The sequence below is a fragment of the Danio rerio genome, chromosome 9, assembly GCF_049306965.1.
Source record: "Danio rerio strain Tuebingen ecotype United States chromosome 9, GRCz12tu, whole genome shotgun sequence".
In the NCBI taxonomy this organism is placed as follows: Eukaryota; Metazoa; Chordata; class Actinopteri; order Cypriniformes; family Danionidae; genus Danio; species Danio rerio.
This window is the reverse complement of record NC_133184.1, coordinates 14146238-14434595: the sequence shown is the minus strand read 5'-3', so window position 1 is coordinate 14434595 and position 288358 is coordinate 14146238. Positions and strand designations below refer to the sequence as shown.

General features: G+C 35.9%; 8 protein-coding genes and 2 long non-coding RNA genes across 27 annotated transcripts in view; 5 read left to right on the top strand and 5 right to left on the bottom strand.

Annotated features, from left to right (window-relative positions):
- Positions 1–63750, top strand: part of abcb6b (ATP binding cassette subfamily B member 6 (LAN blood group) b) — a 143054-nt gene extending 79304 nt beyond the window's left edge. For 3 of the 4 annotated variants that reach the window (XM_073912547.1, XM_073912546.1, XM_005167518.6), the window contains exons 7-18: positions 647–712; positions 802–927; positions 1016–1092; positions 1818–1881; positions 2522–2607; positions 2784–2841; positions 2972–3076; positions 34762–34936; positions 36823–36935; positions 37016–37110; positions 57674–57742; positions 61749–63750. In XM_073912547.1, the coding sequence (XP_073768648.1) occupies positions 647–712; positions 802–927; positions 1016–1092; positions 1818–1881; positions 2522–2607; positions 2784–2841; positions 2972–3076; positions 34762–34936; positions 36823–36935; positions 37016–37110; positions 57674–57742; positions 61749–61857 (1143 nt within the window). In that variant the 3' untranslated portion in view covers positions 61858–63750. Of the gene's footprint in view, positions 1–646; positions 713–801; positions 928–1015; positions 1093–1817; positions 1882–2077; positions 2147–2521; positions 2608–2783; positions 2842–2971; positions 3077–34761; positions 34937–36822; positions 36936–37015; positions 37111–57673; positions 57743–61748 lie in introns of all 4 variants that reach the window. The other variant, XR_012385227.1, reaches the window with a different exon arrangement.
- Positions 63751–66945: 3195 nt separating this feature from the next.
- si:ch211-67e16.11 lies at positions 66946–112976 on the bottom strand. Of its 2 annotated transcripts, XM_682096.7 has the most exons (7): positions 112327–112976; positions 99683–99904; positions 93182–93352; positions 92938–93069; positions 90860–91029; positions 73204–73440; positions 66946–69577 (listed from the first exon to the last, which is right to left on the bottom strand). In XM_682096.7, exons 1-7 carry the CDS (start codon positions 112790–112792, stop codon positions 69389–69391), a joined length of 1587 nt encoding a protein of 528 aa, XP_687188.2. In that variant the 5' UTR covers positions 112793–112976; the 3' UTR covers positions 66946–69388. The 2 variants fall into 2 exon arrangements, with proteins under 2 accessions (XP_687188.2, XP_073768646.1); XM_073912545.1 differs by lacking the exons at positions 99683–99904; positions 112327–112976 and adding an exon at positions 94876–95091.
- Positions 112977–126961: 13985 nt separating this feature from the next.
- Positions 126962–158243, top strand: ttll4 (tubulin tyrosine ligase-like family, member 4). Of its 2 annotated transcripts, NM_001430833.1 has the most exon segments (19): positions 126962–127055; positions 132690–134035; positions 135833–135903; positions 136013–136067; positions 139722–139840; positions 139990–140100; positions 146607–146683; positions 146829–147023; positions 147105–147187; positions 147270–147398; positions 149302–149424; positions 149595–149693; positions 149789–149923; positions 151739–151876; positions 152206–152302; positions 152716–152926; positions 153021–153091; positions 157416–157465; positions 157561–158243. In NM_001430833.1, coding segments are annotated over 18 exon segments (3210 nt in total). In that variant the 5' UTR covers positions 126962–127055; positions 132690–132767; the 3' UTR covers positions 157739–158243.
- LOC141376085 (uncharacterized) lies at positions 141849–149174 on the bottom strand. Its single transcript, XR_012385226.1, has 3 exons — positions 146410–149174; positions 144887–146342; positions 141849–143984 (listed from the first exon to the last, which is right to left on the bottom strand). It is a non-coding gene; the product is annotated as an uncharacterized lncRNA (long non-coding RNA).
- A 3561-nt stretch (positions 158244–161804) lies between the features above and the next one.
- prkag3b (protein kinase, AMP-activated, gamma 3b non-catalytic subunit) lies at positions 161805–180995 on the top strand. Of its 3 annotated transcripts, none has more exons than XM_073912213.1 (13): positions 161805–161920; positions 164475–164517; positions 166450–166562; positions 166779–166860; positions 170031–170089; positions 173731–173776; positions 173862–173916; positions 174001–175540; positions 176200–178234; positions 178332–178369; positions 179615–179761; positions 179844–180017; positions 180817–180995. In XM_073912213.1, exons 1-8 carry the CDS (start codon positions 161885–161887, stop codon positions 174188–174190), a joined length of 624 nt encoding a protein of 207 aa, XP_073768314.1. In that variant the 5' UTR covers positions 161805–161884; the 3' UTR covers positions 174191–175540; positions 176200–178234; positions 178332–178369; positions 179615–179761; positions 179844–180017; positions 180817–180995.
- A 3199-nt stretch (positions 180996–184194) lies between these two features.
- Positions 184195–224604, top strand: fer1l6 (fer-1 like family member 6). 4 transcript variants are annotated; one of them, XM_068223565.2, is made up of 42 exons: positions 184195–184311; positions 186510–186589; positions 186776–186893; positions 186992–187046; positions 187143–187274; positions 187364–187426; positions 187500–187578; positions 187670–187826; positions 188905–189091; positions 189624–189816; positions 190201–190505; positions 190643–190751; positions 191894–192050; positions 193601–193721; positions 193813–193913; positions 194777–194867; positions 195133–195252; positions 195347–195499; positions 195611–195788; positions 196018–196142; positions 197847–197981; positions 198072–198218; positions 198812–198919; positions 200815–200976; positions 201076–201247; positions 202235–202356; positions 204607–204729; positions 204814–204859; positions 204942–204986; positions 209893–209969; positions 210090–210218; positions 210309–210449; positions 211285–211412; positions 211504–211674; positions 211754–211908; positions 212871–213013; positions 213123–213211; positions 213698–213796; positions 215510–215751; positions 217318–217475; positions 221078–221178; positions 223825–224604. In XM_068223565.2, exons 1-42 carry the CDS (start codon positions 184277–184279, stop codon positions 224003–224005), a joined length of 5433 nt encoding a protein of 1810 aa, XP_068079666.2. In that variant the 5' UTR covers positions 184195–184276; the 3' UTR covers positions 224006–224604. The 4 variants fall into 4 exon arrangements, with proteins under 4 accessions (XP_068079666.2, XP_073768643.1, XP_068079665.2 ...); XM_073912542.1 differs by lacking the exon at positions 204942–204986; XM_068223564.2 differs by lacking the exon at positions 184195–184311 and having other exon boundaries at positions 186169–186589.
- Positions 224605–224784: 180 nt separating this feature from the next.
- Positions 224785–249834, bottom strand: si:ch211-67e16.4. 8 transcript variants are annotated; one of them, XM_681607.10, is made up of 6 exons: positions 249158–249834; positions 237979–238416; positions 231366–231413; positions 230881–231080; positions 230646–230805; positions 229720–230492 (listed from the first exon to the last, which is right to left on the bottom strand). In XM_681607.10, exons 1-6 carry the CDS (start codon positions 249696–249698, stop codon positions 230389–230391), a joined length of 1491 nt encoding a protein of 496 aa, XP_686699.5. In that variant the 5' UTR covers positions 249699–249834; the 3' UTR covers positions 229720–230388. The 8 variants fall into 8 exon arrangements, with proteins under 8 accessions (XP_005167570.2, XP_005167571.2, XP_686699.5 ...); XM_073912543.1 differs by having other exon boundaries at positions 230881–231077; XM_068223567.2 differs by having other exon boundaries at positions 237979–238413.
- On the top strand, positions 249254–250212 carry LOC137496458 (uncharacterized). Its single transcript, XR_011016800.2, has 2 exons — positions 249254–249410; positions 249530–250212. It is a non-coding gene; the product is annotated as an uncharacterized lncRNA (long non-coding RNA).
- A 3875-nt stretch (positions 250213–254087) lies between these two features.
- si:ch211-67e16.3 lies at positions 254088–262890 on the bottom strand. The gene is made up of 5 exons (XM_073912539.1): positions 262799–262890; positions 259396–259722; positions 259117–259292; positions 255589–255636; positions 254088–254708 (listed from the first exon to the last, which is right to left on the bottom strand). The coding sequence occupies exons 1-5, from the start codon at positions 262851–262853 to the stop codon at positions 254592–254594; spliced, it is 723 nt and encodes a 240-aa protein (XP_073768640.1). The 5' UTR covers positions 262854–262890; the 3' UTR covers positions 254088–254591.
- Positions 262891–267921: 5031 nt separating this feature from the next.
- On the bottom strand, positions 267922–276133 carry LOC141375030 (uncharacterized). The gene is made up of 5 exons (XM_073912540.1): positions 275947–276133; positions 273943–274059; positions 270580–270906; positions 269808–269965; positions 267922–268980 (listed from the first exon to the last, which is right to left on the bottom strand). The coding sequence occupies exons 2-5, from the start codon at positions 273995–273997 to the stop codon at positions 268903–268905; spliced, it is 618 nt and encodes a 205-aa protein (XP_073768641.1). The 5' UTR covers positions 273998–274059; positions 275947–276133; the 3' UTR covers positions 267922–268902.
- Positions 276134–288358: the final 12225 nt, after the last annotated feature.

Sequence of the window (288358 nt, the reverse complement as noted above, 5' to 3'; positions counted from 1 at the left end):
CAGTTCTTTCACTAGAACACATTTTAAGGTCTTAGATTACCCTTGATGCTGAATGAATGTTATTGTAATGTAAAACTTTATGCTTAGCCATTACCTCAAATGTTACACTTTCATACAAACTGACATAAGTGTCATTGAAAAAAGTTGTTTATACCATATATAAATGTGATCAAAGAACACATCAAGTAAATTACTTGGACAAGCAAAACAGTATTTAATGTATTATTTGGTATTTCTTGATTGAAAGCTCTAGCAGCTATTAGTAACTTACGAAAGTTGAAAATCTGTGAACATAATTATCGATTCATTGATTAGACATTAAAATCAGTTTAATTAAATGAAAGACAAATGTATTCATTTGAGTAAGAGGTCCCAATTAAATGTATAGAGATATATAGATGAAACTTTTATGTAGATAAAACATTTATTGTGTACAATTTACAATTGTAAATATGCTGACCTGTTTTTTCAAAAGTGCCCATTTGAAGATATGTTGTGTTTATAAGTACTAAGAGTTTTGAAAATGTTCTAAATGGTTGTAAAATTTGCCCAAACCGATAATATAAAAAAACATAAATGCTGACAAACCCTGGGTCATGTAATTTTGTTAACACTTAACCCTGCAAAAATGCATTTCTCCATGCAGGTTAAGTACTATAATTCAGAGGGTTTTGAAGTCAGGCGCTTTGAGGATGCTATCCTGAAATATCAGGTGATGTAATCATTTAACAGGATTACACTTCTTTAGCAAATCCAATTAATATGAGATGCTGATTTGAGTTTTTTTTTTTTTTTGCTTAGGCATGTGAATGGAAGACCAATGCCTCCCTGGCCCTTCTTAATCAAACACAGAATCTGATTATTGGATTAGGACTTTTGGCTGGATCATTGCTTTGTGCATACTATGTTACTGTGGACAAGTTTCAAGTATAGTAATCTCCACTCATACTGTAAAATCTACTTCTTATTGGTCTGGAGGGGTATTTTTGTTCACGCTCTTCTGGTGTTCTCATAGGTTGGTGACTATGTTCTCTTCGGAACCTACATTGTTCAGCTCTACACGCCACTCAATTGGTTTGGCACATATTATAGGTAAGACTAGAAAATGACAATATAGGGTGTTGACGATTTCCCTGTGCATTTTTTTAAATGGGTTCTTCTGATATGCCATTTTAACAAGATGCAGTATGAATCTCAAATGTTCAAGTGAATTTCAGTTTCAAATCCTCCATGGACCATTTTTACACCATACTATTACACCATACTATTGAGGCCAGCTAGCAAAGTGCCATGCAGGTAAAACCTCTTTCCTTTGACCTTAAAAGATGCTCTAGAGGCCATGGTCTTTAGCCTCCTTGTTAAAGCAACCAATTCCTATGCAAAGTATTGCCGGTTAGATCCCAGCTCAGACCGGGCTGGGTGCAGTAGGACACGGGGGGGCTCGTGGATCACATGTAATCCACTGGTCCTACTGCTCATAACCCGGTTTGAGCTGGGATCGAACCAGCGATTCTTTGCATGGGAGTCGGTTGCTCTAACAAGGAGGCTTAAGACCATATCCCGTAGAGCATCTGTCTGTCACTAGAGCACTTTTTCAAGTCAGATGAGTGAGGTTTACCTGCATAGCACTTTGCTAGCTGGCCTCTGTTGCACTATAAATGTGCACTTTTGAGTGGAAGCAAAAACACATTGTTTTCAAATGTGTTACTTGAAATGCAAATGCTGCTCACAAAAGAGATCTGTGCCTTTACAACACGTGCATGCTTTTTTTTAAAATTTGCCCTTGGCTTATTTAATGTCACTATTGTATTTGACAGAATGATACAAAGTGCATTTGTTGACATGGAGAGCATGTTTGATCTGCTAACAGAGGAAAAAGAGGTGAGTCCATTAAAACTTTAGGTTTTGAGTCAACTAGTTCATACAGAAAAAAAATAATTGTCTGATCTAGTTTTTCCTTAAATTCCTTAATTAAATAATTAAATTTAACTTTAATAGTTATACATTAGATCCATTCACCCAGAGTGTGGTTTTAAATTCCAGTGCATTACTTTTCCCCCCTGTGTATCTTCTGCAGTTGTCTAGTTGATTCCTAAAATCCACAATTTGCCCCTTCTGGATGTGCCAGCATTGATCTTGTGGGCCAGTGAGTGTTGATTTATAGTCATGACCTCAAGATTTCATATCCTTTGGGAACCCTCACCCCAAAATCACACAACCAACAGCCAGTCACTCCCAGACACTCCCAGTCCCTTTAGATTCTATTCATATGCAAATAACCTTACTAAAACCCGTATTTGATCTTCACATTTCTTTTCATTTATTCACAAACTGTCGTAGCTCATTTGCAAACTGATTCTTAAACTTGACCAGACAGAAGCCACCATTTTTTTTTTCTATGGACTCAGTTGTAATGTATTCTTCTGATTCACTGTCAACCCAGTGCCCAGCTGGTATGTGTGCCTTCTGTTATGTATACCCCGATCTCCTGTCCTAAATGCCAATTTTCCCTCTTCTGTAGGTCAAAGATACTGTGAACGCAGGAGACCTGTCTTTCACTAAAGGAAGAGTTGATTTCAAGAATGTGTGCTTTAGTTACACTGCTGGGTAAGTTATGCTAATGTCAGTGAAGGCACCCTTATTTTCTTTTTGTGGTATCAGCTTGTTATTCGAGAACAGTACTTTTGACAATCATGATTCTGAAGAAACATGTTTAAAGTTATATAAAATAAAGTCATCTTTATTATTTTTTTTAAATTGATTGATTGTTTGATTCTTTACAGGAAAGAGATTCTCAGTGACGTATCATTCACAGTGATGCCCGGGCAAACATTTGCTCTGGTAAAATTAAATCTGAATTTCATACCTATGAATATAGTGTCCTGGAAGTAAAATAAAAAAAAAATACAGTGTGTGTGTGTGTGTGTGTGTAAATGAGCAAGATGTTCATCTTCTTTAATGTCTTTAACAGGTTGGTCCGTCTGGATCAGGAAAAAGCACCATTATCCGCTTGCTTTTCCGGTTTTATGATGTACAGAGTGGCTGTATCCTCATCGATGGTCAAGACATTGCAAAGGTCAGCAAAACATGACAACAATTACATGGACAGGTTAATGAAAAGAAAATATAGCTTCTTTAAGAAGGTTATGTAATATGAGTTTCATTAGATTTTTAAGAAGATCATTTTTAAAGTCCCTTTAGTACAGTACAGTACATCCCCAAATCCAAAAACAGTTGGGACAGTATGGAAACCGAAAATAAAAAAGAAAGAAGTGATTTCTAAATTTACTTTGACTTGTATTTCACCACAGACAATACAACAGCACATTATTTATTTCCAAAAAGTTGGAACAGTACAGAATTTACCACTTTGTAATGTTGCCATTCCCTTTCACAACATTTAAAAGACGTTTAGGGACTGACCAGTCAAGTACCTGTATCCTCTTCCTCCGCAACCAAGACTTTGTAATGTATGCAGATTGTGGTTTTGCATTGTCTTGTTGAATTATTCATGGGCGTAAAGAAGGCAGCATATTGTTCTCCCAAATCTTTTCAGCATTAATGGTGCAAGTTACCTTGCCAAGGACACTGACACAACCCCATACCATGACAGACCCTGGCTTTTGGACTTGTTGCTGGTAACTGTCTGGATGATCTTTTTCTTCTGTGGTCCTGAGCACACGACATCCATTTATCCCAAAAAATACCTAAAATACTGATTCATCGGACCACCGTACATGTTTCCCATGTGTGATGGTCCATCCCAGGTGCTTCAGAACCCAGAGAAGTTGATTGTGCTGGACAATGCTAACAAAGGGCTTCATTTTAGCACATTACAGTTTTCATGGCATTTGTGGATGTAACTACGTATTGTGGTACTTAACAAATGTTTGCCAAACTAGTCCTGAGCTAATGTGGTGATATCGCTTATAGATGAAGTACAATTCTTGATGCAGTGCCACATGAGGGATTGGAGTTCTCAGTCGTTCAGCCTAGGCTTGCGCCCTTGTCCTTTACGCACTAAAATCCCTTCAGATTCCTTGAATCTTTCAATTGTGTTATGCATTGGTTAAGGTGAAATTCAAAATGTCTTCCTATCTTTATTTGAGGACCATTGTTTTTAAACATTTTAGTAATTCTCACATATTTGTTGGCAAACTGGCGACCCTTTGCCCATCTTTGCTCCTAAAGAACTAGACCTTTTTGGATCTTTCTTTTGTATTAAATCATAATTACAATCACCTGTTGACATAGTCTGTATCACCTGCTTCAATTTACATTAATATTAACCAATTTATCTAATTACTAGCCCTAAATCGCTCCTCTCTTAACTTTTTTTGGAATGGGTTACATATGTATATTTACAAATGAAATGAAGTTGACCAGACAAAACATGAAATATTTTGTGTTCATATTGTCTGCAATAAAATACAATTCAAAGTAAATTTAGAATTTCTTTAGAATTAGAATTATTTGCGTTTTCCATACTGTCCCAACCTTTTCTGGTTTTGGGTTATATTTCACTATGTATATGTATTTCCAATTAAAATGGTATAGTTAGTAGGGGGCAGGGTTTTCTTATGTGCATCATTCTCCTATAGTAAACTAAAGGTAAGAAAGGGACTTTCATTTATGATTACCAAAACATTTTTTTTTCAGTGGATTAACTTGCATGGATTAAATAAAAATAACAGTAAATAATAATAATAATAATAATAATAACATGGATTATAATAATAATAAATAAGAATAACAAGTAGTTTTTAGTTTTTCACTATGCCATCTCTCACTTATAGTTAGACAGGAGTTTAGACAGCCATACTGACGTCATCAGTGAAGGAATGTCTTTCCAGAAAATATTCTGACTTTCATTCTAGAAAACCAAGACTTAAAAAAAAAAAATCTGTTAGTTAACTTGATTGTTAGCTCACATTGCTTTTCTTAATGTGAATAATTAAAGTACTGTAAATGCTGCCACTTTTGATTTCACAATGATTTAAAGGTTAAAAAATTATTTAAAAAAATTTGAACTGCTATTTATTCTCACATATTTCAAACCTTTAAATATTTCATTACTCGAATTAAGATGGGGATACTCTTAATCATTTAAGTAATCAATAATTACAAGCTTCGAAATGGTAAACTATGAAATCAAAGGTGATTATTATGGAACATAATGTATACACTAACCAGATAATTCATTAGTTACAACTTGTTAGTATTTGTTTCGACTCCCATCAGCCTTAATTTCTTTTTATTTTATTATAATTTTTTTTTGGTGTATATTAACCAAGATGCTGGAAACATTAGTTTTTGGTACATATTGACATGAAACCATCACACAATTGCTGCAGAATTGTCTGCACATCTGTAATCTGAATCTTCTGTCTTGCCTATTTTCCATGTGACCAAAGCAAACAAAAGGCCCTTCCAGAAGTTTGTTAGTGAAGTGTACAGCCAGTATGATCAAGTTTATTGTTTATAGTCATGTGACCCAGCCTTAATGATAAAATTGCAATCTTTTATTAGAAAAAGTGCCTTCCAAACAGCATTATTACATCACACAAGTGCCCTATTCCTTACACAAAATAAGTATGGCACACGGATACACTCTATTGGAGTATAATGAATTCATTCTTTAATCAAAAACACTTTTTCCTACTGTTTTACAATTATACAGGCTTGAGTATATGGGCAACTTTTCAATCACTGAAGATTTCAGCAGTGGTGGAAAGAGTACTAAAAAAAATCATACTGAAGTAAAAGTACTATTACTTGCCCAAAATTGTAGTTCAATAAAAAAAGTATCTGTTCTAAATATTACTCAAAGTATGAGTAAAAAGTAGTCATTTTATAGTTATACTCAAGTTGTATTCAAGAGTAGTGAGTATTATGCTGTAAAAGGTCAATGTGTTTATATGCAATTTGTGCTGGTGTGTGTAAACAACAATCTGTAGTACATTTAGTTATTGTTTAAGACTATTCAGCAATTGTGTAACTGTAACTAAACCAGGGTTGTCCAAAAATTTTCTTATGAAGGGCCAAAAACCAACCTTGTTTGAGGCTAGTGGGTAGAAGGTAAATATAGTTGCCATTTGGTAATTTCCTAATTTATTTCATAATATTTAAACATAACTAGAAAACATTGCATTATATGAACTGATATAGCATAATTCTTTAACCTTCAATAATGAATCCATTACAGTAAATACAAAAAAATCTTATTTATCTGTTGAGTGACATCGTTTACATTTTTCAAAAATCAGATTCATTTTCAACATTTTATTGAAACATTTAATTTCAGTTAGCTTTTTTTTTTGTAGCTCAGCAAAAAATTAACAAAATAGGTTTTGTCAAATTATTAACAAATTTTTGGTTTTAAAGGCATTCAAACCAACCCGCTTCATCTTTCTCACTGTCTTTTCATATGGGATAGTGGGCCAAATCAAAAGTTTCAATGGGCCAACTTTAACCCGTGAGCCCTACATTGGGCATCTCTGGTCTAAACAGACCTGGGTCATTGTGTGTAAAGATTTTGGCCATTTCCTTTATACATTTTTAATGCTTTCAAAGTGTTTCCTGCATTTATATAGCGCCCATGTTGAGGCTGTTCAGTATAATGTGATTTTATTATCTGTGTGCAGTTTGATTGGACAGGAATTGCAGGACCTACTCAGCCAATCACCATAGACAAGAAAAATCAAAGTAGTGACTGCAGGTGGAAGCAATGTGAAGTAAAAGTACCAATACAGCACTAAAAATGTACTTAAGGGAAAGTAAAAGCACACATTTTAATAAAACTTCTAAGTAAATTACAATTCCTGAGAAAAACTATACTCAATTAAAGTAATTTGAATATTTGTAATCTCTAACTGGATTTTAGTATGCTTTTTTTCAACAAGCTATATTTTACTGTCACATACTATCATAATATACTATCACAACCATTTAGTCCATATAAATCAAACGAATCTGCCCTATTGTGTAGTTATTAACCTTTATCAAAGTCCCTGCTGAGGTCACCTTTTGTGTTCAGGTCACATTTCACTTAATTTTTCATGCATAAGAAAACCTGCATATTTGATATAGGTCTAGACAGCATTTATATAAAAAAATATTTTTAAATCGTACAAGAAATGTTCCTCAACCTACCTGGATCTCTGCTGACCTCAAGGTTGAAAACCAGAGTAAAATCTGGTGTTAGAAGGGAGGAATAGCTGATTGAAGAGGACAAAGAACTTGCATTAAAATGTGAAAAATTCATTTCCTCCCTAGTTTGCTTCAGACATCTGAATCTCAGAGTGCTCTTCATGGTGCTGTAGTACCATTGATAATAAATAATGTTTTTACTATAGTGTCTCGTATGTCGACTAGACTGTGAAGTCTTTCCAAGAATAAAGGGAGACTTTTATATCTATTTCTGTCAGACTTTTAGTACTCTGCTCTTGTCTGCTTACACAAACCTGACTGTGCAGTTTACCTCTCTGAATAGCTGTGGGAAAACAACTGCTAAGTGATTGTACAGTGCAGCGTGTAACAATAGCCTGTTTGAGGTGATGTTATACCAGAGCGTACAAGCTGTCACAATGCTAACTGCAACGCAGTCACACCAGTGCTGGAAGATGCAACCACAGATCATATAACCAGCACTACACATGACAGGTTCTAGGAATGTGATTTACTTTTCCCCTCTTATTTCCAAGTACACCTGCCCCCTGTGAATTAATCATAGTGAGAGAGACGTAAATAATGAATATGGAGCTGTAAGCTGCTTTTACTCCAGTGTCCTGAGGGAGACGGTGGCCTCTTGCACAGCGCTTGTCTCGGCTCAGAGCTGCTAGATTCACTTTTGGACTGCTGGTCTGATCCAGGACAGAAGGTTGTTGGTTTTGCTCACAGCCATGCCTATGCAGAAAAACAAGTCTCCCAAGCATATGTTTGGCAAATTTAGCACAAATATGGAAACAAAGAAAATTAAATGCGTATGGCTGTCTGGTGGATAGATTACAGGGTTTAAAGGGTATTGTCAATAATATTAAGTTTAAGTTTATTGAATTTATACTTTAAAACAGCTAGGGCATACCAAACAGCTGTACGTAAAATGTAAAATAAAACGATAAGACTTGAAGGATGTACAAATAGCAATAACTGCTTTATGAAGCAAGTGCAGACAGGTAAAAAAAATATATTAACAGCAGATTAATACTTGTTAAAAGCTAAAAACAAAAGATTTAAAAACAGGTAAAGAGGTGACTGAGTTGTACAGGCAAACCCACCATCGAAAAATCTCAGTCACCCCTGTGTCTGGCTTAGAAGTAGGAACTTTTAATAAATTCAAAATGGAAGATCTCAAACTTCTTGGAGCATTATAGGTATGCAGGAGATCTGATAGATATTTAGGAGACAAATTGTGTAGGCACTTAAACATAAACAGTAGAATCTTGATCATAGTCCTGAAATGGAAGGAGTACAGTGACATATGGAAGGATGGGAGTGACATATTTGCAACCGTTTTTCAGGAATTGCAGGAGTTCCACAAGGAAACATATTATCGCCCTTTTCTCTCTTTACACAAATGAACTTAAGCTCCAGGATTTAGGTTTTGAGTTATTTAAACATGCAGATAATATGGCACCTATTGGCCGGTTGACTAAAACCGGAAAAGACAGAGATACCTTGTACTATAGTTATAACTTTGCTTTAAAATTGGTGTAAAATGAGTTCACTTGAGATAAATTTTAATATAACCAAGGAGATAATGATTAGTAGAAATAAGCTAGTTCTTAATAAAGGGTTGAAACCTCTCGTCCTTGAGGAACATGAAATGGATACAGCTAGATGTTTTAAATATTTAGGAACATTTATTGATAGCATTAGGAGGTTACAACAATTTGGTGTGAGTCAAGATGTTCTGGAGATGGTATACAAGAACTTGGTTGAAAGTATTGTGAGTTTTAACATGATTGCATGGTATGGACTGTTGCAAATTAAGGAAAAGCAAAAACTCGGTTGAGTAGTAAAAATTGCCAATGCAATTGTAGGTAAAACACAAAGACAACCAAATGAAATTTGTTCAATGAGAATTAAACAGAAAGCACATGATATCATTGAAGATTGTTCCCAACCCTTAAATATAAAATTTCAGCTCTTGCCATCAAAAAGATGTTTTAGGGTGCTTTCACACCTACACTTTTGTTTCGGAACCTGTCTCGTTTGCCCAGTTAGCGTGGTTTGTTTGGCATATGTAAACAGGGCAATCGCGCTCTGTTCCGCGCCAAAGTAATCGCTCGGACCGCCTGAGTGAGGTGGTCTCAGCTCGATTGAAACTAACCCTGGAGCGGTTCGATTGCAGTGAGAAAGCGATCTGATACGAGCGCGGATATATCACAGTTTTTTTATGGATATGTAATAGGCTTACGGCTGTATGAAGAGATAATTATGAGTAGGGCGGGAAGTTTCGTGAGTCTCCGGATGCCCGCAAACGCGTGATGATCTCCCGGTAATCTCGCGTCTCCCTCCCGGTCCTCAAATAGCAATCATCGCGCACCCTTCTCACCCCTCCCCACCGCATCTCTCCTCAGACACGTCGCGCGCTCGCGCACCTTGTCAATCACCATTAAACCACCACCTCTCCTGACAGCTGAGCGGGACACTGCAAAATAAACCCTGACACTCTGACCAATGTGAGGAGAGTTTACTCGCACGTGACTTGTTTTAGCTCTTTTGGTCCGATTAGAAACTTTGCAGTGTGAAAGCAAACCGCTCAAAGAGCAACAATGTAACATTTGTAATCTCTGTTTCGGAACAACTGAATCGATTCACAGGTGTAAAAGCACCCTTAGGCAACCTCAAGTAAAGAAAAACGTGTATCAAATGTTTTTAAATACTTGGTTCAAAGTATGTATAGGGTTTTATATTGAGTTTTTTTAAATGTGATTTATGAAATGTGGTTGTGTGGTGAAGCCAAAGATAAATTTCCACTTGTGGACAATAAAGAAAGTAATTAAAAGTTAAATATTTGGCAGCAGAATTTTGGACCACTTGAAGTAAAGTTATTTAGACATGCAGTACAGTAGAGAATTATAGTAATCCAACTGTGAAGTTGCTAAATCATGGATAACTGTTTCACATGACTTTTTATGCAAAAAGTTTTATCGTATGTTTATCTAATGGAAGGTGATTGTCGATAAGGACACAGATTGCATACTGAACTAGAATTAAAACCTGACATTTGTTATATTTAATTCTTATTTTTAATTGTTAATCCTGTTACTGCTTTTTTTACATTTTGTATTTTTGCAACTACATGTACTTAAATGAACAAACTTAATATCCATGTCTCATAGCCCTAAATTGTTTAACATTTAAGACCATTCTTGTACCTGCCATTGGCTCTGGCATTGTTATTTCATGATTGGCAGACTTTAACGTTTCAGAGCATTAAACTAATTTAAATGACCCAGTTTTTCCAGAAAACATTGATGATTTCTTAAAATTTGGGAAAATCCTCTGTGGACTGACAAGACAGTAAAACCTGGTGGTGGTAGTAGTGTTAGTTGGTAGTAGTGTGATATACTGGGGCTGTTTTGCTGCTTCAGGACCTGAAAGACTTGCTGTGATAAATGAAACCACAAATTCTGCTGTGTTCCAAAATATCCAGAAGGAGAATGTCCGGCCATCTGTTAGTAACCTCAAGTTTGGGTTTTGCAGCAAGACATTGCTTATAAAGTCCATTCTAAATGGCTGAAGAATAAAAAAATAAAGACTTTGGAGTGGCCTAGTCAAAGTCCTGTGCTGAAACCAATTAAGATGCTTTGGCATGACCTTTAAAAGGCAGTTCATTTACAAAAAACCCTCCATTGTGGCTCAATTACAACAGTTCTGCAAAGATGAGTGAGCCAAAATGTATCCACTGTGCTGTACAGACTCGTAGCAAGTTATTTAAAACGCTTGATTGCATCTTTTGCTGCTAATGGTGGCCCAACCAGTTAGGATTAGGTTTAAACAAAACACATTTCCACACAAGGCCCTGTAATTTGTATTTTGTTGTCCCTTCATAATATAAACCTTCATTTCCAACTGCATGATGTATTTGCTTGCATAATATTTGGCTAATATTTAAATTGGTTTGATCTGAAACAAAGTGAGACATGCCAAAAAAAAAATAAAAAATCAGTAATGGGGCAAACACTTTTTTACACAACTGAATAATAGACACACTGATGAGTAATTACATTATGACCATCTGCCTAATAACCTGTAAGATTTCTAACCCATAAAACTTTGCCCACATGGCAAGACATTGATTGAACGAAGTAATGATAGGGCTCTGGTAACATAACGTTTGCATTAAGTCATCCAGATCCCATACATGGCCAGGTGGTAGTGATGAAGTTGAACCATAAATGTTTGATTGGGTTCATGTCAGGTGATTTAGGGGACCAAGGTATTAAAAGAATTTCATCAGCATGTTTCTAGAACCACACCTTGACGTTTATTGCAGCGTGGCAAAACACGTTATACTGTAGGTAATGACCATCACTGACAGCAAACAATGAAGGGGCACACATGGTCCCAGCTCTCAGAAGTAGTTTTATTGAGACAATAGGGCTAAAGCAGGGGTCTCAAACTCGCGGGCCATTTGCGGCCCTCAGTGCAATATTTTGTGGCCCGCGCCGACCGCTGTACACTGACAGAAGCAGCGGAGTGGGGAGAGAGAGCGCTCCCCGCTCCGCTGATTCTATCTGTACACAGCAGTCACTGGCATTCCCCGCCCGCCGTGTAAACAAAGGGGCGAGGATGCCGGTGACGTTACCACGCACCCCGCCCCTTTGTTAGACGCTGTGACGGGCGGGAAGTGTGGAGGGGCGTTGTCGCGCGCGTTCTGATCAGCTGTGTTGTCGCGCGCGTACTCAAGAGCGGTGTTATCGCGCGCTGAAGGGCGGGACCGAGGGTGTGTCGCGTCGCGGGGGCACTTTTGATCATTTTGGAAGGGCATTTTCTATGCAAAACTAAAAAGGGCATGTGCTCTGCACAGGTTGAGCCCTATGTGTGCACGTGCCTGCCCTGCATCTTATATATATTATAGGTAGATACAGACTGGTACAGACTGGAGTGGGGTGGGGGTGTTTTATTTATACATATATACGCCTTTTTTTAGGTGAGGGAATGGAAGTTTTGAGTGAGTTCCCCCACTTTTTTCCCTAAGACTTCAATAAGTCAAAGTACAGGTCTAGACTTAATGATGATCATCTTCAAGCCATACTGAGGGTCTCAACTGCTTCCGCTCTAAAGCCAAATGTGGTTCAGATTTGTGAGAAGAAGCACTGTCAAGTCTCTGGCAGCAAGAAGTAGGCAAAAGATGCCACGTTCAGAAGAACTGTTCATAATCTTCACTCAATGTTCTATTAATGTTCAGGACACTTCATGTTCAGAAGAAATAATTAAAACTGTTAATAATGACATTTGAGGACTTTTTTTTTGTGAAATCCCTTATGCGGCCCAGCCTCACCCAGACTTTGCCTCCTGCGGCCCCCAGGTAAATTGAGTTTGAGACCCCTGGGCTAAAGTGTCCCAAGAAAACATCAGCCACAACATAAAAGCACTACCACAGGCTTATTTGACTCAACAGTGTATCCAGGTATCAGTGCCTTTGCTGGTAATCTGTCTTCTACAGTATGTGATAGACAAGGAATCTTGTTTCATTAGATCACTGCACTGAACTTTCTTCCAATCTAACCTTGTCCAGTCTAAATTATCTAGGGTAGGGCTGGACGATATGGCAAAAGGTTGTATGACGAAATATTTCTTAATTTCGGTCGATACGATATTCCGATTTCGATATTAAAAAGCCTGGAAAAAAACTGGCATGGCTGCACACAATGGATGCCTGTACCCACAAATGTCTGCAAACTGAATTTGCAAAGTCTTTAATAACATCTAGGTTCTTAAAACTTTTTTTTTTTTTTTTTTATAAAACAGTACAAAAAATTTACTTTATTTAGCCTTTACAAACAAAAAATGTGAAATAAACTATCAAATTAATAAAACTGTCAGACTCGGCTATATATATAAGCTGAGGGTTCTATCTGTCTATTTATATTTGTGTATAATTACCTGATTAAATAAGTTTTAACAAAATATTTTATATAGTCTATTTATATCGACTAATATTTTATATAAGTTTATATAACACATTTTCATTATTTAACCGATTTGATACCTCTATTAATCACATTCTTTCTATTTTATAAGCTTTACAATATTCCTGATAAATATATTAGTATATTTTATTTTGTATGTTTGCGCTAGTTCTGTATGTCAACATGCAGCGAGTTTGTGTATGTGAGTGTTAATTTGGGTGTTTATGCGAGGATCGATTACATGCCAAGATCGAGTTTATGTGGGTGTATGCATGCATCATTTATATGTATATGCACGAGTTTCATACATGTTTGAACATTTAAGTGTATATGCACGTCACACGTTTTATGTATGTTAATAAGCGAAGTTTGATTTAAATCCTACACAGCGCCTCATAGCATCTGTGTTTTCTTCATTGCATTCTCTTCTGACACCACTGGTTTCATTGTCAGGGAGGTTGGCTTAAACTTTTATGATGCCTCATCTTCTGACTCAGTATTTTCTATCAGGTGAAAAAGATTTGTGTTCCCGATGCAAGTCGGCGCCACTCTCTGACACATTTTGCAGAGCATCGAAACTATACGTTTATCGGAATTTAAAATGCCGAAAATTCCACACCACTGCATTAGTCTTTCCTCTCTTATCCACTATTTCATCTAAATTCTTACTTGTGTAAGCTTGTTCAAATACATCTGTATTTAGTGCAAACTTTCTGCAACGAAGCTTAACGTGTCTGTGATTTCATCAACACGCAAGTGACATCACGTTCCTTCTGACGATTGAGCTCTAAACGTCATTCAGCGACAAATGATAATATAAAAGATAACTATACATGTATTAATAACAATAAAAATTATATATATATATATATATATATATATATATATATATATATATATATACACAGTTGAAGTCAGAATTATTAGCCCCCCTGAATTATTGGCACCCCTGTTTATTTTTTTCCCCAATTTCTGTTCTGTTCTGGGAAGATTGTTTCAGCACATTTCTAAGCATAATAGTTTTAAAAACCTATTTCTAATAACTGATTTATTTTATCTTTTCCGTGATGACAGTAAATAATATTTTACTAGATATTTTTCAAGACACTTCTATACAGCGTAAAGTGACTAGGTTAATAAGGTGAACTAGGCAGGTTAGGGTTATTAGGCAAGTTATTGTATAATGATGGTTTGTTCTGTAGATTATCGAAGAAAAAATTTGCTTAAAGGGGCTAATAATTTTGTCCAAAAAATGTTTTTTTAAAAATTAATAACTGCTTTTATTCTAGCCGAAATAAAACAAATGAGACTTTCTCCAGAAGAAAAAATATTATCAGACATACTGTGAACATTTCCTTGCTTTGTTAAAAATCATTTGGGAAATATTTAAAAAAGAAAATCAAAATCAAAAGGGGGCTAATAATTCTGACTTCAACTGTATATATATATATATATATATATATATATATATATATATATATATATATATATATATATATATATATATATATATATATATATAAACAAATTGAGATCAAAATACCGGATATGAGTTTAAAACTCATATCACCGTTATTGGAAAAAAATCTACAGTGATATATATTGATATCCAATTATTGTCCTGCCCTGGTTTAGGACACATTTCATTTCAAATTTCAGATAAGGATTAAATTAATTTATTTATACACACAATGCTCCCTAATGATAATGTGAAAAAATGATTTTTTGAGATTAAAAATAAAAATCCTCAAAAATCACACGTATGTATTCAAAGCCTTTGCTCAATACTTTGTTGACGCATCTTTTTCAGCAATTACAGCCTCAAGTCTTTTTGAATATGATACCACAAGCTTGGCACACTTGTCTTTGGGAATTTTTGCCCAATCCTCTTTGCAGTAATTCTTAAGCTCTATCAAGTTGGATGGAAAGCGATGGTGTACAGCCATTTCCAGATCTCTCTGGAGGTGTTCAATAGGATTTAGGTCTGGGCTCTGGCTGGGCCACTCAAGGACATTTACTGAGTTGTTGTGAAGCCACTCCACTGATATTTTGGTGATGTGCTTTGGTAAATTGTGCCTTTATGGATGATGGAGGCCACACTGTGCTCATTTAAACTTTCAAAGGAGCAGAAAATTTTCTGTAACCTTCTCCACCCTTGTGCCTTGAGACAATCCTGTCTCGGAGGTCTACAGACAATTCCTTTGTCTTCATGCTTGGTTTGTGTTTTGTCATGTACTGTCAACCCTGGGACCATATATAGACAAGTGTATGGCTTTTCAAATCATCTCCAATTAACTGAATTTACCACAGGTGAACTCCAATTAAGCTGCTGAAACATCTCAAGAATCATCAGTAGAAACAGAATATACCTGAGCTCAATTTAGAGCTTCATGTTCATGGCAAAGGCTGTGAATACTTGCATGTGATTTTTCTGGATTTTTATTTTGAATAAGTTTGCAACAATTTCAAAAAACTTTTTTTTCACATTGTCATTATAGAGTTTTTGTGTGTAGAATTTTGAGGAAATTAATGAATTTAATTCATTTTGGAATAAGGTTGTAACCTTAAAAAAATGGGAAAAGTGAAGCGCTATGAATACTTTCCGGATGCACTGTACATTGAAGTTCTCATAAAATAACTTGAATAATATAAAATATTTTTTTTCTGTGATCTCAGCATATGTACTTGTCTTGAGTGTTAAATGATTATTCACAAATCATACTAATTTGCTGAGTTGATACTTAAGGAACTTTTCTTAATATTTCTTATGCTAAAAACTGTTTGCTGCTTAAAGTTTCTTGTGGAAACAGTGAAAACTTTTTTGTATTTACTTTTTTTTATATATAAGTTCAAACTTATAAAAATAAATAAATCTACTTACCCAAGCTTTTGACACATCTCAACTTTATGAATGATAGTGTACTGTTTTTATAGACTCAGTCAACTTTATTAGGTACACCTGTCCAACTACTACTCGTTAATAAAAATTTCTAATCAGCTAACCATATGGCTGCAACTCAATGCATTTAGACATGTAGTCATGGTCAAGACCATCTGAAGCAGTTCAAACCAACCATCAGAATGGGAAAGAAAGGTTATTTATGTGACTTTGAATGTGGCTTGTTGGTGCCAGACAGACTGGTCTGAGTATTTCAGAAACTGTTGGTCTTCTGGGATTTTCACGCACAACCATCTCTAGGGTTTACAGAGAATGGTTCGAAAAAAAGAAAATATCCAGTGAGCGGCAAATCTGTGGGCGCAAATGCTATGTTGATGCAAGAGGTCAGAGGAGAATGGCCGGACTGGTTTGAGAGATGCAACAGGAACTCAAATAACCACTCGTTACACTATGAGGTATGCAGAAGAGCATCTCTGAACGCACAACACATCGAACCTTGGGGCGGATGGGCTACAGCAGAAGAAGACCACATCTCACTTACTCAAAACTCAATTCAATATAGCCCCTTTGGGATGTGGTGGAAGGGGAGATTTGCTTCATGAATGTGCAGCCGATAAATCTGCAGCAACTGCGCGATGCTATCATGTCAATATGGACCAAAATCTCTGAGGAATATTTCCAGTACCTTGTTGAATCTATGCCAAGGATTAAGGGAGTTCTGAAGGGAAAAGGGGGCCCAACCTGGTACTAGTTTGGTGTATCATAAAGTGTATTGCATTTCTTTTGCTGTGGCACTTTAACAGTGACAGTACTTAAAAAAATTTGTGGAAAAAATCATAATTTATCCAACCTCCTATGGGCTTTTGCTCTAGAGTGAGTTGAGAAAATCGATTGTCTGAGAGTATTTGGGGATGGAAGCTGTTGTTTGTCATTTAGATGGAGAAAGTACTGCTGACAAGCTGTACTGGCTGACAGAAGAGGAGATGGAAAGGGAGGACAAGTAAATTGTTGTGTCTCTCTCATCCTCTCCTACACACACATTCACAGCCTCTCCGGTATCATGTCAAATCCATGAGAACCACAAGCCAGTATTCAAACCACCGCCTTCACACTTGCACACGATGGCCACACATTCCTGCTGTGTTAATGTGTTTGGAGCGCAGCAGGAAGCATGAGGGTAGGTCAGCGTGCCAGGACACTCAAGAGGGAGCGAGCGCTTTCTCACAGTACAGGCATGAGGAGAGATTTACTTTTATAGAGCAGCTGTCATCAGCTCAGCCTCTTATCCCTCTCACTACTGGCCAGATCCAACTCATTAAACTCACTGGAACATTAGCGTTTGGACTCCTAAAGCGTGCGCTTGCAAATGAATAGATCTTTCGCCAAGTACTGCACTTAATGAAGTATGTTGCGTGAAATTACATAACTATTCATGAATGCAAAATATTTATTTGGGGGAGATGCACTTTTTGGCACTTGGAGCTGGTTTAGACAGGCACCAAATCAACATTGTTTGTTTAAGTACTTTTGAAATCTGATTAAAGTCCGACTTTATTGGTACATATCAGTCTGAATGTTTGTTTGTTTTTTTTCGAGAGAGTTTATTGGTCGAGTATGGCAACAAGTATTTTATTGTTCCCCTAAAACTAGTTTTTGTTTAATAGTATTTGTTGTTAATTTACTGCCTCAGGCAATCCTCCAAACATGTAAGCAGCTTGTGTGTAGTGAGTTACAAAGTAAATGTTTTCAAAAGTAAAATTTTCAGTGATAATTCTTATATAATAACATTAAGGTACACATTAAAGGTGCTGTATGCTCTGACTTTTCTAAAGAATAAAAAATACCATAATATGTTTGCAGATGAATAAGAAGCATGCAAAGTAAACATTCTTGTTATTTTGAAAAACAATGCTAAATTTAGTTATTCTGCTTTGAAAGTGTGAGTTACGTGCCGGAATGGCTGTCTTTGTTTCGGTTCTTTGGTCCCACCCACTGCCACTTTAGCCAATTATATTTCAGCACCCCAGGTTGCCTTGTTGGAAAACTCTGTGTTTCATTCATTCATTCTGAAAGGCTCTCAAAGGATGCATTCTTGACCGAAATGCGACCTCTGATGGACAGTAGCAGACTCTGAAATGAGACGCAGATTCAGGGTTCCACATGAGGTTATTAATTAGCAAATTATATAAATATTATGATTGTAAACATTTGGTGAGCAGGTTGCATTGTTTCCCTATGTCTTAACGTGCTACGTGACGATATTTGCAGTGATGATCAATTAGGCTGTTCACACCAGACGAAACACGACAAAAATTTAGATACAGCGATTCAGAAGCACAGAATATGCACTCACTCACAAAATGGTAAGTTTTATAATCTATCTAATACATATTAAACCTCTTTAACATTATCAAATGTAGATGCTGAATCTCTAATTTGTGTTGGTTTGCATTATTTCAAAGTTTTTTACAGTATTTTATTTTCAAGATCTGAGGTGAGATATCTGCTGCTGCTTTCAGTATATGGCAATACATGTAAAATGGAATTAAAACTCACATTATTAGCATTTAAACACGGAATAAAGCTCATGAGGTGCACCTGAGGTGATCATTGTCAGTTTTCTGTTGTTCAGTTGCAAGAAATGGAAGCCATTTTTACTATATCAAGTCAAGGTGTTGGTTAAAACAAAAAGAAAACTTTTAATATGGAGAATATACCTTCTGTCGCATGCCGTTGCTTTTATATTTAACATGATTTAAATCAGCCTTTAGACTTGATCGTCAGACTGTTGGTCTTTAATCTGGCAACCTGCACTTGCATTTGTTTTGATCCAGGAATGCAATACCTAGTTCAACCACTGGGTGTCAAACTTGCATACTGCACTTGTCAGGTTTCAAAATGTGAACTGTACCATACCACTTTTTTGGCACCCTTTCCAAAGGGTACCTAGCACATCAGAACTGTACCAAAAGGGGTGAAGGTAGACTCACAACCGAATGCTGATTGTTTTATAGACAATTGTCATTGGCACATGCAAACCTTGTCGTCGTCTAGTGACAAACAGTAACATGCTAAGAAGCAAGAACAGAATCTGCTGCATGTCCTTGCGTGTGATTGCAGTACGTCTATATTTTAAATAATGAACTTAAGAGGCTATATGTGAACAGCCCATATGACTTTGTCCTTTAAACGATAATGGCATTGGCTCCTACAGTACATTCGGTATGTGGAAATGTAAGCTTTTCTAAGGTGACCTGAACCGTACCACTCAAGGAAACGAAGGCATGTTATTTTAAGGTATGTTAGAGTAAGTTGCAGTTACTTATAGTGTACTTGCCTCAGTCATTGTAAATACATTTGCCAGTTCTGTATAAATAATTGAATCTATTAATTTAGCACTTTTAAAACAAAAAACTAAAAAAAATGTTGTAATTTCCTGACAGAATGTGAAATATGATGTGACTGGATCTGAAATGCTCAATTGAGTTAAGAGTTGCTTTTTGTTTATGTGTAAATTGTTTATGTAGAACAAAAGTACAATAAATGAACCGTATTTTACTTCACTGGAATATGATAGCTTTCAATCTTTTACCTTATTTAATACTTTGTTTACAGTGGAAAGTTAGGATGTGTGTGGTGAACTGTAAATCTAAATGTTTTTATGTCTATCCTGGATGCTATGTATAACATTGTGTTTGATCAGTAAGTTAGAATGTTTGACTCCTTACTAGGGATGTAACAATATTGTAAATACCGTCATACCGCAATAGCAATTTCTTTCAATATTACCGTGGTTGTGACTCAATAAAATCATAGGTCTTTTGGTGAAAAGTTTGCTCAGGCGAATGGAGCGAATGGGAGGTAGCGGAAACTACAATTTTCATCAGCCCAGGCGTGGCCATCATCCTTTGCGGTCTGTTGTCGCTACAGATCCAGTAATGCAGAAATGGAGGGTGCTGCTAGTAGCGGCAAAGAAAAAGAGCTAAAAATGGTCGAACCTAAAGCGGGTTTTAAATCAGATGTGTGGAAGCATTTCAGTTTCTTTTTGAAAAGAAACAAGAAGAAAAGGTGACAGAAAAAAGGGTATGCAGGCACTGCCAGACTTTGCTGAAATACAAGTCGGGGAATACGATTAACATGATGGGGATTCTTTTAGTCAAGGGGACAGCAGAACACCGCACACTGCTCAGATTGATGGAGACATTAACTTGTACCACCAAGAAACCTCTATCTCACTCATGGCTTGTCCTTTCGAGTGGTGTTTTTTTTTTTTTTTTTTTTTTTTTTTACATGGTTTAATATTTTTTGTTATTAAAATTGAATAAATTAAGTTCCTGTTTGAAAGTTTACAAATAGATAATTTGTATGTCATTGATCTGTTCAATGTTGAGGTAACCTGAACATTCTAGCACTTTTTTGAGTCTCTTCAATAGTTTTGTTTTTCCTTTAAATGATTCAATAAATACTGTACCGTGCTATTCATACCGAGGTATTACTGTATCGTGAAATTTTGATACCGTTACATCCCTATACAGATTCTAAAGTTTCATATCATAATATTATTTATTGTTTCATATAGGAAGGCTCATGCTGTTGTGTCCTCTGGACTGTTTGCAGAGACTATGCGATTAAAATATTGTTATATATAATGTTCAGTTTCATTTCACAGGCCAATTTTTTGCTTCATAATAAAACTTATATATTTAAAACTCAATTTATGGTCAGAAGCTGTATAATTTTATTTTATTTAATTTTTTGTATTTTCTAAATGCTTAACTTTTAAAAACGGTCTTTCTAAAGGAGCTATTGACATGAAATTGAACCAGATTTTGGTCAAAACCTTTCTTTTTTTTTCACAAACTTCAACCGTGTAAATATCTTGATGGTTCTGTGGGTCCCATCTATCAAATATGATCTTTAATTTGTTTTTTTCTATTAGATCCAAGTCAGGTAATTAGCTGGGCCATTCTACAACTTGGCTTTCTTTTTCGTGGCTGTGTTTTTTCGATTATTGTCTTGTTGAAATGTCCACCCTGGCTTCATTTTTATCATCCCAATATTTTAGACATTGGACTAAAGCAGCGAATGTTGATTTACAGTGACAAAGGGCAGAGGGTTGCTGAAGAACTACTAAGAGATTTCAGGTCCTTTCTGGGCTATCACTGCCTTTCTTCACGTGTTCAATACTATTTTCCCTGCGTCACTTCGCTTTATTCCCCATAACTTAATTTGTAAACTAATTAGTTTTGTTTTCCTTGCATATATTTACTACTTTGGTTGTTACCAACATCCAAGGAAAAGTCTCAAGTCAATGGCACCTTTAGAAATATGTTTTCTAAAAAAAATGGTGACGTGTTCTGTACTTATTTTCCCAGTTGTATAGTTGAAAATAACCAGAAATGAGTATGTAGAGGTGCGCCGCTCTATCCATGCAGTGGTCGCACATTTTATGTACTTCAAACATGTTTGCATTCCTTAAAGAATTCTGTAAAATATTGCAACTTTGTTCTTAAAAACTTAATTGACTGGAATCTGGACAGAAAAAAAGATTAAGGTAAAAAAGCCACAAAATGAAAATGGAAGTCTGCACATTTAATAGATCTTAATAGATTTATTCCTACCAAAATAAATACAATTATAATTTATATTATTAATAAACAGATAACAGTTAAAATATAAAATCAACTTAAGATTTTTCTTGCCAGAGGTCTGCACTCATTAGACTTTAAGTACTGATATGACTTATTCTGATCACTGAGTTCTGATGCAAACAGGAAGATGGTGATATGAGAAGAAATCTGTTGTAGGGACACTACAATCTAATATTTTGTTTCTGAAGTAAATACTTATTATTATTATTATTACTATTATTACTATTATTATTGTTTGATTTCATATAACTGTAGAAGAAAAACAGAGGTAACAGCTTGAACAAGAATTCGTCTGACAAATTAATATTCAAGATATCAGTCAAAGCATACAGACACGCACACTCTTAGTGAGAAACATCTGTTGGCCGTTCCTCATGCTTGTTTTCTCAGGTAATCGTTTTGACGGAAATAATGGATCAACACTTGAATCCTGAGGCCTTTGATGCCGTGGATTCCTCAAGGCTGTTTTCATTTTGCTCTTGGTCACTATTCGACCTTTTCCATTAAGCATTGACGCCCTCATGTCTGTAAGATCTACACGCGAGTCATGAATCCATTCTGTCAGACGAGGCGAGGGGAAAATATGACTCAGAAATTTCAGCTATTCCTCATCGAGTTCACAGCTGAACGAGTGTTGCTTTATGAACACTGTCACTGAAATAAACGCACAAGTGCATTCCGTCTCTCTGAGTTTCCTGAATCGTTAGACAAACAAATTGTTGAAATGCATGCAAGATGCAGAGAGTAAATAACTTGGGTAGGTTCAAAGCAGGGGGAAAGGAAAAGATTGTAGTTTGATAATAATGACTAACATGAAAGCTTTGTTAAACGCTGAACATTTTCGAATAAGAAACTTTGAGGGTCGTAAATGCTGCTTTTCAAAGAAATTACAAGCGGCTTTTGATGGTAGAAAATGAAAGTTGTTTGCCAGTGTGTTTTAGGGAGGGTTGGCATGGAGAGCCCGCTGGGACTCATTGATCTTGTAAAGCGATGAGAGCAGGGCAACACAGACACCACACCGTCAGCTGACAGGATTTTTCTCACACACACAAACACACACACACACACACCCAGCAAGTGTATGTCATACATCTATTTGACACACAGAGCTGCTTACCTTAAAAAAAATAATTAAAAAAACTTTAAAATGAAGGTTAATGATTACAGTAAGTTGTGTTCTAAAACACTTTCAGAAAACTTTTATTAGTTTTGATTTGAATATTTTGTGTATTTTTAATTAATTTTTTTTAATCAGGATATCAGTTGAGCTCGAGAATAATTTTACTCAGCAATTAGTTTAACACGTTGAGTCTTCAAATATCTTTGTGCCATCGAAAATAAATTATCTTTGGTGACATTTTGTTTCAGTTTTTGTACTTTTAACTGACACTTATTTCTCTCAGAAGATACTTGGGCTCGTCCGAAATAGTCCACTTCTCGAGTGGGTACTAAATTTGTTGTTATTTTCTTGTTTAATTTTCCTTTTTTTATATACGTATATGTAGTAATAATAATAATAACTTAATTATTATTTAATTAATTAATTAAATAATTCCTTACATTTTATATAGCACTTTTCTGGACACTCAAAGCGTTTTACACATTTGGTGGATTCTCCTCATCTACCACCAGTGTGCAGCACCCACCTGGTTGATGTGTCTGCAGCCATATTGCGCCACACCACACACCAGGGGCTTCATGTATCAATGCTGCGTACGCACAAAAAACTTTGCAGACGCCAGGTTTTACACTCCCGTTTGGATTTACTAACAATTAAATTAACGTGAGTGTGCGTGGGTTCGCGACAACTTCATGTCTGGCGTACATTTATTTCTTGTGTGTGTTTGTTTTATTTCCATTGGCAACTCCTAGAGGCAATTACTTGATTGTTATTTATTTCTAATTGAAAAAATGGGTTTAGTGGCACTATATATATATATATATATATATATATATATATATATATATATATATATATATATATATATATATATATACACACACACATATACATATATACATACATTGATTTATTTATTTATTTATTTATTTATTTTATTTTATTTTTTTTTACCAATTTTGTGATTTAGAACAAATAAAAGCATTTGCAATTGTATACTATGGCAATGGCAGTGTTGGCCTTATTAGAGGACATTGTCAATGGTCGAATGCGAAGGCTCCAAGGTGGCAGGGTGCACAATGTGTGGTTTCTTGGTGAGTGATGTATTTAAAGATATTATTCTAGCTAAGTTTTAATATTTTTTTTATTTTATTGAGCGTTGCTATTTAACTGCATATCAGGAGACCGCAGTTATCTATTAAAGACAAGGCTGTTAACAACCCATGAACTGACCAAGAGCACAGATATAATGATGCCCATTATCGCACTCAGTCAGTTGTAGAGCAGGCGATTGTTCCTCTAATACATCTGTGTCTCCCACAGACACAGATACTACTCCAGACACAGATACTACTCCAGACAGTAAAGTGTCGCCCACAATTAAGGCAACTCTCTCTGCAAAGGGTGTTAGTTCAACATCCCCTGTTCCCCCGCCTGTCCTGTGCACCGTTGTTCTCCTCTTAACCTGCACCTTTACATCAGACCATTTCTTTTTTTTATTTCGTTCACAGTGCAATGTTCATACCCCACTACGTAAACTGCGTCAGCTAAACTGTCCCACTCAATTTTTTTTTCTTTTGTTATTAATTCCAGAGGACAGACTTGCAAATAACAGTTTGTCTCTGGTCTACCTCCAATAAGAGCACCTCCAATTCGCATTCTGTGAAGTTTCTCTTTTTGCTTGCTTTAGCCATTGCATTTTAGTTTGGTTTTGGCAAAGTGGAGTCATTACCTTATTCATACGGGGGAGGGGGCAGGGTGGGGTTTTGTGCTCGTGCATGTTGCGCTCAATTTCACATTAATTCGAATGTACGAAGAGAATATGCGTGGGATTCCGCATACAGTGTTTCATACATCTGATTTTTTTTTACTGCATATACACATTTTAAGCTTTGCTCGTATGCAATGTTTTAGTATTAATTCAAAGCAAGTCTTTGTACATGAGGCCCCAACTTATTGGTTGAGAGTAGACAGATATTACTTGCCTCAATATTAACTATTTATTAGTACTTATAAATTATTATCTAATTTTACATTCCTAATCCTACCCAATCCCCAAACATAACTCCTACCTTAATAACGATTAATGATCTGCTAATTGGTAGTTTATTGACCTAATAGTCTTAATTAATAGTTTGTTAATTACATGAATTGTACATTAAATAAGGTGTGGCCAAAAAATTTGTTTTGAATAAACAACACACCCTTCTCTAAGCACAAGGCTGCTTTAAGCTGTTTGCCACATTATAGTTTGTAATATAAATATTTTTTGTATTGATTCGTTCATTCATTAGCATCTTTTTTTTCAATAATTTTGGTTTGTGACACGATTACAAGTGGTCAGCTTAAAAGTACCACAGCTTCCACATGCAAAGGGTTGCACAATATATCTGCGATAAGTACTGTTTTTTTTAGTATTATCATTATTAGTCTGTTAAAAAAATAGGTTGATATATATTTAAGCCAATACTTACTACTTAATACTATATACTATATACAATACCAACTATATATTATTTCTGCTGGTTTTAAAATAGTTTATCAGCTTTCTGTCTCCAAATTGAAACAGTTTCTGATATCAACCATTTTCAAATTCAGATTTTTATATTGGTGCATCTTTAACATTCATAGCGCAATCGCTTTTTGTGTGGAAATGCAAAGTTCAAGGCTCAAGAACTATTAAATGAAGGAACTCATGTTACATGGCTTATGAGTAGGCCCACATGGAATCTGTGGCGCAGATTTCTGCAGATTTTTAACCTATTGAGTCTATTTGTTTTGCTTGTGTAAAAGTGTGTTAGTCAGTTTTTAAATTAATTTCTGTAATATTATTGTGATATAATAATAGTAATATTAAAATGTTTATAAAATTTATTTACAATACAGTTTGTAAGGTCATATTTTCTGTCTTTCAGTAGATGTATTATACAAGAGACTTGCTTTGTTTAACAAATAAGTGGATCTAATAGCATTTGCATTGTAAACATTCAATAAAAGTAAAAAAATATATATATAATAATTTAATATATTAAGTTTTTAGTTATAATACTCTCAAAATCATTGAGCAATAATCCGCAGATTTTTTTACAAACTTTTCCGCAGAAATAGCAAAAAAAAATTCTGCAGGTTCTGTCTGGCCCTACTCATGAGTGAATTCAAAAGACCTGCACAATATCTACAGATTTTATTGAACAACTTTGTTTTGTTGTACTTTTGCTTAAAACGTGTCCCATAATGGATATACAGTATGTTACGGCAGTAGATAATGACTAGGTTAACTCTTTGGACCACGAGCGTTTACACTACAAAATCTAATATATAATGTATCCACTTCTGATCAGATTTGATTTAAAACCAAAATGCAAGAAGTAAATTGGACCTTGATTATAAGTTGTGTTTAAGTTACCTGAGCACTGCCATATGAACTCAACATTACGTCTAGACACTCAGACAGCGCAACAGGCCATATCAGATGTTTGCAAAATGGGAAAAACATGAGCAAAAGTGTGATATGCAAAACATGAAACATGCTAAAATTGAATCCACTTGGTGAGAAGCGTTGTTGTGCATATCCAAGCAGATGTGCGCACAAACCAGGGCTGCAACCGTTTACTTGAAAGACAGCAAAAAGGCTGGGAGGGAACTACCCATGTGCGCTTAACCTGGACCAAATGTACGCAAAACATCTTGTTTACACGAACATCCACATGTTGCTCTGTTTAACACTTCACAGGATTGTTATAGACTCCAGTCTCTTTTCCTTAGCACTCCACTATGTCAGACGTAACATCAATGAATTACAGTGCCTCAGAAATACAGGGGTTCAGCAGGGGCAAAGGGTCGTCTCCTTTTCCAATCTTTGTTTCCATCTTCAGTTTTTTTTTGCTGTATTTCATGTTATTGTGTTACATGAAAATAAGACAATGCCACGGTCCAAAAAAATGTTCAAAAGAAAAATCATCAAACTGGAAAACGTCTCTGGCGACCACTTGCCTTCCGTAATCAACCACAACCGAATCAATAACTTTGTTTTATGAAGTGTTCCATATAGTTGAGCATGACAGAAGCCCTGTTGGATCCCAGCAGGAAGGGTCATCAAAATGTTACTGCTTCAACAGTAAAAATAGATGAATGGTTTTCTGTCAGTGGAGCTGGATTCTAGTACTGTAAATCAAGCAGGGTTTTTGAAAGGATTGGTAATACATGTTTAAAGGCTGTTTTTGCTCATTAAACTTTTACACTTAAAAGGCATGAATAGTCCTTTTGAGAAATATGTTTGATGAACACATCAAATGAAGATGCAAGATTTTTCAGTAGTCAAATAATCAAACTCAACATGGAGTACTGCCACCCTTTTGTGTTAGTTTTACTAATTGTGGCTGCTTGAAAACTGAACTACACTGTTGCAATGTACTATGATCTTCTTTGAGACGCTGCTTTGACACAATTTACATTGTAAAAGCACTATACAAATAAAGGTGAATATTCATTGAATTGAATTCTCATGAACAGAGATAAGCAATGATGGGTGGCACGGTGGCTCAGTGATTAGTACTGTCGCCTTACAACAAGAAGGTCGCTGGTTTGAGTCCTGGCTGGGCCAGTTGGCATTTTTTGAGTGGAGTTTGCATGTTCTCCCCGTTAACGCGTGGGCTTCCTCTGGGTGCTCCAGTTTCCCCCACAGTCCAAAGACATGCTCTATAGAGGAATTATTAACCTACATCACAAATAATGTCACACGGGTTCCCGGTTGCAAAAAGAGACTGGTTGCAATAGCAAACATGTCATGTTGTATGATGGGATGCCAAATTTGTAATAAAAACATAGCTTTTACCGTAAACCACACTGCTTTTAATGCCAATGCAGAGATTTTTGGATAAAAGGGAACTGAATGAGTAACTACCTAATTAAAAATCAGGTAAATATCAGGTAAGTTCGGGCTATGCTGCATCATACACGTTACTCGTTTTTGATTGCAGCAAAAACAGTTAAATATGGTTAATAAAACTGCAAACACTGAATGTTAAGAATAAAAATGTAAGAGTGTCAGTTCAAATACCCTGCCGTACAGGTGCAGTTCGCTGTCAGAATGCAGTTGTTTTGCTTGTTGATTTGCTTGTGGCCTTGTATAGCTCCGTCTTTTTTCCTTGTCTTTGGCTATGGCATAACCTTGTTTTTTAGCACTACATAGTTTTGAATCTGGTAATCATGGAATATTATTTATTGCACTTGACCACACAGCAAAATTGCAGGCATCCAAAGACTTGTAGACTTTTAACTCTCTTGTAAAACACTTGGAGTTTCAATGAGATAGTTGTATATTTTGGGCTGGATGCTAGGCCATTTCGTCTTATCCAATATCCATTGGGAAGGTGCTATTGCAAATGGACCTGTCAGACGAACGCTGTTCACTTTAACGTTAATTTTGTCGAATAACTGTGCTTATCACTGGGTGACAAGCTGTATTAATACACTGAAAGCATTATGTAAATAATCTATAATCAATATAACCTATTACTAAGACAACAACAAACTCTCTACCGCATCGGATGATATTCCTTTACTGTACATGCTAGCGCTCTCGTTTTTTTCCTTCAACCTCACTACGCGCGTATCCTAAATGTTTAGAAACACTGTAATTTGTATATACTGTATAGAGTAAGTGAATTAGCTGGCCTTTGTATAGTGTGAATGTGAGAGTGTATGGGTTTTTCCCAGTGTTGGGTAAAGGCTGGAAGGGCATCCACTCTGTAAAACCCATGGTGGAATAGTTGGCAGTTTATTACACTGTGGGGACTCCTGATAAATAAGAGACAAAGCCTATGGAAAATGAATAAATGAATGAATCAGCAATGACATTGTGTATAAGATATACCTAATGCACCAACTACATTTCATGCTACTTTCTGCATTGCATGGACCAATAATCGGCTCGACTATAGCCAAGACAACACTGCAGCTTAATCGGTTTCACTGAAAAAGTCAAATGATCACTAAACAGAGCTTACTGAGTTAGTTACAGAGCTCTCCAACAGAAACCACAAATGAAACTAGTGCGTCCACGTCCTGATGCTGGCTAAGCTGCTTAGCCACCATGCCTAAAACTGGAACTAATCTAACTAAAAACTAAGCACACAAAATTTGTAAACCCAATTCAATATGTTATGGAAAAGTATTATATAATTTTAATAAACAAGGGTTTGAGGAACATTAAGTTGAATTATTATTATTATTATTTTTTTTTTTACAATTTGCTTTTTTACAATTGTTATTGTAAGTTTGAATTTAGGCAAGACAAGTTCATTTATGTAGCACATTTCATACACAGTGGCAATTTAAAAGGCTTTACATAAACAAGAATATAAAAGACAAGTATAAGATTTTTTTTTTGAAAAATTAAGCAAGGTATTTGATAACTCTATTTTTCTGCAGACAATCAAAATCACAATTCTGCAAACAAATCATAAAGGGGCTTATTATATATATATATATATATATATATATATATATATATATATATATATATATATATATATATATATATATATATATATATATATATATATATATATACTGTTTTCCAGCTAAATTCTTCCAGAAGATACAAAATACTATAGGAACTATTTGGAATATTTTCTTGCTCTGTTAAACTTTACTCAAGAAATATTTTTAAAAGAATGAGAATTTGACGGGGGTTAATCATTTTCAATGTATGTGTTCTTGGGAGTTCATATATTTGATACCTATATTTAAGTTAAATATATAGATAGTGACGTTGTGACAGCTATGCTCCTACTGTGAATAAGCATCACAATTGTTTTTTAAAAATTGAGTTCTTCTGTATAAATGTATTAATTATTGGAGGTGTCGTTACCAGCATAAAAATAAAACGGTTAGTAGTAATTGATACGGTTTACTTGATTTTCTCGATTATGTTTTTTTTTTATTCTTTTTTTCACAAAATGATTGGAAATACTGTTGAAAAGACCGGAAACCAGAGTGAAAGTGCCGTCTCTTAGGATAAAAGTTGTATTGTGAAGGGACAGATGCTACACTCCCATAAAGACCTGGGAAGCCATTTGTGTTTCACATGGCTGCAGTAAGCCCTCTCTCACCCAGCCCAGTCTGATGTTAATTAGTTCATAAATTAAGGACATTGACTTTTTTTAAGAGCCCAATGAATGGCTAGAAAGAATGGAAAGATGGTGAATTAAGCGAACTAGAAAACAGGCAAAAAATAAACAAAAGAAAAAAACAAAAAAGCTAACTTCAAAGGGGATCTAATTCGTCAGGCGTTTGAAGTGAAAACACTGAGGCTGGTTCCACTCGCCACATGGATTAATGGTCGACTGAACAGCCAGAGCCCCACACACTTGCCTCTGTTATTATCAGTGCTTTCAGAATGGGGGCTTTTCTTTAATGTGATCTAACAATAATTTGAGTTTCCTTGTTGTGGGTAACATTACAGTCTGCTTTTCTTACTGCAGCTATTGTAATTCTGTTTGGACGTCAGTGAGATTCGTTGGGTCAGTTTCTTGAGCTGAGTGCAGAGGAAAACAAACTGTATGTACCAGAGTTGAAAACTATGTAGACACAAAATATAGTCAACAGGTCATTGGGCTAATTTATTCATCCATTTATCAAAATGTTGCATCACGTTATAGTGATTGAGTGTGCTTGAATTTTAGAATTAGGTAGAATTTCTTGAATTTCACCAATTAAGCCCTATGTGTGTCTACTCACTCTAAAGTCATACGTGTTGCCAATACTAAGCAGACCTTCAGACCTACGTGGGACCTATGTGGGTTTACTCATGTGAGACTTGCATGGGTTTTCCTTTTAGAGACCTGTGGGCTTGCGAATGTGGGACCTAAGGGAGTTTCTCCATGTTGTGCCTATTTGGTTGTGCACACGTTGGACCATTCTGGGTTTGATTGTGTTAGCCCATGTCTAAACTGTGTTCAACCCATGTTGGGACCCTTGTGTGTTGCCCACATTGAGCCTACCTTGGTTTCCCACATGGGATCTACATTTTACAACAAATTAGGCCCCTATGCGTTTACCCACTCATATGATATGTGTTGCCTATATTGAGCCACCTTGGTTTGTCTATGTAAGACCTACATGTGTTCACCCATATGTGAGCTACATGAGTTTGCCCATGTGAAATCTACATGTGTTTGCCAATGTGGGACCTGTTTGGGTCTGCCCATGTGCTGCCTACAGGGGATTGATTTGGTTTTCCCATGTCTAACCTGTGTTCAACCCATGTGAGACCCTTGTGTGTTGAGCTTACATGGGATGTACATTATGGAACCAATTAGGCTCAATGTGTATATTCACTCTTAAGCCATATGTATTGCCCATATTAATCTCACACGGGTTTGCCCATGTACGACCTATATGGGATTATCTGCATTTTCCCATGGCTAACCTGTGTTTGACCCTTCTGGGACTATAATGATGGATCCATATTGAGCACACATGGGATCTACATGGTAGAACCAATTAGGCTGCTTATGTGTTTACTCACATTGAAGCAATGTGTTTTGCCATTATTGAGCCCACCTGAGTTTGATCTAACCTGGGTTTTCCATGTGGGGCTTATATGGGATTGATTGCATTTGCCCATGTCGAACCTGTGTTTAACCCATGTGCGACTTCTGTGTGTTGTCTATTATGAGCCTACCTTGGTTGCCCACGTCATCTGCATTGTAGAATTAATTATGCTCTGTGTGTTTACCTACTCTGAAGCTTATGTGTTGCCCACATTGAGCCCACCTGGGTTTGCCCATGTGGGACATACATAGGTTTTGCTAAATCAGAAATTGTAATCTTAATATCAGTCAGATTTATTTATTTTTTTGCCCCAATTCACACACCCCAAATTCCAATGATTCTAATTTTAAATGTGTTTGTTTGTTTGTTTGTTTGTTTGTTTGTTTGTTTGTTTGAAGTGTAGTTGGTCTCTTCTGTAAATTTTAATAACTAAAAATCTTCTAAAATTGCTCATTCCTCTAAAAAACAAGCCTAGGTTTATTACATACACTAGTAATATTGTGTGAAATTCTCAGTGGAAAGAGTACTGAAAAACATACTTGGGTAAAAGTACTATTATCTGCCCAAAAATGTAGTGCTAGTAGAGTAAAAGTATCTTTTGTAAATATTACTCAAAGAATGAGTAAAAAGTTGACCTTTCAAAAGTACTCAACAGTAGTGAGTAAAGAGTATTATACTGTGATAGGTTGATGCGTTTACGTGCAGTTTTTGAAGGATGTGTAAACGTAACATTCTCTAGTGCATTCTGTTACCTTCCATTATTCATTCGTTCCTTCCATTGTTTGTTTGTTCTGTCCTTCCTTAATCCATTAGTTTGTTAATTTTTTCCTTAATTTTTTCCTTTGTTCCTCTCTTCGTTTGTTCACTCATTATTTTGTTCCTTCGTTTGGTCATTTGTTCATTCATTTGTTCCTTTGTTCCTTCCTTAGTTTGTTAAGTCTTCCTTGAATACTTTCTTCATTCATTTGGTCCTTCCTTCCTTCATTAGTTCGGTCATTCCTTCCTTCATTCGGTCCTTTGTTCATTCATTCATTCGTTCATTCATTCATTCATTTGTTCGTTCGTCTCTTCCTTGCTTCTTTTGTTCAGTTCTCCCTTGAATCCTTCCTTCCATTCCTTGTTCGCCCCTTTCTTCATTCCGCCCTTCCTTTCATTCTTCTTTCGTTCTAAGGGGGAGTAAAAGTACATATTTTTAAAACTACTTACTAAATTACAATTTCGTAGAAAAACTACTCAATTACAGTAATTGGAGTATTTGTAGTTCGTTACTTTACATCATTGGAAATTCTCTTATATTTGGATCTTGTGGGCTGTTATGTTTATGGCTCTTGTGGACCATTAGAGCACAGAAAGCATGTTAGATGTTATCATAAGTTCTTGCCCTCACTATCAGTCTGAGACGGTCATTGTCACAAGTTCAAATCTGTTTGGATAATCTCATTTAATTGAATATCGATTTGTGTGGACTGTTTTTTTTTCATATTCGTTTTTAAAAAAATTCGTCACATCAAGAAACCTTGCACACTGAGCCCGATGCAAATTAATTTATTATGAAAAAACAAACATTTCAGAGTCCGTTTAAGCAGTGATGTGTTCTCCTCTTTTCTCCAAAGTAGAAAGTTATAGACGATACATATTTTGTTCATCCAATACTGCATAGAGAGGAAGGAGAGTTCAGCTCATTATCAAAAAGCTATGCTGGATTATCCAGAAGTTTATTTCAGAAAATCAGTGGAATTTTTATATATTACGTGTGATACTCAACATAGGAATTCTGTATTTACAGGTAGCTTTTCACTTGTACAGTGGCTCTGAACTGTCAAAACACATTTGAAAGGGCTTTTTTTTTTTATTTGAAAAGTGGGAAAATTTTCGAAAAATTATGACAGAAAAGTTTCGGAATCAGTTTGTCAATACAATTCCCACACCGTGAGGTCGAGTTAATTTTTTTAACATGTGAAAATTACTGACAAAACGTTCGGATTCAGTGTGCAATAACCTTTAGTCTACACATTGCTGGTCTTCAGATAAGAGGCATAAAATAATGATTAGTCTTTATAATAATTATGGTCAAACACCCTATTTCCTGGCCTATTTCATGTGATTCTGTTTGTCTTAACTTTTTACAAATTCTACCACTTGAAATGACTAAGAATGGTCTGCAATGGTCTGTAAGATATTTTAAACATTGATCCAGGCTGTAGGGCTTGTGGTGGCTTTGGGCTTGTACAAAAAAAAAAAAACCTTGATGTGAAGAATGGGAGATGGAAACACATTTGCTGAACATTACATCCACATAACTCCATTATGCTTTCCTTTTTTGCTGTTGCATCTAGGTTACCAATGCTACAGTCAGCTGCTCTAGCAACTTGATGGAAATGCACCTAATTCACATTTGGGATTTTTTCTTTTTTTGCAAACTTTGAAAAAATGTGCTTCACATTAGGATGGAAACCCAGCTCATGTTGCACGTTATGGTTGTAAATTTGTTAGGATACAAAAAGCTCAAGAGCAAACATTGGTTTGTTTCTTGCCTCTGCCAAAACAAACTGAACCTAATATGTATTTTCATGACTAAAGCAGAAACATACCAGACTGGTATTTCAGATGGCTCCAGATGGAAATGGTGTTAGAGCGTCTCTGCAGCGGGACTCTTGATATATTGCTAAAAGGGGGGCAGCTTAGCACGGCCTTAAAATTTGTGCCCATTCCAGACCTACTTTGTCTTGTCTCTGATTCTCTTTATACTGTTCGAAACCCTTGATGTGAGCTGGCACTGCCTCACAGAGTTTGCCAGGCTTTGGATCTCGGCAGGGGTCTATCGCCGCACCCCTCCCAATAACAGGCAGCATGTGAAGATTGTCACCCTGCTTTATAATTGGTGTTTCAGATCTTCAGAGCTTGGGACCATTTCATAGCCCATCAGCACCTGGCTCCTTGGCTTTCAAAGGCAGTGGAGACCTCCAAACCCTCAGGTGGTGAAATACTTTAAAGTTCGATGCCCACCTGTCCACGGTTCACCTGTTGTTTTATTGTGGCGCTAAGCAGAGATGGATATACTTTGTGTGAAGTTAAAGAATAGTACATGGCATAATTACTAACCAAAATGTCTCAATCAAGTGCAAGTTGACCCCCCCTCCCCCCTCTTTATTTTTATTTTAATTTTTTTTTAACAGTACCTTAACATGAACTTAGAGGCTTTGATCTAGGAATGTGTTGGATTATGTAAAGTAACTACATGGCTTAAAGGTAGCTTTAGGTATATCACTGTACCTAGTAAATTTAAGATCATGTAAAAAGTCTGTAAAGTCCTACCCATTTGTGAATAAAACATACATAACAGATTGTAACTGGTTTGTATACCTTTCTTGTTTATTTTCATGCGTACAGGTGAGGCAGAACTCCCTGCGATCCTACATTGGTGTAGTTCCTCAGGACACAGTTCTGTTCAATGACAACATCCGTGAAAACATTCGCTATGGACGCATCTCTGCAAGTGATCAAGAAGTAGAGGAGGCTGCAGTGGCTGCTGATATCCATGACAAGATATTATCCCTTCCAGACGGTATAGGACTGCTGAATTTTCATAACTAGATTTTGGGACTGTTTACTTGACAACATTTTTATCCAAAAATGGGAGACTTTTTATGCGTATTGCCTGTTCATATACAGTTGAAGTCAGAATTATTAGCCCCCTTTCAACAGAGCATGACATTTTTAGTGTATGTCTGATATGTTTTCTTCTGGAGAAAGTCTTAATTGTTTAATCACGGCTAGAATAAAAGCAGTTTTTATTTTTATTTTTTTTAATATTTAGAAATTTTTAAATACCTTTTTAAGGTCAAAATTATTAGCAACTTTAAGCTATATATATTTTTTCGAGAGTCTACAGAACAAACCATCATCATACAATAACTTGCCGAATTACCCTAACCTGCCTAGGTAACCTAATTAACCGAGTTAAGCCTTTAAATGTCACTTTAAGCTGTATAGAAGTGGCTTGATAATATCTAGTAAAATCATGTGCTATCATCATGGCAACGATAAAATAAATCAGTTACTAAAAATAAGTTACTAAACCTATTACATTGAGAAATTTGTTAAAAAAAATCTCTCCATTAAACAGAAAATGGGGTAAAAAATAAACAAGGGGGCTTATAGTTCTGACTTCAACTGTACATGACAACAAAGTATTACTGATAATACAAGCAGGAAATCTGAATATGGGTTTTAAGGTGGACGTTTTGGAAAATGCCACCATTGTCATGTCAATTTAAGAGCCTTATAAACCAATGATGACATGCATGTGCATAGTACTTGTTTAGGGTGGTGTACAGTAGATTAAAGGCAACAGCAAATAAACACAAAACAATGGCAAACTATGTGATCATCAACTGCAAGTCATCACTTCCTTACAGTTATTGTTTACTAACAAGGACAAGAAACTGAGGCTACATTTAGGCCCAATATCAATTCTACCCCTTAGCCCTCACCCTTACCCCTCGTTTTGCACGTTCACGTGAAGGGCTTAGGGTGTCCCAATTCTCTTCAACTTGAAGGCGTAGGGCTATGGGGAAGGGGTAGACAATTTCCCAAAATACACGAGCTGCGCTGCACCCGGAAGTAAGGAGATGCACAAAAATGTGTGTGTGTGTGTGTGTGTGTGTGTGTGTGTGTGTGTGTGTGTGTGTGTGTGTGTGTGTATACATAAACTACATAAAGTTGAAGTCGTAATTATTAGAATTTTCTGTTTAACAGAGAAGATTTTTTACATTTATTTTATCTTTGCCTTGATGACAGTACATAATATTTTACTAGATAGTTTTCAAGACACTTCTATACAGCTTAAAGTGACGTTTAAAGGCTTAACTAGGTTAATTAGGTGAACTAGGCAGGCTAGGGTAATTAGGCAAGTTATTGTGTAGTGATGGTTATATATATATATATATATATATATATATATATATATATATATATATATATATATATATATATTTATATATATATATATATATATATATATATATATATATATATATATATATATATATATATATATATATATATATATATATATATATTTATATAGCTTAAAGGGGCTAATAATTTTGACCTTAAAATGTTTTTAAAAAAATTTAAAATTGCTTCTATTCTAGCCAAAATAAAACAAATTCAAATAAAACAGTTGACCTTCTCAACTGAAGAAATATTATATAATATTAAAGAAGAAAAAATATTATCAGACATACTGTGAAAATTTCCTTGCTTTGTTAAAGTATAATTTTATGTAAAATATTAAAAAATAAATAAATCCAAAGGGGGGCTAATAATTCTGACTTCAACTGTATATATTTTGAACAGTAGGTAATGATTACTCAAAGTTTTGAAGGAACAATGCATGTAGTATGACAATAACATGTGGTGACATTTGTCTCTGTATCATTATTGCAGGATATGATACAGAGGTGGGTGAGAGGGGTCTGAAGTTGAGTGGGGGAGAGAAACAGAGAGTGGCAATTGCCCGCACAATCCTGAAATCGCCACGAATTATTTTGCTTGATGAAGTAAGCAAATGTTTTCCTAAAAGTTGATAATTTATGATGTTGGTATGTATTAAAGCCTGCAACTGGAATTTTACTTTCAGGCCACATCTGCTTTAGACAGTCAAACAGAGCGCAACATTCAGGCTTCTCTTGCTAAGGTGTGTGCCAACCACACCACTCTCGTCGTCGCACATAGGTAAGTCTGCTTAATCCATTAACAGAATTGCTAATTCAACTAGAAGAGATAGTTGCCCTCCAAAGTAAGAATTCTGTTATCATTTACTCATCCTCAACTTTTACAAAACATATTTGAGTTTCTTCTGTTGAACACAAAGGTAGAAATACTGAAAAATGTTGGAAATAAGCTGTCATGACTATTTTTTGTTCCCACTATAGATATCAAGGGCTGCTTTTTTCCAACATCCTTTATTATATCTTTCTTTGTATTCAACAGAATGAAGAAATTTATAAACATTTAGAACCACTTGAGTGTGTGTATATGGTAAGGATATCTTCATATTGGGGTGAACTATTCCTTTAAAACTCATTTTTGTTGAGTGCAAGCCTCTGAAGTTGTTAAACTGTAAATCTTCAGCATTGCGATAACATTAATAATGTAAAACTTAATATTCATGTATATATTTTTAAAATGTACCACAGAACAAAATATACAAAATCTGAAACTCACTCAAATGATTTTCAATAACATCTTTTTTACATCTTCTTTTCTTTCATGAATCTCTGTATATATACTTACAGATGTAAATGTGAAGGTCCAATTTTGTATCATCAGCATTTGTCGTCAACCTCAAGAAAAGAGGAATATCAATTCCAAATTTTAGCTCCATTTTTACAGCAGAAGCAAATGCTATTATTTTGCCTTTGGACTTCATAAAGTCTGCAAAACAAAGAAAGTTTCTTTTAACTATAAATTCAAAGTTCTGTTTTCAAGCAATGGTTTCTATTAGAAATGATCATCCAGCACTTATAATTTTTGTCAAACGTCTGGATCCTTTGGTTTTGCTGGGTGCCTGGCCCTGTGTGGAATCAAATGAAATGAGGAAGCTGCAAAAGCAGAGCAATATTGACCTCACAATTTGTCCAGTATCTCTTTTGGACTTAAAACCAGTAATTTGTACATACATTAATAACAAATAGCAAAGAGAATGGGATCTCCGTACAAGAAACTACCTTGTATATTAAATAAATGTAGTGCAATAAATATTTTCTTGCCAAGACAATAGGTTGTTTTTAATCATGTGGTTTTGGTGACACGAGAAATTCAGGTGGAGGGCCAGGAAGTAAAAAACTAAATGGGAGACATAGCGGAAAGTCCGTATTTTTGTGAATTACACCATATTTCAAAGCAGATATAAATAGAAAATAAGCACATATGTTGGGTATGATCCTTATATTATGAGGAGGGCAGAGTTTTCTACTGAACTAAAATACATTTGCTTGTCATCAAAGCGGTATATACTGTATAAGCTATTACGTTACATGACAAATACTATAGTAAATACTATAGTGTTTGGAAGCATACTATAGATAATTACTTAAATTAAACTGTCGTAGTATTATATTGTTGCTGTGGTAGAACACAATTGTACTAATAAACAAATTATTCAATAGGCATCAGTTTTCTATGCTATAATCACAATGCCCCACAGTTTACACTAACGTTACAGTTTAACAGTTTAAATATACACATTATACACTTAACTATGTGGTTTACAAACATGTTTATTATAAATTACTAGTTGTTCCCCATGCAGATATATCTTCCAGACATTACAAAATAACAGATAAAAGCATAACAAAGCGTGGACACATACTCTACATTATTAATTATTTATTATTCCAGCCTAAACCACGGCGAATGAAGCTCTGCACAAGACTTTTGGCCAGCGGAGAAATTAAAATGGTCGTGCCCAACTGAGTCTGGTTCTCTCAAGGTTTTTTTTCTTCACTCCCATCAGGTGAAGTTTTTTTTTCCCTCTCCGCTGTCGCCACTGCCTCGCATAGTTCAGGATTGGTAGAGCTACGCATCGATGAATTGGCTCTTCAGTGTTTGAACTCTTAGTAATGATTAAATCACACTGAACTGAGCTAAACTGAACTGAACTGAACTTAAACACTAAAACCTGAACCACACTGTTCCAGTTACTATGACCATTTATGTGAAGCTGCTTTGACACAATCTACATTGTAAAAGCGCTATACAAATAAAGCTGAATTGAATTGAATTATTATTGTAATGGGGGAAAAAGTGCTTCAATAATAACGATCTAGTTTTGTCGCAAGGGTTGTATTTCTTTTTTGTTCAGTCAATGAATTTACCACCAACAAACATTCATCGCTGCTTCACATGTAGACGTCACCGTTACGGTTGTTTATTCCATCAAAAACAACAGTAAAGACTTGGATTTTTGCAAAACGAGACGGAGATTTCATTATAGCGATTACATGGCAGGGCACATTATTCAAATTCACCTGGATTTTGTATGTGTGGTGTTGTAGTGGTGCTTGTATCTAATTTTTATATAACACATTAACACATAGCTAGGCCTGTATACAATGTTTATTGGTACTGTCAAACGAATTATCGCGTTTAAAAAAGTTTAATGTACACATGAATGTGTTGAGTGAATGTTTAGTACATGCTGCCTTTTCTTCCGTTTTTCAGCCAGTTTCTTGAACTTTCTTCCCTTTAACGTTTGAAAATCTAAAATAAAAGCTGTTTGGCATTTCTTATTTTAAACAATTCGTAAACAATTATAAACAACATAAAACAGAAGTATTTTGATGTTCTGATAGCAATGCAGAAGAACCACTTCCTGCCCTCCATCTGAACCTTGTGCGTCATTAAAGACGTCATTTGAAAACAACTTATAGCCAAAGAAGCTGGCATGATGTCAAACACAAACTAAAAATCAAAAATAGCCTGTACCACAGGGTGGCTTCTAAGAACTTGATACATTCTTCTCAGGGCCCTATACTCAACAACAAAAAATGTCCAAACTGCTGCACTTCAGAATGGGAAAGAAAGGTGATTTAAGTGACTTTGAACGTGGCATGTTTGTTGGAATTTCAGAAACTGCTGATGTTTATGACGTGTCATGTCATTAAGCGTGAGTCATATCAGACTGGTCTCTTGAACATGACAATGAGTTCATTGTACTCAAATGGCCTCTACAGTCACCAGAACTCAATCCAATGGAGCACCTTTGGGATGTAGTTGAAGGAGAGATTCGCATCATGGATGTGCAGCCAACATATCTGCAACAACTGCAGTGATGCTATCATGCCAATATGGACCAAAATCTCTGAGAAATATTTCCAGTAACTTGTTGAATCTATGACACAAAGTATTAGGGCAGTTCTGAAGGCAAAAGGGGGTCTAACGCAGTACTAATAAGCTGTACCTAATAAAGTGGCCGATGAGTGTACTTCACTAAACTATTGAAGGTCAAAATGTGACCAATCCCTTATATCTGTCCTGGTGGTTCGCTGTGTCCAGGCCTTGAAATATAGACATCCTTTCATCAGCTGCTCTGCATTCAAGGCGTTGTCCATCAGATAACATCGTGTATTGATGAAAGCTTTTGTTGGGCCATCTGGGACACATCTCTAGCCTTAATTAAATTGATCTATTTGTCCTTATACACCCAGAGTCTTCAGAATAACGCCCCAGTTCAACGAAATGAAAGGTGCATGAAGGATAATCCAAACAATAGCAAGCAGCTGTCTCACCAATGAGATAAAGCTGTACATGACATACATGCTTAGCTCATAGTTCACACCTACGTGTCTGCGCCTCAGTCCATTAAACATGCTTTTAATATCTGCAGGATTATAAAAAAGAGTGTATTGCATTTTTTCTTGATTTTATTTAAGATTTAATACTTCGGTTTCACAACGGTAGTTAAAAATCAGTATTTTTTTCACAACTCAAAACATTTGCACATTCATTCATTGATTTTCTTTTCTGCTTAGTTTCTTTATTACAATTTTTCTCATTTGGTTTGACTCCTTTCTTAAAACAGGAATTACATTCTAAACACTATAAGATTGTTTTGTCACTTGTGTGTCAAAACTAAATTTCTTTCACGTTTAAGCAGTCAGTGCCAATAAAAAAAAACCTTGGGCATTGTGTAATCACTAAAAGTCAAAATGTTTAGCTATTTTGTCACTATCGCAGAGGACCATTGAAATATCCCTCATGTCCACCTTTCAGTCTTAGCCCAGTTTTTGAAAATGGTTACTCTACTGTTTTTCTTTTTTTTTTTTTTTTTTGACAATGCTATTGTGTATAAAACGAAATAAAATAAATTTAGAAGATTGTTTTTATTATTTATAAAATGGATTTTAGTAAGAGTAGCCTCAAGGTTTGACATCACACATTGCACTCATGCTCCCAAGGAAATTGTAACCATTATCAATCACACACACAAATTAATTTCCATATATCAGACTAAAACTAAATATACATTAACATAAACACACAAACAAAAAACAATGAAAATTATATGCAGCATTCAGTGCTTGTATGGTCATCTGAGATGTGTGAAACTCCTCCTTCATTAGTCAAGTTCTAGTTTTACCTGACTGTCAGTTGCTGTAGTAAATGTATCAAATGTTCCACGTAATCATGATATTCATGGTATTATGTTCTTGACAAATTTTGACAATTGAACAGACTACTGTGCATGTGATGACTTGTACAATGAAAGGATGCTGAGAATCACCAATGTTTAGATCAACTAGATCTATTCACTTGGAAATTGTGCTTAATGTTGGCTACCTGTACTTAATCATTTGCAAAGATGTACTTAGACATTTGCAATTTGTTGAAATGAATGAGAAATTGTGAGCAATTGCCAAGTGGTTTGGAGGTTTGTCCATGTTGTTTTGAGAATGTAATTCCTGTTTCAAGAAATGAGCCAAACCAATAGAGAAAGACTGTTATCAGGGTTCGCCACAGTGGAATGAACCGTCAACTTATCCAGCATATGTTTTATGCATCGGATGCCCTTCCAGCTGCAACCCAACACTGCGAAACACCCATACACACTCTTTCACACACATACACTATGGACAATTTAGCTTACCCAATTCACATATATCCCATGTCTTTGGACTTGTGAGGGAAACCAGAGCACCCCGAGGAAACCCACACAAACACGGAGAGAACATGCAAACTCCACACAGAAATGCCAACTTGCCCAGCTGGGGCTCAAACTAGTGACCTTGCTGTGAGGCGATTGTGCTACCCACTGCACTTTTTTTGAGTTGCATAAAATTGCATGGGAATTTAGACACACTGAAGAAGTTGTTTTGAGTTTTTCCAATGCTAAATTATGCGCTTCTCCATTTATTTATTTTTTTTTTTTTTCTGGTGTAATGGTTATATATGCACTGACAGAAACATTTAAAACATCTGTTTGGTGCTGTAGATGATTGACAGGTGAGTGGGCGGTCTTTCATTGCTGCCAGTGATTCATCAGAATGAATTTGCGTTTATGCTACAGATGTGATGTGATTTCACATGCGTGTCTGACCACCTCTGGATGTGGTTTAGTCATCTTACCACACATACTTTTTATGCTTGCTTTCTTTCAGTGCTTTCCAATTGTGATTGGTCTTGTCGTACCAGGTGTTAGCAGTCAAGGATTTAAATATTTTAATTTTTACTTTGATTTAGCAGTATTTCACAGTCTGACTCATGCTTGGTGTTTCACCGTTAGTGGAGGAAATGGTCTAATAAATGAGTAATATAATAGATTTCCTAATAAAATGTTAAGTAGGTAAAATAACAATTTAGTTTTTTTTTGAGTAAAAGGGCAAAAACAAATATATATATATATATATATATATATATATATATATATATATATATATATATATATATCATTCACCGTGTTTATAAATTACTTGGAAAAAAGTAACAGGTTATAAATTACTGATAACTACTGGAAAATTGTAATCTGATTACATTACTAATTACTTCATGAGTAATCAGATTACTAATAACTTTAAATTTACTTTTAAAACATAAAATTTACCTATAAAAATGTCAAATAAACTGCAGCTCTTTCAGTAATTAATGGGTTAATCACAGCTGCTTGATATATTCAAAATACTTAAAGAGTTCACGAAAAACTTTAAATTCTCTCATTATTCACTTGTTTCAAACCCTTTTGTCTGTTTTTTAACACTAAGGAAGACATGAAGAAAACTGGATACCTGAGGTAATTAGTCTACCAAAATGTGTATATTCCGTACATAGCATAAAGCTAATTGGTCATTACTTGTCACGTGACTCACGGTTTTTAACTGATGTGGCTTGAAAATGCAAGCACGTGCAATATATGCTCCGAATATGTGTGAGAAAGCCGTGCACCTCCATTGGAAATAATGAACTCGCGCGCGCAAAAGATGCTACATGTGAACAGGCCCCATAAGCAGCTATGCTTCTCTTCACATTCAGAAAATAACTTCACTTCCGAAAAAAATTTGGAGTTAGACTATCGTGTTTTAGGGCGCCAGTGTCCTTCTTGGAGAGGAGTATTGTCTTAGAGTGCTTTCTATACAAGTGCTTGAAAAAGTTACTGGTTGAGTTAAAAGCAGTCGAAAGTTTTTTAGAGGCTGGACATAGACTGAATTTCGCAGCAATATTTTTGTTTTTACGCTCAATGAAATCAAAGTAATGTCTGTATTTCCACTTGAAGAAGCAACCACTCTTGACAGCAACCATTTTAGCTCTCGCTCTCCAGCAATTTAAAAGCACATGCTTATTAACTGACGTTGCAGCGGAAAACAAGTTTTAAAAAAAGCTCTTTTTTTTCTTCTAATAACTATATTTGTAACATAAGTAACGCAATTACATTGACTTTAACTGTAATCAAATTACACACATTTAAAATGTACTTCGTCACATTACTGCGTTACTCAAAAGTGTAATTAGAATATAGGAACGCGTTACACCAACTCTGATTATACAGTACAGTTGAAGTCTAAATTATTGGTCCTGTGATTTTTTTCAGAGCAAAGAATTTGCAGTATTTGTTATATTATTTTTACTTCTGGAGAAAGTCTTATTTGTTTTATTTAGACTAGACTTTTTCTATATTATTAGTGCCGTTAAGCTATATATTTTTTTCTCGATTGTATAAAGAACAAACCACTGGAATACAATGATTTGCCTAATTACCCTAATTTGCCTAATTAACCCATGTAAGCCTTTACATTGCACTTTTCTAAGCCGAAAACTAGTATCTTGAAAGATATCTAGTAAAATATTGTCATCACGCAAGTATAAAAAAAAATCAATTATTAGTAATTAGTTATTACAACTATTATGTTTAGAAATGTTAAGAAGTATCTCTACATTAAACAGAATTTTTGAGGGGAAAAAGTTACAAAAAGTTATTTGTTTTTAGGAGTTTTTATTTATTTTATTTGACTGGAAACACATAAAAAATAATAATAATAATAATTAGGATAATGTTATCTGAGAACTTTCTGACCCCAGAGCTATACATGCCGTATATACAGATTATTGCATATGCATAAAATCACTGTTCGTTAAGATAATCCCCTTTTCCTTTTCTTCGATCAAAATAATGAACATGTTCTCTCATTGACTTTGATTCATTGTGATTACTTTAATTTTAATTCAGCAATTTATTTTTTAAAGCAAACTATTTAACTAAAAAGTAATTCGCATTACATTTTCAAAAGAGTAAATTACATTTTTAAAAAGTAATGGGTTGCTTTACACTCTACTTAGAAAAATAATATTATTACGTAACTCGCATTACTTGTAATGTGTTACCCCCAACACTGCTAATCGCAAGGCCACTGGCACACATAAGTATGTTAAAATTAACCAGAAAAGTGTGTAAATATGTGCTGACAGATATAAACATACATTATAAAAACAGATTTAAAGGCAATACACAAATAAGCCCATCCACATTCAAGCTTTTTTAGGGCCTATTTAATTTTTTTCAAAATCCTTTAAATTTTTTTCCAAATTCAGTTTTTCTCGTTTTCATTTTTCTGGATACCTTCAATGATTTAATGGTTAAATTAAATTATTCATTTAGTCATTCATTTTATTTTTGGCTTAGTCCCTTTATTAATGAACCCTCAACCTATCCAGCATATGTTTTACACAGTGGACGGCCTTTCCTGCCGCAACCCATCATATGAAATATCCATACACACTCATTCACACACATACACTACGGACTATTTAGCTTACCCAATTAACCTATAGCACATGTCTTTGGACTTGTGGGGGAAACAAAAGCACCTGGAGGAAATGGTTAACTTAAGTTTTAGTACTCCAAATGCTTTTATAACCCATTTAAATCTTGAAATCAAATTAAAATAAATGTTTAAAATGCAGAAATCTTGAATGACAATCTGTCATTTTATCCACTGCCAACATTTTCTTCCCACTGATCTTGTTCAGTACGGCTTCTGTGTGTTGCTCAAAGATGCGAGGTAAATGGCTTTGACAAAGGCTGCTTTCGTTTTAAGGCAACAATCCTCCTTGTTTGTCATTCTTTATGAGAAACAGACACAACTTCTTAATTTTCTAGGATCTCTGCACACACAGCTTCTACAAAATCATGGCTCACATCCGATGATGCTACTTTAGTTGCTATAGTACATTGCAAGACAAAATTTAGTTTTTTGACTTCAGGTGGTCATTGCAGGTGACCTTTTGCATTCAGTCAATTGGGTGTTGAGAGATCTTGCAGAACAGTTGCTGATTCCTAAAAACCGTTAGAGTGCTGGAGTAGTGGGGTATTTAGCTTTTAGAACCAGATTTTTTAGTTTTGCCTTTAAAGTCTTAGTTAATCTCTTCGAGATGATCATTTCAACTTTAAATCAGTATTCATTAATATAATTTTGTGTCTTACTATAGTGATTGCATGATGCAAACAGGGAAAAGGCATTTCTGTCGTTGTATATCTCAATGAAACCATTGGAAATAGCAGGCTATTGTACATTTGTTAAGGGGTTTTGAAAATGATTTAATCCAAAATTTGGCAAATTATTTGACTACATTCAATTCCATTTTATTTCTGGATTCTGTTCGGGTTTTGTACATCACAGAAATCATCTTGTATCTACTGTACATTTTATACTGCAGAAATCCTTAAACAGCTTTTGCCTCAGCAGAACATTTAGTTCACAAACAACTGGCAGTTAATATCTAATTTCCTTTTACAATGCTGAAATAACTTTTTTGTTCTTCAGTCCTACAGACTGAAGCTCTAAAGTGTCTCCGGCTTATTCTGATTTATACATCAGAATTCAGTGAGTTGTTAACTTGAGACACTGGCTCTGATGGATCATTTGATTTAGTGAATTTTTTCACTTTTTATTCAGACTCGAACTTGTACAGTCAGATCTGACTAAATCATGAATTAATCATGCACTGCATAAATGGCACAGATCAACTTGTTTCCCCAGTTCAAAATAACTAGGACTGCATGTCACTATTCATTGTGATGTTGTGAAATAAAAGTTTAGCGAAATAAAAATACAAACAAAGTATTTTGTTGCGTTGACTACTGTCAACTGATTATCAATATTTACATTACACGCATTAAAGTGCAAATGAAAGTATCATTAGATAAACTGGCTCTAATGAGACGTTGAGAAATAAAGTAGCTATCACTAATAATTAATAATAATCAAGTATCATTAATAAAATGTTTAGGGACAGTAATTTTAAGAAATTAATGTATTCTTTAGCACAGACACATTAAATTCATCAGAATTTAACATTAAATTTACAAATATCACGATTCGGTTCGATATAACACAGTGGTGTCACGATTCGGTATGTTTTCGACACAGCAAAAAAAAGAAAAAAGCCAGAGAACTCCTCTGATTTTAATTTACCAGTCCTATTATTAGTTAACAATAAAAACTGTGCTGTGATCTCACGGGTGGTGTCTGATATTGCACAGATGATATTGAGATATAACTTATTGTTTGCATACGTCATACCCGTAAAGCCCTCTGCATAACAGCAGATGCCACCCACCCAATGCACAGCTTCTTCAGTCTGCTGCCATCAGGGAGGAGACTGCGCAGTCTCCAGGCCAGGACCAACAGACTGAAAGACAGCTTCATCCATCAGGCTGTCAGGAAGCTGAACTCTCTCCCAGCTCTGCCCCCCGCTCCCTCCCCACGCACCTCCTCCCCTCGCACCTCTGGACTCTGACACACACACACACACACACACACACACACACACACACACACACACACACACACTCATCTGCACTGGTCACTTTATGCAGACACATATACTACCTCCCAATATGTCACTGTCACCTCATCACAATTATCATGTTTACAAGTTCTTTTTGCACTATACTGTTTTTTATCTGCACAACTCTGGTTTACTTTGCACTCATTGCTATATGCCCTTAATGTCACTGTATTGTTTACAATTTTTTATTACATATGTATATTTCTTAGACCACATTTATGTGCAATGTATATACTGTAAATTTTCTAAATTTTCTTTTTTTCTTAAACTCTACTATTTTTTATATATATATTTTATATTAATGTTAAGCACCTTGGGTCTGAGAGTAACGCAATTTCGATTCTCTGTATGTCTTGTACATGTGGCTGAATTGACAATAAAGCTGACTTTGACTTGACTTTGACTTAATAGCAGTAACGGGCTTTTCATGAGCTGCAATATCACTTTTGTTTCAGTGAATGCATGCTCTTTTGTGATAGTGAATTCGGTATTAGTCGCGCGATTGACAGCATCGGGCTGATTAAATGAAGGATTAAACATCTCGTGCTTAAAATGTGGTGATTCAGTGGCAAACACTGTTACCTGAAAACTGTCCCACCGGCTTTATGGTGAATGCTTTAGTCATTTTCAAAGCGGACTTTAACCACTGGAAGTCTTTTATCCACTCTTCGAAAAGTGTAAGTGTTGGATTGACATTCATTACATGATGACTAGTCAGATGTGCCATTATTTGTAACTTTAGGTGGTTTCTAAAACTAAATCTGTCAGTGTTGTTTTCATTCTCTCGTATCCGGACTTTTACGTTTTCGCGGCTGTAGCTCCCTGTCATTTTAACTGAGTGATTGACAGCTGATATTAACCAATCTATTCGCTTTCTGTTCTAGTGCAGTGGGCCAATAAGAAGAGCTTGAAGGCGGGGCAAAGCATTGCGGGCTTTGTTCACTTTTTTGTTTTAAACCATAAGCACTGCGTTTGCTGTTTTAGGTGCAAAGATGCTTAATGCGTGAATGCCTCCTAATTCTGCACACGCGGTGAACATTTTGCTGTGAAAACGGGTCGCACAACATAAATTTTATGCACTCCTAAATATGTTTTGACGTCGCATAGATAAAATGTCGGGCGCATATGGTCGCAATTTTGAGCCCTGTCTTCTACACAGCTATGAATGACCGAAACCAAAGTGTACCCAAACGCCAGACCCGCTGTTGGTTATAGGAGGACTACATTAAAGTTATAGGTATTTTGCGAGCTAGTGCAGCATTTGCCTTACTGGAGTAGTGTTTGGAGGTGGGTGGGGAAGGCAGCATGTTGCCTGTCACATCATTTGGCATGCCTTGTTGAGCGTTGTTGCACTGAAAATATAATTAAAATATAATGAAAATATAATATAATTCTGACTTCAAATGTGTGTGTGTGTGTGTGTGTGTGTGTGTGTGTGTGTGTGTGTGTGTGTGTGTGTGTGTGTGTGTGTGTGTGTGTGTSTGTGTGTGTGTGTGTGTGTGTGTGTGTGTAGTTATAGTTATATAAAGTTATTTAAAAGAAGTTTACAACACTATAAAAAAGCACAAAACCATTTAAAATAAATGTCAGATGTTAAATGTGACTAAAATTTTTTATTTTATCTTGGGTAAGTTAAGATCACCAAAATTGTTTCTATTTGCTTAAAGGCCCATGACACCCCCCACTTTCGGTTAAAGTCTACTTCAGATTTTTTTTTAAAGATGCATGATTAATGGGCGTGGAGCTCCGCGAGCATCGGGCAGGAGTGGGCGTAGCAAGCAGGGGAGAAGGGGAGCGAATAACTGCTGTTGTCAGTTAGCTCACAAAATGAGACACAAAGAGGAGACGCATGAGTCTATAGTTTACAAAGTTAAAATGCAAAGAAATAAATAGTGATTTAATGCCCTGCTACATTTGTTATTCGTAATTTCATATACACATAACCACAATATATAATTATAAAGATAAGTGTGTTCATGAAAACCGTATAAATGGGGACTTCTCCCTCAATCCCCGTATCCAGCAGACTCAGTGCAGCAGGTCTCCTGACCTGTCTATTTTAACCGTTAGCCCTGCTGGTAATCTGGAGGATTTAGGCAAACACAGCAGCACAGTGATGTGTCTGAATGTGAATGAACTCCTGATAAAAGACAGCGTCCGCCATTCTCTAATTCTCGTACTGCTCTCCCGACAAAAATGCTAGCAGCACACACACACAGCTTTGCTGTATGATCGGCCCTGACAAGATCGCGGGGGAAAACATGCAACAAACCGCGTGGATCATGGAAACAAACGCATATGAGCCTTCATGTATGGCTAAATACTGTGTGCCCGTGTCGTGGGTCCGTGACGTGTCTCACAGCTCGGGCTTGACTCTGGCAGGTCTGGCAGGTCTCAAGAATAATTAAGCAGCCGGCTCTTCTCATAGGATAAGAAAACTGCGCTATGAATAATAATGAGAAACCGATGCGTCATCATTGCACTTGCAGTACTGCGCTACGTCGCTGATTTTGATCCCGCCCCAAAAATCATTTTAAAACCGGAAGCTGAAATTAGCTGACAAAAGCTCAAAATTATCCAGTTTTCCCCACAATTTGAGCTGACAGGTGCTAACATTGTCTTAACTGATGCTCAACACACACAAATCTGTTAATATAAAAAAAAAGTTATCCAGGGTGTCCTGAACCTTTAATAGCAGAAGAGAGATTTGCTTAATAGCTTAATAGAGAGAGATATTTTTGAGAAGTTTTTATAACTTTTCTTGAAAGTCAAAGATTTACTAACAATAGGATTATTATCCCTCTGAAGAAGCCCAGATGATGGTGTCAAAGTTTTGGAAGTTTCTGATTGGATAATTGACAACATTTGAGTTACTTCTAGGCACAACTGTAGATTAGCATTTAAGGAAAACCTCAAATACACGACTTCCGTGTGTTACAAGTTACAACATGGGAAAATCAAAAGAATCGGCCAAGATATCAGGAAGTGAATTGTGGACCTCCACAAGTCTATTTTTTTATTTTTTTTGGTACAATTTTTAGATTTAAACAATTTTAGATTCAAACAATTTTACTCCAATTTTATTATTTAAGTATAAACAACATGGGACTGTCCAGCCATCATACCGCTTAGGATGGAGAAGGATTTTGTGTCCCAGAGATAAACGTGATATGGTGCGAACTGTATGTATTAACTGCAGAACAAAAGCAAATGACGCTGTGAAGACGCTGGCTGAAGCTGGTTAGAGAGTTTCATTTTCCACAGTGAAATGAGTCATGTACTGACATGGGCTGAAAGGCCACTTTGCAAGGATGAAGCATTACTCCAAAAGCATAATAAAAAGGCCAGATTACAATTTGCAAAGCCACACTGGGATAAAGACTTACATTTGGAGGACAACGAGGAAGCTTAGCAGCATCATGTTGTGGGGCTATTTTGCTGCATGAGGGACTGGTCCACTTCACAGAATAGATGGCATCAAAAGGAAAGAGCATTATGTAGAAATAATTACGAAACATCTTGAGACATCAGTTAGGAAATTAAAACTTGGCCCCAAATGGGTCTTCCAGATAGACCATGACCCTAAGCATACTGCCATATTAGGCCATACTCGCACTATGTACAGTTGCCTTGAACCGGGCCGAAGCAAGCTTGTCACGCCTCCCGTCTCCTCAGACAGCCCGCACTTACATTACATTTGGACCCGAGTGTGATTACTTTATCGATGATTCGCTGTTCAGTAAGAAGCTCTTTCACTCAGCTCAGTGGAGATTTCTTTATTTATATCGTTTTAGTAATTTGGGATGCAGTGACACGCAATCAAATATTTAGCTGAACAGATTAGCCACTTTTGATGCTCATAAACAATCATAAAGTCCTTGTGCTGCAGGAATTTGGAGGTTTGCCAAATGTGAAGCTGTCGTGGGGTGAGGGGGTTGCATCTTTAATAATCTATGACAGTTTGCATTCATTGAATAATAAGAATGATCAATGAATCCATATGAAACAGTCCCTTAAAAAAGTAATGTCTCAACTTCAGTTTTTGAACTGAGCCTGAAACTGAAGACGAAACATGACTTTATTAAACGACTGTTTCATAGCCCTCACACTTCTAAAACGATCTGTGAAACAGGCCTGGGCATGGTTCGGATAGCATAGTGTGAATTTAGTTAAAATGTGCTTTAAGGACAACAGAGTATATTTTTTAGAGTGGCCATCACAAAGCCCTGATATTAATCATATAAAAAATGTGGGCAGAGTTGAAAAAGCGTGTGCAAACAAGACAGCCTACAAATCTGATTGAGTTGCACCAGTTCAGTCAGGAAGAATGGGCCAAAATTCCTCACAACTATTGTGAGAAGCTTGTGAAGGGATACCCACAATGTTTGACCAAAGTTATACAGTTTAAAGGCAAAGCTAATAAAAAAGTAATAATAAAGGAAATGTATGTAAACTTGACTGTCTAAAAATTAATAAAAAATTGTCAAAAAAAAAATCGCTCATTATTCTGCCATTTAGCAAATGTAAATCATATTGGTAATCCTTACGAACCTAAAATAGTAAACATTCAGTGTGATTTAACATCTCACTTTTTTAAAATGGTTTAAAAAAATGTGCCTTTTTTGTAGTGCATGTAAACTTCTGGTTTCAACTGTACATGCGTTTGTATTTGCAATTTTGTTTACTGTCTAGTTTCATTGAGTTATGTATTCCTCACATTCCTCTGATAGTTATTTAAAACCATAATGACAATTGAGCACCTTACAATTGATCCGCTTTAATTGATGTTTGTTTTCAGAGGCTTTGTTAGTCATCAAATGAGCTCCATTACAAATATGCATCTGACAATTATCATTTTCCAGGAATTTTTTCATCTCCACATAATAGTGTTTGATAAACCTCCGCTCAGCCTTCAACAAAAAACACATGTGTGTCTGCTAGTTATTAGCGTGGAATTATTTTGTAGTGTTGCTTTATGAGGAGGGCGAGCACGTTTGACATCCATTCGCACACCTCGCTCTCCGCTGGTCACCTTTTTATTTCCTTGTCACATTCCACTACTCTCGTACTCCCACCATCGCTCCCCGAAAGCGTCTCTATACCCATCCGGCGTCTCCGTTTCCTTCTCTCTAATGTTTTTTTTCTTCCCTCAGTCTCTCATTGCTCTCCTCTTTAGAAAATTGTAAACACATCAGGATCAGAGTCTGTGAGCTTTGATCCTGTCCAACCTCTGAGACAGTGGTGTCACTTTGATCTGTTTTTGGGTGGTGGTTCTGGGGTTAGCGATCAATAAAGAAGTCTCTGCTCCTTTGTTTGAAGATGAAGGGCAGCTGAGAGGATGACCTGCAGAAGGTTTCGGGTGTGAATTAAAGAAGCTGTGTGTGGATTAGATTAAGGGGGATCTGGTGCTTAAAGACGCTGCTGCTGCTGCTTTAAATTAGGGAATGCGTTTACAGTACGACGACGTCTGAATCTTTCTGCTTTGTGAACAGGATACAAACAAGGCTTTCGTTTTGATGTGATGCAGTAACAAGAACAGACTTTAAAGGCTGTTTCCTGTCTGTGCCTTTTAAAGGTGACATCTGTAATGTTTTTGATGTCTTTTGCTTTATTACTTAAATACTTTCTCCTGTCTCTGATAAGATCTAGACGGCTAGATTGTAAATATTATGGATTTGTGGATCTATCAAAGGACGGCTATGTTTTTTTCCCCTCTGACAGACACTGTAAAACCCAATAAGTTATATAAAAACTGATCGCCTTAAACCTTTTAAGTTTAAATGTTGATATTTATGAGTACTCTTAACTTTGTCCATTTGCATCTACAGAATAGAAAAAGCAATTACAATGGCAGTTAAATGACAAAAGACAGTTACTTATTTGAGTTTTGGAATTTTAGTATGAGTTGCATTTGAATATTAGGGCTGCAACTAACGATTATTTTGATAATTGATTCTGTCGATTATTTTGTCTGATTAATCAATAAATCGGATAAAAAAAGAAAAAATAACAATAATTTCCAACCCTTTATTCAAAAACAACTAAAATCTTTAAAAAGTGCACAAATATGTTGCCCTTGAACATTCCTAATGCACATCGGCAAATTACATTTGAATGGACTGTTAGACTTCCATAGACTTTCTTGTTTTACTAGTACTTGTATGTATTTACATGTCTAAAACATAAAATAAGCATTGGGTGGTTAAAAACACTGCAAAATTTGTGATAATGTGACACGTCTTTCTCTGGCTCAGCACCAGCAAACTCGCCAAACCTTATTGGTCTTATTGTTCACTCTGCTTTGCTTTCAAACTAAAGTTGTTTTAATAATCGAATGTCTCTGCGTTGCGCGGCTTGACAAATCGATTATGAAATTAATTTGCCAACGCTTTTAGTAATCAATTTTAATTGAATTAATCCATTCATTGTTGTAGCCCTAATAGATATATACACTAGATATCGCATACGAACCCTGAGCATACGTCAAAAGCCCCACCAGATTTGTACCGTGCTCCCAGGACAAATTTTTTTCAACGCACTAGTCAAGACTAAGACTAAAGATTAGGTGAAGATCCAGGACTTTATCGCTGTGTACGGGTGTAATAACGAGTAAACAAAGTGTATAACATTTCATAGGTAAGATTTTGTTTAAGTTTTTATGTTACAAATTTTTGTGCTAAACAAGTATTGGTGATAATACAGCCACTTAGTGAACTGATCATAAGGAAAGTAGCACCAACCCCCGCACTACTACAGTAGGCTTATGCTAGTTTGCTTGAATAAAATAAGCAAACAATGTAAATGAAATATGACTATGCTGTGGTGCCAGAAACTTTCATTATTGTCGACTACGTCATGCGTTCATAGCTGAGATTCATTTACAAATCAATCGCTCCCTCCATTAGAATGAGAAGTGAAAGTGGAAAAGATGTTTCAGGACATGTATTAGATCAAATTTAACAGGGAGGGAGGAAATACATCTTCATGCACGCAAAAACACCCTCTTTATCAGCAATGCCCATGTGGTCACTTATCCATCGATGTAGAAAAGTGATGTAAAATGTCCTGATCATACATATATATATATATATATATATATATATATATATATATATATATATATATATATATATATATATATATATATATATATATATATATATATATATATACTGTATGTGTCTGGCTCTGGATGGCCAGTCCTCCAATTCACCTTGGCCCCACATTCATTTCAAAGGAGTGATACCCTGTACTAAAATGGCGACTCTTTTGAACCATTCCTTCCATAGACACCGATAGCGATAGCGTAGGTGACATCTAATGTAAATATGTTTGAATTGCACCAATTGAATTTGACCTAGTATACCTTTTAATATCAAATGCTGTTTAATATCGCATGAGATGAAAAAAAGACTATTATGCTAGTATGCTGAAGAATACAGTGATTGCCCTTAAAATAAGGAATACATAGTCTTACTGCCCAACTGTCCACCTAACCCTTAAACCCTTAATCTTCAAAACAATGACATATTAGTAGCAGAAACCCTTTCAATTTTTAAAGTAACATGACATAAAACACTAACAAATCACCTATAAAAATCTTGAACGAAAGATGAAATTCATCTTTTTTAAGCTGTTACACACTGACAGGCATTAAAGGCAAAGACAACAAAACAGCGATTTTTTTTTTAAGCTAACTGTATTCCATCCTCTTTTGTATTCTACTTCCGGAAAGCTTTCCAGCGGTGGCAAACAACATTTGTAATTCTGTACTGTACTTAAATAACTAAACTTTATATTTATTATTTTAGGAAACTTTTACTTCATTTTAAAACAGATGTTTTTTCATTTATTTTTTTTAAACTTTGTGCGTAAAAACGTACAGTATTTTGAAATTAATCGTCACACTCTGAGATACGATAATCCCAAATCACACTGAATTATTCATCTTTGAACTAAATCAATGGTTTCCAAAGTGCGAGTCAGGACCCCCTGGGGACAATGATGGGGGTCGCCTGGTAATTTCCAAAAATCTTTTCTATGTTATTAAAACCCTCCTGGATTTTGTCTACCCAAGCTCAAAAGCTTCCCAAATCCACATGCAGAGGTGTAAATGCAAAAGTTTGGTATCATTTTAAAGAAAACCCGTTGAATTTTCATAAAACACTGTTGGAAGTGATTAAAATATTTGTATATGTTATCTGTGTTATAATGAATCCCTACAAAAAATACGCTGTAGGTTGCTGTAATTAACTCTGTTGGTTCTGCACATGTCAGTATGAAACTAAGAAAAAAGATAAAAGTCATCATGATCTATGCAAAAGTTATCCTGTTCCAACTGATAAGAAAATGGAATCATTTATTGCGGTATTAGGCCAGTATAGACCTTTAAAATTTAAAGAATGCGGAAGTAAATGACATCACACACCAGTACTGCGTACATAGAGTTACTATTAAAATTACAATATTTTATCCATAACCTACAGAAGATAAAAGTAGTATATAATAGTTATATAAAAAATAAGATGCAAATAAAAAGCCATCAACTTTTCCATTATGTTGCCACCCCTCGGGTTATTCGCTAGATTAATGACACAGCAATAGTGCTATTTGCAGCAGATAAATTTTACGTGACAATGTTAAACTTTGACACCTTTACGGTACTCCAATACATTAAAAATAAAGGCCACAAACTGAACGTGGATAATGATCTCCAAAAATTTATTTGGAATCCAAGAATGGTCTTATGCTGTAAACATTGTGTCTACCATTTTCGTTAAATGAGGTTAATATTACTATAACAATTATATGGTTGTTAGACTATTGTACTATTTTGTGTTGTCAATATGCTTGTGGTTATATTGTTTCAATTGGTGTGTGTGCACCGTTGTGTGCAAGGTTTATATATTTATAACCACCTCCAAGGATAATGGGTGTCGCAAGTTATTAGAATTGTTATTTTTGGGGTCACGAACTGCAAAGTTTGGGAACCCCTGAACTAGAGGGATCTGGTTGAATCTGTTATTGAGTTATTAATTCACTGATTCAAATGATGCAGTTAAAGTGAGTCAAGTTAATGACACACTAGCTGTGTCTCATTTAAGAGGCTGCATCCCCCGAGGGATGCTTTCGAAGGGCGCTGTGTCATAGCGACGAAGACAGTCTCATCTCAAAAACATTCGAAGGCTCCTTCAAATGGAGCCTTACAATGTGTCTTTAGTTTCCCAGGTAATCAAGAACACAACCGATGGATCCTTTGTGGCATCGAACATCCCAAGATTCATTGCACGCTGATAACGGCAGGACGCTTTTAAAAGAAAACTCCAGATTAAATGTATTTATTTGGTTTATTTTGTTTGGATATCTAAACACTGCAGCTCTTATGGTTGTTAGGTGACCAAATTTGTCCTCTGTAGGCTAGATATTCCTATTTCAAAATACTTGGTTCAGCTTGTGTAGACTTCGAAGGATTCACCTTTGTAGTCTGCATCCTTCGGAGAATGCCACTTCTGAAATAAGACAAAGCTACTGAGTCTGCCTTTACACTTGTGCATTTTGGCTTTAAATGTATAGTTTTTGTTACATTTATGCCTGGTGTTCACACTACTCTGTCCTTATTGACCCGTGAAAACTGGACATGCAAAGGCCACAAGTTGGGACAGGCCTATTTGCAGAGCTTAACACAGATTCTTTTCTCTCTAAAGCTACTATATAGACCATTTTGGGGATATAAACAAAAACAATGGTCCCAATGTATTTTCTGTTTTACATTTTTAATTTCTAAAGCTTCCGAGAATCCAAAAAGAGCCACATATTGAAATATAATGGTATGAAATCTCTTTTAACATTAAGTTAGGAATTACATTGCCTCTTGTTACAGTTGGGAAATAGTTTGATAAGCAGGAAATGTTCATGCGCCAATGACTTGACCACATTGAAATGGTCTATAAGGAGGAACTCACCCACTGACAGACTCTGCCATCAGGGATGTTCACAAAGTCCAAGTGATACCAATGATGCAGAACACGGCCAGCTGAATCTAAACAAAGCCATAGTATTTGCTGGATGATGTTTGGATTGCATTGGATGCATCATTGACTGACTGAAAAGCTATGATGACTAATTGATTGACTAAATATGATGACTATAATGACTATATGATGACTATAATGACTAAATGACTGGAAACTGAACATCAGAAAGTCTTGTTTCTTTTCATTTCTTTTGAAAAACCAATGGTAATGATAAATTATCTGATGTTGCTCTATAATGGCCCAAACGATTTTAATACTATCAAAGCTCAACAGCACCTTGTTTTTCTGTTCATTCTGTTAAAAAATGTAGCTTTTTAGTCAGTTGAAAGTCAGGGAAATTGACATTTAAATTAAATGTGTTTTAGTGATAAACTGTTGTCGTTGTCTTAGTCGGTTTCAGTGACATTCATTTGTATTTGCAGATTATCCACCATCGTCAGCTCTGATCAGATTCTTGTTCTTCATGATGGCCGGATTGCAGAACAAGGAAGGTCTGTAGTGCATGTACATGTGTATCGTCCACTATCTGTGCTTTCAAGAAAAAAAAAAAAACATACTGTACAGAGTCAAACAACACTCCAAAATGACCCCCCCCCCCCCCCCCCCCCCCCCTCAGTACGTTCACATCCAATATAAAAGAGGAAACGTGACACCCTCTCTCCTAATTGAGTGAAATTCCTTTAGTTCGGTGGAGAGTGAACCATATAAGACGTGTTGGGACAGACGGGGGTCTTCTTCTTCACCCCTAAGAAACCCAAGATCTACGTTTGAGTTTGTGTGCGTCCCAGAGGCGGTCGTCTTGTTATCAGTCCATCTGTAGTCTTAACCCGAGGGGCGTCTGAGTGCGTCCTCATCTTCCCAGAGACAGGATATAGTCTCTCAGTGTCCGAGCGGTCCACACCCTGCCCGATCCGTGTGTCCTGTCTCGCTTTAGGCCCTCAGGTGCTACTCCTTTAAACCATAGTGAGCATCCCGCTAATGGACTTCTCCATTCATCCTGGCCGTTCAGCCCCGGCGTTAACCCTGCACTCGCTGTCCTTCACTTCTAACCCTTTGATATATGAGCTTCAGCCAACAGAGCATCCACAAGACACACACAGCCGTCAGGGATGTAACTCCACACCTCAAACATTCAACCCTGACTGACACCGCGATGTAAACACGAGCCACGCAGGCTTTTAACCCACAGGAACAGCGTATCGGAATACAAGCGCTCACAGGAAGAGAGCGAGGTGGGAACGTCCATTCAGGGAGGTGAAGGGTTAATGCTTTCGGAATAGAGGAATTAATAGATACACCTTGTGCTGCAGCTTCCTGAATAGAGACTGCTGCGCTCTGGGAAAAACCTGGGAATTTAATGGGGATGGTGGATGCAGGGGTCATATGGTTGTGGAAAGCATGAAAAAAATATATGTATGTAGATATTACAAATAAATACGTATGTATGTAGATATTACAAAATGTATGTAGATATTACAGATGTAACAGTATGAACATTTCATATTATTAATATTGTGATCAGATTTATTGCAGTTATCAATATTATCGTAGTTTTATCAAAATGACTTGGTGCCCTATCATATACCCAGCGTAATAAGGTGCAAGAAGTGTTTGGCGCTATGTGTAGCTATTTTCAGACCAGCGCAACCCTAATTTTCCCATTTTTCACCACATTGTTTAAATGGTAAATCCATTTGTGCCGCTTTGTGGACTCATGGGTGTCCCGGTCTAGAATGGAGGTGTATAAGCAGTAAAGAGAAAGAGAAAGTAAAGAGGCCTAATGGAGGAGGCTCGTTCTTTATCCTCATGCTGCAGATGGTCTGTTTAATCGTTTTTCTCGCTAGTGAAGCATTCAGTTTGTCCACTTACTAAGTCGGCCATTTAAATAGCAAATGCTCCATGTTGCAACCAAACTGAGTCTTAAAGGGATTGTGAGATGACACTATGATTGGTTTAATGCAGGTTATGCTCAAAACACACCCATAACGCATTAAGAGAATAAGCACAACCCTGTTAGTCTATATATATATATATATATATATATATATATATATATATATATATATATATATATATTTGATATATTTGTTATAATATTATTCATTCATTGTGGCAATTTGCAAATTGTGCAACAAAAAGGTGACCACGAAAGATGGAAATACTTCAAAATATCGCATATACAGTATTTAGTTTCTGAAAGGTTTAGGCACAAGCCAACAGTTTGGTAATGCTGTCTGATCCTATAATAATAATAATAATAATCGTTTTTATTATGCACTGTAATACCGTATACTGACGTAAAATAGCGAGGACGACAGAATGATTTGAAGATATCAAAATTTGAGTATCACCCAAGCCTAACACTAACCTTTAGAACATTTACAATGGTTTACCTTGAAACTGGTAATCGTGAAACACTTGTAGATATAATCATTCTAGTTGTGTTCTGAGAGAAATAGTCAAGATGTGTTTTATAATAACTTTATAGTGTAAACAGTGGAAAATACAGAAAATAATTTGTTTAAAAAATGTCCAGTAAGTACAAACAATTGGAAAAGTAATAGTAATTTTTTAAAGGCTGTAAATCTTTCTAGTTCTGCTCAGCTAAAAACATGTGGATGTAATGTGATGTAATGTAATATAATGCAATAGAATAGAATATAGAATAGAATGAAAAAAAAAGTCATAAATCATACTAGTTTAGCTAAAAATACTGTTTGAATTTAAGATCAAATTCAATTCTATTCTGTTCTATGTTCTGCAAACTTAATTCAATTTTCTTAATGGCTTAAAACTAAAGTCATGAATATTAGTGATTATAAATTAGCCTAGATGAGTTGAAAACATTAAAATAAAATGCAAAGAAGGGCAATTTATTGAAAAAATATATTTTTAAATTTAGCAGGATGATGCTGGAGTTTTTATATGAAACTTCTACTGTGATCTTCCATTGAGCATTTTCAGACGTTCTCTCACTCCCAGAGCTTAACACCTCATACTGTGTCTGCATCACTTTTGATGTCGTACGTCCATGTAATTGATGCCTCAACAAACTTGACCTTTGACTGGCGTAACTGTTTTAGCAATCTGAGAAAATGAAAGAAAACAAATGGGAAAGGTCTTCAGAGTTTGCTCACCCCTAAGTGATCTCTGGAGTCAGAAAGACGCTTTCATTTTCAAGCTACCGACCCCCTGTGAAGTTAAATGGCTCTAAATTCACTTAAAGGCAAGTCAGTCCACTTTGGCATCCGTCTTGGCAATGCCTTGGGCAGTTGATTTCTGTCTAGGTTGTAGTCAAGCAAATCTTCTATTTAGCCAGTAATAACTCATATAATATCTCATATAAAAAGCAAGCAATAATATCAGTAACTTAAGGCTGTGCTTTAAATCCCCCTGAAATCCCCCCTGAAATAAACATGCAGTTTCTTCTTATCGCCAATCTCTGTTAACGATCTATGACATCATCATACCTTTCAGCTTTTCATTAGATCCTCTGACCAATCAGATGCTCTTACATGTAACAGAGAATCCATACAGGGTTCATCTACATTTACGTGCTACAATATTTGCTTATATAAAAACATATTAAATTGTAGCCAAATCAGCCTTGATCTAAACTCATCCATGTATGTTGGAGAGTTGGACTCTCAAACAATGGATATCTACATTTGGACTGGTTACCACCCACCCACGTCATAGCTTGTTACCATAAAGTTGTAGCTACTTTGACACTCTCCGCTTTTGATGTGAACACAGTTACATTTTTCGAGAGGTGTGTCTGTGTCAGCCACGGCGAGTGCCATGCGACTACACAAAGACTACACCTGACTATACCCGTGTGCTTGATGCAGAAGTATAAATCAGCCGTAACGGCTAATATTATACACAATGCATTGCATGTTGGACATTAATTTGATTAGAACTACAAATATGGATAAAAAGTGTTTTAAAAACTACAAACAAAGTGGGCGCACAAGACCAACGGTTAAGTGGAGAAGTTTAGATAAAGATGTTTGAATGATTCTTTATTAATCTAATCCTCTGGAACATACTCATTTCATGTTTTCCACATTATATTTAACCTACAACAACATCATGAACTTTTACAAAGGCATGTGTGGCCATTAACTTCAGAATGCTTATTTATGCAACCCCCTAAGGAGATTTCTCTGCATGAAAGACCTGAGACCTAACTTGCTGCTGCATCTCCTGATTGGAAATTAAATATGAAAGAAATGTGGATGATGTGGCAAGTTGACTGACAGGGCACGTAACAAGCCAACATAACAGTCCATTAATGAGGAACTAGTATGTCCCAAAGCTTGCATACTTTTCTGTTACACACACACACAAAAAATTACTTTTAGAACATATCAAGGTAGATGATTTGGGATTCCTGTCCTTCAGCCACCATATTTGTTACTCCAGTTTTTCTCTGGCAGATTTCTATTAGTGGTCCATCTGCTAATGTTGTCTCTGACTGCTCTCTGTCTGTAGGCACGAGGAGCTGCTGGCCAAAGGGGGACTGTACGCAGCCATGTGGTTAAAACAGCAGCAAACCCCAGAGTCAGAGGTCTCCACAGAAGAACAACCGCAGGAGCCGTAGCAGAGCGGCTAACACTGATGGATCAGCAGTGATGAATGATGATGGCTGAAATCAATCAGGAAAATGGTAAAAGAGCCCACTGAGCTCCAGAGTTCATCTCAGACACAGGGGCACCAGACTGCATAGAAGCAATGAACTATGAACAGTGTTTCTGTGGGAAAGGTGTCATTAAAGTTCCACCAGCCATTGAGAAGCTTTAAAAATGTTCATCGTTTATTTAAAACTGTATATGACTTTCATCTTTAGAAGAAGAAAATTGGGAACCAAACAGTTTTGGTCACCAATGAGACGATTATATGGATGGAATATCAAAATATCTTTCATGGTGCACAACTGAAGAGTATCCATCTTATAGGTAATGGATATTGATTTTATTTTTAGGGGGTGAAATATCTTCTCAATGCTTGGAGAACACATTAGCATAAAGATACTGTAATTAGGTGACTATGTCAAGTCCTTTCTGTTACATTAGTTTTTTATATCAACACTTTGTTTACACCCCTCTCAATAACTAATGACTAATTAGATTTTGAAGTATATAGTTTTGATCTACAAGTGGGAATTGTGGGTAATATGCTCAGGGTTGTCTTTCTTTTATTATTATTATGCTGGCACAATGAAATATGGTAATGTTTTACATTTCAGTGTCACTCTGTTTTTACAGTCTTGAGCGAATTGATTAGGCTAAATGTACGGTTAGTGTGTTTAATGATCGATAATATTTAAATTCAGAAACATGTAGGCTGTGTGTAACATAACATGTGTATTTTTTTTTCATTCTCTAAAACGTAATTTAAAAAGACCATCAGACCTCTTTAGGCTATGCCAAAAAACTTAAACCAAAATGTGGATGCTTTTCAAACCACAAACAGTCTATCACACTTTGCCCTTGATGAAGTCCAAAGATCTATCATACGTTATATATCAACTTTTTAAATGTAGATTAAAAAAAATGAACATGGGAAATACTAATAAAAGTTATTAAAAACTAGTATTTTCATTTATAGATGAGCTGAATTTGATCTTTCTTTTAGATTCATGTTGTTCTTTTTGAATAGTTTTTCCTCATTTTCCAAATTTATTTGAAAAAGTATAGCTTTGAAAGTATTAAATAAGAAATTTAGAGCTCAATTCCAGTTCTACCCCTTCTAGATAGCCCTTCAAACGAAGATTTTCTACACAGTTACATTTTTTGGCATTATTAAGAATTTTAATACAAACAAACGTGTTTTAATACATTCATAATGCTATTTGTGTTTTACGGTCATGCTTTAAAAAAAACAATAAAAAAAATAAACAAATTTTTTAAACCATAAACATAACTCCTGAATGCGAATGACGTGTTTAAACTGTCTGATATAAGAATGTTGTTTTCTTGTTTTAACATAGATGAATACACCCACGGTGTAAATGCACAGTACAGTTACGATCTTTTTGCCACATTAGATCATTAAGGCAGCATTTACACTGCATTGTTCAGGTGACTCAATTCCAATTTCTTTTTTCTCCCATGAATGAATGAATTTATTTATTTAACAGGGACAATGCACAAAAATTACATTAACCTCAAGGAGGAAAGATGCATTGTGCCAGGTTGTTGCAGGATTGCTAATTTCCACCAGCAGTCCCTGGACAGGTTAAAAGGAAAACAATAATATCCACTAAATTAAAAAAGTCTAAGTTTTTAAGCATTCAAGCATAAACGTACATATAAACTATAACACTGACAACTCAAAAACATCTCACTCTGTGTATAAATCTGATTTGACAAAAAACACTTTCTAGTCAGACGTGAAAACATCTTATAATTTGTACATTTGATTATTTCTGTTGGGAGAGAAATGTGGTACAGATCGGCTGTGGCCCATGTACGTACGTGTAAGCAGGAACAAATCACATGGATTCTGATTTACTCGAATCAGATTCAGGCCTTGTTCATATGTGGAAAATTATTCGTTATGAATCGGATCGGTGTTCTCGTGTCTGCTGTAAAAGCAGGTAGATCAGATTTTCGTCTGTCAATGTGAGTCGTGTGCCATTAAAAACCATAGCAAATGACGTCAAGTCTGACACTTTCACTTCAGAACAGACTTCAGCAGAGTCCCAAACCTTAAATCTCATACACAAGGACCTACACAGCTTTTATATTGTCAAATAGCACAGGTATTTAAGCATGTTAATGAGAGCAAGAGAGCGCAATATAACCAATATAAACTAATATAAAACTAGTGTATAGCTAAATCACTTGCATAAATCACGTCAAGAACATTACATTAAGATGCCTAAAGGTTTAAAAAAGCCTATATATCAAAAGTAGATGGACAAATGAGAACCTTTCTGTCATAAACTATACATCAATAAAGAAAAGAGCACTTAGTAATTATCAGCTGTTAGTCAGCGCCCGCTCTTTTTTTCTTGGTCATTGCGCCTTTGCCATGTGCTGTGTCGGATGAGAGTCACTTTTAAAAGATGATGTAAGCATGTCAGCAAAAAAATCGGATACAGTCACAAAATCAGAATTGACCATCAAGATCTGCAGTGTAAATGCAGCCTAAGATAACAACATATTGTTGCCTTCTGTGATTTTCTGAACCAAAAGAAGAACGTAACTGAAATAACTACAGCAGTCACCATTGTTGAGCTCATGTGAAGTAAGAGCTCGCAACGACATATGACATTTGTGGGTGTTGTCCCATTTCTTAGGGGTAAATTTTAAAGCCCTTTCCCTTCACACTGTTTCAAGGGCCAAGGGAAAGGTGTAAAAAAAATTTAATTGGGCTTAAAGGTGCCATAGAATCTAAATCTGTTTATTGCAAGTTGAATAAGATTTCAGTCTGTGGAAATGACATATAGTACACTGCTCCTCCTTCAATAAATCTCATTTAAACAAAAGGCCACAAAAAATACATAAACCCAACACAACACTTAGTTACAATCCAGATCATTTATATGCCCGTTCCCTCCATCATTTGATCGGCCACAGCATTCCTGGTGAGATGACAACGATATAAATGTTTCCTTGTGTTCAAAGATTCAATTCAAAGTTAAAATGTTCAAAGCTTAATTTATTCACTATGTATGCAGGACTTTTATTGTGAAAACACAACAGGCGTTACCGTTCTTAGTTCTAAGATAATGAAACAAGTAACTTTTGGGAAACCTCATATAGTCACAGATAATCCAAACACTATATATGGGTTTTAAATGTATTCAGCACACCCCCAAAGAGGCATGATGTGTCAAGCTGTATCTTATATTAGTTTTAATGTGTACATTGTAAAATTTGCTGTGTGCTTTTTCTTTTCTTTTTTTTAACTTGATTTCACCAAGTAGGACATGTTTCTGGATCAACATCTATGTTGATCCTGGAACAACATTCCAATACTCAGAATTAGGGGATATGTTTACAGTTTATGTTATGTTAAGGCATACGGTTAGGTTTATGCACTTCTACATGAATGTTATGCTACTATTTTGGGAATTATCTGATTTTGGGAATAATTTAGTTGTTGTTGGGTTTAGGGGTAGGGAATAGGTATGGATTACATTTTCGAACAAAGGATCGACAACAGATCTCTGTCCAGGATCAACATGTTAATTTAGGATTGCATCGTTCTTGGCAAAATCATGATATGCGTGTGCTTGTAATGAGGCAACAGCGTTTTAACTTTGTTTAATCCTTATCTTAGCATTCAGTTCTTGTGTGATTTTTCTGGAGTGAAAGGATGGCAATAAGCTTCATAGGACAAAGTTTTTGTTTATTATTCAGACAGGGTGATAATAGTATGACAATCTGTTTGTGTGATCTGTTTAGGTTGATATATGAAAACACCCCCAGACAATTGTTTAATCCACAAAAAAAAAAAAAAAAAAAAAAAAAAAAACTCTGAAAACTCCTATATCTCTTGTGGTTAGAATTATATTTACCCTTTATTTTATCTATATTTTATTACAGAGCTCACTCTTCCCTGGCTAACATGACTATTTTCAATGATTTAATTGAAATGATTGTCATGTTACAGGATCTACTCAATTTGTTCATATATATATATATATATATATATATATATATATATATATATATATATATATATATATATATATATATATATATATATATATATATAGTATAAAACTGGATTTGTGTATTTCAGAGTACATCATAATTTGTGAGCATCAGTAAGCAGAGCTCATTATTATTCACAACCCTTCCAAATAGGGTAAAAACAGAGCACATCATTGTAAGTGGACATGTAAACCCGTTTCTGGGGAATTTTTGTAACATACCTTAAATGTAGATTTCGGATAATTACTGTTGAAGTCAGAATTATTAGCAGATTATTATTCTTTTTTAAATATTTCCCAAATTATGTTTATTAGAGCAAGGAAAATTTTACAGCATGTCTGATAATATTTTTTCTTCTCAAGAAAGTCTTATTTGTTTTATTTCGGCTAGAATAAAAACAGTTTTAAATAATAAAAAAAAAACATTTTAAGATCAAAATTATTAGCCCCTTTAAATCCACAGAACAAACCATTATTATACAATAACTTGCCTAATTACTCCATCCTGCCTAGTATAGAAGTGTCTTGAAAAATACCTAGTAAAATATTATATACTGTCATCATGGCAAAGATAAAATAAATCAGTTGTTATAAATTAGTTATTAAAAATATTATGTTTAAAAATTTGTTGAGAAACTCTTCTCTCCGATAAATAGAAATTAAGGGCTAATCATTCAGGGGGAGTAATAATTCAGACTTTAACTGTATTTAAGTATATTGTATCAATGCATTCAATGGCACCTTTAATTAACTCATTTTAAAAGTTAAATACTATTCCAAAGGTGATTTATATTAAAGGGATTGACACAAATCACTGAAATATTCGGGAAAACAAAGAAATAATGTGTTTGGTAACTTTGTAGAGTTGCTGCTGCATTTCATGGAAACATTACCTTGGTGTTTTGTACAAGACCATCTTTTTTATAAACTTTTTTTTTTCTTTTCTGTACAATATGAACAAGTTGAATTATTTTGTTTAAAAAAAAAAAACCAATAAAGTCTGCAAATAAATACCAACATGACTATGTACAAAAGTTAATTTATTTTTGAGTATTTACATCTTTTCACTTAAGCTACAGTTTAACACAGACCACAACACATATAATCCTTTAAGACAACTGACATTAAAATTTAATCATTAAGTAACCAGAGATAAATATTTACAGGGTAACACATTCCTGAACTATACAAAAACGAAAGATTTATCTTTATTGATTTAGGCTTAGAGTTAATGATTGACTACTATGCACTGAGGTTTGATGGGGTTTTGGCTCAATCACATGATGGGAAATGGAGGAAGGAGTGGGAATTCATGTGGATGTATACTACCATTCAAAAGTTTGGGATCAGACTTTTTTTTTTTTTTTTTAAGAAAAAGGAACTAATACACTACCCGACAAAAGTCTTGTCGCCTATCCAAGTTTTAAAAACAACTAATAATAACTTGACTTCTTGTTAATCATCTGGTATCCGAAGTGGCTTATATGAAAGACAAAGGCCTCAAGATTACGCTTATTTTATCATAATAGAATATGATTATGCCCTAATATTTAGTTATTTAATTAGGACAGTAAGGTCTGACTTTACTTACACAAAAGTCTTGTCAATTAACAGAAAAAAATGTACAGTAAGAATATAAAAATCATGGTGCAGTGGAAATAGAATTAATATTGTGTATGACTCCCATGAGCCCTGAGGACTGCATCCATACACCAATGACTCAAATAACTCATTTATAAAGTCATCTGGAATGGCAAAGAAAGCATTCATCTTCAATGCCTCCTCCTTCATCTTACCCCAGACATGCTCATTAATGTTCATGTCTGATGACTGGGCTGGCCAATTCTGGAGCACCTTGATGTTTGCTTTCAGGAACTTTGATGTGAAGGCTGAAGTATGAGGAGCGCTATTTGAAGAATTAGCTTTCTCCTGTGGGACCTGTGACACATCAGGCTGTTGTTGCTGCCATACACTCTGCAGATCTCTCGCACGCCCCCATATTGAATGTAACTTCAAACCATGATTTTTTCCTTCACCAAACTTGACTGATTTGTGAGAATCTTTGGTCCATGTGAGTTCCAGTAGGTCTTATGCGATATTTGTGATGATTGGGATGCAGTTCAACAGATCATTTAATCTACCTTCTGCCACTTTTGCAAATGATCATCTAGAAGTCAAGTTATTATTTGTTGCTCTTACAACAGGGATCGACGACAAGACTTTTGTGTACTTTTATTCAGCAAGGATGCATTAAATTGATCAAGATTTATAGTGTAGCTAAAGATTTCTGTTTTAAATAAATGCATTTATGAACCATCTGAAAATACTGGAGACAATGCAAGACGGTGTCTATAAAAATACCAAGCTGCTTTTTTCAACATTGACAGCAATACATTTTGTTTTGAGCAGCTAATCTGATTCATGTATATCTTTTTATTGGTAAAGTTGTTGTTTTTTTTTTGTTTTTTTTACAGTATTACTAACTTTTTGTTCAAGTAAATGCATCCTTGGTAAGAATAAGACAATTCGAAAAGCATTTGTTTTTAGAAGTAGAGTTGAAGCACTGCATGAAACGATCGTCCCACTATATGTCATTTCTAAAGAATGTGTATGAATTCCCAAAGGAGCCTGAAATACCTTCTCGTCACTGTCAACATTATCAGCGGCAGACATTTAAATGTTTGCGGAGATAAGAGAATACTGCGGATGGAGCGGTTAGCACAGCGTGGAAGAAGAGGTCGGACTTAAATATATGCTTGCAGAGCTCAGCGTCTGCTCGGGTCCAGACGTGGTGAAGGAAACATTTCTCATGACTAAATCATGCCGGACCGCCTTGTCCCCTTACTGAGCAAGGAGATTTGTCCTGAAATGTTCAAGTGAGTGTGAGGTGTGTTTCTGAGTGGCCTTGTCACCATTGTTCAGTTCCAGTTGCGCCCTGTGCAGTGACCCACGGAAGAGCACTCTGGTAAGGGAGCGCGGATGCCCCTCTGCTGAACCCCTGTGGCAGGCGAAGAGAGGAGAAGTTTCGCATGGGACGCTCCCAACGGGATGCCTTCTATGGAGTGGCAAGCAAGGGAACTGAGGTTCAAAGTGAGGACATGTCAGACGCTTTCTCTCTCTCTCTCTCTCTCTCTCTGTCCTGCTTTACTGCCTCTTCTTAAGCGCACATTATGGAGTCTCTGTTCCTCAACAGCTTGTCAGGGTCTATGTGCATCACCGGGTGAATTAAGTGCACACACGTACACACAGGTAGATTTTTATGTGTGTGGGTGTGTGTGTGTGTGTGTGTGTGTTGGTGAGAGGAAAGGGCTGGTGGTGGATTTTGAAGTTTGTGCATTACATAAAGTCATTTTTTAGGACTACTTGTTGGGTTTTGTTTTTAATGGCGGTAGTCCATTGGAGTGTCCGAATTGCATATTGGAGGCGGTTTTTAGATTTTTGAAAGTCCTTGAGGTGGTCGGTTCGCTCAATTCCTGCTGATGTCAGACTTTGGCCTTTTTTGGTACCACAGGGCGGTAGGCAGGTTCTGGCATCCCATGTACTCCTTCCTCATTTCAGCCTCGGTGAGGGCCGGGGTGGAGTTGCATGGAGCCCCGGCCAGAGTCACGTTCAGCAGACCCAGAGCTGCATCACCCAATCGGGACGGCACTGGACTCTGGTGTCAGATTAAGCAAATAGTTAAAGAGTTTAGACTTTGAGTTAAAACGGTTACCCAAACAAATGAAAATTCCCTCAAGTTGGTTCCCAACTTTTATGAATTTCTTTCTTCCCAACACAAAAGAAGATGTTCTATAGCAGCGGTTCCCAACAGGAGGGTCTTGGCCCAAAAGAAGGCCTCAGCATGCTCTGTGTTTCTTCTTTTTTTTTTTTTTTTTTTTTTTTTTTTTTTTTTTTTTTTTTAGCAGTGTTAAATTAGAAGAACGGTGTTGCCTTAGTTCATTTCATTCCCTGGCTGAACAAAAAAAATCACAAATTTGTAATTTGTTCTCTTCAAGAAAGACAGAGTCTCACTGATTCGCCTTCAGCAGCTAATACTAATGACAAGCATGCTGGACCCACGTGATGAAGCGCCAAGCATTTTGGGTCCAAGCACTAGCAATACTGGAAACACGAAATGCAGGAAATACCGAGATAGTTACCTGAACTATGCTTTTACTCCATTTTCTTGAAACAAAGAGTCCCTGAAAGTTCTTGCTAACAATTGCATGAGGTTGTCCAAATAAATTTGACATTTGCAGACAATTCATATCCAATACCGCGACAAGTCCAGAGCATGTTTTGCAAAAGAATTGACACACACCCAAAATGAGGTGTGACACACCTTAAAATGAGACGTCACAGCTACTGACAATGAACTTTTAAAAAATTGGCAACTAATATAGGGCCAATTTAAAGGCCGAACTGATGTTTGGATTTTATATTTTGTATTAGGCTATTATTTGTATTATTTACTTTTAACATTTTATCATTAAATGTTACCTTACATGGGCCTTACAATATTTTCTGGGGGAAAGGGGGGTCTCAGACAAAAAAAAGGTTGGGAACCACTGTTCTATAGAATGTTGCAGAAAACAACTATTAACTACTTCTCCATCCATATGTTTTTATTTCCATTAATCCAAAATGAGCATAAAAAAAAAGATTTTAAAAATGCACACAAATGAGTAGAATAAACTTTTAGCCAATCAAAAAAAAAAAGTGTATAATCTACTATAAAAGCACATTTATTTAATAAATTTCAACATTTGCATCGCATCGACCCACAGCTACTTCTCCTGTGGCAGCAAAATCCATTTTCCTTTTTGATATTCAGTGTCAGTTTATCAGGAAGTAGTGATATTGTTCTCTGGAGGTTCTGGAGGTCCAGTATCCTATAGGTTTTAGCTAAAACGTACCTCAACACATCTGCAAGGATGTTTCTAGAAAGCAAGAGCTTTCAAATTAAGAGCTTGAATAGCTAGCCTAGGTGTGTCTGATTGGGGTTGAAACTAAAATCTGCAGGACACCGGACCTCCAGACCGATATTGAGAACCCCAGAACTAAACCTTTGTAAGATAGTTTTGTATGTGAAACAGATTGAAATCATTTCACTGAAAATCCTAAATGTCAAAGTTCTGACTTCCTGTATTACTGTAACATGCACTTTCAGTGATCCCATCACAAGTGCTCAACCATTGAATGAATGAACTCATGTCAGTCTGACCAGGCTGTAAAGAAAACAATAGAAAAGGATGTGGATGGCAACTGATACGATTTTGATTGTGATCTGTGTGTTTTTACACAAGTCAGCGTAATATTGTTTTTGGTGCGCTTTCTCACAAAATGTCCCATAAACATTGCATTTTAGGTCAGTAGACTGAGATTAGCTGATCTTTTGTGGCTGCTTGAATCCATTCGGCCCCATAGTGTTTACACTATGGAAGCAACCCGATATAGCACATATTAAGCCACCTTTGGCATAGTTGAATGTGTTTTAGATCCCGCTTTTAACACCTGTATTCACCATTGTCCTCTTGTGTTCATATCAACAACAAATCTGAATATTAGTTGCCAACTAGCCTCATTTGTCTGGTGATCATGCTACTTTTTGAATTTGGGCCTGTTTTGCAGAAAAAAAATAGTTATAACACACAAAAAGTGCTACAGAGTATTTCTACAGATGGCACTTAATGATGTAGGTCAAAAGCATGTCTTTTCTTCTTCTTTACAACCTTAGTTCCTTTTCACTGTTTATTACAAAAGCATTTTTAAGATAATTGGTATCACTTTACAGGTTCCATAAGCTAAACTTATTAAAGATTATACCATTTTTTTTTTTAAATACCATGGTTCATTGTTAGGTAAAGTTTATTAAATAATGTTAAGAGATTCAGCTTTTAATTTTGATTATGTTTTAGTAAATGTTGAATTCTTTAGAATAGTTTTTCATTGATTAACACTGTTAGCAAATGGAACTGCCTGTTTGTTTCTTTGAACAAAATTATTTTCCATTTCCATTGTCTGAAATTGTGAATGGTACAAATATTGTCAACCTTTTTATTGGTTCTTTTTCATTGGAATACCTAACACAATTCTGGTGCCTAAAGTGTGGAGCTTTGATTAGTTGACATAAAATTTTCAATTGTACATGCTACAAGAGCTACCATTTTTACAATATACAGTAAGGTTGGTAGGCAAAAATGAATCATGGTTGACCCAGGAGGTGCAGAATGAGCACAAATGGAATTGATTGCTATTTTCTGGTACACACCGAGCCTATCACGTGACGTCAATCTCTACTTATTAACACATGCCATGCTTATCCAGTTAGGGTACTATGACAGTGAAAATGCAAGTGAAAATGCAAGTCAACCGTTATTTATGTAATTACATAATCTAGTTTGCATATCCACATTATTTTTGATTTGTAGAAGATACTGTAGTAGAATAATATCCTAATTCAGTGACCACTGAACATATGAGCAGAAGAATAACAAACTATTGCACTGCAAGGTAGTGTGTTTATGATGATTATATTGAATTAAAATATGATATCGAATGCCAGTTTTGCGTTATCAAGCAGCATAATGGACTATTTTCAGTCCAGCTAAGACAAGGGTGTCCAGTCTATTCCTGAAGGGCTGGTGTCCTGGAGTTTAGTTTAAACTTGCTTTAGTCTACCTCCCTGAAGTTGCCTGAAGACATTGGTCAGCTAGTTCAGGTGTTTAAATGAGAATTGAGGATAAACTTTGCTGGACATTGGGCCTCCAGGAGCAGGATTAGATACTTCTGAACTAAAATAACTGGAAGCGGATCACATAAATACTTACAAATTCCTGGATAGCTTTAGAAACTTTTTTACATAAAAAGTTTAGCCATACTTACACTGAGATTTAGGCCACATTTTGGATGTCTAGGAAAAAATTGGGAAATCCTAAAGGATTCCTATAATGCAAGGCTAAAACCTTTGGTCTTTGATTGCAAGTTTGGTTGCAAGTGTTCGCTGAGAGCAAAGCTCACTGAGAGTTTCTGGCATTTTGAGAATATTTGAGAAACATTCCTTCAGTATACTTTGTTTAAAATGTGGATTCATTTTGTATGACTTTTATTGACTTTTGATTTTGTTTTGATTGATGACACAAAACCCCAGATGAGTTTTTTTGCATGTATCCATTTTTCTATACAGTCTGACATTAAGTCAGCTGAAATCTTACTGTGTGACAGGAAGATCATGTTCCCACCATCACACAGCTTTATCAATTAATAAATTCCGGCCATTTAAAGCCTCTTGGAAAGCCTCACCTTACTGAGGTGGTCTATGAGGCATTGGGCCGGGTGCAGAGAAGCCCAGAACTCAGCGGTTTGCACCCAGGGCAGGCCGTTCAGCAGCACAACATTGACGTGTTTGAGAGATCCCATCAGCCTCTTGCTGAGCGCCCCACTGTAGCTCTGCTCCACAAACAGCAGCACTCGACTGGCCTTGCAGCCGGCCAGATCCGCCAGCAGTTCGCCCACAGAGTAACGCTCCTTCAGATCTGCCTGAGGATTTAAAAAAAACAAGACATGTTAACATCAGCTATCCATGAGAGTCCACACATTACAGTGGTTTAAGAAATAGTTTCTTGGCATAGCTTGATGTAAAATATGTGTAATGTAAGGACCCTTGTGGATGTTGCATTTTTAAACTGTGCCCACAGCAATAATGAGAACACAAACATACATTGCTGTTCAGAAGACTGGGTTCTGTAAGAAGTTTAACATTCAGGTTTTTAATCTAAAATACCTTGAAAACATCAATATTGTTAAATTACGTTTCCTAAATTGAAAATGTAAATAGAAAACAAAATAATATTAATAAATCATATTGTTTTTGTTTTGTTTTAGAGGCTGAATTTTCTACATCAATACTTTTTAGTATCACATGATCCCGTAGAACACATTCTAGTAATTTGATAATTTGGTTGTAAGCAGATTTTTGACACCATTATCCATTTTTTAGCAATTTTTAATAGTATTTATTTATTTTAGACACATGGATCATTGTAATATAACATTATAAATATATTTAGTGTCACTTTTTATTACTTGAATGAATCCTTGCTAAATTAAAATATGAAAATAGTATGTATTAATCATAAAATAAAGTTATTACAAATGCCGAGTTCACAATGCACCGTTTTTGCTTGATCGCCAGGTTTTGTGAAATCGCTGACAAAAGCCAAAAATCGAAATATCTGAACTTGTCTGCAATTCAAAATCATGCTGTGTGAAAGTGTTCTGACTAAAAACAGCCAATGAGAGAGATGGATACAGGTCAGCTGAGATTTCTGGGAGTTACAGACCACAATATCAGAATAAATAAGCTTTACAGCAACATTAAACGGAAACAAAGAAACATTAGTTTAATCAGCCGCACATTGTATTATTTATTGAACTTCAACTATTTTTTTCTCTCTTTGCACAATGCAGTCCTTGTTCCCAGCATCTCCCCAAACATTTCCTGCTCCATAATCTTTTCTTTTTGGCCTTTCGCTGTAAATCACCATTCAGCGCACAAACCATTTAAATGGCTGATTATTTAAAATATTTATTGCAGGGTACCTTTTCCAGTCTTGCATGTACTTTAGAGTGATCTTGTCACTTCTTGTATCCGTTTTTATGTCAGAGTTGTCGAAGATTTGTTTTGTAGTCATGCAGTGTGTATCTTCCGTTCACAGATCTATCATGCAGTATGAACACAGCAGCAACGGAACGCCATTCTAGATAGTCATTCAGTGCGAAAACAGTCGATCTGATGATTATAGTATCAAACAGGTTGTGATTGTTTTGTAGTCATATAGTGTGTATCCTCCTGTCTTAGATCTGTCATACAGTATGAACACAGCAGCAGCAGAACACCACTTATGATAGGCATGCAGTGCAAAAACAGTCAATCGATGATTATAGTATCGAATAGATTGTGATTAACGGTAATGCATTCATCTTTCCCTCTATCCTGACTAGTTTTCCAGTTCCTGCTGCTGAAAAACATTCCCACAGCATGAAGCACCACCATGCTTCACTGTAGGCATGGTATTAGCCTGGTGATGAGTGGTGCCTGGTTTTCTCTGAATGTAACGCCTGGCATTCACTCCAAAGAGTTCAATTTTAGCCTCATCAGACCAGAGAATTTTGTTTCTTATGTATCAGAGTCCTTCAGATGCCTTTCGGCAAATTCCAGGCGGGGAGTGACTTCCGCTCTACCATACAGACCTGATTAGTGAATTGCTGCACAGATGGTTGTCCTTCTGTAAGGTTCTCCTCTCTCCAGAGAAGAAGACTGGAGCTCAGACAGAGTGACCATTGGATTATTGATCACCTCCCTGACTAAGAGCCTACTCACACTATGCCATCCGTACCGTGCTCAGGCCCGTTTCCCGGATCATTTGAGAAGTGTGAGTGCGCTGAATCGGGCTCAAGCACGGTTCACTTGGCCGGCCCTGGCCCGGTTGGAAGAGGTGTGCCTGAGCGCGGTTCACTTAGGCTTTGGCGCGGTACGCTTGTGTGTGAGTGCAAAACGCGCCAAAGCCCGAAACTGAAAGCAAGACGTGACTTTTAAGGGGTTGTTTCATATGGATTTATTAATCATTCTTACTGTTCAGTGATCGCAAACTGCCGTAGTTTATTAAAGATGAGAACTCCTCACAGCACGACAGCTGTGCGGCTTCAGCAGACCTCCTCATTCCTGCAGCACGAGAGCTTTATGATTGTTTATGAGCGCCAAAAGTGGTGGATCTGTTCGGCGAAATATCTGACAGCGTGTCACCGCATCGCCAAGGACTGTTTGGCGAAATATTTGACTGCATGTCAATGCATAACAAACGACTGAAAGGATATAACTAGAGAAATCTCCACTGTACTGCTGAGTGAGAGCGTATGGCAAGCCGTTTTAGCATTTAAACCTTGTTCTGACTATCCATAAATATATTTAGAGATATCTCTAATTATATTTTGACTAGTCATAATTATAATTCGACTAGTCAGAATGACAATTAGAGATATCTGCAATTACAATTGTACTAGTACGAAATCAGATTGGAGATATCTGCAAATATATTATGACTAGTCATATTCCTCCATTGACTTCCATTGAAAAATATTTGCAGATATCTCTAAATGAGTTTTGACTAGTCACAATTGTAATTAGAGATATTTCTAAATGAATTTTGACTAGTCAAAAATCCAATTCAAGGTATCTACAACTGTAATTTGACTATTAGTAAATTAATTAGAGATATCTTCAAATATATTAGTAAAAATCTCTAAATATGACAAATTAAAGATATCTCCAAATGTATTATGACTAGTGAAAACTCAGTTAGAGATATCTCTAATTACAATTGTTACTAGTCTAAATTCATTTGGAGATATCTCTAATTAAAATTGTGACTAGTCAAAACTCTTTTAGAGATATCTGCAAATATTTTTCAATGGAAGTCAATGGAGGATATGGTTTGAGTGCGGTCAGTCAGGGGAGACGGGAGGGGGGACAAGCTAGCTTTGGCCCGGTTCGAGGCAACTGTACCTAGTGTGAGTACGGCCTAAGGCTCTTCTGCCCTGATCACTCAGCTTAGATGGCCGGCCAGCTGTAGGAAGAGTCCTGATAGTTCCAAACATCTTCCACTTACTGATGATAGACCACTGGAACTTTCAGAGTAGCAGAAATTTTTCTGTAACCTTCCCCAGCCTTGTGCCTTGAGATAATCCTGTCTCGAAGGTCTACAGACAATTCCTTTGTCTTCATGCTTTGGTTGTGCTTTGACATGCACTGTCAACCCTGGGGCCTTATTTAGAAAGTTGCATGCCTTTTCAAATCATGTCCAATCAACTGAATTTACTGTAGGTGAACTCCAATTAAGCTGCTGAAACATTAAGAATGATCAGTGGAAGCAGAATGTACCTGAGCTCAATTTAGAGCTTCATGGCAAAGGCTGTGAGTACTTCTGTACATGTGATTTTTCAGCTTTTTTATTTTTTATAAATTTGCAAAAAAAAAAAAAAATGTAAAAATCACATTGTCATTATAGGGTATCAGCGACGCAGTGGCGCAGTAGGTAGTGCTGTCGCCTCACAGCAAGAAGGTCGCTGGTTCGAACCTCGGCTCGGCTCAGTCTGCCTTCGCGTGGGTTTCCTCCGGGTGCTCCGGTTTCCCCCACAGTCAAAAGACATGCAGTACAGGTGAATTGGGTAGGCTAAATTGTCTGTAGTGTATGAGTATGTGTATGAATGAGTGTGTGGATGTTTCCCAGAGATGGGTTGCGGCTGGAAAGGCATCCGCTGCGTAAAAACGTGTTGGATAAGTTGGCGGTTGATTCCGCTGTGGCGACCCCGGATTAATAAAGGGACTAAGCCGAGAAGAAAATTAATGAATTATGGGGTATTGTGTGTAGAATTTTGAGGAAATAAATGAATTTATTCAATTCAAGGCTGTAACAAAAATTTGTGGGAAAAAGTGAAGCGCTATGAACACTTTCCGGAAGCACTTTATATAGTGTGTATCCTCCTGTCACAGATCCATTATGCAATATGAACACAGCAGCAACGCCACTCATGATAGTCATTTGGTGTTAAAACAATCGATTCGATGATTATAGTATCAAATTAGTTGTGATATTTGTAGTCTTTTTATCATTTAATTATTATATGAATTTATTTTACATGTTGTTTTTGTGTGTTCATTTTCAATTGTATCACTACAATGACTGTAATCCATTGCAAGGCACATCAAGAGACTAACATTGATTTGTTCTGGCAATTACGCTCACGGCAGTTGTTGAAGTGAACAGTTATCCACACTTTCTACTTGAAGGAGAAATCAGCAGCTTTCCTGTGGGAAGCCGAGCGTCTGGTGGCCCTGATCCTGTGTGGTCCTTGTCTTTCAAGGCCCCCCCCTTTTGTCACTACACCCCTGTCTGGGGATCAGGTTGTTGCCTTTGTCCCAAGAGAGTCTGTCCCTATTGTCATGGAAGGGCGAGCTTTACTGCACAGTCTGCTCCCTTCTGTTTGCCCCGCTCTAAACATATGGCCAGGATTACTGACCACCTTTTGCGAAGGATTGCAGGATTTCGCTGAAGCGACATGAGTGTACTTTATAAAAGCCAATATAATTAAATGTGTGCACATTTTTCTGGAACAATTGTATTAATGATAGATGAAAGAGACACAAGGTGGATGGCTGCTCTATTGTGAGATAATAAAAGAACCGGTCTGTGTTTCCTAATAAGATCGAGGGCTTAAGATTGTGCTATATTTCTCTATGAAATTCAATCTAATCTCTTTTATCTTTCTTGTTAAGTAATGACCATGCTCTGGATTGTACATTTGCTGGTTAATCTCACATCACGTGTCACAGTTTCTGGGTCTAAATGCTTTTTCAGATGCCAAAAGCAAACAACAAATGGTTTTAATATGCAGCGGGGATAATAAGTATTGAACACGTCACCATTTTTCTCAAAAACCATATTATACTAAAGGTGCAATTCACTTGAAATTTTCCCTGGATGTTGGTAACAGCCAAAGAAATGCATATACTGTATGCAAAGACAATAAAACTAATTAGTTCATAAATAAATTTTGTGTAAATAAATGAAATGACACAGGGAAAAAGTATTGAACACTTGAATAAAGGGAGGTGTAGAAATTCAGTGAAAGCCCATACAGCAGCTGAAACCTCTATTCACCAGCTCTCTGCCCTCCATCATTGTAAATGAATATTAGCTGCTTCAGTTCAACATCTACATTATCAGAATGATGAAGATGAATCCAGGGTGGACATTTCAGCAAGACAATGAGCCAAAACACAGCTAAGGAAACTCCTAAATGCTTTCAGAGAAAGAAAATCAAGCTGTAGAATGGCCCAGCCAATCATCTGACTTGAATCCAATAGAGAATACAAATTAAAGATCAGATTTGATTGACAAGACCCAAAGAACTATCAAGATTTTTAAACTCTGTTGGAGTGAAAAACTCACCTTAGCAGTTAATGTGAATTTATTCTTTATATAAGAGGCGTCTTTAAGCTGCCGTCACCAAAAAAGACTATCATATAAAGTATTAAATACATTTCAGTAGTTCAGTACTTTCTCCTTGTCAATACACTGTTATTACACACGACATATTTTTCAGATTTTTTTTTTTCATTTTATTATTATGTTTGTATTGTTTGGGTTTACCAAAATCTGGTTCAATTCACAAATATTAAATATTATTCACAGGAAAATACATGATGTGTTCAATACTTAATTTCCCCACTGTATGCTTACAATGTGCTATAATAATCTTGAAAATCATGTTTATATCAATACTCAGATGGTCAGACGGTGATTCAGCTTTCATAAATAGTTATAATATTGGTTTCTAAGATGCAGTCATTTCAGAGACTGTACTGAACACCATGATTTGTAAATGATTCACTTTAATGTGTGTTATGGCTGAGCCCATGCTTGGGTATTGAGAAAATATTCCCAATTTAAATAGGTAGAGGCATGGACCTGCAAACAGTTTTCTATACATTACGACTTAAATCCAAATTTTATATTGTTGCACCGTGGAGAAATCTAAGTGGGGTGGACTTCCGTTTAGGTTGGGTTAAATTTTGGCTACTGAGCATGTGCAATTAAAATAGCGTAATTTTTGTGTGACTGTTCAACAATAATTTTTGAGAGTCATAAGACTGATTAGATGGACTTTAAAAGCAGCACAGACACACACACTAGTTGCTGAGGCTTGTTATACAGTATTGTGAGCATTAGAATGTGTTTTCCTTGCTTTGCCTTCCATGTTTGAACCTTGCCTTTTGTTTGTTTTATGTTGTCTGCTGCCTGCCTTTTTGACCATCCGCCTTTCTATGACTACGACTCATGATTTCCTGTGTACATCTGTTTGCTCCGGTGTTGACCATTGCTTGCCTGACCATCTCTGTTTAATAAACCTCCGTTTGGACCCACACTTTCTTTGTCAGCGTCCACTTCACACAACATTTGCACACAAAATCTGACATTTTTGGCTGAAATATTTGCACGTTAAAATATAAATTTGACCATTTGCAAACTGCCTACAATCTTTTGTCCATCATACAATTTTTGAATTTTGTTTGATTTATTTATTTTATTATTTATTATTTTTTTGCATCTGTAAAAAGCATTTTGAGAGGTATTTAAACAGCTCAGAGCCATCATTTTTGAGAGAAGACTGGACGCCTAAAAACTTAATTTATGTGATTCGTTTCACGTTTTTATGGTGTTGGTTGCTGTTGTTGTTATTAAATGTGAGTCTTGGGGTGTATTGTGTCATAAATGAGTACTCTAGACTGCAAAACAAAGTTTTTGAACAAAACTACTTTTTAAACAAGTAATCTAACCTGTACAAGAGAAAGCCAAAATCTGAAATGCTGTCACTTGCAGCACAAAGAGAGCACTTTAGATAGCAAAGTGCGTAATATATAGACAGAATGTGGTCGATGTTTGAGAACCACTGCTGTAGCCTACTGCATGCTGGTTTCAGTGCCTGGCATGCCCGTTTCGTATGTCGGACTGTGTATCCATACGTTTGACATATAGCCAGTCTATGTTAAAGATTTATTTAAAGAAATTTGTGTTATGGAGCTGCAGTATCATAAACAAAGTACTAAAATGCCACTGATTTCTTGAAATGAATGTTGAATTTCTGGATGATCCCGCACTGTGCTCTGATCCGATAAGGAGGTGAACTCTTCCTATACATGCAGTAAACCACTGCATAGAGAGGAGAAAGAGTTCACCTCCTTATTGGATGAACACAATATTTCCTCCTCCTTTTTTTAGGATAGAGAAGAGAGGAGAACAAAGTATTGCTGCTAGAATTGGCCAAATTCTGAATTGTTAACAATGAATCTATTTATATCCAAAGATTTCTGTGTGACAAATTTTTGGATACCAATGCGAAAAAATAACGCTTATGTAAATTCCAGACTTCAGTGTGGAAAGACCTTAAGGCAGGGCTATTCAATTGGTGGCCCGACCTGCGAGGCAATTTGTTCCGGCCCTTGAAATAGTACGACCAAGACATCAAAAATAAATTTAGTTCAGTCTAAAAACAGGTGCTATAGTTATAAAGTGACGTGCATCTGTTCAATACAGCATGAGCTGAAGTTGAAGGCTGCGCAGAGTGTGAATCACCTCACATTAAGCGAGTGGTGTGAGCAGCCGAAAACATTTGGATACTTAATTGTAAAGTCTTCTCAATGCCGCGTTTCTGTTGCATGGATTGAAACTGCTGCAACTAAAGTTATGCCCCCTGTGTGCTAGTTTAAAGTTCCAAACTTATACATGAAGTCTAATACACTGCAGAGTAGCGGGCCATTCACATATTGTGTCTTTTCCACACACAAGTTCGTTATTTCCAGTGTAAAAATATATACCAATCTGTGTATGCAAGCGGAACGATATGCTCACGCCTTCCAGACACAATAAGTAGAAAACATCTCGCGTTGTGCGTGGATTTCAGTGCAATGTAAACAAAAGACATGTTAGACGAATTATTACAAATTAGTAAAATGATTATGTATGTATGAACGCACATGATAACAACAGTTCATTTAAATACTTACCTTATATAAAGCTTAAATTTACATCAGACGTGATGAACATGAAACCATAATCATTCTTTAGATTTTAGCCGTACAACCAAAATACTTGATGCATTCCTAATTGTTATGCAGCTCATAACATAACATATGAGTGTGTCTGAATGTAGAAGAAGCCTACTTAAGCATTGCACTGCTTTTGTTGTGCTTTGAAATACAACATTTGAATATTTGTAAAAAAAAATAATAATAATAAATAAATTAATTAATTAAAAGTCTATTGTACAATGCAGTGATATTATTTAGTTTCAATATACAATATATTAAAAATTTTATGTACAAACATACAATGTGGGTGTCTTAAGGAGCAAAAATACAACATATGAGCTTTTATATGCTGTTTTGTCATCACTCATTGCAAGTCATATTTCTCCGGCCTCTGATTTGGTATGCTTTTCATGAACTGGAACTCATGACAAACTAACTGAATAGCCCTGCCTTAAGGGATAGGCTTGGGTTTGTCGTAGGTGTAGACGTTAATAATAAAAGCCTCCTGGGGCTTTATTAAATGCCTTCTATATGACACAGAGTTCACTCTATTGTGTTTTATTAGCATCTACACCTACACCAACCCTAAACCTATCCCTTACAGTAACTTGTTTTATTAACATCTACACCTACCTATATATATATATATATATATATATATATATATATATATATATATATATATATATATATATATATATATATATATATATATATATATCAGTAGCCGCAGTTGTAACCCCTATAACCCCAACCTACTCGCGGCATAAGTCCCTCCCACTTGAACATCTGCATGCTTAAGCAATATAGGGCCCCTATATCATACACCCAGCGCAATAAGGCGCAAGACATATATGCCGCAATTTGTTGCTGTTTTCAGTCTAGCAAAACCCTAATTTTCACATTTTGCGCCACGTTGTTTAAACGTTGTTTGTGCCACTTTGTGTTCCGGTCTAAAAATGAAGGTGTGTTATGGTGTTAATCATTAGCATGTATTTTGAGGAAGTGAAACAGACTGCACCATTGACCAACTGAAAGTTGGTCTAAAGTCCAGTCCAGTTATGGGGTTAAACACTTACACATTGCTTAATACACACAGGGTGCAATACACAAATATCTTTACATATGAAAAAATAAAGGATTAAAATATTACAAAAATTATTTTCTACATAAATTAAAAAAAAAAATCACTGCCTCCATGCCGCCTTCATCTCGGGAGCTTTTTTCAGTTTATTCATGACAATTTGCATTTGAAGAAAATATTATTATTATCTGCAGTATTATTGATTATATGCATATTTATATTTGTTTTAATAAAAACAAGTTTAGATTTGTCCACCTGTTGGGTTTTGTAGACTTTTGCATCACCATATGGGGCATAAGTGTGTTTGGTTTTTTAACCACACTTGATTATTATTGTTCATTTATTAATTTTCTGGAAATTAGAACTGAATTTAGAAATAGTTTTGAAACAAATCTTTGCACTTAACGAACTAAATTAAATATGTGGACTAATGGATGTAAAAAGAAGTGAGTTTCCACCATTCCCTTACTCCATAAAAGTAAAGGAGTAAAGAAAAGTAAATTAAAGAGAAAGAGGCCGAATGGAGGAGGCTCATTCTTTATCCTCATGCTGCAGATAGTCTGTTTTACTGTTTTCTCGCTAGTGAAGTGTTCAGTTTTTCCACTTACTAAGTCTGCCATGTAAATAGCATATGCGAAATGACTCGACGTAACTGACTCTTAAAGGCAGGCAGAGGCAGACAGAGCGCGCTTAGCTTAGTTAAGGCCAACCTCAAGTACTGTGAGGATATCTGTTATGCTAATGTACAAAATAAACCTAATTTAACTTCCACAAACCGGGATTGAAGCGTCTTCTTTTATAATTGTTCTGACACGCGGCTGTGCTGATAAAGTAAAGCTGAAGTAAATCGCTGTAATTAATTACACACATACTCTGTTTTAAAACACTTTAAACATGTGAAACTTACTCTTAATCACATTTGATGATGATTGCTGATCCTAGCGAACAGAACAGACCTTTTATTCCCCGGTTGCTTTGCGTATGTCTGCCTGGTCTTGTTGACATATACACGAGACTACCGGAACATGTTAATGCGCGCAGCTGTCAATCAATTCGGTGGGCGGGGGGATCGCACACCTACGTAATGGTGCGATCGATTTGAAAACAGCTCCAATTGGCCGACCCTTTTTTTTGTAGTTAAATTGAAAAAAAAAGGACTGGGTGTGTTCATATCACCCCAGTATGACGGTCTATACACTATACCAACACACAGATCTGTCCAAACAGCTTGAAAAGTAGATTTTTTACCATAGGTGCCCTTTAAAATCTGAATTATTAGCCCCCTTTATTTTTTTTTATTTTTAAATATTTTCCAAATGATTTTTAACAGAGCAAGGAAATTTTCACAGTATGTCTAATAATATTTTTTTCTTCTGGATGAAGTTTTATTTGTTTTATTTCAGCTAGAATAAAAGCAGTTTTTATTTAAAAAATAAAAGAAAACATTTTAAAGTCAAAATTAATAGCCCTTTTAAGGTTTTTTTTTTCTTTTTTTGCATAGTCTACAGCAGTGGTTCCCAACAAGGATGTCCCGGCCCACAATGGGGCCTCAGCGATCTCTGTGGAGGGGTCGCATCATATTTTTAAAAGTTTTAAGCAGTGAACAATCAGGAACAATCATGTTGTCTAAGTTCATTTTATCCCCTGGCTGACCAAAAGATGGACAAATTTGTAATTCTTCCTCCACAAAAATTACAGTGTCTCACTAATTCTTCTTCAGCAGTTAATACTAATGACCCAAGCATACTGGACCCAGATGAGGAAGCTCTAAACATTTCTGGTCACAGCACTAGCAATACTGAAAACACGAAATGCAGAAAATACCAAGATACTTTCCTGAACTATGGCTTTATTCAATTTTCTCGAAGCAAAATAACCCTGACCCAGCCACAGTGTATTACCTGCACCAGAGTTCCTGCTAACAAATGCATGAGGTGTCCAAATTATAAGACAATTGCTGACAACTCATCCCCAATACAGCAACAAGCCCAGATCATTTTTTGAGCGCAAGGAAAAAGAATTGACACACACTCAAAATTAGATGAGTGACGTCATTGCTAGAAAGAAAAAAGAAACAAGAAACTTTTACAAATTTGTCAACTAATTGGCAACTAATATAGGGCCAATTTAAAGGCCAAAGGCTTACATTTTTCAGTTACAAATGGCGAACTGATGTTTTTTATTTTTTATTTTACACAGGCTATTATTTGTGCATAAACATATCTAGATATAAACATACAGTTTGTTTAAAAAGAACATTTTTTGTCATCACTACAGCAAATTATATGAACGATAATAACATTAAATGTTACGGGGGGCCTTACAATATTTTCCAGGGGGAAAAGAGGGTCTCAGCCAAAAAAAAGGGTTATGAACCACTGGTCTACAGAACAACCATTGTTATACAATAACTTGCCTAATTACCCTAACCTGCCTGGTTAGCCTAATTAACCTAGTTAAGCCTTTAAATCTCACTTTAAGCTGTATAGAAGTGTCTTGAAAAATATCTAGTCAAATATTATGTACTGTCATCATGGCAAAGACGAAATAAATTAGCTATTAGAGAAGAGTTATTAAGACTATTCTGTTTAGAAGTGTGTTGAAAAAAAATCTTCTCTCCGTTATTCTTCCCTCTGTTAAACAGAAATTAGTTGAAAAATAAACAGGGGGCTAATATTTCTGACTTCAACTGTATACACAGTATTACAAGCTTAACATTGATATATTCATTCATTCATTCATTTTCTTGTCGGCTTAGTCCCTTTATTAATCCAGGGTCGCCACAGCGGAATGAACCACCAACTTATCCAGCACGTTTTTACGCAGCGGATGCTCTCCCAGCTGCAACCCATCCCTGGGAAACATCCACACACACTCCCTCACACACTACGGACAATTTAGCCTTCCCAGTTCACCTGTACCAAATGTCTTTGGACTGTGGGGGAAACCGGAGCACCCGGAGGAAACCCACGCGAACGCAGGGAGAACATGCAAATTCCACACAGAAACGCCAACTGAGCCGAGGCTCGACGCCACTGCGTCGCCTACCATTGAAACACTGGCTGGATATGTACTTTCATTTTGGACTATTTTTAACCAAAAATGTTCTGTACTGCAGCTTTAACATGGGGTAATGTTTTGACAGTCTTGGGTGTTCACTGCAAAGGTGGTTTTCTCATTAGCTGCCCTAAAAATACTCCAGTATAGTGCAAAGTATCTACAGATTCATCGCTTCTGAGAAAAGAGTAAGTTGAAGTCAACTTCCATAGCATAATGCTTGTATCCTTTGGTTAGTGGGCTCTTTGAAGTGGTGGGATTGGGGAAGCATGTTGGATTCATTTTCAGGAAGATAAAGGATTCCTAAACTCCCTTTATGCATCTGTCCTTTCTGTGCTTCCTGGAAAGCCACATTTAAGATAAATCTCCCTCAGCACCAACATAGGAGGTCTGACTGTAAAAGTACAATCCTGTTACAAGAAATCCACTCAACTAAGATATTTATGTATTTTTTAAAAACTCTTTTTTTTTAACTACTACACTACCTGACAAATGTCCTGTCATCAATCCTAGTTGTAAGAGCAACAAGTAGTAACTTGACTTTTAGTTGATCATTTGAAAAAAGTGGCAGAAGGTAGATTTTTCAGATGAATCTGTTAAACTGCATCCCAATCATCTCAAATACTGCAGAAGACCTACTGGAACCCACATGAACCCAAGATTCTCACAGAAATTAGTCAAGTTTGGTGAAGGAAAAAAATCACAGTTTGGGGTTATATTCAGTATGGGGGTATGGAAGAGATCTGCAGAGTAGATGGCAACATAAACAGCTATAGCAAGACGTTTGTGCTACCCATTACATCACAAACCACAGAAGAGGGCAAATTCTTGAGCAGGATATCGCTCCTTCTGGTACTTCTGCCTACACATCAAAGTTCCTGAAAGCAAAGAAGTTCAAGTTGCACCAGGATTGGCCAGAACAATCACCAGACATGAAGGTTATTAAGCAAGTCTGGGGTAAGATGAAGGTGGAGGCATTGAAGAAGAATCCAAAGAATCTTGATGAACTCTGGGAGTCCTGCAAGAACGCTTTCTTTGCCATTCCAGATGACTTTATTAAGGAGTTATTTGAGTCATTGCAGATATATATGGATGCAGTCCTCCAAGCTCATGGGAGTCATACACAATATTAACTCTCTTTCCACTGCACCATGACTTTATATTCTATACTGTACATTATTTCTGTTAAGTGACAAGACTTTTGTCTAAGCAAAGTCAGACTTTACTGTCAAGACTTGATCATTTTTTATTTGAGTAAAATAAGCGTAATCTAGAGGCCTTAGCCTTTCATATAATCCACTTTTGGTGCAAACTGATCAACTAGAAGTCAAGTTATTATTTGTTGTTCCTAAAACTCAAATATGTAACAAAACTTTTGTCAAGTAGTTTACAGAACACAACGGTTAACCTCTGGAAGAATAAATAATGACAAATAAAGGTTTTTTTCATGGTAATACACTTTCCAACACAAACCTGTGATGATGTCAGATATTGACTGGTGACAAGCCTTAGTGCAATTCCAGTTTTAGACACCTGTTTTTACCAGATAATTTTCCTGCAGTAATTGTAACATTGAAGAGGAAATTCCTCTAGTTTCACTTTTAAACACTTCAAATTAAGTCAGTCTTAAACTTCTCTTACTGTAGTGTTTAAAAGTAAGTTAATTTTTTAAATGCCATTGTCTTGTGGCAAAATTTCTTTTCAAATTAATTCATTCATTTTCTTGTCGGCTTAGTCCCTTTATTAATCCGGGGTCGCCACAGCAGAATGAATCGCCAACTTATCCAGCAAGTTTTTACGCAGCGGATGCCCTTTCAGCCGCAACCCATCTCCCTGGGAAACATACACACACAATTACCCACTCATACACTAAGGACAATTTAGCCTACCCAATTCCCCTGTACCGCATGTCTTTGGACTGTGGGGGAAACCAGAGCGCCCGGAGGAAACCCACACGAACACAGGGAGAACATGCAAACTTCCCACAGAAATGCCAACTGAGCCGAAGCTCGAACCAGCGACCTTCTTGCTGTGAGGCAACAGCACTACCTACTGCGCCACTGCTTCGCCTTTTGTTTTCAAATATTTTAGTATAGTTTTATTATAATTATTATAATATTGTATTATTAATTTCTGTTAGAATTTAAAATGAGCATATTTTTACATATTTTAAAATGTAGTTTATTCATGTGATGAATAAATAAAATTTTCAACTTCATTCTTCTGTGTTGTCCCAGAGATGGGTTGCAGGTGGAAGGGCATCCGCTGTGTAAAACATATGCTGAATAAGTTGGCAGTTTATTCCGCTGTGGCGACCTCAAATTAATAAAGGCACAAAGCCAAAAAGAAAATGAATGAATGAATTCTTCAGTGTCACATGATCCTTCGAAAATCATTCTTAATATTTTGCTTTGATTATTAAGAAACATTCCCTAGGAATAATGTTTATATTATTTTAAATGTAAAGCATTTGTTGCTATTACTTTTTTCAAAGACTTTACTGTCACATTTGATTAATTTAGAGCATACTTTCTGGTAAAAAATAAAAGTAAAAAATGAATAAATTAAATAAAATTTTGAAAAGTTGTAATTAAAAATATGCATAAATCATGTACGTATTTTAAATTGTTTTAAATTAATAAACAATAAAATCAGAGGTCCAAGGCACTCAACGTAAGTGAATTTTTCAAAAAGTCTTTATTAACATTGCTATTCTATAAAACAACAGGGGCCTCATGTACGAAGACTTGCGTGGAAATCTTACTAAAACATTGCGTACGCACAAAGCTGTAAATGTGCGTACGCAGAAAAAAATTCAGATAACACTGCGTACGCCGAATCTCACGCATATTTTTTTGTACATCCGAATGAACGTGAAACTGAGCGCAACATGCACGAGCACAAAACCCCTCCCTGCCTCCTCCCCCGTATGAATATGCTAATGACTATGCTAATGGCAAAACTCAACGAAAAAGCAACGGCAAAATCGAGCAAAAAGAGAAACTTTGAACAGAATGTGAAATGGAGGTGCTGCTTTCGGAGGCAGACCGGAGAAAAGCGGTGTTATTTGCAAGTTTGTTCTCCGGAATTAACAACAAAAGAAAAAAATAGAGTGGAAGAGTTTAGCTGATGCGGTTAACACAGTTGGGTCTGAACATCGCACTGAGTGCATTAAAAAAAGAAATAGTGTGGTTTATATCTGTAAAATGTTGCAGTACCCTTAGCAGTCTCAGTGGCGCACCTCATAAGACGCATGTGATCATGTATTGACACGTTGAGTTTAAACTCGGCTCGAACTCTTTCTTCTTTTTTTCCCCGCTACATATCAGATTTTGCCCACTATTTATCACGAGAAAGACAAGTAGGAATCATCAATAAGTTTGTGCATCATATTTTATTTGCACATTTATTGAATGGAAATGTTTCTGATTCACGCATGCAAATTCATCTTCAGATGGTGCCTTTATAGCAATGTGCGTGCAGTAGATAGCTCAGATTACATTGGGAAAACAGGCGACCGCTGCAAATTGTGCTTTAATGTTTAGCTGGTCAACTGTATGGTATGGAAACCTTACATACCTACTATGAACCCGTCTCATACAGCTGCCATTGCAAGGCTCAAACATTTTGTAGAGAAGAATTTAACACAACTGCCTCTAGGAGTTGCTAATGGAAATAAAACAGACACGCACAAAAACTGTGCGTACGCCAGCCATAAAGCTGCCGTGAAGCTGCGCACATTCCCACGTTCAGTTCATTGTTAGTAAATGCAAACGTGAGCCATTCTGAGCGTGAAACCTGGCGTACGCAAAGTTTTTGTGCGTACGCAGCGTTGATACATGAGGCCCCAGGTCTTTCGGCACACTTGCCTTCATCAGGGTAATCATCATCGTTATCCTGATAAAGACACATGTGCCGAAACGCGTAGATGCTGTTTTATAGAATAGCGATGTTGATAAAGGCTTTAAAAAAAAATTCACTTACTTCATGATTTGTCTTTATGAATCCCTTACCCAAAGAACACCGACACATTAATTACCCCTAACGCTTTGGAATCATTGGTTTGATTTTGGATCTTTTTTTTTTTAATTAATGAAAAAAAAATTTTTTTTATAAAATTATACAAAATTTATTAATAAATTAATAATGAAAAAAATTCATTATTGTTATAAAGTATTAAAACTCTTCATTTAATTGACTGACTATCATAGCAATGCTAAAAGCTTAAATGTTGTACAATGTTAAGCTGCAAGGACTTAAAACTAAAAGCAAATTTTATCCCCCATGCAGATTTTAGTTTGGGGTTATCAAGTTCACTACTTTGAATGACAGAAATCTACTTGGCTTCAGAGTCACTTCTGCGTGCTTCATCATACAAGGCTACAAAGTTGCCATGTCATAATTACTAGATTACATACATTCAATACATTCATTTTTTTTCCTTCAGCTTAGTCTCTCTATTCATCTAGGGTCGTCACAGCGGAATGTACCGCCAACTGATCCAGCATATTTTTTTCACAGTGGATGCCCTTCCAGCATAATGCAAACAGTCCAATCAAACCCATTCTCAGGCTTTTCTTTGTAATTCTATGGCAACACCTATCCCGACACCTATTCATCATTTATGAATTCCCACGACAACCCTACATCTAGCAAATCCTGTATTCTGAATGGGACTTTACACTACCCTGTAAAATAATTCCATGAATTTGCAGTTTTCCCTATTTTTCCTTGTTTATTTCTGCTTTTGAATCACGTTATGGGAGCTTGATCTTTCTTCCAACAACTTTTGACCCTAAAAAGTTGGATAAGTGACTTTTATTTAAGTGTTTATTAGTTTAATGTGAGATATTGTCTGGGTTGGTGTTGTATATTATGCTACAAAAACATTGTAATAAGCTGCCAGTACATTTTCTGTTATTTTACAGATTTATTTCTCTATATAGTATACATTATACATTACATTGCTTCAAACTACTAAAATGTCACTGTAGAGAAATTTTTTATGTCAAAAGTCGACAGAGCAGAGATCAACATCCCATAATGTAATTCACAACTGCAAATAAATGGTAAACAATTGTGAGTCACTAAATACAGACACTGTTAATTAACAGATTTTTTTTTGACAGTGTACATGGGCGTCAGATTGTTTAGTAGCACACACTTACAATGCCGTTGTTGTTGCGGTCCCAGAGCAGCATGGTGCCGTCATTGCGTGTGGGGCTGTTCAGATATAGAACCAGGGAATCCACACAGTGTTGCTTGCGGCAGATGTAGGAGATGTGGTTCCTGATCACCTCCTTCTCTGTGGCTGGATACATGCCCTCCGTCTCTTTAACTGTAGAAGTAAAGAGCATTATTACGTCTAAATGCGACAGGCTGAAATGCCACTTTTAATAATTAATTGGGCACTATGCACAGCTAGAGCTTTAAAGCCAATGATAAACCTCCGGTGAAAGCCTAATATGACTATTCTCAATTTCACAAGGTTGTTTTTAAAGCATCGGTGTTGTAATGTATTTACAATACATTCAGTTAAGTAGACTTCAGCATGCATTTAGTTAAGCGTAAAACAAGATGAAAGACTGTTGTAACCACTAGCGCTGTCTAGCAACAGGCTAGTGCAGAAATTAAAAAAAAAAATACTGAGGTAAAATAAACAGTCATATTTTAAAGACATGGCAAGGGGAAATGGAATTTAATGCAGTGCTTCTTGTCCAATCTGAGACCCACTTCATATCGTATATCTAACAGGCAGTGAAGATTGCTGATTTTTAAAGAAATTTCATAATAGAAAGACTGTTCAAAATTCTGTCCAAATTTCATAATGGAAGTTCACTGGAAGCTCTTGGGCTGCCTGGCTAAAAAAAATTAAGTCTGTTCATATAGCCTATTCAAGTTTATTTTGTATTGCACTTTTCACAATAATTATTGTTTCAATGCAGCTTTACACAAGCATTACGATCAAAATCAGAGAGGTAAAGATTATAAGATACTATAACTTTATTAGTTAAGCTGTGTTGGGGTTAACGCATTACAAGTAATGCGAGTTACGTAATAATATTACTTTTCTAAGTAGTGAGTAAAGTAGCCCATTACTTTTAAAAATTAAGTAGTAATATTTGAGCTACTTTTTAAAAATGTAACGTGAGATACTTTTTGGTTTAGTTAAATTTGCTTTTAAAAATTAGCTGAATTAAAATGATCATAGTCACATTAAATCTCACACACAATAACAGACAGAAATGAAGATGGCAAAGACTTACATTTCTGCGATTGAAAATATTCTCATTATTTTAAACACATGGAAGAAAAGAAAAGAGGTTTATCTGAATGGGCAGTGATTTTACTTTTTAATAAGATAAAAAGTACAAAAGTAGCAAACACGTTGCTTTAAACTTTCATTAATCTGTAAATAAAGCATGTATAGCTCTGGGGTCAGGAAGTTCTCCAAAGATAACTTTATCCTACATTAATTATTATTATGTTTTTTTTTCTATGTAAATTAAGGTTATATACAATGTGTTGTTAACTCCTCTTTTTAAAAAAAGAAGAAGAAACAAAAGAACCTGCAAGTTCTGAAAGACAATAAACCTCAGCCAGATCAGAAAAAGTAAAATTAACTCAAAAGCAACGTAACGCATTACTTGCCATAAAAAGTAACTAAGCAACATAAAATTTTTGGGGGAGAAAATCAATATCGTAATGCAATACTTTCAAAAGTATGACCCAGACGTCATTTTAAAAGCGAAAGTGAGGCTGCGGTGGGAAGAAACTCAGAAGTACTCTGGAGTCTCACTATTTTCCGACCCAAAGGTTCGTTCTGAATGGATCGTGAAAATAAAAAAGTCAAAAAATGTTAATAAAAGTTGCTTTGTTTTACTGTGGAGTTGAATTTTCAACATTAAAAGCCGACAGAGCAGAGATCAAGATCGCATAATGCATTTCGCAACCGGAAATAAACAGAAAAAACTAATTACGGAAACTGCTAACAGATATTTATTACAGTGTATGAGTACTTGTTCAATGAAGTTTATTGAGTGTATTTGTTGTCTTCAAAAGTCAATTTTATGACAACAAACACCATAATGAGTCAAATAAACATCCATCTGTTCAGTAAATTGTTTTGCAGCACCCAAAATCTGATTCTGAATTCAATTTTGAGTCAGTCATCATCAGATTTGAACAGTGTTCTAGTACTAACAGTAATAACAACCCATTAAAAGTGTAACTAACGTCCTCTGACCTGCTACCTGTCCGTTCCCAGCAAAGAAAGTCTTAACATGGTCCTTATGGAAGCCGTTGTTCCTCAGCATCTGGTAGAAGAGCTGCAGGTTGTGCGCGTGCCGCTGGTATGTTATCTGCTCCTGCCAGCCACCTGCACGTGCACGGGTTAAAGGTTACGCAGCGAGCAGCATACCTGAGAGTGCTGATAATCCTGCTTTTCTGACATCATAGAGGCAGATCTTACAAATGAGCTCTTTGAGTACCTGACAGGAGCACGGCGTGATCACAGGTCTGGTAGAGGCGGCAGGACAGGTGTGTGGCCAGGCGTTGCTGATGGCACCGGCGGGTGTTTTTATTGAGCTCACAGCTGGAGATGGGCACACTGGGGCTGGTCAGAGGTAAAGGCTGTGGGCATCTGGCAAAGTCTGGATGATCTACGGCAAATATCATTGAAATTATTTAGTTTTTAGTTGAGCAGAAATACAATGTAGAGGAAGAATAGATTTTTTTTTGTGTGTGTGTGTGTCAATAAAAGTCAATGGTTACCAGTTTCCAACATTTTTTAAAATAGCTATCTCAAAACATTTTGTGAAATAGGTGAAGGGTGAGTAAATGATTAGTTAAATGATGTGAAATGTTAAGATGCAAATATGTTGGTCATACAAATTCTCCACTTTGACAAAACCAGAACTGTCCCTGTTTATACCTGGCATTAAGATACGTTTGTTGAACCAGGACACTAATTCAGGTTTATACCTGATGTTTTAATCTGTCTCTTTTGTCGACTGTAGAACACTTTCCTGATTTCCATCAGCGGAGGGTTTATGGGTAGATGTACAGAGGGGAAAACAATTACTAAACACGTGACCATTTTTCTTAGAAAACATATTTCTAAAGGTACCGTTGAGTTGTTACAATCAAAGAAATCAGTTTATGCAAAGACAATAAAACTAATTAGTTCATAAATAAAATTGTGTGAATAAATGAAATGACACAGGGAAAAAGTATTGAACACTTGAATAAAGGGAGGTGTAGAAATTCAGTGAAAGACCAGACAGAAGCTGAATCTTTCAATTCTTCAGCAACCCTCTGCTCTTCCTCATTGTAAATGAATATTAGCTGCTTCAGTCCAACATCTATTATCAGGATAATGATGATGAAACTAAGGTGGACACAGCAAGACAATGATCCAAAACACAGCCAAGGAAACTCTTAAATGCTTTCAGAGAAAGAAAATCAAGCTGTAGAATGGCCCAGCCAATCACCTGACTTGAATCCAATAAAAAAATACAAATTAAAGATCAGATTTGATAAACAAAACCAACAGAACCATCAAGATTTTTTACTCTGTTAGGTCTGTGAAAAAAAACACAACGGAGCAGTTAATGTAACTTCATTCATATGAGAGGCGTCTTCAAAGGTTCAAGACACCCATGGGTACTTTTTTTATTATTTTAACAGATTTATGTGTGTTGAGCATCAGTTAAGACAACAGTAGCACCTGTTAGGTTTTATTCTGGGGAAAATTGGATAATTTTGAGCTCTTGTCAGCTAATTTCTTAATTATTCATGAAAGCACATCATTTACAAAAGCAAGGTATACTTGCCAAGCAATTTTTGTTGGGAGAGCTGTGCAAGAATTGGAGAATAGCAGACTTTGCCTTTTATTAGTTGAGTTTGTTACTATTGAGACACATTACCTATACCTGTGCTGCTGTTCGCATTTTTTACTGGCAGGGTTAATGGTTGAAATAGACCTGCTGCACTGCTATCTACTGTCTGCATTCAGACCCAGGGATTGAGAAAGTGTAACGAGGAGACTGACACGGAGGGATCCATTATGCAGTATTTATTGCTCAAGCTCTTATTCACACACAATATGCACTAACGTGCAAACACACAACAACAACAGTCTATGATGGATAAAGACTGGCGATGAATAGACACGGAGTATTACCAGACATAGATCGAGGGCAGGCTGCAAGTATCAGAATCCTTGAACCAGGCGTGGTTCGTGGGCAGGCAGTGAGCATCAGAGTCCGTATACAATGCGTGGGTCATGGGCAGGCAGAAGGCGAAGCAGAGTCAAGAAACAGGCTGGAGTAATACACGAGGAATCAGGGAGGAATAAAGCTCAGAAATGCTGGCCAGGGCTAAACAAGACTTCACACTGAATGAGCGTTTGGTGCTGGCTTATAAAGGGTACGTGGATCATTAGCGGGATACAGTTCAGGTGTGCATGATCAGAGTAAATGGATGATGTAATGCTTAGAAGTCCGGAGATGGTGGCCTCTGCTGGCCAGCGAGGGGAATGACTGGGACCGAGTCGGTGACAAAGAGAGAAGTCCTCCTTATTTATAGTGATTATATAAACACAATTATCTTTATAATGAGATAACAAATTGTGTTTATGTTTATATGAAATTACGAATAACAAATGTAGCAGGACATTAGATTACTTACTGTGTATTTATTTGCATTTTTACTTTGTAAACTATAAAATTATGGGTCTCCTTTTGGTTTGTATCTCACTTTGTGCGCCAAGTGACAACAGTTATTTGCCCCCCTCTTTTTCCCTTGCTCTGTCGACCATGCCTACTCCTGCTCGCAGAGCTCCACGCCCTGCCTCATGAAGCATTTTTTGAAAAAAAAATTACTTGGGCCCAATCCCAATTCTACCCCTTAGCACTTTTAGCCCTTTCCCCTTACCCCTACCCCTCATTTTGCATGTTCCCGTGAAGGGGTAAGATTGTCCCAATTCTCTTTAGCTTGAATGCGTATAGGGCTAAGGGGGAAGGAGTGAATAGCCCTTCGAACAAAGATTTTTCAGGACCACACTTGAAAGCAGGGGGTAAGAAAATTTCCCAGAATACACCAGCCACAACGGCAGGATAGTTACACCCGGAAGTGAGGAGATCCACAAATGTGTATTTATTTGTCATTATTTGGAAGTTTTACAACAAACAAACACTAATTTTAATATATTCATAACCGTGTTCGTGTTTACCATCATGCTTTAAAAATAAAAACTAAATTTCACGATCTATAATCCATAATCATACCTCCAGTACAGCAGTCCCACAACATTCTGACACTTGGTGACAGTGGAATACCCTGTCAAAAAAGTCTAATTGCAGGGAATAGGCTTTTTACATTGTCTGCCATAATGTTAATGTTGTTTTTGGTGTGTTTACATAGATGAATATGGCCACTGTGTAAATGCACAGTACAGTTACAATCTTATTGCCACATTTAAACTGCGATCCCAAAAAAAAAAATTTATATATAAAGTATTAAATGCATTTAAGTAGTTCAGTACTTTCTTCTTGTTTCATTACACAACAAAATTTATTGATTGATTTATTTGTTTTATTTTATTTTATTTATTTTTTTTTTACCAAAATCTGGTTTAAATCCATGTCACAGCTCCTTTGAAAATTAATAATATTATTCCCAAAAAAACATGACGGTAAATACTTATTTCCCCGATTGTATGTACAGGCTTTTTCTGATCTTTCAAGCTAATACTGCACAACAGTCTTGCACAGTTTAAGAACTAGAAATTAGACAGCAGAAGATAATAAACATGGCAGCGGCATTAATTTGGTTTCTGATAGCTGTAAAATTAAACTGAATTGCAGCCACAATTTCAAACCAATATATCAAAAGTTTAAATGCCATCAGACTACTGGCTTCAACAGCACAGTCATTTTTAAGGAATATGTCAGTTGGTGGTCTTATGTGGCTGTTTGAACGCACTTGACCTAATAAGAACTTACAACGCGCAAGCAGTCCAAGCCAATGTGTTTTCAACTACCTTTACCTTTGAAAGTGGTCAAAAATAGACCAGATCAAAACATTTTACACCTGTATTCACTATTGAACACCTTACGAGTGCGAGATCATTCCAGTAAGGCTTAAGCACAGTTAAAAGTACCGTGTATATACAGTAAGTATATATATATATATATATATATATATATATATATATATATATATATATATATATATATATATATATATATATATATCAAAAAACATATTTCACTAAATCTTTCCCTAATAAATAACACCAGTATCTGTGACAGCAATATTAAAAAAAAAAAAACATTAATCCTGTAAAACTGCTCTCTGCATGTAAATCACCTGGGATTGAAGACATCTGCTTGACAGATTTGTCTTTGGCGAGTGGGTTTTGGAGCAGAGGACTAAAGGAATGTTTAACCCTTCAATGTGTACACTCACACCAGTTAGAAGAGAGTATTCAGTGCATGACAAGATCATCTGCTAAATTCAAACAAATATCATGCATTTTACAGTATAGTTAGGTTATTTGTCGATATTGGCAAAGAAGGTCAAATTAATTAAAAATCGAAATATGCTTAAATCATCAACATGTGTCTCACATGAAAAAACTGATGCATCGAAATGAAAACTTTAAAGCGATGCATTATAAATAATGGTCACATTTAAAAAAGAAACACACAGGGGGCTCCATGGGAATAGTTAAACAAAAAGTGAAAAAGGAGAAAAGAATATATGTTTTTTTTTTTCACTACAATAAATTTAGATTTTTGGTAACTGGTAGCCACTGACTTCTATAGTAGGAAACTACACTCATTGACCACTTTATTAGGTACACCTTACTACTACCGGGTTGGACTCCCTTTTGCCTTCAGGACTGTCTTAATCTTTCTTGGCATAGATTCAACAAGATACTGGAAAATTTCTCAGAGATTTTGGTCCATATTGCCATGATAGCATTACAGTTGCAGAATTGTTGGCTCCACATCAATGATGTAAATCTCTCGTTCCACCACATACCGAAGGTGCCCTATTGGATTGAGATCTGGTGACTGTGGAGGCCATTTGAGTACAGTAAACTCATTGTCATGTTCAAGAAACCAGTCTGATATGATTCACACTTTATGACATGGCGCGTTTTCCTGCCTGAAGTAGCCATCAGAAGATGGGTACACTGTGGTCATAAAAGGGATGAACATGGTCACCAACAATACTCGGGTAGACTGTGGCGTTGACACGATGCTGAATTGGTACTAACGAGCCCAAAATGTTCCAAGAAAATATCTCCCACACCATTACACCACCACCACCAGCTTGAACCCCTCATACAAGGCAGTTATTTGAGTTACTGTTGCCTTTCTATCAGCTGGAACCAGCCTGGGCATTCTGCCTCAACAAGGCATTTGCGCCCACAGAACTGCCGCTCACTATATATTTTCTCTTTTTCGGGCCATTCTCTGTAAACCCTGGAGATAGTTGTGCGTGAAAAATCCGGTAGATCAACAGTTTTTGAAATACACCAGCCCATCTGACATCAACAGTCTTGCCACATTCAAAGTCACTTAAATCACCTTTTTTTCCCCACTCTGACGCTAACTGCGGTTTGAACTGCAGTAAATTGATGTGACCTTGTTCACAGGGCTAAATGCATTGAGTTGCTGCCATGTGATTGGCTGATAAGAAATTTGCTTCAATCAGCAGTTGTACAGGTGTACCTAATAAAGTGTCAAAGTCTACAGGCTTTTAACATTCTACAGAACGTCTTTTGTGTTAAACAAATGAAATAAACTCAAATAGCTTTAGAACAAGTGGAAGATGTGTAAATGACAGAATTTTCATTATCGCTTCTAATCTTGGCAGAAAAAATTAGAGCAGGACTTTTAAAGTCTCTGTGATTTAAAAAAAAGTGATATTAATATCAGTATGTTTGTCTTAAGTATATTTATAAGCTGGTGTGCTCTAAAACAGTGACAAATTTGGCGTTTAAAAGATGGAAACATTCAAAGCTTGCAGTTTGTCGCTTCCTTTTTATATTGTGCATTAGTCATTTACAGTTACAAGAAAATCAGGCATCAACAACAAAAGTTCCAAAGAGAATTGAAATTCTTAGAAAAAGAAAAACAAAGAAACAAAATGGCCTAAATGGATCAACGATTTTCTGTCGTCACCTCATCCTTCAGTTTCTCATCAAGTCTGGAGACCAATTAAATGCTCTCTAGTATCAGTGTGTTATTTTTATATGCGCTTAAGCTCAACCACTCACACTGGCAGATCTGTGATCAAATGAAAAGCTATAGACCCTTTTCACATTTCTGGCTTTCTCAGAAGTGGAAGTCGTCATAGTTGGGAAAACTTAAAGTGCAGTGAATGTGAGAATACAACAAATATTTTTTTTCAAAATCTTATTTGCTCAAATAACTAAAGAAAAACTCTACAAGGATGTTATAAAGACTTCAGAAATAGGAAAAAACATGTGTAGGATGAGGGCAGCCAGAAGAGAGAATAATGTCAAATTTACTGTCCTGTTCCATATCAGAAACACCTCTCACAAGCGGTAATTCATTTTGTGTAATTTAAAGCAAAGATTATATAATACATACATAAATGTGTATAAATCTTCATATGTTTGTAAAAAAAAAATCTAAATTTTAAAAACTTTTAAGGATTTAGGATGCTGATGACCATTAAACGTGTCATAACAGGCTAGTGAAAAGGGTCCATTGGCTATTTTATTAAAAGGGGAGGGGCTGTTTTATGTCCTGTCATGTCTGGTTTCAGTTAAAATTACACCACAAATCAAACAAAACAGCCTATTTCAAAGCACTTCACAAGACTTTTAAATAGTATCTAATTCCTACTCAAAGTAGGATAATTATACCATCATAATCAGCTCATTGTTACTGCTTCTTCCTAGACTTCCAGAGATCATTAAGCCGGTTGAACCACCTCAGCTGACTCACCTACACAGCGCAGTCGTTGGGTTCGGTTGGTATCTTTCACTCCAACAACCAGAGGGAGAAAGTGAATCTCGCAGAGGCCACTGCTGTGCTCCATGCGGGCCGTCCTGCCCACCGGACTCCTGCGGGCCCTCAAGCGGCTTGCCATACGGTCACTGCGGCTCCTCCTCCGCTTCAGCTGGTTCTGACAGCGCGTTTTCACAGCCATCGTCAGGCACTCCTCTCCTGTAGAGGTGTAGCATGAAATTGTGAAAATGAGATTGTGAAATCAAAAATAACTCTTATTTTAATGGAATACTGCTGTGTTTGTTGTTGCAACCCAGACTCATTGTGGAAACGTGCTCCATCTACATTTCTGAGTGTGTGAAAATGTGAAAATGTGTGACCGGAGGTCTGCTCACAGTTTTTGTTTTTGTGAATCCACCAGAGGCTGACGGGTAAGCTTTTTAATGATCTCGAATGTTTCTTGTTGAAATCCACCAGAGGGCACAATATACACTTCGGCCAACCAGGCCAGCTTGCTGTCGACTTACTGACTGACCACCCACTCCTTCCCTAAACCCAACCGATAGTGTTTTCAAGAGCAATCTAGAAAAAGAAAAGCTGTTGCAGCTGCGTGATTTCACCACATTTTCAGCCTGTCGCTTCTTAATTTATTGAATCTTTTCTTTTGTTTTACTTCATTTCTGGAACCGTTCTTCGACAGACTCGAACCCTGGCTGTTTTTCAATATGCGTTCTTGTCGGTTCTTGCATTCTTGTGTCCTCTTAAAGCGTCATTAACCGTCGCCGAAGTACTGTTCCAATTCAAAGTTCACATCTTGCTAAGTACAGATAAAATTCCCAGATGTTTACTTGCTCCGCCACTTTTGCCAAAGATGCATCTAGAGGTGACTTGTGCGAACTTGCGAAGCACAGATATCTCAGAATGCATTGCAGCCTAACCAGCAAAAGCTAATTGAAGAGGAGAAAACCCGTACTGTTTTAAAAGTACTGTCACAAAATAAAGTTGTAACATTTTTTCAAGTGAGAATGTACTTGTTTTAAACTCGAATCGGCAGTTTGTTTATAAAGATAGCGCATCTTTGGCGATGTGCCTCAGCTTATGGTGACTCTGACCCCCAGCCTGTCAGCAGGAGCTTCGTCATCATCTCCCCCTCCAAGAGCAGTTTTAATCGGCCAGTCCATCCCGATTATACCCCTGGATTGCATCTCCATAGTAGTTAAAACATAATATTTAAAACATCTAACATATCTAACAGACAGTTTTTGGTCTTATAAATCTATTATTTTATCAGTATTATTTTGTTAAGCCGTCCCTACAAAGGCAGGTGGTGAGCTGAAAGCTTGGAAAGGAACAGAAGCTGGCAATGGCATCATACCATCTCGTACCGTTCATTTTAACGACGAAATTTCGCCAGATGTACTTCTGGCCACATAATTTGTGCTCTACAGAAATGTAGACAGGGGTACATATCCACATTGAGTGTTCTTGTTGTTATTTGTGCATAATTATAACTTTTTCGTGATTTATGTACCTTCATATTTTTTGTCTAAATAATTCCTCACGATGACATGAGGGTGGGACAAACTGTCACACACTTGAAACTGACCAATAGCAAATCACAGTGATCCAATCCAGCCCAATAGACAAAAATCAAGCCCCGCCCTACATTTTTTTTTCCAGTTTCACTACAAGTCAAAGAAGAAATAGAATTTCAAGAATCAATTCAAAAACTGTATTAGATTTTTTTTTTTTTTGTTTTGTGTTCAAACAGGTTTAGAATAAGTGGAGGAAGTGTAAATTATAGAATTTCCATTTTGAGGTGAACTATTCCTTTAAGTGCGACATGTTTTCGCTGTATCTTATCAGGCATATTAGGTGCAATAATAATTTGATAATAAATTAAAATGAACGTGCAAGCAGCTGCAAAACACTAAATAATTGTTGTTTTAAATGATACTTTATCACTATCTTTCGAACCACAAGGCTTTTTTGTCAGCAAGAAGCATTTAATCATTTCAAATATAATGCAATAGTATATAATCTCTTATTTTATATATGCATAAAATACAATGTTTAATTTTTAATGCATTTGTTCAATAACATTGGATTGCATTTTTAATATCTATTTTTTGGCATTTTATTTTAACAAAAGTTCTTTAAACTTTAAAGTAGATATTTATATTTATATTAAATCACTTTTGCAAATTTGATGGTGGCACAAAAATGGGAAGTGTCATCTTTTTTTGGGGTTCTTTTTCCAATTCTAATTGTGTAAAGTAGTTTAAAGCATTTGTGACCAGTATTTAAAGTAAAAAAAAAATAATTGTGGCCAAAAACAAGCAGTTTTTGAAGACATTTGTAGGAATACCCAACAATAGTATGCAAAAATGATAAATCCTTGACGAGCAAAAATGAGCAAATGTTATATGAAGACATTTTAAAAATTCCATACTCTAAATATATTTTAAAAATTTCATTTCTGGTTAGTAAATGCAATGCTAAGATTTTCATTTGAGAAACTTCAAAGAAAATGTTCTTCAAATTTAGATTTTTTTACTTTCAGATTCCAGATTCTCAAATGGATCCTTTTCACATTTCTGTGTTTTTCAGTACCAGAAGTCGTCATAGTTGGGTAAACATAGAGCGCAGTGAATGGGAAAGTACAACAAATAATATTTTTTACAATTCTATTCTAAATTATCTGATTATCTGAAATAATACAATAAAAGCTCCACGCTGGTGTTACCAAGACTTTTAGAAAAGAAAAAAATATTGTGTGAGATTGATAATGGCAGCCAGAATAGAGAAAAACATCAAATTTACTGTCCTGCCGATAGACGCTACATTAGAAACACTCCTGACAAGGGGTAAATAGTTTTTTTGTAATTTGATGCAAAGATGATATAATACATACATAAATACATATAAATATACGTATATTTTGTTTTGTTTTTTAATCTAAATGTTAAAAACGGATTTAAGATTAAACACCATTAAACACATCACAACAGTCTTGTGAAAAGGGTCCATAGATCGGCCATAACAAACAATCCATCAATGAAAAGCTTATTCATTTTTCAGATGATAAATAGACATAATAAAACTCTGTTTGTGATCAGTGGCGGATTTAGGCATGGGAAATATGGGCGATCGCCCAGGGCGGCATCTTGCTGGGTGCGGCACAGGGACATAAAAACAGGGCCCTAGTAAAAGCTATAAGATAAGATTTACTTTATGCAAGTGTATTAAGTGATTATCCAAGAATAAAGACGTAAGGGGCCATTCCCAATTCAATTCACAACTCAAGTTTGTTATTCTTTATGTGCAACCAAAACAACGCTGATTAAAACAAATTGATACATGTGCGCAGAAAGCCTTTTCTACGTGCCTCAATAGCGCTGCTCCTGATCCCAGTTGTTTACTGTACATGCACGCCGATATGCGTCAACATCCAAGTCGACAAAACTAAAGTTCATATCATATGATGATGATGATGTTACTTTGACTAAGCAGGGCTATGAAGCAGAAAGGGGGAATAATGAGTCAGGAAGGTAACTAAGACTTCATAACATTAATTCTAGGCCATGAGTCAGGTTTAAGACAACAGATAATTCTATAAAACATATATATTTGTATTCTATAGAACTGTCATAATTAATATTCATGCAAAAGTCTTAGAATAGTACTCCAGTTGTGTCTTTACATTGTTTTTCAGTTCCATTTAGGATTGATTTCTTTTATTTTTTTAGAATAACAATTGTAAAATAATAATAATAAACAAATTGTTATATTTATTGAAAATAAATATACTTAAATATACTTATAATAATAATTATAAATGTATATATATATATATATATATATATATATATATATATATATATATATATATATATATATATATATATACACACAGTTGAAGTCAGAATTATTAGCCCCCCTAAATTATTAGACCACTTGTTTATTTTTTCCCCAATTTATTTTTAACAGAGAGACAATTTTTTTCAACACATTTCTAAACAACAATTTTAATAACACATTTCTCATAACTGATTTATTTTATCTTTACCATGATGACTGTAGATAATATTTGAGTACAGGATTTTCAAGACAGTTCTATACAGCTTAAAATGACATTTAAAGTCTTAACAAGGTTAATTAAGTTAACTAGGCAGGTTAGGGCAATTAGGCAATTTATTGTTTAACAGTGGTTTGTTCTGTAGATTATCGAGAAAAAATATAGCTTAAAGAGGCTAATAATTTTGTCCCTAAAATGGTGTTTAAAAAATGCAAAACTGCTTATATTCTAGCCGAAATAAAACAAATAAAAAAGAAAGACTTTCTCCAGAAGAAAAAAAATTATCAGACATACCATGAAAATGTCCTTGCTCTGTTAAACATCATTTGGGAAATATTTAAAAAAGAAGGAAAAAAAATCGAAGGGGCCTAATAATTCTGACTTCAACTGTATATATATATATATATATTGTTGTTGTTTATTTTTATTTAATATATATAAAGTCCACCGCATAGTGTCTTTATTTCTAGAGGGATGTTTGGGGTGGCCCAGGGTGCCATTTGAACTAGAACCGCCACTGTCTGTGATGACTGAACATGCAAATGTCAACAGTTTAGTTTAGTTGAACAGCATTGTACTTTCTTCATCTAACAGAGCATAAATCTGCATAAAAGTCCTGTGACTTGGATAAATGAGAGTCATCGGCATCATTTGTCCAGGTTTTATTGCTCCACAGTCATGATCATCCACCTGGCTTTAATGAAAAAAATGTGCCTGCAATGCCAGTTTCCACCCTATAAGAGTGACAAAGAAAAACCGGCCTTTCACAACAAGCACTAATAATGACTTTTAAACAGGCATAGCGTCGGGCCTGGCAGAACAGCGTGCATTCCTTCAGTAATCCGCCATAACTGCAGACTATCCATTCAAGCACATGCTGCACGCTAGACAGGACTGCAGCAGAGCTTCTGACGCCAGGCAATTTTTATCAGTTTCACTCTGCGGAAACCTGAATTAGACAGCAGCGCAAGGAGGTGTAATCACAAGCCATTATAAATCCATTTCACTTAACAACTCAAATTGCCTCACAAATTAAAGGTTTCCTTGGCTGGCCATGATTTGGCAATGTGGGGTGGAAGACAGCATTAGCACACTGTAAAAAATAGCCGATATTTAACCATCTGTATTTTGTGATTTACTGTTTGTTTGTTTGTTTGTTTCTTATTGTTTTCAGTGGTTATGAATTGCGTTGTGATGCTTTTGTACATTTACATAACAATTAGTTATTTAGCAGATGCTTTGTTCACAGCGACTTACAATTGAGGAGGCATTCAGCGATTCAACATGAAGAGGCAGTGCACACAAGAAGTGCTAATTACACAAAGGGATTGTTAGAGAATTGAGTTCTAGAGTAAAAGTCTTTCCCCACTGAAGCCTGAAATTTTAGTATGCCTTTTTTTGTATTCAAATTTTAAAAGTTTGTCATGTACTTAATCCTTACCCATCAAGTCCAATGCATATTAATCTGTTGCGTAATAATTTGAAAACAATACAAAACAAAGTAGTTAAGATAATTTTGTTGTCCTCTCCCTGCTTAACAAAAGAAAGAAATATTGGGTCTGAGAAGCACTGTCGCCTCACAGCAAGAAGGTCGCTGGTTCGAGTCCCGGCTGGGCCAGTTGGCGTGTGTGGACTTTGCATGTTCTCCCAGTGTTTGCGTTGGTTTCCCCCACAGTCCATACATGCGATATAGGTGAATTGGATAAACTAAATTCTGTAGTTTTAGATCCCAGCTCAGAACAGGATTGGTGTAGTAGGACTGGTGGGTTACATGTGGGGGCTCGTCCGGGATGAGAGTAAGGTTTAGGGGGCTGAGTGTAACAGAGGCCATCTAGCGAAGTACTATCCAGGTAAACCTCACTCCTCTGACCTCAAAAGGTGCTCTAGTGACAGGCGCTAGAGGTCATTAGCCTTCTTGTTAGAGCAACCGACTCCCATAAAAAGAATCGTCGGTTTAATCCCAGCTTAGAACGGGATGGGTGCAGTAGGACTGGTGAGTTACACTAGTGTCTGAATGTGTGTGTGTGTGTGAATAAGTGTGTATGGGTGTTTTCCAGTCCTGGGTTATGGCTGGAAGGGCATCCGCAGCGTAAAACATATGCTTGATTAGTTGCCGGTTCAGTCTGCTGTGGCGGCCCCTGAAATAGAGACTAAGCTAAAGGAAAATGAATGAATGAATGATTATTGGGTCCACCCCATCCTTAGGTTGCAGAGATCAAAAAGCTGCAGGATTATGCCAAACCATTCAAAGTTTACTTTAGTATGTCATCGGTTTGATACATTACAAGCAATACTGGAACCTTATATTAAAAAGAAGACCACCAATTTCTGTAAACAAATTAATCCTGAACAAAGACTGTAAGTTTGTCTAACGTATGGAGACAGACAGAAACACACAAACAGACACACACACACACACACACACCAAACTAGCATACAAAAAAAAAAACACAGAACATTTGTATTATTTTATATTAATTTCTCAGACACCATTTTAGATTTTGCCTTTTGCTTGTAAGGCAGCCCTAAATTGTCAAAACACTTTTCAAAATGAGAGGGGTCTGGAGACCTGGTGCAGATGCAATCTGAACTGCATCCAATGCTTTTTATTGCGCACACCTAACCCCACCGCTTCCCCTTACAGTGATGTCACTAGATCCATTGAGTGTATTGTTTCTGACATTACGTCTCTGAGAGATGCAGTCTCAGCTTGCATCATCAAGACTGCATCCAGATATTACTGCTCCCTTTTCGGATGTGAAAAAGAAATCGAACACCATCAAATGTGTTTTATAACAGATGAAAGTTTCAGAGACAGTGTGTCAATAAGATTGAGAAAATAGCTATTGACAATAACTAACTTTATGCGCAAAGCTGGAATATAGCAAAAAGACATGCAAATAAAGCAGCACTTTTATCCAACGATTCAAAGTGAACAAAATCGTCACTTCTTGATTAACCAAATATCAACAGTAAAAAACAGAATTTGTTGCATTATGAATAGCTGCCTGAATCTTTTGTTTGTTTAATAAACGACTTATGCCTTAGAAGGCAATCCTGACATGCAGTGAATGCGTTGTGGCGTTTCAAGGCACGAGACACAAGACACACAGTCTCAATTGATTAATAATATAGTATTAATAATTGATAAATATTAATAGTAATTAATAATATAATGACACTCATACTGAAATGGTTAAGGCATTTTAGAATGACCAAAACAACATTTCAGACGATTTACAATGTTCTCAGCCTGCTGGTTTGTCCATTCACACACATTTTTATTATCACATGATCTCGTATAACAAAATCACATGACTTTTAAATGGGCATACTGGAATTTGTACAGTAAAAGTGTTTCCATCGCAGTTTACGCGCATCTCTTCGAATAAAAAGTTTATCCTACCCAGTTATGCGCATACATTTTTATGTGCATTTACAAAATGTATGTGCATCTTGCCGTTTCCATCAACCATTTTTTTTATGCACACATCATAAAGATGTAGCTAATGTGAGGTTGAAGAAATTTTTTATATGCAGAAATTTTGGGTTCAGTGTGCAAGTTTTTTTTTAAAGAGAGCGAAAAATTTATACAGGTGGTCAACCCCACTTACCTGTGTGAGGCACATTTCACAAACGCTCAATGTTTGAAAGTTCAACTCTGCAGTTTAATAAAGTGACTTTTATTGACATTTTAGTAGGTTAAAGCAATATATTGTGGTAGTCTATAAAGTAAAGGAAAAAGTACCGAACACGTATCTTCATTTACAACAACAATACAGGAAATATATATCACTTCAAACGATCAAAAATGTAAATAAATTTTTTTTTTTTTTTTTAAACATTCAACATAAAAAAAGTTGGAGAAAGGATTAAGGTCCCATAATGCAATTCAAAAGCATAAAAAAAAAATCATGAACCACAAAATATGAAAAAGTTTGTGCGATTGACAATCTGAGGTAAATTTATTTTTTAACGTGAAGAAATTGCGGTTGAAATTTTCGGATTCAGTCTGCAATAACCTTAAGGGGGTGGGGTATTTTTTAGAGAGAGAAAGAGAGAAGAATTTCAACAGGTGGTTTGTCAACCCCACTCATCTGTGTGAGGCACACTTCCTTAACACACAATGTTATTTCATCTAGTAGGTAAGGTGGGTTTAATTGTTATATTGTAGTTTAGTAGTTTAAAGCGATATATTGTATAAGACATAATATATATTCCATAAAACATAAAATAAAGAAACAGCCCAGTACACATTTTTGTGCAGTAATTTACAACACTAATACCGGGAACAAATATCACTTCAAACTATTAAAAATGTAAATAAAAGTCTCCTTTTTCAACATTTAAAAAGGAATGTTGGAGCAAAGATTCCATAATACAATTCATAATAACAGATAAATGAAAAAAAGTGAACCAAAAACTATATTAAACTCTTAATTCACTGGTATATACAGTTGAAGTCAGAATTATTAGCCCCCTTTAAATTTTTTTTTTTTAAGAATTTTTTTTAAAGATTTTATTTCCAAAATTATGTAACAATTATGTAACAGATTCAGGAATTTTTCACAAAATTTCTGATAATATTTTTATTTGTTTTATTTGTTATTTAAAGTTATATTTGTTTGGCTAGAGTAAAAGCAGTTTTAAATTTTTTGAAAAACCAATATGTAAATTTATGTAAATAAATCAGTTATTAGAAATGAGTTATTCAAAATATTATGTTTAGAAATGCGCTGAAATGTGTAAAGAAAATAAACTGGGGGGGCTAATAACTCTGACCTCAACTGTATATATACAGTTATATCTATTGAGTCCCTCTCATGCTCACTCATATGCGGAGACCCTTCACAAAAACGCAGAGAGACTTGGGCTGATTTTAAATGTGGCAACAACTAAACGCAGCTTTCATTCTAGCCTCTGATTCCCACCACATCTTCAGATGAGATGGTCAAGTTTGGACACGGGGAGAGTTGAAAATGCTTCCAGATTTGAACCGAGTCGCACATGCCTTGAGCTCTTGTGTAAACCGGAGTATTTTGTTTATCATTTTTTAATAGGTCTGCTCATTATTTCCCTTCCCAAGCTTTATTTGGTCTCCATTTGCTAAATATATTTCTCGAGACAGTTCAGTATGAGGAAGACTTGAGGCTGGACATGCTTGTGTAGTCTTGAAAACCAAATTTAAATATATTTACATAATACAGATGAGTCTAAAAGCTGAGACTAATTTATAAGAGAATTCTCTGAACATTTAAGCATCGCAACATTTTCGAAATTGGTGATGATGAGAAATGTTTCTTGAGTATCGAATCAGCATATTAGAATGATTCCTGAAAGATCTTGTGATACTGGTGTAAAGATGCTGACAATTCAGCTGTGATGGCATTAATTTATTTGAACATATATTGAAATACACTGTAAAAAAAACTGTTAATTAAAATCTCCTGTATGTCTTAATTGGGTCAGTTGGCAATTATGTGTGGAGTTTTCATGTTATCCCTGTGTTCGTGAGGGTTTTCTCTGGGTGCTCCAGTTTCCCCCACAGTCCAAAGACATGTGCTACAGATGAATTGGGTTAGCTAAATTGTTCGTAGTGTATGTATGTGAATGAGTGTGTATGGATGTTTCCCAGTGATGGGTTGCAGCTGGAAGGGCATCCGCTGCAATAAAACATATGCTGGATAAATTGGCGGATCATTCCACTGTGGCGATCCCAGATTATTTAAGGGACTAAACCGAAAAGAAAATGAATGAGCGAATTTGTCCATAGTGTATGTGTGTGAATGAAAGTGTACGGGTGTTTGCCAGTGCTGGGTTGCAGCTGGAAGGGTATCCTCTGTGTAAAACATATGCTGGATGAGTTAGCGGTTTATTTCGCTGTGGCGGAATGAATGAATGAATGTATGTCTTGATCCATTTTTTTAATGAATCTTGTTATGGGCCTTTTATTTCTGCTCCATCGACTTTCGATGTTGAAATTTTCACTCTGCCGTTTAAGAAGGGGACTTTTATTGACATTTTTGGAACAATATATTGAATAAAAAGTAATATATGTATAAAAAAGTCCCTAAAATAACTGAAAACATTCTGGCAGTTTATTGACAGATTTTCAAACCTTAATTTGCAACACCAACAAACAAAATATCAATTTAAACTATTAAAAATGTCAATAAAAATCAACATCAAATTTTTTTAGGAAAGATCAAGGTCTCATAATGCAATTCAAAGCACATAATGCAATTCAAACATAATTTACATATATTTTATAGCATAGAAATTGCCTATCTTAAATTTTAATATATTTCTGATCAAATAAATAAATTATTTTCTTTTAAAATAATTTTAAACTTTATTATATTTAATTTTATATTTAGTTTATTCAATTTTAACTGACTTCAAACTTTTGAATCGAGTAATAACGTGCAAACCATATATATATATATATATATATATATATATATATATATATATATATATAATTTTTTTTTAAATTGGTAAAATAAAAACAAACTCATAATTTTTTTATTAAAATATTTTTAGTTTTTATAAATTTTAAGTAAACTTTTTTATTATTTTTAAATAAATCTTTAAAATTGATTTTGTCAATTTGTCAAATATTTTACCCAAATTTGCATCGACACAATGCTGGATAATTTAAATCCCATTTTGGATAGAATATGTAAAAAAAAAATTTTTTTTAAATCTAATTTTAATTTGATATTTATCAAATAACATTTTTGATTCAATGGATAAGTCTGTACATTTTTTCAAAATCTCCAAATTTAGATTGAAACAGTCCAGCAATTTATTTATTTATTTATTTATATTTATTTATTTATTTATTTATTTATTTATTTATTTATCAATCTAATGCTTAAAATTAGTCACTGATAAAGCTTTTAACCTAAAGAAATGCAGTCGAATAAACTTTCATCATCAATTTTTCATACATCTCTTGCAGCAGTGCAAATCAGTTCAGGGAAGGGGGCTTGACTTATAGTGAACTGGGGGCACAGCTGGGCACTGAACCCAGTGATAAGGACTGAACTCTCACAGTCAGGGATGAATTATTGAGCACTCTTATTGAGAATGCATGACTCTGTCTCAGTCGTGAGTCTGCCCTCCACTTTCCCTGCAGGGTGTTTTGGCCTGAAGTACTGCAGACTAACTCGCACAGCTTCATGTCACAGGCCAGATGACCTTAGTCTGTTTTGAAGTGTTGACTTCACATCTAAACTGACTTTTTATATGAACTATTTACATTTTTAGGAAGATCTATATTCATTTAAACAAGTTTTGCATGTCTCCATGCTTCTGAAATCACTTTTATCTAATTAAGCTTTTCTATTACTATTAATCACTGCCCATCCCGAGTTTTACACTGTATTTGAGTATATGCGGTATAAATAGATATTATGCCCTATTCATGTTCGGGTTCATCTTCTACTTATATGTAATTATTTTGTGCTGTTATTAGTTGCTGTAAATGCACATCATTACTGTAATTAGTAGGCTGTAGTCATTCGTTATAATAGCATAATTAAAGTAACTTGATTGAAGGTTTTATGCATAACACACCTTTTACCTTGCACATTTATACCAAGACAAAACACAACTACTACAATAAAATAGAAAGCTGTCAAGAATACTTTGGTTTGAAGGGGTTTTAAACAGAGGATTTTACAGTGAGACAGGCTTGAATTCATGTCAAAACATCAGGCGAGGGTCAAAGCTTATTGAAACATGAGTCTGTTTTGTATTATGCCTCACATACAGTAAATCATGTCAGATGGCCAGTCCATGGCCCTTCAGTTAAGAGTGCATAATTTAATAAACAATATAGTATATACAAAGCTTCATGTCACTCATATAAATCAAAAGTACGCATTGATTTATTGATAATCTATTATCACTGACAGCTGGCTTAATATTAATAACTTTATTTAATATTTACCTATTAATATTTAGCTTAAATTTAACGTCATATTACTTTACTTTAACGTAGGCTATTACCTTTTTTCTCAACAAACATTTTTCTCCATCATTAAAGCTGCTTTAAAACTTTTTTCCCACTTGACAAATTAATTTATTATAGATGTACAGTATAAACCTGGTGGCTAAAACTAACTAAACTCATCCTTTTGAACTCTCCTTTAAATTGAGGAAACAGCAATCTCGGTAACACTTTAGGACACAATTAATCCTATTAAGTACTATAGATTAATACTTGTCTGTTATTTAGATAATAACTGTTCATTAGTAGTTATATAAAATGATTTTATGCTGCATTCTTAATCCTACCTAAAACTTCAACCGAATTTGTACCTTACTAACTATTATTTAACAGCTAATTGGCAGTTTATTAAGCTAGCTGTGTTAGTTAATGGTTTGCTAATACCGTGAATTGTGACCTAAAGTGTTGCAGCAATCTCACCGGGGTTTGTTTGTTTTTTGTTAGTTAGTTAGTTAGTTAGTTAGTTTGTTTGTTTGTTTGTTTGTTTGTTTGTTTGTTTTAGTAGCATATTTTTTATTTCAAATCTGACAGAAAAGGTCCACTCACCCAGATAAATGCCGTCCATGTGAGCGCATTTCTTCTTGGTTACGTTGAAGTCCACGTAGAACAGAACCACCGGGTGTCCGAAACTCTCTCCGGGACTGGGGTCGAGCAGCAGCACGGCGTCATGCGCGCTGGCTCCGGGGTACAGCTCCTCGTTGGTCCGGCTCTCCTCATCCGCGCTCGGATCTACCGAGAACCCACTGTGTTTGGACTGCAGCGCGCCGCTCGAGTAAGAATCCGGCAGGATCGCCAGCACCTTCCCTGAACCGGACTCGGACACGTACACGACCACCCCGCTTAAGTGCAGGTGGGACATCTTCTTACACTCGCTCTCCGGCAAAGAGACCCTCCGGCACAAGTTGAGCTTCAGGTACTGAAGTCCAGTTCTGACCCAGCGGTCCACGCGAGACCCGCAGCACTCGCCAATGAGCAGAGCGCAGATGAGGAGAGAAACGCACTGGATCTTCATAGTTTGGCTGTGTGGAGGTCTGTTTTGGGGTGTCCTGGAGGTGAAGTTTACTTTTAGCAGAGTTGTTTTGCGCTTGGGGTGTCTGTTGGACACTCAGGGCTCTTGTGGAGTTTGGACAGATGCGGCGGTCTTCATTAAAGGTGCTCAGAGCAGCATCCAGAAGGAAAGCAATGCGCTGTAACTCCATCCCACAGGCTCTGACATGCTGTTAAAGCCGAGGAAGGAGGGAGGGGAGAGAGAGAAAAGAGAGGGAGGGAGGATGGACTGTCGTGTAATTTCCATTAGCGAAATTATTTAATTATCACTTTTATGTTATTGCTTTCTAGAATAAAATGAAAACGTCTAGTGTTTGAAATAACTCGAATTAGCCTAGCCCAGGGCCGGATTAACCAATGGGCCTTATGGGCACAGGCCCAGGGGCCCGTGCGCACTAGGGGCCCCTGCGAGGGGGGAGAAAAAAAGACAATTTCGGAGTGTCTTTTTAGGCTAATTGCAAATAGCGCATCTAGTTGGACTAAGCCAGTGGTTCTCAAACTTTTTTCACCAAGTACCACCTTAGAAAAAAATCGTCTCTCCAAGTACCACCTTACTTAACCAGTATTAAAAAATAGCGTCGTAAGCCTAATTAAGCAGCTACAGGTGTGCACAGTTTTACTAATATGCAGATTACTTCCTATTAGTAAGAATATGTATTATTGTCAGTCACTTTAAACATTTGAAATAGTCTGAACATTAACTATGCTTGCAGATAAAAAAAAAAGTTTTTGTTAAAATGTGCTTTTAAAAGTTCATAAAAAAATGGCGTTGTTCTTAAAAAGTAAAAAGAAAACTTCTGTACTTAAATCTAAAGTATTCATAGTAGCCTATTCATCATAAGCTGGAAATGCTGCTTGGACCTTATAAATATAGGCTATATGTCATATTCATACACTTTCAGACAAATCTTGAAATAAATGTTAAATGTACATGACAGGGTTCATACAGGCACAGCCTAATGAAAATCAATTCCAGCACCTATTTTTTTTTTTTTCACGACTGACATGCTTTGTATTGAAGACCTGAAATGTATTCTCAGAAACCCATAAAACATTGCATAGGAATAGATACAAATAAAAACCATTAATAATAATATTTATTAATCATATATTAATAATATAATAAACCTGCACTAAGTGCTTGTGAAATCTTTTTTGTACTCAAGTAAAAATACTATTACACTGCTAAAATAACACAAATTTTAGTAAATAATACTAATATTAGGTAAAAGTACAAATTACTCTTTTAAAAAGTACTAGTTGGTTACTTTTGAAAAAAAAAAATCTGATTTTCATTATGAAATCACTTTTTTTTTTAAGTGTAAACCTGATTTAATGGTTTGATTGCTTACATCCCAAAGCTACATGTATAATTTGCACTAACAAAGGAAGTATAGTCAATTTTTCCTTTCATGACAATTAATCTTTTTCAATAGCACTGGTAAAACTACCACATAATCTTTAAGGCCATAGAGACACTTTTTGCCCATTTTTAAAAATATATATTTTTAAGCTTTGAAAGGTTAAATTAAAGTATATGGTAAAAAGATTTAAATTTAGCCTTTTATTTACATATTTTACACTATTTTCTTTACAATATGGCAAATTTGTTTCTTAAATAGCTGTACATCATGTAGATTTTATTTTACACTTGATCTTAATCTAAAATAGAAACGTAAAAAATACAAGTACACTGTGAGCAAAAAATAAAACAAATGACTTCATTTTACTTGAGGTATTTGAAATATGACGACACTACATTTATCAAAGCAGTGCTTTAAGAGCCTTATTGTAAATATTGATAAATAAACAATAAGTAACAACGGATTGCTTTGACCTGTAATGCTTTAGGACAGATCAGAATACAGCTTAATGTATAAATCACACAAATACCTCATCCAGAAACATTTCCAGCATTATTATTTTGTCGTAAAGAAATAAAAAATGTTCCACCTTTGCTAAAAGTAAGTTTCACTTCACAACACAGCCAAATAAGAAGACCATTAGCATTGTCATCGATCATGTATGAATCTATTTCTAAATATCTGACAACTTTGAATACTTTTGACTAAATTTAGTTAAGGAGCAAAGATAAATAATGTCTACTTTAATAGTGGAGAGATCGCGATTGTATTCTATATGAGCACACAGGCGATCATGAGAGCACTTGCAGTTCATTTGAAAAAAGCCTATTTAAGAGCTCGCATATCTGTTTTAGCGATTTGCGTACATGAATGCGCTCTCGTGTTAAAATAAAGCACTCGCATTTGCAGAAATGAGTAATTGCGCAATACCTTCATTCCCGCGCCGCCATTCAGAATGTATTTAGAGGAGTGACAGGTCAGAGGCGAGTCGACTGGCTGTCGGAGAGCGAAACGTGTATGAAGATCATCAAAAACGCATGAAATATGTCCGCGGTTTAATTACTCTGCTAGACATCTCTGTAGTGAAAAGCATTATTCCAACAAAACATTTGTTTTTAAGTTGTTTTTTCTGTCTCTGCAACACAGAAAGCCTTTGTCCCGCCCTTACGTTTCACGCAACTAGAAAAGGTCGACTGTGATTGGCTACTTTTCATGTCAGTCAAATCACGCTTCAGAATCAATTCTTAAACTTCGGAAACTGATTTTCAGCAGCTTATGACACAAAGCACTAAAATAAACATTCTAAGCACAGCGTTGTGATCGTACGCTTCACAAAACAGCCAATGCTGATCACATCAATGTTATATTACGCATTAAAGGATTAAAAGTGTTAATTGTTTCTTTCATTATTCAGCGATTCCTCCGCGTACCACTAGGAGGAAGCCCGCGTACCACTAGTGGTACGCGTACCACAGTTTGAGAACCACTGGACTAAGCCATTCAGGGTTTACGCCCATCGATGCCTGATTGATAGAGACAAGATGAGTAAAGAGCAATGAAATAACATAGCCGCAGTGGCGCACCTTGTAAGGCACACGGCTTCATCTTTTGACGCGATTAATCATAACATCGGTTCGAATCCATCATCAGTTGAACTCGTGCTACTTTTTTTACTCCCCATTACATATCAGATTGGAAATATATTTATTTTTAACAGGAAAGAAACATTTTTTAAAAATAATGCAAATGTGATATAAAGTCACAAGTGTCTCGTGGGTATTTAATAATGTTAAGCCTTATTATAGGCGCCTGCCGCGCCTCCCTCTCTGCAAAAACTATATTGCTCAGACAACTGTATTTCCTCTGAGCAAAAAAATCGCGATCAAATATTAATATTGTTATTATATTTAAATTGCCTTTCTTTCTTTAACTAAACAGAATGCTGTAATTGGTCAAGTGCGGAAACGTCAGTTTTGTAATAACCCGCACTAAACTGAGCGGACTTTAGTGTAACGTTATATCTGTCATAGATCAAAAATGAGTGGACAAGTGGATTTAGCAAACGCGAGAGAAAGAGGAGAGGAGGCATTTTTATTGAGGCATTTTCCATACACACCTTCTTTAAACAGACCCGTGATCAGGAGAATGAGGGTACAGAAGAAGACGTTAACTTTAAATGATAAGAAGCTAGCATTAACCAGGCGGAGGAGGCTAATGGCAGCGCAGTGCGGACTGGATTCATCGTGTGAGAGACAGACAGAAAGGGAAAGAGAGAGGGAGAGAGAGAGAAAGGCCCAGAAGAGGAGAGAGAGGGGAGAGAAGAGGTATAGTGTCTGTGATTTCGGATACTTTTAGGTTTATAATCAAGTCTTCATCACGAGAAGAGTAGAGAAAATACAGGGAGAGGAGGAGAGAGACAGTAAATTAGTATTTGTATTATGAAAGACTCAGATTCATAGAACTCAGATTCATAGAACTGGATTGGAGAAGCATTGTGCGTTATATGCCATGGCAATAATATTCTTTATAAGTTTGTAAAAGCAATACACTAAAATACCCTTAAAAAAATTATATATATATATATATATATATATATATATATATATATATATATATGTGTGTGTGTGTGTGTGTGTGTGTGTGTGCGTGTGTGTAGTTTTATTAGTATTTTTATTTAATGCTTTGAAAATAATTTAAATCTTTGCAGACTATAAATACATATGTACTATATATCATTTATTTAAATATGTGGGCAACAAATTATAGATTCATTTTATTTAAAAAAAATTTATATTATTCTTATTTTTTAAATTCAACTATAGGGGTGCGGCCAGGTAGGGGGCCTTACAAGATAATGTGCCCAGGGGCCCCTGAGTTCTTAATCCGGGCCTGGCCTAGCCACTGTCTTTTTACTTCTGTTTCACATCAATTTGCTATGCATGCAAGTGACTATAAACACAAATATTGCCTTATACAATTTTAGTCATTTTCTAGTTTATATATATAAACTAGAAAATGTATTTTAAGATTGCAGTGCCACATGATTATTTGTTTGAGGATGCAGTCTATACACCATTCTCAGTCCAATAATTAGGCTATGTTGCACTGACTGGATCTTAAAATAAAGATGTTGAAATAGATGTATGCTTTAGGAAATACGGTTATGCGTTTATGAATAAACGAAAAATTCTAGATATTTTAATATTATAGCATGGTTTTAGTGCACTTGCTCGATATGCAACTTAAAGACTAAGCCTTATGGTTTGCGCCGATATTATTATATTACAATTATTTTAAGGGCATCCTGTTGCTGGATAGGTTGGCGGTTCCTTCCGCTGTGGTGACTCCTGAATAATAGAGGGACTTAGCCGAAAGGAAAATTAATGATTTAGCAAATAACTAAAACTTGAACATTATCATTATTGTTACTATTATTATTATAATAATAATTATTATTATTATTATTGTTATTATTATTATTATTATTATTAGCCCCAGTGAGACTAATGTAATATGCCATGGTAGAATTAGGCTATTTGAGAACTTGAAGCACACATGATCAGTAGATACATAGCCTACATGCACACACACATATACATAGCCTACATGATGATGTTACAGATGTTTAATTAAGATGTTACAGATGTTAAAATAATAAATAAGTAAAGAAAAATCACAAGGGGAACACTGGCGCAAAAATCTTGGTTTTTAAACGCAGTTGTTTTTTTTTCAGAACAAGGTTAGATTTACCAGGGGGTGGCGCTGTTATCTCATTTATTATGTTTCAGGTCACACTCAATTGACTACAACTTGTTTGACCAGTCAGATTATTTGAACATAATATCTGGATAAAACGGTGAAATGATCAGTCGTTTCATAATTACATTATATTGTATTAGATATTATTTCACCGCATTGATTTCAAAGCAGACTAAATTACATAGAGAGAGATTTCTTGAACACACAGACGTCTCTTGCGTGACTGTTCAGTTTCTCAGAATGTCTGAGGGTTTCTTGACATAATTACAGGCCATTGTGTCATTAATTACATTTAATTTGAAACACAATCTGCATTCGATTCTACCTCTAAGGTCAAAACTCTTTTAATTTCCAGTCCTAGTTAGAAAACTGTCATTGTATTTTCCCTGCACTGTCACTGAGGGATAGTTCACCCAAAAACGAAATGGGCTATGCGCTGCCAGTGTTTTTCAGCCAATGATGAACTTTCGGTGAAAGGTGTATGTGACTATTTTCAATTTCATAAAGTTTCATTTTACAGCATCGATGTTGTAATGTCATTGGAACACATTCAGTTAGACTTAAGCATCCATTTGTTTGTTAAAGCGTAAAAGGAGACGAAAGACAGTTTAATTGTAAGTGCCGCCATTAGCCACAGGCTAGAGCAAAACTCCATTAAAAATACTGGGGTATAATTAATTTCCATATTTTGAAGACATGGCATGGAAAAATATTATTTAATGCAGTGCATCTTGGTCTCGCTGTTTTTCAAAGAAATCAGATCTTACTGTAAATGTGGTAATGGGATTACAATTAACTGGAAGCCCTAGGACTGGCTGACTGAAAAAAAGTTTGTGTGCATGTACCCCATTTTTACTCACTCTCAAGTCAGGCCCATAACCTGCCTGGAAAGGGGCGATTCTTTTTTCTCAAAAAAAAAAGGACCTTTTTGCAAATATACGCCTCATATTTTTTCGGTGTACCAAAAATATTTAAGTTTTAAAGATTTAGAATGAAAAAATATGAAAAAAATTTCAAATTTAGCTTATTGTCATAAATAAAGGCAATTAATAATAACAAACTGGCCAGCAAATCCAACTTTTCACAGTCAGACCATTTGAATAAAATAATAATAATAATAATAATAAAATAATATAGAGCTTTAGCCTCTCTTGTAAATTAAAGTATATTTGAAAATCCATGGATAACAATAACAATTGCCAAATTGGTACTCAAATTATCACTGATATGGTCCACTTTTGGTGCTTCACGCGTTTTTATTGGTCATTTTTCGTTTGAATGAGGTCCAGGACTTAGAATAAAAATTACTTGTAAAATGTTTAAAAACAATACAGTGGCAAAAGATTACTTCACTTACATCAGATTGTATGTTTTCTAGCAGCTGGATGTTGGATTCATTTATACGTTCATTCGTTCATTCATTCATTCATTTATTCATTCATTCATTCATTCAATCATTCATTCATTCATTCATTCATTCATTCATTCATTCATTTTCTTTTCGGTTAAGTCCCTTTATTAATCAGGGTTCTTCCCAACGAAGTGACCCGCCAACTTATCCAGCATATGTTTTACACAGCGGTTGACTTTCTTGGTCAAAACTGATTAGCTGAAGTCACAACAGCCAACAAAGGATTCCGCTCCCTCTTCAAGCCATTTTGATGAGTTATTTTCACTTACTATGACGGCACAGCAGTCAAAATAGGACAAATGAGCTCATGTTTGGCACAAATTCCGAAACTTTGTCAGTGAGGGGTGAGTCTTTAGAACCACCTGAACCCCCCTGGCTAGAGGCCTGAAATGGTTCCATAATTTTGTGCAAAAATGAAATTTAGAAGAAAGCTGACAACCTGTAAACCCTAACTTCCAAGGGGAAAACAATGGAAGTCAATTGTGGTTTCCAGCTTTTTTTTCTAAATAATTTTGTGTTTAGCAGAAGAAAAAAGAAACTATGAAGTGAAGGGAGAGTAAATGATGGCCATTTTAATTTTTGTCTGAATTATCTCCATTATGAAGGTTTCGATCTAATTATTACAGTTTTTCACTTTTACTTCAATCACAAATGGGTGCTCGACCAAAGAGTCAACCAAAACAAATATTCATTCATTCATTTTCCTTCGGCTTAGTCCTTTTATTTATCTGCATGGGGTCACCACTAAGGAATGAACCACCAACTTATCCAGCATATGTTTTACGCAGCGGATGCCCTTCCAGCTGCATCCCAACACTGGGAAACACCCATACACTTTCGCATTCACGCTCCCTACGCCCTACTTAGCTTACCCAATTCAGCTGCATGCTTGTGGATGAAACTGGAGCACCCAGAGGAAACCCACACCAACATGGGGAGAACATGCAAACTCCACACAGAAATGCCAACTGGCCCAACCAGGACTCGAACCAGCAACTTTCTTGCTGTGAGGCGACATCGCTAACCACTAACCCACCGTGTTGCCATAAAACAAGTAAAATAAACAAAATTATTTAAAAAATAAAAATGAATGTCAGATTACAACGATTTTGTGGATTAATACCTGACACACAACCTAAAAACCAAACCAGATATTCATTTCTACCTTTATGTTATCAGTTATTCTTATATATGTTTCACTAAATAGACCACTGTACTTTAAGCATAGCCTAGTTAGTAGCAGGTGTGAATGGTCTTTCCATGGTAATGTAACCACAACTTGACTTCGGTCACCCTATCCAGTGTCATGTCATTCTAGTGCTGAAGAAAAGAGGTGATCAAGCCCTCTCTCACCTGAGGATCAGGACGCCATTGTGATTTCATGAGGGTCACTGAAAGAGTAGAGCACATCTCTGATTCAGCCTCAAAGCATCTGCAGAGCTTAATGTAAAGCTAATGGAATATACTGTATGTGTTTAACTGTGTGTGTTTTTGTATGCGAGTGTATGTGTGTGTGTTTGTTCTCTAGCAACTGTGTTTGCTTTGTTCACTGTGTGTGTGTGTATGTGCCCAAGGGCATCCCGGTGACCTGCTGAGAGTTTGAATTGCAGGTAGTTTGTCACTATGCATATTTAATTTTAAGAGCATGTGAGAAGGTGATACTGGGTTACCTCGTTCTGTAAATGAGTTTACAATAAACTGGAACGGATATATGATGAGTTTAGTCAGTTGGCTTTGTCTTTACCACTGAAACCACGTCTCTTGAGCTGATTTAATTGGTAAGATTATAGATTATATGATAATTATTGATCTATTTTTGCCTATTTTTCTATTGTTTAGTGTTAGTTTTTTTAAACTGCCAATGCAAAAAAAAAAAAGTTTGTTCTGTGTAAACAGTAGATTTTGAATGATGATAAGGTTTATTTTAAGCTTTATAATGTATTTATATACAATGAAGTTTTACTTAGTTAAATGAGTTAAATGTCTTTGTTCTTTATATCTGTCGTTAAACTTTTTAAATAGCAGTTTGTCTCTTTAAGGAAGTATGCATTATCAAAACAATAAGAGATCATGTTTTTATTTATTTTATTTGATCAGTTATTCTTATTAGTTCTGTAGATTTTCCATTAAAAGGTATTTTGTAAAAAATCGTATGTGCTATTTACCTAAAAAATAGTGGTAACACTATTGCACGTATTTTTAAGTATAGTTTGAAAACTTGATTCTTTTTTTAACTTGAATGAATCATGTGAAAATTACAAATTTTTTTGAGTGAATTTTATATTATTATTGGAATGTGATTTTATAACTTAAGCAAATCCACCAACATTTACTCATATTTATTATTTTTAGCAAAAAACACTTAAATAAATAATGTTAATATTACTAGTTTATTTTTTATTTTTGGAGAGATGATGAATTTAATATTATTAGTGGAATGTGTTTTTATAATTTAGGCAAATTAACCTTTACTCAAATTTATTAATGAAAATTACTCGTTCATAAAATATAATTTATATATTTTGTAATGAAATACACAATGCATGTTTGCCAAATTTCATTTTATTACATGTTCCACTGATATTAAAATGGTACATACAATTTGTTAAACAAAATCTACAGCAATGCTAAGCTCTGGAAAAAGTCCTTTCTTTTGTAGGAATAGTCACATTTTAATGTGACAGAATTGCACAACAAATAAAACCAGTATAAAAGCTGTATCTCAAAATATTAGCAACACAATCTGTCAATGCAGTGAAAATTCCCCAAAAGTTTGTGGCAGTTAATTTGTGTCAGAAACATATTATACGTTTGTTTTTGGGTGATTTTATTTGGAGAATACTTGTATAAATCCAGTTTAGCAGTTTTAGGCTGTCTATGACTCGCTCATCCTCCAAGACAATACAGAAGTCCTCATGGTTGGTTATTCCCCTGGCAGACAGCAATTCTCTGTGCAATCCCACACTGTAATATAAACATTACACTTATCAATATTAAATTATGCAGTTGTATATTTTAAATGTTTAAGGTTTACTAAACATTTAAAAGGGAAATACATTAAGGAAAAAAAAACATTTCTTTGTATCTCTGTGAACAGTAATTCTCCAAAATGTTTGAGTAGACATTGCTGACTTACACTATAACACAAGTACACAAGTATTTTGACTAATATTGGACAGGGTGTTTTCAAAATGTATACTAGTGTACAAAAAAATAAGTTTATAAAAACAAACCATATTTATACAAGGAATAGTGCGTTCAACAATGTACTGTTTTTGTTATGTTTTTGTTTTTTGTAAAAATGCAAAAATATAAAAGGCAGTTTTCTAAAAACTATAAGTATCTGAAACAGTTAAAGACACTTACATGGCACTCCCGTATGAGCTTTTCCACTTTTTTTTATACAAGTACACCAGCAACAGAGAACGACATCTCTCATCTCATCCCAGATTTAATGTGAGGTCTTATGCAACAAAAGTATAGAAATTAGTAATAATGCCTAATAATAATACTACACAAATAACAGGATAAAAAAACTGCTGTATGGCACACACAAACTGCTTGTCTTTTGTGGGTAAAAAAACTGTAAACATTTTCTTCATTAATCTGAAAAAATGAGCAAACAAATATTAGTAGCGTAGCTATTTATATACAGTATTACATAAAAACACAGTTAATTACATCACATCATCAATGCTGTAAAAGGAACTTTATGAAATGGAAAAACACTAGCTGTGCATAAACTCTGTTGAATAGCTATATTAGGCTAACCAACAAGTTCACTGTTGTTTGTCCACCCCACTTTAATGTTGCCTGATAAAACTAGGCTGCTGAATAAGCTTGAACAGCATGTGTCTTTTCTGAAAGAATTTATTTAACACAGTAAAAATGATAAACTGTTAATGCTGACTTCTTAACAATCTCACTGTTGATCTGCTCCTTCAAAATGTCGTCTGGTCACTGCCGTTGTTGAGATACAAATGCAAACATCTCAATTAAATCCACAAAATTGAGTCAATTTTTTTAAAGTAAACCTGAAGCCATCTTTCCTCAATTGTATTAGCTTAATTGGTTTTTCAAATGAAGCCTGATAATTGCACAGGTTTGCTTAAAAAATAAGTAAAATTTATCTCTTGGTTTTATTAGCAAAATCTACAAGCCTTAAGATTAATTTTTTATGTTGTAGATCTTTATGTATGAACATAGCCTATTTTTCATGACTACTATATTTTGCACATGTGGCTGACGTTTTAGAATAGTCTACAGCATTTCAGAAAATGTAATTGTCAAAACCCATAATAATGTTATCAGAAAAATATAAATTAAACAGAAATTAAACATGTGAGGGGGTGGCACTGTGGATAGCGCTGTCGCCTCACAGCAAGTAGGTTGCTGGCTCAAGCCTCGCCCTGGGTCAGTTGAGATTTCTTTGTGGAGTTTGCATGTTCTCCCAGTGTTCCATGGGTTTCCTCCGGGTGCTCTTGTTTTCCCCACAGTCCAAAGACATGCGCTATAGGTGAATTGTGTAAGCTGTAATGTAATGTAATGTAATGTATTTTTTATTTAGTGCCATGTCAGCAACCAAGGCTATCTTCATGGCAGGAATCTTTCAACAATAAATATACAATTTAAAAATCAACAAACAAAATAAAACATAAATTAAATAAGATTTTTTGTGTTAATACATGATAAAAATTCTAAAATATTTCCTGGTTCCACTTTGTCAAAAATGTCCTTAAAAGAGTTCATTTCATAAAAAGTCCTTCTGGAATCAGTAAAAGCAGGACAGTCCAGTAAAATATGTTTTACAGTGATAGGAGTTTTGCAGCACAAACACTGAGTAGGGTTTTCACCTTGGAGCAAAAATCCATGTGTAATTCTCGTATGTCCAATACGGCATCTGGTAAAAACTACTTGATCAAATCGATTCTTAAAATGTCTTAAAATTCTGTGTGAAACTTCAGGTTGGATTTCATGTAGTTTATTGTTTTCTAATGCATCCCATTCCTTTTGCCACTTGTTTAAAATGTAAGCGTTGATAAAAGGTTTCATCTCTGACGGAGGAATTTGGCATTTGTTTATTACTTGTTTCAAAGCATCTTTAGCAGCTGCATCAGCTCGCTCATTGCCTAAAAGCCCGACATGTCCAGGAACCCAGCAAAAAATGATGTGATAAAACTGATTTTGTAGTTGGTGAACTTTAGTTAAAATATTGTCAATCAAAGGATGATCATTTGTTGAAGATTCCATAACTTGGAGGCATGATTTAGAGTCTGTGAAAATGATGGATTTCTTTTGTTGTGCATTTTCTATGTACTCCAATGCTAAAAGTAAAGCGCGGGCTTCAGCTGTGAATATGGAGCATTCTTTAGGTAGACTGATTCCATGACTTTGTTCCCCTGTCACCATTGCTGCTGCTACATTACTTTCCATCTTTGAACCATCTGTGAAGATTGGTATGTGCTGAGAGTATTGAGTTCTGATATCCAGGTATTGTTGTTTGTACATATTGGGATGAGTAACTCCTTTCTTCTGGTGTCCTAGCTCCATATTGATTATAGGCATCTTTAAATTCCAGGGAGGCAATGAGTTGAAGTGTATTTGTTTTAAAATGTCCAGGTTTAAATTTAAATTTTGCAAGTGTGAATTGATACGTAAACCAAATGGTCTGATGGTTTTTGGCTTACTTTCGTATAATTGTACAAACTGAGGTTCGAAAACTGCAGTATAAGCTGGGTTATTCTTATTTGCCTTTAGTTTGATAGCATATTGTAATGAAAGTTTCAGCCGTCTATTTTGAAGTGAGGGTTCGTTAGCTTCAATGTACAGACTCTGAACGGGTGATGTTCTGAATGCTCCTAAAGCAAGCCGTAATCCTTGATGGTGGACTGTATTGAGGATTTGTTTATAAGATTTCCTGGCAGAGTCATAAATTATGCTTCCATAATCCAAACGAGATCGAATGAGTACTCTGTACAATCGTAAAAGTACAGTTAAGTCAGCACCCCAATTTGTTTTTGCCAACACTTTGATTATGTTCATAGCTTTGAGGCACTTGTTTTTCAAAAATTTTAAATGAGGGATAAAAGTCATTTTGTTATCAAAAAGGAGACCTAAAAACTTGATTTCTTTAACAACTTTGATCATATTTCCATTGATAAAAAGTTCTGGATCATGATGAAGTGATCGCTGGATACAAAAATGTGTACAAACAGTTTTTGTTTTAGAGAACTTAAAACCATTTTCGACAGCCCACTGGTTAATTTTGTGAATATTTAACTGCAATTGCCTTTCAATTGTATTCATGTTCTTCCCTCTGTAACAGATACATAAATCATCCACGTAGATGCTGCAGAACATATTTGGAGCAATGATTTCCACAATGCTATTTATTTTAATACTGAAGAGTGTGACCGAGAGTATACTTCCTTGAGGAACTCCGAGTTCTTGTTGGTGGGTATTTGAAAGGGAATTTCCCACTTGGACTCTGAAGTTTCTTCTAGTGAGAAAGTTTGAAATGAAGGTAGGAAGTTTTCCTCTAAATCCCATTTGGTGAAGATCTTTTAAAATTCCATATCTCCATGTTGTGTCATAAGCTTTTTCTAAATCAAAGAAAACAGCAACAACATGTTCTTTTCTGATGAATCCATCTCTGATATAAGTTTCTAGTCGGATTAACTGATCCAATGTACTCTTTCCACGTCTAAATAATTGTGTAAGCTAAATTGTCTGTAGTGTATGTGTGTGAATAAGAGTGTATGGATGTTTCCCAGTATTGGGTTGCAGCTGAAAGTGCATCGGCTGCGTAAAACATATGCTGGATGAAATGGTGGTTGGCGACGCCTGATAAATAAAGGGACTAAGCCAAAGGAAAATGAAGGAATACACGTGAGTTATGAGTATAGGCTAATTCACCTTATAATTAGATCTCTGTTAAATTTTATGCCAACCTATTAAAAGAGGTGGATTTTTTTTTCCTAAAAAAGTTAACCTTTTTGCACCCTTTGAACCCACCCGGGCTACGGGCCTGTCATACAGTGTATTTTTGGCTATTCTCACAAATACAACTGTGCTCCGCAACTTGGTTTTGTGGTCCAGAGTCACATATAAGAAATGTTAATAAACATTTCTTCAATTTTCTTTTTATTCATTCATTTTCTTTTCAGCTTAGTCCCTTTATTAATCTGGGGTCGCCACAGCAGAATGAACCGCCAACTTATCCAGCATATGTTTTACGTAACGGATGGCGCTCCTGCTGCAACCCATCTCTGGGAATTTTTTCCTTTTAATTTGAGTTTAAATTTTAGAAATTATGTTTTAAAGACTTTTTGACATTTCCCCCAGCAGTTTCAGTAAGTTTTAAATAAATGTAGTCATTTCAGTAGGCTACTTCAACCTTCAGTTAATTGTCAGGGCTTTTTTTTTCAAATTTCTAGACTTTTAAACAAGTTTTCATTAAATATTTTACATATTTTATTATTATATGGCAGCTTTATTTTTAGTTTTTTCCCCATAGAAATCTATATTTAACATGTATGAGCAGCAATGCAAGTCGAGCAGTGCTTGTGTATGAGTGTATATGTGTATGAGTATGTGTGTGTGTCAGACACAGTAGACAAGGCAGCGGCGCAGGCAGCAGCAGCACGAGGGAAAACGGCACGAGGCGCGAGACATTACCCTGTCATCCCGAGCCGGTAAGACTTTTTTTATCACTTACCACTTACAGACCTAAGTCTTTGTGTAGAAATAATTGTTAGTGTTAAAAAACGTGTTTGTCTCGTACACGAGGACGCTGGTGACGAATGTCAGGAGAAAGTGTTGTTAACCCACTATGAGGCTACTGATGTGTGCGAAGCTAACAGGCTAACAGTTAGCTTTGTATTGGCCGTGTCTCAAAATCTAACGCGGTGTCTACATAGACTTCATTTAACACGACTGACAGCCCTAAACGGACTGTGTAGCTAGGCGGCTCACTAAGATTTGAAACGGAACCTATGATGTATGTTTTGAATTCATTCACAACAATAAATCAGTTTGTGTAGGCTTAGTGAAAGCTCATTGCCAGACCGCCCAACATATTGATTATTCATTTTAACAAGCTGGATTTACGTCTGAAGTGAGTGGAGGTGTTGGCCTTAAAGGGTCTCCATGGAATTCAAGCACAAGTGGAAAGATTAAGCCTTTTAACAGTGTGGTTGTGTCTCAAAATCATCTTGGTGCATTTTTAGGTGCCCACTATCCCAAGAGTTCTTTTAGTTTGTTTTAAGACTACACAGAGACTCAGGCATAAATGCACTTTAGTCTTACTGTGCATTGTGTCGAAGAATACCATGAGCTGTAAATGCATTAATTGATGAATATAAAAAGAGAAAGCAAAAAGTTTGTTTAGCTTCTTGTCACCACATGGCAGGACCTAAAATAACACTGGCCAAATGCAAGTAAACATCAGCATTGACTGACTAACTTAGTGTAAATGAGTTTACTCTCCAGTTGGACATCATTTTGTTTTTGTTATTGATTCTGAAAAGGCCAGAAAACACATTATGGTTTAGCTCAAGCATCAATTTGTAAATTCATTCATTTTCTTGTCAGCTTAGTCCCTTTATTAATCCGGGGTCACCACAGCGGAATGAACCGCCAACTGATCCTGCAGGTTTTTACGCAGTGGATGCCCTTCCAGCCGCAACCCATCTCTGGGAAACATCCAAACACACACACTCATACACTACGGACAATTTAGCCTACTCAACTCACCTGTACAGTATGTCTTTGGACTGTGGGGGGAAACCGGAGCACCCGGAGGAAATCCACATGAACGCAGGGAGAGCATGCAAACTCCACACAGACACGCCAACTGAGCCCAGGCACGACCCAGCTACCTTCTTGCTGTGAGGCGACAGCACTACCGACTGCGCCACTACTTCGCCCTAAATTTGTAAATCCTTTGTGTAATTATATGAATATGCAATCTAATGCTAATTTGATCTTTTTCAAATGAGCTTTTCATAACAGTGTTTTCCTTGTTGAGTTTGAGTAAAAAGGTTAATTTGGAAGTGGAACATGTTAAACATCTGTCCATATTTGTCATGAGATTAGGTTATAAATTTGTTGCCTGCATATATTATAATTCGCTGTGTGTTTCCATGAACATTTAAAGGGATAGTTTACTCAAAAATGAAAATTTTGTCATCATTTATTCAGTCTTTGCTTGTTTTAAACCTTTTGTTTCTTTCTTCTGTTAAACACAACAAAAGATTTTTTAAAAAGTGCTGAAAAAACCTTTAACCATCAACTTCGTTAATAATTTGTTTTTTTGCTATGGAGATCAATGGTTACAGGTTTTCAGCATTCTTCAAAATATTTTCCAACATAAGAAAGAAACTTATAAAGGTTTGGAACCACTTGAGGGAGAATAAATATTGATTAATATGTTCTTTTACGGTGGAAAAAAAATCAAAAACAAAATCTCAATTAAATAAACATTTTAATTCTATTATGATTAATGAAATATTTATTTTATGTTTTTGTCCTCATAGGTAAATATGCTCACATATTACAAGTGAGAGATGTTTGAATGAAGGATCCATTACTTTATTTTTAAAATAATGGAAGTAAAAACACACCATCTACGATTATTGAATATTAATGCTAAACAACTGAAATTACCTAAAACGAGGCTCTCTGATCTCCCCACTCTCATCACCTCTACTAAACTGACCAATCACAAAGCTTGTGCTGCATGTCACTGTGACGTGTAGTTGAATTCTTTAAAAGGTGTGCGGGCATGCGAAGGTTGCGCCGGACCATGCACTTGTGCTTGGCAGAAGCATGTCAGAATATTATAATAAGTATAAATCATAATATAAAAAGTATAAATTAGCCTTGACAAAGTGGGGTCACGTGACTCCACGCGCGGTAGGAAAAGCAATTGAAAAAATTAACCTGGAAAAATTTTATCTTTTATAAGTTCTAAATGTTGATTTCACTGGGCTATTAGGACTTAAATCAAAATCTCGATTAATTGACAAACTTGCAAATAACACCCTTTTTCTCCGGTCTACCTTTAAAACGAGCACCTCAAATTCACAATCTGTTCAAAGTTGACAGTGGCTGATTTATACATCTGCATCAAGTGATCGGCATGACCCACGTCGCCTGCCTTATGTGTAGCCGTTCATTGATATACGCAGGGGGGATTTATGTTCCTCTGTGTCGAGTTTCTTCATGGAGGTTTTGTTTTTTCTGAATGCTACCTTTAATGTACAAGAAGATAAATCTCACACAGGCTCTCTGCTGTCCGAATTACAAATTACCAATTACAAAGCTTGCGCTACATGTTGTCGCAATGTGTAGGTACATTTTTGGGAGGTACATGGGTATGCGAAGGCTGTGCTGGACCATACGCGTGCTCTTAATGCAAAAGTATACTGTAAATCAGCCTTAACAGAGCGGGGTCACGTGTAGAGCTGTAAACTTACACTAGTCTCACGGTTCGGTTACGATTATCATGCCATTGATTCGGTTCAATTCAATATCTCGGTGCATCACGGTGCATTGACTGTGCTTTTTATACACAGTTTTATATTTTCTTCACAGCAGCAATTCTTGTATTATAATGTATGATATATTTATATTTATATATTATTTGTAATACAATTTTGTCATTTAATACCAACAGCCAGATACATAAACTGTACCTTTAAACAACACGAGCATTTAGCAAATAATATAAACAAATGTAAATATCCAGCTCGTTTTCTGATCCTTGTCTAGTTCTCTTACACCCCTTTGATTGGTCAAACCCTCAACAAAAACAGTTGCTATTGGCTCTTGCGGGCTGCGCTCTTCACAGAGTGATACTGATAAGTGGCAGACGGCAGCGGCGATCATAGCTGATCCATGATAGACACGGTGGAGAAGACTCTGCAGACACGTGCTCGTGTCTGTATCTCGAAGTATCGCTGTAAAACAGCCGAGAGGAGAAGAAAAGTCAGCCAGCAGGTCAAATGGGTGCGTGCGTGCGTGCGTGCGTGAGAGAGAGAGAGAGAGAGAGAGAGAGAGAGAGAGAGAAATTGATTACTTTCATTCTCTCAATCGCAGTGAAATAGGGGCTTCTGCTGTAAATTTCAGCGAAAGACTGATCCAGCAAACACACACAGTGAAATTGTGCACAGTTTATGAGTTCTAAGTAGTTTGTGCGTTGTAAATGCTCCCGCTCGCCTCCCTCGCGACAGAGCGGATATGAGATAAATGACGTCAGTACATAATAACCGGGTTTGATTATTACTGAACTGAAACCAAATTGTCTGCGTCTGCATTACGGTAGGGCTGTGACGGTAACAGATTTTCTGTTACCGCGGTGATGAAGCAAGAAATCAAGCAGTATGTCGGTTAACCGTGCATGTGTGTATATATATATATATATATATCTATATTTATCTATATGCGCTACATAGCAGGGACGTTAAGGATTAATTCATTGTAGGTAACCCCAATAGACCTCATTAATGACATTTTAAGTAGGCTATGGACTTTTAAAGTCTAAGTTATGCTTTGCGCTGAGATGTGTCCATGCGTTCGTCCTAATCGGACGTGCTGCGCGCGTGCACTGTCGTTGGTACTTGGAGAACGCAGCATCTCTCGAAAAAGAGACAGATCGAGTCAGATAATATTTTGGAGTTAGCTAATATTTTGATTATTGATTTGGTGTTACTCAGCCCTGAAGCAATTTTTTTCGCTCATTTCTTTGTTTTCTTGTAAATACAATCTTTTCCTTCTCCTCACAATTAAAGAACCTTTAAGGCATTTTAAATCATAACCTGCCAACTGTTTATTTATTTATTTTCTTTAACATTTATGTTCAACCTCAGCCCTAGACATTTGAGTCGTAACACTGATCAATGAATGTTTGTCATAAACAGTCATGATATAGGCTGCTCAATTAATTTTGATCATACAGTTTACAAAGATACATTATTTCAAAACTGAATATTTCACTTTTATTAAATTTATATTATAATTGTATTTAGCAGGCAATGTTTGTGTTTTGGCCATGGCATAAAGCGGACCCGGAGGCACATTGCTTCATCTTAAAGTTTATTCGTTATTCTTGATTCTTGACAGTATTCTTCAGTAGTCACCTGAACTCAACGCAAGAAAGGAGAAAAGTGCAGCGCTGAGGATTTGTTCGATTCCTAGATTATGTAGGCTATTTAAAAAATTTATATTCTATAAGGGCTATTAATAACTGTAATTTTCCAAATGGGAGTTTGCATGGTCTGCCCGTGTTCGCGTGGGTTTCCTCCGGGTTCTCCGGTTTCCCCCACAATTCCAAAGACGGTCCAGGTGAATTAGGTAATCTAAATTGTCAGTAGTATAGCTTCTGTAAAAAAGACCTACATTTGATCAGCCTTTTAGCCTTTTTACTGATATTCCTGTGCCAGTTTGACACTGTACATTAAACTGAGGATAGTTTAATGAGGCTACTTCACAACACTCCGTCATCTGAATCGGGAAAATTAGATCGATTATAGGTTCTGAATGTCGATTTTGATTATTTTTTTATTTATCATCCAGCCCTACGCCGGATCGTACGTGTGCGCTTGATGCAGAAGTATAATGCTGTGTTCACACCAGACGCGGAACGCGTGGATAAATCGCGCTATTCACACGTAAATAGCTGCGTGAGTTTACTCGCTTTATTCGCGCATCAAATCTGCTTCATTCGCGCGTCAAATTCACTTAAGAACAGACGCGGATTCGCGTGATGGGCAGGGCTTCTGTCTGCCCGGTGACTGTAGCTTTGTTGCTAGATGGGTAACATGGATTTTATGAAGAAAATAACAGTGTTTATGTGCTTTATGAAGGCTGAAAAACAGCGTCGATACGTTTAGGGCCGTTTCTGAGTCTACTAGATTCTTTCAGAGGTGCAGCCAGCTCTATGAGCTTATAAACTCTTCCAGTAACTTAACGTGGATGACGGAGGCTTTCAGCGGTGATTCTAACTGAGCCGAGCCCAGTTTGATGAACTTTTTGTCAGTGTCAGCTGTAGGACTTCCCTCGGGACACCTACAACAGGCGATACGTCACAATCACGCGCCCACAAGATCAAGCTCCCGATTGGTTAACACAGCGCGAATGTCCGCTGAAGTTCAGATTTTCGAACTCGACCGATTCGTGCGAAACGCACATTAATCAGCGCTAAGACTGTTGCTTATTAACGGGGGAGAGTCTGACTGTTTGTAATTAGTCAGAATCTATGTTGCTAAAAGGCAACAAAATGCATTGAGTGCTATCAATAACCACTGTTATTTTTCTCTGATTTACAGCCTTGGCCCTTCTACCCTTTGCTTCTTCACTTATGTGTGTGCCTGAGCCTATGCCAGGGGGGTGTGAGATGGCAATTGATGGCCTCCAGTGGAGCTGAAGACGTAAGGAATGGGGCATCCTGGCCAGCCCTCATAGTCCAAGCCAAGTCTGCTGTAGTTCATTCGCCCAATGCACGAGGCGGCTTCATCGCTGAAAGAAAGAGATCGCAGGGCAGCTCGAGTGATTCAGTGCCTCACCCCAATGTGAGAGTGCTGTACGATCAGCCCTACTGTATCTCAGGGACCCCCACACAACGTGCCTATCCACACGTGCCTACAGTACGAGTCAACCGTGCACAGAGCACAAGTACAGCTTCTCTGAACGGTGCTAGCAATGGTTTAAGGACGCAAAGCGTTTTGTCCAAGAGCTTGCCACATATTAACACTACTCCCGCTGCATGCCATCGTCAACCCCACTGGAAACTTGAATCACTTCGGTTCAAGTCTGGGCTGTTAGGAAAAAGGGCCTTTTCACCTCAGCTGTCTGTTTGTCCTGCCTGTCCTTCCCCACCGAAGTCGTCTTCTCAAAGAGGCGTAATTGAGAAAGTCATGCCTACCAATCAGTCTTCGCCTTGGACGAGTAATAAGCTCAGGAATAACAGCAATGGTGTTGTGCGGCCCCCAAACGCCAAAATGCCAACATTCTCTAAACAAGAGATGCACAGTCCTGCCAATGTCATGTCCAGTTGTAATGGGACATTTTCACGAGGCCTCAAAGTAGATGCAATGAAGCCTCCTCAACCGAGTGTGCCTTTGAAAGACATAAGCACAGATGTGATTTTGAACCACGGCAAGGCTGTTAAGGATTTGAGGCAGTTTGAAAAGATTAAAGTGGATAACGCAAATGAACTGGACTGCTGTATGGGACACGGTGTTAATGAAGCTCCTCAGAGAGTGACAAAAATCAGCTCTGAGGCAGAGTTCAATGCCAGTGCTGTGCTAAAACCTAATGTACATGCAAGACAAAGGACACTCAATGGCTTGAGCAATGTAAAACGAATCACTGTTGGTGCTGTGCCCGTCTGCCTTAATGATGAAGAGTCTCGTTTTGCACCCATGGAAACCAACAGTGCCCTCAGTTTTGGTATTATAGCGGATGAGAAGTGCCCCTCTGATGTGGTTTGTATTGGAGGTGATTGTGCCATTCCAGAGGTGACCGGCCATGATATTTCTCCTCAGTCGCCATCTGTTTACACCGTGACAAACCAGATTTCTGCCATTCAGCTCACAAAAGAGGAAAGTTGTCAGGCCTCTCCGGTGGGCCCACTTAACGGAGAGGCGGGCGATGATAATTCTGAGATTCAAAGGTGTGTGCACATTTACTCGATGAACTGGTTTTGTATATTCATAGTGCTTGTAATTTAAAACTTTTATTAAAGGAGTCTTTTATGTTCTCCAAGTCTGCATTTGCTTGCAATACAATAAAGTATAAACAAACAATAGTATTGTGAAATAATAAGCTATTCCATTTTAAATAACTGGTTAAATATATTTAAAATGTATATATAAAACTGTTTTAAATATTCACATAATGTATTGTATGTTTAAAATACATTTTAAACTGTTTATACATTTATTTATTTTTTAATTTCATATTTTAAATTGCTCAAGAAACATTTATTTATTATTATCATCATCATCATCATCATCATTATTAGTGTTCAAAACAGATGTAATTTAAAAAAAATCACCAACAATTCATTCTAAAAACACTTTCAACCAAACTGTATTTACCAGTGTTTTTTTTTTTTTTTCAAGAAAAGTGGTTAAAAATGTACTTGTTCACAGCTAGGGTTTGCTTGTTTTGACACATTATTTAAAATGTGTGGCAAAAAAAAAAAAAAAAACTATTGTGAATTTTTTTGGGATGATGCAAGTAAACCTTTTCTGCAGGACCTATTGAGCCATTAGAAAAATGTGTTTAGCCCTCTATTATTTCATTCATAACAGTCTTAAAAAGGTCTAAAAAAAGTCTTAAATCTGACTATATGAAACCTGCAGAAACCCTGAGTAAATGATTTATCTCTTTTTTTTTTTTTTTTTTTTTTGTAGTTTTTGATACAATTTATATTGTGTTGAGTTGTTTGAAACAAATTTCTTTCACTGAACTATTTGGAAACTACTCAAGCATTTTTGTTTTGCATTTTGGATTCCGTTTGTTTGCATGTGCTTTGGTTGATCTGATCGCAAGTAGACAACACATTCCCATATACACCAGGCTATTTATTTGGTATTTTGGTTTGGCTAAAGATTTAGTCTATTTTGTCCACTTTTAACCACTCACCTCATGAAAAAGTTGAGGGTTGGCTTTTGTGTCTGTTTGAATTCATTGAGTCATCCAAACTAGAAAAGCAGTCCATCAAATATACTTTTTGCAACTTTGTGGTTGAAAATGGACAAACTGAACCTTTTTAGCCCCCTTTTACACCCATATTTAGAAAATCTTTTTTAAACAGGTCTTAATTTTCCTTTGGTCATGTATTGCTACCCAATCTGACCAAAACCCATACCATCACCAACAATACATCTCAATAAAACTTTAAACCTTTTATTTAAAAAGTTAATTTTTAACTCTATCATAATGGTTTAATTATTTTCCTTACAATAACATTTGTTCTTCAAGTGCTTCATGTATTTACTGCTGAGGACACTGACCTGGACAGATTGTTGTGCATAGATTTAGTTTCTTAAAGTTTTTAAAACTTTTAAAACATTTAATCATTTTTAAATGTATGTAGAACATTTAAAATTTTTAAATTTTAAATGGAGTAGAGCTTGCTTGTTTTTAAACAATTCATTTTTATTATTAATATATGATTATATCATTAAATTATAATATGTTTTTGATAGGACAAATAAAAACCTTTTTCATCTGGGTCATTTGAAAAATTCCTTAGCTTTTAGCCCTTTATAAGTCTAAAATTTCATTCATAATGGTATTAAAATGTCCTAAATTTAACTCTGTGAAACCTGCAGAAACCCTGTATTTAGTGTTGTTCATTAGTGATTAGACTGACAAAAATGCACCTTAAAACCAGTTGCATACAGGCCCTGTAAGCTCAGATTTCTTTTTTTTATTTTTTTATTTCTGCATCACTCTCCAGGCAGGGTATGCTCCTGGATGTTGATGAAGAGGAGCTTCCAGATAAGCTGGAGGATGACTTCAGTGATGATGGTAACTGTGTCTCTCTGTTTGGCAAGAATTAATTTTAATTTTTAAATATATATTAGGTTGTATTTTGTTAATGTCTGACTGTATGTAATGTTACTTTTCCATTCCTCAGATGACTTTGATGATTGTGATGTCTCCTCAACAGCATCCATGGCTGCTTCGTCCAAGTAATTATTACATTTCTTACTTTTAATTACTTGTTTTAGTACTTTAGGAGACTTTTACATTTTTTAGGACACTTAAGACGGATACGATTCTGTACAGTATGTGTAAGAAGGAAAAAAATCACATGGATACCGATTTACTTAAAACAGAGTCAGGCCTTGTTCATATGTGGAAATTTATTTGATATGAATCTACAGTGTAAGCAGGTAGATCAGATTTTCACCTGTTAATGCAAGTCACGCTTGACCTAGTGAATGACATCAACTCAGAACGAGAGCGAGAGCATAACATTCGCCATGTAACCATTATAAACAAATATAAAACTATTGCATAGGTCACATGCACAAATCACACCATGGCCCTTAACGTTAAAATGCCTAGATTAAAAAAAATATGGCCAAATGAGAACTTATCTGTCATAAACTATAGTAAAACGACTTGTCAAAAAGAATTTTAAAAATGAAACTTTGCGCACAGATTAAATACAAGAACAGGGAAAAGGGTGCTCTTTTATTATCAGCTGTCAGTCAGTGCCCACTTTTATTTATTTATTTTTTGTTCATTGTGCCTTTGCTGTGTGCTTTGCTTTGCGCTGTTCATTGTGCCTTTGCTGTGTGCTGTGTAACTGCAGACAAGTGGATACGAGTCACTTTTAAAAGATGATGTAAGCAGGTCATCAAAGAATCGAATACAGTCACAAAATCGGAATTGACCATCAAGATCTGCAGTGTTAATGCGGCCCTTATTTTATATCTTGAAATTTATCTCATCCAAATGTAAATCATGTTTTATTTTAATCATAATTACTAAATGAAAATGAAATTTATTAATGAACTTATTCATTAAATGACTAAGACTCTTACAACTGATTGAATCAGCAAATTTACTATTTTATTATAAGGTTTCCTTCCTTTTTTCCGTATATTTCTGTCATCAATTTCTTATTTTCAGTTAATAATCATTGTTCTCAGGGTCTCACCCTAAGAATGGTGGTCTTTTCATGAAAAATAGCCTCACTAGTAGTCTCTAGCAAAACATTTAGTTATAGACTACAAAAGAAACTTAGCTTTTCAGTTTAGCATTGTGTTTTTTATCTGCAAAAAGCATATTGATGTTAAATATTAATATAATAAAAAATATTGTTGCTATTGCTAAATACTGTTTTGTCTAAATATGAATTAATAATAATTCAAACGCACCCTATGACGTCATTTTTTTGTCATTAAAATGTTTTTGCTATTTTGAATTTTTTGGCAAAATCTATCAAACTCCTCCTAGGCCGTGTGCCCGATTTTTCACAATAACCATGCTGACCAAAAGTTATTCAGGTTATATTATAAGTTATATTTAAGTTGATTCGACAAACCGTTTTTCATTTAACTTCACAAAAATCTAAAGTAGCTTGCGAAAATGGACTTGAGGCGAAATCTTCGTAATGCATTGGGATATTCACACCAAACCTAGTGTGGGTTATGACAACCATGGTCTGAGATAACCTGTAGTGCTTCGTTGCCCAAATGGTAGTGTTGTTAATACCAAATAATATTTTGGAATTTAAAATGACCTTGCTGAAGAAATTATTAATAAATAATAATAATGAATAAATAAAAAAAACAAACAGAACCTGTTGAACTTTTAAACTGGTAACTAAATAATTCCCTTTACACATCATGATCCAAGCACTGTTTCCCTCTGAATTTTAGTTCAGCTACAGTATTTAGCAAATCCCCGTTTTTATCTTTTTGCTGATCTAAAGATCTCTTTCTGCTAGCTAATCCTGGCTTTGTGCTGGTTGCTGGTGATCTGCCAAAAGCTTACTTTTGACTGAGATTTTGAGGGCAAACTAAGGCTGACTGTGTAAGCTAGATCACAGTGGAAGAGTCTTAAAACTTTGCATGTTTCTCCTCTAGTCACCTGACATTACCATGGTGATGACCAACACAGAGGAGGACCTGACTGCTTTTTTTATTTTCTAGTGGTTGCTGTCAGAGAAAAGCTTTAAAGCCAGAGGCCTGTAGAAAGCTCCCACAATTGTTCTTCTACGATAGAAGTAGAACTATCCCTCTATAACAGGAAAATGAGTCTCTGGTGAATTGTGTTAGCCTCGTGGAGCCATTGTCATGAAGTGACGTCCAGCTGCTGGGTTTGTTTGTAGTAAAGGTTTTCTGGTTTTGTTTTCTCCACTCAAAGTAAAGGCCCATGTTGAGTGTAAGCTCAAACTGATTTACCATTTTGGATCAACTTTAGTAGTTCTTCATGACTGTCACGTGAGTTTATTTATTATCTGTCTTCCGCTGACTTAAGTTGATTTATATCACAGAATGTCCAAGATTAGTTTGTTGTTGTTGTAATCGCTTAATGAAGTGGTTTATAGTTGGCTGTTGATGGATACTTAAACAACAATATTTTTTAAATTTTTAATTATATATATTTTTTTATGACAAATTCAGAATTTAGACAGTTACTTTTTGTGTACACTTTTTGGTAAATATGTGTTTTTAACAAACCTGACAGTGCTACACAATATTTACATTAATCTTGAGTTCTCAATAAATAAACATAGAGGATGTGCAGGCCTATCATTGCACCAAGATACATTGCGATAAATGTTATTGTCATTTTAAGGCCATTTAATGCCACTAACTGCCAGAATGACAACATATAATCATCACAATGCAAGTAAACTCTTCCAAAGAACACATTCTTCTTGAAGATTTCATTTTAATCACAGTAATTTTAACAATTGAATAATTATGCATTGCAGTCAGAATGTGAAAATGCATATCTTAAAAAAATTATAATAATAGTAAATGTTAACAAAAAAGTGCAAAGTAAAGAGTAACGGAGGCTGCGATATCAGATCTATTTTCAGTTGTCAGACACCCACATAAAAATTATACTAATGGTATTTACGGTAAATATTATAGTGGGTTTTTTAACCACACTGACACCTCTAACAGAGAAAGAGAACAGCCAGCTAAATGTTTCTAGAATTGGTTTTTATGTCTGGGCGAAATATAGGCATGGGCTGGTATAAGATTCTGACGTTATGATAACCTTGGATAACAAAATATCAAAGTTTCACAGTGTTATTGCTACTATAAAATATATTCTTTTTAAATGCCTGGGTAAAAAGCTAAAACTGTTTTTCCCCTTTGAACACTACATATTTTATTTTGAGAAACATTTATAATATTTTGGAGCAGTGAACATGTCAGGCTAAATAATTCAAATGAGTCATTGCCTTCTGTCTTCATTAGTTAAAAAAAACAAATTTCTTTTACAATTTAAAACGGGATCTTTGGATATCTTTTCTTCTGGAGATACTGTTGTCATAAAAAAAAAATGTAAATAAAAAAATCTTTACCCATACTGTAGGACCAGTATTACAGACAATTTTGGCAGTTTTAAAACCTTGACTTCTCTAAACCACGGTATACGTTGAAGATTATTGTCCCAAGACTAGTGATATATATGGCATCACCAATAATGCTTGAGGGTATGTCCATGTGTTGTACGATAAGTCGAAATATAAATTATTGTGACAGGCTTTGAGGTGTTAGATAATTTGTTAATATTGAAAAATTGTTGTAAGTGTGTTCAGAGTGTGTTGGTCATTTGTGGACCTGCTAATGATCCTTGCTTGTGTTTTTTAGTGTTGAGGAGCCTATTAGTCCTGATGTGGAGGGAGATTTGGTGGAGAGATCAGCTCTTGTTCCCAGTCTTTTCCCCCACATGCCCTCCACCCTATACTTCAGCACTGCCAATGAAAGAGGTTGGCACACAAACAAAAACACTGACTTCTAATGCATATTTAATTGTTATTACACTAGAATTATTTATTACCACTGTCAGACTTAAATTGGACTTATTTTGCATAGTTCTTTTTTTAATCTCTGTTGTAACTTTCTTCTCACTTCGCAGTGGAGCTGTTGCCCGCTGAACAGATGAAGTTACTCAAATGGAAGATTACTACAGTCACTCCAAATGTTGTGAAAAACACCATTTTCAGATCACACTTCAAAGCTACCAAAAGTGAGTCAACAGCTTTTCTTTTGTTGTTTGTTGTTGTTGATAGTGTTTAGAATGTCAACGATTGTTTAGCTTAGGGATCTGCTTGCTTTAATGATGGAATGCCACTAGGGTTGTCATGGTATCAAAATTTCAGTGTGTGGTACCAATATCATTGAGAATACATAGTTCTGTATACTCACCCTGAATATACACGTTTCGGTAGACTAATTATCTCAGACAAACATAGAACAGCCAAACACTGCAGTGCTTTTAAAAGTAAATGCAACTGATAAATGCAACCTGTATCAGTGTGACAGCTTGTCGTCCTCTAAGAAAACGACTGGTCGCCTAAGCTGAACTGAACTGAACTGAACTTAAACACTAAAAACTGAACTACACTGTTCCAGTTACTATGACCATTTATGTGAAGCTGCTTTGACACAATCTACAATGTAAAAGCGCTATACAAATAAAGCTGAATTGAATTAAATTGAATAATTTTGGTACCAAAGCAAACTAAAAGCATACTAATTAAAAAACACACTCTTTATTAACAAAGTTGAGCTACATTGTAATGAACTTCAGTGGCTGTTAGTCATAGGGAAGGAGGTGTAGAACCAACAAACAATCGATAACTTTAATAAATAAATAAACACACTACAAATGTACGACGGTGTCAGCCCCTCAGGAACAACTGAACAATTAAACTGAAACTAAACATTACATGTTACAGGCCTGGTCTTCTCTTGTCTGTCGTCACTCCTCTTTTTAGCTCCGTGAGACTCGAGACCGGAGTGATGCTTAGGCGATGCTCATTAGCAGTTACATCACCACACTCCTTGTGACACATTTATATGGTTTAAAACAGTGGTCCTCAACCTTTTTGTAACTGTGGACTGGTCAACGCTTGACAATTTTGCTGCGGACCGATGGGAGGGGGGTTGTTGTGTGTTGGTGTCGGGTGGTTGGAGGCCCATCGCTTGCAAGGTGACCAGTCGTTTTCTTAGAGGACGACAAGCTGTCACTCTGATACAAGTTGCATTTATGGACAAAATTAAAAGCACTGCAGTGTTTGGCTGTTCTATGTTTGTCTGAGATAATTAGTCTACCGAAACGTGTATATTCAGGGTGTCCGTGGGGTTGTAAGAGGTAGTAAATGAAATTAGCCAAAATTAAGGGTTTAATAATTTTTTATTATTTTTATTATTTGTTACGGCCCAAACTCAAAACTGGCTCGAATAACAACAACATTCAAGGTTTGAGCCGAACATATGAAAGACACAGACGTTTGAATTGTTAAATTGTTAAACAGTATTAAAAAGTAATAAACGTCTGACGGCGTATTAAATTTTCGAGCCCGATTCTTTTTATAAATTTTCAATTTGTCTTTATTCTAAATTTTGCGTGGATTTATTTATATGTTGAGAGTAGGATCGGAGCGCTGTCATGTAAGGTGGTCGTTGCGCACGGGATGAAATAAACCGGGTACTTTGCTGGCTTGCTGCCAACCATATAGGCGAGCTCGATTCGTTCATTAATTAAATTAAAACATGAGGAAATGCAAGTTTTCAGACCTCTGGCTATAGGACTCAAGATTTAAATACTGGCCAAGGCCTGTAGCCACGAGGCTTATAGCCACGTCTGCAAGAAGACGATTATATTGACGCTATATTGGTTCATATCAGCTGTCAATCATTCAAGGCTTTCTGCTGTCAGATGACAGGAAGCTTTTGTGATCATGGGAAACGCAAACGTCTGAAGAGTGAAAAGTACACAGGTTTGCAAATCCTACCTAAAGTTAGAAAAAATGGCACAGATGACAGCAATTATGTTGATCCGGAGAAGGTCCCTGAATCTCGATGCGTTGCATTCACTGCGTGTTCAGCGCAAATGTCTGCTAAATGTGAAATCTAACACTGTACACATCATCGCCAAAAAAAGCTTGCCTAAGTTTACTAAGTTTTTCTAAGTTTACACTGAAACTGCGGCTCATGAAAAAGAACTGTATTGCGCCGGTGGTCATCGTGAGAATCCTGCTTTGTCCCGGTCATATATTGGGTCGACTGACTCACCTGCTTTATTCTACAAACACAGAAAAATAAAAATCTGCGCACAATGAGACTGAGCATTTAAAATGACACAAATCCAAACCAGAACTTTCAAAGAGTGGCAGAAGCGAGACTTTTCTTACTTTCTTTTGTCATTTTTTTCTTGTTTTAGATTATTTTTCTATTTAATTAATGATGGCTGCTTTGCAGCTTTCAGTCTTGAATTAAATGATTTATTATAATGTTTTGTTTGTTTTGTAGCAGAAATATTATTTATTAAATTGACATGCATATAAAAACAATAGTGCAAAATAAATATTTATTACTGCAATGCTTTAATTTTGTTTGATGCAAACCATACGTTTATTTGTCATTACATAACGGTCAGACTTTTTATAGCAGGTAACTGTCATTCAAGGCAGCATGATAATGAGAAATGTAATTCACTATTGACATCATTGTCATCATTAATATTTTATAATTATAAGATATTCATTTTGAAATTATTGCACAAATAATAATAAGTCATCACAGCATTAGTTAGATGGTTGTTTCTGTTTTTTTTAGTCCTAATTTAATGTTGTTTTCAAATACAAGAAATCCCTTAATATACAATTTGCAGTGGTGCTTATTAATTTATGGTGGGTGCTGCATAATTTTTTTTGGTGGTTCTAAATATTTAAAGTTGGGAGCACCGGTGCTACCAAGTAAAAAAGTCCATTTTGAGCCCTGACACAGAATCTATCGGAACTGTTCAGCACGGTTGTCTAACTGTGTTAAGAATTCTGGGCCGTGAACGGTTTGTAAATGTGTCCGCTCCAGGCTTAGTGGAGAAACAACCGTACCGAACTGTTAGAAGAGCGACTATTGACATTGACATATATGACATTGATTAAAAACTATAGACAAAGGCTTATAGTGACACCTTGATTGATCTCTCTGCTTTACTTAAGTGTATATGTTATCTACAATATGTTATTTAATTTGAAAAGATATTTCATTGACGCCACTACAGTTGCAGCGTGCGAGCTACCTCCATTGAAAATAACTAACTTGCGCCAACTATAGAAAAGACACGATATGCGAACAGCCCCTAAAAGGCCGCCATTATTTGCGATCTCTAACTGTAGATCTTTTTGCACAGACATGGTGGATTCACCTGAAAATTTTATTTTATTTATTTATTTTTTTTGACAAATGGATTGCGGATCTATTCCTTGGCGATTGATGGGTCCTTCACTGGGCATTTCCCCTTAGCATAGAGACTTTCCAAAGACATCTGTTTCTCACTTATTTTGCTGCTTGTGGGATAAATTTGGGTGCTCAGGTTTTTTAAAATAAAAGATTTTACTTAAACTAAAAGATCACTCAGACTCTGAAAAATAAATTAAATGGCCGATTGGTTATATTTTGAAAAAAAAAACATTATTAAAAAAAATCTGCTACACATCAATTAATTTGTTAATAAAGAATGAGAGCATACATCACATTTAAGTTGCCTGAAAATATTTTCATATTATTAGATTTTTAAGTATCTATAATTTGTTGTGCTTATGCTAGAGGTCTGCTTTAGTTCTTAAATTTGTACACTAAACAAATACCTTCGTCCACAAACCCATCATTCATAAAGTTAGTTTTAGTTCACCCAAAATTGAAAATTGTTACTAATTTCTCATCTTGATGTCATTTCCAATTCTTTTTTTTTTCTTTTCTTTTTTTTTTTATTTAACCAGAGAGCTCTTGAATTTAATCTAAAAAAATCTTATTTTGTGTTCTGAAGATTAAAAAATACCTTGGGATTGTAATGATTTTAACGGAAGTTTTATTTTTGTGTGAACTAACACTTTTAAAAGATACCTGACCCAGGACAGTCGTAATAAATTTAGACCAGACTTGACCATTTATTTTCAAACTTATTTTCGAACATAGACCACATGTGTGCATAGCCTGCAGCCCCATGCCAGTATGGAAAAACCAATGCTGACTTGTTTGGCCACTGCTTTATTACTTTTATTTGTTTATTTATTTAGTTACTTTATAATACCTGCCTGATAGATGGATGTTATTTTGGAGTTTTACTCTTAAATATGAATCTTAGTAAAATTCTAAAACTCTACAAGTGGTTTGGAAAAATAAACATTATAGCTTGATTAAATTGAAATCACATGAATATGCTAGTGTTGTCTACAGCACTATTTACCCCATCTCTGGTGAAGGATTTCTGCACACAAAATAGAAATAACCTTTATGAATATGCAGTGTTATGAAGCGTCTAGTTTTCCTGAGCAATACTGTAACTAAGAGGTCTGTTTGCAGCATTGCTTTCCTATGTGCATTTCTCAGAAGTGCACTTAACATGTGCAAGCAGATGCATTCCAAAGTTCTAAAAACTGCTACTGCTATTACATCCTATTACTTTTTGTGTCTGATTAGAACCTTTTGGCAAAAGCACATTTGTTTTGAATTACCCAAGACCACTAATGATACTATGGTGCTGTATGTGTTACACATCCACTTCCTCACAAATACCACGTTTCAATATTATTTATTTATTTATTAATAAGGTTGGGAAAGGTTTAAGTTAGGGGTGTCCAAACTTGGTTCTGGAGGGCCGGTGTCCTGCAAAGTTTAGATCCAACCCCATCAGACACACCTGGGTTAGCTAATCAAGCTCTTAATAGGCTTTCTAGAAACATTCATGCAAATGTGTTGAAGCAAGTTGGAGCTAAAATCTGCAGCACATCTCGGCCCTCCAGGACCAAGTTTGGACACCCCAGGGTTTAAGTAAATTGCAATAGTGTTGTTATTTAGCTGTGTTTGTAGAATTTATTTTTTCATCCCAGCTCTACAGTTCGGTACCACTTCGGAATTGTTAGGAATGTAGCTGTAGTATTCTCATGACAGTCTCTGTTGTCCCATAATAGTAATAATATCATGCTCTTTATGATATTATTACTTCAGTATGATAATGTTACTTCAGTATGATTTTTATGTTGTATGTCATTATTATGCAGACCAAGGTTATTATAGTAAACGAAAACTAACAAAAAAATGAAAACTAAAATATAAAATAATTGTCGTTAACTGAACTAAAAAAAAAAAACGAGAGTTGTTTTTAAAAACTACAACTAACTGAAACTGTATTGTGTACATGCAAAACTGACTGAAACTAATGTAAATTATGGCAAAAACCTCCTTTTTCATATTTGTAAATGTATTTAATACATAATCTTACTGTAAGGCTTTTAAAAGTAAATCTATGTACTCCGTGCTGCAGGTGTTTGACCCGTACGGCACCTCAAAGTCTGTAATCCTGCTGCCACTCGCCAGATCAGTCAGTCCTCGCTGTTGCTCCTGCGACAAAAACAACGAGTGGACATGACAGCAGCATGGTGACAGCATTACAGGCACTTAAAACTATTACGTTAACATGTTTTTGCCCAATAATGAGTTTTATCTCTGTATCGCGATCACGAATGAATCTTTTTAAATGGATGTTCTAAGTGAACTGGTTGAACTAGTTTACCTAATCGAATCATTTGAAGCGATTTGCATCTCCAGCAAGCACTTATCCACAAACCCCTTACTTTTTTAACAAGCCTAATAATCACCTCTGACTCAAAATAATTCAATATATACTCTTATTCAGTTATTTGAACAGTACTAAGATCAAAATTGAGAAGCGGTGAACCTGTAATACTGCACATGCGTGATTCAGTGAACCAAACACAAATCGTTCATGACAGCCTCCTGTGACTAAACTAAACGTGAACAGCTGCACCGCGGGTAAACAGAGGGCTTAAATGAGAGGATCTGGTGAAAAAATGTTTAAGTTTATTTCCTAACAGAAAATAGTAATGGAATTTAAATAAGTGAATCATGCTTCAGTTGGGTTGCAAAACTTCACTCTAAGATATTTTTCAGATCATGGTAATGTTTTAACTGACTGAAATTACTATTGCTGACTACATAATGTTGAGTCCTAACATCAGCGTTAAATATCTGAACTTCCCATCACTACTGTATATGTAACCTCAGAGCAGCCTTGCACACATATTGTTCTTAAATCTTGTGGGCTGTTGTATTTGAATTTGAGGATGGGTATAGTATTGGTAGATGGTAGTGGTCTTGTGTCCTCTGAATACATGTTTCAAAAAAAGTGTGGCTAAGTTTTATTATACAATATTTATTCTATTGATTTTTGAATCTTGAAACCTAACAAATATCCTTATTTAGAAAAAAAAAAAACTAAAACTAATACTGAAACTAATAAAAACTAAACTAAAACTAAGCAATTTCAAAATATAGAAACTAATAAAAACTAGTTAATCTGAAAACTGAATTTGAAAACAAAAAGTAGAATAGAAAATAGAAACTAAAACTAATAAAAAATCCAAATCTATTATAACCTTGATGCAGACAAAAGTTAGTGTATTCCATCTTTCAGTTATCATGGTTGTCCCTTTTCTCCCCCATTAGAGAGTCATGATTGGCTGGGCTGCTGGGGTCACCATATGAAGTCACCAGGGTTCAAGGCCATTCGAGAGTTTCAGAAGGTAAGATTGGTATCCATCAATCTGATTCCGCATATTTGAAGGTCTGGAAAATTGCCAAATTGCTGGTGAAATTTTAATACCTTTCATAATTGCCTAAAACTTCCTGTCAGTCGAGTATTAACAAGTATGCGTTTCTGTTTGGCAGCTGAACCACTTTCCAGGCTCCTTTCAGATCGGCCGGAAGGACAGACTTTGGAGGAACCTGTCCAAGATGCAGGCACGCTTTGGCAAAAGAGAATTTGGCTTCTTCCCACGCTCCTTCATTCTCCCACAGGATATCAAGCTGCTGAGGAAAGCCTGGGATGATGGAGGCAGCAAGCAGAAGTGGATCGTCAAACCGGTACCATTGCAATAATAAAGTTGTTGTGAAATTACTCTCTTAAATTCTTGTCATTGACATGCTGCCGTTTCTCACTTTCAGCCAGCGTCTGCTCGTGGAATTGGCATTCAAGTCATTCACAAGTGGAGCCAGATGCCACGCAAGAGACCGCTGCTGGTGCAGAAGTGAGTTGGAAGACCGTGCATCATATTTCATTGATGAGAGAAGTTTCTTAACTGTTAAATGTTGTGGCCTGTGTTTCCTTAGATATCTTCACAAGCCCTACCTCATCAGTGGGAATAAGTTTGATCTGCGCATCTATGTGTATGTGACTTCTTATGACCCACTCTGTATTTACATCTTTAACGATGGACTGGTCCGTTTTGCAAGCTGCAAGTGAGTCTATCATTTTACTAAAGGCATTAAAAACACTTTTCTTTAGCAGTACTGGATCCAGAAATATTTTCACTATTTATGACTTTAAGAAAGTCTTAGTTGAAGTGTTACAAGCTATGAAACAAAACATTCAGATACAAGGTGAATAAAAAAATTACAAACTATGAAAATCAGACTAGGACTTAAGAGCTTTAATGAGGAAAAGAACTCCAAATTCATGTTTTGTGCATTTCAAGCATTGTGAAGACAAATTAAAATGGAGAAAAATAGAAATATTACTATCATTATAGGTTGTTTTATCAACATGATATGGAAAAATCTACACATCTACAAATATTGAAGTATTTTGTGGCTGATTTCATTACAGCATTCAGATGTTTCATGGGAGAATAAAAAGTTATGCAGTTGTTTTAAGAATAAGTTTAACTTCTACTTTGTCACCTCACCTTGAGTTCACATTTAAAAAAGGTTTATGATTTTTGCATATGATACACTACCTGACAAAAGTCTTGTCACCTATCCAAGTTTTAGGAACAACAAATAATAACTTGATTTCTAGTTGATCATTTGGTATCAGAAGTGGCTTATGTGAAAGGCAAAGGCCTCTACATTACGCCTACTTTACAAAAATAAAATATGATCATGCCTTGATTTTTAATTATTTAATCAGGACGGTAAGGTCTGACTTTACTTAGACAAAAGTCTTGTCATTTAACAGAAATAAGGGACAGTATAGAATATAAAGTCATGGTGCAGTGGGTAAGGAGTTAATATTGTGTATGACTCCCATGGGCTTGGAGGACTGCATCCATATATATCTGCAATGACTCAAACAACTTTTTAATAAAGTCATCTTGAATGGCAAAGAAAGTGTTCTTGCAGGACTCCCATCAAGATTCTTTTGATTCATCTTCAATGCCTCCATCTTACCCCAGACATGCTTAATAATGTTCATGACTGGTGACTGGGCTGGCCATGTGGATGTGGATACTGAAGTATGAGAAGGAACGCTATCCTGCTGAAGAATTTGCCCTCTCTTGTGGTTTGTAATGTAACGGGCAGCACAAATGTTTATACCTTATATAACTTTATACCTCAGGCTGTTGATGTTGCCATCCACTCTGCAGATCTCTTGAATACCCTCATACTGAATGTAACCCCCAAACCCATGATTTTTCCTTCACCAAACTTGAACATTGAACATTTCTGTGAGAATCCTGGATCCATGCAGGTTCCAATTGGTCCTTTGCAGTATTCGTGATGATGGGGATGCAGTTTAACAGATGATTTATCAGAAAAATCTACCATCTTCCATTTCCAAATGATCAACTAGAAGTCAAGTTATTATTTGTTGCTATTACAACTGGGGCTGACGACAAGACATCGGGTTGTGTAGTTTGTCGAGATAAGTTCATGTTGAGAAAGAAATTACTTATCCTCAATTTTTCCCTAACTGGTTTGAGTTTCTTTCATCTTATAGATTTACTGTAAAATGTTGGGAAAAAAAAGCCTCTGACTTCTATAGTATGTTTTGTTTCTGCTATGGATGTCAATGGTTGCTTTTTCCCAAACATTCTTTAGAATATCATATTATATTAAACAAATCCATAAAAGTTGAGACTCAATTGAGCGTGAGGAAAGGGCGAGGATATTTTGATTTTTGGAAAATTATCACTTTAAATATTTACTGCAAAATGTTGTATGGTGACAGATAATGCAAACAGATAGGTCTCTTTTTTAAAATGCCATTAGATAAAATGTTTAAAATTTAGATTTGAAAAAAAATCTAATAATAAAAATTAAAATCCTGTAGAGAAAGTAAATTGTTTTTATTTTCAGACCATAACTGTTGTGCTTCATTGCGAAGATTTAGTTCATTTAAACTGCTTTTTCTTTGACACAGATACTCTTCTTCTATGAAGACTCTCAACAACAAGTTTATGCACCTTACAAACTACAGTGTAAATAAGAAGAACTCTGAGTATCAGAGCAACAGTGATGATAAGGCCTGTCAGGGCCATAAATGGTAAGAATAGACAGATACTGCTCCTGAATTCAGGGCGAGTCTGATCTGCACTAGTAAGATATAAGTGTCTTATGGCTAATCAGTGGCTATGGCCTCATGGCAAGGCCAAATATTAGAAATGGCCTCATAACCATTGTATAGTCTAATGAAAGTGCCTTTATTTAACACAGGGCCTTGAAGGCATTGTGGCAGTACTTGGGCTCTCAGGGGATCAATACCACACTCATCTGGGAGAAGATCAAAGATATGGTTATCAAAACCATCATTGCGTAGGTGTCGAGTTCTGCATTTGCAATTCGTCTATGTATCTGCAAAAATTTATTGTTCTTTTAAACTGAAGCTGTTTTCTCTTGTACCATTTCAGGTCGGACCCATATGTGAACTCGCTGGTGAAGATGCATGTGCGTTCTCCCTATAGCTGCCATGAGCTGTTTGGCTTTGACATCATGTTGGATGAAAATCTGAAGCCGTGGGTGCTGGAGGTGAACATCTCTCCCAGGTACAACAGAGAGAAAACCTTACAGTTGAACCTCACTAACTTACCTCACTTCTAAAACATTTTACTAACACCTTGGAAATGACACTGAGCTAGGGTGTTTTAAAGTATCAAAAGCCAATAAATTAAATTAGAAAAATTTTAAGGCCATTAAAGGTATTTTAAAAAGTCTTAAATGCTATTTCATAAGGTATTCAATTTTTTACTACCTTATTGTAGTGTATGAAATTAAGAAAATCCTGCTAGATTTTTGTTTACTGTAGTAACTAAGACAACACCCTTATTCCTGCAGTTCTATAGACGCCACCTGCTGGATTAGCATTTATATTCATTATATGAGTATTGTCTTAGCTTAGGACATGCATGTCCAAACTCGGTCCTGAAGGGCCGGTGTCCTGCAAAGTTGAGTTCTAACCCTAATCAGACACACCTGGGCTTGCTAATCAAGCTCTTTCTAGGCTTTCTAGAAACGTTCTTGCAAGTGTGTTGAGGCAAGTTGGAGCTAAAATCTGCAGGACACATTCTGTCAACATTTTGATATAAAATATATAGCTTCAAACGATAGAATACATTACAAACATGGAAATTAAAATAACTTTTAGCCTATTAAAATCAATGGCCTATAAAGAAATCAACTCTATTTCCCTGTTTATTCACTGGGTTTAAATATTGAATAAAGTTATAAAAGTTATTTAGTGAATATCTTATTTTGATCCGCTCTTTTGTTTGATAACAGAGGTGTCACTTTAAGTCTTCACTGATCTGTAATGAAAGCTTTCAAACACTTTCGTAACTGTTCATGCTCATTTAAGACAAAATTATTTCTGTTTTAAATAAAACACCCCAGGACAGACATGTTTACATATTAAGTGTATTTGTCTGTTTAAACAAACACCCAAATCCAAAAGTATCCACTTTCGCTCCTCTTCAAATTGCATGTACAGAAGCTGATCAGTGCATTAGTCAGCACCAATACATGAATGGACTGATTGAGAGGTTGCATAGCTTTAATGGAAAGGGAGTGAATGCAGCTATGTTAATATAATTTCAACATGCTTTTAAGTCTAAAAGCGAAAGCATAATTCTTTTGAACAGCTCTTGCAATTGTCACATTTGTGATCAGCTCTTTGATGCTACTTTCACTTTTCATAGATTAAAAATGCAGGAAAACACTTAAACGGGATGATAGCGGGATAGAATGGCAAAATACAGGAGAATCCCTGCAAAAAGGGGAGAAATGACAGATATGGTTTAGGATAAGTTACAATCAGTAATTATTCAATATACTATAAGTTAAAATGTAGACAATGTTACTGGTTGAAACAAATTACCAATGAGTTCATGCATGGGATGCGCACTCCGGAATCTTGCCGGAAGTAGTAAGTCATCCGGGTACTTCTCGCATACTGATTTTCGAATTCTATGAATTCGGACATACTACTCGGCTCGCATACTGATTTTGGCGTACTATATATTATGGAAGTATGCAGTTTTGGACGCAGCCATTGTATGGAAAGAGTCTTAAATGTCCTAAAAGGTATCAAATTTCACTCTCTGATTCTTGCACACACCTTGTGGACTACATTAAATAACTCCAACACTAGTCTTGACACATTTGTCAAGTAATATAAATTGTACTAATTTTAGTCCCACACTATCAGTATCTATACATTCAAGATAAGTCCTCATAAATGCACTAAACCTGAAGAGTTTTCCCATTAAAAAAGTTTTAGTATAAGAAAATGTATTTTACAAAACTGCTGTGTTCCACAGAATAACAAATATCATTTTTATAATGTCTTCTCTGTCTGTGTCTAGCTTGCATTCAAACACACCGCTGGATGTGAGCATTAAGGGTCAGATGATACGAGATCTGCTGAACCTCGCTGGCTTTGTGTTGCCGTTGAGAGATGACTTTGCACCATCTGGTTCCAGTGCCAGCAGCTCCACCAGCAGGTCAGTTCTGGTATTGCATTGTATGTTTATGTTCCTGGATTTTTATGTAAGCCTGAAAGACACTGTAATGCATAAAAAAGACCATAAATATTATCAGGAACATGACAGTTATGACAGTTATATGACAGTTATATTATTTTTAGTTATTATATTATTTGAAAAGAATTATTTAAAGACGTATTTAAAAGGGTTACAGTGCAACACCAAAGTACTAATTAATATTCATTTGTAATGTTTATATCCTTCAAATCACTACCTTTTAACCCAATTGGTAAATGATTTCTGTTTGCTTGACTGAAGTCTTTGTTTTGTTTTTGTTTTTTGTCCAGTTTATGTGGCGGGGTGCGAGAGAAATGGCGACCAGACATTTCACCTGATGAGAAAGTAAAGAGGGCCTTTTACCTGAGCCAGCGCTTTGGAGACCAGGTACTCAAACATTCTTAAAGTGTTAGTTCACCCAAATATGAACATTTCCTCACTGTTTACTCACACTTAAGTGCTTCTAAATGATTTTGATTGTCTTCTTTTGAACATAAAACAAGGTATTATGAAGAAATGACATCAACAGTAGGAACGAAAATCCTATGGAAGTCAATAGCTGTTTTTTCCAGCATACGTCAATTAGTTTATTTTACTTGTTTTGTTCAATAGACAATCAAAACTCAAACAGGTTTGTAAGAAATTGAGGATGAGTAAATGATGACAGAATACAATTTTTTGTTTGAACTGAATCACTTTAAGTCATGCAAAAAATATTGTCCACTCATCATTTTTGATAATACTACTGACTGTTTTTCAGTACCGGATACAATTAAGTGAACTGTGTTTTGTGTGTGTAGGATTTCTGTGCCACAGTCCTGGATGTGCTGACACCTGACGATGTGCGTGTGCTGGCAGAGAGTGAGGACGAGTTGAGTCGTAAAGGAGATTTTGAACGTGTTTTTCCCTCTCATGCTTCCTCCCGGTACCTCCGCTTCTTTGAGCAACCGCGCTACCTCAACATCCTCCTCAACCAGTGGGAACAAAAATACTGGCTCAGCAGGAGCAAAGGTGTGTGTGTGTGTGTGACTGCATAGGACAATGCTGTGATCTGCTCTTCTATGACTATGACTGCTCTTTTTGACTATTTTCATACTTCATTTAGGCATCAATCTACTGAGGGATTTGTGTGAGAAGAGGGTGCACTTGGGAAACCTGGCAGAATCTGTTCATCACGTAAGTAACAAACTTTAGTTAGTAGCTTTAGATAAACATTTAGATGAATGCAAAGTAAATAACTAAAACTGACAGAAGCTGTTTCCAACCACCTATTTTTAATGGCATTTTGGACATGCACAGAAAAGATGCGCATAAACTACGATGAAAACACTTATCGAATAAATTCTAGTATGCTCATTTAAAAAAGTCATGTGATTTGTTATGAGAGATCATATGATGATAAAAGTGTGTATGAATGGACAAACCAGCAGGCTGAGCACATCGTAAAACATCTGAAATGTTGTTTTGGTCATTCTAAAACACCTTAACCGTATTAGTGTTATGGTGTCACCTCATCAGTATTAGTGTTATTATATTAGTAATTACCTCCGGGACTGTCAAGAGCATCTGTGGTCTGCATCTTATGGTTTCAAACACCAACAAGCGTTTATTGAGTGTCGGCATCGTCTTCTGTGTTGCAAGTAATTCATTAAAGGGCCATGAAACCCCCTCGTTTTAGCAGGGTGTTTTCACACCTCTACTTTGGAAAAAGTCAGAAAAGTGGGCGTGTCCAGCTTTGTTTAGGGGGAAGTGTCAGAGGAAGAAAAGAGGCTTGGTGTGGGAGTGTCTATTTGGGCGCGCTGAATTTCAGAGTCAAAACACAACCACAGCGGACAATGTGACTGTGTTTACATGGACATCTGTAGTCGAATTATTTGCCAAATTATTAAATGGTGGACTTAAACTACAGTTTGGCTCTTTCATTCAGGGAATTCATTCATGTCCCTCCCGATAAACGAGATATTTGATTCGAGGAACTGCTCTAAGCATGTATTTTTCATGCAATGTTTGATACCGCACGGCGAATGAGAGAAAAAAAAGACTCAGCATTTACCGGAAACTTAGATGCACACGGCAGGTAGTGTCAGAAAGCCGCGTGTGTTATTCCGGTCACAAAATCCAACACGAGGTTATAGTTTGGTTGTAACTGTTAGTGCTAACTTGTTTACACTCGGTGCAATAGTTTGTTTGATACGATTAAAATACAACTGAATAAACAAAGAGCACTGGTCGCTCACTTACCAAATCAGACAGGACAATCACCAGCAACTAGAGCTGCGTCTTTATTTAGAGGAGACTACAAGCGAATCCGGATCTCAGCGTTTGCAGATTAGAACAGCTCTCAGGTAAACAATAATCCTCCTTAGACACGCAAGGTATTGTTGTCGAGCGTCGCGTACACTGTTAATCCACACGTGACGCCAGCTGCACTCTCACAGAGAGAAAATGAAAACAAAACTTAACTGCAGCAAACTATAAAAGCAACACTTCACGCTTGTTTTGCCAACACAAAGTGGCATCTCTGCCGTCTACACTCTGACAGTAATGAATATTAATGAAGTTGCACAATAGAGCACACTGATTGGTTTGAACCAAGCCTTACTCTTGCATTAATGCAGCACACTGTAAGACGTAATAAGACACACTCTGGCACAGACGCCCAGTCTGCACGCTGGAATACAGGCTATTATGTCATGGCCGTGACGCAGCTTCAAAAATTCGTTTCAAACCGGAAGTACGAATTTGCTTGAAATAACGCAAAAACAACCAATTTACACTTTTTAGTGAAATATAGGTGTCCTAATAGTGTTTTTAGCAGTGTGGGACACATATACGACTGTCAACAGCTCAAAAAAGGTGTTTTGGTGTTTCGTGACCCTTTAAATGAAAAGATTCCCAAAGCTTCTCCTACTACAGCTAAATTAGTTTTTACTGTTGATATTTGGTGCCAGTTAATCAGGAAGTTTGCTTTGTTCACTCGTTAGATGGAAACGCTGCTTTATTTATAAGTCTCTTATGCGATATTCTAGTTTTGCCCGCAAATTCAATTTGCATTTTTGGATGGAAACATAGCTACTGTAATTCACATTTAATATTAGCTATATAGACAAAATGTAAAAAAAACATATATAGGGAAAAATATTTTTGTTGTATTTTTGCTAAGTGTGACAGTATAACCGCTCTGACCGCCCTGGCGACAACGCTCTCTGCCTTCAGCTCCTGCGGCGAGAGCGTCAAAACTCGCTACATTGATCTCATATTTAAAGGAGCCGTTGCATCATATCAGTTACATTCCTGCATAAAACATGTTTCTAGCGTGAAAATGTTGCGCACTTCTTATCAAATTCATACAACAATGGAAGATCAAGTTGCGTGTGGCTTTGCTCTATTTATCCAATATGTGTCCATATGTCTGAAATATCCTGAAGCAGCAGTACTGTTTTGTACTGTCACATCGCGTGAGATTCCCGCTTTAAGATAAATATATAACATTAATGAACATCAGTAACTCGCCAGTAACTTATTTAATGCATGTTCCTGTAGGAAAAAATTTTCAATAATTGGAAATCCGGCGACCGCAATAATCAAACCCTTGGGAACAACTGTGGTCGGAACCAAAGTTCACAGGTCTGTGTTCTCTGAACTGCTATCAAGCGATGGACGTCTTCATTCTGATTGCTTGCCGCCGAACCGCGTCATAGCTCGTTACCATAAAGTTGACTTCATTTCAACTCTCCTCGACGCTCACGCCGGCGAAGACGCGCCGCGCTGCTCCTCGCCGCCTATCGCCGCCGGCTCTCATTGAAAATGAATGACTTCCGGCTACTTTGACGCTCTCGCCGCTTTCGGTGTGAACGTACGGTAAGTATGACAAAATATATATAAAAAACAAGTAGTCTCTAAACAAAATGTTCAATGGAGTATAACATTTGTGTTAAGTGTGGTTTCATCAGTAGAAAAGTATAAATAAGTGGTGGAATAAATAAATAAGTGTGTGTATATGTATTTATATTCCTTGAAATTTTGCAATTTTAATCAATTTCCTTTTGTAGGAAAACTTATGGAAGATAATATATAAACAATTTTACATCTTTAAAGTGATGGTTCACCCTATAATAAGAATTAACTCACCCTCAAGTGATTTCAAACCTTTTTTTCTTCTAATGAACACAAGGATATTTTGAAGAAAGCTGAATACCTGTAACTATTGACATCTATAGTAGGAATAACAAATACTTTGGAAGTCAGTCGTAACAAGTTTTCAATATTTTTCTAAATATCTTCTTTTGTGTTTAACAATTTGTGAAGTTAAGAGTGGGTGAATGATGACAGAATTTCCAGTTTAGGGTGAACTATCCGATTAATAGTACTAATAAATTTAAATAATCATAATTTTTTTTTTTTAAATTTGATTAAAGAGATACGCTGCTAATAATTCAAATTTTTGGTATCTGACATGCAAATGTAAAATATGGGCCTCATATCTTACTTCCTTTTTTTATTCTTTTCGACTGCAATTTAGGAAAATTCTTTATTTTTAATCTTGTTTATCCGATATTATGCACTATTAGTAAGGAAAATAACTATTCTTAATGCTAATGCTATAAATTTTGTAAATTCCATAGTATCTCTGTGCGATGTTAGCAAAAGAAACCTATCATGATATTTAAACAGAATCGAAATTGAAATATCGTTCATATCACGATTTTGTCGTAGACAGACTGAATCTGTGTTTACAGTGTGGATCTGAAAAAAAAAAATTCTGATCTTTATCTGTATCTCTAAAACAGACATTAAATAAAATAAAAATCACCTTGTAAATCTGTAACACATTGTCTCTAGAACAGACCTATGGCAAAACAAATGTGTGTGTGTCACGTAACAAGAACTGAGCAATCAACTTTATACTTTGTATGGAATATACACATTTCGGTTCCCTCAGACAAACACAAGACACCCGAACACCAAGTGCTTTTTAATTCTCTCAACACTTGAAACTTGTATCAGAGCTGCCGCAGTGTTTTATTAGTTTGTCATCCTCTGAAAAAACGGTTTATAGCCACTGAGCAATGACAATGGAGCGACTGCAAAGCACGTTGAAAATGTTGAAGGAAGCGACGCGTTCCACATGCGTTCCACACGATTTTAGACACAATATATGACGGACTTACCAATTATCTGGTTCTTCCATACATAAGCCTTTCTGTATCCAAAGTAACCTAATGCCATACCACAGATTTAGACTTTTTTTGGCACCAAGTCCTGTGCTAAACTCATCATCCCTGTATACGCAGGCTATTCAGTCTCCTGTTCTTGGGCCTGTTTAGGCACGCTGCGTTATGATTTGTTCAAATAGCATACTGCGGGAAAATCATACTGTAATGTCCAAATTGCGATTTCGATAAGATTTCAATTAATCCCATAGCCCTGTTCCATAGTAAAATATTTGATTTTTAAACTATTTTGTTTATTTCCTGTATGCTTCTGCTTTTATTCACAGTGGTCTTCCAAATCATATCACGGACACAGATCTCAGCTGACTAGATCTGGGTATGGGCACGCACACAAAACCCTCCCACATTGATCCATAAGACATTTTCATGTACAAGATGTGAGCTGATCCTCCTTTTCTTTCTTTCCCTCAGTGTTCTTGTCAGTCAGAGATCTGACGCCGAAGATGAAGACCTGTCTGATCGCGAACTTCAGTCGGTCACCATGAGTCTTCCAGACATGAGTTTACTGAGTACTGTCAGCCTGAGCCCCAGTCCAACCTCCAGCTCCAGCCTGGCCAGCGACACCCTGCACTCTCATGATGACCTTTGACCTCGACCCAGATAAACCTAGACATTCAGAGCTTCCAAGGCGTGTGTATTCATGCCACATCTCAAGAGTTGAGCATTTCTGCCTTCAAGACCAGAAAGCAGATCTAACAGATTAACTGGCCAGATGAATGGGCGTTAAAACCCATATTTTGAACAAGGATTTTGTTGCCAGACCACACTGCGGTGTGTATTCACAGCACATGTGGGTGGTAGAAGTTCTATTTGCTTCCTGTTTGGGGTTTCAATTGTGTTATGCTATGAGCCTATTGATACTTCTGCTTTGTTTACATCACATGTCTGTGTACAGTACAGGCATCTGTTGGGCTGATTATTTTTAACGTGTGGAATGAAATGTAAAGTTTGCAAAAAAATCAATATTGTAAAAAAAAAAAAAAAGAAAATAAAAAGTCACTGTCTCATGTCTGTTAATGACATCTGCATGCCCTTCTCCATGGAGACAACATGCTCAGGTTCAAGTTTTTAAATTAAAGTTGTTGTTTGAAATACGGGCGTGTCATTCTTTCATGCATCTTATTGGGTCCTCAAATGTGTGGAGAATATTAGGACACTTGTTCTTGTGATTATTTTCAGAATATAACAACTGTTTAATGCAACAAGTACTTGGCTGACTGGAATTTCAACTGCATGGGTGGATTACAGGAATAGTCTCAAAGAGGCAGATTCACTACTTGAGTAGTGTGTTTGGTCACGACTAAACACTGACAGCGGGTTTACTTCTCATTAATGTTGCTCCTACTGTTACTCTAAAATCAACAGCTGTTCTTAAAGTCACAATATTTACGTATGATGTTTTTTATTCAAATTAGGTTACCTCTTGACTTGATGATGTACTTATATGTTCTCAGATGTTTAGAATAGTTAAGTAAATTTAACTAGTGCTAAGAGCCGTGTCCTGTGTCGTCATGCTAATAAAAAGCAGGGAAAGACCAGAGATGCATATTATAACATAATCCTAAAATGTATTTAGTATGATAAAACACAGCACTTTCTTTCCCAGGTGATCATGCGCGGAAGAATTGAATGCACTAGACTGGATGTTAAAATCTCTGCTGCTTTCGTGCTGCTTGCACTCGTCGCTCATCAGCAATTGTTTTCTGCACTTTAATGGCTTTCAGCTTTACTCTGCTTTATACTGCCATGACCATAAGATTAGAATACTTTATCCAATCCATGAACATGATTTCTGCCGGAGTCCTGTGTAGGATGTAATGAAGATGACAACTCCTATGATTCCACACTCAGTCATGGGGTCATCAAACTATGCCTTTTGTTGTAAAAATGTTTGTTGGAAATACTCTCTAGCTGCAAAATGACATACTGTGTCTTTAATCTGAGGTCCAGGGACCTTAGACTTCCAAAAATGATCACTTAAGATGATTTAAAATAAAGTAAAAAATGTAAATTATCGTTTCAGGATTGGTTTATGGCTTCTTTTAAAAGCATCCCATAGTCTTGAGAAGAATTTCCAAAATTGTTGTTTATCTAGCCTTTATGGAAAAATCATGCAATATCTTTGGTTAAAATAATGGCATGCTTGAATCTCTTAAAAAGCTTTGGTATTCCTTAAATATATATATATATATATATATATATATATATATATATATATATATATATATATATATATATATATATATATATATATACATATATATATATATATACATACATATACATATATATATATATACATATATATATATATATATATATATATATATATATATATATATATATATATATATATATATATATACAGTTGAAGTCAGAATTATTAGCCCCCTTTTGATTTTTTTTCTTTTTTGACAGCAAGGAAATTTTTTCAGTATGTCTGATAATATTTTTTCTTCTAAAAAAAAAAGTCTTATTTGTTTTATTTCAGCTAGAATAAAAGCAGTTTTGAATTTTTTTAAAACAGTTTTTGGGACAAAATTATTAGCCCCTTTAAGCTATTTTTTTTCGATAGTGTACAGAACAAACCATCGTTATAGAATAACTTGCCTAATTACTCTAATCTGCCTACTTCAACTTATTAACCTAGTTAAGCCTTTAAATGTCAATTTTTGTGGTATAGAAGTGTCTTGAAAAATGTCAAGTAAAATATGATGTACTGTCATCATGGCAAAGATAAAAAAAATCAGTTTTTAGAAATAGGTTTTAAAACTATTATGCTTAGAAATGTGCTGAAACAATCTTCCCTCCATCAAACAGAAATTGGGGGAAAAATAAACAGGAGGGCTAATAATTTGACTTTAACTGTGTGTGTGTGTGTGTGTGTGTGTGTGTATATACATATATATATATATATATATATATATATATATATATATGTGTGTATATATACATACATATATATATATATATATATATACATATATATATTGTCTCACAGCAAGAAGGTTGCTGGGTCAGTTGGCGTTTCTGTGTGGAGTTTGCATGTTCTCCCCGTGTTGGCATGGGTTTCCTCCAGGTGCTCCGGTCCAAAGAATGTTTGTATAGGTGAATTGGGTAAGCTAAATTGTCTGTAGTGTATGTGTGTGTACATTTGCTGCGTAAAAAAATTTCTTTTATTTTTTTATTAATTTTTATTTTTAGCTGCATTTTTGTTGTTTGTTTTAGGAGTATAAGTTTGCGAATAACCCACTTCCACTTCTTATTATGCATATGATATTTTCATAGCATTAAATATAGCTGAATACAAGTTTTTCGCTTTTCAAAACATTATTCTTAAAAAAAAGTCAAGTATAAAAATATCAATAGCTCATCCTAGTTTTCTAATAATATCATTCTCTAAAAATTTTCTAAATAATGTTTTGTTATTGGAACAAAGTCGCACAATGGAAAGGTAACATGTTTAATTCAAATGTTACCAACAAATTAACTCAGAGTAAAAAGTTAGAGCAGTCGGGACGGATTTCGCGGGAAATTACGTATAGGCAGTCGCATTTGAGGGTGACACGCCATATCCACATACAAATAAGGTAAATCACATTCCTGTGTGGCGTGGTTGTGTGTGAGGCTAAAAGTTCTCACTAGCTAGAAGTAATTAATTTATCTGGGACCACTCAAAGCAGCACATTTATGGGAAAACACCAGCTGTAACAAAACTAAGCAGTTTACAAGCACAATGAAGCGCAATGCGGCCTTATTACCTAAAATTAAAAAAGCAGTATCCGATTCCGAGCCTACAATTGCTTTGTTGTCATTGATTAATGAAGATATTTTTCTGAACTAATGGTAACCGTTAGTCTGAGATCTTTTAATTTTAGGGTAAAAAGCTATCACAATTCCCATTTTGCAAACATCTTGGTTTTCCATTTTTTTTCAAAAATATGTTTATACTTCGTTATTTACGTTACATTTTTTGCTTAATTAATTAATTTGGTTTTTGGCAGGTCCATAAGTATATATATATTTATAACTTGTGAAATTATCCCTGTAAAAACCTTAAGATTATAGATAGGCCTAATGAATAAAAAAAAGTACAATTTGCTTTTAGTGCCGCAGAATTGGAGATTTTATAAGTAGAGGAAATATTTTTTTTTTAAAACAGGCTATATGTGTTAAGATAAGAGTATCAGAGCAATAATAAATTGCAATAAAGAGCAATAATTGCAATAAAGAGCAATAATAAATTGCTGAGCAATAATAAAATTCTGTGCCGCAGAATTGGAGATTTTATAAGTAGAGGAAATAAAATTTTTAGAAAACAGGCTATATGTGCAATTTATCAGTTACTATCTTAAGGTTTTAATTAAATTGTGTTTATAAAGCTTTTTTATTTTCTTCCGTACTGAGCCATAAATATTCATATACATGTAAATATTCATACTTCAGCTGCTCTTCCATACAACAAACTGCACAGATTTACTCATCTTGTATTCTCACAGAGAGATATATCCCTACAGAATTCACCTTATATATACAGCGTTTTTGTTATTTACAAAAGTTTTGCGTGTATACACAGCCACAAGTGTTTTTCTCCTCCCCCCATTCTGTGTCCAGCCCTCTGCATGCCTGGGCCGGCTTCTCTCCTGATTTAGACCACACTCTTCACACAGCGACAGGAGCACAGCTGAAGTTATGCTCGGCTCAGGACAGATCGAACACTAAACGCATTCGGCTAATGCTGGGACCCCAAACCATGGACCCTCTGACAGAGGTAAGACCCTGAGATCAAACTGTACATACAGTCAGTCATATTCCGGGAACAGTTCAGCCAGCTGATTGCATATGAACAAATTATTGTATCAGCTTTAAATTTATATGGTTCCTCATGTTAAAAGAACTAAAAGTCAATAAACAAACTGCCCCCCTCCTCCCTCGTCAGGCAAGTGTCAATGTTGGTTGTCAAACAGTGGATTTAACAGATAACATACATTAAGAATAACAAGTCTTTCTGGTTGCTTTGCACATTGTTTATGTTTGAGGTTATTTTTGGATAGTCTGAGCAGTGCACAGTGACAAGGCCTCTGTGGAGATCAACTTTAATGTGTGCTTGAGATACAGTAGGTAGCACGAAAACATTATTTCTAATAATAATTAACTACATGTGCATTTCCTGTTGAAAAAACAACAACGAATTGCAGAGTTGAGACTTGGTGCAGGATAAATATGTAGAATAAGAAGAGCTCTATGAACTGCACGTGAACAAATCATTTCATTGATCTTCAAAAATATATATTGTTATGAGGCCTGCACAATATATCGTTTCAGGATCGATATGGCAATGTGATCATCCGCAATAGTCACATCGGAGGATAGGCAATGTTGAGTTTGTATTATAATTCATCAGTTGCATGTATTTTGATGCCTGTGATTGTATGATTTTAAAAGCATTCAGGTATAAAAGATTGTACAGTTTGTGACCTTAACTACGATTAATTTTATTAAATTATTTTTATATTAATCATTAGACTCGGTAAACGATATTTTATTTGTATCTTTGTCTTGATAGTATTTATAGATTGCTATGCATGAAAATACTCACAAAATGCAGAAATGCACTGCAGATAGCACAGACCACAACAAAATGTGTCGGTTTTTTTTTTTTTATTAGATTTTAAGGAGATGTACTTCTACTGCAGAATCATCCCAATCGTTCTAACATTATAAGTTCTTTCCGAATAATGATATTAAGTCATCTGGTGAAATTGTATTCATAAGGCAATATTTATCACAAAATAAAAATAAAAAAATCGCAATGTTAAATATTTCTTATATCATGCAGCTCTTATTGGTAGTACAGTATGTGAAGAATATTACATTCAATTTAGTTTATATTTTGTCATAAGACTGCAGGCAATATTTGAAGAGTTTAGATGCAAAAACCTCTAAACGCTGTTTTAAATATATTTTCTAAACTGAGCATTTTTCTTCCTGTGACTCCTCTGTGTAGGCTCAGTAATTTTTACTTTTATAGTGACAAATAAGTTCTTTTCATTGCATTTAAAGGAAAACAACTGATCATAAACGTAGGAGGCTAAAAAATGCTCATTTTAGGAGATTTTGCATATGAACTCTTCATTTGGACTGGAGTTTTCGCAATGAAATGATATTGATGATAATTATGGTTTAAATACAGAATTGGATAATTGTTCTTGTAGTAGTGGAATCAGAAAATACCAAGATACATTACATACAGTTGACGTCAGAATTATTAGCCCTCTTTGAATTTTTTTTTCTTTTTTTAAATGTTTCCCAAAAGATGATTAACAGAGCAATAAAAATTTCACTGTATCTCTGTATCTATTTTTTCTTCTGAAGAAAGTCTTATTTGTTTTATTTCGGCTAGAATAAAAGCAGCTTTTATTTTTTTAGGAATCATTTTAAGGTCAAAAATATTAGCCTCTTTAAGGTATATATTTTTTCAATAGTCTACAGAACAAACCATTGTTATACAATAAATTGCCTAATTACCCTAACCTGCCTAGTTAACCTAATTAACCTAGTTAAGCCTTTAAATTTCACTTTAAGCTGTATAGAAGTGTCTTGAAAAATATCTAGTCAAATATTATGTACTGTCATCATGGCAACGATAAAATATTCTTTGTTGCAATTCTTTTGGAAATGTGAAGTGAAAAATCTAATACCGCCATGGTTTTATTCAGACCTGTGACATTATTGTTAGTGTGCTTTAGTTATTAATTTATTCATTTATTTTAAACTGTTTAGCAAATAAGTTTGTGTCTTTGATTGCAGACACACTTTTGAGCTGCTTGGTCTATATTTTTCCCTATATTAAAGTAAATTGTCCATAACCACCATCATTTAAATAATTGAACGTTTTTGAAGCTCTGGGTTAAATGAAGGATTCAGTGATTTATCGCCCTCTGCTGGTGTTCTGTATTACCTGCATAATGAATCACTGAAGAATTTCAATTACTGCGAAGTAACACGATTAAGGAGCCGAGTCGTGTTATGTAAATGAAAGTTTACATGGCTTAATCATTGTAAATGCATCTCCCCTGTGTGTCCGGCAACAGAACAATCAATCAAATTCAAGCACTGGAACTAACTGTTGTTTAATCAGTAACTGTAACTTAGTTACAAAAACAAAATACGGTGACCAAATGCTCGGCAAGCTGACTCTGATGCTGATGATTTCAAGCAGGTTAAAGTACAAGCTACGTAAGATCATGCCATGTCTTCTCCACTTCATTGGACTGCTTTTTTTATCCTGTTTCCTTAGTTAAAATCTTTATTTTGTGTTTTAGTTCCCTTTTATGGAGGATGAGGGGCTCACCATGAAGAGGACAGGTATCTATCAGTATCTTTTTTTTTTTTTTTTACAACAGCAACAGTCTCAAATTTAGCTTAAGTTAAGTGTTGTTAATTTTTTCCTTTTTTATATGAAACATTTAAAACATGTGGATGTGTAGCTTATGAAAATATCCGATACTGACATTGATTTTTAAAATGATTATTAGAAGTAATGATAAAGACCCTATATGTTGGTGCTCCTGGGGCTTTCCCATTTTGATTATTAAACTAGTACAATTTTTGCTATTACATTAACCAAGACTTTTAACTACTTCTTATTAATATGTATTAGGTAGTAGTTGGGTTTAGGTGTTGGGTTGTATTAGGAATGCAGCGTAAGTACTTTATAATAAAACAATAAACAGCCAATATCAAAATTTTACCAAAATAATTATTACTAAGAAAAGATTTTTTAATAAGGGTAAGTTTATAAGGTTAAAAAGATAATGGCAGAGGCCAACATTTTTTGAACACGTGTTTTGCTAGTTGTATTTTTGTTTTTAATTACTAAACTTATTATTATTGTTATTATTTTATTCCAGTTTTTGTCATTAAGTCCTAAACAAAATTTTCTTGGTTGGTTAAAGGTTCACCAAATGGGGCAAGTAGGTATTGCTGCAGCCCAGAGACCTCTAAATGGAAGGGATTACACCACAGATAGGTTGGATGACCTCCAAGTGGGAGGGACTTAAATCAAAAGTAGGCTGGGTTTAGATGGTGTAGGTGGAGCAGATATTAATAAAACATGTCAGGTTACTCTGAGGGTGGGTTTAGGGTTGGGGTAGCTGTAGACATTAATAAAGCACAATAGTGGATTTTGTGTCATGTACAAGACAATAAATAACTAAAAACTCCAGCCTACTTGGAGCTCGAAGGCCCACCTACTTGGAGCTGGCTCGAATTTTCGTTTATACCCTTCTCAAATGTGGTGGCACAGATATATGGTGGCAAATTTTTCCAAATGGATCCTTTTTAAAGAGCTGTGTGCGGTTCTGTATAGTTATAGAAATCCTCTACCTGACATATATTGGAATTAACATGTTTCTTTTTAACCGTTTTTGTCACAATAAGTCTATTTTGTGTTTTTTGTATTGCTCTTTACAGTCTTCTATAACAATAAATCTCCTTTCTGTTTAAAGAACAAGAGTGAACGATTTCTTAATGAAATAATTAACCCTCAACCATCCTTTGCATTGTAGCCTCTAATTGTTCTAATGAGGACACTTTTGGGCACAAAGGTATCGGGTACAATATGATCCCATTTTTTACATGTTTTTTTAACAAATACCATATCACTTTTCTAAAATAAAATCTCTCTCTCTCTCTCTCTCTCTCTCTCTCTCTCTCTCTCTCTCTCTCTCTCTCTCTATATATATATATATATATATATATATATATATATATATATATATATATATATATATATATTTAAAATCTGGTGTCTTATGATTGTGAAAAAATCTCAGAATATCAAAAATAACAGCAAAAAGTAAATAGCGATTCAGTTTTTTTTTTTGCCATTGTGCACAAATAAAAAAAATGTTTTACATTTAATTTTTATTGGACAAATAATAATTTAAAAGCTTGTATAATAATAAATAATGCATATTTTTAGCAGAAAGACAAAATAAACTTTGTATTTTACAGCATAACTTTGATGAAGTCGAGTGTGTGTGTGCGTTTGTGTTGATGGTAAACCTTCAAAAACCAGCCAAGTTCAAACTGGCTTAGATTAAGGAAGTTACTTAAAAAACTAAATTAATGATTTCGCCCAAAGAAAAGTCCTCTAAGATGCTTGGGGGTTAAACATCTTGAGCTCCATTAGCGAAGTTAGTTGTTCATAAGATAGTAAACATGTATCAGGACTAGAGTTTGTCAGCAGACTGACCGACCTGCAGCAGGGGTCTCCCTCTCTGTCTCCCTCTCTAGGCCCTCTCCAAGACCCTGATGCTGATGTGTATGCCAAGTTCTTCATGAGTCACTGCTGCTACGATGCCATTCCAACCAGCTCCAAACTTGTGGTCTTTGACACAACCCTGCAGGTGAACTCATGTCACGATTGTTCAGTCCACTTCCAAAACACTTGCCTAAAAGTTTCTAGTGCTCAGTCCTGCTGAATCATGGCCCTCCAGGAATAAAACCAGACACCTGCTTAAGTGCTTAAGTAACGTTCTGTACTTTGAGTAGATTGACTTGCAGCAAAAATATTCACACCCTTTCCAGAGCGCAATTGCTGAAATATATGATGATGTGTACAGGTGAAGAAGGCATTCTTCGCTCTTGTTGCAAATGGGGTGAGAGCGGCACCTTTGTGGGACGACAAGCTGCAGTGTTTTGTAGGTGAGCAAAAGATTGAGTAATTCCAAGTCTGTTGACAAATGTGTCACTGGCCCCGCTGCAAGCCTGCATCAGATTACTGAAATCTTATAATGTCACAACAATATCTTAACCTATAAATCTAAGAAAAGCAAGCGGGATTTACAGCATATGCCAAAAGATTCAGGACATGCAATCCTATAAAACCAGATTTTGAGTTTTGATAAATGTGGGATAAGAAATTTGTAGATGATATTTGATATGATTTTCTGCATATCATACTAAATTTTAACAGATTCTTCACTGCTTTTGAGTAAACAGTAGCATAAGCACAGAGTAAATCATGAAATGCAGTTTAAAAGATTTCACCCAAATTAAAAATGCCTTAAGTGTTTATTTCCTGCATGTTTGTCATTACCAGGTTATCAAACTAAAATGATTGATATGTGTCTTGTAATTGCAAGGCGTTTAATAGCACTCTATTGAAAGAACATAGAAAGTCCATCCATTGACCACTGGCTAAAAGATTTGACACATTATATTTCACTGAAGAGAATCACCTACAGTATAAAGGGCAAATTAAAAGAGACTATAAAATTTGAGAACTGTTTACTCAATTTTTGGAACAGAACTATCCAATGGTACAAGCAAATACCTCTCATGCTGCTGGTTAATTGATTGATATGTGTATATGTGTATTTTTGTACCTGGAATACAGTATGTTTTTCTTTGCCTTAGCCCATGTATAACAATACATACCTGTTCAACTGAATTTGGATGCTTTGGGGGAGGGAGGGGGGAAGAGTTAAAATGTAAAAAAGTGTATTTTCATGTTAAATTTCAAATGTTTTTTTCTACAATCAAAAAAATGTTGAAAAAATGTCTTAAGTTTAAGGTAAGGGGACAAGAAATGCCTCTGCTACATTAAACTAAATTACTAATGACTGTTATGATTAAAGTGAAAGGAACAGAGTATCAGTCTGGAGCATTAGAAATGGTTAACCTAAAAATAATTGGGTCATCATTCACTTTAAAGATATTTTGAAGAATTTTGAAAACTTGTAACCAACCTGTAAATCCTGTTGGATTTGTTAAACAAATGAAAAAAAAAAAGCTTTTGATTTTTATTTAATTTTATTATTGAACAAATAAATAACCTGCTTGTATAACAACAACAGTAATAATTAAAAATTGTGGTATTAGGATACTCAAATTTTGCAAAGACAAAATTAACTATAGTGTGTGTGGTGTGTGTGTGTGTGTGTGCGCGTGTGTGTGTGCATGCGTGTGTGTGTGTGCATGTGTTCAGATGGAAACTTTCAAAAACTAGCTCATATTAAGTATGCCGGTTTTTTTTTTTTTTTTTTTTTTTTTAAATCTAAACTAAATGATTTTCCCCAAATAAAAGTAATATAGGAACAACTAGTACTATGGAAGTCAGTGGTTACAGGTTTCCAACATTTCTGTTGAGCTTTTGAATGCAGGGCATAATTAGTCCCCACTAATACAGCTGTTTTTTTAATTGTTATTTTATTGAGCGCTCGTATTCAGTGACTGCTAATTCTTCATTAACCATCGGACATGTTATAATTCTAGATGAGATTACTTTGCATTCTCAGTGATCATGACAAGTGTTTTTGCAAAAGTGACTAGAGTAAAGACATGATTTGTTTGTGTGTAACAGCTATGTTTGTGTGTACTGTTTCTTCATACACAAAAATATTTGTAACCTTTTAACATACACAGTTGACCTTTATGAGTGAGCCATTTAAAAAATATATAAAAAATTGGTCAGTGTGTTGTCAGGAACACAATTTTATCAATAAATAATTCATTATTAGTTATTTTAAAAAGCTATATTTTATATTTAAAAATAATTATTTATTAATATTTATTCATATTTTATGCTTTAATATTATATATTATTAATTATGTATTAATAATAATACATTAATAATAAATTTTTAATGTCTTGTTACTCTGCATTATTGATCAATTAGACAATCTTCTGTTGCTTTTTAAAAACGCATAACTCTAAGAAGGAAACTGTTTATTGTTGTATTGTATTAAAATGTTATTTTCTTTCAATAAAAAATGGTAACGCTTATTCAATTTTAAACAGTTTGATTATATTTAATTTGCAACATTTTATAGAATTCCTGTTAAATAGCTGATTAAATATACGTTAATAATATCTACATGTATGACAGCAAAGATATTTTATTGAATGAATAGTTTTATTAGAAGGTGATTCATCAAAGTGTGTTTGTATATAGTTCTCGTAAAATGGTTTTCATGTCAAGACTGTTCTTTGATCTTTTTATCATCAAGTGATATTAGAATCAGTGAAGTTATTTCACTAAATATAGCATTTTTATGCTTGTGAAATTAAATTTAGAAGTACAAATGTGAAAACAAACACGGTAATAATGTGAAATTTGATTACAATTTAAAATAAGTTTTTTTTGTTGTTGTTTGACCAAAACAATTTTCATTTTAGCCAACACAATTGTGTATTTAGCATTGTTTTGTCTAAAATAAAAAAAAATCTAATAAAATTACTTTTACTAAATTGTAATGATATTTCACATTAGTATTGTGTTTATTTTCATTTTTATCAAATAAATACTTAGTGAATTAACAAATAATCCTAATGAGCTTAATTGACTTTCGGTATAAAAACATTATAAAAGCCATTTAAAGCATTACTGTACAAGTATCTGGTTATGTATACACACTGTACATGAATGCGTGTGCTGACACAGCTTTGATTGATCATACTCAGCACCTCATCTTCTCCACCAGTGTCAGTGTCTAAGTTTAGCGTGGCTTCTGTGCCGTGGTGTCTGGTGGGAAATGGCAGGGTAGAGCTCTAATCCCCTGAACCTTCTCTGGGAGTAATAATAGCCATGCTAATGAGAAAGCATATCCTCCTACTGAAAGGAAACCTGGGCACAGGAGCGCGTTCCTGTTTCAGTGCATAGTGACATTTAGTATGTTTATGCTAATGATAGCCTCCTTGATACTTTAATTTCAAGCTGTGATTTGCTTAATGACTTCATTTAAATGCAGAGCTGTCTGGTCAATTTTAGATGGGCTTGGGTGAATAAATTGTTGAATCCGAATGTGGAATTGAATTGAGTTTAAAGCTGCGTGTTCACGTTTATGTTCTGTGCTATTTGTGTCTTTTGCAGGGATGCTCACCATTACTGACTTTATCAACATTCTCCATCGTTACTACAAATCTCCTTTGGTAAACTAGCATGTTTTTGTTTCCAAATTTAAAGTCACCTTATTGATTTTACTCACTGCTCTTACATTATGCCAAATAATTTGAAGGATATTCAAATTCAGAGAAATAAGCTTCGTTTTAAAATTGTTATTAGTTTGATTTAGGAATTTGGTTTGCAAAGCACCCATTTTGTGAATACATCATATTTTCCTGACAAAAAATAAAATAAATAAATCAATACATTTTGCTTGCTTTTTAAAATATTCAAAATACACCTTTGTTTGTTTTGAATGCACACCCTCACAGATACTTGAGGATAGTTTTGATAGTTTGTACAGAATATTACTGAAAATGACTAATATTATGTATTAGGGATGTAACGGTATTGTAAATACCGTCATACCGCAATATTACTTTTTTTCGATATTACCGTAGTCGCATGACTCGGTAAAACTATAGGTCTTCTGAGAAAATTTGCTCAGGCGAATGAAGCGTACCGGAAACTTTCCCATCAGCCCAGGCTTGGCCATAATCCCTTGCGGTCTGTTGTCGCTACAGATCCAGTAATGCGGAAATGGAGTGTGCTGCTAGAAGCGGGGATGAAAAAGAGCTGGGTGTTGTCGCCGCGCACGTACTGAATAGTGGTGTTGTCGCGCGCGTACTGAATAGCGGTGTTGTCGCGCGAGTTCTTATCAGCTGTGTTGTCGCGCGAGTTCTTATCAGCTGTGTTGTCGCGCGCGTACTGTAAAGCGGGGACGGAGGGTATGTCGCGTCGCGGGGGCACTTTTGATCATTTTGGAAGGGCACTTTCTATCCAAGACTAAAAAGGGCATGTGCACTGCACAGGTTGAGCCCTGTGTGTGCACGTGCCTGCAAGTTGGGGAATAGGACTAATAATCAGTCATGGGGACTGCAGAAACACAGCACACTGTTCAGATTGATGCAGACATGAGATCTCTATCTCACTCATGGTTTGTCCTCTCAAGTGGGGGAAAGACAATGCACAACGTTACCCACTGCTGTCAACCTGGGCCAAGTCATATCTCTCTGTCCCAGAAACCTCAGTCCCAAATGAGAGGGTTTTTTTCTGTTGCAGGGGACATTGTAAATACCCAGAGATACCAGCTTTTACCAGTTTATATTTATATGATAATTTTCCTTTAAACCCATCTCTATCTAAGTGAGTGAGTGATTAAATGTTGAATGTGATGAGTTTTCAACACTACTAAATTGAAACTTAATTTTTTTTACATGGTTTAATAATTTTTTGTTATTAAAATTGAAGTTCCTGTTTCAAAGCTTACAGATAGATGGCTAATTTGTATGTCATTGACACTTTTGGCACTTTTTTGGAGTATTTTCATAAGTTTTGTTTTTTCCTGTAAATGATTCAATAAATACCGTACCGTGACATTCATACCGAGGTATTACCGTACCGTGAAATTCTGATACCGTTACATCCCTATTATGTATATTTAATAAGAAAGAGGTTGTAACACGTTAAGCTTTCAAGAGTTCACACTTAGCTGATGATTGATAGTAAAGCTAGTTTGGTGTGCTGTCCCGGGAGAGAGCCCTGAGCTTATAAGATCCTCGAGCCCTGGGCTCCCTCCCATTGCAAGGCGAGAGGGGAGTTTGAGCTCAGGTAGATCTCGATGACTCCCCTTCCTGCTTGTAGTAGCTAAGTGTCGGATATGTACGCTGAAAGGTGTACTCAGAGTTTAACTAATGTATTTTGATTAATTGTTTAGAGTGCTTGTTTTTGCACTGTGGGAGGAAACCGGAGGACCCGGGGAAAACCCACGCGACCACGGGGAGAACGAGCAAACTCCGCACAGAAATGCCGTCTGGTTTGGAAAGGAATTAAACCAGGGGCATTCTTGCTGTGAGGCAACAGCGCTAACCGCTGGCCATCGTGACGCCCGTTTGAAAGGAGGGAAAGTAGGTTTAGGTGGGGGGGTTTCTTCAAGACGAAGATATTGAGATGAGAAAAGTCTGGTGATTTATAGTGATCGTCTGATAGGATAATCAGTCATTAGCTAAAGTTGGAACAGCTGTGAACAATCATAAGCACGTGATCCTCTCAAAATTTGTTTATGAATAAACTTCACTTTGTGACATGCACCACTACGTTAGCAATGTATGGGCCCCATCTAAATTCACTTATATGTAGAGTAAAATAAATATAAAAATAGAATTTGTGGAAAAATTAACTTATACACTACTGTTCAAAAGTTGTTTTTTATCTTCATAATTTTTTATTTATAACTTTTTTTTTAAATGAACATTTTTGATGTTATTAAATATTTCATTCATTCATTCATTTTCTTTTCGGCTTAGTCCCTTTATTAATCCGCGGTCGCCACAGTGGAATAACCGCCAACTTCTCCAGCATGGTTTTATGCAACGCATGCCCTTCCAGCCGCAACCCATCTGTGGGAAACATCCACACACATTCATCCACACTCATACACTACGGACAATTTAGCCTACCCAATTCACCTGTACCGCATGTCTTTGGACAGTGGGGGAAACAGGAGCACCCGGAGGAAACCCACGCGAATGCATGGAGAACATGCAAACTCCACACATAAACGCCAACTGACCCAGCTCGAACCAGCGACCTTCTTGCTGTGAGGCGACAGCACTACCTACTCCACCACTGCATCGCTCGTTATTAAATATTTCTCTTTCTAAATTTAAAGTCAAAAGATGTGAGGCTTATTCATTTAAATATCTAAAAAACTTAATTTACAACATATAATTTACTGGCACATGCACTTGCATTATGCCAAATGTTTCAAAGAATGTTCAAATTCCAAGATATTAGCTATCGTTTTTATCTGTTATTAGTTTGTTTTAGGAGTTCGGTTTGCAAGTCACCTACTTTTTATACATATTATATTAGCATATTTACCTGGCAATAAACATAATTGAATACTTTGAATTGAATAATTTTTTTCATGCTTTTCAAATATCAGTCACCATCTTATTAAAATACGTCTTTGTTTGTTGTGAATATGCACCCTCTTGTGGTGAAAATTACACACTGTGTCTTTATATGTAAGAGATACTGGGAATAGTTTTGAAAGTTTGTACTGAATATTACTGAAAAATACTTATATATATTTAATAAAAATATTGTAACACTTTAAGCTTGCATCACTACTTCAGCAATGTATTACAGTATGTATCGGCCCTATAATATTTTCCAAAATGCCGCGAGAAAATCAAATATAAAAATAGAATTTGTGGAACAGTTTACAAAACGACAGTCTATGGACAACTAGATAACTAATAACCTATACACTACTGTATAAAAGTTGCTTTTATATCAAGATTTTTTAGATTAATATTTTATTATTTATAACTTTTATTCAGAAAGGACATATTGAGTAGATCAAACTAACATTTTTAATGTTATAAATGTTTCTGAAGGATCACGTGACACTGAAGACTTGAGTACTGAGGCTGAAATTTGAGCATTGAATTGCAAGAGTCAAACGCATTAATTTCACAGTATAATTTTTTTCTGTGTATTTGTTTTTAAAAACAATATGCAAGCTTGAGAAGCATAACAGACTTCTATTCTAAATGAATTAATAAATGGAGAGTTAGAAATATGATATGAACAAATATCACCTTCATTTATTCCATTTTAGGTTCAGATCTATGAGCTGGAGGAACACAAGATTGAAACGTGGAGAGGTGATTGTCTTTAATGTTGAGGACAAATTAGCAATTCAACATGCATGGTAGTGTTTTAAAGACTTGTGTTTGTTTCCTCTTTCAGAGACCTATCTACAGTATTCAGTCACCTCCCTGATTAGCATCGCTCCTGACTCCAGGTAAAACCAGGATCTCTACACTACTTTGTCCTTCATTATTCTTCCATCTTTCCAGTAACAGATGAATGTGTTTTCTCATCACAGCCTCTTTGAAGCCATATATTCTTTGCTGAAGAACAAGATTCATCGGCTACCTGTCATTGATCCAGAAACGGGGAACGTCCTCCACATACTCACACATAAACGCATCCTCAAGTTCTTACACATCTTTGTAAGAGCTTTTTATCTTTTAATTTATTTCAGTAATTTTTTATTCACATTTTTTTTCATATAAATGCATTGACTAGTACTGTTGTTTTAATGATGTCCATGCACCCTTTTCATATTTAGGGTTTTTTCAGCAGCAGATGTCGTCATAGCTGTGTTAGCAAAGTGCAGTGAATGGGAGATTAAAACCAATAATTTTTTTGTGTTCCTATTTGCTCAAATAATTAAAGAAAAACTTGATGGTGTTATCAAGATTTTTAGAAAAAAAAAATGAAGTGAGACTGATAACAGCAGCCTGAAGAGAGAACAATGTCAAATCTACTGTTCTACCCATTGCCACTGCATTAGAAGCACCACACATAATTTTTAATTATTGTATTTGTATTGTTTTTTGTCATTTGATGCAAAGATGATATAATACAAAGTATAGATTTTTAAACGTACTTACATCTTTAAAAATATTACCAAGTGCAAATAAAATATTATATGCATCATAACCATCCTGAAAAAAAGGTTTATTTTAATGAAATAATGGTTCCAGTCATATATTACCACGTATGCCTTGCTAGTACCAGGCTGGATGCCCCTTATACCTTCAGAATGGCTTCAGTTTTATGTGGCACATATTTAGCAAGGTTCTGTAAACATTCTTTAGAGATATTAGTCAATATTGTATATTATATATCAGCTGCACATCAGTAATCTGAATCTCTCATTCCAGCACAATCCAAATGTGCTATGTTGGGTTGAAATCTGGTGAATGTGGATTGTGGAGTCATTAGAGTTCAGTTAACTCAGTCATGTTCAGAGGGAAAAACAGTTTGAGATGATTTCAGTCTTGTGACATGGCACATTATGTTAAGTTTTCAGAGGCAAAATATAAATTTTCAATCAATATATCAATATACACAACATAGGTGCAAAGTGATTGGTTAACGTTAACCAACTGAAATCTCATTGGTTTGTAGTGACTTCTTTTCAGGTTGTGTAATACTACATACTCATTCTAGAGCTGCATCTAAAATTATATTTTACTCTAGTAGGAACTATATTTCGTTTTGAATTTACTGCAGGACTGTTAGAAAAGTTTTTTTTCTTCTATGTAGTATGAATGATACAGGCAGGCTAGATGTCATTATAAACAATTGTTATATTATCTCACAAAAAACTTAAAGGGGTGGTCCAGTTTGGCTTGGTTGTGTTTATAAGATGCAAAGCAATGTGTGCTCATGCTTCATTGGTAGAAAATCCTGTCATTATTTCAAATATCCAACTTTGATTATATACAGCTACTCAGCTAACATGAAAATGACTGATATATTTCCTAGTTCCTCTGAAGACCCACCCTCAAGAGCCTCTGATTGGTCTTCTAACATAATATGCTGTGATTTACATATCAGCTCTGCTTCATCAGGATGCATTTACATTTACATTTACATTTAGTCATTTAGCAGACGCTTTTATCCAAAGCGACCTACAAATGAGGACAAGGAAGCAATTTACACAACTAAGAGCAACAATGAATAAGTGCTATAGGCAAGTTTCAGGTCTGTAAAGTCTAAGAAGGGAAGTATTAGTAGTATTAGTATTTTTTTTTTTTTTTTTTTTTTTGGGAATTGCAGATTAGGAAGTGTAGTGGAGACTAAATAGTTGAGTTTTTAGTCATTTCTTGAAAGTAGCGAGTGACTCTGCTGTTCTGATGCAGTTAGGGAGTTCATTCCACCAACTGGGCAGATTAAGTGTGAGCGTTCGCGAAAGTGATTTCTTCCCTCTTTGGGATGGAACCACGAGGCGACGTTCATTCACAGAACGCAAGTTTCTGGAGGGCACTTAGATCTGCAGTGAAGTGAGAGCAGATAAGAAGGAGCAAGGCCAGAAGTCACTTTGTAGGCAAACATCAGAGCTTTGAATTTGATGCGAGCAGCAACTGGCAGCCAGTGCAAACGGAATAGCAGCGGAGTGACATGTGCTCGTTTAGGTTCATTGAAGACCACTCGTGCTGCTGCATTCTGGAGCAGTTGAAGAGGCTTGATAGAGTTAGCTGGAAGCCCAGCTAGTAGAGAGTATAACAGAGAGGATGCATCTCTGTTATAACATTACATCGTTTCTGACCACACCCCTTCGCTGCGCAGTTTGTATGTGCATAATCTGAAGGGTTTATGGCATCATTCACCTGTATGTATTTTTTTGTAGCCCCCTAACTTTGTTTGCTGTAGGCTTTGCTAAGCTAACTGTAAAAGCCAATAGCTGCGCCCCAAATCGCATACCTATGCACTATTCTACGCCATTTTGTAGTATAAATATTGAAAGTAGTGTGTTCACACTGAAAACTCTAAAAATAATAAGTGCACTTTAATTACCCGGATGATGCACTCATTCAGCCACTAAAATGAAGTGTGTAATTGTAACGGAGGCCAGTTAGTGAGAGCTGTGCAGGTAAACCTCACTCCTCTGACCTCTAAAGGTGCTCTAGTGATCCACGTTAGAGGCCATGGTCTTTAGCCTCTTTGTTGGAGCAACCGACTCCCATGCGGAAGGTTGCCGGTTTGATACCAGCTTGGAGTGGGTTGGGTGGCGTAGGACCGGCAGGGTTACATTGGTGCCGTGACCCGGATGGGAGTGAGGTTTAGGGGGGTGTGTGTAACGGAGGCCAGCTAGTGAGAGCTGTGCAGGTAAACATCACTCCTCTGACCTCTAAAGGTGTCTAGTGACCGATGCTAGAGGCCATGGTCTTTAGCCTCCTTGTTAGAGCAACCGACTCCCATGCGGAATGTTGCCGATTCGATACCAGCTTGGAGCGGGTTGGGTGGCGTAGGACCGACGGGGTTACATAATGATGGACACTTCATGCAATCAACGACTGCAGGTTTGCTTACGTAGCGGAAAGGGGCAGAGCTATCGGACGCACATGTTCTATAACTTTATTTATTTTGGATGGTGAAAGCAAATTTCTCCTATGAAAGTGATTATAGCGCCTCCCGATGGTGAATGCGGCAATATTCATGGCAGGTATTATATGATAATTCGGTTGTTTATTTCACTGATTGGCAACCGTCAAACGTCATCAGGGAAACGGTTTGAATTTCCGCTTGGTAAAAAAACATTAGTGTGCCATTTGGGATGCCACTAAATACATATACTATCCTGTTGCGTGTGTAAGTGCATAAGTACATAGTGCATGAGTGCATAGTGTATAGTGTGCCATTTGGGACGCAGCTATTGTGTCTCCCTTTGCATTGAACTTTGAGCGTCTTATTAAGAGATGTTGTTTATGTTCACACAGCTACATTAATCATCAACTAAAGTTTAAAATATAATATTGTAGTGGACCACCCCTTTAACTCTTACATTCCAGTCTCATAAAAAATTATTGTACAATATGTCCGTTTTTTATGATTTTAAATTGTGATTTGTATGAAAATGTACAAATCATGCTATTAAAATAATAAAAAAGACATTAAAGACATGATTCACCCCAAAAATAACAATTATATCATCATTTACTGTTTACACCACACTTGTTACAAACCTTTATGAGTTTTTTTAAAGCTTGAAACAGGTAACCATTGACTTCCATAGTATTTGTTTTTCCTACTATGAAAGTGACATGTTTTCAGCATTCTTTTTTTATATTTTAATACAAAAATAACGCTTTAGAACCACTTTTTGTTTGTGTAAATGGTGAGTCCATTTTTATTTTTGGGTGATCTCTTTAAGGTACATCCCTAACCCACTACTAAACTGATCTTACATGAGGGTTTGACAAATTAGCCATCATTTAGCTAATGAAATATGTAATATGGTTAGAAATTACAGATTGTTAATATCCAAAATGACTACAAATTACTTCAAGTGTATGTTTGCCACCATTAATGTGTATCCTAGTACAATGGGTTAAACCATAACTGTGTTTTTAATGATGAACATTTTCTTGGTGAATCTTAGGGCTCGATGATCCCAAAGCCAAGATTCTTACAGAAGCGGATTGAGGAAGTGGAAATCGGGACTTTCAAGAGCATCGCGACTGTCAAGGAGACAGAAACCGTTTATGATGCTTTAACAATATTTGTAGAGCGACGAGTCTCAGCTCTACCTGTGGTCAATGAGCAAGGTACTACGCATAACTGTTTGAGTTAGTTTTTCTGTAGCTAAATGATTTGCACACCTTTTACTTCAGAGTGGTCATTGAGATTTTTCCTTCTCTCTAGGCAAAGTAGTGGCACTTTACTCCAGATTTGATGTCATTGTACGTAGACCCACATCCACACCTCTTAATTAATAAATTTATTTATTTGTTGCTTTTTTTGTTTTTGATTTGTATCATGGGTAACAATTTTTAATTTGGATCACAATTCATAAGATTAACAACTGGCTTAATAATTGACTATTAGTAAGATATTCACCTTTTATAAGGACTTATAAAGTATGATCTTATTTTACAACCCTAATCCCACCCAAAACCTAAACCCAGAACCTTACTTACTTTTAATAAACAGCTATAATTAGTAGTTTATTAAAGCTAGTAATGTTAGTCAATGGTTTGTTAATACTGTGAATTGTGACCTTAAGTGTTACCATATCATGTAATGTGTGTAACTTAAACATAAAGTAATTTTTTATTATTATTAGGCTAAGAGATACACAAATTACCAACCCAGGCTGTTTATGGCTACGTGCCCCTGTATACATTTTTTGAGAGCGTGAATTACATCCCAGGAGGTACGTTTTTTGTTTTTTTGCAGTTTTTGTTTTTGCGAATTCACCAGAGGCTGCTGTGTACCCTTTTTCAGATATCAAATATCTCTTACCAGTGCCATTCGTGACTGCTCTTCCTGCGTAAATCCACCAGAGGCCTCTGTGTGCGCTTTTTCAGATCTCAAATTTCTCTCACGATTGTCATTTGCGGCAGATCTTCCTGTGAACATCCACCAAAAGCTGCTGTGTCTACTTTTACTGACAGTTTTTAAAAGCAATCCAAAAAAAGAGAAGCCGCCTGATTTTTTAACAAGTTTTTAGATCTTACCACATTTTCACCGTTATTTACTAGTTTATTTATTTATTTTTTTGCCTTACCTGCTTTCTCGAACCGTTCTTCGCCAGACTCAAACCCTGTCATCACGGTCAACTCCACTCTGCCTCCCAAGTCTGCCAACGTAAGCGGCGAGCTACTGGGCAAACTGGTAACGGCGCAAAAGCCGTCCACATGGAGGTAAGCGGTCAGCTGGTAGCGCAAAATGAAACAGCGGCATCATACCACCCTGTAGCGTTCGTTTGAAAGATGAAATGCAGCCATACGTACCTCCTGGCTACATAACTTGTGTTCTATATAAATATATACGGGGATACATATTCACAACGAGCCTGTGTTGCAAATTACACAAATACAAAAGAAAACAAAAATCACGTGATGCATGCAAAACAAAGATACATGCAGTAAATTAAATTGAACACTAGTATCATCTGCATTTACATTTAGCTGATTGTTCAACAGAACTTGGCTGCGCAGAAAACCTACAACCACTTGAACATGACGATGGCGGAGGCCATTCAGGGGCGCTGGTGCTGCATTGAGGGGGTGCTGAAGTGTTACCCTCACGAAACCCTCGAAACTGTCATTGATCGCATTGCTGAGGCAGAGGTCTTTGAACAAAGATTTTCAAAGTGATCTTATTTCTTGAGTGTTTCTATGTAATGGCATTCAAGGACTTTTATTATGTCAGGTTCACCGTCTAGTGCTGGTGGACACAGAAGATGTGGTGAGGGGAATCGTCTCGCTCTCGGATTTGCTTCAGGCACTGGTCTTGACTCCTGCAGGCGTTGAAGCACTTTTCTCTTGACACCAGTGGAGGGCTCTGTTTCCCTCATGATACTCATTTCAGATCCTCTCACAGCAGGTAGGTAGAGTTGTTTGCTGACTGCTGTAATAATCCTCCAGATAAAAAGTCCCTCTGTTTCTGTACACACCTCTTTATGTAAACTATAATACGCTCACATAAAATCATTTTCAAACTAAAAACTTTATGCTTTTTGCCCATTTGTGTGCAGTATATTTGTATTTTGTATAGGGATGCACAAATATTTGACAGTGGAAAATAAACAACAATTGACTATGGGATTGTGTTGTACAGCATCACCAAGTAGTTTGGCATGCATGATACAACATTTTTAGCCTTAATTTTTTTTACAGATCCATTTAGGCAGGGATTGTTTTGTTGTTTTGACTGTTCTCATTTGTATCTTTCCAAAAAAAAAATATTTTTTATTTTTAGTAAACTGTACTGTTTGTGAGGGTTATACAACCACAACAAAGTTTGCCACTAGAGCAGTAGACTTTAAAAAGGTCCACCATTGTACCTTATTTACCCTGAGTGGTTGTGCATTAGTATCTTTATGATTCATATTACACCTTTACAGATTATATTTATATATTTTAAATTATAAATGAGACCGCCCCAGTAATGACTTTGCTAAGAGTGTATTTATCTGTTGTCATCAGGTAAAGAGTACAATGTTTGCTTAAGAGTGCATGAACTGTTCAGGTCTTTGGAGATGTCTTTCATATAGTCTGCAAATATTTTGTTACATAAGAGAAAATTTATTTATAATATTGACCAAAAAAGGTGCATGGACATTAGTGTAGATCAAATATTAATGAAGATTAATACTTGTTCTTATGTTCGTTTTATTTTCCAGAATTTTGTCACAAACCAAAATGAGCCATGAAGTCGAATGCTCGAAGACAGAAAGTGTAAATATGTGTAATGTTGGTGGCACTTTGGGATTTTACTCATCACTTTAAACATGTCTAATCTCATTTAGAAATTTTACTTCTGTATATATGTATAATTTATTAAACAACTGCTACAAAATCATTTGTATCATGCTAATTTTATGTGAGAGAAAACAACAGACATTAAAAATAATTATGTAATAATAGTAACTCTAGAAACTTAATTGAATGGTTCACCCCAACATTTCCTGATTATTTTCTTACCCCAAGCCATTCAAGATGTTTTGACAGTGTTTGTTTAGCTGAATAGAAATGAATGTCTTAGGATTTTCTTTCCATCTGACACAAGTGTAGCACATAGTAGGTAACTTATTGGTTCAGAATTCATATTTGGGCAGATTCAAAGTTCACATGACCACTGCTGACAAATAAGCCTCTTCTCCAACCAAAACAGTCAGTCATGTTGTATTTAATGTATATGTAAAATTGTATTTAATGTATTTTTAAAAATACTTTGCTTGATCCAGGCCTGCAATACACATTCACTGGACAGTTTTATTCAGGAATTCTTGAGTAACCAAGCGTTGCACAGGTGAAATATTTCCTAATATATTTTTATAGGCACTCTACACCAATGTTGTGATTTCTGTAATTAAAGACGCTAGTTAATAATATTAATAATTTAACAACGCAACAGTAAGGCTTTGTTTTTAATAATAGTAATGAAGCTGGCACTGCTCGCTAACGTTTTATTTTTTTTATTTTTGGTGCTTTATTCTTGTTAATATTATTCAGAAGGTAATTTTCTGCACTTAATAAATAAACACTTTATACACTCACCGGCCACTTTATTAGGTACACCTAACTAGTATCGGGTTGGATCCCATTTTGCCTTCAGAACTGCTTTAATTATTCATGGCATAGATTCAACAAGGTACTTGAAATATTCATCAGAGATTTTGGTCCATATTGACATGATAGCATCACGCAATTGCTGCAGATTTGTCGGCTGCACATCCATTATACCAATCTCTCGTTCCACCACATCCTAAAGGTGCTCTATTGGATTGAGGTCTGGTGACTGTGGAGACCATTGAAGTACAGTGAACTCTTTGTCATGTTTGTCAAGAAACCAGCCTGAGATGGCTTGCACTTTATGACATGGCGCGTTATCCTCAGTTATCCAGTTTCCTGTGTGGTCTTTTGCTGCTGTAGCCCATTTGACTCAAGGTTGAACGTGTTGTGCATTCAGAGATGCTTTTTTGAATACCTCGGTTGTAATGAGTGGTTATTCCCCTTTGATCTCTGACATTAACAAGGCATTTGCACCCACAGAACTGCCGCTCACTGGATATTTTCTTTTTTTCAGACCATTCTCTGTAAACCCTAGAGATGGTTGTGTGTAAAAATTCCAGTAGATAAGCAGTTTTTGAGTACTCAGACCAGCCCGTTTGGCTCCAACAACCATGCCACGTTTAAAGTTACTTAAATCACCTTTCTTCCCCATTCTGATGCTCAGCTTGAACTGCAGGAGATCGTCTTGACCATGTCTACATGCCTAAATGCATTGAGTTGCTGCCATGTGATTGGCTGATTAGCAATATGCGTTAACGAGCAGTTGGACAGGTGTACCTAATAAAGTGGACGATGAGATATCTCTACATTCTTAGGTGTTACAAAACAGATGTTTCGGCAGAATGCCTTCCGTAGTCCATTAAGTAAGTTGCTGCTCCACGAGCATTAAAGAAGTTGTTAGAGTAAAATCTCTTTGTAAAATCAAATTATTAAAGAAATTACATATTTCATGCTTGTGTAATTTCTATATTTTTTTAAATGTTATTTGTGACATTTTGTTTTTATATTTTAGCACATGATTAAACATAAAAAATGATTCAGCCTGCTGATGACAAATACAGAGATCAATGTTTGAGTAGCATATTTGGTGCATATATTTACCAGAGGTGTATCCTTGTACATCCTGCTTTTCACTGTCAGCAAACAGTGTAACAGCCTAATTTGCATCAGGTGTGCTGCTGACCAATTTGAACATGCATTTCAGTATGTAGCTAACACCTTCGTCATTAATTAAGACACCGATTTAAATTACGTACTTAAAATAAGAACTTAATTGGTTGATGCTGTCTTTTAATGCATGTTCAAATAAAATTACACGCTTTACAATAAGCCCATGTTTATACGTTACCCAAGGCAATACTTAGCATGTACTAACGATAGCAGTGTTGGCTTTTAATATTATTAGTTTTATTATTATTATGGTCACACTTTACAATATGGTTTCATTAGATAATGTATTTACTAACATAAATTATGAACAACACTTCTTAACCATTAAAATTATAGTTCAACTTTTACTAATGCATTATTAACATTGGTGCTTGTTAACATTAACGCACCATGAACTAACCATGAACAACTGTATTTTCCTTATTTGGTAACACTTTACAATGATGTTCATTAGTTAATGTTAATTAATGCATTTGCTAAAATGACCAAACAATGAACAATGCATTTACTACAGTATTTATTCATATTAGTAAACTTTAGTTAATGAAAATACACTTGTTCATTGTTAGTTCATGTTAACTCACAGTGCAATTATGTTAACAAGCATGGACTTGGATGCTAATAAATGCATTAGTAAATGTTCAATTATGATTAATAAATGCTGTACAAGTGTTGTTCATGATTAGTTCATGTTAGTAAATGCATTAACTAATGAACCTTATTGTAAAGTGTTACCCATTAACTAATGTTAAATAACATATATACAATACATGCATTACACATTAACCAGTACAACCTTATTGTAAAGTGCTACCATTAATATTATTATTATACAAGTTGAACATTAAGCTATTTACATTAAACAATAGCATGTTAAGAATTTTACATTAACTTAAATGAATGCTGTAAACTTGCAGTTTTAGTGAATGATATTCATTATGTATTGAGTATATACGCTTGCTTTTATATAGAATAAGCAAAGTGCAGATGGAGAAGCTCGATTGTCAGATGTTGTTTTATGGCCTCAGTGATATTTTCATTCTGATAAGGAAGAATGTTTAAGCACGCACATCATGCATCACATTACCCACCTTAAAATCATTATATGCTGCTTTGCTATAAATTTATATGTTTCACCACACAACTTTGTATGTTATTTTTGGCAGCGAAGTGTTTTGTTAAATTAACAGTAATTGTAAATGCTGTTCATGGGCCTCCACTGACTTTCCTAAAAACACACACATGCCACCCCTGTTTGTAATGCAATCGTTCAGCAACAGAAAGTCAAACAGACATTTGGGAAGGAAGTGCAGCTCACTGTCTTGCTGGATATAGTGGCTTGCAGTCACATAATCTGAGCGGGATATTGAATTCTTTGAATGAAATCCTCCTACGAGAATGGACCAAGATAAAGACAGCTCTGCACCCCATGGGTGAGTTCTTTGGTCTTTGCAATATGAGTTGTTAATGTGTTTTCTAAATAGCGACGTGTTAAACTTAATTTAAACTTTGTCAAAATAGGCATTTTTTTGGTATAGAACTTGTAATATTTTACCCTTATTTGCTTCCATAAATATAATTTGGTTAACAAAGTAACAGTAACTTTAGTTTAAGTACCATTCCTCACTATTAACTTGATATTTGCTGTTTATTTATATTTAAAGTACATATTTTGCACTGTTTTTTAAATACATAGATTCCAAATTCAACCCAATGCCTAAATCCAACTACTAACTTAATGACTATAAATAAGCAGCAGATTAGAGGTTATTGCTGGAAGGGATGCAGCTGCTGCCAGATGTTAACAGGAATTATTTATATTATTTATTAAGTTACCCATTATCTGTATTTTATTACTGTCCACTTAAACATAAACCAACACAGTAATGTAAAAACATACCAAGTCTTATTCATGTTATTTATTACATTACCCATCAAATTGCATTTTATTAACATCTACCCAATCTGAAAACACCCAACCCAGACACTAATGTAAAAACATACAGCAAGTATTATAAATAAACCACGTATTATTCATATTATTTATTAAATTACTCATTAAATTATCGTTTTTTAACATATTATTTATTAAATTACCCATTAAATTGTATTTTATTAATATCTACCCAACCTTAAACCACCCAACCCAGACACTAATGTAAAAACATACAGCAAGTATTATAAATAAACCACGTATTATTCATATTATTTATTAAATTACTCATTAAATTATCATTTTTTTAACATATTATTTATTAAATTACCCATTAAATTGTATTTTATTAATATCTACCCAACCTTAAAACACCCAACCCAGACACTAATGTAAAAACATACAGCAAGTATTATAAATAAACCACGTATTATTCATATTATTTATTAAATTACTCATTAAATTATCATTTTTTTAACATCTACCCAACCAACACTGTAATACAAAAAAACACATACCAAGTATTGTAATATATCAAGAATTAATCATAATATCTATTGATTTACCCATTCATTCATTCATTTTCTTTTTGGCTTAGTCCCTTTATTAATTTGGGGTCGCCATAGCGCAATGAACCGCCAACTTATCCAGCATTTGTTTTACGCAGCAGATGCCCTTACAGCTGCAACCCATCACTGGAAAACAACCATACACACTCATTCACAAACATACACTACGGACAATTTAGCTTACTTAATTTACCTATACCACATGTTTTCGGACTGCTAGGGGAAACCAGAGCACCCCATTCAAAGTATTATAAATATACCAAGAATTGTTCATAGAATTACATTAAATTACCCATTAAATTGTATTTTATTAACAGCTACCCCAACCCCAAAACCACCCAAGCCACATAATGTAAAAACATATATCAAGTATTTTAAACATACCAAGATTTATTCATATTATTGAATAAATTACCCATTAAATTGTAATTTATATACCTATACCCACACAGTAATGTATAAACAACTGTTGTTGCACGGTAATCGCATTGTTGTCATTTAAATAACTATTGTTAACTTTCGGCTACAGATCTATCTCTTCTAGACTTTGCCCAGGTTAGGATTAGATTATTGAGCTAAAAATCACAGTTATTGGTTTGTTAATTGTGGGAATTGTACCTTAAATGTAAGTGTGACAAAACTTACACATTTAGGACTAATTAAAACTTTACCACAAGTCTTTATCTAAACAAACTGTCATTTAAAGGGTTCAAAAATTAAATCGTTGAAATGAATGAATTGGTAGTTATCTCCTGATAAATCTACATAAGTGGAAGATTAATAATATTTAAATATACTATTAAAATACATGACATTTCTTGTCCTCCAATAGACCTACTGTATGTGCGACGTTTTTAAATGAATGCACAATGGTTAATACCTTAGCAAAAATTTGCGTTGTCCTCTTCCCAGAATAACATGTCTTCATGTTTTCAAAACCCTCATGTGGTAAAAAGAAACTCAAATGTTTTGAACTAGTAAAGGGTGAGTAAACGAGAACAGAATTTTCATTTTTGATAGAACTATACCTTTAATTAGACTTGTTGGGTAATTAAAAGCAAATGTTGTGCTTTTATTTACTTTGTTTACTACTGTATGGCTTACAGAGTCTGATACTTCTTTTTTGTAGCAAGAAGTTTGGAATAAAAGTAAAGAAGAAACATCGGAAAGGACACAAGGGTGTTGTAATCTCAAACAAAGGTGCTCTAGGTAAGGCCATGAAAGCAAACATTTGTAAGTAAGAATGGTGACAAGTAAAGATGTTGATCATTTCTCAAGGATTATCAGCCTTGCTTTGTTGATACAGAATAGACAGACAAATCAAACATGCTACTGCTACCAAAGGTTTGCTTGTAAACCAGTTGTGACTGAGCTGGTTTAATCGTTACACGATAGAGGCTGAGGCTGAAACTAATCCTGAAGATCCAGACGTGATAGATGTACTACAGCCCGAGTTTGCAGGACAGTCCACCTCGACCCACACTTCTTTCAGACAGATTGCCAATACTAAGAGGCACGTCTTGTTTTCCTCTCCAATTGTTAAATAGTGGAATGTGTTCATTCTTGTAAGTTTATATGTTCATCATTTTACTTTTTTTTCTACTTTTAAAGATGTAAAGCTGTATCCAAGATCTTGGAAGGTGAAAGCAAACCACAAAATTTCCAGGTAGAATTTGTTACATTTACAATAAAAAAATAGGAATTTAACAGTTTTAGTGACCTCGCCAGTACCTAGAGATGCTAAAAATATTTTCTTCCTAAGATTTCCATCAATATAACGGAGATCAGGCAGCTGGTTGGGGACAATATAGACCCTAGTGTTGTGATTGAAATTGGAGATGATAAAAAGCAGACATCGGTGAAAGAAGGAACCAACGCTCCCTTTTACAATGAGGTGATCATTCTCTTTAACTTTTGGACAATCGCTGAAATCAAAAGGCTTTACGGACAATTTTTAATACCCTTTGTTTTCTCACCCAACAGTATTTTGTGTTTGACATATATTGCAATCAAGACATCTTTTTTGACAAAGTCATTAAACTATCAGTAAGTATTAACATGAACACAATAGTTTATTAACATAACCTATAGAGCTCATATTAATGTACTTCCCCCAAAGGTCATGCACTCAAAGATTATGAAGAGCTACTGTGTGGGAACGTTCAAGATTGATGTTGGGACAGTTTACTCTCAACCTGGTAACTATTTGGTTTGCAGTGTCAGAAGTTGTTGATTTTTTTATTTTTTTTGTTTGTTATATAAGCAAATATCTTGTGCTTGTTGTCTCAGGGCATCAGTTCATCAATAAGTGGGCCACACTAACAGACCCTGCCGACATACGTGTTGGGGTGAAAGGTTACCTGAAGTGTGATATCAGTGTGTCTGGAAAGGGAGATGTTGCACCACCATCTCAGAAATTCTGTGATGCCGAGGAACAAATTGATAAGTAAGATCTCTAGATGTTGATTGCATCTTTAAAAAAATTCTATGCTATTATTTTGGGTTTTCTGTAGCAGTCGTTAACCTCTTATGATTCATTACATGCTTAGCCACTTTATTACATACTCAAAGCTATTCATTCCACACCCTCTCATTTTGTCAGATTGATTCAGTATCGTCTGTTTTAGACAAGAAAGATTTGAGTTGTAAAACTTGCTGGATGTTTTTATTGTACTTTGATCACTTACAACAGGGATGCCCAAACTCAGTCCTGGAAGGCCAGTGTCCTGCATAGTTCAGCTCCAACTTGCTTCAACACACCTATCTGGAAGTTTCTAGTATACCTAGAAAGAGCTTGATTAGCTAGTTCAGGAGTGTCTAAATAGGGTTGAAACTAAGGCTGTGCGATTAAACAAAATAGAATTGCAATTTAAAAGATTGCGATTAGTTAATCGCAAGAGGCTGCAATATGAAATATAAATGCATTATTTAACTTTCCCTGCCCAGAGCAAATGCACGACTGCCGTCTGTGTGTGACAGTCTTTCTAGCCAATTCAGTGAGCACACTTTTGTTCTGCCCAATCCGAGTTGTGCAACCAGACTATACGTGGACAATTGGGATAATGTCATCTGCTGCTTCAAAAGCATTAATAGGCAAATTAATATAATAAACAGGACATCGATAATACAGGAATATTATCATAATAATTAATTATCAATAATAATTATTGGGAATAATTTCATATATTATAAGTCACAGACACTGAACAAAAACAGATAATATTTGAGAGCTGTCGCAGAATTGTTGCCACGGCTTACAGATTACTGGGCTGAAGTTTGACTATAAAATTAAATCACAAATCAAATCACAATCACAATCGCAATATCTGTCAGAAAAATGGCAATTACATATTTTCCCTAAAACGCACAGCCCTAGTTAAAAGTAAACTCTGCAGGACACCAGCTCTCCAGGAACAAGTTTGGGCACCCCAGACTTACAATAGATGTCAACAGATCATTTGGATTTCTTAATTCCCCCAATAATATCAAACAAGAAATATATGTAAAGGTTCATCTTCCCCCAGGCACCTCCTGCTTCCTGAAGGCTTAAACCCGGAGCGGCCGTGGGCTCGGTTTTATGTGATCGTGTACCGAGCAGAAGGTCTTCCCAGAATAAACTCCAGTATTATGGCCAATGTGACCAAAGCTTTTGTTGGAGACACAACAGCCCTCATTGATCCTTATGTTGAGGTGTCATTCTTTGGTCAAGTTGTAAGTTCACAATCCAATGCTTACTACAAAACGAATACACTTGTCATTATTATTTAACTGAATCCAGTATTATTTTAGAATGAATAATTATATAGAATGAATAAGTATTTACAGTTATACAATGTGGTTCTTCAACTTAATTGTTACTTTCTTTTCTAATTGTGGTGCAGTGCCTTTGTAGAGATTTTGTAAGTGAAGACCTATTCTGTTTAAATGAAAGGTGATTTTTGATTTTTTTTAGCAGTGTGCTAAATATGTATATTCCACGGACACCCTAGGGGTCCTTTGGGGTACCCTGGGGATCTCAGAACCCCACAAAAATCTTTGTAAATGTGAACACACTACTTGGACTATTTCCTTAAAAACTGCATAGAATGGTTCATCATTTTGCAACCTTTATATCTTTATGGTTATATCATTATATTTATCCTCCTTGGTGAGGACAGGTCAGTAAGTGTGGTTATAACCTATAAAGCAAGGCCTGAGTAACAATTCTTTCTGACGCTCCTTTTTTTACTTTCCTATTTGAAAGGGAAGGACATCAACCCAAAAGAGCTCAGCAGATCCAGTGTGGAATGAGCAGGTGGTGTTTAAGGAGATGTTTCCTCCACTGTGTCAGAGACTAAAGATTCGGGTTCTGGATGAAGGAAGCATGAATGATGTGGCCATTGGGACTCATTACATTGACCTTCACACCATATCAAATGACACAGATGGAGACAATGGTATGCCATTTGCTTACATTGTTAAAAATTGTTTTGATAAATGCGCGTAAAAACAAAGGTTCTTTATTGACATCTTTATTATCATTGATGCTTCCACAAAAACCTTTAACATCTATAATATCTATTTATTCATTTTCAAGTTGTAAAAGCTTCTTTAGATTAAGAAAATGCTCTTCACACTGAAAAACTTTTCAGTAAAAGTTCTTTTGGAAATCAAAGAGGTCCTTCCATGGCATTACTGTGAAAATACTCTTTTGGATCTTCATGGCACCTTTAGGTTTTAGAGTGTAGTGTGCATAATAGTTATTTTGCATTAGAAAAGCAAAATATCAGCCACCAGTATGCACATTTTAGTAATTAATTAGCATTCTTTTATAATTCAAGGTTTCTTGCCCACATTTGGGCCAGCCTGGATCAACCTCTATGGTTCTCTTCGAAATTCCACACTGGTGGATGACAGCCAGGAACTGAACGAAGGTGTTGGTGAAGGGGTGTCCTACAGAGGCAGACTCTACATAGAGCTGAGTGTCGAAATCCTGTCTGGAGGAGCTGCTGAATCCAAATCTCTGCTCTCAAAGTTCAGTCCAAAAGATGCCAAGGGTGGGAAAACTGGTACAGGAGCAGGAGGTGAAGAGGAGAAGTCCAAGATGATAGGACCTGAAGTGATTCCAGTGGAGCCCCCGCAGAAGGTGAAGTGTTTGCAGCAGTTCTTCTACTTTTTACTCTATACTTTTATTCTGTCTTCACTTCCCCCCATTGTTTGAAATACAACAAAAAAAAGTAAGTATACAAAGTCAGTCAAGTGATGTTTTACCTTTTAATTTAGATGAGAGATGAAGACATGGAGACTTTCCTGCTCTTTGGTTGTGTATTTGAGGCATCCATGATCGACAGAAAAATTGGCGATAGACCAGTCACCCTAGAGTTTACGATTGGTAAATATCACATGAATTTTTTTTATCTAGTTTGCTTAATCTTTAGAAAATTTTCATAGTAAGTCTGCCAAAAATATAGAGAGGATCCAGTAGAGATTGCCATAAAGTTTTATTGAATTAACAAGACAGAAAGTTCAAGTTTGTGGCAGCAGGTGGTAGCCTGAATGTGACTGTACCCCTCCTCTTAAGAGCACCTCTTGGCACTATCAGAGGGTCTCTTACCTGTCAATTGAAATGAAATCACAGATAAGGGATAAGCATCTCTCCTCCAGGCCATAACCTTCTCAGAAGACCAAATACTGGAATCTACATCTCCTCTCAAGGCTCCAGTGCAGAAAATGTTTGACTGATTAAGTAGGCTGCCTATTTTCAAAATGTTACATTGGGGAACTGGAAGATGTGGATTAAAATGGGAATGAAAAACTTACTTTAATTTAGAAACATGAAAGAATAAAAAAAGGCTCATGTTTGCTGCAGCAGGTTTAAATGGGAACTGCCACTGGTCTAAGGATTTTAGAGACTGAATGGGCCACTAAATTTGAGAGCAAGCTTGTTATATGCAGAGTAGAGATGGATATCTTTGGAAGAAAGCCAAAGTTTTTCACAATTGACATTGCTTCGACCAGTGGTGATCTCACTGAGCCTTAATGCACAGCCACACCTAAAGGAGAAAGCCGGTCTGGCTTTCCCTTAGGTGTGGTGCGGCACCTCTGGGTAAAAGCATTGGTAGATGGGACAGTGACTTAGAATTGGCAGTCTAGGGAAAATTGTTGGCTGATAACTTAAGCTAAACTCAAGTGGAGATAGGCCTTTAGATGACACTGCCAAATAGTGTGTACTCCACCCATGAAAACCACTGGATTCAAGACTGGCTCTGAGAAACCAAACATTACACCTGCTCCATATCCAAATTGGCCCTCTCTGTCTGACCATTGCTTCGAGGATAAAACCAGAGAAAAGACTCACCCCATGCGACTTACAAACCTCTTTGCAAAATTTGGTCAATTATTGGTATTGTCAAATTGGGAAGATATTAGAACATTTATATGATAGGACAACATTTAGTAAGGCATGATTTATGTCATTTATATATAAAAAAGAAAAAAAGGTTGTTGGCATAATATGTGAACTTGTCTATCCAGGTAACTTTGGGAACTTAATTGATGGTGCTGCACCACCTCCATCAAAGAAGAAGCTTGAGGATGTGTCGGTGACTGCTCCTCTACTGGACACTACAGCCACAATGCCCTGCAAATCCACTACAACACCAGAAAGGCCTATTTTTGGAGATGCACAGAGGTTGTTAGATCAAACATCTCTTTATACCTTTATCAGATAAAGAAAATACCGCAACACATTATTTAACAGTTATCCTGTTATATTTTAACTATACTATACATGTAAGTATTGAGTAATGTTCATTAATTTTGTTTACTAACTAACTGTGGGTTTTGTTAGGATGAGGGTTTTTGCTTGCTACTTAAAACAGTACATGTATTTAATTTACTTACAATGTTCTCTCTTAAGAAATGACTGGTTATATGAGGTTATTATATGGGGTAGGTTCAGGCATAGTGATAGTATCTAGTTTATGGGTAGTAACTAGTTTATGTAAGGACTATGATAAGTACATAGTATGTGCATGTGAAACGTTATAGTTATCGATGTAACCTGAAAGACAGAATGAGGATGGTAAATTGTGACAATTTAAGGACTCTACCTAGGAGTCACATCCCTCTGATTTTGTTTAAAAACAGGCCAATTTTTATGTGATAAGGAGCCAAGCATTGGTGGCAGTTCAGCATTGTAGTCGGTAAGACATAATGCCTCATGAATATCTATCATGAAGCTTAGTACAACACTAGCCAGGCTAGTTTGGGTGTTTTCTCGATAAGAATACCACTCAACAAACAGTCTCCTAATTAGGCAATAGGCAAGCCTTGTCCAGGGAGCTCTAGGCTGAGTGATCATATCAACTACCACTGGCATTAGGCCTTTTAAATCATGCGCATTTTGCCTAGAAACTAGACTTGGAGGTTGCAGAGGTCTGGATGAGATTGCCCCCATCCCTGAGAAAGAAGGTCCTTCCTCAGGGGAATTTGCCAGAGAGGGGCTGTCATGAGAAAACTGAGAATTAGAATTCTAGATTCAGGTGGGACCTGCTCCTTATCTTTCCTGAACTGATCCCAAATCAGTTGAACAACTTAAGGGTGGAGTCTAATTTCTTCCAGGGTTGTAAATGGTCATGAAAACACCGTCACTTATAACAGTATAGATCTTCATACACATGCTGCTTTTCTGAGGAGGGGGAGGTACTGAGATAGTAAGGAGGCCATGATGGACAGAGGCCAGTGGGCAAGATAAACCCCTACTTTTTTTTCAAAGAACATCCTGGAATTTTTAATGAGTTGGGACCTCGGTTTTAACCTCTTGCTTAGCAGTATAGAGCAGGGATCACCAAACTTGTTTCTGGAGGGCCGGTGTCCTGCAGATTTTAGCTTCAACCCTAATCAAACACACCTGAACAAGCGAATCAAAGTCTTACTAGGTATATTTGAAAGATCCAGGCAGGTTCGTTAAGGCAAGTTGGAGCTAAACCCCGCAGGGACACCGGCTCTCCAAGATTTGTGAACCCTGGTATAGAGTCCTGGTCACTCAACTGTGGCATTAGGACCCACACAGACCGCAGGTTGGATGTCCCCTGCTGGCAACCTAGCCTTCCCATGTGGTCTCCTATCCAAGCACTGACTGGGTGCAGCCCTGCTTAACTTTAATGGGCGACCATGCGTTAGTTGCTGAGAGCTAGTTCTTGTCATGAACCAAACAAAACTGATAATCTTTTTTTGCAGGCATTATATGCATTTGCCCATCGCTGCACAGAAGCCCTGTGTGTATGTTTACAGTAGCTGGGAGGATCGAGCGTACCGACTTCATCACGCCAACATGCTAGACACAATTGCCCTCATGTTTGTATGTGATCCTTCGATAAGTATTGTTTCAGAAAATTACTTTGTTATTGGTTAGTAGTTCATGCAGCCATTTTCTATTTTATGTTTGTCAGGAAGAGGGAGTCGCTAAGGTCACAGAGCTGGATAAAATGTTATCTCCGGAAGCATGGAGTCTCATGCACCACGTTCTTCGGGAATTCAGACGAGATGCCAAGTACGTTAATGGGGAATTCAAAGTTAAATAAATACCCAAAAATGGTAATTCTGTCATCATTTAGTCACCCTTGACTTGTTATAAATAAGTTTTGAGTTTTTTGTTGTGGTGAAAACAAAAGAAGATATTTTTAAGAATGTTACAAATCTGTAATCATTGACTTCCATAATATTTGCTTTTTGTACTTTTGTACTCAGTGGTTGCATGTTTCCAAACACCCCTCAAAATATTTTAGTTTCAAGGGTCAATGGTGAGTAAATGATGACACTATGAAAATGGGTGAACAATGCCTTTAATTTGGGACAAAGAACACAAGTTTTTGCTAGTAATGCAGACTTTTTTATACTTAAAGTATAAAGTATATAGCTATAATATTGTTATACTTTTTTGTTACTTGTGATCTGACATGTAAACTTTTTTTCTGAACAGCCAATAGATGGTGTTAATTTAGGTAGAGGTAGTCTACTACTATAAAATGGATTATTTCATATGGCTTAAGAAAAATCTATCACACATGAGCTTTATAAATGGGTAGTTTAATCGGTAATAAAAAAATCTGATCATTTACTCACCCTCATGTCATCCAAATGCCTATGACTTTCATTTGTGAAATGGAGAATGAGATATTTTAAAATAAATATCTCCATACCATCAACGTTTGTTCAATGTGATGTTGGTGTTGTGTTGTGCCACCCTCAATTTTATTGTATGGACAGTACTGTATTAATTCTTATTGTTTAATTTGAATCACGTGAGGGTGAAGATAAGCTTTTTTTCCTTTGGATAAAATATGTAATGTGTGCTCCATCTGTTTTGAAAATATAACCTAATTTCGTCTGAATCTAATGTTGTGTTCACTGCAGGGAGTTTATTGCTTTTGCTGAAAAAAAGGTGAAGGGAAGCAATTTAACCTTGCTGGACAAAAAGAGGCTAACTATGTGCAAACAGGAGCTGGTAGGTCGGATTCATTAGCTGTCCTCATTAGCTGCTTTTTAAAAAGACATGTTGCTTTAAAACCTCAGACTAACTTTCTTTCTGTGTTACTATATGTGACTATGAATTAACTATGAAGTATTCCCATTATTCAATCTAAGTGTCATTTAAAAATCACAATGTTAATGTTGAAATGTTTTGAGATAACATATTCATGTCAAGTGTATTTAAGCTTTGTCTGGTAGTGAATTCCTCCAGTCTTTGCCTTTGTTTTATTGAACTGCAGGAGAGTATGACTGAAATGGCAGGAGGACTTCTTGAGCCAAAGAGGAGATCTTTGACTGTGAAAGAAATGCTGCTGGAAGCTCAAAAAATTAAAAAGAAGCTGCGATTTCTGGTGGAGGAGGTTGTTATTATTTTGTCATTATGTAACATCCATATCCTCAACCTCTAAGTCTCCATATTTACTAATACTCATCTTTGTCTCACACTTATCTCAGCCTCAACACACTTTACCAGATGTGTTTGTGTGTCTGGTCAGTAATAACAAGCGTGTGGCCTATGCCAGAATCCCTGCTCGGGACCTGCTCTTCTCAGAGAGCCCAGAGCAAAGAGGCAGAGACTGTGGGAAGATCAAGACACTGTTCCTCAAGGTCTGAACTCTATTAAATTCACAGTTTTTAGGGTTTTATGTAGTATCGTAAAGGGTTTTCAACATTTGTCAATTATCTACTGTAGGTTTAACATTAAAATGTGTTGTTCAGCCTCCAGTGAAGCGAGCACCGGGATGGACTGTCCAGGCTAAACTTGATGTGTTCTTGTGGCTGGGAACTTGCGCAGAGTCATCCCGCATGTTGGACAATCTCCCGTCGGGCTTTGAACTTGTGTCCACCTCTTTTGAGGATAGGACTGGAGCTCCTCCTGAATATTTACTCTACACAGGCAAGACTGCTCAGCTAATATTGAAAATAGAACGTAATAGATACTTTTATTCAAGGTCGCTCACCTTGCATTGAAGGTGTACATTGTTTTTACCTCAATATCACCCTTTGTTGGTGAAATTCTCTACTGTTTGAATGACAAGAAAGCTACAGAAATGTCAGTTCTTCCTAAATGTAAGACACTGATTTGAATGTTTTTCTTGTTGACCCTATTTGTTGTTGGTTTGCAGAGCAGCACATGTTCGAGCTGAGGGCTCATATGTACCAGGCTCGTGGACTCATCGCAGCAGACAACACTGGCCTCTCAGACCCATTCGCCTGGGTGTCTTTTCTGTCTCATAGCCAATGCACTGGTGTAAGTACGAGTTTACATGGCAGAATAATGACCATCTGAATATGAGAAATAAATGAATGATTTATGAAACACAGACTGGACACGATTCAAATGATCTGGCAGCGTAGTGAGATAATTTTACTTAGAAAGATTTCTTGAAATAAGAAAAATGACCAGGCTTGACCACCTTATTCCAAGCTGTCCGTTTAATCTAATTATCTTAAAACTAGCTTGTTAATTGCTTTTTAAACAGTTCCCCTTTCTTATTTTGTGTGAAAAGGTCAACAAACTAGATTTAATTAACATGGAGAATTCCTCTTAATTTAAGGATTTTTGTTATATATTCTGTCTTAAAATGAAAGCATTTAAAATGAAATCAAGATTATTGTATAAATTAAATTAGGAATACACACAAATGCATATTGCCCACAATTTGTATATTCCAGTTTAGATTTGACAGTAGTTACAATTCAAAATTATTTCTTGTTGTTTCTCAAAATACTGAAGCTTACTGCAACAAAACATAACACAATGTATTTTATTATTAAAAAACAAGTATAAACGTCTAAAATAGGCTATGGCCCCTTCATTCTCTTCAAACAGCAGCTGTCATGCAGAGCCCGTAAGCTGCTGTTTTTTTTTTTCTTACGAAACAACTGCAACATGAGTCACCACAGTTTATGTGTGAATAACAGTTACCTTTATTACTTGCAAGTACATGTTGTTAAGTAATGTATTAATTAACATTTAAGTTTAAGCTAAATGTAACCATCAGGAACTCATGAGCTATAAGTGTATAATTATGTCATGACTTTACTTAAAGGGGCACTTTATAATTAACTCAACCTTATCTACTCATGAACTCATGGGATTAAACTGTTCATGTTGATGTTGACAACTACTTTTCTATTATTATTCTGTGTAAACGCACTAGGCAGACGTGCATAAGGAGTTCATGAGTAGTTAAGAATGGGTTAATGACAATGTTGATATCGAGGTTTTCAAATTTGGGTCTGCCAATTTCGCAGATATTTAATGTTCGTCACTTGTCTCCAGGTCTGTCCAAATCTCATTGCAAGGCTGCTAGTTTCCCCCCGATGTTTTCCAATTTACGGTCTATAACCACGGTCAGGTTTGTAACAACCCTGCTCACCACCGTTTCAATCCAGCTGGACAACTTGGTGGGGCTTTGAGCCGCACTGACTGCTTTCTTCAATCATCAATACCCCATGGCTCCGCCTAAGCCTATCAGTCGAAACCAAAGTTATTCCAAACAGATAGATATCTACAACATCCTCCAGGGACAAAGCAGCCAGGCACACCATGCGCCACTTCTCCCACCCGTCTATCATGTATCCAGCTGCAAACGTGTCTGCAGGACAGTTGGGTTCCCCCAAACCCAGACTTCGCATCAAGAAGATGGTGCCAATTGGGTTTAGAGACCAGTTGATCAAATCCATAATTCCTTATTTTTTTAAAGAGCAGGGCAAGGAGAGCCTCAGAAATAGAATTAAACGAGACAAGAGGAGCCAGTCAGGAGAGATATGGGAGGTAGAGTAAAAAGTGTGACCACCTTCGCCGAGAGTCAAAGAAGAATAGACCAGCTTCTCTTGCAGTGGTTAAAAGGGTCGCCCCTTCTCTGCCATGAAGCAAATAACCTTATAATATAAGTAATTTATATATATATTTTTTAAATTCACATATAATATATATATTCTCTTTCAGATCATAAAGCAAACATTGACTCCCACGTGGAATCAGGTGATCAAGATGACTAACATGTCTCTATATGGAGGGCTTTACGACATAGCCCAGGAGCCACCGCTGATTGTGATTGAAGTGTATGATGATGATGCAGTGGTAAGGAAACCACATTCACAGATATAGGTGTTCCTGTTAAGCAATATTTTTCAAATGTTTTGATCTGAAGCGTTGGTTTGTTTTCTCCAGGGTAGCGAGTACCTGGGCTCGACGGTGGCTGTTCCTGTTGTCAAACTATCAGAAGAGCAATACTCTCCTCCTCAGCTGCAGTACAGCCCTCTGTTCTGTGGCAGCCTGTCTGGAGGAGACATACTGGGGGCCTTTGAGCTCATTCAGGTCCAGTCTGACACACACAGCACATGATAGCAATGTGCCTTTAGAGAGAAAACACTTGAAGCGGTGTACATAAGACTGTCAAGACACCTTTATAATCACTACATGACACATAAAAAGTGCCAATGCTCTTTCGAATAAATGTTCCAGTGTAGTTGCGTTCAAGAAAATATTACAAATGCCAATATTAACGGCAAAATATTACTGATGCTTAAATTCAAGACTTGGTTATAATGGCATCCTGACAATTATGTTTATGACAGACTTGTTATGTTGTCTTGGTAATTTCAAGTTGTCATAAAAATAACACTGACAGGTTTTGTTGTCTTGGTAATATCAAGTCATAACAAAGACCTGTCACCTTTGCATTTAAAATGACATAACTAATAAAAATGATACATAATGAGAGTTGTCATAAGCATCTCATTCATGTCATGATTATTGAGGTTTTCCTTCATGACAGTCCTATGAACACCCCTTCAAGGAAAGTGTTTTCAAAGAGGACATAGAGTTATGCTGTGTATTTATGCTCTACTAACATAAAAAATCAGATGGAGAGTGTAATGCAGTATGTGGTCTGCTGTAATATTCTGCAGATTTCAAAGTCAGGAGAGCACTCACTCCCTGTTTTAGATGAGCCAGATGGAGTTGTTATCCCAGTGCCCTCATACATTCGACCGGTGCTCTGCAAGTACAGGATTGAGGTAAACAAATTACACCTATAAGTAATGACAACTGTATATGTAGAGTAAAAAAACACAATTGGGAAAAAATTTGCATCTTCAAGCCATCCTAGATGTATGTACCTTCATTTTCCCAGATGAACACAATTAGAGTTGTATTAAATAATAACCTGGCTCTTCCCAGCTTTGCAATGACAGTGAATGGTGCCTGAGTTTTTGTACCGTACACATCCATTCATCATTAAATTTTCTATACAAACCCAATAGAATAATAAATGCCTAGTGAAACAAGGAGCAGTATTTTAACAATCCAAGTGCATTAGGGTTGCCCTAATTCTTGTGATGAGGTAAGTTTTGGCCGTAACATGCATAAAACCAGATTCTTGCACCATGCCGTATTTACTATTTGCTTGGAAGATTTTGTTAGTGGAAAAAATGGAACTACCAGATTTCACCAAGTATTATGTGTGTGTGTGTGTGTGTGTGTGTGTGTATATATATACACACACACATATATAATATATACACACACACACACACATATATATATATGCATATATATATATATATATATATATATATATATATATATATATATATATATATATATATATATATATATATATATATGATTAGCATTTTCTCAAGCTCCTTTGTTTAGGTTCAGTAATTTGACTTTTATGGCAGAGAATATGTTTCTCTTTTAACATGAAATAACTGCACATTGACATAAGGGGCTAAGAAAAAACGCTCAATGTAGAAGAAAATTCCAGATGGCACTTAGAGGTTTTTGCATCCAAACTCTTCATATATATTTATGTAAATGTAGAAAATAATTATCATTCTTTTACATTTGAATTCTTTGATTTTTCACAAAGCACAAAGACATTTATGTGCTGCTGCGCATCATTGTATGTGTAATAAGCATGGTGTGCATGCGTTTTGGACCTGCCTAGATACCCACGTCATTAACGCATTCTTTAAATAACAAAAATAATAATAATAACTCTGCAACATTGACTTTAAACCAATTTTTGTTGGTCAATGGTGATTTCCATTTTATTTGCCACAAAATAGCAACACACCAACAATACGCCTTAACACACATCTTTTAAGACCAGCACCCCATTGGTACACAATTTGCGTTTGCTATTTTTAATAACATGGCACCGGATGTGAAACTAATACCTGTGCCCAGCTGAAACTTACAAACAACATTGCACTGGGTGTATGATGGGGCCCAGTTAGTTTAGAAATTTTTTTTCTAGTGTTAGAAAAATATCCATATTTATTATATTATTAACATCTTAAACTAACATTTTGAAGCTTCACAATGCTGGGTACCATTCACAGCCAGTACAGGACATATTATTTACTATACTGTAGCTCCACATGTCTTTGTCCAAAAGCAGAAAGGGATAAACTGTCCACCTGAAATGACTTGAAAGTGAGTAAATAGTTTTTTTTGGTAGGTACTACTAACTTTTGACAGCTTCTGTACCATTATTTTATCTTTAACATTGCACAGTAGGAAAATGAATAAAACCATTAACACAGAATTTTTTTCTGTGCAAGCCTAATGCACTCCAATTAGTGTTTGAAAACTCTAATCTAAATCTATTTGTAAATTTCTCTTAGCCCTATAAGCATCAATAAAATGTGTTTCAAGTATCTATAGAGTACTTCCATCAGTAGTCAAAGCTGCTTGTTAGAAATAGAAACAATCCCTGCGGCCTGTATTTTAGGTCTTGCTGTTATTACATGTTTGTGCTTGATTTACATTTGTGTTGTGAATATTAAGTAAAGCATGCACCTACCACTTTTGCTATTTGATAAATGATTTGATCTTGTACTATCAGTGCTTTGTCTGCATTTTGAATACAATGTTGTTGAGGTTAGGCTGATGTGCACTGCAGGTTTTGTTCTGGGGCCTCAGAGAACTGAAAAAGGTTCAGCTCTTATCTGTCGATCGTCCTCAAGTCTTTATCAAGTGCGCAGGATCGGGTGTCAACTCCTCTGTGATACAGAGCTACAAGAAAAACCCAAACTTTACAATAATTGTGGACGCCTTTGATGTGGTGAGTGAACTGCCACGACAGCAGGGCTCTGTTTATTGTTGATGTCCTTGTCGCTCTGCTCGTGTTTCGCTGATCTCAGCTTGTCGTGTGCGTCTGTAGGAGTTGCCTGAAGATGAACATCTCCTCCCTCCCCTCACTCTCACTGTGGTGGACTGGAGGGCCTTTGGGAGAAGCACGCTTGTAGGTAGTCATGTGATCAACAACCTGGCCTTATTCAAACACAATCCTGTACCGGTCCAGCAGCCCCCGCCAGAGCCCAAAAACATAGCAGGTGATGCATGTCTCCATTACAATCACAATAACAAAACAAAATAGATTGTCACTTTTTGCTATAGTGCTTATACTGTATAATACAAGGTGCCAAAGCAGCTTCTCAAAGATCTAAAGGAAATTAGTAGTAGCTCAAATGGGGAGACAGTTCAGATTTGACAATCATGTTTATGACAGATTTATAACAAGTTATGTTGTATCAAGTAGTCATAAGGACATGCCAAACAATGTTACCTTTGGCAAAAAAATATTCATGTTAATGACATTTCGTGATTACGGTCTAATGAACAACCTCCTCAAGTTAAATGTTACTCTCTTCTCAGGTTGAAAACTAGTATTGTGTTGTCTATAAACGATTATAAGAATGAACAAAAGATACTTTTTCCTAAGTTAGAAGGGTAATTGTGTTGTTCATTCACTGTTTCTTATCAGTCTACCGACTAACATTAACATTTAAGACATTTGATGCATTTAAAACAAGTTAGGACCAGTAAGTGTCTGTAGGTACTAGAATATAATTTGAATTCGGATCATTGTCTGTGACAGAATTATTCCAGATGCAATGCTAAGGAAAGGCACCCGCTGCATAAAACATATGCTGGAATAGTTTGCGGTTCATTCCGCTGTGGTCCCCTCTAAAATAGCCGAAAAAAAATGAATGAATGGATTAGAAATAAGGTCTTTAGTTTTCTATGAACACTAATGCAAATTCTACAACATTAATTTAGCTACAACCTGCAAAAAAAAAAAAATTAATGTTTGGTTAAACCATTTCCATTACAGTCACAGCTTCTGAAAAATATGATGATTCTATGCTCCTAATAATATAATATATAATAATAATATATAAAACCTGTGGTCTTGGTCAGGGATATATATATATATATATATATATATATATATAATGGAATAATTGCATATATGATGAAATTCATCAAGGTCATAAAATTCATTATTTGTTTGTTTGCTATTTTTTTTTTGCCTACAGTGGCTCAGCTCTCTCTGCAGCAGAGTGTTATTCCACCTCCAGATGAAGAGATCGCCATTGAAATAGAACATGAGGAGATCATTGCCCCCAAAAGCCAAGAGCCTGAATTCCAGGACACAAAGGTTTGCTTTCAGTACAAACTACTTTTTTTTAACATATATGTGCACAAACTGCACATATAATATGGGTAAAAATGAACTAAGCAATATTTAATGGGAAATGAATATAGAATATGTTGTCTCTAAATAGACTATAGTAAATAGGATTACATATTTCCCACACACATGCTTCGGCTGTGAAAGACATTATTAGAATATATATACTATATAGACTTAGAATATAGAATATAATATATAGACTTATTATCAGTTTTTAAAGCTGAGGTACATTTTACCAACCACATAGAAGCACGTAAACACTGGTGATTCAAAGCCTTCCATCAAAGTTGTCCTTAAACCAATGTGCATTCAACAATACTCGTTGTTTTTCTTTTTATGCACTTTAAATTGTAAGGCTTGAAGCTTACACTGCTATTCTGAACCAATTATCGAAAACAGAAAGCACAATGGCATGTTTAAATCAACTGTTTATCTGACTCCATTGTAATTAATCTGACTCTATTAAAGTTGTTATCATCATTGATAAAGTGAAAGAATCTCAACGTCTTATAGCAGGTAAAGTTACTTTTTTTTGAGTTACATTTGTATATACAGGCAGTAGAGTGAAACTAACATAATAGGCCTTATCATACACCCGGCGCAATGTGGCACAAGGCGCGATGCAATTGTTGTTTGCTAGTTTCAGCTCGACACAAGAGTTGATTTGACGTTTTGCGCCATGCTGTTAAAATAGCAAATGCATTTGCGCTCATATGTGCGCCTATAGGCGTTCTGGTCTAAAAAGGAAGGCGTGTTGAGGCGCATTGCTGGCACGTTGCTATTTTGAGAAACTATAATAGATTTTTCAATACACCAGAACAAAGCTGGCCTATTGTCCAGCGCAGAGCGCGTTAGTTGTGCGCCTTGCTTACACATTGCTTAATACACACAAGATGTAGAGCAATACGATAATATCTTTACATATGTAAAAGAATCAAAATATTAAGGATATATATAGGATATAATATATATATAATATATATATATATATATATATATATATATATATATATATATATATATATATATAATGTATATGATATAAACATAAAGGATTAAAATATTACAAAACATATTATTTTCTAGCCTACATAAATATAAAAAATTATGCCGTCTTCATTTCGGGGGACTTTTTCAGTTTAATCATGATGATTTGCTTTTGTTTAATGTTATCATAATTATTGTTATGTTAAACAGTATTATTTATTATATGCATATTTATATTTGTTTTATTAAAAACAAGCTTTGATTTGTACACCTGTCAGATTTCAGACCATATGGGGCATAGCATGTGTATTAGGATATAACTCAGGTTTTTGACCACACTTTGTTATTATTGTTCATTTATTCGTTTGCTGGAAATTCAATATTCAGAAATAGTTTTGAAACAGATCTTTGCGCTTAACAAACAAAATTAATTATTTATAGGCTAATTGATGTCCCCTATCCACGAGAGCGAAAGTGAAAGTAGATAATGAGGAGGCTTATCTCTCATTCTCGTGCTGTAGAAGCTCTGTTTAACAGTTTTCTTGCTAGTGAAGTGCTCAGTTTTTCCACTTACACTTACTTTAAGCCATGTAAATGGCAAATGTGCCATGGAGCGACGCAACTGACTCTTAAAGGGAATAGGAGATGAGACTCTGATTGGTTTATTCTCTGATATGTTATTATCAACAAAGGTAGAGGATGCACCTCTGTGCGGGAGAAGCAGATTAAAAGCACCGATCAACATTTATCTTTCCTTCATATACCCTGAGCAAAGAATTGTCAAACATGAGTGAAAACCAAGCTCCAAAATCAGCTGAACATGAAAGCAGAGTTGAGGAGATAAAGTGGGGGAGAGGTACATTAACATACAATATCCTCCTCAGGCCATGACTCAACAATAGTAAACAGATTGTATATTGAAAAACATCAGTGTTTCTGTTGATTTCATCACTACAACACTGAAATCATGAACTGAACACCAAACATGAAAAAGTTACATGAAAAAAGATCACGAGCAGATTAATTGTGTATGGTGAAAAGCACATAGTTTCTGCAAGACAAATGGTAGAGATGTGCATTGGAGCTGTGAGGAACACTGCTACGCCAGGAGAACCCATCCTGTGGTTGGAATGTCCCAGTTTGTCCTTCATTAGCATAGAATAAATAGTCTCTAATATTTTCTCAGCTTAGAAATTGTTGACTATAAAAACTGTCTATCAATGCCAGGTGTCAAAAAAGAGCAAACGAAGATCTACAAAAAGGAAGAAACGCACCACGGTTGATGAGTCTGCAGATAATGTCATCGATTGGTGGTCGAAGTACTATGCATCGATGGAGAAAATCAAACAGGTAACTAGTAAAAGCATTTCATTTGTTAGCCAGGGAGGTCGTTTTGCTTACCGATACTGATTTGTATCACAACTTCTGTCTTAGGCAAAGCAAAAAGAAGACAATCCTTTTCCACTGCTCTTTGAAAATAGTAAGTGATACCTGTATTTATGTCCTCTGCAACGTCTCGCTCCAGCTTTAGTCAAACATGCCCACGTTATGATGTATTTCAGTTACTCCTCTGGAGAACATTATTTCCGAAGGATTGATCAATCTGGGTAAGAATGACTGGGAAACTGCATGACTGCATGGCCTTCTTCTTTTGCTTTGGTCAACAGGATTGCAGAGTGTTTGGTCACTGTTCACAAGTCTTATTCATTTACATAACAGAGATGATGCGAAATTGAATTCATGTCATACGGTTGAGTTGGAGTAAGAGGCAAATCAACAATAAAAATGAATCATAACTTAATTGAATTCAAATATAATCTAGTTTAGAGTTACAATATATTGCATTGTAATAATCAATAAGCATACATGTAGTAAAATATTTAGGTTGAAGTGCATCTCAAGCAATCAGATTATGTACAGAAGTAATAAAAAGTAATAGTAAATAGGAATAGTAGCTGCCATCAGAAAAAAAGGAAGTTCAAGAAAGAGAAGCAGAGATGTTAAGAGAGGAGAGGTGTGAAATAAAGACGTGGTTGAGGATGCAATATAAAGGCATTGGCATTAATTGCCGATGTGCAAAACACGTTCTTGACTTTTACCACAAAATTATTTGCATATTCATGATTGATCACAAGTTTATTTTGAAGGCTTATTCAGAAGTCTAGATGCAAAACATGTGGTTACTGCATTCTATCTTAGTTCAACTGAGCTTTGATACAAGGATTATATGTCAGACCCTCTTGTTTTTTGCATTTCCGCGATCGCTGAATCAACGTAAAATCAACAAAAAGTCAAAAATTTTTGCGATCCTACAAAATTCTTAATTAAATGCAAAATAATTGTAAAAAATGTAAATAATCTCATAAAACATAATTCTAAGCCATATAATAAAATTATTTTAATTTCAGTTTGCAATGACTTACAGACGTTGCATACGCAGTGCACGTGATGTATTTGAGTGTGTCTCGAAAAATGACGTCTCACTGGCACCCTCACAATCATTACATTACATAAAGGGGGGGTGGAATTGTTTTGCAGCCTGTGCAGTAAGCAGACGCAGATGAAGCATGAGTGAACTACATGTGAAGTCAATGCAAAGGTCCAATTATACATCCTGTGGCACAAATTGATCGTTTTGTGCTTTTGCAATGCTTCAAACTGCAAAGGAAAGTGGGAAACATCTAACAACTGGAGCAATGGAACAGATAGAAAAGTAAGCAGCTTACAATGATGGAAATTGATTCAAGGATGACGGCAGCTGGACGTGACCGAATTGAAGGATATTATTTGTGCTTTACATGTATGGCTAGTATTATAATGTGCATCAAATCGATAAATGTTTTCACTTAACTGTTTTCCTGCAATTAACAAGAGAAAACGCTTCTCTGCCATTGACGAGTTTTACACCAATCCATGTTTTTGGTGCATTACAGTAGGGGAAGCCGTAACATGTCCTGAGCGAGGTACATGTCAGATGCTACGGGTAGTAAAATCAGATTATTGAAAATCTTACATTAAAAGTAAGATCGTGGATAAAAATAAGAGTTATACAACTGTAACGAAGTGGCTGACACAGAGGGATTCGTTTGCAGTATATTTATGAAACACAGTTTAATGACAATAAGCACACAGATGTAATGCGTGTGCAAACTCACATCAAACACAGTAGTATAAGGTCGAAGGGCTGGCGGCAGGTAAACACAGGATGAGTATGCAGGCATGGGTCAGAGGCAGGCGGCTAATCTCAAAGTCGGTGTGCAGGCTAAAGTTCAAGGCAGGTGGCGAGGATCAGAGTCGGGATTCAGGCACAGGTATAAGGCAGGCAGCAGGCAGGACAAGGTCGATAATCAAAGCTAGGTAAGCAACAGGAACGCAGGCAAGGATGAGAAACGCTCAGTAGTGTTAGCCGGGGCAGAACAAGACTTCGCGATAAGACTGTGTGTGTGTGCTGCTTATAAGCGTGAGCCAGGTGATTAGGAGATGTGATGCAGGTGTGAGTGCTAATCAGTCAATAGATGATGTAATGTCAAAAGTCAGGTGATGATGACCTCTGCTGGCCAGCGAGGGGAATGACTGGGACCGAGTCGGTGACAACAACCTTCCTTTGGCTTAATCCCTACCGTTTTAGATCTGTTTTAGATCTTGTCTTGATAAGAGATCAAAATAAAGAAGCTTTATTTTTATGATTTGTCATTGTGCCAGATTGCACACCTAACATAGTAGTACATATATTTATATATTTTTAATTGTAAAATTGTCTGGAAATTTATGGGAATTACCACCACAAAATCATTCATTTTAATTGCAAAAAATTACAAAAACAATCATGAAAAACTAGAGGTTCTGATATATTAATGGTGACATCAGAGTTATTTTAGTGGACTTGTTTAGTGTAGTTTAGTTTTTGCTGTGTCTACCAGCTCAGACATGTTAAAATGAAAACATGCAGATTGTTTTTGTAAACTATTTGAGTGTATTTACAGGTATGTGCCATAATTGACCTTGTTTGAATTCCGTGCCAGTTTATTCTCTATTCTCATGTGTCTGCCTTCAAGCAAACTATGTACTCAGCCCTCCTCAAAGTGGCAAAGATACTAGTGATGTTACCTTTAATTGTTCTTCAATCCTGGCATGCTGAATGCAACAATAGAGGCTCACAGATGACCTTACTCAAAATCACAGCTTCAGAAGAAGCAACAGCAAAATTTATTAGTTTTATATATGAGGGGAATATCCAGGTAAAACATGCTTGTCTATGCATAACATTTTTCATATGTATTGATGTTTGTTTGAATACATTTTACATTGATAATGGCAGGCTGCAGTGTCAAGCAATGATTTCAATATCATGTTCAGTGAGGGTAGATGGCCTGGCTCTATTTCACATTTTGCCATCAAAATGTGGAAATGGCTTTAAATACTCCATGTTAGTCATTCAGACAAAATGTAGCAGTAGCTTGAGGCTTGGTTTGGTGCTGTGTGTGTGCTGGTCCATTTTAGATGTTCATCAAGAATGGATTAGTATTCCTGAGACTGCAATCTCAGAGATTGAATGAGGAGCCGCGGCTATTTAGCATTTAAAGGAATATGTATCGAATGCGCTTATTGTGGACTGAGGTGTTTTTGACAGGGTAAAAAATAGGGATGCACCAATCCGATACTTGGATCGGATAGCGGTTCGATACCACATATTTTTGCTGGATCGGGTATCGGCTTGCTGGCATCACGTTTTTAGTGAGATTGTGTTGATTGCCATATACAGCAGGCCTAAATGTCTGTTTATTTTAATAAAGAAAATATATATTATTTGTGTTTATGATTAGCAGAAATATTGAAATTCTATTATGTTAAAACAAAATGGCACAGTATCGGATCAGATCTGTATTTTTGGTATCGGGATTGGATCGATTGGATCGCTTTCAAAAAATGGTATCGGTGCATCACTGGAAAAAAGGTGTTTATTTACACTACTATTGAGAACTTAAACCAAAGTAAGTTAGACTTTTCAATAAGAATCACACCAATCACCTTAAATCATCTAGATGTCAAACAAATTAATGTATCAAAATTTAAAAGGTGTAAAAGAGATATTGGGATGGATAATGAGACATAACTAATAAAACATTTCAAATAGCACACAATTGATATGATTTTTAACCAGCTGTGAATTAGAAGTAAACTGTTATGCAAATGGAATTAAAGTACTCATATTTAAAGCATGACACAACATTTTGCAATCCAATGGTGACCCTATATGCACCTCTATGTTTGGGTTTTGTACAGCTATTGTTCAAAAGTTTGGGATCGGTTGGTGGTTGCAATGCTACTTTATATGGTTTTGATACAATTTCTAACTCAGTACGAATATCAAATAACATGTCAAAAAGTCATTGAATAATAGTTCATTTAAACAACAATTTGATGATTCTGTTTGAGGTAATTATCTAAAATAGTACTTTATTTCCCTTATATGCTTTAATGGTAAATTTACAGCCTGTCCTAACAAAAAAAAAAAAAAAAAAAAAAAAACACACACACTTAAATATGTTGTTGGACTGGGTTTAGCTTTGATTACAGCATGCAAAGATTCTCAATAGGACTACAGTGCTTCATGTACCCTAAACCACTCTTTTAAAGATTGAGCATGATGAATTCTGGCATTGTTATCTTGTAATATGCTCATGCCATCAGGGAAGAGAAAAACCATTTGATAGAATATCCTGCTCATCTTTAGTATTGTATATTCAGGTAGTCGGCTGACCTCCCTCTTTGGACACATAATGTTGTTAATCCTAAATCTGACCAATGTGGGATTAGCAAATGTTAAATTATGAAATTACTGAATTAATACATTTTAAAACGATCGTTTCTTAAGACTGTCATGACACCTTTATAATGTCATCTTTGCATTTAAAATGACAGCTAAACAAATGAAACTTAATGACAGTTGTCATAAGCATGCATAAAGTCTCATTTCGAAGCCATCATGACAGTTTTGTGCTGTGTTTCCTTTAAAAATGTGAAAATGTGGGTTTATAATGTTTGTTTGTAAGTTTGTACAGTGTTCGATGAAGTTTTTTTGTAATGTCATTTGATTTTATTGGGAATTAATCCTTTATCTTTGTCACTTTTAATACATTTTAATATGTCTTGCTAAAAAAATGCAATCATTTCATTAAAAAAATCTTTTAATTAGCATTAAAAAACTTAAAGACCCCAATCTTTTGAACAGTATTAAAAAGCTTACTAAAAGTTACATGGTGTGAATGTATTAAGTTTGTCTGGTAGGGGTTCAAATATTAAAAAAGGAATTCATTATTATATTGTTGTACACTGGTAAGTTATAAGTTGATTGGTTTGTGTTTGTTAAAGCACTTCAAATTGCTCTTTGCTTGGAAGTGATAAAAGCATGTTTCTTTTCATCTTTTTAATTTACTTGTAATCTTTTAAGAACCATGTTTACTTTTAGAGTCTGTTAGATTGTGTGCAAGTTATTTTCTGCTGTATATTTAGCATCAGGTATGAGGGATAAGAAAAAAGAGGTGAACTACAAGAGTGTGATTGAACAGCCCAGGCTTGCAACATTACAGGTAAAAATCTGCCATTTTATTTTTGACAATGATTTGCATTCAAAATATTGTCTATACCTTAAGTGCCGATTTATCCATTAAGCAGATGTGCAGACTCACCTTTTTGTTTAATTACTCTAGGTGTACGACAAAGAGCTGGAGGCTGAATTTGGGCCATTTGATGACTGGGTAAAAACCTTTGAACTCTTTCGAGGAAAGGCCAATGAAGAGGACGGCTCTGCATATGAGAGATTTGTTGGGAAGTTCAAGGTAAACTGTTTGTGTATGTACTCCCATGAGATACATGTATGTTTTTCGATATTTGGATGGCAGAATTTCTATCTCTGATTGATCCATCAGGGCAGGTTCTGTCTTTACAAGCTGCCAGAAGCAGACGGTGAGGCGGAAGAAGGCTATGTGGATTCAGGGCAGTTTAAAATCAATCAGGGAATTCCTCCAAACACTGCTGTGAATGTCCTTATCCGTGTCTACATAGTTGCAGTAAGTACTTGTCATCTACAGTTAAAGTCAGAATTATTAGCCCCCTTTGAATTTTCTTCTTTTTTAAATATTTTCCAAATTATGTTTAACAGAGCAATGAAATTTTCACAGTATGTCTGATAATATTTTTGTCTTCTAGAAAAAGTCTTATTTGTTTTGTCTCTGCTAGAATAAGAGCAGTGTTTTATTTTTTAGAAGCCATTTTAGGTACAAAATTATAACCCTCTTTAATCTATTTTTTCTCTATATAATCTACAGAACAACCCACTGTTTTATCTACTTCAGCAAAAATGCTAATTAGTATGCACAGCATCTCACACACAACAGTAGAAGTTCAGTTAATATATGACCCTTACATGACTAATAAATTTAATTGTTTGATTCAAAGAAAAAGAGACAAAAATAATAAAAAATTGATTCCTTTTTTCTAACAGCATCAATGTTATTAACTCACGTCTTACATATTTTGCTTTGTAACTGACCCTGCATTTTTGGTCATAGACCCAAGTATGAAGTTATTGAAAAGTTTGGAGAAAGAAGTAGTTTTAATCAACAAGGATGAATTAATCAAAAGTGACTATAAGACATTTATAATTATAATTAGAAAATAATTCTATTGATTTCTAAGGTTTCAGTAAATGTATCTTGAATACTATATTCTATCTAAATCTGAATTGAGTTTAGTTAAAGTAATTTAGTTTTTTTTTTAAAGTTTTATGATTTTTGATGACATACACACGGAATTTATGTACTTTAGCAAATCTTGGTGACCGGCTTTGCTGGTCTTAAACAGGATTTGCAACAGGTGTTTTCACAGTCTCTTATGCATTTTAAGGCCTTCAACCTGCACCCTGCAGACCCAGATGGCAAAGCAGACCCTTACATAGTGCTGAAACTTGGGAAAACTGAGATCAAAGACAGAGACAATTACATCCCAAAGCAGCTCAACCCAGTGTTTGGAAGGTGAACAAGCAGATTGATTGAGAATTTATTTCTTCTAACTGCTCATTTTATTAAGGTTCATTCATGACCTCCGTATTTCTCCCCTGATCAGATCTTTTGAATTTCAAGCCACTTTTCCCAAAGAATCCCTACTAACAATCCTAATCTATGACTATGACCTGGTTGGTGGTGATGATTTGATTGGAGAAACACAGATCGATTTGGAGAACCGGTTTTACAGCAGACATCGAGCAACCTGCAGCCTTCCTACTGAATATGCCATGTGAGTATTTATATTGTAACATTTATGGTCTTCTCAATTGAGTTCGATGCTTACTCTTGATCTGTCTCATGTCATCTAGTGAGGGTTATAATGCATGGAGGGACTGCATGAAGCCAGTAGACCTGCTGATTAAACTGTGTAAAGAAAACAGACTGGACAACCCTCAGTTTTCTCCAGGCCGTATTACCATCGGAAACAAAGTCTTTATGGGGAAAACGGTATTTCCAGATGAAGGTAGGTCATTCTTTTAGCTTTCAGCTTGGCATTGTTGCATTGTTAAACATTGTTAAAGGGATAGTTCACCCAAAAATGGTAATTTTCTGATTTACTTAACCTCAAAGTGGTTCCAAACCTTTATGAGTTTCTTGAACACAAAGAAGATATTTTGTAGAAAGCTGAAAACTGGTAACCACTGGCTTCCATAGTAGCAACAACAAATACTAAAGAGGTGAATATTACAGGTTTTCAATACTCTTTGTGTTTAAAAGAAGAAAGAACCTCACATAGGTTTGTGGAAAGTGAAGGGTAGTTAAGGCAAGTTAAGGAAAGTTAAGGCAAGACACTGGAGATGAGTAGGGTAAAAAATAGTTATCACCAAACTTCTCCGTTTGATTAAATACACACTGAATTATACTTTTAAAATTGTTGTTTTATAGTTTGATTCATTGGAGTGAGATTTTTATTTTGTGAGTGTATTTTAGGAATTTCCTTTTATCACGCTATAATTCAGAAAATTTTGCAAACAGCAAAAATGTTATGTTTTAAATTAAATATATGTATTTAGGTATATTATTTATGAACATCTACCCTCATAAAACCAATATGAATAAAACTCAAGTTTGGTTTATGTGAGTCTACATTTCCCAACCCTTTTCCCGGAGGCACACCAACAGCACATACAGTTTCTTTTGATATATTGAGTATTTTTGTTGTGTCTTCAGCAACCAGGTTGGGAAACACTGATGTAAGTGATGCTGATACGGAGATTTATGGCTCTGTGTAAGAGAAAAAACTCTGAGAAAATGACCTTTAAAAAAATATAGTAATTGGAATCTACAGACAAATTGATTAATTGTGACAAAGGACATACTTAAGAGTGTATTTAGGAAGTACAAAAATGTTTGCATGTTTTTGGCTTTATAGTCTCACTTTAACCCAATGAGCAATGCGCAATAAGTGTTCACTGCCCTTCACAGACCAAATGGTGGAGTCGTATGAACACTTGGCTCTCAAGGTGCTTCACAGGTGGTCTGAGATGCCCAACGGAGGCTGTAAACTTGTCCCAGAGCATATTGAAACTCGCGCACTTTACCTCAAGGACAAACCAGGAATAGACCAGGTAACATGTTGATTAGTGACTTATGCAACCTTTATGCAATACATTTAACATCTTTGTTGTTTGATTGTTGGTGTGAACTTTCTTAATTATTGATTTGTATGTTCTCCAGGGCCATTTGCAGATGTGGGTGGATATTTTTCCACTGGACATGCCTCACCCTGGCCCACCTGTGGACATTTCCCCTCGCAAACCTAAAGGGTACAATGAAGAAACACTAAACCATCTTTCTGGGTTGTGCAGTTACATTTAAAGGGGACCTATGATGCAAAAATCACTTTTATAAACAGTTTAAACACAGTTGTGTGGCAACAGTCTGTGAAAATAACCAGCTTCTAATGGTAAAATTGTATTCATTTTTTCTCTCCCTGATTAGCATAAGACATTAGTCTTGTTTTTGAATCTGTCACTATCTGTAGCTCCATCCTCTTTTAAAAAAAGAAAACAATCTCATTTGAATTTAAACTGACAGTCACCAAAATGGCTCAAAAAGGATCAAAGCTTAAAAGGGTCAGATTCAAAGAGTTATAAAACATTATTTGTGGGATATTGTGAGCTGAAATTTCACATACACACTCTAGGGACATCAGAGACTAATTTTAGTTCTTGTAAAATGTGTAAATCTTATAATAATGGATCCCCTTTAATACTTGTTTGTCCTGTCTCATATTTGATTTATTTTTTAAGGTATGAACTGAGAATCATTATCTGGAACACTGAAGATGTAATACTGGAGGACACCAACTTCATTACAGGACAGCAGTCAAGCGACATTTATGTTAAAGGGTAACATACACACACACACACACACACACACACACACACACACACACACACACACACACACACACACACACACACACACACACACACACACACACACACACACATTACAGTCTCCATTCTGTCTAGGTTTACATGACACTTATTTAGTTATTAAGAAATCTTTAATCTTGTTTTTTTTACTTCCTTCTAGAATAGGCTTTCCAGAATAAACACACACTCTCTTGTTTTATATACACTCATCGACCACTTTATTAGGTACACCTTACTAGTAGCGGTTTGGACCCTGTTTTTCCTTCAGAACTGTCTTAATCCTTAGTGGCATAGATTCAACAAGGTACTGGAAATATTCCCCCGAGATTTTGGTCCATGTTGACATGATAGCATCATGCAGTTACTGCAGATTTGTCGGCTGCACATCCATGATCCAAATCTCCTGTTCCACCACATCCCAAAAGTTCTCTATTGGATTGAGATTTGGTCACTGTGGAGGCCATTTGAGTAATATAAGCAAACTCATTGTTATCTTCAAGAAACCAGTCTGAGATGATTCGCGCTTTATAACATGGCGTGTAATCCTGCCTCCAGTAGCCATCAGACCATGTGTACATCATGGTCATAAAGGGATGGACATGATCAACAACAATACTCGGGTAGGCTGTGGCGTTGACACGATGCTCAATTGGTACAAATGAGCCCAAAGTGTGGCAAGAAAATATCCCCCACACCATTACACCACTACAACAGCCTAAACCATTGATACAAGGCAGGATAGATCCCTGCTTTCATGTTGTTGATGCCAAATTCTGACAAATTCCTACCATCTGAATGTCGCAGCAGAAATCCAAACTTTTTTTTCCAATCTTCTATTGTCCAACTTTGTTAAGCCTGTGTGAATTGTTTTCTCAGTTTCCAGTACTTAGCTGACAGGAGTGGCAGCCGGTGTGGTCTTCTGCTGCTGTAGCCCATCTATCTCAAAGTTTGACATGTTGTGCATTCAGAGAAGTGGCTATTTGAGTTACTGTTGTCTTTTTATCAGCTCGAACAAATCTGGCCATTCTCCTCTGACCTCTGGCATCAACGAGGCATTTGTGCCCACAAAACTGCTGCTCACTGGATATTTTCCCTTTTTCGGACCATTCCCTGTAAACCCTAGAGATGGTTGTACTGGAAAATCACAATAGATCAGCAGTTTCTGAAATACTTACATCAGTCAAAGTCACCTAAATCACCTTTCTTCCCCATTCTGATGCTCGGTTTGAACTTCAGCAGATCATCTTGACCATGTCTACATGCCTAAATGCATTGAGTTGGACAGGTGTACCTAATAAAGTGGCCAGTGAGTGTACATTGTACTGTACTCAAAAAAATATACTTAGTTGGTTTTGTCATTGTTTTTCTGACAATTTCTGTTGAATTGTAATATTAGATTTTAATATATATTATAATAATTTCTGAAGCATCACATGATACTAATGATAATGTAGTACATTTTAAAATGCATTCAAAGGGAAAGCAGGCATTTTATAAAATTTCACATGATTTCAAATAAATGCCAGAGCTTAATAAATGTTTTTTCTAAAAACATAATAATGATAAAACTATATATGCAATTTTAAAAGAATTTTTTATAATAGTATATAACCTTTTAGATCAATTTTGTCTGCAACATCAGAAAAAACAGTAATTACCAATGCATTTCTCCTCATTCTTCAGGTGGTTAAAGGGTCTTGAAGATGACGGCCAGGAAACTGATGTCCATTACAATTCTCTGACTGGAGAGGGCAACTTCAACTGGCGCTTTGTGTTCCCCTTCAGCTACCTACCGGCTGAAAAAGTGGTAGTGGTACAAAAGCGAGAAAGCATCTACTCTCTGGACAAAACTGAACAGAAGATGCCTGCAGTTCTTGTTATGCAGGTGTGGGACTTTGAGCGGCTTTCCTCCGATGACTTTCTGGGTGAGAAATCGTTCTTGCTTTACATTCTAACATTTAAATCTATTTATATGTATTGCATCCTCCCTTCTAGCTTACAGTTCCTCTACTTTGTCATTAACGGATTCACAGATTAATTTCTTATAAACTTGTAAAAAATGTATATTAATACTTATTACAAGGCTGTCTGGAGTACTATATTTTGATTGGTCAGTCGCGACATTCTAAGGAATGTTGTTTCCAGATAACAAACATTTAATCTAATGACACAGACTCATCCGGGTACTTTAAATCATCTTGTCCTTCAGTGGATAAGTTCATATCCATATGCTTTTCTTTCTTCGCCACTGGTTTTGACAGTTAGGCGCCGTCTTCTGACCGAATAACATGTAGATTGGTGTATGCTTCATTCCACTGTTTTTGTTTCTATCAGCTTTGCGTTTAATTAAAGAATTAATAAACTATTATTGCTCAGAACAATGTTTTGTGTAACTTAAGCGTTTTGTGGCAAGGAGCCATGTAAAAAACGGGATAAAGTGCATCCAGGTGGTTGTTTTCACTGAATAAATCCCATCAACATCAGTGGGTAAGCGCAAAATGCGGAGGCCCCCCTGCAGGGATTGCTGACTGGGCCCCCTGAAGAAGTGGGGGGGGGGGGGGGGGGGTTGGGGGTGGGGGAGGGTGGGGGGAATACGTCATACGTCAATTTGCATATCACTGACATCATCACGTTCTACCGTTTCTGTTTGTTTAACCGCCTATGGTTACTAAAGGGGTATTTATAATTGCATTACACTTTATATAAGCATGTTTATTTAACTAAATGTATTGCTGTTTGAATACAGTATGTCATTATAGATGTGTAGTGAATGTGCAGTAATCTCTCATATGTAATAAACTCAGACAAGTTCAGAAACTTCAAAAATATCTGTGATTGTGAACAAGAAAAGAATAAACGGTCCAATTAAATTGTTAAAATAAAGGAGAAGCAGATAGGTTAGACTGTACAAGGGAGATACCTTCACACTGCCTGTGCTAAATCATTTGTCGTCGGTACGCAGAGGAGTGATCTGCCCTCGGGCTGCAGGTGGGAGAGGCTGCTGTACGAGTACTGACTGGGCCGCCTGTCAGGGCTGTGAGGCGGGGGAGGGGGAGGGGCCGGCGGCATCACACGCAGCTCGTTCAGAGTAGTAGGGACAGTACAGTATGGACAAATGACAATAACAAAATCTCAAATAACACACAAAATAGTTGCTAGATTTGTCGCTAGGGGGGTCTGAAAGTCGCTAAATCTAGTGACAAAGTCGCTAAGTTGGCAACACTGGCGGCAAGCAATCAGAATGAAGTAGTTCACCGCTTGAGAGGTGTTCAGAGAACACAGACCTGTGAACTTTGGTTCCGACCACAGTTGTTTCCAAGAGTTTGATTATTGCGGTTGCCGGATTTTCAATAATTGAAAATCGCGAAGACGCGGGGCCTCCTAATCACGCCGGCCCCCCCCCGTCCGCTACGCCACTGATCAACATCCCAACCGCCGGGATGTACTTTATCTTTTACGTAACCAAGGTCATTTTTGTGTGTTATACTCAGGCTCAGTGGAGTTGGATCTGCATGGGTTTCCCCGTGGAGCTAAATCAGCTAAAGCTTGTAAGATGGAAATGCTGACAGAACTCACAGAGAACATCTCCATCTTCCAGCAGAAACGCTCCAAAGGCTGGTGGCCCTTCATCAAAGCTGGAGAACTAACAGTGTGTATTTTCCATATATGAATTAAACATTCAGTGTGAAACTCAATAGCTGCATGTTTGCCACCATATTAGCAATTAAGGGCCTGTTTACACTAATACATTTTAGTTTTAAAATGACGGTTTAATATGAAAACGATCTGCGTTCACACTGGGGTTTCACCTAGTGTTTCTGAACAGCTCTCCGTCAACACTACACCACTGAAAATGCACATCACGTATCCACACACACACAAACACACACACACACACACACAAGGCATGCCTTGCAGCGTTTGTGCACGTTTGAGCTCCAGGCAGTCAGCGGGTGCTTTGAGCACAGAACCCCAGGTGAGAGCTGTGCATGTCGGATGGTTCATCAAGAATCTACCAATGGATCTAATCTCACTATATTTGTTAAACGTGATATTTAATCCATCTTGTTATCTCTATCTAGCAACATATTCCCTGACTTTGGTCTTTTGAATCTATTATTTGTTCTTAGCTAACACGTTTTGGCCGAGTGCAAAGATAAGTTAGGTTAATATATTAATAAATGTAACCGCATACATTGATTCTGCACATTTGACTGATTGCATGCCTTTGTTCCCTATATTGTATAAACTTAATGTATGTTATACTTTTATAATGGCCATTATTGATTATTCAAATCAATATTCAGCAAAAGAAAGGGTGTTTCGTATTTTCAATGAAAATGAAAGGAGGCAGTAATGTTATACACTTCATTTTGTTTTAAATATGCATATAGTGAAGATGTAGGGTCCAGCCAGTTGGTCCAATGACGGTATCCACTGGTGGATGAAGGTTCACTGCATGTTCGGCCTTTCCAGCGCACAATGTTGATTTATATTAAACTTAACTCATATCTGACTCCAATTTTAGTATGAGATGGTTTAGACTATTAATATATTTATCCTCGTTTTATCTGACTCCAATTATAAAACATTGATAAGATTATTTTGTTTCCTTTCACATTATTTTAGATTATGATTGAATATTCTTTTGATTTGTTATTATACCTTATTCTCATTTACTCAGATTCCTATAGCATTCCGAGTCTTGCACCGGCCGGGTATACAATCTCTTAATACAAGCTTGTCAGTCTTGGTCATTAAACAGAGGCGATTAACCACTCTCCTAAAAAGGCAGAACCCTACATTACTCATGTTAAGGGGATTTTTATGTGGTCCCCATAGATCTGTTATCTACTTAATTAAGACAAAGTATGTTAATAATAATCGCACAGGATTATAAGTTTGTAGATGAAGGCCTAAATATCCACATTTAAAGTAGTTTCAACAATATTTTGTTGTTCTAAATAGTTGGCCTTTTACAGTCTAAGTATACTTGAATTAATGCCAATTTGTTAGTCGGATCTCTAATAACATTGTATAGCGTGCCACGCTGCTCCATCTAACATGTTTTAGTTAGTTACTAACCTGTACAGTGGCTTGTAGTGCTATGGACAACAACATTTATCAGTGATAATAACACGAGGTTTGAATAATTCAAAACATAATTTATTAGTAAGGTAAATGTATTATGCCAATTCAATCAGTCAATTCATAAACGATCAATACAAAACATCAAATTATCAAAGACATATCCAAAATGAAAAGATGCATATCCTGACTTTGAAATATACATAACATGGAGCAGGCTCCATGTTATGGGCTGATCTGGTTAGGCAGAATCGCCCTGAGCCTTTCTCAAACCTTACCCTAAATAATCCAAGAATTCCCTCAAGGAAGGGGGTGTGTGTATAACAAAAGGCATTCACACTTAGTGGAAAAGTCACACCCTTCACAGTGGTTCAAAAGATGCCTGAAGTTATATATTTATTGTTTTGATTATTTCTGAGAGAATGAGACCATTGTACCAATCGCAATGAGACATTTCAAATGATATCAAACATGATAGATAAAGTCAGTTTGGTTAATCTAGAACATTCAAACATTGAAATGACCATATGTGAGATGGGGTGGATGAAGCCGAGTTTCAGCAGACTCAGATGCAAATGCAGCAGGAACTGGTTTTTCCCGCATTCCCACCTGCTGGGTTGTGGAGTCACCAGTCTCTGTTTTCAGCTCATGTTTTGAATTGTCAAAGATATCAAAATATTTGCAATATTTCAACTCTTACAAAGATGACGCTCATATAAATATGTAGCTACACGACATCTCAAGATTTCTGGTGTCTGTTAAGTTGTATTATCAAAATGAAAATTGACAGTTCCTTATATCATGTTTTCATTTCATTGTTAAGATAGTGAAACAATGTAGCCAGGATTATGTGAGTGACATTATAATGTTACCCTTTTTCCTTTGAAGATTTACCCGACGTGCCCTTGGGAGTTTGTTTTCCATATCAAACTTGCTAAGTCTGAACTTACAAGGAGAGGATGCAAGACTAAACTGTGTGTAGGCTACTTAATATTGAGGAAAAAGCCCCAATCAAACATTTGCAGCCATGCCTCCATTTTTAGATGTCACCGTTTCCCCCATCCACACTGAGACGGAGCAGCAGGTTTTTAAAATGAGAACGGCCTCTTCAGCATTTCCAAAATGCTCCGTTTCGCTCTGGCACTCAAAAACTCCAGGGTAATGTGGACGGAAGGCATAACTGTATCAAAACTTGTGCGTTTAAAAAAGAAAACGTATTAGTGTAAGCGGGGCCCAAAACTTAAAGGGTTAGTCAGTGCAATTGTCCAGGGGTTAGAGCGACTACATATAATGCAACATCGCTCCGATTTGTTGACCTTTTCTTGATCCTGTCCCACTCTATTTCCCACATTCTGTAATTCTACTGTTCTGTCAAATAATGGCAAAATGACCACAAATGAAGGTCATTTGGATAAAATCTGAGAGTCATTTCAAGTACAGAGAATCACCAAAAAACATCTTTAAAGCAGACTATATGACTTCAGGGGTTTAATTAGAATATTATAAATGATTGATGATTTTTTATTTCAACAGTTTTGAGCACTCGCCTTATACTGTCACTAACTGTTGAATAAAGTCATTATTCTTGTTTTATTTGCACACAAAAGTATTATCGTAGCTTCATGATATTCTGATTGAACCACTGAAGACATGTGGACTGTTTTGAGGATGTTTATTGGTACTTTTCAGAACTTTTTCCGGACCATTATTGCCTTTAGAGGAAAACTTTAAAAAAATTATTTATTTTGTGTTCAGAAAATGAGTGAAGGTCTAATTTTTGAGGAAACTAATCATTTAACTCTTGACAAATCATCACCTAATTCTAAGGTTCTATCTGACATTTTTGTCAAAATTGAGTTATTGACATTCTTATTAAATGACAACTTATTTACATTATGGGATGTTTTTTACATTTTAAGACTTTTTATTTAAAAAAAAAATGTTACACACATAATGTTTGCTAACGAATGCAAAAATTTTGATGCTCAATATCTCAAAATCATTCAGAACGCAGATAGAACCTTATAATTCCAAGGTGATGAAATTTTATTTTTAACACGAAGACTACTAGTTGTTATTGTGTTGAGACTTTAAAATAATGCTTTGCTTGTGACTTGTGACCTGTTAAAAGCATTCAAGCTGTTTTTGTTTTTTCTTCTGTAGGGAAAGGTAGAAGCTGAGTTTCACCTGGTCACTGCTGAGGAGGCTGAGAAAAACCCAGTGGGCCGCGCTCGCAAAGAGCCAGAGCCTCTGGAGAAACCAAAGTAATCAGACTAATACACTTTATACTTCTTTTCAGATGTTTTTATTCACCTTTAGAGTCCAGCAGATGGGTTCTGGAAGTAAAAAATCATTCATTATCAATAGCTGATAAACATTTGCTTTTAAAACTTGTCAGCTTACGCATAAAAGCCCTGGTCACACATTAAAGTATATTTTAGAATTGAATATTATAATAATTAAACATATAAAATATTATTATAATCATATATGTAATCATTAAATTAAATCAGTGAAATAATGTAAAGCACATTTAGTGTCTTGATAAAATAAAATGCACAAATTTGCACAAAAAAATGCACAAATTTGGTGCAGTACCCACTTCCACCACTAGTGGTCATTTTGACATACTAAACCTTTAAGTACCTTAAACCTTTTTCTTTTCATTTATTCCTTTGCTTCGAAGTATGTAATGTTGTAATTATCCTCATAGCTGGTTGGATTGATTTATGGCTTAAAATGCTTTAATAGAGTTTCTGCAGGTTTCACTAAGTTAAATTAAGACATTTTTAAGACCATTATGAATAAAATTTTAGACTTATACAAGTCTAAATGCTAAGTTTTTTTTTTTTTTTTTTTTGAATATCCCTGTTAGAAAAGATTTGCACTTGGCCTATCAAAAATGATTAAAATGTAACACATTTAATAATACAATAATAATTAAGTTTTTTTTTGTTATATCAATGATAATTTTGTCTATAAATTCTCAAATATATTCATTCACAAACCATATAACCCTCATCAAGAATAGAACCATACATAGCTGCCAATTACTTTAGTCTGCAATAATAAAATTAAGAAAAAAAATTTACAGGAAAATCAAGACTTGTTAAAAAAGATTTGAGAACTACTAAACAACATTTCAGTAGATTTAAAGGGCACCTATGATGAAAATCATCTTTTGTAAGCTGTTTGGACAGAGTCATATTGTTCACAGTCAATATGACTTATGAATTAAACATTTGTAACTGTTCACAGTCATATTGGGGTGATAGAAACACAATAAGTCTCTTTTTTTCTTTTTTTAGTTTCCTGACATTAAAATATGGACTCAAATCCCTCCTATTTTAAGGCCCACCACAACGTGACATAGGAGTGCAGTTTTCCCGCACACTAAATTGATTGACAGCAGCTTATTAACATGTCTCCATAGTAACATGTATAATCATATCAGCAAGACAGGACGTGTGCAAAGCAACTCATCAAAAGGCTTGAATTAACTCCACAACAAATACATCAAATACTCATTGGGAAAGTTCTTAGAGTAGTATTTCTCACAAACATTACGTGAGATCTGCTTTCTTCATGTCTGTCGCTGTGCTGTTTATCTAATGCAACCGAGGCGGAGACTGAGGCACACTCTGATAGGCATGCGAGAACGTTGGCCAAGGAGAACTAGCAAAAAAAACACAGGCCACAAAAACAGCTACATTGTGTTTAAAGCAGAAACTTTCAATATTCTGAAAGCTATAATAAATAATCTGATGGGTGTTTGAAGCTTAAACTTTACTGATACATTCTGGAGACAAAAGACTCATCTTAAAGGGCACATCGTTTACCCCTGTTTTATAATTTATTATTAATATTATGGTTCTTCTGAGTGTGCCAGTTAAGGTTGAGTTCAAAGCACAGTTCAGATTTTTTATTATAATGTGTTAATGAGTGTCATGTTGGGGGTGTGTACACAGCTCACTGTTTTAGGGGTGTGTTGCTTCGCATGAAAATTAGTTTCAACTTCCCGCCCAACGTAACAAGGGGGTGGAGCCAAGAGTTTGCCCGCTCTGTGTTTGCAACAGACAGGCAGACAGAGAAAAGCAAGCAACCTGAGTGAGAGGATCAGCATTCAGCCGTACATGTACGACTCGGACAGACCAAGCAGAGAGTACAACATCATTTGTGTCTTTGCATAGTTTTACAGCCAACTGTGTGCTAGTTTAAAGTGCCGAGCTTGTACACCGACACTAATAACCACGCATACTGAATTAAATTTGACTGAGGCACCCAAAACTGCGACACAGCACACTCAGACATGCACATTCGCATGTTATTTAAAATGAAACTATTCAGATGGCGCTCTGTGGCGCGGCAGAAACATGAAGTGTCCCGAATTGTGGCTGGGCGCTGCGGACAGCCGCCGACTTGAAGTGCCGGTATGTGTGTACCCTGTGTTTAGAATTCTAAAATGCATGGTGCTGCATGGTGCGACAGCGCTTCTGTTGTGCGACCTGCAGGCAAGTTTTATTTCCAATGGAGAGGACCAACACAGAGATTTTTCACCAAAGGTGCCCTTTTTATCTTAAAAAAGGGGCAAAATAGGTGCCCTTCAAGACTTTGTGAGGCCTAACATTTTGCTTATCTGTTTATTAATTAATTTATTTATTTTTAAATAACATTTTGCTTTTGAGATTTAAGATTTTATGAGACCCCGCAAATTCCCTGTTTAAGCTTTTCTTTAACCCTGTGAGAAAAAGAAAATGATAGGGAAAAATACTTCCACAACCTGAGCTGCTGAACATAGAACGAGTACTATTGTGCTTTACTACTACTTTAGACAAAGTAAACTCGATAAAACATACACTTTGCTGTACATGTGAAACATTTCTAATATTATACTTTGTCTTTTTCTCTAGTCGTCCAGACACATCCTTCTCCTGGTTTATGAATCCTTTCAAGTGCTTCTTTCACCTGATCTGGGGAAACTACAAGAAATACATCATAGCCGGACTGGTGCTGTTGATTTTGACCTTGTTTCTGGTTCTGCTCTTCTACACCCTTCCAGGGGCGCTCAGTACTAAGATAGTCAATGGGTAAAAAAAAACACCTGGATAAAGTCACTGGACACAATGGAGAGCAGCACAAATGTAATGTTTTAGCACACATTTAAACACTTGCACTGTCGGTTGTTAGATAACTCAGGAACATCAATATATTTGGTGATTTTAAGGAACAATTTTATGTTTTTATTTAACGTACAGCAAGAAATGTAACAGTGACACAACATTGAACATTTGAGAAAACACTGAACATAGCAATTGGAAGATATAGGAAAGCTATTAGGGCATAAGCACCATTATGCAATTGCTGTTTTGTAATAATTACATCCTACATTGAGAAAATGGTTGGATTTTCTTTTAAACTGATTAAAAAAATGTAATAGTAACATTTGAAATGACAACTGTAACTTTTTATGTGAATACAGTTCAAACAATTTATGTGAATACAGTTGCATAAAACAACAAGCTTAACCCAACGTAAAGTAAATTTACCAATGTTACAGACATTTCTTTGTAGTCCTTATTGTGTATTGCCTTAAATTGGTATTTAGTAGGAGTTACAGCCACTGAAAAGTCACTTTGCTGAGTACTTTATAAACTGTAGCATTTGTGTTCTCCAATAAAGATATGTAGCTTTAAGTTCTTTTTAGGAAGATAATGTACTGTAGTACTTCAGTTACATGATGTTGATGAAGGTCCTAAATTAAGAAATGAATGTTCACAATACTGTATTTGCACTTTAAGACACAGTGATTTAAAAAAAAAAATGTGACAATAAGCTATAACTGAACCAATACCAAAACTGATTCAACTCTAGGTCTTAGTTTTTCCACTTTAATTTGTAGGTAAAACATTCCACACCATTTCTTACCAAAACATCTCATAACATCAGTTGCCAAAACAGAGACTCATTTCCAGAAACTATGAACAGCATTCACCACTTTTTACATAGTCTGTTAAACCGCATAGCTGCTCAAAATCTAACACATTAATCTGCTTATACAGCACATTTGCACCTTGTGCTCATTTAGAAAGCAATAGCATTCATTTTTTTTCCTTTTTACAAATGTCACCCTGGCATTTATACCCAACAACATTATTTCCTAGAAATATAATAGACCACAATGGTAAAAATATTAAAAATAAAAAAACTCCTTTAAAAAAAAATAATCAAACAAGCTAACCAACTTAACTAGGACATTTGGCCTGATGTTATTTTCTAGGACATTGTTTCCGCTGAGTGCAGAACACAGACAACCACAATATCCTTGAGAAATATTTATGTTCTTTTGTGTCTATTTCATAATGGGGTCAGTTTATTGGGGAATTTAATTATTCTAATGTCACATAAAATGCTAAATGTAATGACCCCAGAAAGCTATCAGTTAAATCAACACGATGAACTTTTTTAAATAGTATGATTACATGAATGGTTTACAAGATTAAGGTTTTTAGAAAGTGTCTTTTTTTGGGGACATTGTGTATGGAAGGCCATTGGGGCCAAAACATGTCAAATTAAGGCGTAATGCATAATTGTGTTGTGTTAATATGTAATCATCATGTTTTTGGTCCTTTGGTTTGTTAGTTGTCGTCTGCCATGAGACAAAGTGTGAGCTAAAATTATTTTAATCTTGCGTTTCGACACCAGTTGCGACTTCTAATCACGACGACACCCTGTTTTAAACAGATGTCATAATCGAGCTGATAGTACATAGTAGAGCTGCACGATTCTGGCTAAAATGAGAATTGTGATATTTATTTATTTATTTATTTATTTTTGCCTAAAATAAAGATCACGATTTTCTTGCAATTCTATACATGTAAAATAAAGGGTAATTCGAGTAGGCTATTATTGTTGTTATTTCTCAAACATATGGTAAAACAGCCATAGGCTTTGTGTAGGTCTACTGTTGGTTAAAATGCTAAATGTTGTATAGACTTGGAATGGTAGACTTGAACGGACTTTAAATATTTTTTGTTTTGTTGTGGTTCCCGCGTGGCTCCCAAACGATCACTCTGTGCCACAAACTGAATGTTATTTACAACTGTATTACCTGTTATTCACAGCCTATGGAGGTTCTGTCCGCTATAGTAGACTTCACTAGCAGGCGTGTGCCCGCCCTGTGGTGACAGCTGACGGTCAGCTCTCGTCACGTGTGATTTTGCGGCCGTGAATACAAAATTACATAAAGACAGAAATTACATTTTTAATGTGAATTATATATTATAAATACAGCATGTGACTCTTTCAACACCATTTGGAGATGTCCACATTGCTGAACATTGTACGTAAAACAATGTAAAGACTTGTGCGGCCGCCTTTGCCTCCCTCCTGAACTTGAAAATATGATTGACAGAATCGTAGAAATGCTGGATTAAGTCTAGGGGGCCGAATCGAGATCACAATATTTTTTCGATTAATTGTGCAGCTCTAGTATATAGCCTAAACCTGTAATTGTGTGTGAAGCTGCGGTCACACTGCACATTTCGCCCCATAGACTTCCATTTATATGCATATGAATGCGGCAAACCTGAAACACTTGCTCTGCGTTGCAAAGTTTAAGCTTGATGAACTCTGACCAGCAAAAATAGCATCACGTGATTGTGTGAGACCAATTGAAGATCAAAACTTGACCTCAGGACAGAAATGTAAAATATGGAGCAGTTGTTTGCTTCATTGATGTCTAATCATCTTGTTTAACCCACCCTTTTTTCGCAGCACTGTGTGACCGCAGCTTTAAAATGGAATTTGCCAATTATGGCTTTCCACAGTAATGAAGCATCATAGAGACCATTTTATTGGTATGTACTCTGACGCAATTTTTTTAGATAAATGATTAAATCTAGTCTCTCAATGCTAATTGTGTTTTCAAATCACCATGACACCTTTTTTCAGATTAACATGCAATTACATGTTGAACTACATCATACATTTTGGCACCATCAGCCTTCCACAGTCAAGAAGCATCTCAGACATGATTGCTGTCATGCACTATTACACAAATTTTAAAATAGACTTAATCTTATTTCTCCACTCCCATTCCTGTTTCCAAATCGCCAAGACACTCTGCCAAACAGATTGTGTCAAAATCAGAATGACATTATGTTTATTAGTGTGTTTCTTCCAGTGAATTATTGGTAAGGTGATCTAGCTACAGTAGTTCTGTGTGGTGCCATCACTGATGAAGCGGTCTGCATGACCCCCTCATTGATGCTGCGTGGCGGTACCGACTGGGCAGAACTGGGCCCCAGCTGCAGCAGCAGGTTATATGTGCCAGTTTCTGCCAGTCCTCTTCTCAACCCAAGCCCACCGCGCTGTGCTACCCCTCCTCCTCTCCTGCGGCAGGAGATCAGGCCTCCGCGCTGGGCTGGCGAACTCTGTCCAGGGGTGCCATTAAACTGAGCAGCCTGCGAGGCCATCAGACAGGCTTGCAATTTGCGTTTGGCACGCCAGCGGGCTACTCGAAGACGGGTTTTTTCCCTTCGTTCTCTCACCAGGTCGGCCAGTAGAGCCTGCGGTAGAGTCTGCTCCAGCTCGCGTCGCCGGTTTGTAGTGCGTCCTCTGTTTGTGTTCCGGCCTCTCAGAGTTCGGCTGCGTTTGTACTCTTCATACAGGTTCAGGTCCTTGCGTCTCGGACGTACCTGCTTTTGGACCCCTGTCACAGACAGCTGAGATTCCTCATCTGAATACAGGCACAGAGGAAAGACATTTAATAAATACAATTTTTTATATTTCATTTTTAGCCACTTTTGCAAACAATGGCAGTCTATAAGTATAATTGTTAAAAGATCAAATGGGATTTTGCAGTGATGCCATAGAACAGGGGAGCTCGACCCTGTTCCTGAACATCTACCCTCCTGCAGAGTTCAGCTCCAACTCTGCTCAAACACACCTGAACCAATTAATTAGAATCTGAAAAGCACTTGATAATTAAAGGCAGGTGTGTTTGATACGGGTTGCAACTGAAATTTGCAGGAAAGTAGATCTATTTACCTTATTCTCCATGTATAAGAGGGTGCAGCCTTTTTGGGTCAAGACTTCTGGTCTCATTCCCTTCCATTCATATGTAGACGTTAAAAACAGCTTGTTTTGCTGCCTGATGTTGCAACTTGATATTTTGTTATTATATTATTCTGCTTTGTCTGTATAATCATGCAAACACTTGTTTGTAGAGCAAGTAGTTTGACCATTTCTGCGGTTTATTATTCCTAGTCATTTCTCCCATAGGCGACTGAATCGCAAAAACACACTTCCACATAGGAGAATAAGGTCAATAGGAACAGGGTTGGTCACCCCTGTCATAGAAGAACCATTCTGGTTCCCCAAAGAACCTTTCAATTGAAAATATTTATTTTTCTAAAATAATTATTGGTAATACTTTAAATAATAATCCATTAACTTTAGTTAATGTGTTTACTAACATGAACTAAGTAATACAATAATCTTGTGTAACATTTATTAATTATAGTTCATCATTTATTGATGCATAACTGAAATTGTCATGAGTTTGTGCTTGTTAACACAATGCAATGAGTTAATGAACTAACAATTAACTTTATTTTCAGTAATGTTAACAGAGAAGAATACTGTATTGTTTATGTTAGTGAATATATTAACTTAGATTAATTAAAGGACCATTATTTAAAAGTGTACTTGAAGCACTTCAATGTTTGACCAAACTGAAACTCATTAAATACACCTGGGAGAAAAAAAAAAAAAAAACAGGCCCAGAAGACAACTGGTCTTGCACAACCGAGTCTGTTTTTTTTTTCTTCACTTTCATAAATTAGTGAAGTTTGTGCCTTGCCACTGGCTTACTTGGTTTGGGACACATCATTGGATTTGCTCTTCAGTGTTTGGACTTTCAGCTGTTAAATTTAAATTACACAACAGAACTAAACTGAACTTCAACTCTGAAAACTGGACTGACCTAATTTCAATTTACTACAACTTCTACGTTAAGCTGCTTTGACACAATCTACATTGTAAAAGTGCTATAGAAAGAAAGATGAATTGAACTGAATTTGACGAGATGCACTGGAATTTTGTTTAAGCTGCTTCTTTTTAGTTGAGTCGCAGGGTGGCACGAAAGATCAAATTAAAGATTTCAAGTGAATCTTAAGAACTGGCTGATTAATCGTGATTCCATGTATTACACATCTTCTACGTGTACAATGGTTTCTAGTGTTTCACGTGTCAGCTTTTTTTTTCTCTCAAAAACTGTTTTGACTGCTTACTGTAACCTCACATCCTGTCAGTTTCTTGATAACCGTAACCTCTTACATCTTATCAATGTTTGCTCAGCAAGTTTCTGATACAAAGCAATCAAATTATTTGGTTAGCGTTTGGCTTCACACGCTAACCTAATTCCAAACACATTAAAGAGAACAAAATCCATTTCAGTTTCTTTCTTCTGTTCAACACAAAATACAATATTTTGAAAATGTGGGTTGCTGGCAACCAATTACTTCGAGTAATTTTTCCTAATACTATGGAAGTCAACTATGATTCTTCAGAATATTCAACAGAAGAAAAAAACTCGTAAAGGTTTAAAACCATATGATAGAGAATAAACGACAGAATTAGATTTTTTTGTGAACAATCGCTTAAATTGATGAATTCCACTGAATATTTGTACTCCACACACTGAAACAACTTCAAACTAGAGATACAAAATTAGTATTTACAAAAAAAAGTTTCATACATAAAGAGGTTTTCATCAAACCTCAAACCAATACAAATGCACAGAATGTGTTTCCTTCAATTTTATTTTGGTTTTGTGAACAAAAAATAGTGAATATCATGCATTTATACCATGACCTACAGAAGACACACAGTAAAAGTGTAACAAAATAATATTGAGGCATATTTAGATAAACAAACAGTTGTTGACCTATTAAAACACTATTTAAATATCACAGTGCAACCAAATGGTCACTTTAAATCTTTATAATTAATCCTTCAAACCACTGGGGTTCATCCATTTGGAAGCAATAATTATTTAGACATTTAAAATTTATTGAAATTAAATAAAATCCCTTATTCTTTTTAAAGCCCAACAAGCTATTTTGTGTTAAAAAAAAGACATCTAATAGACATCCAAATGTAGACGTCTTGGCTAAATTACTGTTAGACATTTATTAGATGTTCATTGGCAGCCCGGATTTAGCCATCTATGTCTGGACATCCATTAGACTTTTTTTAAACACAGATTCTGAGTAAGTGCTACTATATAAATAATGTAATAAATAACGATAGACTTTGCAATCGCAAACAACCCTAATCAGCTACTCTCAAACATGTCTGAACAACAGCTCAGGTATTTAATCGATTTACATGTATGAAATAGGATACAACATTGTTTTTATTTTCTTGTACAAACGACGTGGACAAAAACGGGTAACTTTTTTGACAACAGATTAAGAAGACATCCTTCCTGGAGCCAAACGCAGGTAATCTTTAATATATTTCTCTGCTTCTGCTTCTGTGGGACTCTGGAGAACACTGTTCCTCATCGCTGCAGCTGTGGGTTCAAACCAAAAAAAATTGAGTTCAACATTTAAACAAACCAACATATCATTGATCAATCTGATATTATGGAGTAGTCTATACACAATTATAAAAATCCAGTGAGCCACGGTTCGATTCTTAAATAAAGATGTTGATTCGGACATACCTATTATTACAGCTCCAATATTTGTTTTTCTCAAGCCTCGTTTGTCCCCTCGTCCGCACCAGTTGAGCTGTTTGGCCACGTTTAATGCTAAGACCTTGTTGCAAATTCTCCCTATGGTCTTCTTCATGGTTTGACCTCCGCTAACAGACAATCTGTTCACCTAAAAACAGAAATACAGATCATAAACAACTTTTTTTGTAGAATGTCTGTCTGTTGCTTAATTACATAAACTCACCAATCTTTGCATCACCCCTCTGTCCACAAGTCTTTGCTCCAGCAGGTCCAGATCCTCCATTGACGTCACAGGCAAGATGCAGTCGTTTTCCTCTTCTTCTGGCTGCACCGTGTTTCCAACAAGATATTGAACTAATGTGGTCAGGCGGTTGATTTTCCACTCCATTTCTCCTTGAGACTCGAGAAGAGCCTTCTCCACTGCTGCAAGAGCACAGGTAAATTTACTCGCACCATCCTTATAAAAAATGAAACATGGTTCTATTATAAAAAAATTTATTAAAAACAAGACGACTTATTTTGTTAACCACAAATGAACCGTGATTTTGCTACACCGACCATGGTATTGGAAAGCTGTGGTTGTGAGCAATTACGAATGTTAAATAATATGCCAAAATAAATAACCATGGTTAATTTTTATAAGAATTACACTTGCTAAAAGGTAAACATTTACAGTATGAATGCTCAGATAATTGTCATTTAACGCACCTGTACACTGGTTATTTTCTATGCTCCTCGGACTGGCATCTGACAGACCTGTAAAAATAAAAGTACAAACATTACAGTTTATTAATAATGATAAATTATTTCAGAAATGTAAAAATATTAGACGGTCGATGCTTCAAATGAACTATTTAACCAAAGCAACAATAAAACTGCCCTAAATGTGTCAAATTTTAACTTAATACACAACTTTATCATTAACTCTTAACTTTTATTTACTCAATACCCAGCAAGCATTTTTATTTGTTTAAAAAGACATCCAAAAGACATCCAAACATAAACATCTTGGCTAAATCAATAGTCCAAATCGAACAGACAGTTGATTGAGTATTTTTGGACTATTCTTAGATGTTTAATAGATATTTTTATTGGTCTGTTTTTGGCCAAGACGTTTCAACCAGATTGATCTCACGAAGAAACGTAAATATATTTTACGTTTATTCAGTTTAGTGGTTAATTCGTATGAATTTGTAAGAGTTCAGTTAAACAAAAATGTAAAAATTTTTAAAAGGAGGCGTGGCACTAGACTCCACCCCTAAACCCAACTGTCATTGAGGGATAAGCAAATAGTACTAAATTGTACGAATGAGATAATACGATTTCATCAAATTAGTCACGTTAGTTACGAATTGCTGTGAGATTTCTGGTGGGCTAATATCAAATACATGTTTGAGTAAAAGCCAGTATTAAGCTTTTATTCTTAATGCGTTTTTAGATTTAATTTGATGTTTACATGAATGATACACTTCAACCCTGTTGCAGTCACAAATCTTTATTGAATTGACGTACTATGGAGCGTAACAATTGGCCAATATGGCAACAACATCATCTTTAAAAATACAATTGACCTCTTTCCCAGTATGAGCCGATTTGAATACTTCAACCCCCTGACCACTTTTTTCAGTCTGGTTACTGAAAAGTCGATTCTCATGACCTTTGACTGTCTACCAGATCTGCAACTATCAACCCTGTAAACATCAACCCTGTTACCTTTATCAAACCCATATTATTATTCAAAATAGTACATCACTGTCAATTTCTACATGCTATACTGCCTAAAAAAAATAAAAACAGTCCTTCAGCACAGTATTAACGGTAGAAATCTTCATGTGTCAGAAACCTATTAAAGTTGAAGTAAATTAGCTAGACTCACCTGTTTATGTTGATTTGTCTTGTGATCCTCATCACTGAATGACTGGCAATGTGTAAAATCATCAACAGCCTCATGGGGGAAAATGTATCTTTCTTTTAATTACAGTTTTTTTTTTTATTATTTAGCTAACAAATTTTGTAGTTTTTGACACAAAATGTAAAAAAAAAAATGACACCAGTCTCATATATTCATGAGCTTTGAATATATTCAGTGATTTGGTCTTTAATGACATAACTAAAATATTTTACAGTGGTGAGTAGAAACTGAATAGCTGTCATGTACGCCTGACCTTTTGAGAAGGGGAAAGATACTTTTTGGTTAGAATGTTCATTAAAATATTATTGCTTATCTCAGGGAGTGATATTTGTCCGACTTTAGGTCCAAAGTAACAACAACATTTATTGAAGCTTGTTTTTGGCATGCAATTGGGAAAAGCAAAAAACAGCAACCTACATTGATTTTATTGCAGTTGCAGGTCTCTCACATTTTAGATGTTTCTTCTTAGTAGTTTATACCGTAATTCAGAGTTTTGAATTGAAGTAACCTTTCTCACAATTCAGAATTTTGAGCAGAAACATCAGAATTATGAGAAAGGACAGCAATGTGAAAGTCTTAGAATTATGTTTTAAAGATGTTGAATCTGTGAGATTAAGAATTAACTAAAAGAGGTCTGGAAAGTGTGCAATTAAACAGATTTTTCTATTCTAAATTTTTACATAACAATTCTAACTTTCTCAAAACTCAGATTTTTTTTTATATTTCACAATTATTATTTTTTATTATTATTATTAGGCGGAAACTGGCTTCTGTGGTTAGTCATAGGGCGGGCGATATGGCAAAAATGCAATCTTAGTAATTATTTTCCATTTTGACAATAACGATAACCGATTTCACTATTAACCGTGCTTTAATTCATTATGGTTAATTAATCATAAAGGCTTCTTAACACCGTGTTTCTGCACCAAACAAAACTGTTGCACCTTAAAGTTATGTCCAACTGTGCGCTAGTTTAAAGTTCCAAGCTTGTACACGGAGGGTGACACGAACTCACTCTGGATTAACTATGGCTGAGCATATTAACTAAGGGCCGATCACTTGTTGTGCCTTTTGTGTTTTGTGCGTGCAAGTTCCTTATTTTTTTCCTTACGCTCATATTGGCACGTGGCACGACTTCCTCATGCTTTCCAGGTGCACATAAAAAGAATGGCGCGAGTGCATGACATGAGTCACGTGACAAGAACTGACTGTTCAGCTTTATACTTTGTATGGAATATACACATTTTTGCTAAATAAAAAAGATATTACACACACACACACACACACACACACACACACACACACACACACACACACACACATATATATATATATATATATATATATATATATATATAAAAAAATGAAAATTCCAAACACGTTCATAATATAGTTGATCAAAAGTGCCTTTCAGACAGAGATTCTGCAGCCTTTGACTACATTTGTTTTGTAATACTCAGGGAAATACTCAGCTAATATGACGCTTATTTACATTAGACAAATACACATTTTTAATTTATTCTTTTTTTATTTGTTTATTTTTCTGTCATTTTTTTATTGTAAAATTATTATTATCTTTAAATGCCAAAAACGTTTTTTTTTTCACATATTTTTAGTCCAAAGCAAAATGGACTATAGTTAGTTTTTTTACTGTTTTATGCTAAATTATTAATTTACAGTGCAGCAATAAACAACACTTTAAAATAAGTTGTTTTCATGTGATTTTCTAAACTAGCAGTGTTTTAAAAATTAATGAATGCATTATAATTGTGATAACCGTGACACCATGATTATTCCTCAGACTATATTCATACAAATAAAATTTAAAATCCTTGCATCCCTAATAACAATATAAATTTTGATATCAGTTGTTAATGCTTCCAGATTTAAAAGAGTACCACAACAATGGCTGAAGCCACAAAAATTGGAGGGTTCATTAAACGGCATGACATATTTTCAGTGGCCGAAATTCGGTGCATCTCTAATAAATCAACACACTTTTAGATTTCCATTGTTGCATTTTCTGCTTTGGGATTGGCTCTAAGATCTATATAGAGTAAAAAAGTCCAGAGGTTATCATTGTTATTGACATACATTTTATTACTATTTGATATATAGTTTATCGTCCCCGCCCTAGTTAATCATGTTATTCACTGGGGAAAACAAGACTCTTAAATGAATCAATAATCCTGTTCAACATATAGTGATCAAGTATTCTGGAAATATTCAGTAATCCTAAGTATTAAACACCAAAATTACCGATTCAGGCACTCTAAATACACTTGATATTAAAAACACAGTGATGTAAAAACCGTAACAGGGTTGAATGAAATTCAGGGTTTAAAAAAACAGGGTTGAAAAATGATAACAGGGTTGAAGTGTTGCAGTTTGTAAATGTTCTCCATTGAAACACAACTCATTGATACAAAGTGTAAAATATTTATTTAGCTTGGCCCAAACATCTTTGTGAATTTAAATGTCACTGGGCTTAATGGCGATGATTGATTCTCCGTCTTTTCAATCTCTATATTGTGCAGGTCACTGACTTGCAAACAAGTTATTTAACTGGATCCCCGAGTTGATGCACTTTGTTGTTGACCACCTCGTTTTTAAGCCTTAACTGGCTTGCATAAAGTCTCTGATGATTTTCCCATGCACTTGGGACGTCCTGACTCTGACTGTTCAGCAACGCCATCAGACTGGCTTCGGGACTGTGTTCGGGGGAGGCAATGATTTTGAAAAACCTCCTCTTCTGTCGTTCTTTGGCTTCTCTCCACTGTTTGCGTCTCATTATCTGAGCCTTCTCACCAAGGTCACCAATTCTCTTCCTTTTCCCTGTCTCAATATCCCTTCTCCATCTCTCTCGCTCATTCATGAGGTACTTTTCCCTGCGCGCAGGATCAGCGTCCCGTCTCCGTCTGTACGCTCTCTGTTTTTCAGCAGACGCGTTTGCCATTAGAGGGTCTGAAAAAAGGAATCCAATAGGAAGACTTGCTCAGCTTCTCCATATTCCAAATGAATAGATGCTTTTTAAAGTCAGCATGGCTTTGATCACACGATCCAACTCAACGCTGTGAGCAGAATTTTTATATTTTTGGTACTGATGATCAATATTTTAAGGAATGTTGATATCATGTCCATTTCAACCCTGGAATATTTAGAAATGTTTGATGATCAAATGTATGGATTATGAAAGCCTCAAACACTTCCAATGCTCCAAAAATGTACCCTGTTTATACCTGATATAATTATTAATAATAATAATAAACCAGGAAAGGTGTAGTTCATGTGCATTTCAGTATATTATTCTGGTATGAAAGGAATATGACCTTTATGGTAATGAACTACTTTTGAATTAGGTGGTTTGGAATTTTGTCTTCCTTGTTTTGCACTTTTTCACATCTCTGTAAGTTTTGATTTGTAAAACCAAAATGATAAACCATAAGTTCCAGGGAAAAGACCCATGCAGTGGCTCGCAGACCTCAGTTCAGAGTTAAACATGAGGTGAAAAGGTCTGCGGTTGCATAATTTTGAGCATGCAATCAAAACAAAAACCTTTAACCACAACAAAATACTTTATCAGATAAAACTGTTGACTTGATTTCCAATGTCGTTTTATGATATGACTGTGTGTGTGTGTGTGTGTGTGTGCTGTGTGTGTTCACATGGGTTAAATGCAGAGCACAAATTCCAAGTATAGGTCAAAACTTTCACTTTTACTTTGTGACCTATACAGTATGAGGTCCTTCCATGTTGACATAAAAATTTATTAGTGTCTGTGTGTGTGTGTGGTCATGTGATGTGCGTTTTCAGCGGTGTAGTGTGGAAGGAGGGCAGATATGCTAGGTAAAATACAGTGTGGATGTGGATTATTTTCATTCTAAAAGGCCATTTTAAAACTAAGATGTATTAGTGTAAACGGGGCCTAAGTTGGGACGATGGCATGGTCTATCGACCCAACCCTGAAGGTTAGTCCTACACAATATCAGCTTGATAATTGGCACAAACCATTGACGTAGGCTGTGATGGTTTGGTAAATGACATTAAAATTAATCTTCACAAAAAAAAATAAATAAATAAATGTTTTGCTGCTTGTTCAAACTACTTATTTATATTGAGCTCAAACCATACAATTCTAAATTGGATAGCCTAATTGTTTATGTTTAATCAACTTAAAATGGTAAAAACCAGTAAGATAACTTACTCGATTTTTGTTGGGACGACATGAAGGAATCGTGTGCAACCTGCATTTTTTACATTGTTGTATCTGGTAGAGTGTTTCATTTTGAATATTAACCAGTGCCACACCTGAGAAGCTTCATGATGATGCAGAGAAAGAAAGATTAGCACGTTTAATTTATTTTAGTCAAACAGAAGATCATGGTACTGGTGCTGCTAGGTGGAATTGTGAGGAAACTTGGACATATCTGATAGCAAGACTGCCAGTATCAAATAAGTCCTTTTGTTTGTTTACAGACTTGTTTCTAAAAGTCAGATGCTAGATATGCTTTCTCGATGACATCATGCATGTTAAAAATGAAAAGCAATGATTATTATACTGGCTTTCAGTTATACTAGTGGTATAACTGATAATGCTGCTATTTTTTCCTCCCATTTATTTCATATTATACAGTGCTGTGAGGTCAGGTGAAAAGTCTGGAACACTTGGAATTACTGAATTCAGGTGCTGGTGCCACCATCTGCATAGCATCTGTACTCTCAAATGTTTTGGATTCACTTTAAATGTTGACTACTGTAGTTTAATGTTCTCTGACCACAACATTACATTCATTTATCTCCTCAAAGGGTAAACACTGAGAATCCCAATAAAGACACTGATGTCTGCCGGTTATGTGTGGATTGTAAGTTGAAAAATTACAAACGCTGGTGGTGCTTCAAAAACATGAAGGGATTTGACAGAAGGTTTGGGTTTCAGTAGAGATGCTTCTAGGCAGAACTCCAAAGAACTTCTTGGCAGATAAGATAAACTTTTTGGACCTATAACAGCTCTGTTTATGATGTTTCGTAAGGAGGACATTTCAAAATGCATTATGTTTGTAATTCTTTTGGCATCTCTTGTCAGGTGTACAATATACAGTATTTAAAGTGGATCAATTTTTTTTATATCAAAATTGTCTTAAGACCAGATTGAGTGTTGTTCAATAGTTTGAGGACAACTTTGATGAAAGGTTTTGAACCACTTCAAATGTTGTCTACTGTATACACTTTTCATACCTTTTTCTGTAGCCATTGTCTGAGATTTTAAAGCATTAAAAAAACATTTTATGGATTTATTTTCTGAAGCATGTATTAAATACAAAACTAATCTCTAGGCAACCTACATTTGATATTTGGATTCAATATCAAGCAGGCAGGAATAAAGCTGTAAAATCCTAATGTTATACTTACAGGTGGATGGATCCATGCCGATGAATGCTGGAATGTTGAGGTCGGTGGAAGTTCCTGGACTCTGAAGAGTTTGAAATGGTGCAGGCAGATCGAGTGGAACCCCAAACTCTGGTTCCCCAACTTGATTAAGTTCAGCGTTGGGATATTCAAGCCTAGATGCGCTACCGGATTCTCCAGGTTCATCCTTCACACAGACTATTTCAACCTCTGCATCCTCCTGTTTGATCTTCATCAATGGTGCTCCAAAAGCCCCTGTGTTTGTCGTTTGGGATGGCATACTTTCATCCACCATCATGGGTGCAGAGAGGACGCTGCTGTCTGGCATGTCTGTGTGTCTAGAGTCAGCAGATGCCAGAGGGTTTTGTCCCCATACTGGATCACTGGTCTCAGACAGAAGCCCCTGACTGTCTATCAGATGAGGATTTGAGTTCTCCACTACTGAAAAAAAAATAAATTGCAAAGTCAATTTATGCTTAAGTTGAGTGAAAATCTAAGAAACTCTATGATTATTGAAATAATAATGAGTAATATCTCCATCATAACCAGTTGTAATATAGTAAATAAAACACTAAACTTGCATTAATACACGTTTGTTAGTTTACTCAATAATTTAACCTGTTATACAATTCAGTCAACATTGTTAGTCTTTTAAAGTTCTAATTTTGCTTTAACAACAGTCAGTTTCCTAATAGCTAGAGGAACATATTAATATGCCAACTACTGCCCTGACATGCAAAATTGTTAAGCAGGGTATACCGCGGTTTGGAAAAGTCAGGGTTTTAAAACTGTCTAAATTTTTCTGCCATTCCGTTTCTAAGGTGTGTGCGATTTTTTTATTTACGTTTTTTTTATTTTTTTTAGGACAACAATATTTTCAGCAGAAAAGATGCTGTTTTAAAGAGCCCATATTATGGGTTTTTGAAAATTCCCCTCCATGTAGTGTGTAACACAGCTCTAAGTGAAGTGAAGTATCCAGCTCAGGCTTAAATCTGTAAGAGTACAGTGTTTAAAACGGTTGATTCATCTATAAAAGAGTCGACTCATAGTGCTTCAAACGAGTCGCCTTGATACCGATTCATTAGGTGTTTCTCCATGACGTACGAACGAAACCAAGTTATTCACGTGCACGCGCAAACCCGGGAGATTTCAAACCTGAGGCCCCGCCCTCTGACGCAGAAACCCAGACACACACACACACCCACAAACACACGCACACCCACAAACACACGCACACAAACATGCCGGTCGATTGAAGTCACACTGCAGATGGATATTATATTGAGTCTCTACCCAAAGATGAAACATCAGCATTATAACCAAGCAGTTGGAAACTTCTGGAAGCTACATGCTACAAAGAATACTTCATCTGAGTTTGTTAAAGGAAGGATCAGTAAAGAGTAACTTACTGATGGACGTCAGGATGGGTTTCTTCCATTTCTCAAGTGTAAGTACGTGCGATTAAAGTTGCCTCGTTGACTCTAGCTTGCAAATGTATTTAGTTGTGATTTGTTACTTGTAACCGCGTGTACTGTATCAGGTTAACTGGCTATATTCTCTTATCGCGTGCAAAGTCACGTTAAAAACGCGACGCGTGCTGCTTTGTTTATGGAGTTCCGTGCTAGAGTTCTGCTCCCGCGATTTATTCGAAAATTTATTCCCGCGCCGCAGAAATCTGGTGCGGGGATAATAATAATAATAATAAATTCCCGAATAAATCGCGGGAGCGGTCGGTAACGGGTTTAATTTGGGACGGGAGCGGGCTGTCTAGCAATATCACGGATATTGCTATGCGAATGAGAAAGATGTGTCTGCTTGGTGCTTGTGTGTGTGTTAGTGCGCACGCGCGCGTATGAGAGAGAGAGAGAGAGAGAGAGAGAGAGAGAGAGAGAGAGAGAGAGAGAGAGAGAGAGAGAGAGAGAGAGACAGAGAGAGAGAGAGAGAGAGAGAGAGAGAGAGAGAGAGAGAGAGAGAGAGAGAGGTTTAAAACAGCTTTATTATATACAGTTTTTCTTTTTCTTTTTAACAAAACATTCTCAATCCATTAAATGTTCATTCACATCATATTCCATTCATCTTTGAGTCGATTAAAAAACCAAAATTAAAGAAAAAAAATGAAACCCAACTACCTTATTATTGTTTTTATAAATTAAGTACAAGCTGTTCTTCATAAACACTACATAAAATGCTTCCTAGACACCACTTTTCTTCAAATGTTATTAGATCTCTTACCAATTCATAGAAAGTAAATTCAATTTTCAATCTATTTGAAATTAAACCTTTTAACATAATCACTGGATCTATTCCACCAGCACCTGATATTTTGTTTTTTCTAGTTTTCCAAATAGACAATTTTGCTGTGCCAATAACATAATTTAAAAGAGTGAAAAGGATCTTTTTAGACATTCTATATTTTACTCCCCCTATAAAAATACATTCAGAAAAGGTCTCACCAAAACCTCTAAACCACTCTTTTAAAACATTAAAAAGGTCTTCCAATCGTGTACAACTTAAAAACAAATGTTCTACATTCTCTTCCTTACCACAAAAAGCACACTCCCTCCTAACTATTGGATTAAGATGAGACACATGACTGTTGGTAGCTATCGCCCCATGAACAAGTCTCCACTGCAAGTCCCCGATTCTTTTCTCAAGAGGAGATTTATATAGGGACCTCCACTGATCTCTTAAGGGGAAATTAGGTCCAAACTTTTTAGTCCATTTCAATAATTGTCCTTTTAGTATATCATTGTGAACATTCTTAACGCATAAGATGTATAAAACCTCTTTAGACATTCCGTCAACCGTCCATGTTTTAGAAATTCCAGTCTCTTCCTCGAACCCACCAAATTCACAACTTGAAGATACCACCAGAGGGAGAATTTTAACTTCTTCACTCGAGTCTTCTTCTTGTAAAATCGCTCTATACTGTCCAGGCAAAAAGGAGTGTATTTCCTCCAAGAATCGTGCAGCTAAACGATGGGATCTCAGTCCTGTAAAAACCATTATGTCCTCTATCGACTTCCATCCATCCTCCGTGACCAGATGTTTTAACTTTGTACAGTTCCTTTTAATCATATTGTTCTGTACACTCCTCGAAGATATCAATGTACCATGAACCACTGGATTATGAAAAAGGGGTTCCTCCAACACCCAATATTTAGGGATGTCAAATATTCTTTGAATCTTGAAGGTTTTATTCCATGCTTGTAGCACTGATTTATAAAACGATGTAATCCCTGTTAAATCCATCTCATCAGTTTGTATCCAAAAAAGATGTAGATCATAATTCAGCCCCTTTACTGTTCTCAAGATTGCACAGGCAGTATGAGTCCATGACAACTTGCTTTTACACAAAAGTTTTTGGGCTGAAATCAGTCTGAAAGCTTGAATTTTACTTTTGATGTCTATTAATCCTTGCCCTCCTTCACAATTTGGCAAATACAGTTGTGCAGCACGAATCCAATGTTGACCAGTCCAGAAAAAATCTACTAGTTTTTTTTGTATAGACACCACCAACTCCTGTGGTGGTTCAAGCACCATCATCCTATGCCATAGTGTAGATGCTACCAGATTATTTATTACCAAAACTCTCCCTTTATAAGACATTTGTGGTAATAGCCATTTCCATCTAGACAATCGGGCCACCACTTTCTCCAGCAGTCCCTCCCAATTTTTTTCCATGAAATTTGAAGAACCTAAAAACACACCTAAAATTTTAAGACCTTCCTTTCCCCATTTTAATCCTCCTGGTAGATCTGGAAGTCTTTTATTCATCCATCGACCTACTGCATATGCTTCACTTTTATTCCAATTTACTTTTGCAGTAGAAGCCTTTTCATACAACTCTATATTTTTTTTAAGATTATTAACATCATCTTCTCCATGTATAAAAACTGTTATATCATCAGCATAAGCAGATAACACTATCTTGTCACAATTTATATAATTAGGTATTGAAAAACCATTAAGATTTTTCCTTATTCTTCTTAAAAGTGGTTCAATAACAATACTGTATAACTGGCCAGAGAGTGGACATCCTTGCCTGATTCCCCTTCTCACAGGAATTGAGGCACTCAACCCTCCTCCCACTTTCACTAACGTAGAAACATCATGATATAACAGTTTTATCCAAGAAATGAACTTTTCACCAAAACCAAAACAACTTAAAACACTAAAAAGGTAACTATGGTCAACCCGATCAAAAGCTTTTTCTTGATCTAATGCTAAAATCCCCATATCAATATTTTTTTTAATACTCAAATCAATCACATCTCTCAAAAGAAAAAGATTGTCCATAATAGATCTTTCAGGTACACAATATGTCTGATCACCATGAATAATTGTCTCCAAATAACATTTTAACCTATTTGCTAAACACTTTGCCAAAATTTTATAATCAGTGCACAACAGTGAAACAGGTCTCCAGTTCTTTAAGAAAACCAAATCTCCTTTTTTTGGTAAAAGAGACAAAACTGCTCTTCGGCAGCTACTTGGAAGAAGTCCATTTTCAAAACACTCTTTTGCCACTTCATAAAAATCTTGTCCCAAAATGTTCCAAAAGTGATGATAAAATTCTGTAGTTATTCCATCAATTCCGGGCGAACGTCCTAATGAAAGTTGCTGTAACGCATCTGTAAGCTCTTGCAAACTGATATCACTATCCAAGTTCTCTCTTTGTTTAGTTTGCAACTTAGGAAGATCTTTAAAAAGATCCATCATACATTCTTCATCACACTGCTCAGCACTAAATAGTTCAGAATAAAAATCAACTGCAATTTTTTTCATTTCATTTGGATTGTCCGTAATTTTTCCATTTGGATAACTTAAATGAAGCATAGGATTATGTTGAACTACCTTTCTTTCTAGTTTAAAAAAATAGGAACTAGGCGCATCCATATCCTTAACCGTGCAAAAACGTGATCTTATTAAAGCATTTTTGACTTGTTCTTGTAAAATTTGTTTCAACTCTAGCTTCTTCTTATGGATTTTTTCACTTTTATCAGTTCCTTCTTCATTGTCTAACATCATTTTTTCTATTTCACCAATTTCACATTGCAATTTTTTTACTGCATCTCTAACTTTAAAAGAAATTTGAGATTCATAACTCTGACAAAATACTTTTATATGCGCCTTTCCAACTTCCCACCACTGGCATTTAGTTTCATAATTATTTTTCTCTAATCTCCATTTTTCCCAAAGATGTTCAAAACTCTCACAGAATAACTTATTATATAATAATTTTTTATTAAAATGCCAATAATATTGTGTTCTAGCTGTTATTTTCTTATTTATATCTATAGTTACCATATGGTGGTCTGAGAAACCACTAGGGACAATAGCAGCATTTACCACTCTACTATTAAAAGACTTACATATATAAAATCTATCTAATCTGGCCCCCTTAATTTGAGTATTATTTACTTTAACCCATGTATATTGCTTTATACCTTTATTTCTGATTCTCCAAACGTCAATTAAATTGTGCTCTTTTATCACTTTAGAAAGTACATAACCTGACTGAAAATGAGGTTCTTCACCGTTTCTATCAACTTTAAAATCTTCAGTACAGTTCCAATCGCCAGCCATAATTATACAAACATTATTATCATATTTTGAAATTTGACTCTTTATATTTAAGAATAATTCAATTCTTTCAGAACCAACATTTGGTGAATAAACATTAATGAATAAAAATTCCATTCCTTCAACTTGTGCGTGAACAAATAATACCCTTCCAGCTACCACTTCTTCAGTTTTAAAAATGTCAACATTCAAAAATTTTGAAAAAAGAACCCCAACACCAGCACTTAAATTTGAACCATGACTGAGTACATACTTCCCTTCCCACCACAAACCCCAATCTATCTCATTTGCCTTATCAGAATGGATTTCTTGTAACATAATAATATCAATTTTATTTATTTTTAAAAATTCTGATAATATAGCCCTTTTAGTCTGATCTCTCGCTCCATTTATATTAAAAGAACCTATTTTCATAAGCCCCATAATAATAGAAGAGAAAGAGACAAGGATCAGAAAAAAATAGGAAAGAAAGAACACCCAGTGTTTCAGACTCATTTACCTATTTTCTTGAAAACGAGCTTTTACGCTTCCTTATTCTTGTCAAATATTTCCCCAGTCTAAATCTCTTTTTATCACTTAATTCATCCAATCCAACAGTACGCCGTAGTCTAAGAACCGTTTTCACAAATTTATCAGTATCTGGGAAAAAATCTTCAACTTCAACTGTTCTTCCGAAAGTATCATCCAAAAATTCATTTATCTCTTGTAGAGAATAAAAATTACTGTCTTCCATTTGAGAACCCATTTCGGAAAAATCTGAAGTCTGAGAGAAAGTGTCGTCATCATCCATCATATCCTGTTTATGTTCATCTTCTAATAGGCCTTCTACAGGTCCTTCCATTTTCTCATTAAGCTTCACTAAACCACTAGCACTCGCAGTCACAGTTTCAGAACTCAAATCATTTTCATCTACAACCTCTTGTACCACTGTTGCCTGATTTTCATCATTCATTACATTTCTCTGAATCACATTCCCTTCATTCTGCTGTTTCCCAACAACGTCATTCTCAATTGTCGTTTCCGTTTCTGTTTGTTTCACTTGATTCTTCTCTCCCTCCAACCCATTTACATCACCATTATCATCATTTGTATTTCCTTGCACTTTATGGGGACAAAAATACTGTCTATGACCAAAATCTCCGCATTCATAACACTTCAATCCAGCAGTAGAAGCATAAATCATAAACGACTTACCTTCATTCATTACCCGAAAAGATATGTCCAACGTTGGTTCATTTAGAAACATGAAGACTTGTCGTCGAAACGACATCACATGCTTCAGCTCTGGACTTTTACATCCTAGCGATATAACTTTAATCGGACTCGCTATTTTTCCGAACCTAACGAGCTCTCGCTCAATGGCTTCATCGGGGATGAACGGCGGCACATTCGAGATAATTACCTTAGACGTTAACGCAACTAGTGGTAGTACGGGACAAAAACTCCCACTAATTGTTACACCACTCTCAATAAGCTGCGAGACAAAAAGTTCTTCCTTAAGAAAAACAACAACTGCTTTGTTCATCCTAGACGCCGAAACTATATTTTCACAGCCGATTTGTTCTCCCACAGCTATTAGCACGTCTTCCACCTTAACTCCTTGCTCTGTCATACACTTGACACCATGCCGAAGTGAAAGAGATGGCGTTCGCTCATCCACGAGCGACGCCATTCTCTCACTCACCAAATAACTTGAATCAATAAATCCAAAAAATAAGACGCTTACATCAAAGAAAGAAAAAAAGATACAGATAAGAAAATAAAGAAAAAAAGATAGTTTTTTAGTAGATAGTAGAAATCACTCTTCCCCACCAAACCTTCACCACTCTCCTACATCTCGCGAGAGAGAGAGAGAGAGAGAGAGAGAGAGAGAGAGAGAGAGAGAGAGAGAGAGAGCACGAGCGAACGAGCTTTGTGTGCTTGGTGCTGTGTGTGTGTGTTTATACAGACAGCTTGGCTGTCTGGACTGTATACTGGGTGATTTTTGGTTGTGTTCTCCTCTGCTCTAGCGGGATCGGGCGCGGCGGGCAGAAAACGGAGCGGGTTCTCAGGCTAAAACCTGGCGGGTGCGGGCGGAAGCGGGAGCGTTGTCGTCCGGAGGTGTGTGTGTGTTTTTGTGTGTGTGTGGCAGCTAAAATCCACGCCTACACTATCGAGCGTGTATGAACTGTGATTACTTTTTATATTGCTGATTGGCTATTGGCCATTTCACTCTCTGACTGAAGGCAGTCGACCAATAGCGACAGACTGTCATCGGTCCAATCAGCACAGATTAGCTTCGCGCTAAGGAGGGGTTTGGGAACAAATGAATCACTGGACGATTCTTACAGGAGTCGCTGGGATAATTAGGTAAAAATAAATGCAGATTATAAGACCATGAAAGTGTTTTTTGACCTTGCATGCATATTAGACTGTTGTTGGAGACCCTTACAACCAAGATATGACCCTATTTCATGTATAATATGGGCTCTTTAAATTTAAATTTAAGCAAATGAAGATCACAGAAGTCAATAATTCATTTAGCAATTACACAAAATATCTGTCATCTGTATGGAAAACTAAAAAAAGTAAAATAATTTACATTTTAGTAGAAGTGTATATATTCTCTTCATTTTTGTTGCTGTTTATAGTGAGGTTGTAGCATTAGTAACAATGTAGCATCGTTTAATAAATTACAACATTTTTTCACAAGACAACAGGGATTATATAAATTAAATGTTACCAATATATAGCTTTTAACAAAATTATAAGCGTAATGGTTGTATGTATTTTTGTACTATAACTGTTTTCAGATTTTTGGTAACATTTTATATTAACTACACACTATGAACCATTTATTAAACATTAGTAAATAGTTCATTCATTATCTGTTAAGCATTAACTCTACATTAACAGACGTTGGGGTGGGCGATATCACCTAAATTAATATTACAGTGTTTTTCACTTTTTGAACAGTGATGGTATAATATCATGGTATAATATGCTTTTTTTGGTACATTTTGGGAGCAGTAGCCTGTCCTGTCCCTTTAGTATGTGATTAAAGTTAATATTTTTATAATATAATAAATAAATGGTAGGTATCCTGATCAAAAAGAGACATGGGAGAGTATTATGCATTCTCAACACAGATATTTTGCAAAAAAAAAACTAAAGCATTACTTCACAATGTACAACAAAACAAAAAATAGCACTGTAATAACACAAGAACAGTGTAATAATGTGTATTCAAAAACTAACTCTCTCTTCATCTGAACTAGATATTCAAGTTATTTGCCATGAACAAATAAGCCTGTCAACATTTTCTGGCTTCAGTGATGCCCTGGAGCTTGTTACGATATTGCCCCTATGCTGAATGCACGCTCGGAGGGTGAGCTTGTGGCTGGGATGCATAAGTCTTTTTAGCCAGATGGCTAATGCGCAGGAAGTGGGAACATTGGAGACACCACCACTCCAGTGAATCAAAGTCACTGTCAGCCGTTAACATCAGCAGGTAGCCATTTAGCTCCATGTCAATGACCTTCTGCATTTTCCTCTACAGCGGCCTCTGTCTCACCGTCTGGTTCTGACACTCCACTCGTCTCTTTTCAGATAGTAAAAGCTACAGACCCGACATTTCTTCACCATGTTTCACTAGTCGTTTAATGGCCACTCCCCTTTTACCTACCATCGGCAAAGCTGATATGAATATGTTTTACTTTATTATTTACATACACAAGATATAAAGCAAGGACGTATTCAGACCACAACTGAACGTCTAAAGAAAATTGAATGCCTTATTATTTAGAATGAGCTATTTTTATTAGAATGAGCTATTATATTATATATTATTAAGCACATTTATAATGTACTTAATGATTGTATTTTCATACTTTATTACTGATTAATTTTTCATTGTTAAATTTAGTATTGCATTATTTACAAACCATTTGCATTTAAGAATAGTTGTTGGCTTTTAGAATGATTCAGAATGAGTTAGTAAATGATTAATAAACTATTCAAATCAACATTTATAATTCTTATTATTCAGGCATATAGTAATGGTTACTTTGTATGTTAATAAATGCTTTTTTAATCTAAAGTGAGGACTATTCATGCTTTGTAAATCCCTTATAAATGACTACTAAAGGCTCAGTATCAAATAAACAGTAAATGTTTGCAATCCTATCTAAAAAATAAAATTACTGTAAACTTTAAACATTGCCGAAATAAGAGGAGTGTCAAAATACGTTTAGCAATAAATACATTAAATAGAGTCGGAAAAAAACAACAATATATTAAGTTAACAATATATTATGATACAACATGTTATTTAGAGAAGTTTAAACTGTACTGTAATCTTATTTTACATAAGAGTGCAAAGATTTAGTTTTTATTTGATACAGTTTCATTTGTGAGTCGTTTATATTCTTTTTCCTGTTTAGAATTTAACTGAGCCTCTAATTGTCAATTTTAAGGGATTTATAAAGCATACGTCCTAACTTTACATACAAAGCTAGATGAAGTTGATTTAACAAAGCATTTATTAACATACAAAATAACTATTAGTATATGACTGAATAATAGGATAATTGAATGTTAATTTAAATAGGTTATAAATCATTTTCTCATGCATTTGTAATGATCTTAAAAAACCACCAACTTTTCTTAAATAACTAGTTTGTAAATTATGCAATACTTTAATCATTAACAAACATGTACAAACTGCATTGTACATAATGCAGATGAACATTTTCATATTAGTCAATAATAGTACTGTATTTAATTTAAAAACTGAATAAATACAGATTTCCACACATTTACTCAAGTAAACAAAACTAATTATGGGCTAAAAATCAGCGGAATTCTGACTGCGCAGATTCCGTGTGGGCCTACTTTTAAGTCAAGAATAATGCATTTGTAGCTGTATTTATAAACTACTTACTAACGTCTATTAATGTAGAGTTAATAATTAACAAATAACGAATTAACTGTTTGCTAATGCATAATAAATTATTCATAGTGTGTAGTTATAAAGTGTTACCAGATTTTTATTCATGCATTGTTAGTCATGTTTATAGAAAACTTTTTTAAAAATGACCTGATCTTTTGATCATGATCTTTGATCAAAATCATCTTTTAAAAGTTGTTTAATTTTGTTAATTAAAATAGTAAGTTGTTCAATTAGTATGTTTTACTTTGGTACTGAAATAGACTATTTATAATGTGACTATTCAAACTCAGTCTTTTAAAAAGAATTGTGACTGACAAACCTACTTATTCAGCACATCAAGCCAAATGTCATTACATAGAGACGTTTGTTCAGCTGTTCACCCAAAACAATGGTTACTTCCTGTACAGTATAAACAAGACGGTCTGTAAATCTGAGAAAACATCTCAGTTAGAGAGAAAAAAATCTTGATAAACCGCTGGTTCGATTAGTTGGTGTATCAAAATAATACAATTTAAAGCTAACGTTACTTGACTTAACCTTGGTTGTGATTCAGTGACAACATTAAACATGGTTTTCATTTAATCACTAAAACACATTATGGTATATATGTAATGGCAATATGAAAAAACATTCATTGCTCATTCATATTTACCACAGGTTTCATACCTTTATGAGCTGATGATGGTCCATGGATCTCCTCAATATGAAGATCAGCCAGGTGATTGTCATTTCTTGGTGTTTCTTTGGACATGTGCAGATGCTGCTGTCTCGCCCACGAAGGTCCAGCTACAGGCCCGGCTACATTAACTCTGGGTCTGGGACATGGGTATTGAGGTTTAGCACACACGGACACAGTACTGGTCGGCGCTCTTCTGCAGTGAAGCCCGGGGCTGGATGTTGCCATGTCTCCTTCTGCCTGGTACGGTCTATGATTGGGGTCTTTAGCCGCAATGACGTTCATGTACTTGCGCATAGTTTTCATCTGACATCTGGACGTCTCCAACATTCTTCTAATGTTCTCATTCTCCTTCTCTTTAGCGGTCATCTCCCGTTTGATCTCCTCAAACTTGAGTCCGACTACCCGGATCATTTCTCCCAAAACGGTCTCTACCGCGACGTTCACGGCTTTCTCGATAACAGCGCCCATTTGGCCCCGCATCAGGGAGATGGTCAAATTCACATCCATGCTGATGGGAGCGGATGTCATGAGGGTCTAAAAACACGCACGATTAAAAACCGTCGACTATATGGTTAGTTTTGTAGTGTATTTGTGCAAAACGTAGGCTATGGTTTTGAGACAAAGCCCAGACTTCGTCCGCCATTGGCCACGTACCGTCAACACTGACACGGAGCAGGAATTGCATCCGGTTCACCAGGAGCATTAAAGGGATAGTTCACCCTAAAATGAAAAATACCTCACAATGTATTCTCCCTCGTGTGGTGTAAAATAAGACATTTTGGAAAGCTTAATTGTACCCATAAAGCATCCCTGCTGAAAAAAAAAAATGCTTAAACCAGACTAGCCTGGTTATTAGTTTTAGCTGGTTGGCCAGCCTGGTTTTAGAGGGGTTTTGGCCATTCCAGCTAAAACCAGCTGCTCAGCTTAAACCTTAAACCAGGCTGCTCATGCTTTTTTTATCTGGTCATTTTCCAGCCTAAAATGGCCGGAAATCAGGCTGGAAATGGCCAAACCCCACTAAAACCATGTTGATTGACCAGCTGGGTCAATATCACTATAAAGTGCCCTTTGTTGTCCCCATCACAATCATGGAGTTATTTTGGCCATTTTGTGTAATAATACTATTCTTGTTGGATACAAGTAATGTATAAGTACTTTAATACACTTTTGTACAATAATATCTGCATTTAAGTTGGTTTTCTTTATTTTATTCCACTTTCTTCTAATGCATCACTGCCCTTCTCTTGTGTCCCTCATGCTGGACAGCAGACATCAACCAAGCCTAATAGTGATAAAAAAACACATAATCAAACAAATTTCCACTTTCCTTTATTGTTACCATTAGTTAATAGCAAATAAAAAAGGTTTTTGCCATTTTATTTGTATTTTTACAAAAATATCTTCAATTTCATATGCGTCCCTGAACTTAATGTCCACCCTGTCATTATGGGTCACTTGGCCCTTTAATTACTAATATGATGCAATCAGTGACATCATCACCAGAAGGTTGACATATTTGAAATGAGATCAGACCAACAGCATCAAGAAGAGTAAGTACTTTGTCTTATTTACCAACCAGCAATTGTTGAAGTTTAAAGTCTTCTTAAAAGAATAAACATGTGGTTTAACAAAAAACTTGAACACCATCTTTAAGAAATTTTCATCTGTCAAAGGCACTCTATGGTGATATTGACTCAGCTAAAAAAAAAGAATGTCGAAAGGTGCACTGCAATCTGTGACCTTCGGACACCAGAACCTGGATCCCATTGATCTCTGTTGATTTATCATACACTCATCACATATGCACTCGCTACAAATAAAGAAGAAAATGAAAATGTTTTCTTGTGGCAGCTCGTTGAAACACTGTCAATGGGCTATATGCACAGCTAGTGTTTTTCAGCCAATGATGAACTTTTGGTGAAAGGTTAATGTGACTATTTTCAATTTTATAAGGTTTCTTCTTTCTATTAGGAAGGTTAAAGACAACTAAAAGACAATTTAAACTCAGCTGATGTCATTAGCAGCTGCCATGGCTAGCTCAGAAATTCTTTTGAAAATACTGGGGTAAAATTAATTTCCATGTTTTAAAGATATGGTGCAGAAAAATGGAATTTAATGCAATGCTTCTTGTTTGCTCTGATTTATATCGTATCTCAGCCAGGCAGTGAAGATTTCAGTTTTTTTATTTTTAAGAGATCAAATCTTAAACTAGGTGATTTTGTATGGGATGACAATTAACCAGAAGCCCTGAGGCTGGCTGACTGAAATTAAAAGTCTGTGTACATATACCCCATTACAGATAAGCTGGTTCATTTATCTGATCCACTCTGTCTGCATCCGTACTCAGACAAGCAAAATTCTCAGACTTACAAAAAAACTTTATAAAGGTATCTACATGCTAGTATAGATTTATTCTGAGTGTTTGTAAGATATTTCTTTCAAAATATATTAGTCCTACTATAAAACGGTCTACTTTTTCTGTTATGATTTGCATTGGTGTCCATTATGCACCCCTGAAGATGTCCAAAAATACATGGCAGAAAGCAACTCTCCATGGCAAGCTTACCATTCTCTATTGACTTCAATTGTAGGAAAAAAATATCAATGGACAACATCAATATGTTCAAAATGTTATATGTTCAAAATATCTTATTTTTTGTTCAACTGAAGAAAGAAACTCAATGGATTTTAAACAAGTGGGTAAATGATTACAGATATTTTTAGGGGGGTGCCTTAACACTCTGCTGGCAGAAGTGAAGCTGCCTGAATAAAATAAATAAATAAATAAATAAATAAATAAATAAATAAATTTGGTCCTAAAAATAAATAAATAATATTGGTCCTCTACTTTTAACCCATCTCACTGTACACACATTTTGAGTGAGGAGTGAGAGCACAACAACAGCAGCACACACACACATTGAGCATACACTATTGCATCCAGCACCCGGGGAGCAATTAGGGGTTAAGTGTCTTGCTCAGGGGCACCTAAGCTGGGTATTGAAGATGGAGAGAGTGCGGATCATTCACTCACCACATCTTCATTTCCTGCAGAGACTGGGAACCATTTGGCCACATCCACCCGCAAAAAGGGAATTCAGGAAAAAACAGGGTCAGAATAAGGGTACTTAAATGTTTTCACAAGGTGTGAGCAGATTTTTGTTTTTTCATTAAATGAAATCATCAAAATCAGATATAAAGATCATTCTACATGAAAAATAAGCTTGTTTACCTGAGGAGAGTGGAAGTGGTTTAAGGTTAAACTGTACTGGTTCATAGGTCATAGTTCTGTGTGAAAATCATGCTGATGTGAGATGCATTAGTGTTAAAGGTAACTTTGCTCCACAGACATAGGGTGTTTGATGGTATAGTTAAATGATCCTCGGTTGATGTTTTTAAACCACACTGAAAACTGAAGTTCAACTCTAAAATCTGGACTACACAGTTTCAATTTACAAGAACTTCTATGTTAAGCTGATTTGACACAATCTACATCCTAAAATCACTATAGAAATAAACATGAATTGTTAAGGATCCCAAAATTGTGTCAAGAATGTGGACCCACACAATGGCACTACCACCAGGCTAAAACATTAATTCTATGTATACAATATACATTCATGCTTTCATGTTGTTTACACCAAATTCCTACTGAATGTTTTAAATTCACAATCAATGTTTGCTCTGGTTTGCTCTGTTTAAAGTTGTTTTCATCGCATTATCTGCCATGTGATTGGCTGATTAGAAATTGACATTTGAATAGTAATGGTATGCAGTACTACTGCTTATTACTGGTACACCTAAATAAGTGACCAGTAAATTTATTGCGCAATATTGTCATACTTTTGAATAGATGAGAGAGTCTGTATTGTTTGCCACTGGAGACAGCATATATTGGCACCTCAGCCAATTATAGAATTGCCTCTGGTTTCCACTCCTGTATACTGACACAAAAAACCACAGCAGTAGCATCAGCTGGTATATTTGTTGGCTAAAGGCTGAAGGCTTGCCTTCTATATAGGCTTATATATCTTCTATAAACGCTTAATCTCTGTAAACTGCAGTTTATTGCAGTCAACTTTTGAAAACAAGAGGAGTTGAAAAAATTTAAATACTTTTCTGCTTATAAGGAACCAACAAGTAAAGCTCGTAGACAAACGTTATGCTGTCTTAAGAAAGCCTCGTCTGAAAGTTTAAAGTAGTTTTAAAGTTTAAGTAATTGAAGTAGTTTTTAAGAAGTTTGAAGCAGTTGGTAAAGATAGATAACTACATATACAGTATGTCAGCATGTTTCCAGTATGGATGGGCATGTTTCTTGCTAGAGGGTTGATATGGTGTTCTGAGTGGTTGCTAGGCAGTTGCTAAGTTGTTGCTAGGATGTTTTCTGAATATTCTGGGAAAGTTTTGGGGAAACCGAAAGTCGGATCAGTTAGAAAAGATATAGCAACCCGAGTCAGACCCGTTTGTAGGTTTGGTGTTAGTTTGGTGCTTGTAGTATGAATAGTCTTGGAGGAGAGCCGTATAGAAGTTAGTCTCAGAATAAGAAGAATATTAAGTATGTAGTATAACAGTATGTTTGCTTTCTCAAGTCACCATAATTATGCAATATTGTGTCAAACTACTAAAAATACCAACAAAAGTCACTTTGTTAAATTTTATGAGCCAAAGGCTTGTCGATGCAGATGTTGAAGTCCCATAATGCAATTCAAAGCACCAATAAACAGAAAACAACTAAATCATGAACTATAGACACATTTTTTTAAATTTACAAAATAATATTTGTCTAAAAATAACTAATTAGATTTAACAAACAACGTCTGACACATATAAAGAAATATCTTTTTAAGAAAGAAATGCACACATGCAAGGTCAAAATATAAGAATTACTGATGACGTCTATTGATTTTTTTAAAAATGTTTTTTATGCCACAATAATGTTTATTGGCTATTCCTGCATTCCTGCATTCACCAAGACACACATTTACACAGATGTAATTCATCATTTAATAGTTGGTCTATGATATATTGAAGAATAATACAAATTCAAAAAATGTTATACATATATTCAAACAAAATATTAGCATAGAATAAAACAAAAAATATTGGTCCATTGGATCAAACTTAATAATGAAATATGTCCAAAGCTAGAGTTTTTTCTTGTTCTTTAGTTTGGCATAGCTACAATTCAGCATCAGGTTGCACAAGCAACTCAATGAAAAATCATCTACAACTGAAAACATGACTGTAATGTGAGGGGGACAGTGGATTTAGCCATTGAGAAAGTCTTTTGATTGGCAAAAAAGGCAATAATTTTGTCCTGAGATATTGTTTAGTGTAGCTTAACCGTATTTAATCCAGCAAGGGCAGTTAAAGAGCAGTTAAAGCCTGATTTAAATCAGTTAAATCACTGTTGAGACGGGCTCAGAAGTTATTTAAATGAGAGTTGTGGTTCATATCTCTGTGGGATCCTCCTCGTTTCAGCAATTCACGCATGTCCACGTATTCTGTGTTGTCAATATCATGCCGCTTTACATTCCTCTGCAACAGACAACAGTCGTTTGTCATAATATATCACACATACAGTTGATGTCAGAATTATTAGCCCCCCTTTGAATTTTATCTTCTTTTTCAAATATTTCCCAAATGATGTTTAACAGAGTAAGGAAATTTCCACAGTATGTCTGATAATATTTCTTCTTCTGGAGAAAGTCTTATTTGTTTTATTTTGGCTAGAATAAAAGCAGATTAAAATTTTTTAAAAAACATTTTATGGTCAAAAATATTAGCCCCTTTAAGCTAATCATTTCAATAGTCTACAGCAGGGGTTACCAAACTTTTTAGCCCGTGACTCCCAGAATGACAATGCCAGTGACCCCAAATTTTCTCTGAGGTGGTTATACAGAAACCTTACCTGCAATGGAACACATACACCAATAGACCCAAGTATAATCTTCATTTAAGTTTTTAAATATATGTGAATGCTGTTAATGGGCCAGAAAGTTTGATCTGGTGTTATAAAATCAATATGCTGCATCTGACGCTATTGCTGTGTCTTTAATATAATATAAGTACCCCAGGGGTTGCAAACCAATAGAACTATTAACTATAACAGGGGTCACCAATCCTTGTCCTGGAGGGCCGGTGTCCCTGCAGGGTTTAGCTCCATCTTGCCTCAACACACCTGCCTGGATGTTTCAAGTATACCTAGTAAGACCCTGGTTAGCTTGTTCAGGTGTGTTTGATTAGGGTTGGAGCTAAAATCTGCAGGATACCGGCCCTTCAGGAACAAGTTTGGTGACCACTGAACTATAAGCTACTATAGTAACTAGTATATGGTAACTATAAGGGAAGGGGGGGGTGATCAGAATAATTCTGACTTCAACTGTACATTGAAGACAGACATTAAGAATGCTCTTACCTGCATTGGCACATAGGTCAGATTGTCAGCAGACTCAAGCTTCTGGTCCTTTGAGTAAAAGACAAAAATATTATGGTATGTAACATGCAGTAGGGTGATATAATGTGATTGTAATAGTATCATTAAAGGGAGAGTTCACCCAAAAATGAACATTCTGTCATCATTTGCTCATGCTTCATTTGTTCAAAGTATGTTTGGATTTACTTTTTCTGTTGAACACAAATTAAGATATTTTGAGGAATGTCAGAAAAAGCAACCATTGACTTCCATAGTATTTGTTGTTCCTGCTATGGATGTCAGTGGCTGCTTTTCCCCCCAACATTCCTCAGAATATCTTGTTTTGTGTCCAAAAGAAAAACAAAAGTTTAGAACTACTTGAGTTTGAGTAAATTATTATTATTATTATTATTTTATTATTATTATTATTAATATTGTTTTGGATTAACTATTCCTTTTGATGCCTTTTGCAATGTGATTTAATTCAGATGTAATTTAAATGTAAGAATTAAAATGCAGTATATCAACAGAATGATGGATTTCCAGCTATAATTTGACACTTGCGCACAAAGGACTGAATAAAAAGATGACAAAAGGCAGAAGCTTTAGTATACTACGTTATTATTACGAGTCTTACGTAGGCCAGGCAAAAGTAAGAGGCCGATTCAAATGCAGTTTATTAATTAATAATTCCAAAACTAGAACACAGATAGGACTGGAGATCAGTAAGGACAGGAACAGAAAACAAAAAGACACTGAGCCTATAAACAGAAGTGCAAACAGTAGATTTGAGACTGGAGACAATTAGTGAGAGTGGTCTGGATGCAGACCTGGTGCAGTGCAAGTTGCATCCAATGCTTTTTAATGGGCTCACCAAACCCCACCCCTAACCCTACCCATCACAGTGATATCACTCACTCCATTTGAGTGCATTGTGTCTAACATTGCATCGCTCAATTGCATTGAATCTCAGCTTGCATTATAAAGCCTGCATACTATTGCAATTAGTTACTGGACGGTTGCCAAGTCTGTGGTTTTTATCATGGAATAGGGCTACTTCCAAACAACTAGCTCCTAAAATTTTGACATATTACTTGAGTAATATTATATGGTAGCATTAAATTATTCTAATGCAATCTAAAGTGATGACTATTTATGCTTTGTAAATCTCCTATACAGTTGAAGTCAGAATTATTTGCCCCCGTTTATTTTTTCCCCCAATTTCTGTTTAACGGACATAAGTTGTTTTTTTTCTGCACATTTCTAAACATAATAGTTTTAATAACTCATTTCTAATAACTGATTTATTTTATCTTTGCCATGATGTCACTAAATAATATTTGACTAGATATTTTTCAAGACACTTCTATACAGCTTAAAGTGACATTTAAAGGCTTAACTAATTAGGTTAACTAGGCAGGTTAGGGTAATTAGGCAAGTTAATGTTTAACAATGGTTTGTTCTGTAGAATATTGAAAAAAAATTGCTTAAAGAAACTATTAATTTTGTACTTAAAATTGTTTTTAAAAAAATTAAAAACTGCTTTTATTCTTGCCAAAATAAAACAAATAAGACTTTCTTCAGCAGAAAAAATATTATCAGACATACTGTGAATATTTCCTTGCTCTGTTAAACATAATTTGGGAAATATTAAAAAAATAATATAAAATTCAAAGGGGGGCAAATAATTTTGACTTTAACTAAATGACAATTAAAGGCTCCGTTATATTCTAAACAGGACAAACATAAAATAAAATCACTATACAGTTTAGACTTTGCTAAATAACGTTTAAAATGATGTATCATAATATATTGATAAATTATCATACTGTTGTTGTTTTATCCAATTTTATGCTGTATTTGACACTCCTGTTATTCAGCAATGTTTAAACTTTACAGTTATTTTATGCTTTTAGATACAGGATCGTAGCCAGGGGGGTTGGGAAGACCCACCCCTCACTGACAAAGGTCCAGAATTTGTTCTATTTTGACTGTTAAGCAATTATAAATAGTGAAAATAACCTACTGAAAAAAGGCTTTAAGACCGAACGGAATCCTTTGTTGGCTGTCACTTTACGTTACTTTAGCTAATTAATTTTGGCCAATGCTAACAAATAATTAAATTTTATAAACTGAGAAGTCATCGTGAGCTACTGTATTGATGTAAAAAAGAAAACATTTTACCCGTAACTTTTATTCTAAATCTTAGACCTTATTCTTGAAACAAAAATGAGCAATAAAAAGGTGTGAAGCATCAAAAGTGGACCATATGAAATTCATTTGAAAACTATTTTGGCTATTGTTGTTATCCATGAATTTTTAAATGCACTTTTATATACAAGAAAGGCTAGAAAAATGGTAAAGTTCTACATTATTATACTGTGTTTTTAATTATTATTAAAGACATTTCTGACTGAGGACAGTTTAATGTGCTGCTGCAGTTTTTAATTTAAAACTTTTTCTAATGATATATGATGTAACAAATATGTATTTAAAAAAAAGTAATATTTCACTTAATTTTTTTCATTAGAAATCTTTTGTAAATATTTTTAAACATGTTATCATGATGACCATCCGACAAAATAATTCAGCTAAAAATACCACTTAAAATGTCACTAAATTGCAGTATTTAAATATCTTAATTGAATAGAGGTGTATAACTGCAAAAAGGTCCACTTTTTGAGAAAAAAAGAACCACCCCTTTTAGGCTGGCCCAGATGATAAGATGTATTGTTCATTTGATACTAACCGTTGTTATTGTCATTTATGAGCATAAATAAAACATAAAAAGTCCACACTTTAGATTAGGTCACAAAACTGGATGAAGCATTTATTAACATACCAATTACCCATTAATATATGCCAGAAAAAAAAATATATATATAACTGTTTATTTGAATAGTTTACTAACTCATTCTGAATGAGCTTTAAAAAAACATCAACTTCTCTAAAATAACTGGTTTGTAAATAATGCAATACTGAATTTAGTAGTGAAAAATATGTTTAAAAACACAATCATTAAGCACATTATACATGCACTGTAAAAAATCCGTAACTTTAATTTTTTTTTTTCCAGCAGCAGAGGTAAAAACGCAACGGCTGTTCAATTACAGACATTTACTGTAAAATAACAGAAATAAATTTTTACATCTGGTAAAGTTTTGTTATTCAACCTCTGTAATTTTAGAGTAAATTTCTGTAATTTAACGGCTGTTATTTTACGATTTTTTTTACGGTACCCGTGCTTCCGGAAATAAACCGCAAAATTACTGATTTTTTTTTACAGTTTGTGAATATAAGTCAAGAATACAGCATTTGTAGCTGTAGTTATAAACTGTTTACTAACGTCTAATAATGTAGATATGCTAATGCTTAATAAATTACTTGCACTGTATTAAAGTGTTACCAATTTGTTTGAATAATGTTTGTAGGACCAAGTTAAACCCAACATTTGGATTTACCACAGTCAATTTGAGTGTGATAAAACCCAACAAACAGACACAGGCAATAAAAATTCTGTAAATGCTTTACCCTCAATCTGATGTAGGTCACAGTTACAATGATGCTGTAGAAAGAGAGCATCACCAGCACAATGATCAGAACTAAGATCAGTAAGGGATAAATGTCTTCAAGTGGATTCCTTTGTGGTAGGGGGACAGTTGTGTTGTAGCATGGAGAACTAAGAGTTGCCACAGCGTTACTGCAACCTTAAATACAAGCCATTTAAATGAAATGAAAGAAAATCTTCCACATTATTTCAGAGAGTAAAAAAAAATTATGTTTTCGTTACAGGACGAGTTGATAACATACCTTGGAAAAGCTTAGCTTCTGGCCCTGCCTTTGTTTCGACAGGGAATGGTTTAATTTTCGATATCTCACAGGAAAATGTAGAATAGTGTATGTCTTTGGGATTGTTCAATTTAAACATGAATTTCTTGTCTTCATAACGCCATGAACAGTTTTTTCCACTAGTTTCACCTTTGCCTTCAACCTCACACACATATATGCCATTCATTTTCAGCTTGGCGTCATATTCACTGAAATTTTCATTTCCCAAAATCATGCATGTGACATTGACTGATCCATCATCATTGAGTGTGTGGTTGAGAGGTTCACTCACGTCCCAGATGCAGTGTGCTACAAGGGAACAAAGATACCAAAACAGTTTAGATTTAATTTCATTAATAGATTTCATTAATTGATCAAACAGTTTAGATTTAATGTTTACTTCGAGAAAAGAGTTTGGGTCTGAACATCTTTACATGCACAAACAGTACTTTTACAATAAAGTATAATCTGCTAAAGCAGAGTTCACCCAAAAATGAAAGTCTGTCATTATACTCATCCTCTACTTGTTTTAAAGCCTATTTGAGTTTCTTTTATTTCTGTTGAAGACAAAAACAAAATTGATTTTGAAGAATGTTAGGGATCTGGTAGCCATGAATCACATTGTATATTCTTTATAGCGAGCATTTCTGTGTGGAGTTTGCATGTTCTCCCATGTTCGCGTGAGTTTCCTCCGGGTTCTCCGGTTTCCCCCACAGTCCAAAGACATGTTCTGTAGGTGAACTGAATAAGCTAAATTGAACATAGTGTATGTGTGCGAATGAGTGTGTATGGATGTTTCCCAGTGATGGGTTGCAGCCGGAATATATATGCTGGATAAGTTGCCGGTCTATTCCGCTCTGGAAAACCCATGATTAATAAAGGAACTAAGCCAAAAATAATATGAATGAATGAATGAATAAATGATTCTTTTTTGCCTATTTGGACGTCAATGGCTATCGGTTCCCACATTCATTCATTCATTCATTCATTCATTCATTCATTCATTCATTCATTCATTCATTCATTTTCTTTTCAGCTTAGTTCCTTTATTAATCATGGGTTGCCACAGCGGAATGAACCGCCAACTTAACCAGCATTTGTTTTACATATTTCAGCTGCAACCCAGCACTGGGAAACACCAACACACTCTTGCATTCACACCCACACATACACCACGGCCAGTTAAGCTTATCCATTTCACCTATTGTAAATGTCTTTGGACTGTGGGAAAACCCATGCAAACACGGGGAGAACGTGCGAACTCCACACAGAAATGCCGACTGACCCAGCCAGGGCTCGAGCCAGCGATCTTCTTGCTGTGAGGTGACAGTGCTACCCACTGTGCCATTTTGTCACCCTCTGGTTCCCACATTTAAAAAAAAAATCTATTCTGTTCAACAGAAATAATATACTCATAAAGGTTTGGAACAACATTAAGGCAAGAAATTTGTCAATTTTCATTTTTAGGTGAGCAATCTTTTCTCATTTATAACTACGATTAAACCCATTTAAAAAGGTTGAATCTAAAATCACCCAGAATGTCGACTTTGATTTATGTCACCTCAAATGTCACCTTAATTCAGACATGTGCAAGTATTAATATTGATCTTATTCTTTAATGCGGAAGTGCACTCGTTGTTAAGATTGTTTTCAACTTCCGAATCAGTCGTTTATGCGAGAAATGACTAGGAATAATAAATGGCAGAACCTGTTTGCTTTACAAATGTCCACGGCTATACATAAAAGTAGAATAAAATAATAAGAAAAGTTTGCAACATGAAGCAGCATAACAAGCTGTTTTTAATTTCTAAACATCAATGGAAGTGAATAAGATTGGAAGTCTTGAGCGAAAAAGATTGCAATGGCTGCGCTAGCTCGTAGCCTACTGTACATGAAGATTAAGGTCAATATTCAGATGGATTTTTCGTTAAATGTGTATTAAGATCTTTAAATTAGCACTGATTTGCTTTTCAGAGTATTTGTATGACACGACCACATTCTGATTAACACGTGTAAATGCAATGTTTGAATTTAACAAGCTCAGCTTTTTTAAAGATATCACTGGAATATGTACTATTTTAGACATCTTACAATAACATTACATACTTTAACATAAACAAATAAAACCAAGTAAAAATTATTGTAGCGTACATGATTATTGGATACAGATTATTGTAGGTTACCAGTGTAATATACAGTACGTTTTCACTGCTGAAAAAAACATCTTAAACCAGCCTAAGTAGGTTGGCTGGTTTTAGCTGGTCGAGCAGCCTGGTTTTAGAGGGGTTTTAGCGATTTCCAGGCTGGTTTCTAGTCATGTCCTGCCAGGACTTGGCCAGCTATAACCAGGCCAAGCTGGTCAAGTTGGTTTTAGCTGGTCATCTCCCAGCCTGACCAGCTAAGATCAGGTTGGAATAGGGTGGAAAAGGGTCTGGATTGGCCAAAACCCCTCTAAGACCAGGCTGGTTGACCAGTTAAAACCAACCAACCAGCCTAGGCTGGTTTAAAATGTTTTTTTTTTAGTTTTTTTTTTTAGCAGGGTTGTTTTAGTGGTTTTACCAAAAACTTAAAGAGACACTTCACCAAAAATGTTCTTTATTTACTCACCCTTTAGTTGTTTAAAGCCTATTTGAGTTTTTATTTATTTATTTATTTTTATTTTTATTTTTATCACAAAAGAAGATATTTTGGTTCCTCTAACCACTGACTTCTATAGTATTTTTTTCCTATAATTATACTAAGTCAAGAAGTGCCAGCAATCAACATTCTTCAAAATATCTTAGTGTTCAACGGAAGAAAGAAACCGACACTGTAAAAGAAGATGTGATGACAACTTATGTCAACAGTTGTTTTCCACTAGTATTTATAGGAGTTGCAACTAAATTCTTTAAGGCATACAATGTTTAACTTAAAATTGTTGTCATTTTGGCTGATGTAAGTTGTGATGACTAAAAACTTAGTTTAATTCAATTAAAACATGTAAGGCTGCAAGATTTTTACAGTGCATAATGGTGTAAAACCACATTAGGGAGAATAAATGAGGTAATAGGAACTGTCCACACTATTAAAAAGGCAGGGTTCCATGCAATTGTGTTGTCTCAACGCAAATCGATTAAGTTAACGTAACAATTTCAAGTGGACTTAAAACAAGTAAGTTTCCCAAAGCAATCTCCTAAATTGTGTTGCTTCAGCTCATTTAAATAAGTAGTTTGAACACGCAGCAAAAGTGATTGTTTTGAGAGCATTTAACCAAGTAAGAAACTCAACCCACACATATGCCAAAAAACGAAGCATCTTGTATTTAAGTTGATCTAAATAAATCTAATCAAGTTGAACAAACACAAAACAGTGATCATCAACAATTAAAGACAGATGAGTCTCTTACCATTGTGAAGCATGAGAGAAAAGCTGAGAGCAATAAGAGTGAAGATGTCAGGCATGTTGTCGTATCCTCGTCAGTTTGACAGTGTGATGCTGGGTGTAGATCTTCACTTTGTTTTTGCTGGAGTATGAAAACACAGGAAGTATGTGTGCTGATCAATATCCACCCACACATCTGACACCCGCTATAGCATGTGGAGATGTTTAGATGTGGAGATAGGACAGCAGTATTTACACAGACTTTTGCTAAATGTTCTTTTTGCAAAATGAATCATAACATGGGAAAGAGTTTGTTTATAACAGTGATGTTAGCTCTTTTTGCTTCAAGTGTCCCAGGCGAGACACTTTTTTGGCAGTGAAGAAGTGAGTGGGCAGATTTCTCGTAATATGAAGTTGTCAAAAGGGAAATGTTTGATGCACAAGTATGTTAGGAAAAACCCACATAATGAGCAATATCTCGATTTGCTTAATGCAAAATGTGTTTTAGTTTCATAAGACAGGCTAAATAAAAAACAAAATCAGTTCATTCTCATGTTGTTCATTGATAGTACGCTCTAAGAAAAATAGCTGGGTTGTTTTAATTTGGATGAAATATTTGGTTGAATTTTGGTTGAATTTTGGGTTGTATTAAAATGTCATTTAAGAAATAACACCAAAAATGGGATGGTTTATATTTTAGCAAAAGTCAGGTTAAAATAATCCAGCATTTAAAGCCTGAAGTCAAATGTTAGGCTAAGATTGTGTGTAAACATACGTAAAACTTGGTAACACTTTATTTTGACAGTCTATTTAAGTATTAGTAGACTGTCCGCTTCATATTTGTTGATACTGCTCCTTTAAATGACTATAAAAACTTTGCAAGTACTTCAACTTACACTAACCCTAACCCTAAACCCAACCCTAAACCCAACAGTCTACTTATAATCTAATGAGAATTAGTTGGCATGTAGATGCAGTGTAACTTAGGTTCAACAAACGGACCATCAAAATAAAGTGTAACCAACATTTTTTGTCTGACAGAAAAGCTGTTGTTTGAAAAAGATAAACGAGACCAGTAATTGGTTAAAGCTCAATTAGCCTCTTAATGCTTTGTGGTTGCGTTCGTTTGCGGTTTCAGACCCAACATGTTTCTCCATTTCAACATCCTGTTGAAGCATCACAAACATGAAAGCGCAGCAACCTATCTCGTAGTCATGTCCTGTTTTTGTAATGGATAGCTGAGCTTCACAGAACCGAGACATGTTTGTGATATTTCTGTGTGTATACACTGTAAAAAATGCAGGGTTTCACACAATTTATTCATGTTGTCCCAACACAAATTGATTAAGTTAACTTAACACTTTTAACAAATTTACGTGGATTGAACATAAAAAATATATATTGTAATGCATTACTTATCCAACTTAGCCACTTATCCCAACCCTCCTCATGGGGACCAGAAAGTAAAAGTCCACACAAAGTAAAAATGTACTGGTATTGCTACATAATTGTGGAGACACTTGTTCCCCGCAAAGTCAGGAATACAAGTACACTTAATAATATAAACTTTGCTTGTTCAAAATCCATTTTTTTAAAATGAGCTGAAACAACACAATTCTTAAGATTTCATTGGGACAACTTAATTTTTTTATGTTCAATCCACATAAATTTGTTAAAAGTTATAAGTTGTCCCAATGAAACTTCAAGAATTGTGTTGTTTCAGCTCATTTTAAAAAAGTTGTTTGAACGAGCAAAAAATATATTTTAAAGTGTACTTTTATTCCTGACTTTGCGGGGACCAAGTGTCTCCACAATTATAGCAAAACCAATAGATTTTAACTTTGTGTGGACTTGTTTGGTCCCCCATGAGAAGTGTTGGGGAAAGTGACTAGAAAGTAATGCATTACAAAATTGAGTTACTCCCCCAAAAAAGTAACTAGTTGCGTTACTTTTTTATAGTAAGTAATGCGTTACGTTACTTTTGAGTTACTTTTGTTTTATTTTTCATTACCTGTCTGAGGCTTTATCTCTTTCAGAACTTGTTTTTCTTTCCTTTTTTAAATAGAGGAGTTCTGCAATTAACAATGCACTGTATAATCTTGTTGACTGCATGATTCATTGTTCATTCATTAATTCATTTTCTTTTCAGCTTAGTCCTTTTATTAATCTGGGGTAACCACAACGCAATGAACCACCAACTTATCCAGCATATGTTTTATGCAGCGGATGCCCTTCCAGCTGAAACCCAATCACAAGGAAACTCCCATACACTCTCATTCACACACATACATATGGCCAATTTAGCTTACCCAATTCACCTGTACCACATGTCTTTGGACTTGTAGGGGAAACCGGAGCACCCAGAGGAAACTCACACAAACACGGGGAGAACATGCAAACTCCTAGCCGAGGGTTGAACCAGTGACCTTCTTGTTGTGAGGCAACATTGCTACTGACTGCGCCACCATGCCGCCCTGCGTGATTCATTGCGACTACTTTCATTTAAATTCAGTGATTTATTTTTTAAAAGCGAATTATTTAAACTAAAAAGTAACTTGCGTCACATTTTCAAAAAGTAACTCAAATAGTGTTACTTATTTTGTAAAAATAGTGAGTTGCTTTACTCGTTACTTATACAAGTAATATTATTATGTAACTCGTATTACTTGTATATGTTACCCCCAATACTGCCCATGAGGAGATCAGCTCATAAATCAGACGGATCAAAGTATTTCAAAAAAGTAAATACAAAGCAGACTGTTTCCTGTGACGGTTGGGTTAAAGATAATTATACTTTTATATAAATTATAAAAGTTTGTAGAGTATGAAAATCATTACCATTATAGGACGTCCCCATAAAGATAGTTGTACGTTTGTTTGTGTGTGGTTGTGTGTGTGTGTGTGTGTGTGTGTGTGTGTGTGTGTGAGAGAGAGAGAGAGAGAGAGAAAGCGAGAGAGGAAAAACACAAAGAAGAGATAAGACGTCTGATGGCTTTAAAAAAAGAGATGTAATGCACTGAAAAAATGTTAAATACAAGTAAAATGTCTGTTTTTATCATGTTTATTAATTACGTTGTCGAAACAAAATGAAAGTAAAATATGCCATTCATTGTAAATTTACAGTCTTAAAAAAAATTAAGATTCTTAGTAGCATTGATGGTTCCATCAAGAACCTTTACATCCTACAAAATGTTATAGAGCAAATCTTTTATTGTACAATAGCACACATTCTCTCTCTGTTTCTCACACACATACAACCCTACAAGTCTACTTACACCATTATATATACAGATGAAGTCAGAATTATTAGTCCATGTTTATTTATTTCCCCAATTTCTGTTTAACAGAGATATTTCTTCAACACATTTCTAAACATTATAGCTTTAATAACTAATTTCTATTAACTGATTTATTTTATCTTTGCCATGATGACAGTAAATAATATTTTACTTGATATTTACTTGATAGGCAAGTTATTGTATGATGGTTTGTTCTGTAGACTATCGAAAAAATATAAAGCTTAAAGGGGCTAATAATATTGACCTTAAAATGTTTTTTAAAAAATTAAAAACTGCTTTTATTCTAGCTGAAATAAAACAAATAAGACTTTCTTCAGAAGAAAACATATTATCAGAGATACAGTGAAAATTTCCTTGCTCTGTTAAACATCATTTGGAAATTATTTAAAAAAGATAAAAAAATCAAAGGGTGTTTAACGATTCTGACTTCAACTGTAAGAAACATGATTCCCACTTTAAATGATGTCTCTAATGCCATAGTGTTACCTATCTCCAATATGCATTACTGGTAACTACTTACATTTCCTCATTTAGCAGATTCTTTTATCCAAAGCAACTTACAAATGTGGAACTGCTTAAAAGGCAACCTCATGTATAAGTACAAATGTGTAACAGGACATTGGTAACCAACAACACGTATCTCATCTGAAACTACATGTGTAGCAACAAGTGTGTAAGTGTATTTTGTAACAAGTATTTCTACTTGCACAAACAGACTTCAATACTGCAAACAATGTCAAACTTAACATGTGAACATGTTTGTTACTTTATATTTCTTATATCTTATTTCAAGGCATCACAGTGGCGCAGTGGTTAGCATGATCGCCTCACATTAGGAGGGTCATGGGTTTGAGCCTCGACTGGGTCAGTTGGCATTTCTGTGTGGAGTTTGCATGTTCTCCCCATGTTGGTGTGGGTTTCCTCTGGGTGCTGCGGTGTCCCCCACAAGTCCAAAGACATGTGGTACAGGTGAATTAGGTAAGCTAAATTGTCCATAGTGTATGTGTGCGAATGAGTGGTGTGGATGTTTCCCAGTGATGGGTTGCAGCTGGAAGGGCATCCGCTGCGTAAAACATATACTGGATAAGTTGGCGGTTCATTCCGCTGTGGCGACCCCAGATTAATAAATGGACCAACCAGAAAAGAAAATGAATGAATGAATAACTCATTTAGCAAAAAAAAAGTAACATTATTTTTATTGTTTTCATGTATATTAAGGGGCACTTAATATTAAATGGTGACACAGTGGCTCAGTGGTTTGCACTGTCACCTCACAGCAAGAACGCTATTGGTTCGAGTCCTGGCTGAACCAGTTGGCATATCCGTATGGAGTTTGCATGTTCTCCCCGTGTTCAGATGGGTTTCCTCCGGGTGCTACTGTTTCCCCCACAGTCCAAAGACATGCGCTATAGTGTCCTCGACCGCCCCACCTGCACATTTTGTATGTCCTCTTTACTTAACCCACCTGATTCAGACCATCAGCTCATTAACAGAGAGATCCATGAACTGATCCCTGTGTGTCAAATCAGAGAGACATACAAAATGTGCAGGGCTGGGGAAGGGGGCGGACCACTGATGTAGTGTAATTGGCCATTGTGTATGTGTGTGAATGAGTATGGATATGGAGTATGGATGTTTCCCAGTGATGGGTTGGAGCTGGAAGGACATCCACTGTGTAAAACATATTCTGGATAAGTTGGCGGTTCATTCCAATGTGGTGCCGCTGATAAATAAAGGGACTAAACTGAAGGAAAATGAATGAATAAACTTAATAATCAAGTAAGACAGAAAATGTTGGAACTTGATTAATTGTTGATAAAAGGATTTGTCAAAAACGACCAATTACATCTTATCGTGGAAAATAGGTTTATTTGAATATGCATAAAATTGCATTAAAAATATACACAGAAAAAAAGTCAACATTTCAGAAATCAAACAAACTCTTACAATTTATCAAATTGTGACATCTTCTCCCAACCAGCCATATGTAAAAGTAGAACATTTATTAGAACTGTTGAAACAATTCTTTATTCATTTCCCCTCTTTAGCCATAATAAACAGTTGCTCAGCCACCATTTTTATTTTAAAGGGGATCTATTATGCACCTTGTTTACAATAATCTCTGATGTCCCTAAAATGTGTATGTTATGTCTCAGCTCCAAATACCCCTAAATAATTATTTATAACTTTTTGAAACGTACCCTTGTAGGCTTTGATTCTAATTGTGCCATTTTGGAGACTGTTACTTTAAATGCAAATGAGTGTGCTCTTTTTAAAATAGGGCGGAGCTACAGATGCCTATGTGTCAGCATAGTGGAAGTTTTAAAAACAAGACAAATGTTTTATCCTAATGAGGAAGAAATAGTCACCAATGGGCAGAGCTTTTCCCCTCTGATGACATGTACGAAGAGAGAATGTCAATCAAAGTGTTTCTATTGACTGTTTTATCAAGTGTGATTCTAATTAAAAAAAAATGAATACATTTTTACCATTAGCAGCTGGTTATATTCACACAGTTTCCACACTGATGTATTTAAACCACTTATAAAACTGATTTTTGCATAATAGATCCCATTTAAAGGTTATTTTTTTTAACAAAAACAAGAAAACTATTGTTTAAAAAATGAAATAACAACATCAAATATCAGTGTAAATACATGTGAATACATGCAGGTAGGAATACATGTGAGTACATGTAGAAAATACAGTGCATACATGTCAATACATGCAGGTAAAAATGACATGTAAATACATGCGGGAGAAAATGACATGCGAGTACATGCAGGTGTGAATACATGCTAGGACATGCAGGAAGGGAAAATCAAGCCCTCTAGAATTTCACAAAGCTCTCTTTTTGGGAAAGCATCGGTGCCATAGATGAAGAAGTTCTCCATTTGCAGATGGCGATCTGTTATAGAGAAGAGGAAAATGTAAATGACATCTGTTCACATTAATGTCAAACACTTAAAAAATAATGCAGGGTTCCACACTGTTCTTTCATGTTGTCCAAACATAAATTGATTAAGTTGACTTAATTTTAACAAATTTAAGTGGTTTGAACATAAAACAAGTTACCCCTGCAAAAAAAAAAAAAACATTTAAAAATTAAGAATTGTTGATTTAGCTCATTTTAATTAAGTAGTCTGAACAAGCAGGAAAGATATTTTTGAGTCAACTGTAAATACTGTAAGAGTTCATCTACAGCCTACAATAGTTTTAGCCTGTTGAAAAGACCATGAACTACCTGCTTTATACAAAGTTTGCCTTTAAAAGAAAAAAAATAGCAGTTACTTTACCTAAAAATGTGAGTAAACCTGTTGCCACAAGTTGACTTTAAGTAAAATAAGAGCTAACCTGTTGTAACTTGGAGTGGTTAGGCTGAATTAACTTCATTTTTTTTTTGCAAATTTCCTAATTTTAGGGCAACAGAAAGCCAACTGATACCTTTTTAAAGTGTAAACATGCACAAATTGTGTGAATGAACATGATATCTTTATCGTGGGCACCTCATACAGCAAACAGTTTATGATTGTTGTATTTCAGTGGTTTTAAATCACAGCACCAAAATCTTTGAAAATAATTAAAACTTTAAATTTGTAAATTTGCATTTTATTCCAACCCAATTATCTGACATAAATACTATTTTGCATCAGAGACAGACAGATTAGGGTAGAGATCCTGATCTTTTCAGTGGAATAAAAAAAATAAAAACAATACTGGAATAGACATTCTCACCTGTAGAAAAAAACTGCAGGAAATGATGATCAAGATGATGTATAGCAGAAGAAGTGGACCAATATCATTTTCAACAGTTTCCCGATCTGAAGTCTGGCTCTGGCTTTGACGCTGGCTCTGGGTGGATGCATTGTGTGCAGTGAGGCAGTTTGGGATTTCTATGAAAGAACATCAGTTATTACTAAAATTGTCCTCTGGATGTCACCCTGCCACACACACACATATCTACCACTTTATGTGCACAGAAAGCCAATGCAAGCCTGTATGTAAATCATCCTTCATTTAAATTCTCTACCAAAACAAGACCAAAAGAATGACAGTTTAACAGTTGAGGCCTGTTCTGTTTGAAAACAGGAAGCTCGTGCTCTTTAAGTGTTACTCTTCCCATCTTTGATGGTTTTTTTCAACCCTTTACCATTTAAGAGCTTACGTTTGCACACTTCAGTTTCGTCATAAAGAAATCTACATTTTCAAAGAAAAACATCATTCACATGTAAAGTCAAAGTTTCCAATGGTAATATCAAAAATGTAAAGCACAATTGCTGTAAAGTAGAGTGCGCCGGGGAGGCCCCGTTTCCACCCTTGTATTTTCAGGTGACCTCAGATTTCCTCCTTCAGTCGTTTATGTTATACTCTGCTCTCTGGCTCTCTCTAGCGCTTTAAAGAGATAACTCAATCAAAAATAAAAATAAATCTAAATTTTGTCTTCATTTATTACCTGTTTGGAGTTTCATCAGTTAAACACAAAAGACGATGTTTTAAAGATTCATACCTTGAAAAAGCTTAGCTTCTGGCCCTGTCATTGTTTCGACAGGGAATGGTTTAATTTTCGATATCTCACAGGAAAATGTAGAATTGTGTATGTCTTTGGGATTGTTCAATTTAAACATGAATTTCTTGTCTTCATAACGCCATGAACAATATTTTCCACTAGTTTCACCTTTGCCTTCAACCTCACACACATATTTGCCATTCATTTTCAGCTTGGCATCCAATTCACTGAAATTTTCATTTCCCAAAATCATGCATGTGACATTGACTGATCCATCGTCATTGAGTGTGTGGTTGAGAGGTTCACTCACGTCCCAGATGCAGTGTGCTACAAGGGAACAAAGATACCAAAACAGTTTAGATTTAATTTCATTAACAGATTTCATTAATTGATCAAACAGTTTAGATTTAATGTTTACTTTGAGAAAAGAGTTTGGGTCTGACCATCTTTACATGCACAAACAGTACTTTTACAATAAAGTATAATCTGCTAAAGCAGAGTTCACCCAAAAATGAAAGTCTGTCATTATACTCATCCTCTACTTGTTTTAAAGCCTATTTGAGTTCCTTTTATTTCTGTTGAAGACAAAAACAAAATTGATTTTGAAGAATGTTGGGGATCTGGTAGCCATGAATCACATTGTGTATTCTTTTTAGCGAGCATTTCTGTGTGGAGTTTGCATGTTCTCCCCGTGTTCGCGTGAGTTTCCTCCAGGTTCTCCGGTTTCCCCCACAGTCCAAAGACATGTTCTGTAGGTGAACTGAATAAGCTAAATTGAACAGTGTATGTGTGCGAATGTGTGTGTATGGATGTTTCCCAGTGATGGGTTGCAGCCAGAAGGGCATCCGCTGTGTAAAACATATGCTGGATAAGTTGCCGGTCTATTCCGCTGTGGCAACCCATGATTAATAAAGGAACTAAGCCAAAAATCATATGAATGAATGAATGAATAAATGATTCTTTTTTGCCTATTTGGACGTCAATGGCTACCGGTTCCCACATTCATTCTCTTTTAAGCTTAGTTCCTTTATTAATCATGGGTTGCCACAGCGGAATGAACCGCCAACTTAACCAGCATTTGTTTTACATATTTCAGCTGCAACCCAGCACTGGGAAACACCAACACACTCTTGCATTCACACCCACACATACACCACGGCCAGTTAAGCTTATCCATTTCACCTATTGTACATGTCTTTGGACTGTGGGAAAACCCACGCAAACACGGGGAAAACGTGCAAACTCCACACAGAAATGCCGACTGACCCAACCAGGGCTCGAGCCAGCGATCTTCTTGCTGTGAGGTGACAGTGCTACCCACTGTGCCAGCATTTCACCCTCTGGTTCCCACATTTAAAAAAAAAATCTATTCTGTTCAACAGAAATAATATACTCATAAAGGTTTGGAACAACATTAAGGCAAGAAATTAGTCAATTTTCATTTTTAGGTGAACAATCTTTTCTCATTTATAACTACGATTAAACCCATTTAAAAAGGTTGAATCTAAAATCACCCAGAATGTCGACTTTGATTTATGTCACCTCAAATGTCACCTTAATTCAGACATGTGCAAGTATTAATATTGATCTTATTCTTTAATGCAGAAGTGCACTCGTTGTTGAGATTGTTTTCAACTTCCGAATCAGTCGTTTATGCGAGAAATGACTAGGAATAATAAATGGCAGAACCTGTTTGCTTTTTCAAATGTCCACGGCTATACATAAAAGTAGAATAAAATAAGAAAAGTTTGCAACATGAAGCAGCATAACAAGCTGTTTTTAATTTCTAAACATCAATGGAAGTGAATGAGATTGGAAGTCTTGAGCGAAAAAGATTGCAATGGCTGCGCTAGCTCGTAGCCTACTGTACATGAAGATTAAGGTCAATATTCAGATGGATTTTTCGTTAAATGTGTATTAAGATCTTTAAATTAGCACTGATTTGCTTTTCAGAGTATTTGTATGACACGACCACATTCTGATTAACACTTATGTGTAAATGCAATGTTTGAATTTAACAAGCTCAGCTTTTTTAAAGATATCACTGGAATATGTACTATTGTAGACATCTTACAAGAACATTACATACTTTGTTAACATAAACAAATAAAACCAAGTAAAAATTATTGTAGCGTACATGATTATTGGATACAGATTATTGTAGGTTACCAGTGTAATATACAGTACGTTTTCACTGCTGAACAAAACATCTTAAACCAGCCTAAGTAGGTTGGCTGGTTTTAGCTGGTCGAGCAGCCTGGTTTTAGAGGGGTTTTGGCGATTTCCAGGCTGGTTTCTATTCATTTCCAGCCAGGACTTTGCTGGTCAGGCTGGAAAATGACCAGCTATAACCAGGCCAGGCTGGTCAAGTTGGTTCTAGCTGGTCATCTCCCAGCCTGACCAGCTAAGATTAGGTTGGAATAGGGTGGAAAAGGGTCTGGATTGGCCAAAACCCCTCTAAGACCAGGCTGGTCGACCAGTTAAAACCAACCAACTAGCCTAGGCTGGTTTAAAATGTTTTTATTATTAATTTTTTTTTTAGCAGGGTTGTTTTAGTGGTTTTACCAAAAACGATCTTTATTTACTCACTCTTTAGTTGTTTAAAGCCTATTTGAGTTTATTTATTTAATTTTTTTTTTAATTATTTTTTTCATCACAAAAGAAGATATTTTGGTTCCTCTAACCACTGACTTCTATAGTATTTTTTTCCTATAATTATACCAAGTCAAGAAGTGCCAGCAATCAACATTCTTCAAAATATCTTTGTTCAACGGAAGAAAGAAACCGACACTGTAAAAGAAGATGTGATGACAACTTATGTCAACAGTTGTTTTCCACTAGTATTTATAGGAGTTGCAACTAAATTCTTTAAGGCATACAATGTTTAACTTAAAATTGTTGTCATTTTGGCTGATGTAAGTTGTGATGACTAAAAACTTGGTTTAATTCAATTAAAACATGTAAGGCTGCAAGATTTTTACAGTGCATAATGGTGTAAAACCACATTAGGGAGAATAAATGAGGTAATAGGAACTGTCCACACTATTAAAAAGGCAGAGTTCCATGCAATTGTGTTGTCTCAATGCAAATCGATTAAGTTAACGTAACAATTTCAAGTGGACTTAAAACAATTAAGTTTCCCAAAGCAATCTCCTAAATTGTGTTGCTTCAGCTCATTTAAATTAGTTTGAACACGCAGCAAAAGTAATTGTTTTGAGAGCATTTAACCAAGTAAGAAACTCACCCCACACATATGCCAAAAAACGAAGCATCTTGTATTTAAGTTGATCCAAATAAATCTAATCAAGTTGAACAAACACAAAACAGTGATCATCAACAATTAAAGACAGATGAGTCTCTTACCATTGTGAAGCATGAGAGAAAAGCTGAGAGCAATAAGAGTGAAGATGTCAGGCATGTTGTCGTATCCTCGTCAGTTTGACAGTGTGATGCTGGGTGTAGATCTTCACTTTGTTTTTGCTGGAGTAAGAAAACACAGGAAGTATGTGTTCAAACTTACTGGGAATACTGCGGCAGGAAAGACAAGGACAAACGACGCGATGACAAACTGTGGTGAAATGGTTGTATAAATAGTCCAGATAATCAACGGTAACACAAAACAGATGTGATGACAGGTCAGTGTAGGTGTTCCGGTGTGTGCGCGGGGCATGTATGAAAATGTAGTTTTTCTGAGATGCTGTAGTGCTGTCTTAGTCCTGATGCACTACAGCGTCCTCAGGTGGTCACTGATGGATGTGACATTACCCCCCCCTCTAAAGAGCAGCTTCCAGACGCTCCCAGACTAGTTCCCAGAGAGGGGGCGGAGCGGAGCAGGAACAAAGGGAGGGATGGGAGGGCCAGATCAGGGTCAGTCTGTGGGTCAGACACCCCGACAGGAAGCCAGGGTGCAGCCGGGGTATTAGTCCGAAATGAGAACCACCAGGGAGGGGCGGGAGGGATGACCCACAGATGATCCTGCAGAAAACACAAGGCAGGGAACCCGAAGAGAGCCAGCTGGAGAGGTGGCGGGACGAGGAGCCTGGGTGGCGCCGGTAAGGCCAGAAGCCGGGCTGGGGCCGACACTGGCGGGCGCTCTGGGGCTGGGGCCGACACTGGCGGGCGCTCTGGGGCTGGGGCCGACACTGGCGGGCGCTCTGGGGCTGGGGCCGACACTGGCGGGCGCTCTGGGGCTGGGGCCGACACTGGCGGGCGCTCTGGGGCTGGGGCCGACACTGGCGGGCGCTCTGGGGCTGGGGCCGACACTGGCGGGCGCTCTGGGGCTGGGGCCGACACTGGCGGGCGCTCTGGGGCTGGGGCCGACACTGGCGGGCGCTCTGGGGCTGGGGCCGACACTGGCGGGCGCTCTGGGGCTGGGGCCGACACTGGCGGGCGCTCTGGGGCTGGGGCCGACACTGGCGGGCGCTCTGGGGCTGGGGCCGACACTGGCGGGCGCTCTGGGGCTGGGGCCGACACTGGCGGGCGCTCTGGGGCTGGGGCCGACACTGGCGGGCGCTCTGGGGCTGGGGCCGACACTGGCGGGCGCTCTGGGGCTGGGGCCGACACTGGCGGGCGCTCTGGGGCTGGGGCCGACACTGGCGGGCGCTCTGGGGCTGGGGCCGACACTGGCGGGCGCTCTGGGGCTGGGGCCGACACTGGCGGGCGCTCTGGGGCTGGAGCAGTCCTGTTCCTACGCCTCCTCCGTCTGGTGGTTTGAGAAGGGAGAGCATAGTTAACAGGAGAAGGAGACACTGGGGTCCCACACAGTTTGAGCAGGCTCTCCAGAGGCTCAGAAAAAGGTGATCTTCGGACAGCCCGACGCGGATAAGGGCGCAACTCTAGTCCAGCCTCTCTCCTCTTTCCCTTTGTTAAATCGGCTGGCCCCGAAAATATCCCTCTCGGTTGCCCTCCGCTCAGGCCTCCCTCCTGAGGGTTCTCCTCCCTCAGGGCAACAGAGAGAGGGGAGCCAGCGATCAACAAGGCTGCTTCAATGAAGCGGTAAAGGTTCCAGTCATCCTCATACGGTGGCATGAGGGAACGAACTGGTTCCAAAAGTCCTCCCCGAAAAAACATCATTAATAACAAGTCTAGCTCCAAAAACTCCTTGATATATCGCTAAATAGAGCGATTACCTTGTTTTAGGCGCATTATACTGTTATCCACTGGATCCATAAGTGATCGCGTCGTTCTGTCACGTTTAGCGTGATCAAAACAGACCAAAAATAAACAGAAAGGTGCGGATCCAAGTGCGGTTTATTTACAGTGCGCATCAACAGTTAAACAAGGTGCTCAAAGTACAAATAAAAAACAAAACAAGAAACATAAAACAGAGACAAGGCTCAAGAATCAAAACTCGAATATCAAACTTACTGGGAATACTGCGGCAGGAAAGACAAGAAGGACAAACGACGCGATGACAAACTGGTGAAATGGTTGTATAAACAGTCCAGATAATCAACGGTAACACAAAACAGATGTGATGGGCAGGCACTTTTTTCCAGGGGTTTCAGTACAGCGTAACCGCTACTACGTCATCGGGTGGGCGTGGCCTATCTGTGAATTTGCATAGGACACGGATCATGCGCAGATTGTGAAAACAGCCGTTTGATTCAGATACCTGTACGTATTCGCAGGGGTTTCGTGTCCAATGTCTTTTATATCCAGTACAAAATAGCTGTCCTGATCGCAGGTGTTTCATGTGAATCAGTGTATGTTATATTAAACAAATTAACTTAAGATACCTCTCAGATTACATTAATACTGTTATAACTTAAGATACCTGTCCTCAGGTATCCCAGGGCTTTTGTGTCAAATACTTTATATATCATATACAGTAACATCAGATGCCTGTCCTGATCTCAGGGGTTTCATGTATAATTACTTTTATATTAGTTAACATCAGATACCTGTCCTGATCCCAGAGGTTTCATGTATGATCACTTTTATATTATATACATTAACATCAGATACCTGTCCTGATCTCAGGGGTTTCATGTATGATCACTTTTATATATATTAACATCAAATACCTGTCCTGATCCCAGGGGTTTCATGTATGATCACTTTTATAAAGTAACATCAGATACCTGTCCTGATCCCAGGTGTTTCATGTATGATCACTTTTATAAAGTAACATCAAATACCTGTCCTGATCCCAGGTGTTTCATGTATGATCACTTTTATATTATATACAGTAACATCAGATACCTGTCCTGATCCCAGGGGTTTCATGTATGATCACTTTTATATTATATACAGTAACATCAGATACCTGTCCTGATCCCAGGGGTTTCATGCATGATCACTTTTATAAAGTAACATCAGATACCTGTCCTGATCCCAGGTGTTTCATGTATGATCACTTTTATAAAGTAACATCAAATACCTGTCCTGATCCCAGGGGTTTCATGTATGATCACTTTTATATTATATACAGTAACATCAGATACCTGTCCTGATCCCAGGTGTTTCATGTATGATCACTTTTATATACAGTAACATCAGATACCTGTCCTGATCTCAGGGGTTTCATGTATGATCACTTTTATATTATATACAGTAACATCAGATACCTGTCCTGATCCCAGGTGTTTCATATATGATCACTTTTATATACAGTAACATCAGATACCTGTCCTGATCTCAGGTGTTTCATGTATGATCACTTTTATATACAGTAACATCAGATACCTGTCCTGATCTCAGGTGTTTCATGTATGATCACTTTTATATTATATACAGTAACATCAGATACCTGTCCTGATCCCAGGTGTTTCATATATGATCACTTTTATATACAGTAACATCAGATACCTGTCCTGATCTCAGGGGTTTCATGTATGATCACTTTTATATACAGTAACATCAGATACCTGTCCTGATCCCAGGTGTTTCATGTATGATCACTTTTATATACAGTAACATCAGATACCTGTCCTGATCTCAGGGGTTTCATGTATGATCACTTTTATATTATATACAGTAACATCAGATACCTGTCCTGATCCCAGGTGTTTCATATATGATCACTTTTATATACAGTAACATCAGATACCTGTCCTGATCTCAGGGGTTTCATGTATGATCACTTTTATATATATATTAACATCAAATACCTGTCCTGATCCCAGGTGTTTCATGTATGATCACTTTTATATTATATACAGTAACATCAGATACCTGTCCTGATCCCAGGTGTTTTGTGTATGATGACTTTAAATAAAAATAAAAATAAATATGAGTTATGTTAGTTAACTAAGATCGAGAAAGAAAAATTAACCACGATTTATTACAGAAAATGTGGTATTTATTTGTTTAAACATGACTGAATACCATATTTTAAACTACAAAAACACGGTTAATCTTACCACAACCATTATTATTTGGTTTAAAATGAAAGTACAAAAGCCCAGAGACAGTAAAACGGAGTAATACGGATTAAAACGAGGTCAGCTGTTTTTGCTAATGAAATCTTTAAAATATAACATTATAACAACAAAAAAATAACCTGTATGATTGTTTTTTCCTTCGTTATCCACCGCGGTGGGTTCTTTATCCATAATCATCCTGTTTGAAATGACCGCGCTAAAAAGAACCTGTACTGCGCATGATCAGTGACCTCTCAGTATTGTTTTTTTTTTAAGGGGGCGTTTCCCAAACACCGACCGAGCCACGCCCATTCTACGTCGTGGTAATGAAACCCCTGGAATTTAGTGCATGCCAGATGGGATGACGGCATGCACTAAATTCCAGGGGTTTCATTACCACGACGTAGAATGGGCGTGGCTCGGTCGGTGTTTGGGAAACGCCCCCTTAAAAAAAAAAACAATACTGAGAGGTCACTGATCATGCGCAGTACAGGTTCTTTTTAGCGCGGTCATTTCAAACAGGATGATTATGGATAAAGAACCCACCGCGGTGGATAACGAAGGAAAAAACAATCATACAGGTTATTTTTTTGTTGTTATAATGTTATATTTTAAAGATTTCATTAGCAAAAACAGCTGACCTCGTTTTAATCCGTATTCCTCCGTTTTACTGTCTCTGGGCTTTTGTACTTTCATTTTAAACCAAATAATAATGGTTGTGGTAAGATTAACCGTGTTTTTGTAGTTTAAAATATGGTATTCAGTCATGTTTAAACAAATAAATACCACATTTTCTGTAATAAATCGTGGTTAATTTTTCTTTCTCGATCTTAGTTAACTAACATAACTCATATTTATTTTTATTTTTATTTAAAGTCATCATACACAAAACACCTGGGATCAGGACAGGTATCTGATGTTACTGTATATAATATAAAAGTGATCATACATGAAACACCTGGGATCAGGACAGGTATTTGATGTTAATATATATAAAAGTGATCATACATGAAACCCCTGAGATCAGGACAGGTATCTGATGTTACTGTATATAAAAGTGATCATATATGAAACACCTGGGATCAGGACAGGTATCTGATGTTACTGTATATAATATAAAAGTGATCATACATGAAACCCCTGAGATCAGGACAGGTATCTGATGTTACTGTATATAAAAGTGATCATACATGAAACACCTGGGATCAGGACAGGTATCTGATGTTACTGTATATAAAAGTGATCATACATGAAACCCCTGAGATCAGGACAGGTATCTGATGTTACTGTATATAAAAGTGATCATATATGAAACACCTGGGATCAGGACAGGTATCTGATGTTACTGTATATAATATAAAAGTGATCATACATGAAACACCTGAGATCAGGACAGGTATCTGATGTTACTGTATATAAAAGTGATCATACATGAAACACCTGAGATCAGGACAGGTATCTGATGTTACTGTATATAAAAGTGATCATATATGAAACACCTGGGATCAGGACAGGTATCTGATGTTACTGTATATAATATAAAAGTGATCATACATGAAACCCCTGAGATCAGGACAGGTATCTGATGTTACTGTATATAAAAGTGATCATACATGAAACACCTGGGATCAGGACAGGTATCTGATGTTACTGTATATAATATAAAAGTGATCATACATGAAACCCCTGGGATCAGGACAGGTATTTGATGTTACTTTATAAAAGTGATCATACATGAAACACCTGGGATCAGGACAGGTATCTGATGTTACTTTATAAAAGTGATCATGCATGAAACCCCTGGGATCAGGACAGGTATCTGATGTTACTGTATATAATATAAAAGTGATCATACATGAAACCCCTGGGATCAGGACAGGTATCTGATGTTACTGTATATAATATAAAAGTGATCATACATGAAACACCTGGGATCAGGACAGGTATTTGATGTTACTTTATAAAAGTGATCATACATGAAACACCTGGGATCAGGACAGGTATCTGATGTTACTTTATAAAAGTGATCATACATGAAACCCCTGGGATCAGGACAGGTATTTGATGTTAATATATATAAAAGTGATCATACATGAAACCCCTGAGATCAGGACAGGTATCTGATGTTAATGTATATAATATAAAAGTGATCATACATGAAACCTCTGGGATCAGGACAGGTATCTGATGTTAACTAATATAAAAGTAATTATACATGAAACCCCTGAGATCAGGACAGGCATCTGATGTTACTGTATATGATATATAAAGTATTTGACACAAAAGCCTTGGGATACCTGAGGACAGGTATCTTAAGTTATAACAGTATTAATGTAATCTGAGAGGTATCTTAAGTTAATTTGTTTAATATAACATACACTGATTCACATGAAACACCTGCGATCAGGACAGCTATTTTGTACTGGATATAAAAGACATTGGACACGAAACCCCTGCGAATACGTACAGGTATCTGAATCAAACGGCTGTTTTCACAATCTGCGCATGATCCGTGTCCTATGCAAATTCACAGATAGGCCACGCCCACCCGATGACGTAGTAGCGGTTACGCTGTACTGAAACCCCTGGAAAAAAGTGCCTGCCATGGGATGACAGGTCAGTGTAGGTGTTCCGGTGTGTGCACGGGGCATGTATGAAAATGTAGTTTTTCTGAGATGCTGTAGTGCTGTCTTAGTCCTGATGCACTACAGCGTCCTCAGGTGGTCACTGATGGATGTGACACAAGTATGTTAGGAAAAACCCACATAATGAGCAATATCTCGATTTGCTTAATGCAAAATGTGTTTTAGTTTCATAAGACAGGCTAAATAAAAAACAAAATCAGTTCATTCTCATGTTGTTCATTGATAGTACGCTCTAAGAAAAATAGCTGGGTTGTTTTAACCCAAATTTGGATGAAATATTTGGTTGAATTTTGGGTTGTATTAAAATGTCATTCAAGAAATAACACCAAAAATGGGATGGTTCATATTTTAGCAAAAGTCGGGTTAAAAAAATTCCAGAATTTATTAAAGCATGAAGTCAAATGTAAGGCTAAGATTGTGTGTAAATATACGTAACACTTGGTAACACTTTATTTTGACGGTCCATTTAAGTATTAGTAGACTGTCCGCTTCATATTTGTTGATACTGCTCCTTTAAATGACTATAAAAAACTTTGCAAGTACTTCAACTTATACTAACCCTAACCCTAAACCCAACCCTTCGTTTGCGGTTTCAGACCCAGAATGTTTCTCCATTTCAACATCCTGTTGAAGCATCACAAACATGAAAGCGCAGCAACCTATCTCGTAGTCATGTCCTGTTTTTGTAATGGATAGCTGAGCTTCACAGAACCGAGACATGTTTGTGATATTTCTGTGTGTATGCACTGTAAAAAATGCAGGGTTCCACACAATTCATTCATGTTGTCCCAACACAAATTGATTAAGTTAACTTAACACTTTTAACAAATTTACGTGGATTGAACATAAAAAAATATATATATTGTAATGCATTACTTTTTCAACTTAGCCACTTATCCCAACCCTCCTCATGGGGGACCAGAAAGTAGAAGTCAACACAAAGTAAAAATGTACTGGTAATTGTGGAGACACTTGTTCCCCGCAAAGTCAGGAATACAAGTACACTTAATAATATAATCTTTGCTCGTTCAAACTACTTTTTAAAAATGAGCTGAAACTACTCAATTCTTAAGATTTCATTGGGACAACTTAATTTTTTTATGTTCAATCCACATAAATTTGTTAAAAGTTATAAGTTGTCCCAATGAAACTTCAAGATATATTTTAAAAATATATTTTAAAGTGTACTTTTATTCCTGACTTTGCGGGGACCAAGTGTCTCCACAATTATAGCAAAACCAATAGATTTTAACTTTGTGTGGACTTATTTGGTCCCCCATGAGAAGTGTTGGGGAAAGTGACTAGAAAGTAATGCATTACAATATTGAGTTACTCCCCCAAAAAAGTAACTAGTTGCATTACTTTTTTATAGTAAGTAATGCGTTACGTTACTTTTGAGTTACTTTTGTTTTATTTTTCATTACCTGTCTGAGGCTTTATCTCTTTCAGAACTTGTTTTTCTTTCCTTTTTTAAATAGAGGAGTTCTGCAATTAACAATGCACTGTATAATCTCGTTGACTGCATGATTCATTGTTCATTTATTAATTCATTTTCTTTTCAGCTTAGTCCTTTTATTAATCTGGGGTAACCACAACGCAATGAACCACCAACTTATCCAGCATATGTTTTATGCAGCGGATGCCCTTCCAGCTGAAACCCAATCACAAGGAAACTCCCATACACTCTCATTCACACACATACACTATGGCCAATTTAGCTTACCCAATTCACCTGTACCACATGTCTTTGGACTTGTAGGGGAAACCGGAGCACCCAGAGGAAGCCCACACGAACACGGGGAGAACATGCAAACTCCTAGCCGAGGGTTGAACCAGTGACCTTCTTGGTGTGAGGCAACATCGCTACTGACTGCGCCACCATGCCGCCCTGCGTGATTCATTGCGACTACTTTCATTTAAATTCAGTGATTTATTTTTTAAAAGCGAATTATTTAAACTAAAAAGTAACTTGCGTCACATTTTCAATAAGTAACTCAAATAGTGTTACTTATTTTGTAAAAATAGTGAGTTGCTTTACTCGTTACTTATACAAGTAATATTATTATGTAACTCTTATTACTTGTATATGTTACCCCCAATACTGCCCATGAGGAGATCAGCTCATAAATCAGACGGATCAAAGTATTTCAAAAAGGTAAATACAAAGCAGACTGTTTCCTGTGACGGTTGGGTTAAAGATAATTATACTTTTATATAAATTATAAAAGTTTGTAGAGTATAAAAATCATTACCATTATAGGACGTCCCCATAAAGATAGTTGTACGTTTGTTTGTGTGTGGTTGTGTGTGTGTGTGTGTGTGTGTGTGTGTGTGTGTGTGTGTGTGTGTGTGTGAGAGAGAGAGAGAGAGAGAGAAAGCGAGAGAGGAAAAACACAAAGAAGAGATAAGACGTCTGATGGCTTTAAAAAAAGAGATGTAATGCACTGAAAAAATGTTAAATACAAGTAAAATGTCTGTTTTTATCATGTTTATTAATTACGTTGTCGAAACAAAATGAAAGTAAAATATGCCATTCATTGTAAATTTACAGTCTTAAAAAAAATTAAGATTCTTAGTAGCATTGATGGTTCCATCAAGAACCTTTACATCCTACAAAATGTTATAGAGCAAATCTTTTATTGTACAATAGCACACATTCTCTCTCTGTTTCTCACACACATACAACCCTACAAGTCTACTTACACCATTATATATACAGATGAAGTCAGAATTATTAGTCCACGTTTATTTATTTCCTCAATTTCTGTTTAACAGAGAGATTTCTTCAACACATTTCTAAACATTATAGTTTTAATAACTAATTTCTATTAACTGATTTATTTTATCTTTGCCATGATGACAGTAAATAATATTTTACTTGATATTTACTTGATAGGCAAGTTATTGTATGATGGTTTGTTCTGTAGACTATCCAAAAAATATAAAGCTTAAAGGGGCTAATAATATTGACCTTAAAATGTTTTTTTAAAAATTGAAAACTGCTTTTATTCTAGCTGAAATAAAACAAAAAAGACTTTCTTCAGAAGAAAAAATATTATCAGAGATACAGTGAAAATTTCCTTGCTCTGTTAAACATCATTTGGAAATTATTTAAAAAAGAAAAAAAAATCAAAAGGTGTTTAACGATTCTGACTTCAACTGTAAGAAACATGATTCCCACTTTAAATAATGTGCAATATGCATTACTGGTAACTACTTATATTTACATTTCCTCATTTAGCAGATTCTTTTATCCAAAGCAACTTACAAATGTGGAACTGCTTAAAAGGCAACCTCATGTATAAGTACAAATGTGTAACAGGACATTGGTAACCAACAACACGTATCTCATCTGAAACTACATGTGTAGCAACAAGTGTGTAAGTGTATTTTGTAACAAGTATTTCTACTTGCACAAACAGACTTCAATACTGCAAACAATGTCAAACTTAACATGTGAACATGTTTGTTACTTTATATTTCTTATATCTTATTTTAAGGCATCACAGTGGCGCAGTGGTTAGCATGATCACCTCACATTAGGAGGGTCATGGGTTTGAGCCTCGACTGGGTCAGTTGGCATTTCTGTGTGGAGTTTGCATGTTCTCCCCATGTTGGTGTGGGTTTCCTCTGGGTGCTGCAGTGTCCCCCACGAGTCCAAAGACATGTGGTACAGGTGAATTAGGTAAGCTAAATTGTCCATAGTGTATGTGTGCGAATGAGTGGTGTGGATGTTTCCCAGTGATGGGTTGCAGCTGGAAGGGCATCCGCTGCGTAAAACATATACTGGATAAGTTGGCGGTTCATTCCGCTGTGGCGACCCCAGATTAATAAATGGACCAACCAGAAAAGAAAATGAATGAATGAATAACTCATTTAGCAAAAAAAAAGTAACATTATTTTTATTGTTTACATGTATAATAAGGGGCACTTAATATTAAATGGTGACACAGTGGCTTAGTGGTTTGCACTGTCACCTCACAGCAAGAACGTTATTGGTTCGAGTCCTGGCTGGACCAGTTGGCATTTCCGTATGGAGTTTGCATGTTCTCCCCGTGTTCACATGGGTTTCCTCCGGGTGCTACTGTTTCCCCCACAGTCCAAAGACATGCGCTATAGTGTCCTCAACCCCCCCACCTGCACATTTTGTATGTCCTCTTTACTTAATCCACCTGATTCAGACCATCAGCTCATTAACAGAGAGATCCATGAACTGATCCCTGTGTGTCAAATCAGAGAGACATACAAAATGTGCAGGGCTGGGGAAGGGGGCGGACCACTGATGTAGTGTAATTGGCCATTGTGTATGTGTGTGAATGACTATGGATATGGAGTATGGATGTTTCCCAGTGATGGGTTGGAGCTGGAAGGACATCCACTGTGTAAAACATATGCTGGATAAGTTGGCGGTGGTGCCCCTGATAAATAAAGGGACTGAACTGAAGGAAAATGAATGAATAAACTTAATAATCAAGTAAGACAGAAAATGTTGGAACTTGATTAATTGTTGATAAAAGGATTTGTCAAAAACGACCAATTACATCTTATCGTGGAAAATAGGTTTATTTGAATATGCATAAAATTGCATTAAAAATATAAACAGAAAAAAGTCAACATTTCAGAAATCAAACAAACTCTTACAATTTATCAAATTGAGACATCTTCTCGCAACCAGCCATATGTAAAAGTAGAACATTTATTAGAACTGTTGGAACAATTCTTTATTCATTTCCCCTCTTTAGCCATAATAAACAGTTGCTCAACCACCATTTTTATTTTAAAGGGGACCTATTATGCACCTTGTTTACAATAATCTCTGATGTCCCTAGAATGTGTATGTTACGTTTCAGCTCCAAATACCCCTAAATAATTATTTATAACTTTTTGAAACATACCTTTGTAGGCTTTAATTCTAATTGTGCCATTTTGGCGACTGTTACTTTAAATGCAAATGAGTGTGCTCTTTTTAAAATAGGGCGGAGCTACAGATGCCTATGTGTCAGCATAGTGGCAGTTTTAAAAGCAAGACTAACGTCTTATGCTAATGAGGAAGAAATAGTCACCAATGGGCGGAGCTTTTCCCCTCTGATGACATGTACGAAGAGAGAATGTCAATCAAAGTGTTTCTATTGACTATTTTATCAAGTGTGATTATAATAAAATAAAATGAATACATTTTTACCATTAGCAGCTGGTTATATTCACACAGTTTCCACACAGATGTATTTAAACCACTTATAAAACTGATTTTTGCATAATAGGTCCCCTTTAAAGGTTATTTTTTTAACATAAAAAAGAAAACTATTGTTTAAAAAATGAAATAACAACGTCAAATATCAGTGTAAATACATGTGAATACATGCAGGTAGGAATACATGTGAGTACATGTAGAAAATACAGTGCATACATGTCAATACATGCAGGTAAAAATGACATGTAAATACATGCGGGAGAAAATGACATGCGAGTACATGCAGGTGTGAATACATGCTAGGACATGCAGGAAGGGGAAAATCACGCCCCCTAGAATTTCACATAGCTCTCTTTTTGGGAAAGCATTGGTGCCATAGATGAAGAAGTTCTCCATTTGCAGATGGCAATCTGTTATAGAGAAGAGGAAAATGTAAATGACATCTGTTCACATTAATGTCAAACACTTAAAAATAATGCAGGGTTCCACACTGTTCTTTCATGTTGTCCAAACATAAATTGATTAAGTTGACTTAATTTTAACAAATTTAAGTGGTTTGAACATAAAACAAGTTACCCCTGCAAAAAAAAAATAATAATAAATTAAAATTAAGAATTGTGTTGATTTAGCTCATTTTAATTAAGTAGACTGAACAAGCAGGAAAGATATTTTTGAGTCAACTGTAAATACTGTAAGAGTTCATCTACAGCCTACAATAGTTTTAGCCTGTTGAAAAGACCATGAACTACCTGCTTTATACAAAGTTTGCTTTTAAAAGAAAAAAATAGCAGTTACTTTACCTAAAAATGTGAGGAAACCTGTTGCCACAAGTTGACTTTAAGTAAAATAAGAGCTAACCTGTTGTAACTTGGAGTGGTTAGGCTGAATTAACTTCATTTTTTTTTTTTTTTGCAAATTTGCACATTTCCTAATTTTAGGGCAACAGAAAGCCAACTGATACCTTTTTAAAGTGTAAACATGCACAAATTGTGTGAATGAACATGATATCTTTATCGTGGGCACCTCATACAGCAAACAGTTTATGATTGTTGTATTTCAGTGGTTTTAATCACAGCACCAAAATCTTTGAAAATAATTAAAACTTAAAATTTGCATTTTATTTCAACCCAATTGTCTGACATAAATACTATTTTGCATCAGAGACAGACAGATTAGGGTAGAGATCCTGATCTTTTCAGTGGAATAAAAAAAATAAAAACAATACGGGAATAGACATTTTTCTCACCTGTAGAAAAAAACTGCAGGAAATGATGATCAAGATGATGTATAGCAGAAGAAGTGGACCAATATCATTTTCAACAGTTTCCCGATCTGATGTCTGGCTCTTGCTTTGACGCTGGCTCTGGGTGGATGCATTGTGTGCAGTGAGGCAGTTTGGGATTTCTATGAAAGAACATCAGATATTACTAAAATTGTCCTCTGGATGTCACCCTGCCACACACATCTACCACTTTATGTGCACAGAAAGCCAATGCAAGCCTGTATGTAAATCATCCTTCATTTAAATTCTACAAGACCAAAAGAATGACAGTTTAACAGTTGAGGCCTGTTCTGTTTGAAAACAGGAAGCTCGTGCTCTTCAAGTGTTACTCTTCCCATCTTTGATGTTTTTTTTTTTCAACCCTTTAGCATTTAAGAGCTTACGTTTGCACACTTCAGTTTCGTCATAAAGAAATCTACATTTTCAAAGAAAAACATCATTAACATGTAAAGTCAAAGTTTCCAATGGTAATATCAAAAATGTAGAGCACAATTGCTGTAAAGTAGAGTGCGCCGGGGAGGCCCCGTTTCCACCCTTGTATTTTCAGGTGACCTCAGATTTCCTCCTTCAGTCGTTTATGTTATACTCTGCTCTCTGGCTCACTCTAGCGCTTTAAAGAGATGACTCAAACAAAAACAAAAAAATCTAAATTCTGTCTTCATTTATTACCTGTTTGAGTTTCATCAGTTAAACACAAAAGACGATGTTTTAAAGATTCATACCTTGAAAAAGCTTAGCTTCTGGCCCTGCCTTTGTTTCGACAGGGAATGGTTTAATTTTCGATATCTCACAGGAAAATGTAGAATTGTGTATGTCTTTGGGATTGTTCAATTTAAACATGAATTTCTTGTCTTCATAATGCAATGAACAGTTTTGTCCACTAGTTTCACCTTTGTCTTCAACCTCACACACATATTTGCCATTCATTTTCAGCTTGGCGTCCATTTCACTGAAATTTTCATTTCCCAAAATCATGCATGTGACATTGACTGATCCATCGTCATTGAGTGTGTGGTTGAGAGGTTCACTCACGTCCCAGATGCAGTGTGCTACAAGGGAACAAAGATACCAAAACAGTTTAGATTTAATTTCATTAACAGATTTTATTAATTGATCAAACAGTTTAGATTTAATGTTTACTTTGAGAAAAGAGTTTGGGACTGAACATCTTTACATGCACAAACAGTACTTTTACAATAAAGTATAATCTGCTAAAGCAGAGTTCACCCAAAAATGAAAGTCTGTCATAATACTCATCCTCTACTTGTTTTAAAGCCTATTTGAGTTCCTTTTATTT

Coding starts and splice junctions, on each gene's coding strand:
- si:ch211-67e16.11 (XM_682096.7), bottom strand. CDS start 112,792: ATGAAGATCCAGTGCGTTTCTCTCCTCATCTGCGCTCTGCTCATTGGC. Junction 99,905..112,326: donor CATGGACGGCATTTATCTGG/GTGAGTGGACCT, acceptor ACACCTCTACAG/GAGAGGAGTGCCTGACGATG. Junction 69,578..73,203: donor TCATAGACCACCTCAGTAAG/GTGAGGCTTTCC, acceptor ATCTGACACCAG/AGTCCAGTGCCGTCCCGATT.
- prkag3b (XM_009304510.5), top strand. CDS start 166,494: ATGAGTCACTGCTGCTACGATGCCATTCCAACCAGCTCCAAACTTGTG. Junction 166,563..166,778: donor TCTTTGACACAACCCTGCAG/GTGAACTCATGT, acceptor TGATGTGTACAG/GTGAAGAAGGCATTCTTCGC. Junction 173,917..174,000: donor AGCATCGCTCCTGACTCCAG/GTAAAACCAGGA, acceptor TTCTCATCACAG/CCTCTTTGAAGCCATATATT.
- fer1l6 (XM_068223564.2), top strand. CDS start 186,442: ATGTTGTGCTTTTATTTACTTTGTTTACTACTGTATGGCTTACAGAGT. Junction 193,914..194,776: donor GAATTCAGACGAGATGCCAA/GTACGTTAATGG, acceptor TGTTCACTGCAG/GGAGTTTATTGCTTTTGCTG. Junction 204,730..204,813: donor CGATGGAGAAAATCAAACAG/GTAACTAGTAAA, acceptor CTTCTGTCTTAG/GCAAAGCAAAAAGAAGACAA.
- si:ch211-67e16.4 (XM_005167513.6), bottom strand. CDS start 249,698: ATGACATCCGCTCCCATCAGCATGGATGTGAATTTGACCATCTCCCTG. Junction 238,417..249,157: donor ACCATCATCAGCTCATAAAG/GTATGAAACCTG, acceptor TTTTTTTTTCAG/TAGTGGAGAACTCAAATCCT. Junction 227,652..237,978: donor CGGCATGGATCCATCCACCT/GTAAGTATAACA, acceptor GCCTGTATTCAG/ATGAGGAATCTCAGCTGTCT.
- si:ch211-67e16.3 (XM_073912539.1), bottom strand. CDS start 262,853: ATGCCTGACATCTTCACTCTTATTGCTCTCAGCTTTTCTCTCATGCTT. Junction 259,723..262,798: donor TTCTCTCATGCTTCACAATG/GTAAGAGACTCA, acceptor GTTCCCTTGTAG/CACACTGCATCTGGGACGTG. Junction 254,709..255,588: donor TGACCTATGTGCCAATGCAG/GTAAGAGCATTC, acceptor TGTCTGTTGCAG/AGGAATGTAAAGCGGCATGA.
- LOC141375030 (XM_073912540.1), bottom strand. CDS start 273,997: ATGCCTGACATCTTCACTCTTATTGCTCTCAGCTTTTCTCTCATGCTT. Junction 269,966..270,579: donor AGAAGCTAAGCTTTTTCAAG/GTATGAATCTTT, acceptor GTTCTTTCATAG/AAATCCCAAACTGCCTCACT. Junction 268,981..269,807: donor CCTGCAGTTTTTTTCTACAG/GTGAGAATGTCT, acceptor TCTCTATAACAG/ATCGCCATCTGCAAATGGAG.